This window comes from Chanodichthys erythropterus, chromosome 3 (genome assembly GCF_024489055.1).
Source record: "Chanodichthys erythropterus isolate Z2021 chromosome 3, ASM2448905v1, whole genome shotgun sequence".
NCBI classification, from domain to species: Eukaryota; Metazoa; Chordata; class Actinopteri; order Cypriniformes; family Xenocyprididae; genus Chanodichthys; species Chanodichthys erythropterus.
This window is the reverse complement of record NC_090223.1, coordinates 40,229,093-40,517,450: the sequence shown is the minus strand read 5'-3', so window position 1 is coordinate 40,517,450 and position 288,358 is coordinate 40,229,093. Positions and strand designations below refer to the sequence as shown.

Genomic DNA, 288,358 nt, shown 5'->3' with positions numbered 1-288,358 from the left:
AATAAACAAAAAAATACAGCAGCCACTCCATGTATCAAAATACTTTTACTAGGGAGCATGAAATTTCTTCGCAAACCTTCCATCAATTGGCCCATTTGATCGATCCCTTCAGCATTACACTGACTCAGATGATTAAGTAAACAATGTTTGATAGCAACAGCTTTTCTCTGCCCGAGTCATGCAATAAATCTGACATATGCAACCAGTTAAAGGCACAAATTAGGATTTTTAGATTATAATATTCAAAAACCACTAGAACAATGTTATTTTGTTGACTTGTGTACTTGCATTATCCCAAATGTTTCCAAGAATGTTTAAATCCAGAGAAATATGCAATTTGAACCAGGACACGGACTGTGTCCGTGCATTGCCTATCCATGATATCATACCTGCGTTACCCTTGATTTCCGGTTTTATTTTGTAGAAACCATGGAAACACTAAAGATGCTTTAGTATAATATGTGTTTTATTAGACAGGGGAGAAACTGTTTGGATACATTCATCGTCAGTAAAACTAATCATGTTATATAGCTCAACACAGCTCAACAAGTCTTATTGTTTAAATTTTTTTTTTTTTTTATTTACAGTGAGTACCATGTTTTACCATGACTAATATCGGTCTAGATTACTGTAGTGTGCATTAAGTGTCTCATAGGAGCCGCCGAGCAAACGCAGAGTAGCACTATAACAACTTTTAACACACAAATGTATCTTATATGATAAGACAGCGCTGCTTTCATGACTGGAAGAAGCGGAAGCATAGACTGCAGCATAATAAAATTTCCACTGCTCTCAAGATGTGTCGAGTGTCGCACTCGTCCTCATTAGCATTCGCTCCAGCAGCATTGTCACAGCACTCGGTCCTGCTCTGCTTCATACTACAGTAACGTTAATCATTTCATTCATGAAGATGATTTCTGTCCGGGTTCTGTCCTGTTTCTTTTCCACCAGCTGTAGACGTGACAACACCTCCCATGATTCTGTGAAATCAAGGCGTCATCAAGCTGCGGTATTGTATATATGAGCAATCTTTAGCGGCAAAAAATTACATATTGTGTCCTAATTTAGTTACTTGGTGTTTGGTAATGAAGGGCCTACTTTGCATCAGCAACACTGAATCAATGACAAACAAGTCATTTGTAAGAAGACAACTGATGGCACCTCTATTCATAACTAGATTCTAACTAATTAATCGTTTGATTGTTAATCATAAATTTAGAGGGCTGCTGCTCAGTATAATAGTTTTCAAGAACATTATGTAAATTGGAAAACTATTTAGCCTATAGGCAACTAAAACAAACACCAAAACTTAACATGAACTGTTAAAAATTATAGAAATTTATACAAAAAAAAAAAAAAAAATTGATGGAAAGCTGGCAGCCTGCACGTTTCTTACCTTCGCCGTCTTCTTCCAAGTGGATCAATTTTCTGTTCTGATCGCAAGTCTCAGCAAACCATTGAGTAAGCACCAATCAGAGGCCGCAATTTTATGATGTCATCATGTAGACTTCTTACAAAGTATTTAACAGTGTTTTAAAACTACAAAAATACAAAACACTGAAGTATTTTGATACAAAATACAAAGCCATTTTCATCAACCCTATCAAATACAAATTACATAATACTATTTTGTATTTGAAATATGTATTTGAAATAAATGTATCTTGCCTGTAAGCATGAAATTCTGTTGACACAATGGACAAGTAAATTTAAAGGTGCCCTCAAATGAAAAATTGAATTTATCTTGGCATAGTTAAATAACAAGAGTTCAGTACAATGAAAAGACATACAGTGAGTCTCAAACCCCATTGCTTCCTTCTTATATAAATCTCATTTGTTTAAAAGACAACGTAACAGTCTTGGTGTACGCCCCAATATTTGCATATGCCAGTTCATGTTCCCAACATTATGAAAGGCACTATACAAGGGCAGCCAGTATAACGTCTGGATCTGCACAGGTGAATCATCAGACTAGGTAAGCAAGCAAGAACAATAGCGAAAAATTGCAGATGGAGCGATAATAACTGACATGATTCACGATAACATGATATTTTTAGTGATATTTGTAAATTGTCTTTCTAAATGTTTCATTAGCATGTTGCTAATGTACTGTTAAATGTGCTTAAAGTTACCATCATTTATTACTGTATTCACGGAGACAAGAGCCGTCTATATTTTCATTTTTAAACACTTGCAGTCTGTATAATTCATAAACAACTTCATTCTTTATAAATCTCTCCAAAAGTGTAGCATTAGCCATTAGCCACGGAGCATAGCCTCAAACTCATTCAGAATCAAATGTAAACAATATAACAGTATAAATACTCACATAATCCGACGTATGCATGCCGCATGCATGACGAACACTTTGTATAGATCCATTTGAGGGTTATATTAGCTGTGTAAACTTTGTTTATGCACTGTTCAAGGCAAGCGCGAGCTCCGTGGGCGGAGAGCGTGAGCATTTAAAGGGGCCGCGCAGCATAAATTGGCTCATATTTAATGATGCCCCAAAATAGGCAGTTAAAAAAAATAATTTAAAAAAATCTATGGGGTATTTTGAGCTGAAACTTCACAGACACATTCAGGGGACACCTTAGACTTATATTACATCTTGTAAAGAAACGTTCGATGGCAACTTTAAGGTGAAGTGTGCCGTTTCAGTGCTACTACACTACAAAAATGACTAGAGGGAGCAAGAGATACAGGGGTAGTGGCTTTTTTGCATCAGATGCATATCACTTTGCTCACATCTGATTCATCCAGTTTGGGTTTGTGATGATTTCTAACCCACAACAATTGCCTCGGGAGGCTTTGCAACATTTTCTGTCCAGAGTGGATCTCAAATGCTAAGTTATATAAGAAGACAAACTCGCACAGTGTAGTAATAGAGATCAAGCATCATAGGATGAAATGGCTTGGGCATGTCCTTCAGATGGACCAGAACCGCATCCCAAGTAGCTATGAGCTGGAGACCACTTAGAAAAAGGAAGCAAGGAAGGCCAAAGACAACCTGGGGGAGGACTGTAGAGGCTGAACTAAAAGCACTACACCTATCATGGGGCCAAGGATAAAATAAGATGGAATCAGATTGTCACGGCCTTATGTTGTGTAGGGAACTATGAGGCATAAGTAATAAAGTAAGTAACCCAGAATAAAACCTCCTCCGGTGCAGGTTAACCGTGTAGCGTATGTTACCATGGTAATGAACACAGCTAAAAAAACAATCCACCTTAATGAGCACGACAAAGAGTTTGCTCAAACTTATCTGGGTAGCAACTGAAACCGGCTTCGTGCAACAGGCCTACAAACTCTTTACAAACAGGTTTCTCGAAAGGAGAACGTTTTCTTGTTTGTCATTGGTCTGCAAAAGTCGTAAAAAAAAAAGTAGCTTATTGAAATACAGCTACAGGCTAACAGCAACATAAACTTAATAAAACTTAAACGAAGATTAGAAATGTTGAAGTACTGAAAGTTCTGTTAAAACATAAATAGGAAATAGTTTAAAGAATTATTAGCCTACATAAAAACTAATAAAAATGACAAAAGAACTTAAACTTAACTGAAAATACAGAAAAATAAAAGCTAATTTAAAATATGAATAAATACTATAAATAATACTAAAATAACACTGGTTAGATGTTAGTGTCATCTTAAAATTAAGCAAAATTGTATAGCTATCACATATCAGTTTGCTGGTTACATTCAAGGGCAAAAATATGTATAAAGCATGCAACCTATATGTTAAACAGCTTTAAGAAGTATTATGACAGGATGACTAAGTCTCTGTAAGCAGGGATACCCATTTACAACTTAAGAGATTGGACAATGTAAGCCAGCTGTTGAAACATCCAGCTGTTCCTGAATATGCCTACCATCATGTGCACACTGCAGAACACAGATGGAGCTGCAGCCACATCAAAGAGACACACAACAGACTGTCACTGTCACAGCATATACAGCACAGCCACTACACACACTAAACAATATGGCAAACTCATCATCTTGAAATTAGAAAAATTAAGTGTTTGCATGTGATAACAACGCATTTTACTAAGCACAAAAATATGTTTATATTATATGAATGTATGTAACGTATTTATTGTTGAGTGTTGATCCGTTTGTGTGTTATGCAATGAGTGGCCAGCAGGTGGCACTCAAACTGCACGTGTTGCAGCAGTGGTGGCCTCGAACAGAAAACTCGACATAAATCTGCAGTGTTTTCTACACCGGAGGGTGTGGTTTGTATAAAATAACCAGAAATGTCTAATTACTGTAATATATCCATATAATATCACAATGCACCTTCATTGTTAAATCTGACTCAGTCTATCAATCAATGACATTGAAATTACATTTAAACTCTGTGTCTGTCAGTTTCGTGTCAGTAAGACCGATACAGTCTCTGAAGAGATAAAAGTCTGTTCAGTTGTTGCATGTAGAGGTTCTTTTGAAGAGATTTATTAAAAATGGAGTCCTCATAAAGAAAGAATTTTACTCATTAGTCAATGCTGTAGTCAATTCTGAATTATCGAACCGATAAATTGCTTGTGAAAAATGCGTGTCCCGGCAGAAGACTTTAGGGCTTGGTAATATTGTCTGTAAATTAACATTTTCTAATTATTCTATCCTTGTTTTTCTGTTTAAATCTTGAAAAAAACTTGGTTTATTAAAATTAACATGCTAAATGCTTAGTATAAATGCCCTTATACGGACATGACTGTGACACACACAAAATAATATTATGGATTCACTGGCCTGTCAAGACAATTATCCACCTCAAGCATTAGATTATCAAGAGGAAATAGTGAGGTGTAAAATTCATTCATTTTCTCTGCACACTCTAACTGTGGTCCATTTCTCGACATGAATTCGGTTGTTTACAATTTTGTCTGACAGTAATTTAGAGACAGACTGCAATCAATAACAGAAAACCTTGGATGTGACGAACTGTCTGCACTTTTACCACAGACTAACAGTAGTTCCCTTTATCATTACACTCAAGTTGCACCATTGCATTTTTTTTTTTTTTTTGGCTCATTACAGAATGTTGAAATGTTAACACATCACTGAGAAAAGAATAAGCCATGCAATGTTCAATTTTACTGTCATTTAAGAAATGTTCAAACACATTTATCAAACATTTATTAGAATGTTATATAAATGTTAGGCTTTATTTTGAGGCCATTGCTTACTAATATGATTTCTACAACTCATAGAAATATGTAAATCTGGATTAATCCTTCTTTATAAAGACATGGTGTGATTTCAGAAGGGTTCACAGTTTTATGGTCTGCTGTCACAGCTTCACAGTTTCATCCCCCTAAATTAATACCCATAACACAAGCTCATGAAATAACAAAGATGCTTTGCAATTAACAAGAGCTTGACAGTTGGGCAGTTACAGTTCTTTTTTTTTTTTTTAAATGCTTACCGATGTGAAAATTGTGCCAATGTTGTAAATTATGGTATTTTTTGTGGTAAAAATCTCTTAGTACTAATATCAGATCATCAAAAGTGCACATTTCAGCATATTTTCAATTGTGTTAGGACAATATACAAAATCACAAAGTATTGTGACAAACAAAGTGTTTCGTCTTTAAAAATGTTTAATCCACAGTCATTCCCTTTCATAAAGTTCTTACTATTAAACTTTACATTTGCATATCTTCTTGTTCAGTTTAATATATTTGTCTGTTATTATTATCATCTTAAAGGTGCTAAAGAGGATCTTTTCGTCGACTGAGAATCCAAAGACTGTTACTGAGTTTTTGAAATGAGTGCATGCGTAAAAACGACCCCTCCTGCTTTCGAGGGAACGCCTCCCAAAACTCGTTTACCACGGGCATTCGCTGTGTCATGTTAGTGGATTCATTATGTTGGACTCACAGCAGGTAACTCATAATCTGCAGTTGTTACTCCTGTCTCCGGACAAAAACATTGCATGCAGCACCTGTGGAGTGTGGAAAGTTACTGGAGCGCGCAGCCGCACTCGTCTCTCACAAGGAACGTCACGGCAGTGATTGATGAGCCAGAGGGCCAATCGTTTACGTGATGATCGCCTAAACGATTGGCTGATGTTTTTAAGGCCCTACCTCGTGCACAGATGATGCATATTACAGTTTTTTACAATCACTTTGCTACTATTTTCAGAACCTTGATGTCATTTTTCACAACTCTAGACACAAAACTCACAACCACTGATCAAAATGCACATTTTTCAAAACTCTAACCCTTTTCTCAATTGCTTGGATACAATACACATAAAACTTAGATCATTTGTTCATTCAACAAAAATCACCTGTTCAATATGACACAACAACATCAAATTACTCCTATTTCAAAAGGCAGTTCACACATTACATTTCAAATGAGTGTCTGTTCATTTCCTTACAAGGATCTAACTATCAATTGATAGAACTGCTCAAAATGATAAGTAACTGTTGCATTACTCTTAATGCATAGTTGTATGGAAACAGAAAAACAATCTTCCATATTTACTGTAAATCATGAAAGTTTCAGGTTAATGAGATTCATTGTCACCAATTAGCGTGGAGCATGAACCAATTAGACTACAATATCCATGGCCCAATATTTTATCATAATGCTTCATCAGACACTGTGTCTATGGCCCCAAATACTGTACCACCTTCTCACGCTGCAAAAAATGCTGTTCTTACTTAGAGTTTTTGTCTTGTTTCTAGTCAAAATATCTTAAAGTTCTTAAATCAAGAAGCATTTTCTTGACAAGTAAAAATTATTTACTTGTTTTCAGGAAAAATTTAATTAATTTTGACTTATTTTTCCTAAAAATAATTTTTACTTGTCAAGAAAATGCTTCTTGATTTACAGTTTTTTACGATTGCTTAAGCACAATTTTGAAAACAGGGTCCAGTTTGTCAAAACACTACACACAATTAATACAACCCTACACCAAAGTAGCACAACACTTCAGATCATTTGCAAAATGAAACACTTTTATCAAAACTATACACAACTTTATAAAAAAAATATTTTGTTACCATACGAAACACACACATTTCATATGACTTTAATCTTTTTGAACCAGTTACACACTGCTGTTGCTAACCTAAAACACTTTTAGCAAGTCTAATTCTCAGTGATTAGAGTACTGTAAATGAAGTACATGGAGAAAGTGCAACTATACAATCACCAAACACTACACAAGACCAATACTGCAGACTGAGGATAATATCATTGATTTCTCTCCATATACCCAAATCAGTCAACATGGAGAATCACAACAAAACATGTCCCAGTTGTCATGCTACTACAGTAGTGTGCATAACACTGTTAGCTCAGCAAACAACAGACAAATGTAAAATACTGTATCCAGTACAGGTTACAATTACAGTAAATAACAACAACAAACATAAAAAATAATCTGAAAAAAACTGACAATATTGTACAGAAAATACTACAGTAAACATACTATACATTTATCTCCTCGCCTAGCTGGATCTGGCCATAGCGCTTCATCCACATCACAGGCAATGTCCTCTCTTGCAAGTGAGGGAAGAATCTTCTTGAAAGGTGAATCCATCCTTGCACAGATCCTGCATCAGTTCGGTCAGGCCTTCTCCATGGCTTGAATGAGGCACATCCTGATATAGGGCTGGAGATTGTAAACCTTCCATGCCAAAACAAACAAACAAACAAACAAAAAACCAACGCTATCTCACGACCAATTCGTACTTATTCTACGAGGTGGCTATTTCGTATAAATTCATACGACCTCACTCGTGCGAATTCGTACGATTTGTCTAAACCCCAGTGACGGTTAGGTTTAGGGGCGGGGTTTGGGGTAGGTCATTCGTATGAATTCATACGAATTTGTCAGTTCGTAAAATACATACGAATTGCCGTGAGAAAAAACTCCTCAATGGGTTTAAGGAAGGGACCATATGGTGGGATGTATTGGAGTGAAAATTGTGGATGCTAATGAAACCAGTTTTGGACCAGAGCAGATAGGTGGAAATTTACATTGTCCCATATGACAATGTATCTCATTTGCTCTGCATCCATTTGGTCTTCTGCTGTGACGATTTTGTGCAGTCTGACGGCCCACATATTCACATATGTGAATATGTGGGCCGTGTTGTAAGAGTCTAAGTTGGCATGCTGGTGGAGGACTGCAACATATATTGTGATGTCAACACCACGGTGGCCCAGGACATTCAAAATGATGTTCCTCCCTCTCCCTCTTTCTGCAACATTGCCTTTCATTTTGATGAAGACTCATAAACTCACATTTTGCCTTTTTATTGAACTTGCACCTGATTGTTGAGTTTACAGTTAAGCACCCAAGTGTCTTCACTCCTGATGGCTGTGTTTGATCAATTGGTTTATAGGGGTGGTATTTTGGAAAGCAGTGTCTTGAAATGGCAAAGAAGTGACATTATGTTTGATTTCTGTGTCTAATGTAGAGAAGTGTGTTTAGTGTTGTGCAAAACAATGTGTGTAGTGTTTTGCAAAAAGTGTGAGGCTGAGAATGTGCTTATAGTTGTGCAGATCTGGGCTGAGGTTTTGCTCCTTGAGTGTAGAGTTTCAGTAATTGTGTGTACGAAAAATACGATATTTTGACTAGAAACAAGACAAAAACAGTAAGAACAGCATGTTTTGCAGTGCACTCCTGTTTTGTTTCTTACAGTACAAGCAAGTTGAGGAACACTGCATTTGATGTTTTACAGCACTGTCTTTTCTTTTCTATTAATTAATTATTATTTTTTTTATTCAAATAAACCTATGTTGTGATTGTATATTACAAACTTTGTTCAATGATTCCACTGTGTCTGTAGTATTCTCTCTACTACTACTGCAGTAGTACTTTTTCACTTTTACAGAGATGTACATGTAGTTCCATAATGAAACCTGTATCACATATTTTGTTCTACAATATTTAATGATTGTACGAACAATGACACAGTGAAACTATCGGTTGCTTGTGTGTGGGTGATCTTTAGTTATGTAACAATGGTATTTCACAGTAAATTTGTGTTTTGAACCAATGATTGTGCAAGTGCAAGATTGCTTTAAAGATGTGAATGCACAATGCAATGTTTTGAACATTAGACAGCCTGTGTTACAAGTGATAACCGTTTTGAGTTTTGTGTCTAGAGTTTTGAAAAATGACATCAAGGTTCTGAAAATAGTAGCAAAGTGACTGTAAAAAACTGTAATATTATTCCTTTCAGTGCACCTAATAAATAGTCTTTTATCAGTTAGTGAAGACAGTTTCAAGTAATATTGCAAAAATGTATAAAACAAAACATCCTCTGTAGCACCTTTAAGTTGGGATTCAGATCTCCAAGTATTAGTTACAAGTAACTGTATTTACAGCCTTAAAGTCGGCATGAAACTGAAGATGCGATAGTGTTTGATGTGCATATCTGAAAAACGGCTTCTCGAACAAGAAAAATGGGTGGGACTTGATTTTGTTCATGGGGAATGATTGGATGGTTCGAATTTGTGACAGGTTGTCCCACCCTAGTGCCAGTAAACACATCATCAGAGAGGAGAAGAGATGTGGCTGCAAAAGGGAGGGACATTTATTTTGATTAAAGATTACAAGGGCATGTGTATAAATCATTTATAATAAATACTCCAATATTTCATAAAAACAAGAATTGCCCATTTTGATTTCATGGTGACTTTGAAGGTTGTTTTTTGAATGTATTGTAATTGTAGTTACAATTTAAGATTATAGACCAGCTTGAAACCAGCTACCATGCTCCCATACCAGCATAAGATGGAATGTTTTTTTTTTTTTTTTTTTTTACAGCAGCAAGTTGTGTTATTTAGCTCACAAAGGTATTTAAAGTAATTTACTGATCTTAGAATAAAGGTGCAGTAAGCAATTTCCCAGAAACGCTGTTGAAAGTGGATTGGACTGTAGTAGTTCAGCAGTAGGGGGCAAGTCCACTCATGATGGGGGAGGAGAGAGAGTGAGCAAAAAGGGAGATGTGATGAAAGACTGTAGAAAGAGAGAAGGCTGAGAGACATTACAAAAGAGCTGAGCTCAGAGGAATATCACTGGAAAAAGAAGAGTTGTGATCAGGCAAAAGCTTTATAGGACCTGTGTTATTATTAGAAAAGCTTTCCATAGCTGGAAAGACATAAGTGGGAAGGCCTGAAAACTTACACAGAGGTTGCGTTGTTTCTGCTCCATAACATTAACATTGTAACACTGGTTTTGCATGAGTGCGTGTGTGTGTACTTGTGTGCCGATCTGTGTGTGTTTGTGTGTGTGTGTGTTTGAGAGAGAGAGAGAGAGAGAGAGAGAGTGTGCGTGTGTGTGTGTGTGTGTGTGTGTGTGTGTGTGTGTGTGTATGTGTGTGCCGATCTGTGTGTGTGTGTGTGTGTGTGTGTGTGCGTTTGTGTGCACATGTGTGTTTGAGAGTGCTTTAAATGCAATTACTTGGGTTTTGTTTAACTATGAAACATGAAATGTGGAGTTATCTGCTTTTGCCAAAAAACGACTGTTGGAGTTATCTGCTTTTGCTAAAAAACAAACTTTTAATATATATATAAAACATACTTTCACTGAATTTTAATTTTTTAATTTACCTGTATTTTTTAGAGTTATCTTTACTTAATCAAAACAGCCCAACTGCAGTTTGATTGTTATTACTTGGAATGCACAATAAAAAAAAAACATGATTTGTGAGAATTCATAAAAATGGAGTTATCTGTTTTTGCAAATAAACTCTTCAAATATTGATAGGGACTAGGCCCCCCCTAAACCTACGCCCATGTGTGAATGTGGTGGTGACTATGCCCAATTTAACTTTTGAGAGATATAACAAGTTCCATTAATATTTAAAGGGTTAGTTCACCCAAAAATTCTGTCATTTTTTACTCACGCTCATGCCGTTCCAGACCCATAAGACCTTCGTTCATCTTCAGAACACATATTGAGATATTTTTGTTGCTCCATGAGTCCTTCATAGTCAGCAATGACATTTCCTCTCTCAAGATCCATTAAATTTAATATTTGGTGAATAACTCCTGCCATAGTCACTCAAAACCAGGATGGCAATTCTAGTCACATTTATGTTTTGTTTCACTGTAATGTCCCATTTTCCTTAAAGGGATAGTTCACCCAAAAATGAAAATTTGATGTTTATCTGCTTACCCCCAGGGCATCCAAGATGTAGATGACTTTATTTCTTCAGTCGAATGCAAATTATAATTTTTAACTGCAACCGCTGCCGTCTGTCAGTCAAATAATAGCAGTAGATGGGAACTTGAACAATAAGAGTCGAAAAAACTTCCATAGACAAATCCAAATTAAACCCTGCGGCTCGTGACGACACATTGATGTCCTAAGACACGAAACGATCGGTTTGTGCGATAAACCGAACAGTATTTATATAATTTTTTACCTCTAATACACCACTATGTCCAACTTCTGGCTAGAGAGGTCTGATCGCGCTCTGACAACGGAAGTGATGTCTCGCGCTCATTGAAGGTTAAAGGTGCCCTCGAAAAATTTAATTTATCTTGGCATAGTTGAATAACAAGAGTTCAGTACAGGGCAATTCCAGCGTTATGGACGTGACATTTGGAGTCAAAACTTGAAATATAAATGCTCAAAGAATGCATTTAATAGCAACATATTGAACCGTCTATTTATATATTCATAATCCCTTACCAAAGGAGTCCAGACATTAGAAAAATGTCAGTCTACTCAACTGTTTTATTTTTTAGATGAGGGAAATATACAGCGTTACGGACGTGACAAAAAAAGTCACTAAGTTTTGGGTGACAACATATTTTTTAAGAATTCTGTGAATTACATTGCGCAAACCAAAAGTAATACTGCCCACCGAATAAAGAAGGGTTGGCTCTCCACAGAGCATAAAATAATAATTTTATTTCATTTTTCGTGTTCGCATTAATGAGGAAAAAACAACGTTACGGATGTGACAGTTTTCCGTTACGGATGTGACCGGTCTGAAAGCGGCACAGAAGACTGCTTTAAAACTGCTTTAAAACTTTCACAGAGACCTCAAGCAAGCATGTACACCACCAAATATTGAAATCTGGGATACCAGTATGGTAAGACTCCACAATTGATCAACTTTTTACTAAACTTTATACAAATGTAACGTTATACTCTGTATTGCAAAAGGTTATAGATTAGACCTATTTCTCATGTTGACAAGCATGTGCGTTGTTCAAGAATCAATTTAGAGACCATGATTTTCCTTCTTACAGAACTGCATGCTAAAATACATTGACAAATATTAATGTTTATCATAAAGCAGTTTAAAATCGCATGTTTTCCCCACAGTCAGGTGAACCGATTGACACTATTGCCAATCGCAATCATGTCAGTTTTATGTTTTGTGTATGAATGACCACACGGTTTTTTTCGTCTAGTTTTCAGAGTTTAAAGCGGAGTCTTGAGTCAAAATGATCAAACTTTATTTCAAGTCAAAATTATTGCAATCGTATTATTTTCATTTTGTTTGATCGCGCGGATTGTGATCATTATAGGCTAGGCTATTCATTTTTAACCAACAGGTAACGCGACATCCCAATTCCCGAGGGAAGTGTCCTATGAGACACAATGCTCTTCTATAAGTTGTACTGTATCATATAGGCCTACCTTTTGATGTTCATATTTCGTTCTCTGGCAAGAGGAAGAGAAGATCGGTTCATGTGCGCCTGATCCGCCGCTTACAGGCGCTGCAGAAGCTAATCTGTCACACGCCGTAGGCTATTAAAGAGCGACATCTATTGTTTAATTTTTGAAAAAAAAAAAATAATAAAATCGACTGAATTTGAAAGTTAAACCTTTTTCATATTAAAACTAACAAAGCACAAAGAGTATTGCGATTATTGGGTATGTTCTGATATGGTAAGCCTGAAACAGATGATAGCAATATAAAGAAGCAAACTCATAGGATTTAATATGAAGCGTCCGTAACGGTCACGTCCGTAACGCTTATTATGGTTGTTCACAGCAACGTAGTGAAATGAATTGTTGATCCTAATAAGCATAAACATAATTTAGCTTTGCATATAAAGTTTCAAGTTATTTGCATTTATAATTGTTATATGACATAAACTTAATCATTAAAACGTTACGGACGTGACAGAGCACTGAAGCGTCCTGACCTCTTTATTCTAGCCCTTATAAATTCATCAGGCAGTGCTGTTATGACTAAATGAGTGTATTTATTTCTCAGGCATGTATCCATCTTTCTACACAATGCTTACTGCTAAAATTAAAGTTTAAAAAATGGGGTCTTTGATCCCTTTTTTGAAAGCATGAAATATGGTTGGTTGAAAATTTAATTTAAGCATTGTTACTTACCACATATATTGTGGATAAACAAGGCAATTTTCTTAAAATTTCTGTTAGAGCACATTAATACAGTATATTACAGACCTAAATGGACAATTTAAAAAGGGTTTTGTTCTTTTGGTTAAAACTTTTTTTTTTCATAGTAAAGATGACCTTTGCGTGGAATTGCCCTACATGGAAATGACATACAGTGAGTCTCAAACTCCATTGTTTCCTCCTTCTTATATAAATCTCATTTGTTTAAAAGACCTCCGAAGAACAGGCGAATCTCAAAATAACACAGACTGTTACGTAACAGTCGGGGTGTACGCCCCAAATATTTGCATATGCCAGCTCACATTCCCAACATTATCATTATGAATGGCATTAGACAAGGGCAGGCAGTATTAACGTCTGGATCTGTGCACATGAATCATCAGACTAGGTAAGCAAGAACAGCGAAAAATGGCAGATGGAGCAATAATAACTGACATGATTCATGATAACATGATATTTTTAGTGATATTTGTAAATTGTCTTTCTAAATGTTTCGTTAGCATGTTGCTAATGTACTGTTAAATGTGGTTAAAGTTACCATTGTTTATTACTGTATTCACGGAGACAAGAGTCGTCGCTATTTTCATTTTTAAACACTTGCAGTCTGTATAATTCATAAACACAACTTCATTCTTTATAAATCTCTCCAACAGTGTAGCATTAGCCATTAGCCACGGAGCATACTATAAAAACTCATTCAGAATCAGATGTAAACAATATAACAGTATACAATACTCACATTATCCGAAGCATGCATGCCACATGCATGACGAACACTTTGTAAAGATCCATTTTGAGGGTTATATTAGCTGTGTAAACTTTGTTTAGGCAAGCGCAAGCTCTGTGGGCGTGGACCACAGGATTTAAAGGGGCCGCAGCATAAAATCAGCGCGTTTATAATGATGCCCCAAAATAGGCAGTTAAAAAAATTTATTTAAAAAAATCTATGGGGTATTTTGATCTGAAACTTCACAGACACATTCAGGGGACACCTTAGACTTATATTACATCTTTTAAAAACATAATCTAGGGCACCTTTAATATTATAAAGCAACGAGAATATTTTTGGTGTGCCAAAAAAAACAAAACAACGAATTATTTAGTGATGGCCGATTTCAAAACACTGCTTCAGGAAGCTTCGGATCATAAATGAATCAGTGTATCGAATCCGCAGTTCGGAGCGCCAAAGTCACGTGATTTCAGCCGTTGGCAGTTTGACACGCGATCCGAATCATGATTCGACACACTGATTCATTTATGCTCCGAAGCTTCCTGAAGCAGTGTTTTTAAATCGGCCATCACTATATTAGTGGTTATTTTATTATTTTTTTGGCGCACCAAAAATATTCTCGTTGCATTATAATATTAATATTGAACCACTGTACTCACATGAACTGATTTAAATATGTTTTTAGTACATTAATGGATCTTGAGTGAGGAAATGTCATTGCTGGCTATGGAGGCCTCACTGAGCCATCGGATTTCAACTAAAATATCTTAATTTGTGTTCTGAAGATGAACGAATGTTTTATGGGTGTAAAACGGCACGAGGGTGAGAAATAAATGACAGAATTTTCATTTTTGGGTGAATTAACCCTTTAAGCATCAGTAGAAAATGTTAAAAGAAAAAGTATAAACACGTTTGAACATTGACTGTAATTTTAATTTCACTTTTTTATTGATTCATTCTGCTTTCTAAAGATGGATATCATAAGTTATTTTATTCTGTTGACAGCGCTAGCTTTTAACATTAACAAAATCTGCAGTCTTGTAAAAATGTTGTCTCTCCTTCCTTGCAGTGCAGATGTTGTCAAGAATAGACTGTACCTTGGCTACATCTTTAGAGTCAGTGGATAGAACAATTAAACAATAAAAGCTATATTTCAAACAACATGTTTTCTTTACAATATTATATTGAAACACATTTATAACGTCTTTCTAATTTTTCATACATGAAAATATACAGCAAATATTTTATATTAAAAAGTTTGAAGACATTATAACAGAATGCAACTGTGATGTAGTACGTGTAAGTCCGTCCTCTAACAAGGCTCGAGATTTCAATGCCCTCCAGTCAGGTTTCACCGAGCATCCCGGAAGAATGACGAATATGAACAATCATTTCACAGCGTCTGACAAATCCGCTCCTGTTCAGACTCTGATAGACTTATCTGCCTCCGCTCTCTGATCCTGTCTCGCCACTTCGCAGCGACTATTAGGAAAAATGAATGTATTTTACCGCCACGGGCTCAGTAAAAACACGGTTGTTTTCGTCTTTGTGTTGAGCGCCGCTCGTTGCTGTCAAGCGTATAACTTGGATGTGAGGTTTCCAGTCGTCAAAGAGGGAAAAACAGTTGGCAGTTTGTTTGGATTTTCTGTTGCACTTCACGAGCAGGTCGTCGGAGAGAAGAGACACCTGTAAGTATATTATTTCAGTGTAAATTTCCTGACCTCATGTTAAATGTCATGAGAAGGACAAGATCTTCTCACGGATGTGCACCTGTTGAGCGTTTGATCTTTGCATTGACGTTGTTTTATAAAGAAGTTACTTTTATAGGGATATGGGTCAGTCACGCCTTTCCCCCCGCATCTGTTATGCACGAATACATTACAAATGCAATTTAAGCGAAAAATTACCTGAATGCATGATTTTTTTTATTTTTTATGTATGATGATCATGTTTTTTTTTTTTTTTTCATTTTTGGATTGAAGAGATAGTTCACCCAAAAATTTAAATGTTGTCATCATTTACTCACTCTTAAGTTGTTCCAAACCTGTATGAGTTTCTGAACACAAAAGAACATATTTTAAAGAATGCCGGAAACCAAACAGCCCCTTTGATTTCCATAATATATATATTTTTTTCTCCATACTGTGCAAATCATTGGGGTCCATCAACTGTTTAATTACCCGTATTCTTCTAAATATCTTCTTATGTTTTCAGCAGAAGAAAGAAACTCATACAGGTTTGGAACAACTTGAGGACAAGTAAATGATGACAGAATTTTCATTTTTTTGGTGAACTAACACTTTAAAAGTAATTTTATGGTTTAAGGGTTTAAAGTAAAAAAAAAAAAAAAAAATGTAGGTGGTATAATTGTTGCCCCAACAAAACTAATATAAGGATAGGATCAGGAAAAAATAGATCCTTAATGTAATAATTGCATCTTATTACTACTGCAGTGTGCAAACTATGTTCTTTTCTGTTGTGTCTTGATTCTATGAAGATTGAAAAGCCTGAACGCATTATGTATGCCATCATACATGTCTGAATGTTTTGGTATAGAATTTTTTTTTAAAAATGCTCTCATCTTCTTGTTTCAGTTTTTGTGGCATTGAATTAACTCGAGTAACTCAGGTAAATGATTAACACGAAAGCTCCATTTCACAAGAGGATATGAAACTATGATAAGACCTGCTGTTCTGTGACTGGTAAGGGCTGGGCAGGTCATGCACCCGCTTGTCTAATGTTTTATAGCCATTATGGTTGCTACAACAAATTTCACCTTCATTGCTCTAAGAAGCGCTAGCTTTAATATTTATTTTTGACACCACTTATTTTGAGATTTAAAGGGGACATATAATGCCCCCTTTACAAGATGTAATATAGGTCTCATGGTGTCCCCAGAATGTGTCTGTGAAGTTTCAGCTCAAAATACCCCACAGATCATTTATTATAGCTTGGTAATTTTGCCCCTATTTGGGTGTGAGCAAAAACACATAGTTTTTGTGTGTGTGTCCCTTTAAATGCAAATGAACTGCTCCTGGCCCTCTTTCCAGAAGAGGGCGGAGCTTTAACAGCTCACGCTTCATTTGCTCAACAACAACAAAGCTGGAGAATCTCACGCAGTCAAAATGAGGATCGTCGGTAACAGTGTTCAGCCTTACTTTGTTCAAACCAGAGTCGGACACTGATGGAGAGACTCAGGAAGAAGTTACAACTTTTAGCAAGCATCTGGACATTTCTGAAGGGTTAGTGGATAAATTTATGTAGTTGCTGTGGAGTTGATTCAACTCATCGACTAGCATGTGCCGTCATGTTAATCTTTTGTGCAAATCCAGCGTTGAATTGACCCTCGTTTGTGAAGAAGTTCAACGTAAATTGATGGCATGGTATCAAACACTCTACTACGACAACTCTTCTTCTTCTCTAAAGCAGCCCAACATGGCCTCACCCCCTTTGTTGCGTGTTCTTGGGGGCAGGGTTTATGTAAATTTAGTGTTTTGTGATGTCACCAACCCAGGAAGAAGCTCATTTTAATCCCTACCAGCCGTTTGTTGTAGTCCTAAAAAAATCGATTTCTGTAAAATTTCCCTTTGCATTGAACTTGTCGTAACTTTGCAGATGTTGTTTATACTCAAACAGCAAAGTTTCTCTAAAGTTAAAAAAGTTAAATCATAATCAAGCACCCCGTAGTAAATATATTGATGAATGAAAGTCCTGGTGGATGGGCAAAGAGTCAGAAATAAAATCTCTGAAATGAGCATAATAACCGAATAAATGAAACAAAAGAACTAGATGTTAGTTGAGGCCTTCTGAGATGTACACATTGACCAGTTACCCCCTGCTGTAGTCAATTATAAACCAGCTGATCATTTATAGTCAGTAAGTTCCTCTGAGACACATTTGCTGATGACTGAAGCAGTAGATTTTGCTTTGTAGTTCACTTATTTATGATTCTCTCTAAATGAATGGGAGATTATGAGTGCTGTGAGACCTGTATCGCCAGCCTCACAAGGCAATAACTAGTACAGAGCCGTCCAGTGAGTTAGCATGCAAAAAGACTGAACTCAACAACAATATCAAATTATCTGCAGTCTAACACCAATAAATTCATTTTATAGTGTGGCATAGAGTCTTTTTCGAAAGATGCTTGGTGGGAGGTAGTAGAAAACCACCACCTTTGCAGAAAATGTGGGTTAGTGCAGGTTTGCACACAATGCATCCTCTTCATATCCCCAGGAAATAAGAATTCCACAGATTTCACAACGAAAGCCAGCCGCGTAACTGCATTGACTCACGCAGGCTGAAATAACGCTCTTCGCAACATACAGCCCAACTGAAAAAGCTGAAAAAGAAAAACAGCATTTGAACACATAAACAATAAATGTGACCATAACAGAACAAAATAACAATTTGTGGCTCAGGCAAAATACTTTGGCGCTTTGTGGCTTTTATTTAAAACGGAGGTATTGCTGAAGCATGTTAATTGCTGACAGATATAAATGGTGCCATAACAGAAACAACCTAACTTTTCAATTTAGTGGAATGAAGGAGCCACAAAGTAGCATTTTATAAACATGTTGAAAACCACAACACATTATCGACTCTTATTCAGTATATAAAGGCCTAAAGCAATATACACAATGAAACCACAAATCTATCCAATCTTAAAACATGTCTCATGTTATATCGGTGTGATTTCTGCAAGCAAAATGGAGATAATCAAATTGTCTTTGATTTGATTTTATAATGCTTTGATTTGACTGTGAAGGACACACGACGGACATAGAATGAAGTAAAGCAGACTAAATGAATCGTAAAACATGTCTCTTCATTGTTAACAGATGTAAGAAACTATACCACAAGAGAGTAGTGGTGTCTGAACTGGCTCATTTCTCTCCGCGGTCTATGAATGTTTTAGTCTCAAAAGCAGTGTGGTGTAAATGTTTGCTGCGACTAAAGTTCAAACAAAAGAAAAACAGATTCAGTGTTTGTCTCTGCCCTTGTCATTGTCCTAGAGGACTCGTCCCAAGCTAATGTGAAGCTGTCCGTGTCTATTGCTAAATAAATTTCCTGATTGCTTGTCATTGAACCTTTGAGGAAGAGCACACATTTGTCTCCTTCCCTGCATCTTCATGGTTGATGCGGATTTAAAATGGCAAAGAAAGCTCTTAAATTATTGTGGAAACAGCTGTGTTTTTGTAGTAAGGGTTAGGATTTTAATTTGTCATTTGGAGGAGTTTGCTTTTACATATTGGGAAAACACTTCCCTGCCCCCGGTTTATGATTTATGTACGCAAAAACTGTTCAGAGGTCCTCCTGATCTTATCTGCACTGACAAAGGACAATTTGAGAACCGAGATCTAGTTGTGATGATATTAATTGGACTGGCTAGACATTCATCATCTTGTCGAATACATAAAGGACTTTCTCAGTGACACACAAGGCAGTCCTGTATGTTCTGTCTTCCTGTGGCTTGACCTGTGGTCATTTTTCTCATGCACGCTCATAGACCAATAACCTGTTTCCTTCCTTTGACGGCTTTAGCTTCTTTAGCGCTGCTGGTTTGCTAAAAGTGCAGTGCAGTATCAGATCCTCATGACCACAGGTGACAACTCGTCATGTTTAAGTTCTCTGGGAAACCACAAGCTGAAATTCTCATGCATGAGGTCCAGCTATCGGCTGAACAACTGCAGTGAATACCTACGTGGCTGATTTTAGCCTGTCAGAAGATACATTGCAAAGTCAGCATGGGTAAATGGTAGAAATGGGTAAAAGTATACCTGCTGTCTTTGTTTGATCTGCTAGTCTCCCAGGATGACTTTAAAAATGGCTTGATCTTGGTCAATCATTATGGACTTTTTATTAGCTGATGCTGATATAGAGTGCAGGGTTGAGCTATGGCTGATCATAACAGCTGAACACTGTGATGGTTTTTTTGAAACATGCTGTTGAGGAAATAACATTGTTTCTCTCCATGTTCTCACCTGTAGTTCCTCTATTGCAGTACTGTCCCATTATTCAAAACTACACACAAATCTTACGTGATTTATAGTTCTATGTGAGTGTTCTGCTTTTGTGAGGCATTAATAGATTTTATGCTATAGCATGAATTCAGATATGGCATTTAATGAATGACAAACAGAACTATGTTTAAATGGTTAATTCACCCTATTACTCATCCTCATGTTGTTCCAAACCCGTAAGACCTTTGTTCACCTTCAGAAGATATTTTTGATGAAATCGGAGAGCTTTCTGTCTCTCCATTGACAGCTACGCAACTACAACTTTGAAGCCCCAGAAAGGTATTGCTCTCATGAACGCGTGTCGGAGATTCATATTTTTTAAATAAAGTGGTAAATTATGTTTTCTTTTTTTGTGCACACAAATTGAGGTTAAACTACTTGTGGTAGTTGCGTAGCTGTCAATGGAGAGACAGAAAGCTCTCAGATTTCATTAAAAATATCTTAATTTGTGTTCTGAAAATGATGAAAGTCTTACGGGTGTGGAACAACATGAGAGTGAGTAATTAATGACAGGATTTTCATTTTGGGGTGAACTATCCCTTTAACAGTAACTCTGTCATATATCTAAGAACTGCTAAGTCATTTCAGCTCACCATTGGTGGACACTAGCACGCTGATGCACTGCTTGGCTATTCAAATTAGAGGGCCACAACGATTAATAGCGATTAATTGTTTGCAAAATAAAAGTCTGTTTACACGTAATATATATAATAATTATGTATATATAAATACACACACATTCATGTATAACATTTTTCTTAAATATATATTTATATATAAAATATTAGTTTATATGTAATATAAAATATGTATAAATATATATATATATTTATAATACATGCATATATTTCTAAACGTTATACCTGTATGTGTGGGTATTTATATATACATAATTATTATACACAGAAAACACACATATACATTACGTAAACACAGACTTTTATTTTGCAAACGATTAATCGCTGCAGCCCTAGCCGCAACCAACTGTTGTATAATTATATTCCATTCATGTATCTGTTATCACAGTGTTCTTGCCCCATTGAAAACTGTTGCACACTGCAACTTTTCCTGAAAGTTTTAAAATTAGACCAAACATATATGATGTAAATTTCCTGTGTGACTTCCTGTCTGTTTGAGTTGTCGGATATAGCTGTGGTTCACAACTGTAGGTGTCAGATAAGTCTGTTGTCTGTCTGAACACTTATGCATATTTGCTGTGAAGTAGATTCATCTCAGCTGAACAGATATTTAAAAGCTGTACCCAAATTGGTGTTTAATGCTCTTTTACATGTAGCAAAACTTGAGATTGTGCTAAATTATTGTTAAAGGTCCCGTTTTTCGTGGTTTTTTGAAGCTTTGATTGTGTTTATAGTGTGCAATATAACATGTGTTCATGTTTCGCGTGTAAAAAAACACAGTATTTTTCACATAATTTACTTATCTGTATACCGCTGTTTCCACTGTCATAAAAACGGGCTGATGACTTCCTTGTTCTATGAAGTCCCTCCTTCAGAAATACGTAACGAGTTCTGATTGTGCCAGCGGTTCCTGTGTTGTGATTCGACAGCAGCTTAGCGCTCCTTGCCCGGAAAGGTCACGCCTCTTACCATAACGTGGAGATGCACGCGCTCAGTGTTATTGTAAACATGTCTTTAATTTTACCCTATCAATTTGAGCCAGAATCAGACCTGGTGATTGGACTGCGGGATGAAAATAACAGCGTTTCGACGACATGGCGACAAACACACTCTACAAACGCAACTCTTGTGTATTCCTGTGGGCGGAGGTTAGTCAAAAAACTGTTTTAGTGACGTCATTAAAGAAGGAAGTAGACAGATGTAGTCCAAACGGGCCGTTCGATGTAGGCGACTTCTGTTAAATAAAATATCTCGCTTGGCATTGAACTTTGAGCTTTAAAATTTTACAGATTTTATTTATACTCTAACATCAACATTACACACTAACTAAAGTTTGAAACATGGGATCACGAAGAACGGGACCTTTAATGTTTCATTGCGAACATGCATGCCCTTTCTTCGAGACTTGCACCTTCGCTGTGTCTGAAAATGTAGGCAGCTGCCTTATCAGGCACAAATCAGTGTTACGTGTTAATGATCTTTTGCAATAACCAAGTGAAAATATAATTGCTACAATAGTAATTTCTTGCTAGATATTACATCAAAAGTGGAAACGTTTGTCAAAAATGTAAATTTACACAGAAACTGACCATCAACTGCAGCTTCCAGACAACATCTTTCTTTTTTTTTTTTCTTTTTTTTTTTTTAGCTCAGCTGTCTCGTAATAGAAAGCGCAGGATTGTGGGAAATCAAAAGCAGCGAAGGATACATCTTTGCTGATTTGAAAAATAGATCAGATGAAGGTGCCTCAGGAGACAGGAAGTGAAGCTAACTTTGGGTTCGGATGTGCGTTGATGCCTTCCTACCTTGAAATGCATGTCTACAAGCGAGTCATGTGACATAATAATCATCTCCTTGATATAATAACATTTATAGTATTATAAATGTATTTATAATACTATAGTTTTAAGTATATAAGTATTATAGTTATAAAATGTTATTATGGTGATTGAGTTATCAACTGAATAGGATAGGAACTATGAAAACTTTGGCAAGCACTACTTTAAAAATCATTGAGTGGTCTAGACAGCATGTCATAAAACACTTTCAGCTGAAGTAGAGTAGATTTGTCTCGCTTCTAGGCTGGAAGGCCTGGAGAGATAATGACTTGCCGTGCATGTGGAGCATTATAGGTTTTAGGATTAGATATTATTCATTAATCTAAGCTGGAATGTCAAGCATGAGACTCATCACCTCTAGGTGCAGAGCATTTGTCAGTTTAGGGACTATAGCAGCTCTGATCCATGCCATCCCTTTAAAGAAATGCTTACTTATAATGAATGGAATGCTTATGGAATGAAATGCTTAGGGCAGTTGTGGCCTAATGGTCAGAGAGTCGGACTTGTAACCTGAAGGTCACGGGTTTGAATTGAGTTTTCAGTACCGGCAGGAAATGTAGGAAATGAACAGCGCTCTCTTCCACTCTCATTACCCACAACTGAGGTGCCCTTGAGCAGCTAACCCCCAATCGCAACAGCAAAAAATGGCTGCCCATTGCTCAGTGTGTGTGTGTACAATTGGATGGGTGATGCAGAGCACAAATTCTGAGTATGGGACACCATATTTGGCCACATGTCACATCACGTTTGTTAAATGTGTCTGATAAATGATAAAGAAGTGAACTGTTGAAATATAAATATACACTACTGATAAAAAAATGTGTAATTTTGGTCATTTTGAATATTTTGGAAAAAAAATAATCTCTGACCAAGGCTGAATTTATTTGATTAAACATACAGTAAAAATAGTAATATTGTGAAGTTCTCTGGAACTGTACATGTCATTCACCGCATTGTGCAGATTATTTTTGTTTGCATTCAGCGCAAAATTTCACCTGAACTTGAATGTGTGCAACACTGCCAGAAGGCTTTTCTCTCCTAATCAAGTTCTTTGTTCATGGCCAGACAGTCTGAGCGTGGCCAGTGGGACCTTTATCCTATAAGGACAATTTACTGAAAGATCAGGCCTTTAGATCAGGTCCTTTTGTGTAATGTATTTAAAGGCGCACACATCAAACAAATGTACAACATGTTATCTCTGGCCCTGAAATTCATTCAGTAAAACAGTTGAAGCAGACACACCTTTGTCTGCAGGTTACAGGAAGTTGTGTTCCCTGTGATCTGACTCATAGCTGTCCCCCCCCCCCACCCCCCCAAGTCAAAAACATTCAATATCTCATTTAACTCAAAAAGAGACATACATGTAAAAGAGTTATTCTATTAAAATGTTCTAGCTTTTAAACTTCTAAAGGAAAATGTCATAACTTTTTGAAAGATTCATTAGACAAAAAAAAAAAAAAAAAAAAGTAAAATCTCTGTGTTATTTGCAGTTCAAAAGTACTGAATGATGTCTCCATCTGACAGAAAAACAAAATGAAGACTAATGCTGTGAAAAGATTAATTTGATTTTTTCAGGTTGAGTTATATGCTGTCAAACCGAGCAGTTTTGATAAAATGAAGTAACAGTGCATGCGAACTCCCAAATCAGCTTGTGGTTTATAAAGTTGCCTCTGAGGTATGTGCTGCTCACCACCAGACCTGTAGGTAATTGTAGCGGTAAAACCCATGTCATGTGACTGGTATCTGTTTAAGGATGAACGGGCTGTTCTGCACTGGTGGTATGATTCACTAAACAAACTGCAGGAAACCTCTCTGCTGTTGTTCTGTGTTATAAATCAGATATGCATCGCACATTTGAGTAAAATAATCTGTCTGTCACCTTTGAACTGTTTATGACCATTAGGGTTAAAAGGTAATAGATGATCGATTTCTAGCCTGTGTTAAAGGGTTAAAGTAATAGTTTGCCAAAAATGATAATTCTGTCATTGTTTACTCGTCCTCATGTTGTTCCAAACCTGTATGACTTAATTTCTTCTGCAAAACACAAAAGAAGATATTTAGAAGTATGTTAGTAACAGTTTTGGTTACCATTGACTTCCATTGTATGGACTTTAATAGTTTAATTTTTCAGTGGAACTATCCCTTTTTTCCTCATGCGGTCTATCTATAAAGTTAATAACCCTTCTTTTTTTTTTTTCTTTTTTTTTTTTACACCAAAACCTCTTATATTTTAGTTTTTAATGACTATTTTCCACACTCTCTCTGACGCTTAGAATTAAACAGACCATTTTGTTTTATCCGCACCTTTAATACCCTTTTTGTGTATGAGATGAGCAACAGCGCTCATAAAAGGTTCTGCTGTGCTGAACATGCAGTGACGAGGAAGAATCTGAAATTCTTTCTTGCTCATTCACCTTCTCTTGACTTTCTCATTTCCTGTCTTGTCCTTGCTGAAAGCAGATTTGGAGTCACATGACATGAATGAGGAGGAGACGCAAGCTGATTGTAGTTGGTAATGGTGGTTTGAGGGGGATGATAGTGGGGGTCCAAATGAAATTAGGCCCAAAGGGAGAGGGAGGGATGTCTTTCACTTCACCTTTTGTCTTTCGTTGTCCCTCCTTGTCTTCCCCCTCTTTTTCCCTCCCTTTGACTTTGACCTCAGTCTGTGTCCTCATAACAGTCTACCTCACCACAATGCGTGATGCATATGAACAAGTACGAGAACAAATTACCACTGAAAGGAATCCTCAGACTGTGCATTTGTTGTTCACTTGGGGCAGCGTATTTCAGTAATAATATGTTCACTTGTAGCATTTGCGTACATGACATGACAGGACTAGAACTAGAACTGTCTGTCAGCTTTTTTTAATACCTTAGTTTTTTATGTCCATGTAATGAAAATCAGTGTGGTCCATGTTTTTTTTTTTTTTTTTGGACCACACTGACTTTCATTAAAGGCAGAGTAGGTGATTTGTTCCAGAAACATTTTATTGTTATGCTCTTTCCATCCTGATAGCAATCAGCAAGTGGTCTAAATGTATTTATATGTATATACAGTGGTCCTTCAATTTTTGTGAACCCTTTTGCAGAATTTTCTATATTTCTGCAAATAATAACCCAAAACACCATCAGATGTTCACAATAGTCCTAAATGTAGACAAAGAGAACATAATCAAACAAATAAGACAAAAATATATACTTTGTCAATTTATTGAGAAAAATTAGCCAGTATTAGATATCTGTGAGTGGTGAAAGTATGTGAAGCTGTAGGATTAGCAGTTAATTTGAAGGTGAAATTAAGCTCCACCTGTTTTTAGATGTTTTCAGTCAATGGGATGACAATTAAGTGTCAGTTTGTGCTCTATTTTATTTAAAAAAAACAGCGATCTAACAAAGTCTGAACTTCGCAACATGTGTTTGTTGAAGTGTATCATGGCACGGACAGCTGAGATTTATGAGGACCTCAGAAAAATAGTTGTTGTTGATCATCAGACTGGAAAAGGTTATAAAACCATCTCTAAAGAGTTTGGACTCCACAAATCCACAGTCAGACAAATTGTGTACAAATGGAGGAAATTCAAGACAATTGCTACTCTCCTCAGGAGTGGTAGACAAACAAATATCACTCCAAAAGCGAGACATGTAATAGTCTATAAGGTCACAAATGATCCTAAGGTAACTTCTAAGCAATTAAAGGTCTCTCTCATGTTGATTGATGTTAATGTTCTTGAGTCCACCGTCAGGAGAACACTGAGCAACCATGATGTGTATGGCAGAGTTGCAAAGAGAAAGCCACTGCTCTCCAAAAAGAACATTGCTGCCTGTCTGCAGTTTGCTTAAGATCTTGTGGACAAGCCAGATGGGTGTTGGAAAAATGTTTTTTGGGTAGATGAGACCAAAAAATCAAACTTTTCGAAGACCAAAAAATCAAAGCGTTATATTTGGAGAAAGAAAAACACTGCATTTCAGCATAAGAACCATATCCCCTTTGTGAAATATGTTGGTGGTAGTATCATGGTTTGGGCCTGTTTTGCTATATTTGGGCCAGGAAAAATTTCCATCATTGATGGAGCAATGAATTCTGAATTATACCAGCGAATTCTAAAGGAAAATGTCAGGACATCTGTCCGTGAACTGAAATTCCATAGAAAGTGGGTCATGCAGCAAGACAATGAGCCCAAGCACACAAGTCGCTCTACAAAAGAATGGTTAAAGAATAACAAAATTAATGTTTTGGAATGGCCAAGTCAAAGTCCAGACCTTAATCCAATCAAAATGTTGTGGACTTGAAGCAAGCAGTTCATGTGAGGAAACCCACCAACATCAGAGAGTTGGAGCTGTTCTGTACTGAGGAATGGACTAAAATTCCTTCAAGTTGTTGTACAGAAATGTTTAGTTGCCATCATTGCTGCAGAAGGGGGTTACACCAGATACTGAAAGCAACTTTTGCCACTCACAGATATGTAATACTTAATAATTTTTCTCAAGAAATAATTTACAACGTATATATTTTTGTCTCGTTTGTTTGATTGGGTTCTTTTTGTCTACTTTTAGGCCTTTTGTGAACATCTGATGATGTTTTGGGTCATATTTATGCAGAAATATAAAAAAATTCTAAAGGGTTCACAAACATTCAAGCACAACTGTAGTGTCTGTGGAAGATATAGGACCATAAAATGTTTGTTCAATCTTTGCACTCAGTCCGAATGCAATGATACAATGTCCTACACGTCATCAGTGTGTTTCATGCTATGAAGAGTTTCCCTGAGCACCACAACTGAAACAACAGCCACCATTTACAGTTCCTCCTGAAACAAAACAGTGAACTTATGCTGAGTTCACTGAGATGGAAACCTGTGACGTTATACTTGAAGCAATTTGTGACTCGAATTTATGCGTTTCAATGGCAACACTATCAATGCCGAAACGAATCTGCAGCAGTCAGGTGGTACAAGTAAGAGCTCTTTAAGTTGTTTTTACGTGCATTATTATTGTAATGCTACATGCTTTGACACATGAGGTAGTTTAATGCCATCTCTCATCTTGTGATGGTTTTGTTTGCTCCCCGCTGTACTCGTTCATGTGTTTTGGAGATGCTCTGAAGGGAGGGTGAGATCTTATCTCCTCGCTATTGTTAGCCTCTACGAAAATGACCTACCCTACCTTTAAATGAACAAAAACAGCTCTTCAAAATATATTCTTTTGTGTTCAGCAGAAGAAAGAAAGTGATGGAGGTTTGGAATGACAAGAGGTTACGTAAATGATGACAGAATTTTTATTTTTGAGTAAACTATGGCTCTAAGTATGTCTAAATTGATTGATTTTTAATTGTGTAAAATTTACAATAGCTTACTTATAGTTGTCGAAAATTTTACTCAGTGTCAAACTTCATATTATTTATAACCCAAATCCCCAAGTTCTGAAATCTATGATGATTAGACTGTCAGACATAATACATTTCTGTTAAAATTCACTAAACTGAATTTTAAATCAGTTGAAATGACCGCTTCGCCCACTAAAGCCCATTCATAATCCCGTTAGACACGAGTCATGATCTGATGAGATCTCATCCCTCACAGAGTGGAATATTTATGAGGCCTCAGGCTCCAAGGTGGATAAAATAGCAACTAGGGTACGTGTCTCCAAAAATCATGAAACATTAATGAATCGAGCTCGCAAGCAGCACTGCTTTAGTCATTATTATGTCTGTCATGCTCTCACAAATATTGAAATAAAATGTATTGATTTTGTGATTATAGTTTAATGAAATGCCTCTTCAATTCTGCTCGCTTTACTCAAGGATTGCATCTGTCTCTTGATGGCTGATGTGGGTATCTTAGGACTCTTACCTGCCTGGATTTAATAATCAAAAACAAATCGGTTACTCGTCCACAGGCGAAACTTTTGTTAGCAATTTTTCCTGCAAGCAATGTAGAGCGTGTGTACCATAATAACTCGCCTATAGAAACAAAAGGTAGAGAAGGAGAGATGTGTGAAGGTACTCATTCTCCATTTTGTCTGAAAATGAACATTTGAGTAAAATGTGATCCCCATCTCCTGTGGTTTTTAGATGCTTTATGTTATTCAGACACTTTTAACAGCAGGTTTCTGAAAGTAGTTGAAAGACTAGCTTTTTCATTGGCATTTTCTGTCTGTAGTTGCATTGTCCTGGAAGTAATGGGTTCTGACAAGTCCTTCCAGTCAAAAATCAGTTCACATAGCCTGACAAGCCCAGACAGATAAGGGTTAGAACATAGGGTTAGACATGCTGAAGTTTATCTGCAGTGAACACAACATTTTGAGAAAATACAAGCAATACCTGGCACATGGTTGAATGTGATTTTTTTTGCCTTATCCTTGAAAATATGGTGTGAAATTTTTTTTTTTTTTTTTTTTTTTTTTTTTGTCTCCGACAACCATTGCTGTGGTACTGCGGCAACTGGTGTAATACTCTGCCTCAAGACTTGAGTTCAGTCAGGTTTGTACATGTTTTAGACTTCTTGTAGGAGCACCGAAGGAGAAAGCAGAGTCTGGATTGTTAGCCAATGAGACTGGAGATGTATATGCCTGTCAAATCACTGCAGACCCCAAAGACTGCAAAAGACTGAATCTTCTCACCTCAAGTAATTTTCCTGCCATTCATACAAACCTTAAACTTGCTTGTGCTTCACTTAATCCCCATTTACAGTATTTATAAATACTGTTATCTATCTATCTATCTATCTATCTATCTATCTATCTATCTATCTATCTATCTATCTATCTATCTATCTATCTATCTATCTATCTATCTATCTATCTATCTATCTATCTATCTATCTATCTATCTGTCTATCTGTCTGTCTGTCTGTCTGTCTGTCTGTCTGTCTGTCTGTCTGTCTGTCTGTCTGTCTGTCTGTCTGTCTGTCATAAAATGTTAATTAATAATTGACAATATTTAAAATTATTTATGATATTTTTTAATTTTAATATTATTTATCGTTAATTAATTAATTTTTATACTAATAATAATTTTAATTCTTATTGTTCCTGCCATTCATTCGAGACTTAAACATGCCTTTTCCTCCTCTTTTGTTTCATTTATTATTACAACTACTACTATTATTTTTATTATATATTTTTATATTTTTATTTTTATTAAATTGAGTACTGTTGCTGTGTGATGAGACTGTTTCAAAGTTTAACATCAACCATGTCTCTGTGTTACTACTGCAAGAACCAATCTAAATAATTGCTTTGTGTTATGCAGATTCTGAAGACACTTCAAACCTTAATCGTAATTTAATAGATGGGATGTGGCTTGGTGTGTCGATAGCCAGTCAGAGTCAACCAGGGGGCCGAGTACTGGTGAGTTTCATAATAATGACCCCTCTTACTTATAATGTTGGTCTTGTGTCTATGAAAAGTCAATCTATTGCTCTTCCCATCTCAACATAATATTTATCACTCTATTTAATAGGCCTGTGGTCATCGTTATGTACGGAACTTTTCAAGCAACTTTCGCATGATTGGGATGTGCTTTGTTCGTGGAAATGATTTAAAGTATAACAGTACAGACTCTCAGTGGCAGTCGTACGATGAGGTGTGTGACCCCAGAGATGATCAGACTGGTGAAGGCATGTGTCTTGCTGGAATGTCTGCTGCCATTACTCAGACACAGATCATCTTCGGTGCACCCGGATGCTTTAACTGGCAAGGTGAGGGGAATTTGTTTCCTGTAAACAATTATATTACTTTTCTTAAATTCCCCTCTAATAATTTTCCATCATATGCAGGAAATACATTTTCACACTGGCATAACCCTGCTGATAAGTTTGATAAATTTATGAGCAAGCTTCAAGACATGAACAAAGGGAATATTTACATTGGTAAGTTTTTTTTTTTTTTTTTTTCTTTCTGGCATCTACTCAGTTTTCAAAACAACGATAAGAAAAAAATATGTTAAATTTAAGTTCAGATTTAAGCTCAATTTAAATTTGAACTGATTGTTCACTGACATTTATCCTAATTACCTGATGGATCCCTATGTTTTGCCTTAATTATTGTTGACTGATTGCTCTGCAGGTTACTCTGTGGCTGTGGATCAAGGTGTACTAAGCAAAGACGGAGACACAGTGGTAACAGGAGCTCCAAGAGATGAAGCCAAAGGATCAGTGATGATGGCTGAAGTTTTAAAGAGTCATGTCAGTGAAAAAGTCACCATAAAAGTCACCTTCATGGGGAAACAAGTCGGATCCTATTTTGGCAACAGCATTGCTGTTGTTGACCTTAACAATGATGGGTAAAGACAATTCTTCCTTTAATTAGAGGTCATAAATGAAACAGAAGATCTTGACATGGAGGTGTTTTCATATTATCCATATAGTTGGAAGGATCTGATTGTTGGAGCCCCTTTCTATTTTAACCGGACAAATGATGAAGGTGGAGCAGTGTATATCTATATGAACCAGAACGGGTCTTTTCATAACGAATCTGACATGGTCCTCACTGGGCCTAAGGACTCAGCTTTTGGCATGGCTGTTGTTGCTATTGGTGATGTCAACCAGGACGGCTACCAAGGTAGGATTTGTGGGTTTCTTTGCTCTGTATTTGCTCAGTCCAAGTAACATGTATGTAGCTTTTAGACATTTATTGCTAATGTGCTGGTTATTTGCAATAATTCGCTTGTGTGTGCAGTGCTCAGTCAGAGTAACAGTCAAGGACATTTTACTTTGCTGCCTTCTTGTGGCATTACTAAGAAGTTTCTCACTCCTCCTTTCCTTCACAGATTTTGCTGTTGGTGCTCCATATCATAATACAGGCAGAGTATCTATATGGATGGGCAGCGAAATAGGTATTTCCAAAGCGCCTAGTCAGGTGAGATGGAAATATTAACAAGTATTTAGAGTCTTACGAGTTTACAATTACTAATATTGTATTATATTTTGTAAAATGCCTTATTTTCAAAAATCTGACTTTAGTTTATTCATTGGAATTTAACAATTCAGTGGTATTGAACAACATCTGTTTCTGTCAGTTTTACAGCAGCAAAAGAAACACTGTTGTGTTTACTTGTTACTCAAGAAATCCTGTCATTGCCACTGTATTGATGGACAAAACATGATGATAACTTGCAGCTCGGCAATTGAAAGTCGGCTCATACGCTCACAGTCATTCATCTTAAAATCATATGATTCAGTTTGCATCTTCCGATTGGTTCTTCTGTGGAGTTTAGTGGTTTAGTGGTTTCTGCCAACGAACCGGTATTTCTGAATGGGCTGACACTCGGATTTAGCAGATTTGAAGCGAAAGTATTTGATGAACGTATACTAAGTGCAGAGTGTTCCCTCAATATCATCTCATTTTTGATAGAGTTGGCGTTTAGTGGCTTTTGCATCTTCCACATCTGTAAGACCTTAGTTCATCTTCAAATCACAAATTAAGATATTTTTGATAAAATCTGATGGCTCAGTGAGTCCTGCATTGACAGCAAGATAATTAACACTTTCAGATTCCCAGAAAGCTACTAAAGACATATTTAAAACAGTTCATGTGACTACAGTGGTTCAACCTCAATGTTATAAAGCAACGGGAATACTTATTGTGTGCAAAAAGACAAAATACCGACTTTATTCAACAATATCTAGTGATGGGCGATTTCAGAACACTGCTTCATGAAGCTACGAAGCTTTACGAATCTTTTGTTTCAAATCAGTGGTTCGGAGCGTGTGTCAAACTGCCAAATTCACGTGAACTATTGAAATTTCGAAACACTTATGACATAACGAAGCCTCATTTACTGAAATCACATGTCTTTCATGCTCCGAACCACTGATTCGAATCAAAAGATTCATAAAGCTTCATGAAGCAGTGTTTTGAAATCGGCCATCATTAGATATTGTTGAGTAAAGTCGTTATTCTGTTCTGTTTTTTTGGTGCACAAAATGTATTCTCATTGCTTCATAACATTAAGGTTGAACCACTGTAGTGGTATTTGAATATATTTTAGAATGATGTCAAAGCTGAATTTTCAGCATCATTACTCCAGTCTTCAGTGTCACATGATCCTTCAGAAATCATTCTACTATGATGATTTGAAGCTCAAGAAACAATGTTGAAAACAGTTGCTGCATAATGTCTTTGTGGAAACTGTGATACAATGTTCTTTGCTGAATAGAAAATTCACAAGAACATGCATTTGAGAAAGAAATCTTTTGTAACAATTACTATCACTTTTGATCAATTTAATGTGTCCTTGACCCTTTTTGTTAGTGTAGGTTTGGTTTTACCCTTTAAGGGGTTAATCCTGACTATCTGACTGTGTAATATCAGTTGTTTACTTTATATATCCACACTGCTTTCAAAACTACTTTAGATAGGACAGTGTATTGCAAATGTCTAACTTTTGCTCCAACATTAATTCCTCAGGTCATTGATGGAAAAGACATCCCAGGTGCTGGGTTTCAGACATTTGGCTATTCCATCAGTGGGGGCATGGATGTGGACAGAAACAGTTACCCAGACATAGTGGTCGGATCGTTAGATGATCGTGTGGTCTTGCTTAGGTGACTTGATAGTGTAACTGTATTTTTTCTATTTTACATATTTGATATATTTTAGTTGTTTAGCATCAAGTTAGAAGACAAAGAGCAAAAAAGTTAAAGGTGCCCTAGAATCAAAAATTGAATTTCTATTGGCATAGTTGAATAACAAGAGGTCAGTACATGGAAATGACATACAGTGAGTCTCAAACTCCATTGTTTCCTCCTTCTTATATAAATCTCATTTGTTTAAAAGACCTCCGAAGAACAGGCGAATCTCAACATAACACCGACTGTTACGTAACAGTTGGGATCATTAATATGTACACCCCGAATATTTGCATATGCCAGCTCATGTTCAAGGCATTAGACAAGGGCAGCCAGTATTAACGTCTGGATCTGTGCACAGCTGAATCATCAGACTAGGTAAGCAAGCAAGGACAACAGCGAAAAATGGCAGATGGAGCAATAATAACTGACATGATCATTGATATCATGATATTTCTAGTGATATTTGTAAATTGTCTTTCTAAATGTTTCGTTAGCATGTTGCTAATGTACTGTTAAATGTGGTTAAAGTTACCATCGTTTGTTACTGTATTCACGGAGACAAGAGCCGTCACTATTTTCATTTTTAAACACTTGCAGTCTGTATAATTAAAATAAATACTATACTCACAGGAATCGATGCATGCATAAAGCATGAATGACAAACATCTTGTAAAGATCCATTTGAGGGTTATATTAGCTGTGTGAACTTTGTTTATGCACTGTATAACTGCACTTATAGTCGAGAGCTCGGGAGGGCAGGGAGCGAGAGATTTAAAGTGGCCGCATCCTGACTCGGCGCGTAGTTAATGATGCCCCAAAATAGGCAGTTAAAAAAATTAATTTAAAAAAATCGATGGGGTATTTTGAGCTGAAACTTCACAGACACGTTCAGGGGGCACCTTAGACTTATATTACATCTTTTTAAAAGATGTTCTACGGCACCTTTAACCAATCAGTTAACTATTATATCACAATTCTAAGTTGTTACTTTGATTAGCATAGTGATGTTCTTCAGGCTCAGTGTCATTACCTCACTGTGTTTTCTTTATCTTTCACCTACTAAGGGCACGTCCTGTGATTCACCTAAAGAATACTTTCACTGTGACACCAGCAGTTATCAACCCTAAAACCTGTGATGCCTGGTAATAAATCCCTGAACATCTTGATCCGACTTTCACTTTGTTTGTTTACATGGAAATGGAGGTAGTCCACTACAAAAGATTACAGTGTCACAAAATCATAATTAGTAATTGTAGATTATTTCCCAAAACATTAAACACTGGATCAGACTGATTAAAACTTATTAGGATCAGTTGTCATTACTGACTGTTTATGGGCTAATTTAAACACCCGTAAATGATCATTACATTCCTATGCTCAAATAAATAAGAAAATAAACAGGTTGTAAATAGAAATCTTTGACATAATGAGAATAGATCTAAATGTTATGCTGTAATATATATTTTTCAAATTTAATCGCAGCAGCAGTCTTAATATTGATCATTTATTTGATTAATTGTACAGCTCTAGTCACAACTGTTGTTTTAATGACTATGTGACAAAATCAGTTCATTCTGTTTGTGTTTTCTTTATACAGTATTGAAGCAAAGGTCTGTTTCTCCTACACATTCAGCACTGGCAATGGCAATGGCAATTCCCAGAAGAGTATTAGTAAGTCCCACATCTCGATTTATTACCATAAATATAAACGCTTAAATGTTATTGTCATGTGAAATGTATGATTTACTGTGCTGTTTAACATTCTGACTGTCAGAATTCATATCTGACATGAAGTAGCTGTAAGAAAGATCTGTTGTTTTCTCAGCTTTTCAATATACGGTGGAAGCCGATCTGCACTCGTCTCGGAGCACTCGTGTTCGTTTCCTTGACAACAAAGAGGGCAAATACACTGGCAAAATGTCCGTTAATCCGTCTGGAGATTGTCGTACTCTGAAACTTGAGCTGGAGGTATGACTCAAGGCCATCCTTTTAATAGCCGTTTTAATCTTTGTTATGGAAAGGCTCTAATATATGCATCGAGTGGGCCGAAATGTTAATGTTTGGGTCGATTCATTAAGCCCGTGTTTAAATTGGGGCTAATTGTCAGAGATTTGATTTATTGTCTCTGCATGTATCTCTCACAGTCCAAGACGATCCAAAACAAGGTGGCTCCGATAGTTTTCTCGCTGAACGTGTCTTTGGTGGATCCTCCTCCCTCAGGTGGGCAGACGTTGGAGGACCTCAGTGCTTTTCCTGTGATCAGCCAAAGATACGCTCTGACTACCAGAACTGAGGTACCTTTGATAGCATACTTTGCCTCGCTCAAACACACATGATGTTTTATTGGAAACGTAATGTATGCCCTTCACCACCTGCTCACATTCACCCTTATATTCCACCAATGTCATCTTTTTCTTTAGATCCACATACAGAAAGAATGTGGAGTAGATAACAAATGTGAGAGCAACCTTCAGATGACGACTATGTTCACAAATGAGGAGAACATGCCGTTCCCCACGTAAGTTCGGTATCATTCTTCATGTGAAAGGAGAAAGAGTTGACTGAATAGATGAATTTATCTAATGAATTTAATCTCCCATTATGCTACAAAGAAAGAATATATCCAATGTGGTCACATTTTTTTCTCATGAACACTTTTGATCCCATTACCTGAGCCGTAAATCGAATGGAAATTGTCAGGACATCATAGAGGTGATGCAAAATGCCTCTAACCTGTCGGTGTGTTTCTGCAGGCGAAACGGCCAGCAGATTTTCGACTATACTACCGGCGTGAAGAAGCTGAAGTTGATGGTGAATGTATCCAACGTTGAATCACAGAACAGGAAAGCAGAAGACGCTTACAGAGCTCTTCTAAATGTCACCATTCCCTCCTCACTCAGCTACGCCAGCCTGAATCCCAAGGTAAGATCATTAGATGTCCTCAGAAATTACACCTCAGTTTTATCATGCAACAGTCAGAGGTCACCAGTTAACAGACCTCGGTCCATATCAAGACCACGGATTGATTTCATGTAGGACAAATTCTCAACAATTCAAATAATTGTATTATATAGTCAGATAGCACTGATTGTCATGATGACAGAGAGCCACCTCTAACAGTATGTCTACACAGGAAGTGAGTATTACATTGCGACACAACAAACTAGAATGCCCAATCTTTTGTTTCTGCAATATAGTTGCAGCATATAAAAGAAACAACTGTGCATTTGTTAAAGTACATAGACAAAGGATAGGGAATGATTCAGACAGAGTAAATATGCTTTCCACTGATGCAAATGAAGTCCGTTTTGACATTGGTGTCATGTGAATTGCCACAGCGTGAGAACAGTCTGCTCTGGTCCAGAGACATGAGAGCACAGAGCGGATCATATGCGCGAGTTGGCACAGACCACAAAACGTATTGGACCCATTTAAATTCTGCATAGTTTGATATTTGCATGTCTCACCCATTTGAATTAAAACTGTCCTGATGCAATTTGTGAAGGCTTCCATTGAATCTTTGCTGATATTGTCTTGACGAAAGAGAACCGGTTGGATTCAGAGGATCTTTGGTGAATGGAAGGTCTAGGCCGAAGCCTGGCACAAGCTTGAAGTTCCTTCGAAGCTTCTAGCTTCTTACAGCATCATCTTGACATCAGCATTTGTCAGTAAAGGAAGAAGAAGAAAGCTTGATCTTGTGATCAGTGATTTTAAGGGGTGAAAATGTCACACCCTCTTGAGGTGTCTGAGCCAATAAGGAGTTTCCCTTTTAAGGGGAACTTTTACAAGTCTTTGTTCAAGATATTAACATAAGACACTGGATTGGATGAATGAGAGAGAATAACCTTCTAGATTCTTATAATACTAATGTGTCACAGAGTTAGTAACATGTATCATAAATTGCCAACTAATAAACGAAAGTTGGAGTCCGTAGATACCAAACATGCTACCAATGTGATTTCAGTTAACTATAAATTTGCAACTATGGAATATTAATACCAAAATAGTTCAATATTTATATTTAATTTTTTATTAATACATAGAGTAAAGCCTATAAAAGGAAAGTCATGAGATGGGAAAATTGGATACATGTTTATACATTTCCCAAGTGGTTATATAGAGAATACATAGGATTAAGATGGTTTATTTGTCTTTCTCAGAAAGAATGAAGTCAGAGTCACTAGTCTCTGCAAAATTCTTTCTGATCGTAAAAGTTCTTATCAGTTTCCCTGTGTCCTCTAACAGGACACCTAGTTCTGCCTGTATGTTAGCTATGTTTGGGATGCTAGTTGCAGTTTTAGGGGGATGGGTTCACAGAACTTTGATAGAGTGAGTTTATGGCTAATTCATTAAATATAATGAAGGATTGTGAGTCTGATTGGTCCAGACGCTACATAATTTACATTTCACCAGGTTAAAATCTAATAGCATGTAACACATTAACCTTGAATTATGATGTGAACCCCCTCACTTGCTTGTGCACTATTTTGGATAGGCTATTGCTTGGGAATGTCTTGTCATTATAGGTGTAGCTGTATGATATATCATCAACAGAAGAATGTTCCTTATCGCATGCTGCTATACATGTCATCCATCTCCATCTAAATATTATTTTTGTTTTCGCTCTTCTGGTGGTTTTCAGCTTTCTATTTCAGCAAATTGTATAGTTGTATGGTGTATACCGATACGATCAAGCACCCAAAATACTATTAGCGCAACGCAAGATGGATAAAAAGTGCACATTAAAACAAAAACCTTGAAAAAATTATATACAACACTGCCAAATCACAGAGATGCCGATTATATGGTAAATATGGTAGGTCATTTGTGGGGGAATTTTTACTTTACAAATTACAGACATGGCCGATTCGCATGGTATTAAGATCACAGACAACCTCCTCAATTATTACAAATGACTAGAGGTCCCCATAATACTAGTCCCGTGCAAATAGGGTTTAAGTCAGAACAGTCAGAAGGTCTGGTTGTAGGTGGTGGTGGTTGTAGCTTTAAATCTCTAGGAAGAGATACATGCTACGTCCCAATTTGCCTACTTATACTATGCCCTAAAAGTATGTACTGTTTTTGTGAAGAAAAAGTACATACTTTTGAGTGTGTAGTAGAAGAGTAGGCAAGCTTTGGGACATACTACTTCATAATTGACCCTTCGCAAAGACCCGCTCCCCTTAGTTACTGTTGCTTTGTCCGACAAGTCATGGCGCTGTCACGCCACACAGAGTGAAAAATACATCGCGGAGCAAAGAGGACACTGACAACATGTCGACAGACAAGACAAAGCAGGTTACTTATCATATTAAACAAAGTCCCAGCTTTCAAACTGTGTAGTTTTTTAAAGACAATAAAAACTGTTTTGTGGCTCTTTAATGTGTCGTGAAAGATTGTTGTAGTGCCTCAGCTCAAGCGGCTCGTGAATCGATCATCTCTTCCTACTAGTTCATAGCATCAAATAAACATGAATGAACATGAGAATGAATGTTGTTTCAAATGCAGAAAGACATCAGTACACACCATTTTTCAAGTTCAAGTCCACCGAGGTTAATCTCATAACTCCTGACTGCTTTGTCGGACAAAATGGTGGATTCGGCATTATGATTGGTTAGATCACTTGTCAATCAAACTCCCGACGAAGGGTCAATTGCGTCTTTAATGGACGTTCTGTCACTTAGTTACGCAACCTGTAACCATTTAAATTGCCCTGTCAATCATCTTGTCACAGTTAAAGTGTCTTGGAACATGCAGCATTATTCAGTGTGTTGATAATTTCAACTGAAACAGGAAGACAGGGCGAAATATCGAACAGCCCCTCCCCCTCTTTTAAATAGCCAATAGCGTTTGGTTTATATCACAGCTTAGCTAGAGCCGTTAAACTCAGTAAAACCTCTGTTTCCTTTTAATATCTAACAGTTTATCCTCCTAATCTCCTCTATATCACTTTAAAATATAGCATTCTGTGCAGAATTTAAATGGGTCCGATACCTTTCGTGGTCTGATTCAACTCGTGCATGTGATCCACTCTGTGCTCTCGTGTCTCTGGAGCGGAGCAGACTGCTCGTACTGCGGCGGTTCACGTTATACTAACATGAAAACGGACTTCATTCGCGTCAAAGGAAAGCATATTTACACTGTCTGAATCATTCCCTATCCTCTATATAGTGCACTATGTGCCATTCACCATGTAGAAACTAGTAAATGTGTGAACTGTTCGATTTCAGCTGCAGCTTCAGTGTAGGAGGGGGCGGGACTTCAGATTATAGAGAGCATTTGATTGGACAGAAGATTTGAGAAGCCGAAGTGCAATGTGATGTCATGAAAATCCGTGATCCATTTTAGCGGAAGTGAGAGACTGTAAGATTTGAATGCTTATATCTCCTAAATGCGAATTTTGTCATTGTTTTGGAACACAACAGCTTATTCATAACCTTAAGGCTAACATATTCATACTAAAAGCTTAAAAAATTAAATTTTGATTTCAGGGGAATCCTCCACATACAATTAAATTTAATTTCCTACCATTTCGGAGAGAAATGTAGTCGCACGTTGATCTGCCATCTCCTCATCTTTGCATAATTGTGCATTAAAAGTTAATGACAAAACGCATCGTTATAAAAGTTCACAATGCTTTTGCAGATGAAATATAATGTGAATAACATTTAATAAATATCTTTTCATCAGATTAGATACTGATTATTAATCACTCAAACCCCTTTATCTTAACCGCTCTGCTTAACCGTCGGACTCGCACATCCGTCATGTTTGTAGTCTTTTTAACACTTTTTATTCGTGTTTGTAGTTCTAATCGAATCCTCGTTTACAGCACAATGTGTTATGGGCAATATTAGCCGTTAGAGTGTGCACGGATCAGCACTTCGGATTCTAACTGGAAAAAGTAGACCATCCGGGTATCTTTAGAATACTCATTTCAACATACTACGATTTGGGACACACTATTTCTAATTTCGAATGCTATCTAGGATGGATAGTATGTGAATTAGGACGCAGCAACAGTCTAAAATTTGGCTCAGAAGAAGTTGTTTATATAGTAGATCAACTATATTAAATATATTAAAAGAAAGAAAATAGTTATTTTAAATTGTGATAAGATTTAAGATACGGTATTACTGTTTTAATGTATTTTTGATCAAATACTTGCAGCCTTGGTGAGCATTAGAGACTTCTTTCATAAACATAAAAAATGAGACTTTTGAACATTATTGTAGATAAAATTTTACAAAGCTCCTCTTTTTGTTTCTTGCAGAGCTTGAATGTTGAATATAACCTCGGGGATCCTTATCTTCTGTGTACACTGGGGGACCCCTTCAAAGGAAATCAGAGAGTAAGTCTGCATTGGCATCAGTGACTTGACATGAATAGGTTTGAAGTGTTAACCTGGGATTTACAAGCAGACATACTGCAGCAACCATAATAGATGGGCATCAGATGAGACTTTAGGATTATTTAGTGGATACAAGATATAATAATAGGATGTGAATTTATTTAACGTTGAAGTAAAAAGCATTTCTAGGAGCAGATGTAATGAATGTAAAAAAAAAAAGAGGTCCTTATTTTCTTGAGGGTGCTTCTGTCTTTCACAGGTGGAGATTGAGATCACCTTTGAAACGAGAGGAATCACAATAGACATGCAGGAGATTCAGACTGAACTGCAGCTCTCAACGTATGAGAAATCGGCATGATTTTCTTCAGATTCTCAAATAAGCTTACATTTGTGGAGAGATGTTCTGCAGGAAATGAGCTTGCAAAAAATCAATATCTCTACTAAAGACACAGAATCCTGAAGAGAAACCGTTGTGCTCATACATAACCTGTGCAAAATCTCTAAGATGTTTAGTTTTTCTTTTTTTTTCTTTTTTTAAATAAGTGAGATACAGTTTACAATTTATGATATAAAATGTAAGATTTTAAAATAATTTATGCAAATTATGCTGTTCAAAGGTTTACATATCCTTTTTATTTTATATTGTATGTTGCATTTTGTAATGGCTTTTATTTGTATAGGTTTATTTCAGTCATTATATCGCATCAAATAGCTTCAAGGTAGTACTAAATGAAAAAAAAAACAATTGTATGATCTCTCTGTAAGAAGTTATGTAAAGTTGAGCAGAATTCTATGTAGAAAGAATATCATTAACATCCCAATCCACCCACTGGAAGGTGGATAAACAGGGCCAAATACATACACTGATTCATTGCTCAGTTCTGCAGCTTTAACCACTAACATATGGCTTATATGCATATGAAAGAACAATTGTCTGTGAAAGAGGTTTGTTCAAAGAGTATGATTCAGGTTTGGACACTAGCTGATGATTTCATATACACTTTTCAGGTGGAGCGAACAGAATGATCTACAACCCCTGTTGAGAGTGCTAATGGTGGATTACATCCTACAGACCAGCTTTAATATGTGAGTTATGCACCATTTCTATCCTTAGAGCATTTCACTGGATCTTTTGCATTTCAAAGTGATGTCAGAATGAGTCATGTTGCACTTCAGCATTGCATACAAGCATTTCTTTCTTTTTTTTGCCTGAGATCCAACTTTAGCAAGAGCTATATAAAAATCAAATGAGTATGCAAAAATATTAATCTGAAAAATGTCTACTTTTCTTTTAGTCTTCCCTCCAACTTTAGGACAGAATTCAGTGGCAATGTAATTGGAGAATCAGCCATGAAAAGTACCAGTGAAATTGGAAGCCCAGTGGAATTTAACATCACAGTAAGATGCTTTTTACAGTCTAACAATGAGTCCTAACTAGGCGTGATGTGGCAAGTTTCCAGCGTTGGATAATTTGTCTGACCACACTGTAAGGAAAAAATACTGTAACATACGGCTTTTGGAGCAATGCACATTATCTGTGGAAACGTTTCACTAACGTTTCACAACCCTAAAGTGATATTAGTGCTAAATTGTTAATGTAAAAAATATTAAGCATCAAAAACGTGTCTTGAACAGCAAATCATCATATTAGAATGAATTCTGAAGGATCATGTGACACGGAAGACTGGAGTAATGATACTGAAAATTCAGCTTTGACATAACAGGAATGAATTACATTTTAAAATATATTAAATTATTAAAAAAGTTCTTTTCAATTGTAATATTATTTCACAATATTGCTGTTTTTACATACATTATATTTTACATTGTAAAACGGTTAGTTCCTGTCCTTGATTCTGATTGGTCAATAGCTGTGTTTTATTCACAATAAATCACGGCCATGACCGCTTCACCCAACGGTTCTGCGTATCGCTACACAACACCCTTAGCAACCGCTCTTAGCAACATAAACTGTTTGTTCTCAATTGATATTGTTCATTTAATCTTACCGTATTGTGTAGAAGAGTATTGTGAGAAAGAGATAGATTGAGCAAGTTTATTACCTGCATTCAGATTTATAATTTTCCTTCAGGTCAGTCCTATGTTCATAATAAAAAATCTGTTTAAATGTCCGATGTATTATCTTGTCCTTTTAACAGTTAAGGGGTTTTCCCGTGACTGACAGCGCTAGTCAAAGCATTTGTCAGTTGCGTCTTGTTCCGTGTTCACAACAATTCAGTCTTTTCAATGTAAAAGTCTTCGCTACTGACTGACACACTCATAAAGACAGTCTTTGCCGCCATCTAATGGTGTAATTGCTGTTCACTGTCAGGGACTATTTTTTCCGGCGGAAGGAAGGCTATTAGTAAGAGTTTACTTCATGGAAGTTGCATTGTTACATATTTTTGGCTTAAATATTTGTATTGTGTGGTAATCGTTTTATAAAAGCAATAAGGTACACTCAAAAAAAATAATTGTTGGATTTACTTATAAATAAGTGTCAAGTGGTTCCACGCAGCAATATTGAGTAATTTGTACAAAAAACTATTTAGTTGAATGAACAAAAGAATTCAAGTAAAGCTGACAAAATTCCTTTGAGTAAATACAAATCATTTGAACGTCACTGTTACATAATATTTATATGTGCAGTTTACTTAATAATGTTATGTTGATTACGTAAGGTGAACACATTTTTTTTTTTGAATAATCATTTAAATAAAAAGGATACAACATATCAGAATGCAGCCCCTCACCCCAAAATGCACTCAAAAAATAACTAATTGAACAAACTCAATTGAATTGAGAGCAGGAATTTAATCCTATAAACATGCGTATTTGAGCGCTCACAGCGTAAACACAGGCGACACTCTTCTGCATGATGGTAACCACAAAATTCAAAAACATTACAGAAACTACTCTAAATGAAATTTAGTGAATGAATGAATGAATGAATGAATAACTGAACATTGAATACTAACATAAACTAACAACATCTTTCCCTTTACTGAAAAACACATAAAATAACACTTTAATCCCTAAATTTACTCTCCTAATACAGTCCCTTGCAAAGCATGCTGGGAACTACAGATCCACTGCACAGTTAGTTATGTCAACAATTATCTGTGCATTTCACACAGCAATGTTAGGTTGACTGAACAAACACTTACTAAGTAAAGCTGACAATACTCAATTTTAGTAGAAACAACGCAGTTAAATTACGTTCATGTAGTTACATGAGTTTTTAAGTAATGTGAACAAGGGTGGTTTGAGTGAAACTAACAACAGTGAAAGTTCATTTTTTTGAGTGTACTCGAGGCTAGTGCTGTATCGTGAATAAGTTACTCCGCTTTGCGTCGTGCCTAACAACACCCTTCAGCCGTGACTTATTCACGATACAGCACAGCCTCGAGTATTTTATTGCTTACCTATTATGTTTTTACTGTATTTTTGATCAAATGAATGCAGCCTTGGTGAGCACAAGAGACTTATTTCAAACCACTTAATTATTAAAACTGAATTATTCCAAACTTTTAAACAAGTTGTTTACTAGACAGTGTACAACTACTATAATTGGTTACTTGTGTTTATTCCTTTGTCTGCAGGTGGAGCTTTCTGGAAAACCTCTGGGAAATCGGGGGTTTCTGGAAGTGGTCTTTCAGTGGCCTTATGCTGTGGCTAATAAGAAGTGGCTGCTTTACCTGTCAGAGATTCAGATGACAGGAACGTCCAAGCCCTTCTGTGTCCCTGAAAATAACACCGTAAACCCCCTTAATCTTATAGTAAGTGATTAGATGTATGTGTGTCTCCATCACTGTTTTTTTTCCGCAATACAGCGCTGATGACAGAGCAGTTTAGCAGAATCCAGCCCGTTGAATCCCTCAGAGAAGCAGCGGAAGAAATCATGCTGGGACTGGGACCTCCTCGTTTCCCAGAACTATATTACTCACAGTTCGCATTGCAATCTCACTCTATGTACAAAGCCGTGTGGGATTTATTTTCAAGAAGTCCATCTCCTAATATGAAATAGAGGGTGGTTCATGGACTATCTATCTCTCTGTGCCTATAAATCAGTGTGACATGGGTTTATTTAGCACAAGAACTCAAGAGAGAATGGAGCATCATGTATTGTACCAAGCAGCTCAATCAAAATATTCAAATTCAAGGTGATGCATAATTATTAACATGAAATAGAATTACATAATGTATGATGTAAGCCAATAGAGAATTAAAAAAAAAAAAAAAAAAAAAAAAAATTTTTCCATTGGGTTTTGGATTATAGTAATTTATAGCCTAGGCGATAAATGAACAACACCACACATGACATCAACATCACCACCATTAAGCTTCCAACTCTTTCAGCCTTTCTTTAAAATACTTTTATCCCAGAAATTTTGAGTTACAGTAGTTTGCATGAGTGTGATTATAAACAAAATGAGGTTATGAAAGCGGACTAGTAGGACTAGTTTTCCTGTTTGGCATGATGTCCCTGACAACGTCTGTGGTCCCAATTAGCACCTTGCTAGCTACCGCCCTTTCCAAGACAAGTAAAAGCTTTAAAAATTGTGTATTACTGATGTATTTATTTCATAGAGTAAAACATTTTCAGACATTTAACCAAAAAAACATAAATACAAAACACTTTCTTCGGGACGATGGAACTGAAGGTGCTATAATGCTAACTTGTTTCTGTGTTTTGGTCTACAAAAATATGTCATTCCTCCAGCACTCTTTTGTGTGCATGTTAATGTGATGGACGTGTTACCTCCTGTGGATTAGGTGTCAGAGCGCAAGTCTGGGAGGAGGAAAAGAGATGAGGACTCCTTGGAGCCTGAACAGACTGAACCGCAGGCCTTCCCGAACACGCGGGCCCTCCAGAGCAAAGAACCTGAAAACCTGGTGAGTATATCCTTCTCCCTCAACCATTGTTTTGTTGCTAAGCAACTGGATGATTCTAGCATGTCATGTCTCCTCTGATACTTTGCATGATGTAGTATGCAACAGAGACCAGACAAAGACAAAAATTCAGAGTGTTTTGACTGTCACTGTTCATTCTCTCTCAATGTCAGGGCTGTTCCAGGGGTACTGCCCTCTGTCAGACAATCACCTGCCCGTTGCTTGGCATGAACATCTCGGCCAATCTCACTGTCAGAGCGCGCGTATGGAACGGCACAATGCTTGAGGTCAGAGCTCCATTTTCATTTCAGACTTCACCTCCTCATCTCATTACTGCAGGCTTGTCGCATACCAGACTCTCAAGGATAAATCCCACATTTGCTTTGTGACATTGTTTATGAAGTGGTATAAGTGGATTAATTTGCTACACCAGATTCAGTCTTTCAGAATACACCATATACTTAGACTTAAAGTTGACACAGTGGCCACACAGACCTAAAACACACACAATAACATAATCACAAATATCAATAGAAACATAATATCAAACTAAGGGGCATCTGCAAACAAATGATGCTAGACTTTTTCTCAGAACTACACTATCTTTTCTAAGCCATTACTTTTAACTGGTCCCAATGTGATTTTTAGTGGATTTGTGAAATCAGATCGCCTCAAGTACTTCTGCACATTAACTCTGGAAATGTTCTACTTACATTTCACAACTATAAAGTGGGCAGATATCATTTTGATGGCAAAGCTGAATTCTCTTCATTTTGAACAGAGTATCTATTGTTTTACCATCTAAAATTCTGTGAATTATTTATGTTTATATATATACTACCGAAGTTTATATACACTACCAATCAAAAGTTTGGGGTCGGTAAGATTTTTTTTAACAAGCATCTTATGCTCAACAAGGATGCATTTTCTTTCATGAAAAATACAGTACAAACTGTAATATTGTGAACTATTATTACACGGGGTTTCCGTGGGTCTTAAAAATTCTTACTTTGCCCTTATGCAAATTAAAGCCTTAAAAGTTCTTAAATCAGAGCCAAAAGTCTTAAATTTATAAACTCACGACATTAAATGTTGCATGCATTGCAAATATTGAATATCTTGCCCAGTATTTTTGTCCTGGTTTTCAATACAAATATCTAAACATCTATAAAGGGTTAGTTCATCCAAAAATGAAAACTCTGTCATTAAGTAATCACCCTCATGACGTTTATCTTTGGAACACAAATTAAGATATTTTTGTTGAAATCCGTGAGCTTTCTGACCTCCGATAGATTGCAACACAATTACTACTTTTAAGGCCCAGAAAGGTAATAATAAGGTAATAAAGACTTAAAAAATAGTTCATGTGACTACAGTGGTTCAAGCTTAATGTTATGAAGAAACTAATTTTCAGCATCATTACTCCTGATTTGGTGTGTAGGAATCATTTTTATTATTATTAATGTTGAAAAAAGTTGTGCTGCTTAATATTTTTGTGTTTTTTTTATAAATGGAAAGTTCAAAAGGACAACATTTATTTGAAATAGAAATATTTTGTAACATTTTGAATGTCTTTACTGTCATTTATGATCAATTGAATATGTCAGTATTGAATAAGACTATTAATCAGAAAAAAATCAAAAAAAAAAAAAAAAAAAAACAGCAACAAAAACAAATCTCACCGACCCCATTCTGAACTCTGCATTCTGAGTATCTTGAGATATTGAGCTTTTTTTGTTGTTGAGTTTTTGCATTCCATTTGACTCGGTAGACAGAACCTTTTTTTGTTTTCTAAAAAAAAAGACCCAAAATGTACACACCTTAAAAAAAAATCACATAATGTAAATAAGTTGTCACAGAATAAAAATATGTGAATAACTCAATTTTGACAAAAATGTCAGATAAGAACCTTATAATTACAAGGGTATGAGATAGTTAGATCTCATACCCTTGTAACTTTAAGGTTATTATAAAAACTTCTTTTAAAAACATTAAAAATCTTAGTGGTTCCAAACTTTTGGACTGTACTGTGTATATATATATACAACGCATTTGAAAGCATAATGCAGAATATATATATATATATATATATATATATATATATATATATACACAGTACAGTCCAAAAGTTTGGAACCACTAAGATTTTTAATGTTTTTAAAAGAAGTTTCGTCTGCTCACCAAGGCTACATTTATTTAATTAAAAATACAGTAAAAAACAGTAATATTGTGAAATATTATTACAATTTAAAATAACTATTTTCTATTTGAATATATTTCACAAAGTAATTTATTCCTGTGATCAAAGCTGAATGTTCAGCATCGTTACTCCAGTCTTCAGTGTCACATGATCCTTCAGAAATCATTCTAATATGATGATCTGCTGCTCAAGAAACATTTAGTGTACAGTTGTACAAAATATTTGTGTACAATATTTATTTTCAGGATTATTTGATGAATAGAAAGTTCAAAAGAACAGTGTTTATCTGAAATCTTATCTTTTGTAACATTATAAATGTCTTTACTGCCACTTTTGATTGATTTAATGCATCCTTGCTGAATAAAAGTATTCATTTCTTTCATTTCCTTTCAAAAAAATAAAAATAAAAAGTCTAACTGACCCAAAACTATATAATGTATAATGCTACAGAAGCTTTGTATTTCAGATGAATGCTGTTCTTTTGAACTTTCTATTCATCAAGGAATCCTGAAAAAAAAAAGTACACAACTGTTTTCAACATTGAAAATAATCATAAATGTTTCTTGAGCAGCAAATCAGCATATTAGAATGATTTCTGAAGGATCATGTGACACTGAAGACTGGAGTAACGATGCTGAAAATTCAGCTTTGATCACAGGAATAAATTACTTTGTCAAATATATTTAAATAGTACACAGTTATTTTAAATTGTAATAATATTTCACAATATTACTGTTTTTACTGTATTTTTAATTAAATAAATGTAGCCTTGGTGAGCAGACGAAACTTCTTTTAAAAACATAAAAAATCTTAGTGGTTCCAAACTTTTGGACTGTATATATATATATATATATATATATATATATATATATATATATATATATATATATATATATATATATATTCTGCATTATGCTTTCAAATGCGTTTTGGCGCCAGTGTTTGTGCAAATTTAAAATGTAATTATGATCTACAGTGTGAAATACATTGAAGAATGTTAAAATGACTTAAATATTTGTTAGCATTTACTGTACCGTAGGCCTGTATAGAAACTACTGCAGAAACAAGACTTTTGGGAAACACATCCCTGTAAGGATTTTCAAACTGTTCCTGGATCCTCACCAGCACTGCATATTTTGGATGTCTCCCATGTTTAACCTAGCTGAATTAACTCACCAGCTGATTAGTAGTCTACTCCATGACCTGATCTGAGTGTGTCCATTATATGTGATGGGAAAATCGGATCATTTTACTGAGTCTGTCATTCAGCAAAATTAACTAATCTTTATTCAAGTCACTTTGTTCATTTGAACAGAGTGAAAATGTTCTATTTTGAATAGCCAAGTTCCCAGTACATGTTCACATTCGCAATCTTTGATCAAATGGAATCGTTATGGAAATCATTCCCCATGCTGGGGAAGAAGGGTTCGAAAACCCTTACTGTACATGATACTCATTGTAAAGTCCTGAAAATAACATTTGTGCTGATCTGTTTACAGGACTACAATGCTCTACGTGTAGTTGTGTTGGGTAGTGCCACACTGATTCTAAAAACAGACAAAACAACCATCAAGATGAAAAATATTACCAATGAGGTACAAACTCAAGTTTCCTCTTCTAACTGGAAATCTCTCTTGCATACATTTAGCATAAGTGAGAGAAAATCAAATAATTATTAAAATGAGGCAATTTTCCTGTATATGTTTTCTGGTGCATTGGAGATTAATGACAGTAAACATCTTTTCTCTGTTTAGTTTAGAGTATTTATAGACCCTGCAATGTCAGAAGAGCTTCCATATGAAGCGCCTCTGTGGATAATCATTGTGTCTGTGCTGGCTGGAGTGATTCTGCTGGGTCTGATTGTCATTTTACTGTGGAAAGTAAGGAACTTTTTGTGCTTCAATACTTCACACGTTCCTCTTGTTCTCACATCTGCAAGTTATTCTGGACGGAGTGACAAACAACAACTTAATTCTGTCGCATCATGTTTTAACACCATAACCAAAGTGTTGGTTTTTTGTTTTTTAACTCCACCTTGAGATGAGCGGGAACACATGTTTCTACACATTTTAATAATCCTTTTCTGTGTGCATTCAAGATGGCACTTTGGTGCCTATAAACTTCTAATCATAACCATACATTCGTTAACTAATATGTGACCCTGGACCACAAAACTAGTCATAAGTCGCACGGGTATATTTGTAGCAATAGCCAACAATACATTGTATATGGGTCAAAATTATAAATTTTTCTTTTATGCCCAAAATAATTAGGATATTAAGTAAAGATCATGTAACATGAAGATATTTTTTAAATTTCCTACGGTAAATATATAAAAAATGTAATTTTTGTGAGTGGATATGCATTGCTAAGGACTTCATTTGGACAACTTTATAGGCGATTTTCTCAATATTTTGATTTTTTTTTTCACCCTCAGATTCCAGATATTCAAATATGTATCTCGACCAAATATTGTCCTGTCCTAACAAACCATACATCAATGGAAAGCTTATTTATTCAGCTTTCAGGTGATGTATAAATACCAATTTAAAAATTGAACCTTATGACTGGTTTTGTGGACCAGGGTCACATATAATTTTAAAGGTGCCCTAGAATCAAAAATTGAATTTACCTCGGCATAGTTGAATAACAAGAGTTCAGTACATGGAAAAGACATACATTGAGTTTCAAACTCCATTGTTTCCTTTTCCTTCTTATGTAAATCTCATTTGTTTAAAAGACCTCCGGAAAACAGGCGAATCTCAACATAACAACGACTGTTACGTAACAGTCGGGATCATTAATATGTACGCCTCCAATATTTGCATATGCCAGCTCATGTTCAAGGCATTAGACAAGGGCAGACAGTTAACGTCTGGATCTGCACAACTGAATTATCAGACTAGGTAAGCAAGCAAGAACAAAAGCGAAAAAGAGAGCGCAAGATTTAAAGGGGCCGCAGCCTGAATCGGTGCATAGTTAATGATGATGAATAGTTAATGATGAAAAAATTAATTAACAAAAAAATCTATGGGGTATTTCGAGCTGAAACTTCACAGACACATTCAGGGGACACCTTAGACTTATATTACATCTTGTGAACAAAAAGTTCTAGGGCACCTTTAATATACCAACCTACACTATTAAAATAGTTGGCCAACATGATCAATAGTGAACTGTCAAACAAACACACACAAACTAAACAATAGAAAAATATTTTTTGCACTAAAAATAAATCACATTATATATGTGTATGTTCTTGTTAAATAGAATATCAATTTTTATTTCCCCAAACACATTTTTACATTATTTTGCTGTCAAATTACATGTATTAATTTTTTTACTTTGAATATATTTTTACAGTGTAGTAGATACAAGTAGATGCTGTACATAGGGTATGGATATATTTTAAATGTAAATTTTAAATACATCACACACATATCAAGACATTTGTACCAGAAGAGCAGTCAATTCATGCCTAGAACACTTTCTCTCTCCATGTCTTTTGTTTTGTTTGATTGCTCATATCTGAATCCTGTTCCCCAGTGTGGTTTCTTCAAGAGAGCCAATACCAGAGAGCTTTATGAGGCCAAGGCCCAGAAAGCAGAAATGAAAACACAGCCATCAGAAAATGACCGGCTTACAGAGGAGGACTGAGATTCCCTGGCCTTTGTGGGCCTGTGACACAAATAGCAAGTTCGTAGGTGCCACAGCCAACAGCTCTCTAGCTAAAACGCTTGGCTTGATTAACAATAATATATTCCATGCAAGCTCCGCTAATAATATCTTTCTTCTTCCCTTTTGAGACACAACACTTGCCTCGTCTGTTTTCGACTCTCATCATTGCTCTCAAAAACACTAGAGGTTGTTTTTTTTTCCTGAAACAAATTGATATGTGAGGCTCTCTGTTATGCCCTCAGGCTTGGGATGCTCTTATCTTTTGAGATAGAATGATGTCTTATAACATGAACTGTATATTGCTTTAATCCAACTTCTGAATGCTTTTTCTTGCTTTGACAAGACTAATAACTTCCTTCTGCGTTACCATGTTCTTTTCTTTTTTGCCGTTTGAGGGCTTGCTTTCAACTGAGGCAACAAACTCCTTCTGATCACATCTTCTCCTACAGAGATAACAAGCTTTCCTTTCCCCTTTACAATCTGCTGCTGAATTTATCACACATTTATACTCACAATAATTTGCTCTCTTCATAATTTCACTTGAGTTTAAAGAATGCTTTCTCTCAGTTGCTATGTAATGTTTATCTTGTAATCTCATGAAATACTGTAGTCAAGATTTCTCAAAGCTTCTCTGAATACATACATCCTGTGGTAAGATGTTCACCTCGCTCACAATGCTCTTTCTTATGCTTTCTCGCAGAGTGGGTTTTTTAAGCGGGCTGCCTACTTCCGAACTATGCCAAAATACCAAGGTGTGAAGATTTGTAAGAAGGAACAGTACCAGGTAAACCAGGGCTTTTTGATTGTGGACTCAACAAACAACAAGAAACACTGGATCACAAACTGGACTGAAAAGAAACAGTACTACTGATGAATGCACTGTCAAACTGTCTCTCTTAGACAGTGGAATGGATGTTTACAGATATTTATCATCTGAATCAACGCAACTGACTACCTGATTGGATTGGATATCAGATATAATTGAACATGTTCATTCAAAACTGCCTGATATGAATTGATTATACAGAAGACTCTGTGTAAGATTTCTGTTTTGATGTTTATTTTTTTATTGTTTTTCAACTGAATACATGTATTATGTATGGAGAGCTCAACAATGAGGATTTCTACTGGCTCAGCAGTTAAGATTAGTCGGCACTACAAAGGAATTATCAATTTTGACAAAAAGATAATATTGTTGTTCCTGTTGAATTGTCACAAATCCTAACCCTTAAAGGGTTAGTTCACCCAAAAATGAAAATTCTGTCATTAATTACTCACCCTCATGTTGTTCCTCACCCGTAAGACCTTCGTTCATCTTCAGAACACAAATTAAGATATTTTTGATGAAATCTGATGGCTCACTGAGACCTCAATTGACCATTCGCAAAGACCCGCCCCCCTTAGTTACTGTAGCTTTGTCCAACAAGCCATGGCGCTGTCACGCCACACACAGTGATTAATACATTGTGGAGCAAAGAGGACACTGACAACACGTCGACAGATAAGACAGAGCAGGTTACTTATGATATTAAACGCCCCAGCTTTAAAACTGTGTCGTTTTTTTAAGAAATTCAAACAATAAAAAACGTTTTGTGGCTCTTTAATGTGTCGTAACAGATTGCTGTAGCGCCTCAGATCAAGTGGCTCGTGAATCGATCATCTCTTCCTACTAGTTCATTTATAGCATCAAATAAACATGAATGAACATGAGAATCAATGTTGTTTCAAACGTAGAAAGACGTCAGTACACATCATTTTTCAAGTTTAAGTTCACCGAGGTTAATCTCATAACTCCTGTCTGCTTTGTCGGACAAAATGGCGGATTCAGCATTCTGATTGGTTAGATCGCTTATCAATCAAACTCCCTGCGAAGAGTCAATTGAGAGCAAAGCCACCAAACTTCTCAAGATCCAGAAAGCTACTAAAAACATATTTGAAACAGTGAAGCGACGAGAATACTTTTTGTGTGGCAACAAACAAAAAAACAAACAAACAAACAAAATAACGACTTTTCAACAATATCTAGTGATGGCCGATTTCAAAACACTGCTTTTGAGCTTTACGAATCGAATCTGAGCGCCAAAGTCACATGATTTCAGCAGTTTAGCCGTTTGATAGGAGATCCGAATCACTGATTCGAAACAAAAGATTCATAAAGCTCAAAAGCTTCATGAAGCAGTGTTTTGAAATCGGCCATCACAAGATATTGTTGAGAAGTCGTTATTTAGTTTTTTGGCACACAAAAAGTATTCTCGTTGCTTTATAACATTAAGGTAGAACCACTGAACTCACATGAACTGTTTTAAATACGTTTTTAGTAGCTTTCTGGACCTTAAGAGGTTTGGTGGCTTTGCTCTCAATAGAGGCCTCACTGAGCCATTGGATTTCATCAAAAATATCTTAATTTGTGTTCAGAAGATGAACAAAGGTCTTATGGGTGTAGAACGACATGAGGGTGAGGAATAAATGGCATTATTAATAATAATAAATTACATTATTTTTGGGTGAACTAACCCTTTAAACATCAATGAATGTGAATGTAAAATCAGTGTAAGTGTAAACTTATTGTTGAGCTCTGTATTGTATTTTTATTTTTGTTCTTACACATTTATCTGTGTGAAGATTTTATATATCTGAAAATAGTAGCCCTCTGAATTTTCTCTTCAGACTTTCCAATAGTGCTAAAAATCTGTTGCCCAGATGTGACTCACTATTTCATCCTTCTCAGTCGGTTCTTGCTTTATATATTTTTATCTTGCATCAGGTCACGTTTTTATGAAACAGGTGGATTAAAAAAAAAAAAAAACGGCTACTGAATGTGAATCGTTCAGCACGGAACAGTGAACAGACACACACAAGTATTCCTCGCCTATGCAATTGGGACAAGAAGACCTAATCTCAAATTCAGCCTGTTTAGCTCCACTGTTGGGAGATGTGCATATGTATGTGTGTTTCTTGTTAGTGAATTTCATAGTCATATTTTAGGTATTGTGGGGGTTTATGTACGATGTAAATGTGAGAATTAAATTTGTCTAAAAGAGTCAAGAGTCTTGCATTTGTGGATGTTTTTACAGTGATGTATTTATATTTAAAATCTTTTAATAATTATGTTGTTAAAGGTTAATTTGTCGAAAATGTGTTGTCAACAGACCTGCAAATCTACGGAGCTAAATAATGTTTAATGTAAAGCGTGTGTGTTAGTTAGCACTCAAATCTGCGTTAGTAAATAAATAAAGTGGTAACGTAGATTAATAAAAGACAATGATTGCATGCTTTCCTTAATACGAGCTCATGTTACTAATTTTGTAAGTAACGAACATGACTGTGATGATTTCTAATCCTGTTAAGCCTCAAACCAGCAGGAATGTAATTGCATTAGAGTTTGAATAGATGTCAAAACTAACCGCATTCTCAAGCGAGCGTCACGGGAGCGCGAGCCCCGCCTGCAGGGGGATTAGCACGCGCTAAACCTCAGATCCGCGCGCTCCGTCAGGTAACGCCGCAAACACCATCCACGCTTAACCTAACCGCACACTCAAGGATGAATAAAGACATTGGTTTGGTCTAATTTGGTTTTCGCTATACCAGCCGACAGGTCGGTGTCTGGACTTGCAAGTTTCCACGCTGTGAACTGTCAAGTGGTTTATCTTTTAGTAAATTTTAGAGTAAATCTGCGCGGTGGGTCGCATCTTTTGGAGAGGACGATGTTCATCATATTTGAGAGTGACGGGAGCGCGCGAGTCAGCGTCGCTCGCGGCGAATGACGCTTCAGACTTTGACCAAGTGTTATCAAGTTAATTACCGGATGGACTAAATGAAGAATGCCGCACGTTTGGGAGTTCATTCTGATTCTCAACGTTAATGTCGTCTTTGTAGAAGGTACAGTAAACTGTCTTCACACATGAAAACTCACTCTCAGGATGCTTAACTGCTGGCAGCTCTGTTGTTAATATAGCGGAATTTTCATAATGCTGGCAATGCATAAATATCCAAAGCCACATTTTAAATTATTATTGTATTAATCATTGCATTTAATGTGTCCTTTTTTATTTTTTTGCTCATAACGAAATACTGGATATTTATTGTCTGAAGCGATTGTTTACTGACTGCCCTGCTGAGCAAATAAATAAATAACTAAATAAAATCTGAAGCCAGACTAAAGATGGTTTGCTAGTTTTAGCTGGTGTAAGCAGGCTTTAGCTATTAAGATGATCTTCCAGCCTGATGGTTTTATGTTGGTGTTGCTGGTTTGGCCAATCTGAAAAGTACCAAGAACCTTTCTAAAACCAGTCCACAGAATAATTTGACCAGACTTTGAGACCAGATAGGCTTTTTTTTTTCCCCCAGCAAGGTCGTCATCTCAAAAATTAAAAGATTTAAATGGAACAAAAGGATTTGGAGGGGGAAAAATTGCTTCCCAAAAATTTCATTTTCTGCATAGCTGTAGGCTATTCTGGGCTAAAACATCATCAACAACAACAGCAACAGCATATGTTTTGAGGAAAGAATGACCAGGGATTTGAAGAATATAGTCTTAAACAAGATTAAGATAGATTTCTGGTCTTTAATGTGGTTTAAGATGGCTTCCAAGCCTGACCAAGGTGGTCTGCCAGGCTAATCAAGTGCCAAAACCCCTTTAAAATCAGCCAACAGATGTGTTTGACCAGGCTGGGAGACCAGCACTCTAAAAAATGCTGGGTTAAAATCAACCCAAGTTGGGTTAAATATGGACAAACCCAGCAGGTTGGGTTAAAGGGCACCTATTATGCCCTCTTTCACAATATGTAATATAAGTCTCTGGTCTGGTCAAGTTTTAGCTTAAAATACCCCACAAATTTGCCCCTATTTAGGGGTGAGCAAAAACATGCCTTTTACTATATTAATATATTTCTGGCTAAAAATATAAATCCAAAATTGGTTGAAAAAAGTAGCTGGGTGAAAACAACCCAATCCCTGGGTTTGTCCATATTTAACCCAGCATTTTTAGAGTGAGCAAACCATCTTAGACTGGTTTCAACTGCTTTCTTTTCAGCAGAGTTCTCAATCCTTTTCATCTTTGGTCATGCTCTTCTCAAACCTGAGAAGAGTATGAGCAAATCAAATCTTTCTCTAATGAGTACAAACATCTTATAGTAATATTAAACACTATAAAATGCTTTTCACTGCTGAGAAATAATATAGAAAGACATAAAAAGTGACAAAAGAAAAACGCAAAAGTATTAATTTCTTTTCTCTATGGGTTTATCCGGTTCTTCTGCACTATTGAAGTACCCAGTTTGTTTTGGCAATTCTGAGTTTGACGTCATCCTTCCTTCTGGGAATGGGAATCTATAAAATACAGACAGAAGCTAGATCTTCAAAGAGTGAGATGTGTGCATGAAGGGTTTTTACAGAAAAGCCCTTAATATTTGTTTGAAAGGAAGTTGATGTGTGATTCGAGGCCAGTCTAGTACAGAGGAGATGATGACTGCGAGTGTGAGAAAAATCAAAATCAAGCCATCTGGTTAAATGCATGAGGATCATTTTCCTCATTCCAGCCAATAATATCAAAGTGACTCATGCGTGTCAAAAACGTGCTGTGTAAAATAATGCACAAGCCTTTTTATGTTCAGTTCAATATCTCACAGTGCGCACGGGGAGCCACACACAACAGAGAGGATATATAGGTAGCGGGGCTCAATCGAGTGTCAGCATTTCACGAATCTCCCGGTGTATGAATCTCAGCGCCTGCACTTGCAGCAAATCCTTGGCTCTTGATGCTTCTAGATACTGTAGCCTTAGAAATAGCAGCTTCCTATGAGTCATATAAGTGAAAGTGCACAAGCTTCTCATATCTTAGATACAGATGTCGATAAATTGGGGTGGAAGCAAATTGTGCTCCAATCCTGTGCCCCGTTCAGGACGGGCACATCAAAGCAACCTGGCTTGAGAGTAGAGCCGTGGTGTGGTGTATTAAAGAGCAGCCCTGAGTGCTTGACTTGGCAGTGGATATGATGCAAGCTGCAGCCTGAAGCCAGAGGGAGAGAGGTGAGGGGAATAGTGATGTGAGATAACAGAGTGAATTCAGAATGCTGGAGTCTGCTGCCTCTGTGACCTACTTTCCAGCTACGCCGACAGGGCCCAGAGCAGAGGATCCAGGATGCAGCTGTCGTCATCTGACAAATTTTTTTCTTCTTGCAATTGCGCTTGGCAAATATTGATTTTTTTTTTTTTTTTTTTTAAATTTGCATGCTACTTTTTTTTTGGTCAAATACGTTGAGTTTTGCCTCAAAAAGACTTTTTAAATGCGCCTTGAAGCATTAGAGACAACTCCATCCTCTCATTTGACAGCAGAAACTTCTCTCCACGGGGAGCTGGGGTCTATTACAGGTGTGACTGTATGTTCAAAGAGCCGTGGGTGAGTGATGTGTGAATTTCTTCTTTTCCCGCAGCACAGCCAGCGTCATCAAAGCTGCACGATGGTTGGTGGGCATACAAAGATCTTGTCCAAGGGAGCTTTATACCAGGTAAGCCTTTCAAAAAAGAAAAGAAAACAGTGTGAGAGTATGCAGAATGTGTCTTGTCAAGAGTCACGCTGCTTGCCACACTAAGACTTGCAAGATATGCAGAGGCTTTATGTGTTGACGTATAAGACAAAAAACTTTGGGGTGCCAATGAATATTTTACTCTGTTTGATTCACACGTTTAATGTATGTATGCACGGTGTGAAGGAGGTGGATTTTACACAAATAGCGTGAACAGTATTTAACAGTACTTTGGACGTGCTGCATTATAATTAAGAGATTACACGGGGAGTTTATAGTGCTTACATTTCACTAGATTAGTAGATACTTTTAGGCCCCATTTCACAGACAGGGTTTAGATTAAGCCAGGATTAGGCCGTATAGTTTAATTAGGATATTTAATAGCTTTTATAAACATGCATAAGAAAATAAGAACATTACTGGTGTGCATCTTGAGACAAAACAATGGCACTGACATATTTTAAGATATGTCAGTGCAAGTTGCTCTCAGTTAAAACAGCTCAAACATGCATTTTAGTCTGGGACTAGTTTAAGTCTGTGAAACCGGAGGATAAGATTGTTACAGTTTTTTTCAATTGCTAACATACTTTTGTCCAATCTGCAGTCACATTTTCAAATCTCTAAACACATTTAGCAGAACATCCGTCTGTTGTGGCCATACCATTAACAAAATTCATGTCGTTTTCACACAAAATGCAGTCAATTAACATGTTTCTAAAATGCTTACATTTTCTTTTCATGTAAGCTTACCCCATACCAAAATCATGGATTTTTCTCATCTTATTTGCAAATGCTTAAACATAGCAAGTCAGAAATGAAAACCCAATGATCCAATCTTTAAATATAGGATAAAACTTATACTTTTACAACAACAGCAGTACTGGAAAATAAATATAAAACAAATACTGAAAGAATTGATTAGCATTTTAAATTAGCAGCTCACTTAAATATTTAGAAATAGCAGATTCCAATCTCAGTTAGAGGCACAGTCAGGTGTTGAATTTGTTTGGACACACAGTAAAATAGGACTCTTTGAATCGGATTTGTTCAATGTGTATGAAGAGCAACACAGAGGAGCAGAGAGAAAATAATATCTGGGTAAGGGAGAAGATTAGATGAAGGAGGAAAGGAGAAATTGGATCAGGACAAGGGAGAAGAAGAGGTATGGGAGAGGAGGAAGAATGTGTGCTGGATTGTGCATCTATATGGTTTTCCCCCTCACACGTGTAGAACCTATGAAAGCTTATTTCTGCCATGAATAGAAAATAAAAAAAGGTAATTGTGGCTTTTTGTATCTCACAATTCTGACTTTTTTCTCTCAATTCATAGTTTATATCTCACAATTCTGAGAAAAAAGACTCACAGTATACAAAATAAAAAATATTTTTGATAAAAAGTCACAAAAATCTTCTATGCTTTTTTATTCTGTGGAGGAAAGAAAGCTTCCAAATAACCAGAGACCATGTATGTTGGATTTGTTGTTGATCAGTGTCAGCAATTTCTTGTTTTTATTTCAGTAAAAGCTTTATACTACAACGATTTCACTACAATGATTCCACTACCACTGTTCCATATTTACAAAATATGTGGTCTGCATTGGGCACTATACCAAGGGGACACCATCCCACCCTCTATGAGGGCAACATCAACACCACACACCCAACCTCAGAAAGAGATTTCAACCAAAGGGGACACTGAAGTTCTGCATAGGGGACTCATTTGACCAGTAGCTGCCCTGAGCAGTTCTGTTACTTTCTTCTTCTCTTTTTCTACTGCACATTCTACAAAATAATGACTCACTTCTGTTGCCAAGAATGCACACATTCAACACTCAAACAAAAATGTAGAATGGCTTGCATGCATTATACTTTTACTGCAGTAAAAGGAAACTGAATTTTAAAAACTATGAATTTCATATTTTCTGTAGGTAGAACTGAAACATGACAAGTAATGTAGTTTTCATAATGCCATCAACTGTTAGTATTTTGACAGTCATTGCACTATGATTGACTATATGTTCATATTGGATAGAAAACTAGTGCTATGTTTTGACAGAATGACTCTATTTTGAATCAGGTTTTCTGTGTTTTGATAGTGTTAGCATTTTTTTTTAGCATTTTGAAATGTAGAGTTTGTGTTTATTTAACAAAATATGGTTTTTGGGCAGAAAATTAACTATTTGGCTAATTGTGTGATGTATGTGTGTTGCTGTGTTAAGAAAGTTTAGAAGTTTAGAAAAAGTGTTTTAAGTATTGGTAAATGCTTGTTAGCAATTTAAAAAAACTGTAAATGATACATGCAAGACAGAGGTTGTTTTAAAGGTGAACTTTAAAGCTGAAGTGTGTAATTTTTGTGACACTAGCATCACCGAACTGAATCGTGTGCAAAAATAACGATTGTTTCAAAGTTTTCCAGACACTCTCTCAGTCTGCTTTTTTAAAGAAATCAGTGGACTGAAATTTACTAGGACTTACTTTGAGACCATTTTTACTCAGAAATTACTAGTAAATTTTTACTAATAATTAAGTCATTGACAAATAAGGTTTTTAAAAGTGTAAAAAAAATGACACTTTTGGTTTTACCGAATGATATTTTCAAACAATGCTAACAAGATGATATCTAGCTAGCTAGCTAGCAAAAGAACAATCAAACATTTTATATTTAGTACAAGTTTTTAAAATATTACAACATTTTCCATGTTTTATAGCGGTTGTACTGAATGACCTGATGTTCTGGGACATGCGTATGAGCAAGTGAAAACATGAATTTTTCAAATAGTTAAAAGAGAGTTAGTTACTTTGCTTCACAATCATGTGCTCCTTTGCAGGTGTCTGAATGATGTCACATCCTCTCATATGATACTGACCACATGACTTGATCCAAAATGGTCCCTTTATATCGGTTAGTCCAAATGACATCAATTAAATTATTTTTTATAACAAAGCAACGACTTCTACATAGAATTTTAATACCATGTTGCACTATTAGGGAGCCCCGGACATGACATGCAGGTAAAAAATAGTAGGCTAAATCATGTGCATGATTTACTAATTCATTCCATCGATTTACTAAAATGTGTGCACAATTTACTATTTTGTTCCCTCGATTTATAAATCATGCGCATTGAGGGAACGAATTAATAAATTGTGTGCACAATTTAATTTTTTTTCTTGCATGTCCTGTGCGGAGCTCCAAACACTATGTTGATATGTGATGTTATAAAATCATGCCAGAATAAAAAAATATATAGATTAATTACATTTTAAGATATTTTAATCACAATGAAATGGCTTTATTGGCCTTTGGAAGGTTAAACCAAATGACCTTTTGACACAATACCTTTATATGTAGCAAAATATAATTAAAACCTTTTGGATTCTTTTGGATTATTAATTAGGCCTTTGGACAAAAAAAAAAAAAAAAAAAAAAAAAAAATTAACCATCACGTCATTGACCCAATTACAAAGAAACAGCAAGACATTGGATTAAACAAGATATTTTGATAAAGAAAGACTGAAACAGTATTTTCTTGTAAAACGTACTCCAACAATCTTTGTTTTGCTTACAGTTTTCATTGGTGTTGGGGAAAGTTACTTTTAAAAGTAATGTGTTGCAATACTGCGTTACTCCCTAAAAAACAAACTTATTCCATTACTACTTTTAATGGAAAGTAATGTTTTACATTACTTTTGCGCTACTTTTTCTCACTTGGGCTGCTTGCTTGTTTGTTTTTAAATAACAAAAAAAGTTATTTTTTGGCAAATGTAGAGGCCCTTTCATACCAAAAGTGAAATGAATTAGCCTCAGGCTGAAGGAAATGCAAATTCACTCCTGTACAGATGGCATAGCTTAAATAAACCTTTTCAGCTGCTGGCATTCTGGAGGAGAAAGTTCTCACAGGAGAAGAAAGTTCAACACTCTTTCTTCACCAATAAAAAAAAAATAAACATAAATGTGATGTTTATCTAAAGTCATTTTTGCTTATTAGTATGGTAAAATTGGATCATTGAAGGTCAGCAGCAAAAAAATTGGTTAATAAAGTGAGATTAAATACATAATATATATTTGTGTAATTTAGCATATTTAATTATTGCAGTTTTGCATAATATTCTGGGATTGCAATTCACTGTTTTTATTCATTTTGAGTAAATGCATGCTCACATTTAGTCTAGAGCTATAATATCCATCAGCCACTATCAATATGCGGGGTATTAAAATGGCTTTTGAATGCGCGCTCACTTTTTTACTTTCACTTTTGAATTTGTGATCACGCGTACTCTGTGTATAGGGAGCGGCGGTACTGACCACACATTTTACAAGATAAGATATTTGTCAATAATGCTAAGGATCTTTTGCACACCAAATTCTCTTCAGTCATCCTTACTATCTTTACGTGAGAAGTGAAATCTGATGTACTGTAATGTAATCGACTACTGCAGCAAACCTAACCATGCCTATTTCTGCACTGTAAAACTCAATAAGTTCAGAATACTCAAAACATTTGAGGAAACTTATTACCTTGAAACATTATAAGTTAACTAACTTATTTTTTTTTAAGTTATTAGAACTTAATTTTTTTGTGACAAGTGGGGCGGGGCGGGGCCAAGAGCCATGGAAGTGGAGCAAGGCCAGTGTGGTGCACAGGTGTCTCTCATTAACAGTCACATGACTGGCATTCCTTCGCTCCCACAGTTCTCAGCCTTGCCCCACTCAAGTACATATAGTTAATTTACATTAAATGTAATATAAATCAAATTAAATGTTAGTTAGCAAAAAACACATGCTATTATAACTATCAAAGAGACTAGGTGCGTCCCAATTGGCGTACTTATGCACTATTCTATGACGTTTTTAAGTATAAATGGTGCGAGTAGTGCGTTCACACAGAAAATTCCAAAAATAAAAAGTGCACTTTAAATACCCGGATGATGCACTAAATTAACGGAAAAAACGAAGTGTGGAATGTTGGACACTTCATGCACTCAACTGTCGCAGATTTAATTACGTAGTGGAGGGGGAAGGGAGGATCGGACTCCGTTGTTAAATGACAAAATAACCTTATATAATTCACACACTACATGGATGAGTGCATAGTGCACAAGTACATAGTGTAGAAGTGCATAGTGTATAGTGCGTCATTTGGGACGCAATTACTGTCAATATATACTTGCATGTATGTAATCAAACAACATACAGTATTTTGCAGCCCATCCTCAACCTAACCACAATGGTCTACTCTTCACCACAGTGGTAACCCTACAAAACTAACATAACAGAACCCCTGGAAATCACAACATAACACAACATTAATCACTAAATTATATCTCCCTATGTTAATCTTATGCAAAAACACACAAAATAACACTTAATTTCAACATTTATACAGTCTGATGCAAAGCATGCTGGGAATTAGAAATCTGCTGCAACTCAACTCAATCATATTAACTTCACCTAGCTACAATGAAATTTTGAGTTCACACAACTTTTTTTCTGTTAAGTACAATGAACTTTTATTATTATTTGAGTGAAACAAACTAATTTCATTTAATTAATTTCACTGTTCAGTTTTACAGTGCACTTGTCACCATGACCAACTCATCTAAATTAGCATAACAAAACATGAATCACTACTAAATCTCCCTTACCATTAATCTTGCACAAAAAAACATTATATAACACTTGATTTTAGCATTTCCTTTTCCTTTCGAGTGCCATGGGCAAAGCATGGGCAAAACAGTTTAGTTTACTTGAAATATGTCAGTGCTGTGAACTCAAAAAAGAAAGTTTTAAATACTCATAACAGTTAATTTAACTGAACTAATTTGTTTAGTTTAAGTTTGTCCTACTCAAACGAATTAAGTATTTTGAGAGTTAGGGTTTACAGTGTGTGTCTTTTGAAATTCAGATTTACTTGTAATCTGTTACCAGACACTGGTTTTTAAAGTGTACTTTTATTCAACAAAATATGCATTAAACACATCAAAAGTGAAAAAGACTTTTACACTGTTACAAAAATATTCTGTTTCATATCAGTACTGTTCTTCTGATTTTCTATTTAAAAAATATATCACGGTTTCCACAAAAAACATTAATCAGCACAACCATTTTCAACATTGATAATATGATATTACTATTAAAATATTAATATCATATTAATGATGTTAATATTAATAATATGATAATGCTTTAGGATTTCTAAAGGATCATGTGACATGGAAGACTGGAGTAATGACTGCTGAAAATTCAGCTTTGCAATGACAGGAATAAATTACATTTTAAAATATATTCAAATAGAAAACATAAATTGTAATAATATCTTGAAACTTTACAGTTTTACTGTGCTTTTAATCAAATAAATGTAGACTTGGTGAGCAAAACAGATTTAGATCAAAAACATTTAAAAATCTTTGTGACCTCAAACCTTTGAATAGAGGTTAACAGTCTTGTGACTTTTTCTGATACAAAATCTGTAGAATTCAAAGAATTCATTGTAAAATGTAATAATAATCAAATTAGCTAGTATATTTAATAGTTGAACATGCATGCGTAGAACACTGGATGAATTAATTTTCTGTATATCTTGTTCTGCAGGCGCAGATCCCGTGTGGGCCTGGTTATAGCTTAATCTATTTTTACAGCTTGTGGTCTCAACTGATTAATGCTTACTATTGAAGCAGAGGTCTGAGACACTTTATGAGTTTTATTCAAAGTACTTAATTATGTAGTCAGTCAGTAATGTATGTAACCAGCAAAGAAACCCTTTGAACACTAACAAGGATTTTCTTTGGTATTTTCTGTTTAGTATGCTTAAAATCTTTTGAGAAAGAAGATATTCCTACAATTTCTTATTCAAAAAGAAGGGTCTTTATATTTCACAAAAAGTTACGCTAGATCTACTTACAAGGACATAGCAGTGCAGCAGAATCAATCATAGTTGTAAGGGATATCAAGTAAGCCCTATAGCAACTCATAAATATATGTATTGCACATAAATTTACCTCTTTATTAAGTGTTCTGCAAGGGAGAAAAACTCTCTGGATTTATATTGCATAAATGTCCTTGAGACTTAAAAGGGACTATAAAAGAAAGAAGACGAGAAAGCATTCAAAGAGCAAACATCATTCCTTTCCCAGAGCATGTCAGATTCATTTCAAGACAGTCCTCACAAGTAAAACACTCTTTTGCTTGTCCAAATGGTTCTGAGAATACTAAAGGCAGCAGTTTAGTAGTAATCTTTTAAACTTTAGTGTTTGCCTTAAGCGCTTGTGACACTTGTTCACTTGTCTAAGAATATATTAGTTACGGTTAAATCTGATCTTTTTGAAAAAAATATTAGGCGTAGTGTAGGTGAAGTGTAACATTTCTGCACCACCAAATGAAATGAAAACAATTGTTATTTTTTCAAAACAGGTTCTCCAAACACTCCCCTTGTCTGCCATTGCTCAGGCAAACAGATAACCCCGACCGCCATTGGTTGACGTTTGCCGGATTGTTGTGGTCGGATGCTCAAACAAAAAACAAGAAAAAGAAAATCTCAAATTGAATATCCATTTTCTATACTGTACATTATGATGTTGTGATGCCTAAATATTTTTTTCATTTATTTAGACAAAATATTATAAACTATAAAAAAATGCTGGGTTAAAAACAACCCAAGTTGGGTTGAAAATGGACAAACCCAGTGATTGGGTTGTTTTAACCCAGCGGTTGGGTTAAATGTTTGTCCAACATGCTGGGTAGTTTTATTTATTTCAACTATTGTTTAAAAATTACTGTATTGATTGCTTAAAAATGAACCCAAAATATGTTGGAAATGAACATTTATTAATATGTTTAATGAATAATAACCAAACAATAAACATTTATCCAATTGCTTATTTAATAAATGTTCACCTTTTGATTATTATTTGCTGCGTCCCAATTCGCATACTATGCGTCCTAAATAGTATTCGAAAAAAGAATTAGTATGTCCCAAATCGTAGTATGTTGAAATGAGTATTCCAAAGATACCCGGATGGTCTACTTTTTCCGGTTAGAATTCGAAGTGCTGATCCGTGCACACTTCTAACGGCTAATATTGCCCATAATACATTGCGCTGTGGACGAGGATTCGATTAGAACTACAAATACGAATAAAAAGTGTATAAAAACTACAAACATGACGGACGTGCGAGGTACGACGGTTAAGATAAAGGGGCTTGAATGATTAATAAGCAGTGTCTAACCTGTCAAAAAGATATTTTTTGAATGTTATCCACATTATATTTCATCTGCAACAGCATTGTGAACTTTTATAACGATGTGTTTGGTCATTAACTTTTAAATGCATCATTATGCAAAGATGAGGAGAGTTCTCTGCATGAAAGACCCATGACTGGCAGATCAACGTGCGACTACATTTCTCTCCGAAACGGTAGGAAAATAAATTTAATTCAATGTGGAGGATTTTAACTGTGACAAGATGATTGACAGGGTAGTTTAAACAGTTACAGGTTGAGTAACTAAGCAGCAGAACGTCCGTTAAAGACGCAGTTAGGACGAGGTAGTATGTCCCAAAACTTGCATACTCTTCTACTACACACTCAAAAGTATGTACTTTGTCTTTACAAAAACAGTACATACTTTTAGGACGTAGTATAAGTAGGCAAATTGGGACGCAGCAATTGTTTCCTCTAGTAATTATAATTTTAATTTCCAACCTATTTTTGATTCATTTTAATCCAGCCATATAGTAATTTTTAAACAATAGTTGGGTTAAATAAAACTGCCCATTTAACCCAACCGCTTGGGTTATTTAACCCATTTAACCCAATCAACCATTTGGACCATTTCCAGCCCAACTTGGGTTGTTTTTAACCCAGCATTTTTAAAATTGTAAAATTTTAATCTCAGCTATTGACCATTAGTCAACAGCCATAACATGAAAATAATTAGCAGCCAGAATCTGAATATTGGTGCATCTAAAAGTATGGAAATTGAATAAATTACGCCTGTTTTTAGGGAAAAACAAACAAACATGAAATATAGGAATATGTTCAATTAGTTCAGAATTATTTTTTGTATTTCTCCATTTTCCAGTCCAAGATGACAAAACTAGTGTACCAACCTTAATTTTTTCACTCTTTGTTATATTGCAGCCATTTGCTAAAATCATTTAAGTTAGTTTTTTAATTTACATTCATTAATGTACACACAGCACCCCATATTGACAGAAAAACACAGAATTGTTGACATTTTTGCAGATTTATTAAAAAAGAAAAACTGAAATATCAGTCGGATGCTCAAACAAACAAACAAACAAACAAAAAAAACAAAGAAAAAGAAAAAAGAAAGAAAAAAAAGAAATGTTCTGAAAGCACCACAGAGGCAGCTTTTACACTTTTTAGGATGAAGTATTTACCACTAAAATGATCTTATCAGCTTTAAGTGCATTTATGATTAATTCCTCATACTTACAACAAGAAATAAAAGTAACTCTCAGTCACTTTGATCATGTCAGCCGCACAAATTGTCTTTCATATCGTAAAATTAACATGGCCTATGGTTTGAAAATGGTTTTATTTTAAGAGTTTTGAGAGACTAATTTGAGTTTAGGAGGAAGAAACCCTTTTTCCTTTTATAATTTTGTCTTATCAGTTGAATGTGATATGCCAAAAAGTCTCATGATTGACATGCATTGGCTATTTTCAGTCATGGACTTCATTTCACTCCAGTGAGATATAAATTCTCTTTAATGTGTGCATATTCATGAATTAATATTTCTGTCCTGTTTTGGGCACATGCTCATTATATGCTTACATAGCTGTGGCAGAAAGTTCCTACATTGTTAATTGCTTGAGAACATCTCTTCTGTTCTCCTGAGGGTTATGCTGAAGCTGCTTCATGAGATGTTCTGCTTTTGAAATGCATGGTGAAAACTTGTCTCACTTGCACAAAAAACAACATGTTATATTTCACAAACAAAATCAAAGACAGTGTGTATGTATGTGTAATCAGCATATTTGAATGATTACTGAAGGATCATGCGACTAGCTTTGCTTTCACAGGAATAAATTACATTTCAAAATATGTCAAAACTGAAAACAGTTATTTTGAAATGGTAAGAGTATTTCACATGTTATACTGTTTTTTTGGATAAATACTGAACATAAGAGAATACCTTCAAAAACTCAACAATATAAAGTGGAAAGCTTTTTGCTTGCTTTTAACACTTAAAAAATAAGCAATAATTAAGTGTTGGGCTAACGTTTCGGGTGATTGCATTTATGTGCTACTATTAGCGAGAATGAAGAAACAATTCACCATTAATTAAATGCATATGTTCAGCTATAAACTAAACATTGTGTAAACAAATCTGAACGAAACAAAACCTTTTAATGTCTTTCTCTTCATCTGGAAAACTGCACTGTTTAATTAATAAATTATCAGTTGCAGAAACATGTAAAGCCAAGAGAAAATGTAAGAAAATAAATATTTGTGGCATTAGAATGAATGTGCTTCTTACATATTTAAGACGTTATGCAGCTTTCAGTATGACGTAACATCAGCGCTCAGCCTTGCATTGTGCTGTACACTGTTAAGTTGATGTATTTGTCCCTTGTCATACCTAAAAAGCAGTTTGAGAGAGTTCTCATTAATGTATTGAATCCAGAGCCAAATCTGGCACAGATCCCTGAGGATGAGGGTGCCATCTGTCTAGCACTCATCAATTGCTACAGCAAAATCATTATATCACTCTGGATAGAACAGACTGTTAGCATCAGAGCTCAAAACGCTCTGCTGACCTTAACAATGGATTCAGAGAGAGTTCAGATAAAAATACACACTCAAACATAAACTCAGACTGCTGCTGTTATTTTTATTTATTTTATTGAATGCATGGTCTGTTATAGAGTTGTTCACTTTTTTTTGTCTTGTCTCTCTTTAAAAAAAGAATGCACAATATATCTGTACCATATTGTTTATCGGCCAGTATCAGATATTTTAAAATATTTCAAAATCAATCCTTACCAGACATATGTGATATTGGATGCTTAATTGTTCACACACAATTTCTTTATTTTTACATTTAGATTACCTTTACTGTAATCTAATACTTACTAAACATTCATCTTTAAAAACACTAATAATTTAATAATGCCATTAAATGTAATCTTCCATTTTTCATACTGTACATTATGATGTTGTGATGCCTAAATTAATTTTTAGCATAAAAAAAAATAGATATTAGTTTTGTAATGTTTAAAATTTTTTTTTTTTTTTTTCTTCATTTATTTAGACAAAATATTGTACACTATAAAAAATGCTGGGTTAAAAACAACCCAAGTTGGGTTGAAAATGGACAAACCCAGTGATTGGGTTGTTTTAACCCAGCGGTTGGGTTAAATGTTTGTCCAACATGCTGGGTAGTTTTATTTATTTCAACTATTGTTTAAAAATTACTGTACTGCTTGCTTAAAATGAACCCAAAATATGTTGGAAATGAACATTTATTAATATGTTTAATGAATAATTACCAAACAATAAACATTTATCAAATTGCTTATTTAATAAATGTTCACCTTTTGATTATTATTCACTCTAAAAAATGCTGGGTTAAAAACAACCCTAGTTGGGTTGAAAATGGACAAACCCAGCGATTGGGTTGTTTTAACCCAGCGGTTGGGTTAAATGTTTGCCCAACCTGCTGGGTAGTTTTATTTAAACCAACTATTGTTTAAAAATTGCTATATGGCTAACTTAAAATGAACCCAAAATATGTTGGGAAATTAAAAACCAGATGCAATTAGAGACAACAATAATAGACAAAAGGTGAATGTTTATTAATAAGCTTTAATATTTTATTAATTTAAATTTAATAGTTTAATAGTTTATTAATATAAATTATTAATAAGCAATTTAATAAATGTTTATTGTTTAATAATTATTCATTGAACATTAATAAATGTTCATTTCCAACATACTTTGGGTTAATTTTAATTAAGCAATACAGTAATTTTTAAACAATAGTTGAGTTAAATAAAATTACCCAGCAGGTTGGGCAAACATTTAACCCAACTGCTGTGTTAAAACAACCCAATTGCTGGGTTTGTCCATTTTCAACCCAACTTGGGTTGTTTTTAACCCAGCATTTTTTAGTGTGTTGTTTCCTCTAGTAATTATGTGTCTGATTTTTAATTTCCAACCTATTTTTGGTTCATTTTAATCCAGCCATATAGCAATTTTTAAACAATAGTTGGGTTAAATAAAACTGCCCATTTAACCCAATCACTGTTTGGTCCATTTTCAGCCCAACTTGGGTTGTTCTTAACCCAGAATTTTTAAAATTGTAAAATTTTAATCTCAGCTATTGACCATTAGTCAACAGCCATAACATGAAAATAATTAGCAGCCAGAATCTGAATATTGGTGCATCTAAAAGTATGGAATTGAATAAAATTATGCCTGTTTTGAGGGAAAAACAAACAAACATGAAATATATGTTTATATTTAGTTCAGAATTAGTTTTTGTATTTCTCCATTTTCCAGTCCAAGATGACAAAACTAGTGTCTGACAAACTTATGACCTGAGCTGAGCCTACTTTTTAAATAAGCACAAATTTCTTACTCGTTCCTCCTACAGTTTTATAAGCAGTTGCATATTCTGTCTGTCCTTGACATTTAAGAAACCATAGAAAGAGGCATTTGAGAAGTGAAAAAAATAAAAACCAATTCCACGTAATGAGCTCAGTGGCTGTTAGGTTGCCAGACAAAAGCAGGATTACACCTTAGTTAGATCACAGTTTTGGAAACAATCATTTATTTAGGTCACTGTACAAAGAGATGCTGAAAATAAGCGAATAGCACGTAAATAGCTTTCATGCATTCGAAGGAACAGAGCTTGTGTTATTCCACAGATTCCTAGTATAGCAGATTCATTGTATCTAATGCATTTTCTTATTCTGATTTAATACGGCAACACATCACGTAGTCCGGTTTCACTCCCACAGAGCCAGGCATGATGAGAGGAAAATCAGGCGGATCATGCTGGATAAATTTGTTTATAATCTCAGCCTATGGGGACAAAAGATGATACTCTTTGCATTGAAGCATCCAAGCTCTTAGTGATCTAAAGAGGTTGACGTGGCCAGTGTGGAGGTCAGGGTCACATTAACATCTGCTCTCGCTCTCCTGTCACTAGCCTCATGCTGGATTCCATTAAAGGGATAGTTCAAATATAAAAGTCTGTCATGATTTGCTCACCCTCATGTCATTCAAAACTCTATAACTCTTTTTTTCTGCAGAACAAATTTTGAAAAAAGTCTCAATTGAAGTCAATGGTCTCCAATGTTGTATTTTGTTGTTTCACAGAAGATAGAAAGGTTTGGAACAACATGACTGAACTTTCATTTTTACCTGAAATATCCTTTTAAAGACTATGTGTCGGGCCTCCTCCCTTGATCAGTCATATTCATTTTCGATACAACAAATATGAGGTTTGAGGTTCAATGAACTAATAAAAGTTTCATTGCAATCAGCAATAAAGTTGTTTACTGTTTTAGGACTGTGAAACATCTCAGAGAATAAATTAATCATATAAGGTCAAGTATGTCCTTTGGCTGTGTGGCTAATGTGACTAATTCCATCTGTGTTTCTTTTTTTTTCCCACGAGTTTGTTTTTGCGAAGCGAAACGCATTAACATTCAGTTCTTTCATTTGGAAGCACAATAATGACCTCAAAAGAGAACTGGCGCTGCGCCTGTTAATTAAGTGGTAAAATTGATTGCTTGTCAAAAGGATGTCTCAAAGGATCTTATCAACCACAAGATCCAAACTCAGAAATAACATCTACACCATGGATGGGGCGAAAGGAGGAAATTTGGCATGAGCTATTTGAGATAATCCCAGACATACCCCCCGCCAATAAGATCATGATTCATTACAAAATGGCAAATGCGACAGTCTACTGCTGAAATTTAAAGCAAATGCTCTGAACTTCACTTTTTATGTTTCTATTTTACTAGTGCCATCTTTCTGGGGACTAGTTAACACTGCCTGGAACCTGTGCGCGATTGGGAAGAGACAGTCGCCTGTCAACATCGAAACCAGTCGAATGATTTTTGACCCCTTCCTCAACCCACTCCGACTCAATGCAGGGCAACGGAAGGTAAGTAGCTGTGTATCGTATTTTCGTAAAATAACACTGAAACTATGATTGACAGTTGCAGCATAATCCTTTCTATAATATCCGTTTAATCATGAAGTAGTTATCTTTCACATTATTCAAACTGGTAGAAGATGTACACTCGCACATTATTCAGTTTAGACCACTGTCCCATAATTCACTGGGATTTTGACCAGATCGGGTCACACGGCATAACCCCAGCTTAGCAGCCCATTTGTCAAATCTAATCACATTCTGTATTTACTTCTATGGCTGTTGTTTAGACAGCTAGCTGTTTGGTCTGTTGCTGAATCTTAATTCATTGGATGACTTTTTTATGTACCTCTGTTGGCCAATGAAGCAGATCTTCTTCAATTATTTTTTGCCAAGCATATTAGTGAAGCCTTCCAAATTAAGCCTTTGAAGATGGCTAATGCTCCACGACTGTTAGTTTGTTACAACGGTGCTGTAATGAGATCGCTAATTCTCTCCGGCGTGCAATATTGCTTGCCATTTGCTTTTAGTGTGGTGCACCTGCAGTCGGTCAGCAGGTTAGTGTGACTAAACTCATTTACCAGACACAAATCCAGCGTTTGATTATTGATGGCTGGTATACATCAGATATCGCTCTGACCTCTAAAGGGATTCAGGCGGATGTCATACAGATCTTGAGTGCAAAGGGGGGGATTTATTCCACAGAGCAGGAGGGAAAGGAAGGAGTTAATTCCTCATTTAACATCCTGTTTTATGATTAATGCTGCTGTGCATCTGCTGGGGGAGATTAGGCAGACTCACCATCTGTGCTGACAGGGACTGTCAGTGAAGAATTCTCCAATGAAGCTCCAAGAGGTTGTGGTTATGGATGATACACCGTAGTTCATCTTCTCTCAATAATACATTAGTACCCCAGACTTAGACAGGAGCCCGGAATAAAAGTGTGCTGGTGTTTTCCTCTGGAGGTTTTTCTGCTCTTATTTCAGGAGACCCAATTACATTTATGTATGCATTGCTCCTTTGAGCTTGTTATGACTGCGCTCTGTATGTGGGGAGTTGATGTTATTCCTAGAGAAAATTCCAATGGAGACCTAAATGTTCTCCATGAATTCAAGTCAGTTTGATTGGTTAGTGGCGTTGGTAAAACCATAGGCTGTAATGGAAAAGTTTATGGTCTCTTTTAGATAGACAAGGCGCTCTTTCATTCTTAAGTTAATGAATGGAAATATCGGATTCAGGGGCCGTTTACACGACACCGTTTTCAGCTAAAAATGGAAAACTTTTTATGTGTTTTGGCCGTTCATTTACATGACACTAGCGTTTTGGTGGCCTGAAAACACAAACTTTTGAAAACAGATTTCAAAGTGCAAGTTTTTGAAAACGGTCTCCGCAAATCTGTGAAAACGATGACGTCAAGCACATGCGCAGTACATGTTCAGTCTATAGTGTTTCATCTGCATTTAATGCTAGAATACAGCGTTTTTAGTCATTTTCACAGATTAGTATGAATGGGGATCGTTTTGACAATGGTGTCTCAAAGGAAAAACTTCTCCATTTTAACCATATCGTTGTCGCGTAAACGTACCCTTATTTTGTTCTTTTTCATGTTTCTTTAGTTCAAGTAATTGTGAAATATAGGTTAAAATATGAAATAAAGTCACGTTGTGAGATTCCCAGTCAACAATTTGATCTCACAGTGATCTCACCATGACCTGTCAGGTTTGGGTGGTGGAAGGATGAGGTGAGGACTCAATTGCAATGAGAAATAGGCTTTTTATTATTAATAAAAATTAAACAAAAACAAACAAAACTACCCCAAGGGGGAAAACAAGGCTTGACTCCGACTTGGACTTGACCAGGAAGTAACACAAGGAGACATTCTACAAACAACGATCCAGGACTGCAAACACAAGGAGAATAAATAGGAGAGCAAACAAGGTAATGATATCATTGTGTTAAACTCTCATTCTGTTAGTTTAGTGTGAATTCACTGTGATCGAAAATTTCTCTAATATTGGTCAGTTCATTCGCAAACATCATGGAGAAGTTCATATTTTATTTTCATCAGCAAAATATTTCAAAAATTCAGTTTCCTTGTTTATTTTGTATTCTTTTCAGCCTGGTGTTGGCATTTGACACAAATATTTCTATTTGACGGATACATTCAGATTTTGGTGTTGTGTTGGGGACTTCTTTTCACTTGTTAACATCTAGTTCTTTCTCCTCTTGAAAAGACTTGGTACATCCTGAAGCACAGAGAGCAATTTGTCAATGCAATCAGTTTGATTACAGGTGTGATTGCTGAAGCCAGGTGTTTCTATATGTACCTGGCCATGTGCTCTGCTAACACAGGGCCAGGACACAGTGCATACTGGCAATATAATATCGTATGAGTGTATGTGAATAGCAATTAAAGAGACCACTCACCATTTCTCCAGTGTAACAATTCCACGCAGTATACAGCACAAACGGTTTGCTAACAAATCCTGCAGTATCCACATTTTTCCAGTGTTGAGAAACAGGAAGTATAAGTCTGTCCCCCCAGTGACCAACATTTGAACCACCTCCTCTCAACCTGCTCAACATTTTGAATTCACAGTGAGCTCACATATTACTCACATTGTGAGTATCACAGTACGAGAATGGTGTGATGTCACTGCTCAACATTTTGAACTCATATTGACCATTTTGAATATCACAGTATGAGAATCGTGTGATATCACTGTGATTATCGCACGATCTCACGTGTTGACTGGATTAAGATGCAGTTGTGAGACATGAAGTCACAACTGTGAGATACAGGGCCCTAGAATACACCCGGCGCAATGCGACGCAAGGCGCAGCGCAAATGTGTTTGCTAGTTTGCGTCCGGCGCCGTTCGTTTTTTCCCGTTCAGCGCCACGTCCTTAAATTAGTAAATGCATTTGCACCAGTTAGTGCGCCCATGGGCGTGCTGGTCTAAAAAAGAGCTGTGTTCAGCCGCATTGCCGGCGCATTGCTATTTTAAGGAGCTGAAAATAGACTGTGCCATAGACCAACTCAAACCTGGTCTAAAGTCTAAAGTCAATGGCACAATATTTTTTTGTTAGAGCGCGTTGGTAGAAACTGCGCCTCTGGGTGCGTCCACAGTGCGCGTTGACTTTGCTTATTACACACAGGGATACGCATCACACAAACATGCCAAATATTAAAAACAGAAGGATTACAGTGTAAAAGAATATTATTGTGTAGGCTACATAAATATAAAAATGTAATGATGAATAGTCATTGCGTGTCTTAGAATTAGGCTACCTATTTTCAATTCAGCCTATTACTACTTATAATGATGAACGAAATTGGCTAATTAATTGAACAATCGTGCCAATACACACACATATATATTAACTGACTCATCGCCAACAAATTCCGCTATGTAAATAACAATCCGCCATGGCGCGAGCGCATCTCGCTCTTAAAGGGAATGGGAGATGACACTCTGATTGGTTTATTGAACGTTACGCCCATTACTCATTAAGAGAATAGGGACAACCCATTTCAAAAATGTGCCCCGGCGCCCGTCGTTAAAATAGCAAAAGTGGATTTGGACACGCCCTGAGTGCACCTGCGCTGTGCGCTTCACACTTTGCGTTTAGATCGTTAAAATAGGGCCCACAGTGTTGTTATTGTTAACTAAAACTATTCAAAATTATTTTTGTTAATTGAAATAAAGCCGAAATAAAATATAAATATTAGATGAAAATGTTAAACTTAAAAACGTTTCTGTTTTTAACTAACCGAAATAAAAGAAATTTAAGTTGAAGTACAAAAATGACTAAAACTGAAATAAATATAACTTTAAGCTAAATGGAAATATTAAAAACTAATAAAAATTACAAAAGCACATAACAAAGTCACTAAAATGCAATATAAAATGAAAATATAAAAATAAGCTAATTCAAAATATGAATAAATATTATATAGTATTAGTAATAGTAATAGTAATGAAGTTGCAATTGTGAGATATAAAGTGGCAATTACAGGAAATAAAGTTGCAATTATAAGAAATAAAATGACGACTGTGAGATAAATTCAATCAATTATGTGAAAATTGCAATTAAGAGAGGAAAAAAAGTCCTTCCACAGTCTTCTGTGTTTCGGAGGACAGTTGTAATTAATGCTGTGAATAATGAGTGTCATTCCTAGTCCTATAGTTCAGTTTAAGTTGCCATTTTATTCTAAATTATTTCAGAGCTACAGTTCAAAGTGATCGTAATTACCTCAGAATTTATCCAGATGAAATGTCCGGCTAAATGTATTGCTCATTCAAATCTTCCTGAGGGATCAGCACTTCTTAAACTGTCTCTAGATTACAAATGAGCCAACTATATTCACTAATTTAAAATATCCCATTAGAATACATTCACAAATGCTCTCACAGCTGTTTACAAATATGTTCTGATCACTAGGGCGCCATAACAAGACACATTTTTGTCTCAATTATAATCATACAAAGTTACCACCAAGTAAAGGCAAAAAATTCCAGGTGTTGTTTTCCATTAATAGGCTCTCATCTTTCAGCTACGATGCATTTTCTACATAATTCCCATCTCAGCAGTTGCACCTGTCAACCAGGTTTACCTGGAAAAACCTCAGTCCATCAGAAGTAACTAATGTGTTCATTGTAGTCGTGCCTATTTTTCCAGGAAAAGGCACAATGTCCAACAGCGCATGTAATTTCTTTTAGCCTAGCCAGTTGAAAATGGCTTCACCTTTGTTCTCCCAGTGTACTCACTGTAAATATGGAATCACTTAATATTGTTTTATCATGAAAGGTCAGAAATAAGAATGTCTGATGTTTTTTTTTTTCAGGTCAGTGGAACGATGTATAACACAGGCCGACACGTGTCCCTGCGCCCAGATAAGTCACACCTGGTGAACATCTCTGGCGGGCCGCTGAGCTACAGCTACAGGCTGGAGGAGATCCGGCTTCACTTTGGCAGCGAGGACAGCCGGGGCTCCGAGCACCTGCTCAACGGCCAGGCCTTCCCTGGAGAGGTGAGACAACATAGAGCCTGGAAATACATCACTTCTGTGGGATTCAATTAAACTTGTCTTCCTTCAAATGTCTGGATGCGGTGACAAACCCTTGAAGTACTGGCACTGAAGTTAATGAAGTAGGCAAAATTGTGAAGTTAGTCCCTTTTATCACATTAGTTTTACACAAGAGATTAAAAATATTCTTCCCTCTGTTCGCTTTCCTTCGAAAACATGAAACAGAATAAGACAATGAGATATCATTCGAGCAGATCAAAGACATTTTCCAAAGCCAAATCAATTGTTGCAACTTTCACTAGAGACATAAACTCTGATTTCTCTGAAAATGTGTGCATTGTGCAGTGCCACTGAGTTTGCTTTAGTAAAACCTTGTTTTTTTAAGATTAAGGGCAAAATGTCAGGATTATGGAAGTGATTTTGCTGTAAGAACAGGCTAAATAAAAATATAAAGCAATTACTCATTTTCCAGTTTGCACAGTCACAAGATATGAATTGATCTTGTGCTGTAAATGTACATGTTTATAGCGAGGAAAAACAGGCTGTGTACAGACGGACACCATCCATCATGCAAGTTCTTCTTAAAGCTTTTGTGGAGCAGTCACCGTGATTTTGCCAAGCAAGACATGTTCCTGGATTAATATATTTTGTTGATCCTGGAACAACATTCCTATCTGAAAATTTAGTACTAACCTTTTCCCAACCCCTAAACCTAACCCAACCCATAACTTATCCTTAAAATCAGAGGTAAATGATAGTTGAATAACACTGTTGTGGAAGCACCTAACCCAGGTTGTAAGTCTAAACTTGACATAAACGGTAAACTTGTCCCTCAAATCTGATTGGTTGATTGGAATGTTGTTCCGGGATCAACAAAGATGTTGATCCAGGAACATGTTGTACATGGTGAAATCACGTTCACCGGAGTGGAGCCTGAATCAATTTGTCTGAATCTATTTATCTATTAAAAAATATATAAAAAATGCAATGCATACATACATACACCTCTTCTATGATGAGCATAACTTGTAAAGTAATTACAATGTTAATGTTATAATGTTCTACAAAAATATTAAGCAGCACAACTGTTTTCAACATTGATAATAATAATAAGAAGAAATGTTTCTTGAGCATCAAATCAGCATATCAGAATGATTTCTGAAGGATCATGTGACACTGAAGACTGAAGTAGTGATGCTGAAAATTCAGCTTTGATCACAGGAATAAATTACATTTTAAAATGTATTCAAATGAAAAAAAGTTATTTTTAATAGTAATAATATTTCACAATATTGTTGTTTTTTCTGTATTTTTGATCAAATAAATGTTGCATTTTTGAGTATAAGAAACTTCTTTCAAAAACATTAAAAAAGTGTAACAGAAAAAGTGTATACATAGTTTGAAAGAGAGCAAACAATTATTAACACACAACAAGGGACAGTTTTCAAACTGTCAAGAACATACATTTGTGCCAGACATATCAAATAATTTTAATGAGTGAGCTGAAATTTTTACACTTTATCTTGGTGTAAAGTTGTGTGGCCCTCATCTCACCTCTGATTTCACTGAAGTCAGCAGCTTCTCTTCATTTTCCTAATCCAAATGAGGTTATATGGGTAGCAGCTTTCCAACAACTTCATTTTGAAGCTGACAAGCACGCTCATTATAACTGATGACTGAAGCATATTTCCTAATGAGTTCCAATGCAATTTTGAGCCACTGAAAATTAAGCAGCAGATTTCCTGGCTTCCATCTCTTTGCTTTCATTGAGCTGCGCTGAAAGAACGATAAAGCAGGATGGAGGAGCATAAAGGAGCTTCATAATGTTCCCATTAACAATTCATTAACAATTTATACACAACACACAGCAAAATATTTATACGGATTAATGTACTGACCCTCATTACAGTGCCACATGAGATTACAAGCTGACATAAAGGAAGTTAATGGAGTTATATACACATCATTTATGGGTATATTTTATGGATTATGGCTGTTTTGAAAGTAGAGCGCAGCCTGCCGTACAGTCACGATGGATTGGTCGTGCACACTTTTATCTAGCGGGTGTTTGTTGGTGTTTTACTGGAAGTCACACTTCTTCCTTTTTTCTTTTCACAGGTGCAACTCATCCATTATAATCAGGATTTGTATTTAAATTACAGTGATGCTGCCAGGAGTCCTAACGGAATTGCAGTTGTTTCTATCTTCATGAAGGTTAGTAGACTCAGTTGCTCTATGTATACAGAGGAAAGGAGACAATTCATTAACTAGTCTTAAACTTCCTCTTCAGCAAACATTATGCACAGTACACCTAACAGATCAGGTCAAATGTTAATGTACATGCCATAAAAGTTCACACTTGAATACAATGGTTTGTTATTTTTAAGCATTATATGATGTAGTAATGTTATTCATTGAAATTTAGCATGCCCTATTTTTGAAGTAATGTTACTTTAATTAATAATGAATACTTAACATGGAATAATCTAATAGAATTAGCTCTTAGATTAATTGTTTTATCATTGCTTTTCTCAAATATAAATAAGCAAATATAAAAATCTGACTGCTGTATTCAACCACCATTGTTTCATATCCACTACATTCATTATGCATACATGTTGCTTCAAGGGAACAAACAGTTCCTTTTATAATTCATTAACATGAGTCTAAATTATTTAAAACAAATGACAATACTTAATGATAAATGAGAATCATATTTTTAATGGCCGCAAAATAAATAAAATACTTTTCTGACAACAATACTCATGGGCAAAAAAATGTGCATCCTTAACTTGGTGCAGCAGGCCAGAAAAAGGTATTCTAATAGACCACCGGAATAAAATATAACCACTAAAAGCTTTTTATTGTTTTATTCAATTCGACTCTTCATTATTAATCATCAGTATTGCCATATCATATGCATCCTGTGCTTCAAAAGTGCACTGCAAAAGATTTTCATCAAGTTTCATCAAGTGGTAATAGTGAAAAAATATCCAAAGATTTACTTGATAATTGTAGTTTATTTTTACTTACTATTCTTATGTTAACTATGTTAAAAAAGATTTTATTACTGTTTTATTACAGTAAGTTGTTCAATATTATGTTTTTTTATGAGACATTAACATGTCATGGTGAGTAAAGTGCTTGACTTCTGTTTGACTTCACAAGCATTGATTACAAAATAATCAACAACAACAACAACAACAGTGTAAATAAAACTGGCATATGGTCAAACCATATTAATAATTCATGACCCAGTGCCTGCTGGCAAAAGGGAGAATGGGATTGAACCACTAATCTATTTTTTCAGGGTAAAAAAACTGCATTCACCTGCTATGCTTAAAGCTGCACTGAGATGCATGACTTGTTTGCTGAAAGTTCTTAATATAAAAACATAATTTCATAGCTTAAAATGTCCTTCTCATTATAAACAAAACATTTATTTAATTAGGCTCCAAAAATGGCTTGCTTTTATACTGCGGGATTTGTGACGTCGCACAAGCAAAAACATTTGGAAATCACTGCCTCTACAATAAGACATCAACAAATAGATATAGATCATTGCATTGTAGGCCCCGGCTGTGTAAGCATCTCAAATAGCAAAAGCAAATAGAACCCATTATAATCACTGATGCTGTCTACACTGGACACAGTATACATATATTATACATATATATGTATAATATATTTATTTATATTGTATATATACAGTTGCAAGAAGTATGTGAACCACTTGCAGAATCTGTGAAAATGTGCAAAAAAAAATTATTTAGTACTGTCCTGAGTAAGATATTTTACATAAAAGATATTTACATATAATCCATAAGACAAAAAAAAATACCTGAATTTATTAAATGACCCCGTACAAAATTTTGTGAACCATTGATTCTTAATACTGTGTGTGGTTACGTGGATGATCTACGACTTTTTTTTGTTTTGTTTTGTGATGGTTGTTCATGAGTCTCTTGTTTGTCCTGAGCAGTTAAACTGAGCTCTGTTCTTCAGAAAAATCCTCCAGCTCCTGCAGATTCATCAGTTTTTAAGGATTATTTGCATATTTGAACCCTTTCCAGCACTGACTGTATGATTTTGAGATCCGTCTTTTCACACTGGGGACAACTGAGGGACTCAAACACAACTATTAAAAAAGGTTCAAACATTCACTCCAGAAGGAAACACGATGCATTAAGAGTCGGGGGGTGAAAACTTTTGAACAAGATGAAGATGTCCAAATTTTTTTTATTTTGTTTAAATATACATTTTTTCATTTAGTACTGCCCTTCGGAAGCAACAGAAGATACTTGCATGTTTCCCGGAAAACATATTAAATACAATTTACCTTTTTTCTCTTTAAATTCCAAAAGTTTTCACCCCCCTGACTCTTAATGCATCATGTTTCCTTCTGGATCATCAGTGAATGTTTGAACCTTTTGTAATAGTTGTGTTTGAGACCCTCAGTTGTCCTCAGTGTGAAAAGATGGATCTCAACTTCATTCAGTCACTGCTGGAAAGGGTTCAAATATGCAAAAGATGGTGGAAAACTGATGAATTTGCAGGAGCTGGAGGATTTTTCTGAAGAACAGAGTTCAGTTTAACTGCTCAGGACAAACAAGAGACTCATGAACAACCATCACAAAACAAAACAAAAAAACAGTTGTGGATCATCAGGTAACCACACACAGTATTGAGAATCAATGGTTCAAATACTTATGAATGGGGTTATTTTAATAAATTCAGCTATTTTTTTGTCTTGTGGATTATATGTAAATGTAAAATATCTTACTCAGGAGAGTACTAAATAAAATTCAAATTATCTTCTTTATTTTGTTAAAATTATTCACATTTTCACAGATTCTGCAAGTGGTTCACATACTTTTTCTTGCAACTGTATGTGTCACGAACCCTTGAAATGTCATGTTTACATAAAAATCTCAAAAAAGCCATTCACTCGTCTTGATTTCTGTTTATTAACCACTTTTCTCCTCCAAACTAAAAGTGAGATAATAGTGGAGATTCCCTGGCATTTAACCTCATCACACAGCATGACGTAAAACTCACAGATTGCAGCAGGAGTCGCCTCCCTGATGGTTTGAATCGTGACTTCTGTGTAAATTAGGGCAGAACTGCCACAGTTCAGATGAAGGTGTTGCGGTATTGCAGCTCCCTCCACTTTCTTCCTGCTTCGCAGTGATCGCGATGTCTGGGAATCTCCACCATTCTGCTACTAATGAAGGCACATAGATGAAAGCCATTCATCTTCAGTACATGGAAAAAACACATCCAGATGCCCCCTAGAATAAATTCTACTAGACTATTATTGATTGTGCTTGTGATATGGTGAAGCCGTAATGAAATATCTCAGCAGCAAGTTAACGCTCATGTCACTTGTGATTAATGCACCGAACAGCACCATGTTTTATGAAACTCTGCCTTTTCATCAGAAAAAGCTGCAGGTTTTAAATAATGTTTTCTTTGATATCTGACTCTTCAGATTTCAGAGCCTACAAATTTATTTCTAAACCGTATGCTGAACAGAGAGACCATTACAAGGATTACATATAAACGTAAGTGCTCACAAATACCTATGTACTTCATTACTAATGTCAGTGGAGCCAGCGGTGCTCTTTTTTTAACTTTTTTTTTTTTTTTACACTTTTTAACTTTTAAAGCTGTTTTTATTAGCATTAAATTTAAAAATGAAAAAAATGAATTTATGTTACTATTGTTACTACCTCCAACAGTATTATTAAATCGAATGGCTTCCACAGTCTGAATGTGAAATATTGCTTCTGCAAAGACCTTCATAACATTAATGAAAAAAGACAGGAAAAACAAACTTGGCTTTGTATTACCACCTGGTGGTCTTGGATAAGAAGTGATATTTTATTCTCTCAGAATTGCCATCCAAACAAAATGATAATAGCTATATGATAATATCCTGTATTGTCCTACAGTATGTAAACATCTTGAAGTGATGAAATCCTTTGAATATTTTATCGTAAATGTCTGTGATTTCTCTTTTTATACTATGACTTTTCAGATGATGCATACTTACTTATGGGGCTCGATATTGAGGAGCTGTATCCCGAAACCTCCCGTTTTATCACATATGAAGGGTCGATAACTATTCCACCGTGCCTTGAGACAGCCACCTGGATCTTAATGAATAGGCCAATTTACATCTCACAGATAGAGGTGAAATGTTGAAAACTCTGCTTATATTAGTTATATTATATATTGAATACAGCCCAGATTAACACTTAATCACCTTTCCAATATCTCTTCAGATGCAGTCTCTTCGTCTCCTCAGTCAAAACCAGCCGTCTCAGATCTTCCTCAGTATGGGTGACAACATGCGGCCGACCCAGCCACTGCACCAACGCTGCATCCGCACCAACATCAACTTCAGTCAGAGACGGGACTGTCCTAACAACCGCGTGCTGAGGCCGCAATACCGAGGTCTACGTCACGCTCCGCATCAATAACACGCATGCTGTGTGCATGCTGCGTTCAATAAAGCTGAGCTTTCTAATTAGACACTTACGATTATTGCTCTTGAAATTAAACATTTGTCTTTGTGAATAAGTGTTATGCTTCAGAAAGAAATGTATCTGACAGCACATTCTCTGCTTCTCTTTTCAGTGAATGAATGGCTTCTGAAATAAAGGCTTGACGTGGATTACTTACTTCAGAGGAAGATGGGATACATACTGCGGGATGAAGCTTATCAGTGAGACTTATCAGTAAAAATATATGAAATTACTTTTATACTTGTTTACATGTTTATAATAATATATATGTATATCAAAGACATTGAAAGCAATTGCTTCAACCATTCAAAGGGACAGGACTGGTTCTCAGTGGATCTTCAGCTCACTCTAGTCTAGAGGAACTGTCTGCTCTTGTTTTTTTGCATCCGAACAGCAGGTGCATTCAAGACTTGTTGCAGCGAATGAAAAAATACCTTTGCTCTGTGCACAGGGATTAAAACTTTACTTTGACACCAGGCAAACAAAAGGATTTCAAGCCTATATCTTGGTCTATTTGGAGCATGTTGCCTTCTCTACATAAGTGTTTACAGTGCTAAATGAATCGAGTGATATCTGCCCAATAAATCTTTGAAGTGGTCGTGGTGAGTGTTTCTCTTTACTTTTTTTAAAGGGTTAGGGGGTTGAAGGGTTGATGTTGTTGTGTTTACATCAGAACGTAGGCTCGGTATTGGCCGTGAGAGCCAACGAAAATAGCAGTATAACGGGACAGACAAATATGTTGAATAAAGTCGTTATTTTTGTTTTGTTTTTGCACACAAAAAGTATTCTCGTGGCTTCATAATATTAAGGTTGAACCACTGTAGTCACGTTGACGGTTTTGATGTCTTTAGTACCTTTCTGGACCTCAAAAGGTGCAATGACATTGCTGCCTATGTGTGGATCAGAAACCCTTGGATTTCATCAAAAATATCGTAATTTGTGTTCTGAAGATGAATGAAGGTCTTACGGGTGTGGAACGACATGAGGGTGAGTAATTAATGACAGAAATTTCATTTTTGGGTGAACTAACCCTTTAATGACGTTTTTGAATCTCGGGTATCACAAAGCTTCAAAGTTGATGCTAATGGATTGGCAATCAAAATAAAGCATAATTGAGTCTGTTGAGTATTGGTGGATTATGAAATATGTTTACTTAGTGCTCAGAAGGGAAGGTTTCAGTCATGTTATGTAATGGATTTAATGAATATTTATAGGGTGACGAATGTGTAATAAAATGTGTTACAGAGAACAGACCATTCTGGTCATATTTATAACAAAAACTGCCCTATTTTGTTGGATTTAGCATTTTAAAAAATAGTGCATTTTTCATACTAGTATGATTTACCTTTAAAAATAATCTTTTGCATCTAAATGTATATTTTGCAGTAAATATAAATGTATAATCTAAACCATGCAATTATACGGCATGCCAATTAGTGATAGTGATGGCTCAATCATGAATGTACAAGTATGAGAAATTTATAAGAGAATAAAATTGGTCAAATTGTTTTTACTGCTAAAAATCGGACAAAAATATTGACGTTTTTGCTGATATACACTATCGTTTAAAAGTTTCCAGTTGGTAAGATTTTTTTTATGTTTTTGAAAGAAGTATCTTGTGCTCACCAAGGCTAAATTTATTTGATTAAAAAATACAGTAAAAACCATAATACTGTAATGATTTAAAATGACTGTTTTCTATTTTAAAATGTTATTGATTAATGTAATGGCAAAGGATCACATGACGACTCTTCAGAAATCTTTCCAATATGCTTATTTGGTGCTCAAACATTGCAGCTTAATATTCAAGATTGTTTGTTGACTAGAAAGTTCACTAGAACATCATTTATTTAAAATAGAAATCTTTTGTAACCTTAGTTATAACTGTATAGATCAATAATGCATCATTTCAGAATACAAGTATTAATTTCCTAGTCTTTCTGACCCCAAACTTTTGAACAATTGTGTTTATGACTAAATTGGAAAACTTTGTTTTCCTAAATCTGTCTAAACTGGGCAGATTTTGATGCCAAATTAAACAGAATGGGCAGCTTTGCATTGTGCGGCCATATCTCTCTCTCTAACCTCCGTCTGGTCAGACTCAGTACAGTATGGTATTGTGGCCTCTAGAGGGCAGAAGTGTGCTAGAAAATGAGGTCAGATGCAGCTCAAAATGTGTCACATCCTGGCGGAGCACCATTGAGGGAACAAAGAAGCTGGGGTGAGTGTTCGTTAATGTTGTGCGTTTCATTACAAAATACTGGTTTCAGCAAACAACTTATTATCTGTGTTGTAATATAACAAACATGCCTATTTTAAAATGCAGTTTTTTGATACGTATCATGATTTTTATGTATTAAACGGTTGTCGGACTTTAGTTTTAGCTCGCTAGCTAACACTGTTTCGATAACACCGTGTTGTTTATACAAAATGAAGAGTAAAAAACTTTTAAACTCCCCAAACATAATCCAAATAACGTAAAACACATTTTCTGCTTGAAATGCGAATATGAATGTGTTTTTCATATGATATTTGACTGTTGTGCTATTCTGCTAGTATTAGCCAGTTTCATTCATTGATGTTTTGCATGTTAGCATCTCCACTGTTCATGCATTCATGTTGCTTATAGCTCGCCAAGTACAACACCTTTACAATACATTTCGTGTCAATAACCTTTATTTTTTCCTCCTTGTAGCTGTCATTTTATTACGTTCATCAATAAATAAACCTCTTGGCGAGCTGCAAGCCCTCTCGCCTCATTGTGTGCGCCATTATCCTCATCCAGTACAGGCCTGAGAACCGTAAACACAACATATCATTTTAATTCCTATTAAATCCACATCTTTATTTATAACAAACACAAACACTGGGCTGTTCAATCAAACAATGCCTTCGAATTTCACATTCAAGCTAAATCAGGTGGGTGTATTGTTGTTTTAAACAAAAAATATTTCTTCGAAAAGCAGGTCGAAATGAATATGTTTGCAGTTCGAGCACGTTGATCATGTTTTTGCACAGATTGAAAGCATGCCTATTCGTCTAATAAGTTTTTGCCCTATTTCAGAACCAAATGATGGGGATAGCCTGATATCCTCAATCCTACAAACAAGATGTCAAGTAAGAGCACATTTCAATTGATTGGTTAAAGCCCACCCATCTTTATCAGATCTTCAGAAATTACTTTATTAAAGATGCTTTACGATTTTCTTTATTTGATATATTGCCACTTTCTCTAATTAAAGTGTAAATATGGGTGTGCGTATCTTATAGATGTAATTGACAATAACTTTTGTGATGTGAATTAATTGAACTGATGAAGATTTGACGAATAAGTAGGCTTTACCGCTGGTGAATAACTTTCAAATAATTTCAATAAAGTCGATTTAATTTCCCCCTCCCTTCTCTTCCCCTCACAGAGCGGCCACCCTATGCCCCTGCCCCCACCCCAGCCCCCACAACAGTAAGTATCCAGAACATGCCAATCATCCATATGGCCCCTCCCCTCCATCGCCATACCGTAGTTTCCTTAGAGATGAGAGGAGAGGATTGTGGGAAGGTCACAGAATCATATGGGGTGGCTTTTATTATTTTTTTGTGTACAGCTTAACACAGAAAATCCTCTATCAATCCGTAAGTTGCTGAGGATGCTGCTTACTTTAGACTCCAAAAGTAGTATTTAATGAAGGCCTGCCTGCGTGTGTGTGTGTATATATATATATATATATATATTTTTTTTTTTTTTTTTTTTTTGCGATTTTATAAATTGCTATATGAGGGAATTACGGTGCTTTTAGAATGATTGGGGTGAATATTACTGTGATTTATTACACGGCTCTGTGGAAAACTTGATTTTGACTGGTCAATCGCGGCATCCAGCAGTATGTTATTCCCCGATAACAACCGCTGAAAACGGATAACACAGGCTCATCTGGGTTACTGAAGTCTGCAGCGCTATACGCTCGCTAGGAATTTTTTTTCTTCGTCAAAGTTTTGCGTTTGGTGAGCGTATAAAATTTTAAAACTCAGTCAAATAAATCAATATATTGTGTACAGTTATTTAATTATGTCAGCCAGTATCGTGGACTCGCTCTCTCTTGCTTCATACAATATTTTGCGACTATTGTTTTGTACTCTGGACTATAAGATAACAAACAGGAACGATTTTAAAACAGCTTCATCTCAGATTAATATCTCTTATCCCCATAATTATTTATGTGGTGAAATGCTGTTTAATAAGTGGTGTGACTGTACTGTATCCCTTACATGTCCGCCTAGTTTGAACTTTTGAACTGCTCTCTCCACGGAAGCTTTGCGTTTTAGGAGCTAATACAATATTCCGACTTGGATCAATATTTCGTGTCTAGTTATTTACTTATGTGGCAAGTAGCCATGTAATAAGCGGGATAATGTACATCCAGCCGGTTGTTATCTCAGAATAAACCCCTTCAGGCTGATGCATCCTCATCACTTTGTCGAGATAACAACCTGCTGAATGTACATTATCCCTTACTTAATAGTAATATTAAACAAAATGTGTATAGCAAACACTGTTATAGTTTAAAAAAGTATTATAGTACAACTATAAAATTACAATACTACTATTTGTCTTAATTTGTAAGCTTTTAAACGTTAACCCGTCAAGCTTTTATTTGGGTGGTTTGTTGGCAAATAAATATGCGCTGGGGTTTTAAGCGTGGCACTGTTCATTTACACACGTGCAGCTCTGATCTGAAACCTGCAGTGCACATTTTTAATTAAATCGCAGCCTTCACAATTTAATAATCGCACTAAGCCATATCTCCGTGTCGATTTTATTTTGATATATTGTGGAGCCCTAATGACCCAAGGACCAATGAAAAATTAATGGTTTTTCATTAAACACTAAATTTGGAGCATAAAGTGTGTGAGCTTCCTTGTGTTTTGAGGCTTTCACGTATCATTTAATCATTGTACATTAAAATAGATACTGAGAACATTAACTTAGCACTGATGCATTGTCCCACATGCATCCTTGGAAAACTTGAATCCTGTGTGGATGAAATATCCCTGTTAATTACTTTTAGTGTCCCAGAACTGTTATTCCTGTAAGGTTAGACACCCATTATTCAGGTCGTACACCACCAGGAGATTTGGCTCAAATACTCTCGATCTGAATCCCTAAAATTAACACAGCCTTTTAGAACGTCATTGCGTCCCATCACCACTACCACCACCTCCCATAGTGCCTGTGGCTTTGCTACAAATGGATGTAGAGTAATGCCAGGGTTGTGCTGCTATCAAAGATTGCTGCTTTTTGCATGTTTTATGCAAATCATGACAGAAAACGAAAGCAGGTTCTCCTTTTCATTTTTTTTGTCCCTTCCTCCCTTGTTTGTGTCATTTCTCATTCGTGTTTTGTCTCATTTGTCTCCATCAGCAAATGCCCACCACCCCTGGGTTTGTGGGGTACAACCCATACAGCCATCTGGCCTACAACAACTACAGGCTGGGAGGGAACCCCGGCGGGAACAACAGGGTAATGGTTCGACCGGTGCCAACTAGGGCCCTAGCGACAGCCGAGGGACTAAAAGCCCAGACGAGAGGACACTAAAGCTAACTTACATGGCCTGAATATGAAATAGTGAAATGCTTTGCTCTTACACTGTACAGACTCATTTCATAGAGTGGAAGGTGTCTGTCGGGTAGTAGAGTCGAGTCTTGGGTAGTTGTGTAGCTCTCAACTAGTAGCTTCCATAATCCTCATGCTTCTGTCAAGCAGTCACTCTCTGTAATGTCTGGATGGGTGAGATTGAGGCAGAATGACTTGTAGCTTCAGAGTGATTGCTTCTCAGAAATGTTTCCCCTCTCCCCCATCGGCCATCCTATCACTTCATCATGCACGATAGCCAACGGCCGTCCGCTCGCATGGCTTTAGACGCCCGTGCCAAACTCCGCAACTTGGCACGACTTCTTAGCAAGCTTGAGGCATTTTAGCTGTTGGCTGGTATCATCCAAACCTCTGCAGAATCATTTTCGGCTGTAAAAGACCGTTGCTTTGTGTCCAAAACACTGTAATGCATGGCCTTGTTGGCGTAATGTTAACGTGCTGTCGTGCTGTATTTGGTTTGCCGTTCAGGTTCGTCTCCCACCCCCTTTGCGAAGCGCTTCACGCTGTCATTGTTTCTTTAAGTTGTACTTTTTGCCTCCTGTTCCTTTCTCTCCATAGTGCTCCATTATGACAGTTTTGTGTTTTCTGTGATGACCAAGTGTGCCCTTTGTGATCTCTAACGCTCCGCGTGGGCCTCTTTCCCTTTCCCGCAGAACTCCTCAGGGATCACCGTTCCTAAGCCGCCCAAACCGCCCGACAAGCCGCTGATGCCCTACATGCGGTATAGCCGGAAGGTAAGCAGGAAGGTAAGACACCCACGGTGTCTGCTTTTACTGCTTGTAAATTGAGGAGAGCGCTTCTGCGATCATCTCGAATGCTGAGGGGCGGTCAGTGGGCTGACTCCACCCCTTCGGATGGTAGACCCCAACATCGCTTCATTGCTTTCTTCTGTTCAACAAGGCTGAAAGCTGACATCTTTTCTGATCTACTCATTTGAGACTATAAACTCTGCTCCATTTCCTTTCTGTTTTGAGCAAAGCATTTTAAAAGATGAACATAGCTCTTTGAATAGAAAAATTAATGCTTCAAATCTAAACATAATGTTCGGATCAATTACTCTTTTTCTCTCCTGCTTTGCATTCATCCTTTAATTTTGGACAGAAAGGCAGACAAAAATTGGTGCTCTTTCTCTCTCTCTCATTTTCTCTATCCTTTTGGAAAAATGCAACCCTCTCCGCCCAGGAGCCCAGACTACTCTGTCGACTTTGAACTGACACTTGTGTCTTTCTTAGGTTTGGGACCAAGTTAAAGCCTCTAATCCTGACCTGAAGCTATGGGAGATTGGGAAGATCATTGGTGGCATGTGGAGGGACCTCACTGATGAGGAAAAACAGGACTATTTAAATGAATACGAGGCTGAGAAGGTTTGTTCCTTGCCTTTTTTTTTTTTTTTTTTTTTCTTCAAAATTGAGATTTATTTGAAAGTGATTCCTGGGAAATCGTTACAGGCACTAAGCAATTTCTTTCCCCGCAGATTGAGTATAATGACTCTTTGAAAGCCTACCACAACTCTCCAGCCTACCTGGCATACGTCAATGCTAAGAACCGCGCTGAAGCTGCTCTAGAAGAAGAAAGTCGGCAGAGACAGTCACGCCTAGACAAGGGCGAGCCCTATATGAGTATCCAGCCCGCTGAGGATCCTGATGGTGAGAGTGACGTCTTGATGTCACTTTTGGATGGCACAAACACAATACAATGATTTATGTGAATATTGAGACTGTGTCCTCTCAGATTGAAGTGTACATTTTTAGACTCTCGTGTGCTTTCTTAAAGTCTGTAATATTTGAATATTTTAGACCTGTTGTACCTAATATTGAAAATTGAATGCCAATTGTTTTTTGAACGGTGGTATCTTTGCAGAATATTTTTAAGCATTGAGGTATGGTCACATGAGCAAAAAAGGTCCATTGTCAGTAGTGTCACACAACTCACTTTTTTTTTTTTTTTCCTTTAACTGAGCAGCTATCTCTTGGTCAACACAGTGAGTCCACATTACCAATTTAAACCCATTGCAAAATCCGTGTGGGGAAATCTTTCACATGTTTGCATGGATTCCTTTTAAAATTACTGGATTTGGCCCATGAAATTTTGCTGAACAGCGATAAAAGTGACTGCATTTCTGATACCGTTTGTTAAAACACCACATTCACATGCTAATTATTTCTCACAGAGATATCTCTGTGAATTAAAGCCTTAAAAAACGTTGGTGCTTTTTCTCTGCCAAATGTGTCGAATTTTTCTCCCACATTTTGACACACCCCAGGCTGAATTACCTACTGTTTTTAGATTCCAGTTAAAATGGGCCATTCTTATGGCAACAATGTGTATAATAATTTTTTTTTTTTTAATATATAGGTCTTCGTAAATGCCAAGGGCTTAAATATGACAAAATAATTTGAGACATTAACATGTATGTAGTATGACCACGTGGGAAGTAAACTTCCAGGATTTCCAGGAGTTTTATAATGGTAGAGCCATTCAGATTTTCTTTTACAGACGTCCTGCTGAGATGTTACCATCCAATTGGAGCTAGAGTGTAAAAGGTTTAAAAAGTTTAAAAAGCTTCATATTTTGTATTGATTTCATTCCAAATGTGAAATGTCTCTTAGACTATGACGACGGTTTCTCCATGAAGCATACAGCGGCAGCTCGTTTCCAGAGGAACCACAGGCTCATCAGTGACATCTTGAGTGAGGTTGTGGTGCCTGATGTTCGCTCAGTGGTTACCACTGCTCGCATGCAGGTCCTCAAACGTCAAGTCCAGTCCCTCATGGTGCATCAGGTAGGTTGGGCATGTTAAAGACACAAAGACAAAATGCAAGACTGTTAAACACATGGCTTAATCTTTGTCCCTGAATTTTTTTTGTTTGTTTCTAAACAGAGAAAGCTTGAAGCAGAGCTTCTTCAAATCGAGGACCGACATCAGGACAAGAAGAGGAGGTTCCTAGAGAGCACAGACTCCTTCAATAACGAGCTCAAACGGGTGTGAAATTCAGTTTGATCTGTGAACTAATAGATGTTCTGTTTAGCCTGAACTCAAATGCCAAACGCACTCAGTGATTGATGTGCGGTTTGTTTGTTTGTTTAGCTCTGCAGTCTGAAAGTGGAGGTGGACATGGAGAAGCTGGCAGCCGAAATGGCGGCTGCAGAGGAGGCGGCTCGCCGGAGGGCGGAGGAGAGAGAGCGGGAAGCAGCAGAGCAGGTGGAGAGAGCTGCTCAAGAAGAGCAACAGCCAGCAGGGGTCCAGGCCAATGCCAACACAGAACAAACCTCTGCCAGCGAGAGCAAGGATGGAGAAGACAAGTCCACCCCAATGGAGACGGGTCAGACCTCTCTCTAACTTTTGAATATTGAACAAAAATAGTAGAATAAACAATGTTTGACTGAACTTTGTGGCTTCTGACCAGCAGAGACTCTGGCTGAAGCTTCTGAAGGATCTCAGGAGGCTGAGCAAGGAGCGGGTGCAGCAGGAGAGAAACCGGCCCAGCCTGAGCCTGCAGAGGGCGCTACAGATGAGGGCACCAGCGACAGCACTGCTCCATCTGAGAGCAGCTCTGGACCCCCAGCAGAACCTCAGGCCTCGGACAACACCCCTGAGGAGCGGCTGCCCACCCAGACACAATAACCCCACTCGCTTAATCTACATGTTCTTTTACCAAGTCTCACTTCACTCTGTGTAGAGTCATATGTCCTCCTAGGATTTGCCATTTAATCCTTTGACCTGCAAGTTCAGTGAGTGAGAACAGTGAACATTTTTACTTTTTCCCACCCTCCATAATATTCTACAATGAAATGTTTTGTAAGGACAACAATCTTAATTGGCTTTCCACACATATTCATTCAGGCACACCTGTTTACTTGATCTGAAACGCTGACCTTGATGTGACAAGCCCACTTGAGTACTTTAGAGCCTCTTGGCCATTAGAAAAGCTTTTATTATTCTAAAGTGGAAGTAACTGGGGCAAATGTTGAATGAAATGTAACTCTATCATCCTACAGTCACCAAATGGCTGCAAAACGCAGAACTTCAAGGTTATTTGCTGTTGCTTACCATGTTTTATCTACTTGTGGCAGTTATTTTATGGTTTATCTTTGTTTCATCCTTTCATAGTTTGGTTCAGCCTGTGGGTTGTAGTGTTTTTTTTCTTTTTCGTTTTTTTTCCTCATCTTAGTTTTGTTTTTGTTTTTTTACTTAAAATAAAGCCATGCTTACACTGTCATGATTTTCCAGATTGACCGCGCAGAGCAGAGGGACATTGTTCTGTTGACGTCTTCATGGAATGGTATTACTTTAAGCCTCTGGATTATTGTGTTTTGTATTGTTGGAAGATATTCCCTCAATAAAGTGATTTCTATGTCTGTTTTAAACATCTGCTTTTTTCTCCTTTGTCTGTTTATGGTTTTGGCAATGTGGTTTTGTGTTCAAGTTTCAAAACCAATGATTTTATTATTTGATTTTAATATATTTAAAAGCAGAATACTGTATTTGTATGCAAAATAATTTGCAGTATTTCAACTGCTGCTACAAAATTTTCATGTTTCATATAACAAGTGTGGAATGTACAAAATCTTAAACTTTAGACTGTAATTGATATGCAAAGCAAACATATTTGAAATGGGAAATTGAAATCTCAATCTAATTTTAAGATTGAGCAAAATCAATTTGAAAGCGGAAATGTTTTTTGTTATTATTCAGAGAATAAGCACATATTTTCATTTCAGACATGTATTGGGTTGAGCTTTTCTATTTTGATCTATTTTTTAGATTAAAGTTGCGTCCATATTACATTAGATTATGCCGACCAAAAAAAAACAAAAAAAAAAACGTTAATGATCTGCAGAGACATGAGAAAATAAAGGCATCTAAACACAAGTAGTGCAACAAACACATAATAGAGATGAATGAACATTTCCAAAGCGCCTTTTTTCGTTTTGTGCGTGCTCTTCATCTTACAGAACAAAGATCCCAAGTGTATTAAAGGATGTGATCAACCTATATTTATAATTATGTAAAGGCATCTCCATAGCAACCATAGGAAAAAAGACTCACTCTCTGCTTATTATTCCATTTAACACCAAAGCATTACAGAAAGGTCGAGATCAGGCACTGGAAAAGGTTACAAGACATTTTAAGGAACAATAGGCCTGTATATCTATGCTAAATATAATTTTCATCTCTTTGTGGATTATGCAAACAAGTGCAGTAACTTTCTAGCGTAGGAAAATCACAAATATAGTGATTTAAGATGAAAAACTCGAGAACCCTCATGTCGTTTCAAACATGTACGACTTTCTATGTGGAACATTAAAGGAAGAACAATTTTGGTGACCACTGACTTTCATCGTATAGAAAAATATATATCTAAAAAGACATTTCTCAATATATCTTCTTTTATGTTCCTCAAAAAGTCATTCAGTTTTGAAACAACGCGAGGATAAATGCCAGAATTTTCCTTTTTGACTGCACTATATCTTTAGGAGCGTATATATTCCAGCAGTAGGTGGCAGTATTTCATCTAGCTGATTCTTGCTCTGCTGACAAAAAAAGGAAAGATTTTGCAACGACGGATGTGTTTGAAAATCAAATACATTTTTTTTTTTACAAAGAAACTACATCAATAGGTGTCTCACATAATGCACAAACTCACAAAGAAGATTAGAAACCGCATGATTTCAGTGCGTGTAGGTATATATGTGTGTGCGTGGGCGACTGCCAGCGCGGCGCGTAGTGGGCGCAGAGCAGGTAAGCTGCTCTGGATGCTGTTAGCTTGTGGGCATCACTACTCACAGGTGATCTCTGTGACCTTAACACTATATCTCCCGCACCACCATTAAACTGCGCGGTTCTAGGTTGCATTTCTGTCCATCTCACATGCTGCTGTGCATTTAACGGTTTCCTCTAACTGCTTTAACACAGGAAAAGACAGTGGCAACTAAGAGAAAATAGCCTATATTTAACGTGAACTCCACAACACAAAATTTCACAACAGCTCTTGAGGCTAAGATAAGCAATTTTATATGCAACTGAGATGAATTTTACAACATCACTAAAAGATTTTAAAAACTTTAAAGAGTAGGCTAAAAGCCGCAAGAGAATTGTGAAGATGGTTTAAAAATGGATAGTTCACTCAAAAATGATTGAAAATGTCATAATTTACGCATCCTTATGTTGTTTCAAACTCCAGCCAATTTATTAAGGGACATAAAGGATGTTTTGAATAATGTCAACACTGCTCTTTTCCATACAATAAAAGTGAATTGGGACATTTTGCTAAAAAATATCTCCATTATGTTCCACAGATGAATGTCATACAGGCTTCAAGAAACATGGTGTGTAAATCTGGGTGAACTATTCCTCTTAGTGTAAAAGGTGATGAGAAACGTTTTTAAGCACACTGCTACAAGTATTTCTTGGAATTAACATTCTCATGAGACAAGAAACGTTTTGCGTTTTCGACATGTTAGACATACGAATAAGAGTGAATGTGTGCATGTTTTAAAATAAATGATGTGCAAATAATTCACATGGATTACTTTATAAATACATTAGACCTAGAACTTCTTAACAGTTCTTATTTATTTTTCTTTATTCCTTTTAAAGGGTTAGTTCACCCGAAAATTAATTACTCACCCTCCACACCCGTAAGACCTTCGTTCGTCTTCGAAACACAAATTAAGATATCTTTGATAAAATCCGATGATTTTATCCGATGATGATCCGATGATGCTCAGTGAGGCCTCCATTGACAGAAAGATAATTAACACTTTCAAAACCCAGAAAGCTACTAAAGACATATTTAAAACAGTTCAAAGATGATTTCAAAACACTGCTTCATGAAGCTTCAAAGCTTCTTTTGTTTCGAATCAGTGGTTCGGAGCGTGTATCAAACTGCCAAAGTCACGTGATTTCAGTAAATGAGGCTTCGTTACGTCATAAGTGTTTCGAAATTTCAATGGTTCATGTGACTTTGGCAGTTTGATACACGCTCTGAAACACTGATTCGAAACAAAAGATTCGTAAAGCTTTGAAGCTTCATGAAGCAGTGTTTTGAAATCGCCCATCACTAAATATTGTTGAATATGATTGTTGAAAGTCATTAAAGTTGAACCACTGTAGTCACATGAACTGTTTTATATATGTCTTTAGTAGCTTTCTGGGCATCTGAAAGTGTTAATTATCTTGCTGGCAATGGAGGCCTCACTGAGCCATCGGATTTTATCAAAAATACCTTAATTTGTGTTCTGAAGATGAATGAAGGTCTTATGGGTGTGGAACGACATGAGGGTGAGTAATTAATGACAGAATTTTCATTTTTGAGTGAATTAACCCTTTAAATGCCCAATTTTTTAATTACTTAAAAAAGCAAGACATGTCAGCACCCGTGGCCTGTGTGCCGGATCTCGTGTGTTCTGCACAGGTTCTGCAGGGAGAGGCTACTGTTTCTTTACAATAGTGTGAGATTACAATACCTCACACATGAGCACAAACACTATTTATGCCATCTGTATTGCGCTTTATGGTGCTATTGCGCTTATTATTTTTATTATGAACGTTCGCACAATACTCGATTTGTCATCGAAACAATCGATTACCAATAGAATATGAGGCAGCCTTGGAGTAGGACTAGTTCAGCAACAAGCATGAATCACACAATATGATACAGGCATATGACAACTTGAGCACAAGAAGTTCAAACTCCCTGCTGAAGTTCACTCAGTCTCTCTCGGTAAGTGCATGGTGGCATTGTACTCTCAGCCGCTGGTTGTCCTTGCCTCCTACTTGTTAGTGCGTCACAGAACAGGAATGAAACAGCTCTGCTGAAAAGAGTCAGCTGGGACACAACACTAAAATTTATGTAACAAAGCTTAGACGTCAGTTTATTTGAGCAGCCACCTAAATAACTATACGTTGAGCTTCAGATTTTAGGGAGATCTGAGAACCTGCAGCCTGTTGCATCTGAACCCCTAAATTAATACTTTGATACAATTGTAAGAGTATTATACATTAATAGGTTTCTGTTTCCAGTACTTTATGTTAAGTAGTCACAGATTCTTCAGTGCTAATGAGGCATTTTTATAATAGCCAAATTTACCTAGTTCACCTTAAAATTAAAAGTCATTAATTACTCACCCTCATGTCGTTCCACACCCGCAAGACCTTCGTTCATCTTCAGAACACAAATTAAGATATTTTTGATGAAATGACGCTTCTGAGCTTTATGAATCTTTTGTTTTTCGAATTAGTGATTCGGATCTCCTATCAAACGGCTAAACTGCTGAAATCGCGTGACTTTGGCGCTCCGATTCACTGATTGGATTCGTAAAGCTCCGAAGCAGTGTTTTGAACTCAGCCATCACTAGATATTGCTGAAAAGTCGTTTTTGTTTTTTTTTGGTGCACAAAAAATATTCTCATCGCTTTATAATATTAAGATAGAACTCACATGAACCGTTTTAAATATGTTTTTATGGATCTTGAGAGTTTGAATGGCTTTGCTCTCAATAGAGGCTTCACTGAGACATCGGATTTCATCAACAATATCTTAATTTGTGTTCTGAAGATGAACGAAGGTCTTACGGCTGAAGAACAATATGAGGGTGAGTAATAAATAGCATTATTTTCATTTTTGGGTGAACTAACCCTTTAACCACATAAGATTAGGATGACCAAATTTATGTAAGAATCAGCCATTGAAAATCACATTATTGTACGGTGGTTGTTACTGTATAAAATAGTTATTCGTTCATGTTTTGTCATATATGAAATTAAATGCATGCTAATTAAATTTAACAGTCAATTATCTTTAATATTAGCCTTAGCTCTTCAGAATATGCAGTGCTCAAATATTTTTTTAAAAGGTGCACTCAGTTATTATTATTAACTTGCACATATCCATCCCAATTTTACAGTGACTGTGAAATAAAACACATCTGAATAAAGTTTGTTTACTTTGTTTATGCGCTTTTACACAGAAGCTGACTGTTTCTCTCTTATTTTGTTCGTTTTTTGTTCTTCTCAATCTTAATTTCGACAATTTTCTGTGCATTTTGTAGCACATGCAGCAGGTCATGTGATGTCATGTTAGCATCCATGAGGGGGCGACCCGCTCCATGTAGAAAAAAGTCTCTTTTTCTAGGTGACTACGGTCTAATATGTATCTCCTATGGCTGTGTATGATTTTAATATTTATCTTAAGTGCTATTTCTTGTGTGTGTGTGTGTAAAACTTTTGTTTTAGAAAAAAATACAGAGGGCACTTTAAATTTGATCACGTAGAATTGCTGTTTTAACGCAATCTACTTCATACAGTATCGACAAGGCAGTGAAAGGCTGCATGATTGACAGTTTTTTTGCTATGTAAATTTTCATGAGCCTCATATTTCATAATCTTCTCGTAAACGTTTCCTACTGTCTCCTCCTCATTATGCTTTTATGTAAATGTGTGAGAGGTTTGACAGAATCTCTATCAATCAGCTGTGCTTGCCAAAGGTAAATGAGTGGGAGTGTGGGAGGAGTCTTGTAACAGCGCGTCAGAGTGTGTGTGAGAGAGTTTGTGTGTGCGTGTACCGGTGCGTAAGGAGGGCACTTGGGCGGAGAGGGACGCAAAGCATCGCGCCTGAGAGTTCATCGCAGTCTGAAGCTCCGCATTATATGTACACACTCCGCACAACTAACTCCAGTATACAGGCTCGCGCAAACTTTCCCCCGCGTTGAGAATGGCAGAGCCGGCACAATCGAACAGCGATGGAGAGGAGAGGAGCGAACCAATGAGAGGCTTTGCCCGACAAGGTGCCCTGAGACAGAAGAACGTTCACGAAGTCAAGAACCACAAGTTTATCGCTCGCTTCTTCAAGCAGCCTACTTTCTGCAGCCACTGCACGGACTTTATCTGGTAAGAGAGTTTGGGCGCTCTAAAACTACATTCATTACATACTGACGTGTATGGCAAGCTGTTTCAACATTCATTTATTAAAACTAACTAGTACGTTGTGTCACTAGTTCTCATGTTTTTAATTAGGCCTACTAGTAAGTAATCCAGTAGTAGTAGCCTTTACAATTTTACAAGCAACTATGTATTAGATACATGTACTTTTTATTTGATAGGCCTACTATTAATATTATTATTACTATTATTATTCCTTAGTAGTAACTATTCACATGGTTATTTATTTTTACTACACTTTTTTTAACTAATAAAGTGATATTAGTATATACAAGTCACTATCACGTCACGTATCTGTCTTAAAATTTCTTGTAAAATGAAATGTCTTCTCAGAACTGATCCTTTGTAGTTAAATTAAATCCCTCAATAGATTAGAAATGTTTATAGTAAAAATGAAATTGAAATCACATTATTGTTTAATAAATGAGTAACAAAAAATAGTAACAAAATGAGATTCTAGTTGATTTTAAGGAATATATGTTAAAATGGCTTTCCATACAGGTCGGACCTGTTACTGTTGCAGCTCAGGTGTTACACTTTACACAGTCTCTAGACATATTGTACTGTCTACCTAAACTGCACTCATTTATGGGCATCATTTTAGGGCTCATCTGATTCAGAACATCCTCAAAGTGTCCAAAATGCTGAGCGGTAGGAGCTCACTAGGTTTGAAACATGGCTTCATTGGTTTCCCTAAATAAAGGATGTAAAGTCAAAGTAAAATGAAAATGTGAATGAAAAAAAAGAGAGAGACTTGATTATAGTACAAGAATATGAAATGGGTCATGCTACATGAGACAACAGTCAAACCATAAAGTTATTTTAGTGAAACCGTACATTTATTGATGGTTCTATCATTTTCAATGAACCATTGCTTTTATCTTTCAGGGGTTTTGGGAAACAAGGATTTCAGTGTCAAGGTAAGAACTTACTATTTATTGCATATTTTAAAACATCTTGGCAAGTGTAAAATGAAATGGTGGTCTTTTCAAGGACCTTCAGTATTGTATATTTGACACGTCTCAAAGATTTTCGCTTAATGCTGTTACGGGTGGACTTGTTGACAGTGTTTAGAGTATTATTTACTGGAACTTATAAGGTCTATTTTGAAAAGATGTCTCGAGGTTTTCTAGAGGCTTCCATCAGCGTGATGATCTTAGGAACCTTAAAATGGTGCCTCAAGTATCTTTTCATTTTCACAGTGTAGATATGATGGTATTATACAAAGCATTTTAACTGTATAATGGCAATTTAATTTATTATGTATTTATGGGGCATTAAATAAATTAGAAATTTGCAAATTGGTAAAATACATGATCAGGCAGATATTCCTTATTAAGCAGTCTCCAAAAACTACATATCTCTGTTAAATTAGATTCTCAAAATCTAAAAGGGATAGTTCGCCCAAAAATGAAATTACTCACCCTCAAGCCATCCTAGGTTTATATATCTTTCTTCTTTCAGTCAAACACAATCAGTTATATTAAAAAAAATGGATCTTCCAAGCCTTATAATGGGAGTGAATTATACCATTATTTCGAAGCCCAAAAAAGCGCATTCATCCGTCATAAAAGTATTCCATACGATGGGTTAATAAAGGCCTTCTGAAGCAAAGTGATGCATTTTTGTAAGGAAAAAAAACATATTTATAACTATAATGACTAGCTTCCGGTCATTAGACCTCTAACCCGACATATGATGTATTGACGAATGCGGAAGCGCAGAGGATATAGCAAAACAAAACACTGATCATGAATTAGTGGTCTAAAACAAGAATTTTTAAAGAGAAATGTCGGAGGAGCTTGAGTTTGTTGCCCAGACCTATTTGTTTTACTGCAAGAGGCGTCTACTCTCACCTTAAGCCCTGGGTATACTTTGTTTTTTAACGCGTACGCTAGTGTATGCACACAGTCGAACGCACAGCCTTGCAAAGTATAGTTCATTTGACTCGTACGCATACACAGGCGTTCGACGCATGCGCAGTTTTGAGCAATCTCTCGCCATGAGTTATACAAGTTGTACAAATGAGGGAGGGTACTTTCTAAACTGTTCGCACAATCTCTCATCTATGTAGGCCTCCATTGTCGCTGTAGCTTGCATGCATTCTGGTTTGTTCTGTTTATGCAATTTTACTTTGACTACCTTGTGAATCAATGGCCCCAGGGCACGGTTGCCACCTTGTGGATAAACTAATTACAAGTATGCGGGGTTACATAAATCCGGTGGTACGCGTACTCTTCTGATGACGAAATTCGCATCATGTGCACTATACGCTGACCCTCGCATACGCGTAAAAAGTGAAGTATACTTTAGGCTTAAGCTTACGCTCTGCCTACTTCAAACGCCGGACTTTGACTCCGTGCAGACGGCCATTAACGGAAGCTAGCGATTACAGTTTATATAAAGTTATAATTATGGATATTTTTCTTACAAAATTGCATTGCTTTTGCTTCAAAAGACCTTTATCAACCCCCTGGAGATGTATGAATTACTTTTATGATGGGTTTGCTTTTCTGGGCTTAAAAAAATGGCACCATTCATTATAAAGCTTGGAAGAGGCAGGATATTTTTTAATATAACTCCGATTGTGTTTGGCTGAAAGAAGAAAGTCATATACACCTAGCATTGCTTGAATGTGAGTAAATTATGGGATATTTTTCATTTTTGGTTGAAATATCCCTTTAAAGTACACCATTTAGTTACATATCATATCGCTAGTTACATTTCATATCATCTTTCACAGCAAATCTCTGTTTAAGCCTGTTTTAAGGTGATTCTACACGCATAACTGTCCAGATTTGAAGCTGGATCTGTTATCCTCATTGGAGAAGTTAATGCTTCCCATTTGTCCCTTGTGTGTAATTACCAAATTTGTGAGGGATGCTGTTCACATTGGAGTATGAACAGTTTGGCATTTCTCATATGAAATCGTGACATTTTAAGAAACCACCCGGACAGCTTTTTGTCAAGCTCTTGCACAGGCAGTATCACTGGGAAGTGAAGTTTTGGCATGTTTTCTAATGTTACAGTTTGTACCTGAAGACCATTGGATAGCAGTTTTCTTCACTGTCTGAGTCTAAATTACCCATGAAAAGTGATTTTAATTCATACTCCCCTCTTACACACCAAAGAAACTGAATGTTCTTTAAGGCGACTGCAATTACCGGTCACGGCAGGTCAATGGCACCCTCTGCGGTGCTGCGCTTCTCCATTTTTCCACCGCGGGCTTCGGCACTAGCTCTAATTACAGGTGTACAGATGAGTGTATGATGATTTTACCCACTCTTTTCTTTATCTTACTCCTCTCTTTCTCTGTTCCTCGCTCCTTTTTATATCAATCACGTTCTCAAATATATTAACATCTCCTCTAAACCTGTTGAAACACAAATCTATTGATTTGTGAGGGCAGCACTGAGTGTATCTGGAATGCCGGACCCCAATGGAGCTGAGGGAGAAAGGGAATTCTTCTGCAAGGTCATGCTCAGACATGCTGAAACCTGAGGGTCTCTGCTGGAGAGCAAGGCTATTGTAGGATATACCTAGAAGAGTTAAAGCTCTGTTAGAACTGTAGGAACTATACATCTTGTTTATTATTAATGTGGCTTTGCAGTTTCTTCTCCTCCATTTGGGTGTGTATTGTGAATTGACCAGAAGAACAGTCTCTTCTCCTAATGATTAAAAGAATATAGCACTAAATGTTTATGGTACCTTTTTTTGACTATTAACAATTATAAGTTCCCATCCACTTTTGTTAAATAGAAAAGAACAGCTTGGACATTTTGCTAGATTACTCCCTTTAAGGGGCAGTCATGGTCTAATCGTTAGAGAGTTGGACTTGTAACCCAAACGTTGTGGGTTCGAGTCTCGGTACCGGCAGGAATTGTCAGTGAGGGGAGTGAGTGTACAGAGCTCTCTTCCATCCTCAATACCATGCCAGAGGTGAGACCCTTGAGCAAGGCACCGAACCTAGGTCGCCCCTGGTGCTGCAGCAAAAATGGCTGACCACTGCTCCAGGTGTGTGTGTGTGTGTGTGTGTGTGTGTGTGTGTGTGTGTGTGTGTGTGTGTGTGTGTGTGTATGTTTGTGTGTGTGTGCACTTGGATGGGATAAATGCAGAGCACAAATTCAGAGTATGGGACACAATACTTGACTACATGTCATGTCACTTTCTTAAATAGTTTAAGTAGACAAAAATGCATGGTTTAAGATGAGAGTAGGTAGATGTTTTTGGATGAACTGTTCCTTTAAATAACACTAGACTTTAGTTCATGGCACAGAATGAGCATTTACATTACTGGTTTTCAACTCCATGTGTCTGTTCTTAATGTTATGCAAATTATGAAATGCACCTGACAGTATAATTGTGTAAAGTTATGGTAGAGAAATAAATAGGCATATCGGTTTATAGTAGGGAGGAGATGAAAAAAGTCCTCAAAAACCATGAACAAAACTATGCAAATAATAATAAAAAAATAAAAAACAAACTATACTTTAAAGGTGAAATAGATGATTCTCCACAGAAACTTTTTTGTTATACTGGTTGAAAGTCTCGTATCCGGACACCAATCACTATGCTAAATGGTCTAAATGTATTTTTATAAATATATATCATCCGTGGCAGGTGTAGGACCATAATATGTTCATCAATTATTATATTCGGTCTGTCACCATATGTTTTTACATACTCTCGCACACCATGTTTGCGCAGACACAATACGTCATCAGCGCGTTTCAAGCTATGCAGAGTTTATAGAGACAGACGTCAGTCACGGAGCACCACAAACAAACAACAGCCACCTTTTACAGTTCCTGCCGAATCAGATCAACAAGCTTATGCTGCGTTCACACCACAACTACCCTAATAAAGAGATGGCAAACCTGTTCTAGCTGGAGCTGTTCAGTCAGACTCGGAATTATGCGTTTCCATGTCAACAGTATCAACACTTTTATAAGGTAAATTTTTGTGTGTGTTCAATGGAGAATAAGAGAAATAGACTATCTGGGGAAGATCGACCCTTATGGAATACCAGCACAGCTGTGGTTCTTCCTTAATCATCAGTGTGTGGAAAACAGTGAGTAAATAATAAAAGAGGATTTCCACTTGCTGTCAGCTTGATGGTGAACCAGCTGCTTAGGAGAGCCTCTTTTGCCTCCTCAGACTTAATTGCAAAATTACGAGTTTGAAGAAGAGCTGGCAGAATGCTACATCTGGATAGAACTAAGAGAGGAACAGAGACAGAGAAAAAGCTCATGAACGATGGTGATGGGTTAGCGAGATGGTCAGAAGAAGAAACTGGAAGTTGAAAAAGTACTGAATTTTGATTTGAATGAAATATATATATATCAGAGTAATATGGGGAAATTGCTTATGGGAAATTTAATGTATTCTTGACAAGTAAATGGATATGAAATGTAGATTTTTTATTAAAAAAAAAATATTATGTGAAAAGAAAAGGACTGCAGAGTGATTTGAGAAATAAATGTTGGAGATTGACCAATCGGAATTTCTCAGACGTCCAGAAAGTCTCTTTAATGGCCATTTTCGTTATTTGTACATCTTTGAACATCTTTTGAAAACAACCTGATGATTTCACTTGCACGTCACCAACCACTCACCTTCTGCCTAAATGCCCTTGGAAACTGAAGCAGACTCTGATTGCATTTATATATTTGTAATGCAGGGGGTGTCTCGCACCTCGCTCTGTTCTGTGCAATAGCAGAACATATCCACATCTGAAGGTGTGGGCCGTTTAAAGCCTCTATAAATAGCAAAAGTGTTCCATGAAGCAGTGCTTAAATGGGGGAGGGAGGGGGGGGTATGTGTGGGCGTTCGGGGAGATCAGTAGTATATGAAATGTATAGAAAAACCTCGATCAGAGAACATACCATTAGTTCATATGCGTCATCACCCTGTTCTTGCAAGAATAATTCATGTGTTTGCTCCATTTTTGCAGCTTTGGAATGGCATGTACCAGACACTAGCCTAATTTCAAGAGGAAAAATATAAATGATCAATGGCAACATAAGGCACTGCTGCGTTCCACTGTAGAGAGGAGTGAAGCTGTGTGTATGAGCCATGAGGAAGATTTTCTGTTTTTAGTCTTTTCATTTGAAATGTCAACTTTGTCTGTTTCTTCTAATACTTTGTCTGTAGAAATAAAAATAAAGACAAACAAGACAGTTGTTGATTCAGTAAGAGTACAGAGCTATAAAATGAATGCAGATTGCATAGATCAGATTTGGTTTTGTAAGAACTTGATGAGAAATGTTTGACTTTTTTTATTGCAGACTTTGATATTGAGGCAAATGTGAGTAGTTTAAGACATTGAGATCTTTTAGAGGAGACACATTTGAGATTACTGTTTTCCTTAGGAGAAGGATCTTAGAAGCAGAGGTCTATACATGTGCCCTCTGTGTGGTCTCAAGTATATTTACATGCACTTTAAAAGTTTGATTTCAGTGTGAATAAAACAGTAATTCATGCATTTTTTAAAAATGTCATGTAAACACTTTAGTCCCACTGAAATTACATTAGTCCAGTACAGAGCAGTACAGTTGGCCTCAGTGTTGTACACTTGCTCTAAAAAAAAAAAACAGTGATGTTTGACGTGATGTGTTTTAATTTCCGCCTGCTAAAATATTTTTGAGCTTTTGTGTATCACTACATCAGTCCGGATTTGAAGCACTAAATATGCTTCTGTTCACACAAAGTTTACTTACAAACTAGATTGAAAACCGCATTCAGTAACCATATTGAATCCCTTGCATTGGCTCACACCTGCATTTTGGGAATCATCTTGCCTTAATGGGCTCTCAATTGAACTAATAAATAACTGTATAAACAGGAAAATTTAAAGGGTTAGTTCACCCAAAAATGAAAATAATGTCATTTATTACTCACCCTTATGTTGTTCCAAACCTGTAAGACCTTCGTTTATCATCATAACATTTTGATAAAATCCAATGGCTCAGTGAGGCTTGCATTGACAGCAAGATCAATTCCCTTTTCAATGCCCAGAAAGCTACTAAAGACATATTTAAAACAAAATAGTGACTTTATTGAGCGATTTCAAAACACTGCTTCATGAAGCTTCAAAGTTTTACGAATCTTTTGTTACGAATCAGTGGTTCAGAGCGTGTGTCAAACTGCCAAAGTCACGTGAACTATTGAAATTTTGAAACACTTATGACATAACGAAGCGTCGTTTACTGAAATCACGTGACTTTGGTGCTCCAAACCACTGATTCAAAACAAAAGATTCGTAAAGCTTCGAAGCTTCATGAAGCAGTGTTTTGAAATCGCCCATCACTAGATATTGTTGAATAAAGTCGTGGTGCACAAAAAGTATTCTTGTCGCTTTATAACTATAAGATTGAACCACTGTAGTCACATGAACTGATTTAAATACGTCTTTAACTTTCTGGGCATTGAAAAAGGAAATGATCTTGCTTGCAATGCAGGCCTCACTGAGCCATCGGATTTCATCACTGACTGTGTGAATGTAGCCCAGCTGTATTTTGTAGGTTCTGCCACTATAACTGTGTTCTTTTATCATCTCAACTCCAATAGAAATAAAAAAATGATTCCCCAAAAGTCCTATTGTTGCTATGATCCAATTTTGATCGAAATCCATTTGCTTCAGAAGTTAAATCTGAGCAGTCACTGGCTGATTGCTGATGTTTCAACCAGCTAATGAATGTTGAGAGCCAATTACGCAAGGATAGAAGAGCCCAACAAGGGCCATCTGCTCGGCTTTCGGGGCCTAATAAAAAGGTCTGCCGAGAGCCACATTGCAGGAAGAGAATGCGTGTAATAATGCAATAAGGACGTTCAACTGGCTGTAAAAGTGCCTCCATATTAAGCAAGTACAGTTGAAACTCAATTTAGTCCTGAATGCGGTTAGCCTCTCCCAGTGCTTTCAGCCAGATTAGATCATGCTGGTGTTTTCCAAGCCAGTTGAGGGAGGGTTCCTGCTCTATTGACACTGCAAGGTTGTTTGTTTACTGCAGAACAGGATCCTTTTGTTTAGAACAAACATGTCTGACCTTTGTGGCTCCAATGTCCCAGAGAACAAGACGCATGAGGCTCAATATTCCCTTCTGCTGGACCTTATTCGGTCTCTCTGCTAAATAAAACCAACTTCAGCCCTTTCAATATTTATGTCATTGTCAGTTTTCAGTTTCAATGGCCTGAAAGTACTCAGACTAAATGTGAGGGGTTTGTGGAAGAGTTTTGACCTTCAGCTCTCAAGCTGGCTGGTCAGGTGCTTTTTGTTTGATGGCAGCCGGTGCTGCATTTGATGTATGTGCCGGCTGACGGGTCCATTGGAAGTTGGAAAGAGGGTTAGGAGGACAGGAAAGGCAGCCACAAGCTGAGCGTCTGAAACTGGCTGGCTGAGGGTCCTGTTGGGACCATCTTGTCTTTATTTGGCCTTACTTTTAAATGGGCCGTAAAAAAAGATCTCAGTTCATCAGTGAGGCCGTCCAGCTCTGAGCCGCAGTTAGATAGATACTTTGGGGATTTATTTTGTTTAATGGTGCTTGAGAAGGTTTCTCTTGTTTGTCAGTTCATCTTCATAGAATCTATAGAATAAGAACATCTATAGCAATAATTAATTCTCTTTGTTTTGAAGGATTCATATGTCATGGTGAATTTGACTGAAAGTTTAAATTTGTTTAAATGGGCAGAGGAAATTCACTGTGCTTGATATAGATGTGAGCGTCGACGTCGTAGTAGGAGCAGACTACTTTTGTTCATCATCTGTTTTTATGTAAAGAGTGTCTGCTTTTTCCAGTGTGGTCGCCCACATCTGGGAGAACTGAAGGGAGATTCAAGGGGATCTGTAAACCTGAGATGTCAACACTTATCTGCCAAGTTAGATACATCACCCACCCAGGCCTTCACTGAACTGTGCTAGTACTTTGAGTGTGGGATCCTGTCACAAATCTATCAACATGTCTAATACCTTCTTGTATCTCTCTGTTTGAGTCCCAGCGTTTTTCACGATGACTGACAATGATTCAAAGACCACAGTCTGAGAGTGCTGTCAGAACAGAGAACACAAGAGTGCAGCCCTTTCTCCAGAGAAATGGCTTTGAGGTGCACTGTCCAGATATCAACCTCGCTGACAACTTCTACATGCTAAGTTGTACTGCCTTGCTTTTAGTACAGACTGGGGGGAGGCCAAGCCAAAAATGAAATGTAAAAATATTTAGTGGTGTTTTAATGGTCTTAACCATTTTAATCATAAATCACTGGTCAGGAAATTAACAAGAATTGCACAAATACTATAGATAAAGTATATTAACATGGAATAGCCTTCCCCAACTTGCAGCAGCTTTTTGTAAGAGTCAGTGTTGTTCCACTCAATGTTAATGGATTCAAACAGTTCATGAGTAGTTGAAAAATGTCTCCCAGTTTGTTTGAGATTAATGTGAGACCAAATATTCACTATAGAGTTCAAATCTGGACTCTGACCAGGCCAAAACATGAGCCTGATGGACTTGGTTGTCACTTCTTGGTTGTCTTTGCAGTTTGGACAGAAGTATTGTCTTGTTCAAAATAACATCTGATCATTCTTTAAATAACTTTTCATTTTTGGGATGCAAGCCATTCTGCAATCTTCTCCTGTACTCTGAATCATTAAATTACTTTTAACAGTGAAGTAGTTCACCAATAGCAGCAGCTAAAAAGGCGCCCCACACAATAGCGCCTCTTCCTCCATGCTTGACTGTGGTAGAAATGCATTTATTATTAAATTTCTCACCAGATTTTCGAAGACACTGCTCTGGAGCATCACTGTGCAACTCGTGTTTCACCGTGATTCATCACTCCACACACAACTTTCCATATTTTGCCAAAAAATTCATTCTGTTTTTGATGTTTTTCTTAGACAGCAATGGCTTTTTAAGTAGTGCATTTGCTAAAAATTTTGCTCATTTTTTTGGGCAATAATTTGTGGTTAAGACAATTAAAAAAAGCTTAGTGTTTAGCCTTTTTTTTTTTTGCCCAGGTGTACTGACTGAGCATTTCTTCTTTTCAGTAGTCTGCATTTTGCCAGTTATGGTTTTAAAGGTAATCCAGCAGGTTTTTTTCATGGCTGGTGACAATATATTGATCATCGACCACACTGCTCTTTAGGTAATGATGCTGTAAATAAAGTCCTTTTTCAAGGAAAGTAATTTCACTCCGTGACTTTATTTGCAATGCCTCTTGGCATGCATGACCAACACTTGTTTACTTGAATGGGGAAGTCCTGAATTCTCAAAAAAACTGCTTTCCGAACTCATGTTTAAATAACATTTTAGATTTTGTTGCTGATTTGAAATGTTCCATACATATTGTTTCTTATGCTCAAATGGCATTTCTTATGCTCCTATGCCCCCCCATAATAGTAATGAAATAATAAAATGCTATAATAGTTGGTCAATTCCTCACGTTTACAGTGAGATGCTGATAATCTCAAATATCGGCAGATTAATTGGCCTCTGCAACTAAAAAATGCCTTTAGCTTGTATGAGGATTAGACTTGGATTCACTAATATTAAAATATGTCGATTGTTATGTTGATAAATATGTCATGTCATGGCTGATAATAATAATAAACTGCTCTATACTGTTTTGTCTAAAAAATAAATCACCAAAAACTAAAATTTATTTTAAATGCTACAGGTGAGTTTAATGATCACAACATTATAAGGTTCATTATGAAAAACTGATATTGCCGCACACTCAACACCATATACAACAAGAAGGTGGGGAAAAAATGTGTTGAAATATGAATGAGATTTGAGAGCTAGGGCTTTCACAGAATTTTGATTTTGGGTGAAGTGTCTCTTTAAGATCGTTTTTAACTTCAGAGTTCAGACTGAAATGTTGGCAGATGGTACCGCTGCGAGTAGAAGCCGAATCTGTGCTTGTGAGCTGCACTGGGTGAAGTGGTAGAGGCAGTTTGAGGGGTGAATCTGCAGGGGTGTATGTATTAAAGTGAAGTCAGGTTCACCGCTGGGATCACTGTCTGTCAGTCACATATTAAAAATGGGCAATCTCCGAGTGGGCCAGCTAGGTTAAAAGCCTCCCCAGGCTATCAGTCACACTTTTAATTGAAATGCAAGTATGTTAGGACACAGGGGCTGTTTTTAAACACAGCTACTGGCCTTACCTGAGCTGACAAAGACTTAAGACTCTGGTTGAATGTTTAAAAATATATCAAACGCAGTGAGGTATATGATTAGCCTACTTTACCTGACAGAACCAGCATGTATTGGATTTCATGAATACTAGACAGCAGAAAGGAATAGCTGCAGAGTACCTGATATTTTCTTCAGGGAGTGATTCGGGTCACTTCTCAAGTGTTTTGCTGGTTAGCATTGCCCAGTTAGCCTCCACTGCTAGCAGCAGCTGCCATTGAGATGAATGGGAATGCTAACAGTTAGCTTTCACAAGTATTGTAAGGTGGGGTTACAAATTACCTCAAAGAATTATGCTTTTGTTTTATTTTTGCTATGTGATTTGCTGAAAAGATATACTACTGTTCAAAAATTCAGGTCTGTAACTTTTTGAAAGAAGTGGTTTCAGCATTGACAATAATAAATGTTTCTTGAGCAGCAAATCAGAATATTATAATGATTTCCGAAGGATCATTTGACACTGAAGATTGGAGGAAATTCAGCCTTGACATCACAGGAATAAATTGTAAATGTTTTTAAAAATATTCAAACATAAATCAGTTATTTTAGATTTCAATAATATTTCACAATATTTTTAATGTATTTTTGATCAGATAAATGCAGCTTTGGTGAGCATAAGAGACTTTATAATAAAAAAAAAATAAAAATAAAAAAATCTTACTGACTGAGGTTCTGTGGACTGGAAGTGCACATAAATGCATGAGGGTCAGGGCAGACCCCTGTTTATACGGCCTGGTTGAACCAAGTTCTTTCAGTATTGACCCAACTGGATATTGATGCTATTGTATGAGCCTGATCGATGTTAATGCAGTGAATTCCCTCTGGCCAGAAATTTAATTGAGCCTTCTGCTGTAGAACAAAAGGGAATATGCATATGTAAGCTTTCAACTGAATCAGGTTTTGGAATGAAAGGAGAAGAAAATTATGATTGAAGTTAAATGAGAATTAAATGTAAGCCTTTCACAAGCTTTAACACTGATGTGTTACTTTTGCTTGCTCATTTAGGTCTCCCTTTTTCTTGAGCTCCAACATAAATAAATCCCGAGAATAAATAAATTATTAATAAATAAATAAAAGCAATCTCTATATCTGACTTGTTTTTGTTCAGTTCAGCAGAGACCTGAGGAAGAACCATGAACATTTTTGTTCTTCAGGTTTCTGATTATCCATGATGAGATACTTCTATTAAATGTGGACAGAACAAGAAATGTATCACTTTTGATTCATAGTGTCACACTGATTCATATTGCACTCTATTTATGCATAATTATATATTACATTCTACACGATCTGGCTTGAATGAAAGTAAACCGGGTGTGTAAATGGTGCTGATGATGATTGGTGAAGTAAAGACCTGTAAGAAAGCTACAGTAATAGTGCTGCAGTGCTCCTCAAATCAATTTAACCCATAGGACCATTTAACTGCTTGCTGCAGTTGCTAGGCAACAGGAGATGGGTAGCCTCACATTACATGACTACTTTTGAAGCTTTCTCTCAGTCTCTCTCTCTTTCTGTTACTCTTGTGGAAACACTGTCCCAAATATCACTGCTTCTTGAGATTACATTCAGCTCAATAGAATTGTTTTTGGGTCAGCGTACAAAAAAGTTGTGTATCAAAGTATATTTAACTTCCCTTTTGTGGTTTTAAGTGGTTGTAGTTTCAGCATCCACTTCACAGTATCACTATCATCACAGTAGCAATTAAATTTAAAAAAAAAAAAAGGGAAATGTTTTGTCTATTGTGAAATAAAGAAGTGACCAAGATCATATCTCCCATGAAGATTCCCTGTATATTTTATAGATACTGTGGTGGCGATGATTTAGTTTTCATTTCAATTAATCTTTCCTTTTCCTATGAGATTGCATGCCAGCACTTGAACCACCAACTGTTATTTTATGCAGGAAGTTGGCAAAAAAAATTTTACATTTAGGGATGCATGAAATATCAACACCTCATCAGTTATATATGTGCATGTTATGCTATGTACCAATGTTGGATATTTACATATACTGAATACTATTTATTTTCCATTTTATTGCATTAACATGCGTTTGTCAATTCAAACGTGACAAAGTATGTCTGTCAAACACAAATTTAACTAACTTTAGGGGATGATAGCCTTGTCTGAAGAGGATTTTTAGCATGTGTGGCGTGAATTTATTGATAAATCAGAGCGCCAGACTTTGCGCCTGTCATTGACTGTCTTCTGATCCTGGATCAGTTGAAAGGGAGATTACTGCTCTGTTTTTAACACATAGACACACACGACCCATCGTTTCTCATGTTGTTCAGTATCAGTGATGAGCAAAGCTCTGTTCATAAGGAGTGATTTACTTGGACCTCTGTCACCGCTGGCTGTAGACTGTGCGCACATGCTGTTCTCAAAGCAGCTGTTGTCGCTGTATGCCGAGTGCTGCTGGGTCATACTGATCACTAGAGCTGTTATAGGACTGAGCTGTGGTCTGTGGGTTGTGTGCAGGTTACACTGCATATGTGATTAGATTCAGTGGAGATTATTCCTTTTCCCTTCCCTAAATCGGTCTCATTCTCAATTCTTCCTGATCTCTTAATCTCATTCTCTCTTGCTTCCTTTACATTTATTGGTATAATGATTTTATCAAAGGGTAATAGCAGTCATAATACTTTGATTTATTCCATTGTGCTGATTACAGTATTCATATAACAAGCTATTTTCATTTTATGTGTTTATGTGCAACTGGTTGATTTAGTTAAAAAATATCACAACATTTATTTCCATCAAGAGGTGCATAAATTTTTGCTCAAGATCTTGTATTGTCAATGCAAGATTCGAGCACTCTGTAAAGTGTCCTCCAGCACATCCCAAAGACTTTCAATGAATTTAAGGTCTGGATTGAGAGGAGCCAATTCATGTGTGAAAATGATTCTTCATGCTCTCTGAATCATTCTTTCACAATTTGAGCCTGTTGAATCTTGGCTTTGTCATCCTGGAATATGGCCATTATGTGTCTTCATACATGAAATGAAAAGATACACACTCCATCTTTAAGGGTTAAATGAACCGTTGCCAAACATATAACATGCTAGAAACATAATAATCACTGTAATAACGATCCACCCATAGACTCTTAAGCAATTGCCTATTTAAATCCAAACAGCGACTTTTTTTGGTCTGGCAGTGTATATCATTTAATTTTTTTATTTAAATTTTATATATTTATTTTTTAAATCAGGCAATATTACAACAGTTGATTCAAGGTTTACATTTGGCTAGTGAAGGTAAAAACAATTTATTTATGACAACCTTCCATCCATTCTGTGGCATTCCATCTCATTGTTTTTAATGCCAAATGTGTCTCATGTAAAGGCCCCTAAGAAACGCATATGATTATCATAGATGCAAACTCTTCACCTTTCAGTGAGAACTCACTGTAAAGTACTCTTTACTTTAAAATTACTTTGTCTATAATGGGTAATATTTTATGTATTTGAGGTCTGAGATGTGGCAAACAGTACTGCCATCTAATCAGACAATATTGTCTTAAATATCCTGCATAGCACTTTGTCTTTTATAACATGAGATTTTTACCAAATGTTGCAAAAATATGTTAATTTTTTCATGAAAAATTACAGTTTTTTGACATATAGGGTAATAAAAAAAATAACTACAAATGAGCTTGTAAAGCAAATAACAAAAAACAACAACAAAAAAAAAACAATCTGTGCCCCGTGCAATGTTCTCACCTTTTTCCCCCTTACCTTTGCATCCCTGTATTATGGTCAGGTGAACTAATCGATTTTGAAAACAAGTAGTTTTGCACATCCCTGTAGTTTAGGTTAGAGTATTTATTTAATTGTTGTTCAATTTGTGATGCTTTTGTTTTTTTTACTTGGCTCCCGTTCTTTCTGCTTTTATAAGCCATATCCTCTTTTTTATTTCTGAATTATTTTAATTCTGTCATTTTTTCCCCCCACTTCTGCATTATCATCTGTCTGTATGTTATTTGTATTTACTTCTGTTAATTTTGCTGTCTTTCTGTTTGTTTGTCTGTGTGTGTGTGTGCTTGTTTTTGTTATTTATGAGGACAAAAATTTGTATAATGACATGGGTATTACACTGGTATTACGACATAAACATGAAATATGAGGACATTTCATGAGTCCTCATATTTAAAATAGCTGTAAAAACATACTAAACAATTTTTATTAAAAATGCAGGCAGTTTCCTGTGATGGGTAGGTTTCGGAGTAGGGTTAGTGTAGGGGGATAGAATGTACAGTTTGTACAGTATAAAAACCGTTACGCCTATGGGATGTCCTCACTTTGATAGCAAACCTGTGTGTGTGTGTGTGGGTGGCGGGGGGAAGGGTTGTGTGGGGGACAGGTATAGCGGGGGGTCGTGGTCCAGAGGGGGCGGTGAGCTGCACGGAGAGACTCTTCAGCGGATTCACAAGCAGTCAGTGGAGAGGCTTCTTCAAACAGATGGGATGGGTAGAGTGGAGACGCAGGCCTGTCACGGGGCTAACACACACACACACTCCCTCATAACTCAACCTTGTGACTCCAGTGTGAAAATAATTTACACTACAGTGGAATAGACTGATTTGTTAAAATGTGTTTTTACCTGTTATCCTCTGGTATATTTTTGTCTTATTGTGTTGCAGTCGCAAGCAGCGATGGGAATATGATGCATTATTGCGTTACACATTTTGCATTTCTTTTGGTCACCATCAGTTGGTCGAGCATGTCCTTCAGAACAGTCTGTGTTTTTAAGTACGAGGTGCTATGGACAAGGATTTGTCTACCCAGCACCTGGACAGTCATGTTAGGTTTCAGTTCTATTTTCTGTAAGTAAATAGATAGAAGGTTATTGCTTGTTACTTATTCTGTGTATAATGGTTTCAAACCGGTGTAAATCTGGTATAAATTTACGCTAAAGACAAAAGTTACATTATTTTACGTGTTACTTCCGAATAGTCACAGGATGCACTAGTCCAGATTGGAAGTAAATTAATCACCAATTTCACACAGAACTTTGTATCACCATTGGTGATAATTCATATTCTTAGTCATACATTTAGCCTGGAAACCAGAGTAATTTGACCAGACGCGACTTTTTTCGCATCGCTTCGCACTGTATCAGCTAAAAGCTGTCTACACTGAACACGACAAACCGACCATTGGAAAACACGTCAGAAATAGAACGGGCAATCTGTTTACTGTTGGGAATTTGTTGTGTCGCGCCGCCCCACATCCAGTGTAGATAATATCACTGATTATAATGGGTTCTATTGTCTTTTGATACGTCGCATTGTGCCGCTCGCGTCCAGTGTAGGCACAGTGTAACACGTTACTCCCATCATTGTTGTCAATCATTTCAGCTATAGCACACACTGGTTATTAAATCAAACTCGCCTATAATGCCCAACAAATGCTGTTTAGGTTGCATACAAGGTTTTGAGACACATCTTGCTGAAAAAAAACTAACAAACAAACAACAACAAAAAAACAGCTAAGACCAGGATGAATTTACACGCTGGTTTACATTGGTTTGAGCTGATTTGTGCCGGTCTATGATGATTTGGTGCTGGTTTAGCTGATGGACCAGCACAGCCATGTTGTCCAATATCAAAAATGCTGGCCAAGTGTTGCTGCATGGTGAAACAAGGTAAGAACACCAGTATAATATTTGGTGTGTCATACATATTTTAGCTTACTAGATTGTTTTCTTTGCATACAGTATGGCACAGTTGCCTCATTCAAACTGCTGATATCGCACTTGGTCGCCATTCTGTCGACCTCATATATTATTCATATTTATTTTTTTATCAGGTTTGTAAACGGCATCATCCAGTGCAGGGCGCAGGGCTAGTACTCTACACCATGTTTACAACACGCAAAGTGTTGTTAGCTGCAGGCTGCAGCACAGAGGAGGAGGAGGCCGGTGTGTGTATGTGTGTGTGTGTGTGTGTGTGAGAGAAAAAGGAGAAGTTGAGGACAGCTGTGGATTGACGGCTGACTCACTGACCTCATCCCTGCATCTCTGTAAGTCAGCTCAGCGTAGCGTTCAGCGGGCCGTGGTATTTTTATTTAGCGCGTAGGCTGGCCCTACTCACTTGCATAACTCCCATTACCACAGGCAGGAAAGGTGAAAATCAAATATCTTTTTTCTTTGTGAACAATCACTCGTATCTCCTGTTGAAAAAAGTGAGCGTTCACTGCCTGTCTACCAGCACTCGAGCTCCCCTCCTGTGTTCATCTCTCTCTCTCTCTCTCTCTCTCTCTCTCTCTCTCTCTGTCTTTGTTTTTCTGTTATTTGACTTTATAATGTTTCTGAGCTTGAGTGAGAATTACTCATTTTAGTGGATGAGAGGCCAGATAAAAGGTTTCTTCTCCTCTGTGAGCATCTTTGATTCAGTGTGAGATCACACACAGTGCTGAAGGGATGGTGTGTTCAGACCTCAATTAACTTTCAAAAGACAAATTACTTTGACAAATTTACTGGGTCTTGATTTGTATAACAGAAGCCTAGATTAAATTGGTGGCTGGCCACGTGTTGGTGCATTACAATTATTGTTGGGGAGTATCTAAATACCACCACTTTAAGTCGGCATGAAACAGAAGTTGCGATAGTGTTTTTTTCCCCTATTGTATTTCTTCTTGAACAAGACAAAATGTAGGGCGGGGCTTGATTTATTCCATTGGGAATAGAGTACCTCAGGGATGACGTGTTTTTGTAGGCAAAACCCAGAAGCGAGTTAGCATATTTGGACTTACGGTTCCATCGCCCTAAAGTCTATGGGTTTTTTGAACGGGTTTTTGCTAAATCGCCTGAAATAAGGTCTGTGGTAAACAAAGCCTCTAAATATTTTCACGTTTTGATCTATGACATAAAACACACCAGTTATAACCCGCTTGTGTTTTTTTTAAACCTTTATTGTGTCTTAAAAACTTCGTTTGGGGGGGACTTTAGGCTTCATCAAAACAAACAGGACATTTGGACAGCATTTCTCATGGGAAAAAGTGTATAAGTATTCATACACAGCACAGATCATAATCAGTGAGCATGTTTTTAAATAAAGTTGTTTTCTAAGTAAAGTGTGAGGAAGTTTGGTGGTGGTGACGTTGATCCGCGACCATGGTGTGATGTAGTCCGTTTATAGCCTACTGTTAGCCTTTTATACCTGACGACTTTATTTAGGCTTCAAAATGTATAAGTGTTGTGTTAACTTGTAAAGATTATCTTGATAGACAAAACGTGTAAGTGTCATAACCCTTTGTTAAACACAGAGCTTATTTTCTGTGATTTTCTAAAAGTCTATGGGAAAAATGTATAGGCTTTCGATCGAGGGAACCTGTGCGCCGCTAACTTCCAGGTTGACCTACAAAAACACGTCATCCCTGAGGTACTCTATTGATTGGATTGTTGCTTTTGCTGTGATGTCATGTGAGTGACAGGTTGCCCCGCACTTTTTTTTTTAAATATTTTGCAATAAATTATTTAATAAATACTGCAATATTCCATAAAAAATAAGAATTGTCCATGTTGACACTTAAAGGCATACTTCACCCAAAAATGAAAATTGTTTCAGCATATAGTCACCCTCATGCCATCCCACCCAGATGTGTATATGACATAGTTTCTTCTGTGAAAAATAATAGATGGATCCCTCAGATCCTTCAAAATCTACAAAAAGTGAACTTGGCAGTAACCCAGTTGACCCCAGTTGATGAATCAGTGTCTTCTGAACTGTAGGTATATATTTACATGGTTTAAATAGTTTAAAATATTAGTATTTTTCTCACGCACACTAATTGTTTTACTGTAGAAGAGATTAATTCATCAACTGGGGTTGTGTGGATTTTCTTGTGTGGATATGAGTAAATGAGAACATTTTCATTTTTGGATCCAGTATCCCTTTAACTACATTTTTAGCATGACGGCTCAGCTGTTTCAAGACTGTGTAGGTTTTCCTGTAACAAGCTGCTTCCTAACAAGTAGTGGTGTAGTGTGACAAAATACTTTGCTGTTTTTATGTCACATTGCATTTTGCACATTTAGCTCTACAACCGAGTGAGACAAGACAGCACTTTCCTAGTAAGTTCTTATCTTTCATTATGTAGCTTTGCAAAGTCACATTCTGTTTTGTGAATCGTTTCAGAAAGAAGTGATTCACGTAAGTGAGAATAAGAGTTTTTATGTGTTTTTTTTTTAAGTCTGTTATGCTCACTAAGGCCACATAGGCTACACACTGCAGCTAAATCTGGTTGCCAGTTCACATTTTAGTGTTTAAACCGGTTCTGTACACACACAGATCAGTAATTTATGGGCAAAAGCAAGGAAAAAGAGCCTTCATGAGCCCAAAATAAACCTAAATACATCTAAATGCTTTATATTGAAAATAAGACCAAATAATGATTTATGAGCTAAGATAATAATGAGTCCATTATTTAGGTGATTCTTTCCCATTGTTAAATGCAGTTGTTGTCACTCCTGAAACTGTACAGTGTGTACGTGGCCTAAGGCTGCATTTACTAGACCAGTAAAAACAGCAATATTGTGAAATATGTTTTTACAATTTACAATAGCTGTTTTCTATTTTAAAGGATTAGTTCACTTTCAAATAAAAATTTCCTGATAATTTACTTACCCCCATGTCATCCAAGATGTTCATGTCTTTCTTTCTTCAGTCGAAAAGAAATTAAGGTTTTTGATGAAAACATTCCAGGATTTTTGTCCTTATAGTGGACTTCAATGGCCTCCAAACATTTGAAAATTACAGTTTCAGTGCAGCTTCAAAGCACTCTACACAATCCCAGATGAGAAAATAAGGGTCTTATCTAGAGAAACGATCACTCATTTTCTAAAAAAAAAAATAAATAAATTAGGTTTTAACCATAAATGCTCATCTTGAACTAGCTCTCTCCTTCTTCTCTATTTGAATTCTAGCAGTGTATACATTGCTAAGTGTATTACTGCCCTCCTCAGGTCAAAGTTTGAACTAATTGTTATATACTTGCACTTGCATATTGTATATGACAATTTAGTTCAAACTTTGACCTGTGGAGGGCAGTAATACACTTAGCAGTGTCTACACTGCTTGAATTCAAATAGAGAAGATGAGCTAGTTCAAGATGAGCATTTATGGTTAAAACACATAAAATTAAAAAAAAATTTTTAGAAAATGAGCAATGGTTTCTCTAGATAAGACCCTTATTTCTCGTCTGGGATCGCTGTAAATTGTAATTTTAACCGTTTGGGCTCCATTGATGTCCACTATAAGGAAAAAAATCTTGGAACGTTTTCATCAAAAACCTTAATTTCTTTTCAACTGAAGAAAGAAAGACACAAACATCTTGGATGACATGGGGGTGAGTAAATTATCAGGAAATTTTAATTTGAAAGTGAACCAATCCTTTAATATATTTTACATTGTAATGTACTCCTGTGATCAAAGCTGAATTTTCAGTATCATTACTCCAGTCTTCAGTGTCACATAATCCTTCAGAAATCATTCTGATATGATGATTTGATGCTCAAGAAACATTTAATATTATTACCAATGTTGAAAAAAGTGCTGCTTAATATTTTTGTGCAAACTGACACTGTACATATGTATTAGCATAATGAATTGTAATGTTTGTTTTTTTCTTTTTCAAAATCCTAAAACTTTATTTGCAGGTTTTGAATTCGATTTTGAATACCATATTTTCTTAAATGTTTGCATCCCACTGTATATGTTAGGCTTTGTTTCTCTGAACAGCAGTGTTTAGACTTCCCTTATGTCCTTGTTGTCTTTTGACACTTGACTGGACACGCTGGAGAAATTCATATAGGAGTGTCACAGATGATTAAGAAACAGAAACAGGAATCAAAAACTGAAGGTGATGGCGTGTAGTGAGCAGGAAAAACTAACTCAACCTGTCTCAATCCTATACTAGCTACAGTCACAATTCACTTTCACTTCAGAGGAAAGCTGTCTGTGCTGTGTGCTCAATATAATGAAGAAAAAAAAAAAATCATTGCCTTCAGGCATACATTTAAATAATCTGTTTTAAAAACATAACCAAGAGCCACAGTCAGCAGCCATGATACTCTAGCCCCAGATCTTCAGATGAAAACCTGTTCTCCTCAGCTGAGAGACGCAGGTGCTTGCAGTGTCTCTGGCGTGTATATCCTGTTCTAACAGGAAGCCCTGGGCTCCACTTCCCTCTCAGCCAGCTCAAACCGCTCTGCCAAGGCTGTGACAGACATCAGCTGCCAGATAGTCATTAGCAGTGAAAGCCATTCTCTCTCATTATCTAGATTTCAGGAAGCGGGAACGCCGAGGCTGGTGGGAGCACCTCCTTGGCTGAAGACTGGATGAGGTGTGTGTGTGTGGATCCGTCTTCCTCTGTAATGTCTCAGAAATGAGAAAGATTAGAAAGACAGCGAGAGGGAGAGAAGGAATGAACGCCAGGTTTAATTGGCATGCGACCGATTCACCATGCGGGCACCGCTGCCAGGGCAGTGTAAAGCTGGAATGGCAAACTGGAGCTCCAGCCTGTGCGTAGATTGAAGTGAGGGGGTGAGAAAGGGAGAAGGAGAATGAAAAAGTAGTTTAAAAAAAAAAAGTACTTCTCTTTTGCTGTTCAGCTCCTTTATTGAGTGGCCTAATGTAGGGTGGGTGGAAGCCTCATTGATTGAGTTCTTAGCAGCTGTATTATATAAAGGCCATATGGGAGTGAAGGGATATCACACAAACTAGACTTTTCTCACAGTTTTTTCATTTTTTGATTGGCCTGGTCGTATGTGGATAGAATAAAGGAACGTCTCCGTGCACTGATGATGATGATGATGATTGCGCTAGGATGTGTGTGTGTGTGTGAGAGATCCACCCACTCTCGGTTGGTGTGTTGGTAGGATGTGTGAATGATCAGGGCTGCACCACTGCACACGTCAAGCATAGGAACCCTGAGCCCTCAAGGGCTTTATGACACTAATAACAGAAACATTGAGATGTCATGTTACAGTAAACATCAGAAAACAATAAGCAAAGATGCTTGGATGAAGTGCTATATATATATATATATATATATATATATATATATATATATATGTGTGTGTGTGTGTATGGATCGATAAAAAGGATAATTGTTCATACTCTTTTCTCTTATTGCCTTTGCGATCATGTAATACTCATTTACAGACAAAAAATAATAAAACAAAAAAATGAAATAAAGAAATAAAATTCCAAAATGTTTTCATTCTGTGCATTATAATTTTATAATTCCTAAATTCACTTGTAGCATTTAAAATGGTTGATTTTTAGTTTTTAGTGGTTTATTTATTTATTTATTTATTTATTTTTTGTGACAAAATAGTATAGAATTGCAATATTGGCCATTTGTCATTTACTGCTATTACATGAAAATAATTGTGGTCTTGGTATTGGACAGAATTATAATATCTTTGCATCCCTAATAGGGCTGCAGGATATAACAAAATTATCGAAATAGCGTACATATTCAACAATATCATACATAACGGCTTCCGATAACTGCATGATTTTAATACTCCAAAAGATTACAAAAAGTCCAACATTTAGGTTGACACAGACAGCAGAGATTAGATCGGACACATGACTGTTACATACATGTGACATGCTTAATGTTTTTAGGCGCAAATTAAGCGAAGTAATCACACGCACAGGAAGCGTGTGCACCTCTCGGACAGCGTGTGCTCCAGAATTCAGTTCTCTTCTACAGCTTATGTATAGTCAAATGCGCACAAAATTATATCAAAATGCTCGTCTTGGTGAGTATTCACGTAAACAGTTATGTCTTAAGTGATCTAAACAGTTGAGAAAGAACATGGACATGTAACAATATACTGGATCCGTGTTCTTAAAGTGACAGCAGCCTAATAAACCTGTGTCCGTATATGTGCTTAATGTTAATCAAACGACAAATAGAAACTCACTGCTCTTGACTGAATAACTTTTTTTGCGTTAATATGAATCAGTATATATTTAATTCATACAGTGAAGACTAAGCAGTGTTTTATTTTTACATTTGATTATTCAATTTCTGTAGTTAAACCTAATGTAGGCTTACCTGAAACCATAAACCCTCTGGTTTACACTGACGTTAAAATTACACTTTTTTTTATGTAATGCTACAGTGACACTGCTGTTCACTTGCGTAATATTATGTAAAAAGCTTGTGGAATGAGTGTCAACCAATTAGAATCAAGAATTCAACAATGTCATGCCATAAATTCTGATTGTTTAAATACAGACAATACAAAATATTTCTGCTGGAAGTTTAAAAGGGCAATAAAGACAATCAAATAAAATCCAAATGTGTCACTCACACTTATTATAGGGCCAACTATAAGGGCAAAATAGTGATAGACAAAATGCTAGACAATTGTTTATAAATTAAAACTACACCCATTTGGTAACCAGATCTTTATGCAGTGCAGTATATGTAATAAACCCTCTTATGTGTTGTGGAAGTATCCAGTGTCCAGTGATCATTTTGTTCTTTGAACTTTTACTGAATCTTTCAGTGGACTGTTTAACAACTGTTCAGCGGCAGAGCCACACACACACTAAACCCTCAAAACACTGTCCCTCATCATTCATGTCATCCCGTTATGTCATACTTGCAGACATACTAATCCTCATTCTATTACATCTCCCCCTTTTGCAAATCTGTTTGTTTGAACTTTGTGACAGCTGTTTCTTTGTGTTGCTTCAAGCATACCTGTAACTTTTAGTCATAACACTTTCCCATATGTGGACCATACAGTCTCAAATGAAGCAGTAGTAACTAGCCCTCTACCGCATAGTGTTGCCATATGGCAACATACTCTTTATGTTCATTTCCTTGCCACCGTCTCTTTATGAGAACATTCTAGTTTTTTTTATTGGTAAGAGAAGACCTTAATTTAGCCAATGATGTGCTTTGGTTAAGTCACATGACATGCAATTTTTTTCTGTGACGCGATATCTGACAGACTGCCATCTCTTGTCGGTAGTTGCTGAAAGCAAACTAAAACGTCAGTAACAAACAAGGACCCGCCCATGTCACATTCACAAAAAAATTGTTAACATCATCTCAGGTAAGGTATGATGACATATTCACCACTCAAAAATGTTTTTATGAAATTAGTTTTTGGTAAATCGAGAAAATGTCTGTGTTGCCATATGGCAACACTGCGCAATAATGGAATGGCATTATTATAATAGGTTAGATAGCTAGCAAAGATCAGCTGCAGTCTGTTAAGCTGTAACAATAAAAACATTAATGCTAGTGATATAATGTTGATTAGTCGTATGTTAAGGACTGCCATGACATTTGTATTATGGATTAAATCAACATCAGAGATCTGCCATCACAGCCATGTATACTGGCCCAGACCTACCACTTTCCTATCATGGTGTCTCAAAAAGGCAGGTGCAAGTGGCTGTAAGTGTATTTTAAGTGTGAAGAGCACCAAATGTGATGTGTACATGTGTCTCACCTTTGGAAAAAAAAAATGCTTTTTGAAGTTTCATACAGAAAAAAGGTGAAATTTAAAGAATATTAAGAATTCTTTCTTTCTTTCTTTCTTTCTTTCTTTCTTTCTTTCTTTCTTTCTTTCTTTCTTTCTTTCTTTCTTTCTTTCTTTCTTTCTTTCTTTCTTTCTTTCTTTCTTTCTTTCTTTCTTTCTTTCTTTCTTTCTTTCTTTCTTTCTTTCTTTCTTATTTATAGATCTAGAGTTTGTGTTGGTCTGCTAATCCTGCCAAAGCCTGGTTCATATCAGGTTGAACATCTTGTGTTTTGTCCAGTGATTTGTCAGCAATCTGTGTAGTTGTCAGTGCGGTCTCTTGCTGTGAGATATTTGCAGATGTTATTGGTGGTTTTTCGTAATGTACCCCCTTGCTCTGTTTTCACCAGATAAGATGGTGGTATGACACTCCACTTTGTCAAAACTGCCTTTGTTAGCCAGGATTTTTGAGTGTCCAATTCGGTAAGGACTTGATCCCCAGGATATAAGAAAGCTAGGGTTTTCACACCTTGACGCTGCTTGTAGTAGTAAGCTTGTTCCTTTTTCTTAGCTGCATCGTTTTTTTTCTGATGACTTTTGTGTTCTGCCATTTAGGTAACAGATTTCTGTCAAGGATGGGTAAGGTTGTTTGAATCTTGCAACCCATCAAGAGTTCTGCTGGACTTGTGGAGTGGATCTGTATGGAGTGCATCTGTACCACATGAGTGCAAGAAGGTGGTCTTTTTGCTTTAGGATCCTTTTAGCTGATTTGGCATGAGCTGCAACTTGCAGGACAGTTCTTTGTCTTGGATTCCTACCACCATTCAGTCTCTAACGTGTTCCTCATGAGTGGATCTGAACAGTGATCGATAGTTCATAACAGGAGCAAATGAAAGATTCCGCTCTCTCCCCCGGACATTGTACGCACGGATAGAAACACCTATAATGAAATACCTATCAATCTTTTTGAAATGTAAAAAATCTTGTTTAATATCACTTGCTGTGTTTGTTTGTTTGCTTGGTTTTTATTGCATTTATGTGATATTTGTATTTTTGTAATTGAGTTTTTGCCATGAAAATAGACTCAGATGCCTACTTCTCAATCTTTTTGAGGACCAGTATGTAGTTCTCCCTCTGCATCAAAGGTGAATGAACTGAAAATATTCTCTGCTTCGCCCCCCAAGGCATAGATAAGGGTGCTTACTTACTTTATCCAGTTTGTCACCGTTCTGTAACGTATAAACCAATTTTTCCAGTCGGTCCATTCCGCCAGTCTCTTGAAGCAAAAGCTTACCTGTGGGTTAAACTTCGCCATCCCGACGATCGGCACTCTGACACCATGCAATAAACCCTTGCATGTTTTGCAGAAGAATCCAATGTCCAGCCTTCTTTGCAGAATCTTTCAGTGAACTGTTTAACAACTGTTCAGCGGCAGAGCCACACACACTAAACACTCAAAACACTGTCCCTCACCATTCACGTCATCCTGTTACGTCATACCTGCAGACATAAGTAATCCTCAGTCTATTATAGTTACACCACCTCAAAACGGTAAAAGTGACACCTCTTTAGGATTTGAAACTGACAAGCTTAAAGGCAAAATTTCAAGCTCCTCCATGCCTGCCATCCTCTGATTTAGCAGTTTGTTGTCAGGAGCGGCTCCACTCCAGTTCATTGGCAGACACTTAATCAGCAGAGAGTGTGTGCAGTATTAATCAGTGTAAATATACAGCGTAAGTAATGGCTGTGTAAGATGCATCTTGTTGTTGATTGTGTGGCGGACAGCAGGAGTGTGTGTGCTGCTGTGCTGTTCAGATGTGTTAATCTCAGTGAAGCCTCACTCTTAACAGTCCCATCAGTACTGAGCGCAGGATCAGCCCAGCTAATCCAGTTAATGTCACATCTAACATCCGTACTCTGTGTGTGTGTGCTTGCTTGCAGGTGTTTGTGTGTGTTTTTTACATTGCCGCAGGATTGTGAAATCTGAAAGTTTAGTGAAAAACTTCGTGTACATATGTTTTTGAAAGAAAAAAATGTATTCACATGGCTTTATTTTACCAGAACATGTCCTGGTCACATTTTTCCTTTCAGGAAAAAAGAAGTGAATAAAAATAATATATATGAATTTTCTTTTAAATTTCCAAAGCATATATTTTTTTTTTATATATTGTTACATAATTTTCATGCTAATTAAACACATTTACTTCTGAAATTCTTATGACCATAATGCAAACAGACAGTTGCTTCAGCAATTTATTTGTAATTTTCCTTACTGTCATGATGATTTTCATTAGTTCTTGATACTGTAATGCAATCATTTATGCTGAAAAAATGAAGACAGCGTATCAAATAGTATTATGATGAATACTTGACATTTTAAATGTGGTGTTCTTTTTTCATCACAAGAATAAAGTTGATTATTATTATTATTATTATTATTTGGCTTTACAATAATGAGGTTTTGGAAATGGTATCTATCTGTCTGTCTGTCGATCTGTCTGTCTGTTTGTTGATCGGTCTGTCTCTGTCGATCTGTCTCTCTGTCAGTCGATCTGTCTGTTTGTTGATCAGTCTGTCTCTGTCTGTCGATCAGTCTGTCTGTCGGTCGATTTTTCGATCAGTCTGTCTGTCAGTCGATCAGTCTGTCGGTCGATCTGCCAATCAGTCTGTCTGTCTGTCAATCTGTCAATCAGTCTGTCTGTCTGTCGGTCGATCTGTCTGTCGGTCTGTCTGTCTGTCAGTCGATCTGTCTGTCTGTTTGTCTGTTTGTTGATCAGTCTGTCTCTGTCTGTCAATCTGTCTGTCTGTCGGTCGGTCGATCAGTCTGTCTGTTGGTCGATTTATCGATCAGTCTGTCTGTCAGTCGATCTGTCTGTATGTCGATCTGTCGATCAGTCTGTGTGTCGATCTGTCGATCAGTCTGTCTGTCAGTCGATCTGTCTGTGTCGATCAGTCTGTCTGTGTGTCGATCTGTCGATCAGTCTGTCTGTGTGTCGATCAGTCTGTCTGACAGTCGATCTGTCTGTGTCGATCAGTCTGTCTGTGTGTCGATCTGTCGATCAGTCTGTCTGTGTCGATCAGTCTGTGTGTCGATCTGTCGATCAGTCTGTCTGTGTGTCGATCTGTCGATCAGTCTGTCTGTGTGTCGATCTGTCGATCAGTCTGTGTCGATCTGTTGATCAGTCTGTCTGTCAGTCGATCTGTCTGTGTGTCGATCTGTCGATCAGTCTGTCTGTGTGTCGATCAGTCTGTGTGTCGATCTGTCGATCAGTCTGTCTGTCAGTCGATCTGTCTGTGTGTCGATCTGTCGATCAGTCTGTCTGTGTGTCGATCTGTCGATCAGTCTGTCTGTCAGTCGATCTGTCTGTGTGTCGATCTGTCGATCAGTCTGTCTGTGTGTCGATCTGTCGATCAGTCTGTGTGTCGATCTGCCGATCAGTCTGTCTGTCAGTCGATCTGTCTGTGTCGATCAGTCTGTCTGTGTGTCGATCTGTCGATCAGTCTGTCTGTGTGTCGATCTGTCGATCAGTCTGTCTGTGTGTCGATCTGTCGATCAGTCTGTCTGTCAGTCGATCTGTCTGTATGTCGATCTGTCGATCAGTCTGTCTGTGTGTCGATCTGTCGATCAGTCTGTCTGTGTGTCGATCTGTCGATCAGTCTGTGTGTCGATCTGTCGATCAGTCTGTCTGTCAGTCGATCTGTCTGTGTCGATCAGTCTGTCTGTGTGTCGATCTGTCGATCAGTCTGTCTGTGTGTCGATCTGTCGATCAGTCTGTCTGTCAGTCGATCTGTCTGTGTCGATCAGTCTGTCTGTGTGTCGATCTGTCGATCAGTCTGTCTGTGTGTCGATCTGTCGATCTGTCTGTCTGTTTGTCTGTTTGTTGATCAGTCTGTCTCTGTCTGTCAATCTGTCTGTCTGTCGATCTGTCTGTGTCGATCAGTCTGTCTGTGTGTCGATCTGTCGATCAGTCTGTCTGTCAGTCGATCTGTCTGTATGTCGATCTGTCGATCAGTCTGTCTGTGTGTCGATCTGTCGATCAGTCTGTCTGTGTGTCGATCTGTCGATCAGTCTGTCTGTGTGTCGATCTGTCGATCAGTCTGTCTGTGTGTCGATCTGTCGATCAGTCTGTCTGTGTGTCGATCTGTCGATCAGTCTGTCTGTGTGTCGATCTGTCGATCAGTCTGTCTCTGTCTGTCGATCTGTCTGTCGGTCAATTTGCCGTTCAGTCTATCTGTCTGTCAATCAGTCTGTCTGTTTGTTGATCAGTCTGTCTCTGTCTGTCGGTCGATCTGTCTGTCGGTCAATTTGCCGATCAGTCTGTCTGTCTGTCAATCAGTCTGTCTGTTTGTTGATCAGTCTGTCTCTGTCTGTTAGTCGATCAGTCTGTCGGTCGATCTGCCGATCAGTCTGTCTGTCTGTCGATCTGTCAATCAGTCTGTCTGTCTGTCGATCTGTCAATCAGTCTGTCTGTCTGTCGGTCGATTTCTCAATCAGTCGATCTGTCGATCAGTCTGTTTGTTTGTCTGTCGGTCAATTTGTCGATCAGTCATTCAGTCTGTTTGTCTGTCGGTCCATCTGCCGATCAGTCTGTCTGTCTGTCTGTCGGTCAATTTGTCGATCAGTCTGTTTGTCTGTCCGTCAATCAGTCTGTCTGTCGGTCTAATGAGTTATGAATATATGAGTTAAATATTAGCAGTTCTTGATAAGTTCACTTTGACCACTAAAAAACATAAATCCCTTTATTCACTTCTGAAATTCAGTATTTGCTATTAAAGTGGCATATAAATGTCTAATTTGTTGCAAGTTAGGTTTGGAGTTACTCTCTACCAATTGTAATTAGCTTACAGTTTTCTCGAATCATCCTTACAATTTGCAAAACTGTCTGTTAATTTCTCGAAATAATTTGTACAAACAGCACAACATATTGGATTACCTGCAAAAGCCTGGAACTTGCTCAGAATCCTTAGTCCATCTCTCAAAAGCAAGTATTTATGTCAATGAACATATCAGTGCCATCAGAATTACAAGTCCTTGTGTCATTGTTCTCGAACAAGATAGTCAAAATACTTAGCCATGTTGTCAATATAACAGTGATGAATATTTCAGATGTAGCCTAAACTATGGCTATGGTTTTTATGACAGTGAACAAATTACTGAAAAATGTCCTTGTGATAAAAAAAAAGGACAAGACTATATATACATACACTGTATATATGTATTCATGTGTATGTGTCTGTATAACGTTCATTTAGCCTACTATACTGTAAGTGTAAAGCAAGTGTAATATGCTACTGTAAGTGTAAAAATGCCACTGTAATATAGCATGCACATTAGTGTGCTGTGCACATTGCTGAAATACATACCTGTTATGTCTACGAAATGCTTGAATGATTGAGGAAAAAGGTTTTTCTCCAAACGTTCGGCTGCACATTTAGACCCACATAAGCCATTGTAAGGTCATGATTGAGACCATAGTTCACAATAGTGGGGCCTCATAGTGGGCCTCATTTCACCAGAAACGTGCCTATGCCCTTTGCCTTATCTACGTCTTCCTCTGTTGCGCTCTGTCTATATATGCTTTTCAGTTGAAGATTGATGACATGCATCTTTGAGCTGTTTTAGAGAACTGGTTGGGTCATTGGTTGATCTAATGCTTTACATTCCCCTGAATACATTAGTGAAATTCAGGATTCACCTGCAAAATTACAGTTTTTCTCAGTCGCTTTGGTACATTTCTCGAATCAAACTCACAATTTGCAAAACAGTAAGTGCATTTCTCAAAACAATTTGTACAAATAGCAAAACACCATGGATAACCTGCAAAAGCCACTCTCTTACTCAAAATCCTTAGTTCATCTCTCAAAAGTAAATATCTGTGTCAATGAACATGTCAGTGCCATCAGAATGACAAGTCCTTGTGTCATTGTGTACGGATAAGACAGTCAAATTATTTAGTCATGTTCTCAAAATAACGTGTACTCTGGAGGGACGTTCTGATGGAAACTATGGCTAAAGTTTTGATGACAATTATTGTCAATTATAAGTTACATCTTAGTGTATGTGTGAGTGTAATTGCAAGAGAATGGAAAAGATTCAAATTTACCCTCTTACTGTTTGTACTGTATTTTATTGACAGAACATGTCATTGAGTCATGTCGTTTTTGAGTCATGTCATGTCGTCAAGATTCACCTGGGAGCAATTTACCAATTCAGGACAGATTTAGAAAAAAGTCTAATGGAAATATAGAAAGTATAGAAATATGCTTGACATATTATGATAACTTGTTCAACCATTTTGCATGTAAAGACTTATGCTATGAGCTTGTGCCTAAATGTTGTGGGGGGTGAGACTATTCAACAGAGACCCAATATAATACATTTTGATCAACATGACATAAGCAACTGATAATGTAGGAAACAACAGAGAATTGTACATAATCATTTGCATGGATGTACCAAAGCATTTGCAACTTGTTCAAAGAAATGAGAAACTGCTTTTTTGATGTGCACAAGTTACACAATGATGTGAGAATTGAACAGGTAGTTTTCAGAATTTCAATTCTGATCTGAGAAATGTACCAAAGCGACTGACAAAAACTGTAATCAATTCATTAATCAATTCAGGACACATTCACAAAAGTCTAATAGAAATGTATAGATAACATACTTGACATTGTGATAACTAGGTCAACCATTTTGCATTTAATGACTTGTGCTATGAACAAATGACTAGATGTTTTGAGGGGTGCGATTATTCAACAGAGAGCCATATAACACATTTTGAGCAACATTACATTAGCAATTGATAATGCAGGAAACAGCAGAGAATTAATCAATTGCCTGAATGTACTAAAGCATTTGCAATTTGTTCAAATGAATGAGAAACTGCTTTTTTGATGTGCACAAGTGACACAATGATGTGAAGATTGAACAGGTAGTTTTGAGAATTTCAATTCTAATCCGAGAAATGTGCCAAAGCGACTGAGAAAAACTGTAATTTAAGAAAAAACTTGGTCAGTGTGGAAGTCTTCATTTAGTTAAATAAACATGTAAGTGTATCCTTAGCATCAGCACCATGTCACCACATAGTGGCTTTTATAATCATATTTAGAATGAGGAAGCACTTGTACTTTAGATTGGAAGACAAGCTTGTTTTTAACAGGCAGGATGTAGTCCATCAGTGTTTAATGAGCAGTGGTAAGAGCTAAGCTAGCTGTTATTGTCAGTATTGTATTCCTGCTCACTGTTGTGGTGGGTTGAGTCTTGTACGATTTAGCTTAGAAAAATTCATATTGTAAGTGTGACCTGTGTGTATGAACAGAAGATTGTCATGTCATGTGTCGCAGTGTGTGAATGTTTGATTGTGAGTGAGAATACACAGCACATCTTATGTATCCTAAATTGATAATTTATGAGTGTCTCCTCTGTAAAGGGAATCAATTTTCCAGACAGTTAAACCCAGTTGTTTAGTCATGGTTGGAAAAGCTGCATACAAATATTAGGTTAGCATATTACCATAATTAAAATCATTATTACTCTAAGCTTTTCTCATCTTTTTAAATTAAGTTTCAGTTACTTTGATGAACAGTATTTTCATGAAGATTTATTTACCCACATGTATCTCCAAACATGTAAGACTTTGTTTTGTGAAATATAAAAAAATGTTGTTTTGAGAAATGTCTTTGTTGTTTTTCATACAAATGGAAGTCAAAGGTCACCAACACTCTTTGGTTATCAACATTCTTCAAAATATCTTTTATGTTCCACATCCTGATATTGAAAAGCTTTCAGAAGCCCTCAGATTTAGATGGTTTGTGGATTAAATATCTGTGCAGACTGCAGATTTGCTTACGTTTTCCTTGAAACTTGGTGAGAATCAAATTTTATGATATTATGATGTTTTTGAATTCTCTGCTTGACGATGGAAACTGAGGAAAGATCCAATGACTGAAACAACTTGCATCTTTGCAAATTTTAGAAGCACACTAGCATATAGATGAATTCAAATATAATAGACCTGGATGAAAAGACACGTGAGGTATTTAACAGTACCAACATGGTTCATATTTTCATCAACATCTAAACAGTATGGACTGTGTTTCCTTTTTTCTGTAAAATTCATTCTTCTTTCAGCATATCAAGACTTCCCATGGGTCGTGTGGAGGAAAACAAGCTGTTTTTAGGTGTTCATCCTTCCCTTACTTCAGCCTGATTCAATTTAGCAGCTCTAACACCTTGTTGTGTTCATGAACCCTTAATGATGTTGCACCACGAGGAATATCTTTTGCATGCTGTTCAGTTTCTAGTAAACAAGCACACAAACTCTCTTCCCTTCCTCCTAATCTGCATCTCACTGACAGCTGGGCTGAATTCAATATCAAGATGAATGTTCCCAGTCATCTCCGGGATCACTCACGCGTCTCTCGCGCCCGTGAATTAAAATCGTGAAAGGTTCTTGTGCAGCTCCTCCGGCCAGACGTGGCTTGCTATAACTGGAGGCTCTTTTTAAAGGTCCACAGTTGCCCAGAAGGCAGTTATGCTTGGATGTCGAGTGCATGTGTGTTTGTGTGGGCGTACTTGTGTATGTGTGCGCGTTTGAGCTGTAACTGTGTGAGTACGTGGGTGTGCACCGTTGCTGTTTGTCTGTGAGCGACTGACTGATTAGCAGAATCGGACTAATGCTCATGTTTTTCCCAGTTAATTGAATCTGTTTTTGAACGGCATCTGCCGGGACAGAGTTTGGTGTCGTACCGGGGTGTTCGGCATGGGTGCGTTTGCTAGGTGCTGAGCCGCTAGCGTGGCATGGATATTTAATGGGCTGTTTAATTATGAAGGGCCAGATCAGTCTCCCTGTGAAGGGACGTGGGTTGCTACATGAGCCTTTCTCTCGTTCTGACCTTTTAAGAGTGCTGGAGAGAGAAAGAGTCAGGGAAACTCCTACTGGGCCTGATCCTTCTCCATCAGGCTGGCCATTATGTAAGCGTGCGCTCAATAGGCCCGGTGAGAGGCTGTTTAACTGAGCTGTTTGGAGATGGCAGTCTGTGCCTCACCTCTGGGTCGATCTTTACCCTGTCACTATAAGCAGACGAGGAACTTCCTGAACGCTTATACTGCATGATAGATGAGAGATAGTCAAAAATATATATATATATATTTTGAACTTTTCAACACAGATAATAATAATAAATGTTTCTTGAGCAGCAAATCAGCATATTAGAATGATTTGTGAAGGATCATGTGACACTGAAGACTGGAGTAATGATGCTGAAAATTCAGCTTTGACATCACAGGAATAAAATGCATTTTAAAATATATTCAAATAGAAAACAGTTCCTAAAATATACACCGGTACTGTATGTTTTAGGAACTGTTATTATATGTAAACAAGTTTAGTTCCTTATTGTGCTGGTTTTGTGGGATTGTATTTCAAAGAATAGAACAGTATTCAAATCTCTTTGCATTCTGTTCATGACAGTGAATCTCAGTGAGTGGATTGTCACCCAGTGCTGTGAAATTTTACAAAACAACAGACTATAAGTGTTTTATTTAAGTTTGTATTATGCTATTTTCTAATTTCTGATCTTTCTTTGTCATCATTTACTCACCATCACCTATATTTCAAACCTCTTTTCCATGCAATTTCTATAAATGGCCATAAAATTGCCATAAAGTTATCGTTTATGTCCATGTCTTGTGCTCTATATTCTATATTAAAGGTGCATTCACTAGATATTTGGCTAGCGTTAGCGTTGTTCTGTTTTGTAGCTACTTTTAAGTACAGTTACCACAGCGTGTTAGATGCAGCACTGCCATCTATCGACGTGGATCAGTGTTATCGTCTTTATATTAGTGGTCTACGTGATAATTAATTCTCTTACCTGTCCAATAAAAAAGAAACAACATGGGCATCACTACTCAGGATTTTCTCTGTCATCAAGTCTTTCCAACTTGTGTACGCAGTTTAGATTCTCCTATTGTTTCTGCTGGTAAAGGACGTCAATAATCATGTTTCATTATCTAATTTTGGCTACTTGCATCACAAAACAACACTATTCGATGCCACTAGCGTATCTACTGGGGCAGAAGCCAATGAGCGTGAGGTTTCTCTTCAATGTTTAGTGAAGCACCGCAGGTCACGTCATTTCAACATGGTGAAATACACTCACAGAGGGTGATCCACATCATACATAATTAAAACACTTTTTATACAAAACTATTGTGTTCAGAAGAATAAATGATGACAGATGTTTTTGGTGAATTGTTCTTTTTAGTTTAGCTTGTGTCTTATAATGCACTTCCTACTTTTGCACTGCAGGATGTGAAGAGATAAGTGGTGTTGACCGATCTCAAGTGCTGATCATAGTCTGCACATCACAATTCTGAGCACTAAAAAGAGAGGCAAAAAAGGACGTGTTTGCCAAAAGCCAAAAATTCTATCATCTGTTTTTGTCTGCTTTAGGCTCAGATACACAGGATCCAGCACTCCTTTTTGAAGCAGTTCCATACACTTCTGAAAAGGAAAAGTTTATAGATCAAATTCAGAAATCTATTTACTATTAAAGTGTTTGAATTGAAGGTGTTCTCGGAATGGCAGCTCAAGATCTTTCTGTTGTAAATGGCAACAGTTTATGTTATTACTTAAAGGATTAGTTCACTTCAAAATGAAAATTAGCCCAAGCTTTACTCACCCTCAAGCCATCCTAAGTGTATATGACTTTCTTCTATCGGATGAACACAATCTGTGAAATATAAATAAATATCCTGATGCATCCGAGCTTTACAATGGCAGTAAGCATTACCAAACGAGTATGAGCTGAAGAAAGTGTTTCCATCCACATCCATCCATCATAAACATACTCCACACGTCTCCGGGGGGTTAATAAAGTCCTTCTGAAGCAAAGTGATGCATTTGTGTAAAAAAAAAAAAAAAAATCCATATTTAACAAATTATGAAGTAAAATATCTAGCTTCCGCCAGACCGCCTTCTGTATTAAAATCACACACACAAAAAAAGTACTAGTGTCGTGTCAGTTCTGTAAGTTGAATAGGGAAGGCGTAGGATGTAGAGTAAGCTTTTTGAACTGCGAGAGTTTTACACTTTCTTCGTAAGTTGAATACGGAAGGTGGTCTGGCGGAAGCTAGACATTTTTAGAAATTTCACTTTCTTTAGCTCATACTTGTTTGGTAACACTTACTGCCATTATAAAGCTTGGATGTGTCAGGATATTTATGAATATTTCTCCGATTGTTAAAGTCATATACACCTGGGATGGCTTGAGGGTGAGTAAAACTTGGAGTAATTTTCATTTGAAAGTGAACTAATCCTTTAAATTCCCTAAAAACTTCGCCTTCTAACTGATTTTGTTAATAATATTCTGAGCTGTACAAACATTGTTATTACCATTATCTATGTGGATATGTTTGTGAATATATTTATATATAGTTGTTATATAGAGAGAGTATAGAGAGTTGAAGGACCAGATGACTAGCATTCATAAAGGATTAAAAATTAAAATGTAATTACATTTGGTAATATGCTGCAATTTCACTATCCAAGCCTAACTATTGTGTGTGTATGTATATATATATATATATATATATATATATATATATATATATATATATATATATATATATATATATATATATATATATATATATATATATATATATATATATATACACACACACAATAGTTTGGCTTGGACAGTGAAACCTTGTTGAGAATTGCTTGTGGTTTCGGCCAACCCAACACTTCATCAGCAACCATAACTCCTTCCAGGACAGCCAGGAACCTTGAAGTTGTGATTGATGATCAGTTCATCTTCACAGACCGTATAGATAGAAATGCCTTGTCCAGCAGATAACTTGCCTTGTGCAATATTAGGAAGATCAGGCTAAACACTTTTTATAATACGAGGCTCTCGCTTTTGAGGCGGAAATAATAGAAATAGGCAAACAGCAGAATAGATAGAGATATTATTTTTGACATGGAAAAAACTACATGGAAAATAATCACACTGGCTGACCTCCTCCGCCATGTTGCCATCAAATAAAACAGTTGTCATGCCCTGCCTCCGGGTTCTTCTGATTGGTCCACTGTTTTGGAATTGACATTGATGAGCAGCACTGCGTGTAAAAGTTTTTTTTTATACTTAAAACAGCATCTTAAAAATGCGGTGCTTATGTGCGATGCACTGCAAAAGATGCAAGCGTAGTGGTGATGCATGTCCTTCTAGAGCGTGTTTACATAGAAAAACAATGGAAAAGTAGCGCATTGGAATAGAAAAACATGGCCCCTTAGCAGGAAAAATGGGCAAGTGTAAGGATTTGAGGGAGTTTGTCAAGGGTCAAATTGTGAAGGGTCAGAAGGGGCATCTCCAAAACTGCAGCTCTTGTGGGGTGTTCCTGGTCTGCAGTGGTCAGTGTCTATCAAAAGTGGTCCAATGAAGGAGAGTGGTGAACCGGCGACAGGGTCATGGGCGGCCAAGGTTCATTGATGCACGTGGGGAGCGAAGGCTGACCCGTGTGGTCTGATCCAACAGATGAGCTACTGTAGATCAAACTGCTCAAGAAGTTCTGAAAGGTGTCAGAATACACAGTGCATCACAGTTTGTTGTGTATGGGGCTACATAGATGCAGACCAGTCAGGGTGCCCATGTTGACCCACTGAAAGCACCAACAGTAGTGGGCACGTGAGCATCAGAAGTGGACCATGGAGCAATGGAAGAAGGTGGCCTGGTCTGATGAATCATGTTTTCTTTTACATCACCAGGATGGTCAGGTGTGTGTGCTTCACTTACCTGGGGAACACATGGCACCAGGATGCACTATGGGAAGAAGGCAAGTCTGCAAAGGCAGTGTGATGCTTTGGGCAATGTTCTGCTGGGAAACCTTGGGTCCTGCCATCCATGTGGATGTTACTTTGACACGTACCTCCTACCTAAGCACTGTTGCAGACCACGTACACCCTTTCATGGAAACGGTATTCCCTGGTGGCTGTGGCCTCTTTCAGCAGGATAATGCTCCCTGTCACAAAACAAATGGTTCAGGAATGGTTTGAGGAGCATAACAATGAGTTTGAGGTGTTGACTTGGCCTCCAAATTCCACAGATCTCAATCCAATCGAGCATCTGTGGGATGCACTGAACAAACAAGTCCGATCCATGGAGGCCCCACCTAGTAACTTACAGGATTTAAAGGATCTGCTGCTAACATCTTGGTGCCAGATACCACAGCACACCTTCAGGGATCTAGTGGAGTCCATGCCTTGATTGGTCAGTGCTGTTTTGGCAGCAAAATGGAGACTAACACAATATTAGGAAGGTGGTCATAATGTTATGCCTGATTGGTGTATACTGTGCTAGACTAAGTGGGACTTGCCACAGCACTTACATATTGTTGCCTTAATTGCTTCTATTGTTCTCCATATTTGTAAGTCACTTTGGATAAAAGCATCTGCTGAACGATTAAATTTAAATGTAATTCTAAATGTCTTTTCAAAGATCTGCAAAATTGCTATTCAAGGGACTGATGAAGGACTTGTAGCACCGTGATTTATTTAACTGCAAAAATATTACAGTTAATCCAGATATAGTGCTATGTCACCCAGTTCACAATACAAAAAGATTTAAATGTTCTCAGTTCTTAAAAGAATTAGAAGTAACATTTTTTTTAAATATAGGTGCCGCCTGAATGTTCAGCTCATAGGTGGTATTTGGCCTGGCTTAGATCACAATGATGAAAAGAGCAAACTTTACTGAATCATATGCTTCAGTTCTCTTCCAAATTTCTGGTTTTGTGCCTTTATCTCTCTTTTTCTCACTGGAGTATTTAGAGTGTGTGGGTGACAGTGGCTGTTCAGCCTGTCTAAAGTTTGGCTGTTGTGTTTTGGCTGGAGCTGCTATTCTTAAAGTGCAGAACGCAGATTTCTAAAGAGATTACTGTGAACGTGAGTGACTTCCTGTGAGAAAATGGCTTTAATCTGCACAAATCTGATAGGATCAGAAATAACACTGTGTGAATAGGAGCATTAACCAGAAGCAGGAAGGAAGATGCCCCTACGATGACCTGAATATGTCCTGATGCAGAGGTGCCAGGGGCATTAGTGATGTGAACAGAGGGGCATTGTACATACAGTCCTGCACAGCGCATCATTTGCATAGTAGCTGCAGCTCCTATAGCTCTGATGCTGCAGTCATAGGTTGTTGAAGACTATCATGCAGCTGACAGCGTAGTTTGTACAGTACTGTCTATAAAAATATATGTAGTTGGCAGTTATAAGCATTCCACACAGCATACACCCACATATATTATACAGAATATCAAAAGACAGTCACTGAATTAAACATATATTTATTTTTAGATATAACAACCAACACTCAAATAAAAACATGTAAATTGCACATATGGCAGGTTTTGCAGTAACTTCAAAATGTAATTGTAAAATTATTTTTTAATCATTTTTGTACTCCAGATCATTCATGAAATATTATCATTTACACAGTTACTGTCATATCTTGTTGTCATGACAACTACATTTAAACATATATTAAATAATTAAGACATTATTTATTAACAGGTAAAGCAAATTAATATAAGCTAATATAGTGCATATATTTAGTGAAATGCTCCCTTCTGGAGTTAATTTCTCTAGAACAATGGTTCCCAAACCTGTCCTGGAGGACCCCCAGCCCTGCACATTTTGTATGTCTCTCTCATCTAACACACCTGATTCGACTCCTCAGACTGCGAGACCTGAAGTTGGTGTGTCAGATAAGGGCACCATACAAAATATGCAGTGCTGGGGATCCTTCAGGACAGGTTTGGGAACCACTGCTCTAGAGAACTAACATGCTGTAGACGCTAAATTACTTGCCTGAGGTAAATGTAATGCTACGTGAGATATTATTCTTAAGCTGTTTTATTGATGTCTTTCTGCAGTTGAAACACTGGTTGAGCTTTTACACATCTATGCATAGATCATCTCTTCTTCTGCGCCTTTTCCGGTTGTAGTGGTTAGCAAACAGCATTGCATTACCACGTGCACCCCCTTCTGGATTGGAGTATCGATTGCCTCTGACCAACAGTATTCATCATCTGACTGTACGCACTAAACCGTGACGTCCATACCGTGATAGTTTGGGACTAATATATGTATATATACACACTACCGTTCAAGTTTGGGGTCAGTAAGATTTTTTTATGTTTTAAAAGAAGTATCTTCTGCTCACCAAGCCTGCATTTATTTGATTAAAAATACAAACAAAAACAGTAATATTGTGAAATATTATTCCAAATTAAAACAGCTGTTTTCTATGTCAATATACAGTAAAGTGTAATTTATTCCTGTGATCAAAGATGAATTTCCAGCATCGTTACTCCAGTCTTCAGTGTCACATGATCCTTCAGAAATCATTCTAATATGATGATTTGATGCTCAAGAAACATTTATTTTCAATGTTGAAAACAGTTATTTACATTTTTATTTCATGATACTATGATGAATAGAAAGTTCAAAAGAACAGCATTTGTCTGAAATCTAAATCTTTTGTAACATTAAACACTACCGTTCAAAAGTTTGGGGTCTGTAAGAATTTTATTTTTGGGGGATAGAAATAAAATTAATCAATACTTTTATTCATCAAGGATGAGTTAAACTGATCAAAAGTTACAGTAAAGACAATTATAATGTTAGAAAATATTCTATTTTAAATAAATGCTGAACTTTCTATTCATCGAAGAATTTTGAAAAAAAAAAAGTGTACACAACTGTTTTCAACATTGATAATAATAATGAATGTTTCTTGAGCATCAAATCAAAAACTTCCGTCAAAACGTCATCCAGTTTTGCTGGTTAAGCTAGTTAAGGCTATTTTTGTTTATCATACAATTTTGTTGTAGCAGTTGAAAAGATGTGTGCTTGTGCTTAATGTGCTTTTGAAAACTTGAGAGAATGAACATGAATGACATTTCCAAAACTGTAACATAACCAATGCTCACTGACGTTTATGGGGAGAGAATTGCTGACATCTACAATGCTGACATCATAAGTGATTTAAATTATAAATAAAATGATTTTTTTTTTTTTTTTTGGCAAGTATCACGTGTGAGTTAATTGGCAAGTATTTTAATTCAAACAGAAATGCCTGCATTCTGTGTGTGCTGCAATAAAAATAGAAACTGCCGTGATGTGTGGCAATAGACAGAGCAGTATTTTAAATGCCCATAAAACACACACATCTCTTTTGTTTCAATGGTGGCGAGCACCCAAATTGGGAATCAATTCAAATACTAAGACTTACGTAATAATAATAATAATAACAGCAATAAACAAGCACTCATGGTGTGCAAGTACCACTTTTTGTCTAATGGTTGTAGTTAGGCCTTATGCAGTGTTACACTGTGATACGATTGTCATGGCTGTATGTATGTGAGCGGGTTCAGGTCGGGTCTTAGAGCATAACATGAAATCAAACAGGATCCCTGTCACTGCAGATAAATGTCTGTCAGTGCCATGTGCTCTGATTCTCACCGTTTATCTCATCTGTCTGTCTCTCTCTCCTTCCTTCTTTCAGTCTGCTGCTTTGTGGTGCACAAGCGTTGCCATGAATTCGTCACCTTCTCCTGCCCCGGAGCAGATAAGGGTCCTGCATCAGATGTGAGTACAAAAATCTCTTCTTTCCCCATCCTTCCTCCTTTATTTTTCCATCCCTCCTCTCTTTGTCTCTCCTTTTCAATCTGTGCCTGTCTATCTCTCAATCCCACTTGAGAGAACAGAGAAAGGAGGTGGGCAAAAGTTGTCGTCCTCTGCCAAATCTAATCAGACGTACTGTCACGGAGGAAGTGTGTGAGACAGCTGCAGTGACGATAACCCGCTCCGTTTCAGATTTCCTCCTGGAGTCGTTGTCTTCGCTCACTTTGTCTCGGGCCTCTGAGTTATACAACCATTTAAATCAACAAATTACCCGGTCTATAGTGACAGCTACAGGAAGCGCGTCCACACAGGGGACCAGAGCTCTTTTTTGTTAGTGTGGATGAGAGTGAACGTAGAATGCCAGCTCAATCACATCATTACAGTTACTACACACGAACAGGAGGAAGAATGAATGGCGCTGTGCAGTTACGGGAAATGGCTTTGCTCTTTGAATCGGTGTAATTATGAAAAATACATTTCTGCTTCGCTCTCTGCCACTTTTTGATTCTCCGTCTGTCTAAACCAGCGTTTTTCACCAAAATAAATTCCATAGCAAGCAATCGTTTTTACTGAAGCATATGGAAATATATTTTTCCCTCTATAGGCATTTAAAAAAACTTCAGTAAAACCATAAACGAGACCATTTGCTCCAGCATGATTCATGTATGTTTTTAAGTAAAAAAGTAGTTGAAAATCTGCAAAAAGTACAAACTGCATTTTATGTGTATTTTATACGTGTGTGAATACAATCCATGCATGCATCCACCATTATTGGCATTGTCATATGAGTTGTGGAGTCAGGTGAGTCTCTATTCTCTGCCATTTGCACATAAGATGACATTTTTGTGTATTTAGATTGGGCTTCAGCCTTCATTTATGATATATTGAACGCCCTGCCTTGAGATTAGATGCCGTATTCTTCACCCTGCAGACTCTTTTACTTTAAATGTGAAAGTCCCAGTGCTGTGCGTCTGACAGCCCTCTCATTGCCCTTCTCTCAGTCAGACGTACCTTCAGCTCTCAGAGGAGCATCCTTCAAGTCCTGGGTCGGCTCCCTTGCCTAGAATACCGTCATATTTACACAGTACACCCAGCAGGGCCAGGCGATATGACATGGCTGGCAGACACTCGACAAAGGGATTCAGAGTGATCTAAAATGGAGAATGTTGGTGGGATGTCGTTAGCACATTTCCACACCTCAATCCACATTAGTGATCTGGCTCTGTCCCACCACTTCTCTAAGAAGCCTCGCCATTCATCTCATTCATGCAGATGAAACGCACACTTTCATCCTCCTCCAGAGCCGTGGCAAAGAGGTTCATGCTTAATTTTATTTTCACGCTTGTTCTCCACCAGTCTAGAAGTGCTGCCAGAACCACGTGCGCTCTGGACGTCAGCGTGCCAGTAAACTAGACGCGATATCTATTTGATGAAGCCTTGGCCTTGTGACATTGTCATTAGTTTTTTCTTGTGTAAATCTGCTAGCTAGTCTCAGAAGAGCCACTAAAGGGGATTATAGGTATAAATATAGTCAATGTCAAAGACAGCCAAGCAAGGCGGACTCAAAGATGTTTTCGAAGGGGCTCGTTTTAGGCTTCAATTATAGAAGTGGGCTAATTAGACGTTCACCAAGGGATTTCTGTACCGGTAGTCTCATTAAACTCTCATTCACGTTATAAGAGCTCTGTATCGTATTGAAACCCAACTCTGATTGCAGTTGTGCAATAAAAACCAGACCGCTGGTTTTTACTGCAGACTTCAGGTGGGTTCACGGACATGTGAGCGACAACTTGTTTTTTGCTTGCTTGTTTTATTCTGATTTCTGTGTTTTGTATTAAAAGGAGTTTGTCAGACGAGACAAGGACTGTTGGCTCTGATCAGTAAGGGTTTTATAAAGCAGAAGTGTCTTTAGCACATTCACTCAAGGGTGTTTTACGCCCACTGGTTTCTTGGGATACCTAAAATATCTCCTTTTATATCTCACCCCCTCACTCTCATGTTGGATCAGTTCACTTTCTTAATAATAAATTAATTGGTGATATATCAGCATTGCTGTCGGCAGACTCTGTTGCACATAAGACATTATAAGGCCCTGTTTACACATGGTTAAGGTGGTTTTGGTCAATCGGATCACAAGAAGATCAAGTAAGACACATTCACGTTTACACCTGGTGTTTTAATCCGTCTCTTTTGTCCACTTTCAACCACTTCTGTCCTGATTTCCTTGAAGGAAGGGTAATTGTATGGGTTTTTTTCAGATCTTTTGATCTAATGGAAGAAATAAGTTTAAATCCCGCCTGGCTAGCGCGCTTCCCATAATGTTTATGCATTAGGTCAGTAGGTGGAGAGTAGGCAGTCTTTTGTGGCTGTTCGAGCACATTTGACCACATGACATGCATTTACACTAAATCGATATGGTCGAATGCAACTAGCTCTGGAAGTGGTTGAAAGTGGACAAGCTCAAAATGTTTTAGACCCCATTCACACCTGTATTTAGTGTTGTTCACTTGTGTTTGGATTGATAAAAATGCTTCTTAACACCAGGTGTAAACAGGGCCTAAGACAGAGAGAAAGAGTTTCCCAGTTCTTCCTCTCAGCTCTGGTGATTGTCATCTCTTAAAAATGCTACAGACAGAGAGACACAGCTCCACTGGAATAATTGGCTACAACAGACAAGCCAATTGTTCCAATGCTGTCGTTCACTGCAAAAGCAGTGCAAAAGCTTGTTACCTGTATTGCTACCTTTCTGGCATGAGAAACAGAGGATCTCTCTCTCTCTCGTTCTCATATATTCTCTTTCTCTGAAAGAAGATCCAGACTTCTTTCTCCTAGAGAAAAAAACAGGCGCCCAATGTTTTTTTAATTTTTTTATAATGTATTAATTTTTTTAAACATAATTGAAGTCACCCTCTCATGTTTACGTCTGCCCTGCCCATCAGCTGCGTCCATCTTTTGGATGTTTTAGGAACTGAATGTCTTTTCCAACTTGACAACCGTATACATACAAAGAATTGTTCTTTACACAGAATCTGAGCCAGTGTAATGGACTATAATTTTGTTTGCATCCCTTTGACATTGAATGTAGTTTGGCCTTGCACGTATCCAGTCCATTTTTTCCTAATTAGTAATATCTGAGAGGTAAATTTGGTGAAAGGGAGCTCCTCACATGCAATCATATAAGTGAAATCTACAGATTATATTATCTGCATCTTTGTATCCGTGCTCACGGACAGTCTGATCGATCAGTTATAAACAGAACACTTTTTAATTGCAAGGTGATTGTATTATTATCACTGAAAATTGTATCATACTTTGTCTACTTTTTAAACAGCATTATGGTAAAAATGGAACTCTATGGTAACAGCTTTTGTACTTGTACGAAAATGGTGTTTTTCTTTGGGGGTTTGGGAGGAACTGACAGAGCGGCAGTTTCTTTCATTTTTTTCTCCTCTGTTTGGCCTAAAACACTGTCTTCATGGTCATCCAGTTTTAAATATTGACTACAAACACAGAGGTTTTGCATTGTTTCCATATTTATGAATCTTTGCATCTTTTAGCCACTGCCTATAACACGCTGGATACTTCACTGGAAACTAAAGTAACTCACTCACTCATGTTAAACGTTTACTCTTTGAATTCTTGCACCTGGGAACAATACATGTCGACACAAACTAAAAGTTTGCTAAGAAGTAGTACCTACTAAAGCAAGGCGGTATTTGACTCTGGTCGAGCGTATCCATAGCAGACTGGTGGGAGTGGCCTTGGACAGCAACATACCGAGTGTATTGCGGGTATTAATGTTTTCCTACCTATTTGGTAAAAGGGAAGACAACAGCCTGTTTTCGCTTGTCAGGTATCACCGTTTTGAATTATTTATTTATTTTTAATTATTTTATTTATTATATTACCTTTCTACTGCATAGTCATTGAAGTTTTATGTAATATTGTGCATATTTTTAGCAAAATGCTCCGCTTTATAGTTTTTTTTTTCTAGCTGAGTAATGAGATTAGTCCTTGAATGACTTTTCTGAGGTAAATGTAACGTTATGTGACATTGTTTACATGGTGACATCTTTCTGTGGTTGAAACGCTGATTGAGCGATCGCATGAGACATTTCTCTAAGTTGTACTGTATCTTTCAACTTTTCTTTTGATGTTTATTCATGTTTATTTGGTGGTATAACTAGTAGTAAATAGGAAGAGATGATCACGTGCCACTTGGCCTTTGTCACTACAGCGAATAGTCACAATATGTTAAAGAGCCACAAAACCACATTTATTGATTGTATTTTGTAATAAAACAGACAGAATTTCAAAGTTGAGACTTTATTACAAGTAGCAAATGTATTAAAAGTAACATATTAAAAGTAACAAAGCTTATTGCAATTGTTGGATGGCAGGTGCACTACAAATAATGTGAAGTTCACGCATTAACAGAAAACAGCATAGACTACGCCACGCTTTCCGTAGCTGTCCACGCGCTGGCCGCGTGACATAATTCTCAGCATCAGGAGGTACAACAGTGCATGTGCGAGTGACTTGAGCACTTGGAAACAAAGTCCACTAGATAGTATGCATGCGCTGAACGCGTCTTTCCGACCAAAGGAGTATACTTTGAAAGGCTTACTTACTCAACTGTGTGGGAGACAGAGCAGAACACAGAAAATGAAGTATACCTGGGCCTTAGAAGATCTTGAGATTTTAAGAATCCATATCAGTGTTTATTAAAAACGAGAATTGTTAACGATATTGTTAGCGTCCACACAGCTGACATGTTTACTTTTAGTTTATCCATGTTATATGTACGAAATAGACACTGCATTTCTGCACTTTTACTTGGGTGTGCATTCATTGACACAGAAAGATGATCCTCCGTGTCTCTGTCATTGTCTATCTCATGCTGGAGCCTGCTTGTTTTATTAGCAGATATGCCGTCAGCGTGTTCGACAGAGATGAGGACTGTTTGAAAAAGTCTGATATATTTTGTTCTAACAAACTGATCCTCGCTTTCCCCATGTGTATTTTGGCTGTCAAACGTTTTTCCACTGAAACTTTGATGTGCATCATCTCTTTTTATTACATCAACAACACAATAAAATGTGTGATAGGTTACTCATCACAGAACACGCAGGTAAAAAGGCATTAAATAAATTTATTCTGTCACCAGTGGCAACCTCAGCAAAAATATCACTCATAAATTAATATGCGACCGTTTTAGGTGCAGTCTGGAGCCCTATATACAGTATACAGTGTGGCACATACATATTGACACACAAATTCATGGATGGTTATGGAACTGATAAGGAAATATTGTGGGTCGATTAAAAATGTTTTTAGAAACACAAAGAGACCCCCTTAGGCTCCCTTTTCAGCTTAACCCTTTCTAGTAATTTCCACGGCATCTCCCACTCCCCACTGTCATTATTTGAAATCCCGCTGGGATAGTCATGGATGCGCCCACATGCTCTGCCAGAAGTGGGTGATGTCTATAAATACCCCTCTCACACTGGTTGCATGCTCCCATGGGGCACTGGTTTAATAAGGCCAGGCAGGCATTTGCATAAACACGTTTCCTGCACCAGTCACACTTTTCTCTGATTGGGTGATTTACCTTTCATGCTTGTAGGCATAGAGGTATAAAGAGAGAAGCAGTGTATTGACATGTATGCTGTTTGTGTGGATGTGCTGTTCTCTGTGTGAATATGCTCCAGTGCAAGCCATTGTGCAGTTATTTAAAGAGCAGTTTCAAGGAGAAACCAAACGTCACTCTGTTGCTGAGCAGTACGGCTGTTTGCTTGTCACAAAGCATTAAGAAGGAAAAATGGCAGGACTGATCAGAATTGAGGTTGTTTGTGTGTGAGAAAAATAGGATTGCCCAGACTGCTGATTCGTTTGCCAAACAACAACAAACAATAAACACATTTGACAGTATTTCGACAGACAATTCATGCAACAGTATATGCCACTATACTATATGTAATGTGTGTATATGTATATATATATATATATATATATATATATATATATATATATATATATATATATATATTTTTTTTTTTTTTTTTAAGGCTGCATGATTTATCACACAGTACGAAAAATAACATTGAACTTAAACGCAATTATCGCTTAAACGTGATTCTTAGTGTGATTATGAAATCACAAAGGCTGCGTTTTTTTTTTTATTATTATTTATTTATTTATTTTATGCCCAGCTTGTCAATGAAGTATGGCTCCAATTGCTAATCCATCTGAAAGCACCTTGAGTTTGAGTCACTTATAATGTACATTTGAAAAAGCAACACGCATAAAACATCTTTCTAGACATGAGAAGCATTTATTAACATCTTGTCCAACAAAAGACAACATTTAATAACATGTTTTTACTCAAAACTCACTTCATAACAACAGTTGAGCATCATTCTGTGAGATGATGTGGCTTCTTACACAGAATTTGGCAGTCGTGTGTTTATTAGTCATGTTTAATCAATCAAAGCATTTCAATTATCTGTTTATTAAGCTACAGCGATATGACGCATGTTATCTTCTTCTGAGGCAGGGCATATTTAGAGTTTCTGCGAGAGAGCGCCCTCTGGCTTTCAGATGGAGAAGCATTTACTACTGATCACAGAGCCGTACAGCTCTGACAAGCTGCGCATAAAATAATCGCAGCCTTTGCCAAATCACATGTGGTTTAATCGCGATAAATAGGACAGCCCTAATATATAAATATATATTAACCCCCTCTAGTTTTAGTGCCATTTACTGCACGATCCACCATAACATTTAAATTGTGGTCATGACAGTTTCTGGCAGCAAACCACAGAAATTGTGCTTTGCATAACTCAGTGCTACTGACACTGGTAAAAACGCTTCCCACAACCCCCTTCTCTGACATGAGCATAATCTACAGCTGCTACTAAAGAAAAACATGTCTCATAATAGTGCATAGTTTGAGAAAAGAGGAAATGGAAGGGTGCTTGTGTGTGTCTTTACATAGAAATGTTCAGCTTTCTCAAGTGTGTTTTTTTTTTCTTCAGCCAGACGCGACAACCGCCGTGAACTCTTGCTGTGGCAGGTACCAGCCTGTTGCTGGGCGATGGGCTTTGGCCATCACCATGGGAACCCTCTGAAGGCCACCGGGTGGGAGGGCTCTATTGCAATGCATTTCTATTGCATCTCCTCTCCCTCCCCTGTCTTTCCATTTGAACTCTTTGGTACAGAACTGCCTGCACCTTTTTATTTAGTACTGATTTTTCGATGACTCAGTGCGATGCGTGCTGTGTGATAGAAGCATGGAAGTGGGAGGATTGTGCATGCATTCTATCTGAAAAGAATCTTTGTTGCATTGTCATAGAAAAAAACAGCAGCATTTTCCTCTATGACAGACATAATGGCATTTGTACGCAGTGTGCGCTAGCTTAGGTGAGATAATTATGAAGTATTAAGGTCATTTTGCATGACTCGCATCAACATTGCTTAGTGCATTAGACTCTATGGAGCGTGGTATCATCGGCTGCTGTGGTATCTTGGGCATTGTGATGTACTGCTAAAAGTTCAAACTATTTAACTTTGACCTTTTCAAGAGCAGCAAAAAGGATTATCAAACAATTTGACATAACATATTTGACAGGTTCAACTTTACAGTTTGTGATTGTCACTTGATTTTGTTTTTCAGAGGACACAAGCAATGAATAAAATTAATGAAAAATCTACAAATATTAAGGAATTATAAAATTCTGATTTTTACCCTGCTGAAAAAATTGCCCTAAGCTGATATGATGCTGCTTTTCAGGGAGCACTTTTCATCTTTCTTTTTCAGTTCTTCTTTTACAATTTGACCAGGCTGAGAGACTAGATTAAACCAGCTAAAGGCTGTGACACACCAAACCGACATTGAAGAACTAGCGTCGACTAGTTTCTCTTGAAAACACATTCTCTGCCTGTGTAAGAGGAAATAACTCTCCATACCAGCAGGTGGCAGTAATCTATATTTGTTTTTCAAAAAGGGGAAATTAATCTAGGACTGAAGATATAAGAACCGTAATCAAAGCAATGCTTGATTACCATTTTGAATATAATCGATTAATTGGTCTTCTCTTTCATTTCATTCATTCGTCACTTTCATTCCAGTCAGCCATGTAGTTATGAAAATATTTACATATTGGAAAGTTCAGGCAAGATGATCTAAGATTATAAAAGCTTTCTGTGTGTTCCCTTGTTTACTTGTTTTCACTCTTCTTTTTGTGCCTTGGTTATCTGAGCTGAACAGCCAATCAGAGTGATCTCTCTCCCGACTGCCCGACGTCGATTAAGCATGCTCAATATGCCTAAATGCCACCAACGGGGTCTGACAAAAGGCAAAAGTAAGGAACGCCACCTAAACTGAGCTGACAGATGCTCAACGATGTCTCATGGCCTTAAGACCAGGAAATCAGCAGGCCAGGCCTGGAAAAGTCATTGAAATCAAATCGTAAATGTCACAGAGAAGTCATTGATTTTGGTAGTGCATGTAAAAATGTACTGAATTTCACTGCATACAAAAAGAGACAAACAACATGTTAAAGCACTGACTTGTGAAAGGGCTTTTAGTGATAGTCTCTTGCGGGGGGTTTGCAGAAGACCACAGTTTAAATTATAAGAGAGTACTCAGTTGTCAAACATAGTGCTATGATGTAAGAATTGAGTCTGCGGCTTTCCTGTGAACACTTGTTGTTTCCTGTGAAGTGCTTCGTGGGTTTTTTTTTTTTTTTTTGTAGGTTTTCCAAACACCTGCATTTTCTCAGAGAGCACCATGAACTTCTTGCATGACAAATTCAGCCAATCCAAACACTCAACTCCCCTCTCTGAAGACGCTTCAGTTCACTTAGTCACACCCACGGATGTAAGCACAAATTCAGAATGTAATATTGTCATTTAAGAATAAACCTAAAACTGTATTCATTGAGCACTAATCTGAATATTTCGGAGAAGGTGTCGATGGTGGTTATGGCCCTGTTTTCACTCATGGAAGTAAAAAATTTGAAAGATCTCTTGAAGATCTTTTCCCTGCAACTAATGCTGAGCTCTTTTTCCAGTATATGTATGTATATATATAAAAATGGAACCTCATTGTGAAGGTCATTATGGTCAGGATCATCTTCTCTGATGCCCAAAAGGGAACATTAATATTGTGATCAGTGGGTCTTGATCAGATTCAGAGCGGTTGGCTTTGCCATTCCGCCTTTGACGTTCATGAATAGACAGAGTTCCCGTGCTCTCGCTTTTCATTGTAATGAGCATTCAGTGATGAACAAAGTACCTTAAATGATCACATCTGCTTTGAAGAGGGGGAACGTGATCAAACCCCACACCTGCACACTGTGTGTGTGTTGGGGGGTCAGGTTTTCCCTTTATTAAAGCTGCAGTCCAGTTTTGCCTCTTTGTCGCCATCGGTGTTTGAAACCTGCAATTGCAGTTATTTGCGGAATTATCATCTTTATGTGGGTTGTGCATCGGCACGGCTCCTCTGTGTGGATGAAACTAATATTTGCTGACAGTCACCACAAATCGGTGTACTGTACTTCGGAATCACAGATTCTGCATCTTGGAAGTATGACCAAAGTAAGAATTTTCACCAGAAAATATCATCTGAACAAGTAAGTAACATGTCTGCCACTTTTGTTCTGACCAACTGAGGGAAAAAGCATTAGGCCCACAATAAATCTCACTGCCAGTGGTGATTTAAATCTAACTATTGCTTAGCTGGGATCACGTCAAACCTTGCAAATGATTATTACTGTTATACTTTGTTCTCAAATTGTTAATGTTAACAACATAAGCATTGCATGACTATGTATATTTAGCGTGTATTAGCGTTATCTGTAGATTTCAATTTCTGTATCCATTCTGCAGTCCAAAGTCTTTTGCTTTTGATTAGGGATGCACCTATCTACTAGTATTGGTATTGGGCCCGATACCAAGCTCATGTACTTGTACTTGTACTAATAAAAATACCCCGGATACCAAAGGCCGATACCTCACGTGACGTAATTTTCCGTGCACAGAAACTTCAGTGGCAGCAGCCTCAGGAGTGTGGAAACACTTCAAAATTAATGATGACAACCCACACATTGCGAACTGCATGCTTTGTTCTGCATTAATATCAAGAGGAGGTACAAAACAAATACTGTGAAAAACATCCTTAGCACAATTCGTTATCGATTAGATACTTTCGTCCAGCCACGAGCTTCCGCTGACTGCGCGCGCATCTCCCTAAACGGACGAGTTGTTTATACTTGACGTGCTCACCGTTGTTCTATTCTTTGAAACGACAGGGTGCGACTCTGAGAAATTGTTCTCTAAATCAGCAGGAAGCAGTGGTGAGATAAAGTAAGGTACACGTGACAATGTTTATTCTACTAACTACAATTTACCAAAACCATACTGCAAAAAGAAACCCAGTAAACCTTGAGATTATTACTTGTGACATTAGAACAAAATATATGGATATAAGAAAAAGTATTCAACTAAATTAACAATCTCTAATGTCACTAAACATTTTAATTTAGTTTTGTGAACATTTTTAGTATGGACCTTTATTTTCATTAAAGGAGATTATTTCTGGTATTATTGCTACATTTTGTAAATGTAAATGTCGCGCAAACTTAGTGCCGGTGTGGTGAGACGCACATGCTCGGCATTCGTGCATCTTTGGATGCGGAGCCGCGCAGAAAGTTACAAAATTTGTCCATCGTGTGTAATATCTCACGTGAATACAGTCGGTTAAAGCTTAAGTGGATGTAAACAGGTGGGTGAAAACAGGATATGTGGCAGTATATTACGTCCATGGATTCGGTCTTAAAGGGACAGTAGCCTAATTAAATATTTGTCTGTCATTAATGTTAATAAAACAACAAAAGATGTTAAATAAATGTAGGCTATATACAGTATAGTGAAATAAAAATTCTCATATCATGGTCATATTGCCCACTCATTCTGTATTCCACCATGAGAAATCTGGTCACCCTAGGTTGTGTCTACATTGGTTTACAGTGTTATGTTAGAAACATTTGTTCTGTAAGTTTAGCACTTTATGAAAGGCTGGTTAAAAAAGAGTTGATGTTTGTTTTTTATTATGACTTTGGTAATTATGCCCTTTGAAGGTCATTGGACACTGTGAAATTTGTGCTTTAAGTTTGCGACAAGCACATAAAAATAATTACCTTTTTCATTGGAGTAAAAATAAAGAAGCTGTCCTACATTTATGAGTCTCACTGTGTTGTACTTCGAAAACTGTCACATCACCTAAAAAAGAAAAAAGAAATTAATAAATGTATAAGCATCGGTATCGGCGAATACCAGAAAAAAATATCGGTACTCGTACTTGGTCCTTAAAATTTTGACTACCAGTTTTTTTCACTACCAGTTTTATTATAAAACACTATTACAAGCTTAACGTTGTGAATCAGGCTAAGGTAAGGAGATAGTTTTGAACACTGGTTATGTACTTTATAAAAAATTGATTTGGGATAATTTTAAACCAAATAAGGTTACGGACTGCAGCTTTAAAGATCAATTGTCCCCATACAGACAGTGAAACCTGAAATTATCTTCACTGTGGGGTCCAGCCAATAGAAAGTTTAACAAAATAATATTAAATAATGTCTTAATAATTTTAAAATGCAGAAAAGTTTTTGTGAGGGTTGGTATTACACAAGTGTCCAAACCAGTCTCTCCCACATATCTACTGATTGGCAGAGATTCTCATGTTGTACATATTTATAAGCAAATGGTCCTTAAGGATGATTCTTTTTAAGAATAGTCAGGAGTTACTTTTTGAATAAGTCTGGAAAATCATATAATGAACTGTAACCGTTCATTGACAGTTATCTGAACATTCTGACTTCAGCTAATAAACCAGAAGTTCATCGTTATTTGCAATGACAACCATCTCAAAATTAATAGTTTCTTCAAACTTGAGGTCCATGAAACTTAAATCAGTATCAATACAGTCAGGTTGTTTGTAAGACAATATGCATAATTTAGAACATTTTTTAATAAATTATAGAAATATATATATATATATATATATATATATATATATATATATATATATATATATATATATATAATTATAGAAATATATATATATATATATATATATATATAATTATAGAAATATATATATATATATATATATATATATAATTTTTTTTTTTTTTTTTTACAGTACTAGTACAAAAATGGTACTATGATTTTATTTGCATTTGTTTCTTTTTGTTTTTCCTGTCTATGGATCCCTGTTTGGACAGCCACCCATATGCTGGGCGTAATTTCATCTGCAGGCTTTCATTGTTTGTTATTGTTTGTTTGCTGCTCCCTGTGTCCCATCTGTATAAGATGACAGGGAATTATAATACAAATGAATTATACTGTGTCTGTTCTCTTTATTATGAGTGAATCTGTGTTTTGTCGCGAGAGCCAGCGCTACAGGGGTGACATTGTCATTGGACTATTCAGATGAGTCTACAAAGGCCCCTTCACACCTGCACCTACTCTGCATTTCACAGCCCTCTTATAATGTGCCTTTATTTGTTTGAATGGACCTTCACAGCCATATTGTTATCTGTTCCGCTTTAAATAGTGCTGTAAATTGTGGTGCCATGTGATATACCACTATGTTTGACTGTTTCAGAATGCATTTATTATACATTTATTATGCAAGATCCGTATGCATTAAATGAGAAAACAGAGCTCAAAAATAACAATTATCGTTATTTAATCACCCTGTTTTTCCAAACCTGTATGACTTTCTTCCTTCCAACACAAAAGAAGATTTTGAAAAATGCGAGTGTTTTTTTCTCTCTCCTTACAATCAAAATCAACGGGATCTGATGATGTTATTTTGGGCTCCATTGACTTTCATTGTATTGACAAAAACTTTTGATACATTCTTCAAAGTATGACGGCTAGTCAGCTAGTTATTTGGTCAACCAAGGTGAAATATGATTTGGAAAACATGTAGTTTCATTCATCCCTGTTTCATTATTCTTACAGACACTGTTTTCTATGCAAGCGTACATGGTGATGGAAAAAAATATTGTGAGGAAACATTATGCTCCAATGCTTTTGCGTTTTCACAAAAATGTTCATGTTCTCTCGCAAAGTATTGTTCCCTTGAGAATGTTTGTTTTAATTCACAAAAGCATTGAGTATAGTTTTTTCCTCCAATCTCATATTTTTTCAATCAGAACTGTTTTTTTTTTTTGTGATGGAAATGCAATAGTTTTTCTTTCATCACCATGTTCCGTACTTTTCACTTCAAGCACTAAGTGAAGGACAATCATTGCTTGTAAATTTTGATGGCAAGAGGAAAATGGATAGCTTGGTCCATAATTCATGAAGGCCCAGGCTTTAAAGCTTATACTTTGGACTTAATGTACTGTATAGATGCCTTATATCGTTTGCTTCCAAGAGCTTCCTTTGATGCTGTTTAATATGTCGGGGATGTTTAATATGGTTTTAATTAAGCACTTAGCCACTTTCCATACAGCTTTGAAAGTGCTTTGGACTGTTTAAAATGTAATTGGTTTGTGCAGCTCTAGTGGTTTATATATTGTTGTCCAAATTGCCTACTGGGTCATTCAGGTTTTGTGGTTTGCTCAGTGCTGCTTATATTGCCTAATGGGTTGCCAAGGTTTGGTTGCCTGTGCAGTGATGTCCAAATTGATATTTTCACAACTGGTCTGGTGAAAAAAAGCAAGAAAATAGATCCACTCCAGTGGATGAGGCAAAGAATCTGTCCATGCCAATCTGTCCAACTATACCAAAAACTATAGCCTATTGTTTTCAAGCAATTGATAAGCTAGCAATCAATATATATTATATAAAATTATGTAATAAAATATTAGCAATATATTAGTTAATACTTTCATTCGGCAAGGACACATTTGATCAAACTGATCAAAGGTGGCTATAAAGGTTCAAATAAACGCTTTTGAACTTTCTGTTCATCAAAGAATCCTAAAAATACCATGATTTCTACAAAAGAAAAAAAAAACATTAAGCAGCACAGTGGTTAATGTTTCTTGAGCAGCAAATCATCATATTAGACTGATTTCTGAAGCATCATGTGACACTGAATACTGAAGTAATGATTTTTACTGTATTTCTGATCAAATAAATGCAATCTTACCGACCATGTACGTTTTAACGGTAATGCACGATGCTTGCAAAAGTATTTGTCCGAATAAATGGTCGTCAATGGAGAAAAATACTTTTAGCCTGCAGTATCTCTTAACAGAGGCTAACGGTCCTTGTCCAACTTTGACTCTTTTGTAAGTTGTTATTGTGATTTTTTTTATTTTTTTATTTTAAAGTTATCATGTAGCCTTACTGTCTTTTTCTCTCTCTCTAGCCTCATCCACCTACTCCCTCTCTTATTTCTTCACATGCCTCATCATCACCTCTGCTTCCCTACACAGTGTGCTCTTAGATGCGAGGGCAGCCTCTGTATATTCACTCTGACCTTTTCTCATTGCGTATTCTTCTACTGTAAGAGTATGTAACACAGTCCTGTGGGTTTTGTGTGTGCTGCATGCCTCTCTGTGTGCTCAGGCCGTATGGAAGCTGCTCACTTTTTGTGCCAGTGTCATCGCTGCCATGAGCTGTATTCAGAGGGAGAATATTAAAACAGCTTCTTATGAATAGGAAGTCATAAAAAGCCCCTGGTTAATTAATAATGGATGCAACACATGGGGGAAGGCGAATAGGAAGGGTTCTTTGGTGTGCCAGTGTTCCAGCTGACTGGCATTGCCCTGCTGACCCGGTGCTCCAGTATCATTGGCAGGATGACACCTGAATGTCACTTCTGCTGGTAGTGCTCTGTAGAGAACTTCCAGTGTCTACCCAGAATAATTATGTAAACAGATCTCATGCCAAAATATATTATAGAATCTATATAATATTCATCAATGCTGTATTTAATGTTATATTAATAATTGATATAATGTTAAATGTTAATAATATATGGCTTTATAATATATAATTTATTATTTATATGATATGAATTAAAAAAATATATTTTATTTAGGTTATAATCAAACAACATATTTGAAAAACAACTGTATCATTTTTTATTCTTGTAAAATAAAATGTATATACACTACCATTCAAAGGATTTTTATTATTTTAGTTGAAAGAATGTTAAACTATGCTGCATTTATTTGATCAAAAATACAGTAAAATCTGTAATATTGTGTTTTTTTTTGTGTGTTTTTTTTCTTCAGGATTCTTTGAATAGGAAGTTTAAAATATCAATTATTGGAAATAGCATTTTTACACTAATGTAAATGTCTTTACCCTTACTTTTGTTTTTATTATCTTCTGTGTGTGTGTGTGTGTGTGTGTGTGTGTGTGTGTGTGTGTGTGTGTGTGTGTGTGTGTGTGTGTGTGTGTGTGTGTGTGTGTGTGTGTGTGTACATGATATAATGCAGTATTTTTTTCCTCGCACATCTGTAATGTGAAGTGTATTGTAATTATGTGCTGTGGATGCAGTAGCATTGTTTCAGACATTTAGTTCTTATTTCTAATGGCTCCTTTAACACAGATAAAAGGTTCAATTTTAAATATTGTAAAGCTATGTGCTGGCTTTTCTCATCCACTTCTCCTTGCCTCACCTGTGTTTTTAACATGCAAAATACCCTTTAAATTCCTCTGTGACCTTGAATACACCCAACTAATTTCTCTTCTGCTTGTTTTAAATGTACTTAAAGATTATTTCGCACCATGTATTTGTATTATTGCAATCAACATTAATTCCAAATATGTCTGGTGATGCATATTTATAGCTAATGTGGCTGACTGCTCCCTTTTTTTGTGTGTCTCTCTGAAGGACCCGCGCAGTAAGCACAAGTTCAAGGTCCACACTTACTCCAGCCCCACCTTCTGTGACCACTGCGGCTCTCTGCTGTACGGACTCATCCACCAGGGCATGAGATGTGACCGTGGGTATCTCTCACTTTCCTTGACATCCACTCAGACACTCAATCACACATTTTCTGGCAGAATTTTATTAAACTGTGTGCATCCTCAGAATGTCCTGTTGTCTATTTGAGTCAAGTTTCGGTAAGTGTGGACATTGTGTTCAACTGATACAGGTCTACTCTTAAAAATGGGAGTTGTCTGACCAGTTAATTAAATTCTAATTTTAATATCTTTGCAACGCTTGGACAAACATTTGTCATGAGGATGATACGCACCAAGTTTCATGGCATGGTTTCATTGGACAAGCAGCCTAGGAGAAATTTGAAAAAGTAGATTTAACACTAGAAGTCCCAGAGATTTGTAACCCTCCTTTAGCCAAGTGGATGCTAACTGGCTAGTCTTTTGGCTATCATTAGCATCAATTCATGTGTAAATATGGTCATTACCTGAGCAATCTGCAGGGGGGTTGGGGGTGTGTGTGTGAATGGTTGCTGGTGGCTTGTTTGTATGTGTGGGGGAGGGAGGACTGCTAAAAGCAGAAAACTTGATTGACCATGGGCCGGTTTCAGAAAGGAGGTTAAGTGAAAACTCTGAGTATGTTAACCCTGAAATGAGGGAGTGCAAGTGATGTTTAAAAAGTTAACTCACTCATTCACACTGCAAAAATGCTTTTCTTACTAAGTATTTTTTATCCTATTTCAAGTAAATTTAAAAAAAAAATCTTAAATCAAGATGGATTTTCTATATGAGAAAATTATATATGATATTTAGTCTTGTTTCCTGGGGGGATCTAAATTAAGTGCATTTTACTTAAGTAAAATGATCAATATCTGCCAGTGTGGTAATAAAAATAATCTTAATGCAAACGGAAAGTGTTGGAGTGTCTACCCAGGTGAAAAAAAAGTGCAGTAAAATACACTTTATTTCATAATGTACAGTGCTCTATTTCCGTGCACTTATTTTGTACTTAATATACTAAAAGCTCTTCTTTAGTACTTCTTAAGATAATCTTAACAACATCTAAGTGTACTCAACTGTGCTATTTTGAGACACCATGAATTTGAACTAAAATGAGCTTTTAACATACTATCTCTGTATAGAAAAATGTATTTAGTTACCACTTGTAGTACACTTGAACCTATCTTTCAAACACTTTTAAAAATGGACTTATGATGTATTTCAAATATAAGATTAATATATAATGAATATATACAAAATGTATTTATAATATATTGCCAGGCAGTGCCAGGATTGTGAGTGATTGCTGGAATGTACTCACTCACTTTTTAATATTATTTGTAAATATGTGTACAAATGGTTGGTTTCTTTATTTTATTTTGTAATATTTTTATCAATAGATCTCAGCAACAAAGGAAAAAAAACATGTGTGTTGATTTCTCCCTAAGATGGCAAAGTGAAACACAAGTTTCCTTGAAGTGGCTCAGCATGGCCCCACATTGTTTACATAACAAAAGCAACTGTTCACAGCTGATTAAGGATATTAGCCTAAAGCCTTCCAGCCCATCGGCTGTCCTGCGGGTTTTATAGGTAGAAAAGCCAAATGGCTGCTCTCTGGGACTTCTAGTGTTAAAAAAAAAAAATCTTGAAATTTGAAATTTATTAAATAAGTTTTTGGGGGTTTTCATAGTCCAAAGCTGATCCCAGGATGCAAGTTCTTTTTTGTGGATTGTTGTAGGGTTGACTGGATATGAAAAGGTAGGATTCGGTATAGTGTAGTTGCTATCTCACATACTCTGCATCTGTTTTTAAAGGGTTAGTTCGACCAAAAATGAAATTTCTGTCATTAATTACTCACCCTCATGTCCAAACCCGTAAGACCTTCGTTCATCTTCAGAACACAAATCTTTTGTTTCGAAATCAGTGGTTCGGAGCGTGCATCAAACTGCTAAAGTCACGCCCCCCAGCGGTGAACCATTGAAATTTCGAAATTGACGTAACAAAGCCTCGTTTACTGAAATCACGTGACTTTCACGCTCATAACCACTGATTCGAAACAAAAGATTCGTAAAGCTTCGAAGCTTCATGAAGCAGTGTTTTGAAATTGCCCATCACTAGATATTGTTGAATGAAGTCATTATTTTGTTGTTTTTTTGGTGCACAAAAAGTATTCTCGTCTCTTCATATCATTAAGGTTGAACCGCTGTAGTCACATGAACTGTTTTAAATATGTCTTTAGTAGCTTTCTGGGCATCTGACACTGTTAATTATCATGCTCTCAATGGAGGCCTCACTGAGCTATCGGATTTTATCAAAAATATCTTAATTTGTGTTCTGAACGAAGGTCTTTTGGGTCTGGAATGACATGAGGGTGAGTAATTAATGACAGAATTTTCATTTTTGGGTAACCCTTTAATAAATGTATTAAATAAATGTAACTAACCCTTTAATAAATGTATTAAACTTTTTCATTCTCAAAACGTCCATTGGTGCATTTTGACACCCCTAACTTAGCATTAGCTTTCACATTTTGCATCACATTGGTTTGGACTGCCAAATAAGAACAGCAGCACATTGTTAGATTTTGAAATGTGTGCTAGTACTGTTCCTTTTTTGTTTTTTTTGATGCTATGTGTACTGTAACTGTGCAACCCTAGTATGATGGTTGAGTGATCCGTGTGTGTTACCTATCCCTGCAAGGCGATTATACTGAGAACATAACCAGGCTGTATGAAGTCCTGCTCACCACAAAGCACCTGAGTGAAAAGAGATTTTCCATCTCACGGTAGCCAGCCTCTTATCCAGTGTCCAATACATAAAACATTCAAAATGCTTTAGTCACTTAGCAGCTGTCTGAGCCTCCGGGGCACAAATATTCACTGCTTACATACCTGATTGTTGGCTTACACATATTCGTTGACATAACAGCAAATTTATCTGCAGCTCTTTACCCTTATTAATGTATGACAGGCAGGTAGGCAGACTAACAAGTGAGCAGAGAGGTGGTGTAAAGATGAGGCGCTCAGCATCTTCAACTGAAACCTGACACAAAGTTGTTATGGTTGCAGACTGGGGAAGCTATAATTACCTTTGTTTAGTTTCCAATGCATGAGTCGTCTTCTCTGGGTCCCTCTACAGTGTTTACACTCCAGCTATGGCTTGCGCTCCGTCACACTTCTGACTGAACTGTGGAGAAGTGCTGCAGTGCATGAGGAATTGCAGTGGGGGAGTGTGTGTGTTTCATAAGTGTGTTTGCTTGTTTCACAGTCATTTTCAGAAGCTGTCTGAATTCCGGAGTGCTTTTTTGCTATTTGATATGTAAAATTATGTTGAGTCCGACTGCTTGTGTTTGGCCTGTGGTCTCCAACACAACAAAAGCATCATAACAGTGATTAGCATCATCGCTACAGCTTTGCTCTTAAGCCCTTACTCACCCAGCTGTAAAGAGTGTTTCTGATGTAGCTGGTTAGGCTTGCTTGTTAAAGGGTTAGTTCACCCAAAAATTACATTTCTGTCATTAAGTACTCACCCTCATGTCCTCCCAAACCCGTAAGACCTTCGTTTGTCATCGGAACACAAATTACGATATTTTTGATGAAATCCGAGGGTATCTGATCCATAAATAAGCAGCAACGACATTGCGCCTTTTGAGGTCCAGAAAGGTACTAAAGGACGTAAACACTGAGGCCCCTATTTTAACGATCTATACACAAAGTGTAAAGCGCACGGCGCAGGTGCACTCAGGGCGTGTCCAAATCCACTTTTGCTATTTTAACGACGGAAAAACGGTCCGTGCGCCGGGGCGCATTTTTGAAATGGGTTGTCCCTATTCTCTTAATGAGTAATGGGCGTAACGTTCAATTAACCAATCAGAGTGTCATCTCCCATTCCCTTTAAGAGCGAGATGTGCTCACGCCATGGCGGATTTCTATTTACATGCCGGAATTTGTTGGCGGAAAAGCTGAACGCTTTTCAAGCGAAGAAACCGATCTGCTCGTGCGCAAAGTTAAAGCGGGCTTGCAAATGCAGGCTTTCAAATAGCTCAGCGCGATCAGTCAGTTAATATATATGTGTGTGTATTGGCACGATTGTTCAATTAATTAGCCAATTTCGTTCATCATTATAAGTAGTAATAGGCTGAATTGAAAATAGATAGCCTAATTCTAAGACACGCAATGACTATTCATCATTACATTTTTATATTTATGTAGCCTACACAATAATATTCTTTTACACTGTAATCCTTCTGTTTTTAATATTTGGCATGTTTGTGTGATGCGCATCCCTGTGTGTAATAAGCAAAGTCAACGCGCACTGTGGACGCGCCCAGAGGCGCAGTTTCTACCAACGCGCTCTAACCAAAAAATATTGTGCCATTGACTTTAGACTTTAGACCAGGTTTGAGTTGGTCTATGGCACAGTCTATTTTCAGCTCCTTAAAATAACAATGCGCCGGCAATGCGGCTGAACACAGCTCTTTTTTAGACCAGCACGCCCATGGGCGCACTAACTGGTGCAAATGCATTTACTAATTTTAGGACGTGGCGCTGAACGGGAAAACGCGAACGGCGCCGGACGCAAACTAGCAAACACATTTGCGCTGCGCCTTGCGTCGCATTGCGCCGGGTGTATTCTAGGGCCCATAGTGTTTATGTCTGAACGTGGGCTCATTATTGGCCGGCTCCTGTGTCAGCATCACACTCGTGCATCGTGCTTCTCATGTGACCAGATCCGGCCAATACTGAGCCACGTTTGGACGTAAACACTGAAGCTCTGCTATGAAAATAGCATAGCAGTATGATAGGGGACAGACGAATTTGTTGAAAAAGTCGTTATTTTTGTTTTGTTTTTTTATTTTTGTAACATTAAGGTTGAACCACTGTAGTCACTTGACTATTTTAACAATGTCTTTAACACCTTTTTGGAATGATGTTGCCACCTATGTGTGGATTTCATCAATAATATCTTAATTTGTGTTCTGAAGACAAATGAAGGTCTTACGGGTTTGGGACGACATGAGGGTGAGTAATTAATGACAGAAATTTAATTTTTGGGTGAACTAACCCTTTAAGCTATTAAGGAAGCACATCAGCATCCAAAACACATATGCTGGTGGCTGTTGATGTTTTTAGCAGGGGAGTACAACCTGATGACTAGTTTGTTCCTGGTCAGATATTCAACCTTCAGGAACCTGTTCCCTTGTTCCAAATTCTAGTGAGTCACCTCTCTGTCTACTGCATACATACCTGTAGGCAGTAGATATATATATATATATATATATATATATATATATATATATATATATATATATATATATATATATATATATATATATATATATATATATATATATATATATTTTTTTTTTTTTTTTTTTTGACCATATACATTATGCTAACCAGAAATACAGTAAGAACACAGTAACATTGAGAAATGTTGTCGCTTTTATGTGTCACTATTAGGGGTACAGCAATATATTGCAATACAAAAATGCAACAATGTGTATCGAGGATAGTGACAATCTGTATTGTGTATTGTTCACCCAAAATTAAAATTACTGTGTAAGGAAAATTTGAGTTTACATAGTTTTAGTGTCAGTACTACATTAAAATACTAATGTTGAATATAATGTATAATAATGCAGTGGGGGAATATTTGTGGGTCCTGATAATGCCAAATGTCTTATGTTACCAGTAAAAAGTGGTCTGCATTCATTTAAATGTATCTCGTCCGTGACAGAGTGCAAGCATATTTGTCTAAAATAATAATAATGTGTTTTCAGCTTCAGAATCATGAATATTATGGTATCAACATTGTCTTGTGCATTTTGTTTCCAGCACCAAGGTCAAGCCTATTAATTTCCACTCCAAATACCAAATTTAGCATTTTAATCAACAATACGTTTTTTGTTATCCTTTTACCATATGTCTTGGAGTATCACAATAATATCATGAGTTCAATATCGTGATATGTATCGAATCGTGACATGATTGTATCTTTACACCCCTAGTCACTATATATGTATGTGTGTGTGTGTGTGTGTATATATATATATATATATATATATATATATATATAAAGTGACACTAAATTTGCATTCTGGGATTGCCTTTACTTACATTTGATTCAGTCTACATGATGGTCGAAGATTGGCTAAACATGGCCATTCATAGTTACTGAAGTGGCTCAACAGGTCTTTGGCAGAAGGAAAGTACCTTCTATTTATGTCTGTCCTTTAAACGGTCGTATATAGATTTAAAATTGTGTTCTTTGTCTGTGTATCTGTTGTTTGGGGTTGTGGTGTAACATCTCTTCCTCTTTCTGTCTCCCGCTATCCAGACTGTATGATGAACATCCATAAGCGCTGTGTGGCCAACGTGCCGAGTCTGTGTGGGACTGACCACACTGAGAGGAGGGGCCGCATCCAAATCACTGCAGAGATCAAGAACAATGTGCTCACCGTCAGCAGTGAGTCACTGCTGCCCACTCACACATATCACTGCTGCTCACATGTGCATGAAAGCAAACACTCACTCACTCACGTCTTCCTAAATCGCTGGTGGATCCTGGACCTCTCGTTACCACACACATGCCTTAATTTGACCCTTGAAGAAGAGCCAAAAATGCACTTTATACGGCACATCTTGCATGAATGCTTACAGTTGAGGCATGAAGTGTGCCGCTGTGAAGGCTTATGGGAATTTTTTTCTTAGTGTCTGATTCCTCCTAGTGGTGAATCCAAAGCAGCACCAGATAAAAGGATACATGCACCATTTCAGTTTTGAAAATGTCAGGTGCTGATCGTATTAAAAATGCCTAGCTGCATTTCAAGAAATAGTTCACCCAGAAATAAAAATTGATCACAATTGAATTGCAAGTATTTGAGCATTACAACTTCATGTGCCTAAACACAAGCACTGACTGCTAGACCACAGCTCTTGAATAAAATCCATAAAAACAAAAAATCTAATTTTCAATGATACTGTTGCTATAATTTGAGCACAAACAGATATTGATTCTTTAGTATTAAGCTTTCAAATTGTGTTTTGCTTGTCAGTAGGGCTGTTGCGATATCAGATTTTCACTATACAATTATTATGGCCAAAAGAAATTCACAATAATGATATTATCGCAATATGTATAGAAATTTTGAAAAATTGTTACTGTTTACTCTTTTTTGGCAAATTAATCACACTCAAAATACAAGTGTAGGGAAGCGAAGAGAGAGTTTCTAACCAATAAAGGCAGCACACTTTGCGCGCATTCTGTATCCATTCACAGTTTGAATGAATGTTTTGTTTTCATGCTGCTAATGCGGGTGCAGTTCAGGTTGTGATCTTTGTCAAACGGGCCGGGTTGGGTACAGAATTAAATGAGTGGATAACAGGTTGGGTGTTCTGTTAAATATTGATAGTGCAGATTTACTGGCACTGGATTATTCTTATTATATCTTATTTTTGTGTGTAGTATGTCCAAAATGCAGCATGTGACACGACAGTGATGAAGTGAAGTGCATTTGAGCTCATTGGGAAATTCTATAGGATCCGTCAAACATGTATTACATTACACATGTCCATGGCAACACAAGAAAGCACACTTAGTCTCTCTGTCTCTCCTTGGCATCAACACAAACATGCCTCACAAACACAAGGACACAGTTGTTGCATCCAGTGAGAAGAAAGGATAAAAACATGGTAATGCATTTAGTGTCCAGCAGAGGGCATTATTAGCATTCTCTCAGCAAGAACTTATTTGAGAAAAGAACCCTCAGGCTCTTTTCTTTTCTCATTTCGGAGACTGCATCCTCCGGAGGTTGCATTTGAAGGCTGCATACGTCATCAAGGTGGTCTCATTTAAGAAAAGTAACCATTAGATTGCAAAGTAGCTAAGAAATTACAGTATTTTACACCTCACGAGGAATAACAATATTATTATGGTTACTTTTCTGAAATAAGACCTCCTTGATGACGTATGCAGCCTTCAAATGCGACCTCCGGAGGACGCAGCCTCCGAAATGAGACGCGGCGACCGTAGCGATACTTCACCCAATACGGTTCCAAAATTGTATTCATTATGCAGCTCTCAAAGTTAAAGGTATCACTGCTTGAGACACATGAAAATCAGTGGTACTTGATGTTATTGACACCCAAACAATAAGCGACCTGTTTGATTTTAGAGCTGCAGAGATTTGCATGAACATAACTTTAAATTCTGGTCTGTTTATCACACATTGTATGACTTCAGAGGACTTGAAATGTGCACTTTTATGATGTGTTTATAGTGCTTTTTGGAAAAAGTTATGTAAAGATTACTCAGTATTATACTTTGGTATTCCAAAAAAAAACAAAAAAAAAACGGTCTGGAACAACACGAGGGTAGACGATGACAGAATTGTCATTTCTGGGTGAACTATCCTTTTAACTTGACCCTTTGTAAACCCTTCACATTTTATATGACAATTTAAAATGATAATAGCTTTTCAAGCAGTTTATTAAATTATATCCATGATAAATTTCCACTTACTTGTTATTGCATTGATATAAAGTTATTATATCCATTGGGGAATTTCCATTAGTTTCTAAGTTCCACTTAGTTCCACTTAGTCATCTTTTCAGAGCAGAAGATGAGCTCAATTAACTGGACGACAAACCAAGAGAAAATTGATCAGTTTGCAGTTATAGGGATTGTTGAGTGAAAAATGAGAATTCTTCCATCATTTACTGACCCTCATGTCACTCCAAACCTGTATGCATTTCTTTCTTCTGCAGAACACAAAAGGAGTATTTTTGCACAATGTTTTTGTCCATACAATTGACTCCATTGACTCTCATCTTGTGGACAAACAAAACAAAACAAAAAACATTATTCAAAATATCTTCTTTTATGTTCCACAAAAGAAAAAATGGCATACAGGTTTGGAACAATATGAGGACAAGTGAATTTTCATTTTCAGCTGAACTACCCTTTCAATGCTTTCTGGAGGAAAGTAGGCTTGGATCTGTGCATCAGCGGGTGTGTATAAGTGACATTAGCCTCAACACACTGCTCCATATTCAGCCATGCGTCCCTCTTTTCAAGCTCAATCCTGAGCTATTTCACCCCGCGAGCCTCAGCTCCCATTTTCCCTTAGAATTAACTAACAGCCTTTAGCCCGCTAGCGGCTAATGAGCTGAGCTGCACCATGGAAAGAACCGAGGCGCAGACAGCCCTGAGCGCAAAAGACATTTTTAATCCATCACGCTGTCCTTTATAATTTAATGTCACGCGGTGGTGCCGCAGATCTGCTGAGCGTACAGTAAGATGAATGGGGCCACTTCCTGTCGTGCATTTCAAAGGCCTGTCACTTAAATCTAATGAATTGACCAATACCTGGATGGAAATGGGGCGGCCGCTCTGCCTTTAAAAGGTCCTTTCCACCTCATCTTTCTCACACTCACACTCTGTTTGACCACCGGAGCTCTTGCGGGTTGATAAATGTTAGTGAGGCACACTGGGTGACCGTGTTTAGTGTGTTGTCAGCACTTGTTATGCGGCTAGTTTTTGTGAATGAAGACTTGTGTCACAAAAAAAAATCTTGCCTTTACATCAGCTTAATGGATCCAGTCAGTTCTGGATCTGTTCCGAGCACCAATAAAGCTCATTTTTCGAGCAAGTCGACCATTTGCTATTGAATTGCAGTGCTGTTTTTCACCTAGAGGGAGCAGTGCTGCTTAATTATTTGCAGAAGCATTAATTATATTCCTACAGCTTTATGCATCTTTGCCTGTTAAAATATCAACTGTGTTATACGCTACTATGTTAATGAGTATTTTTTTAATCAGCTGGGTAACATTATGAGTTTCCTACATCTCCGAGCCACAAAACTGAGCGTATCTTGTAGGTCAAAGCTTTTGATATCTTCATGCAAATATTCTTACATGGTCAGTGATCCCACTTGCTTAATTGCTCCGTGTGGAGGGCTTTCCGAACGAACATGTTGTGTGTTACATTTATTAGCTGGCAAAATAAACCTTGATCCTTGAGCACGACAGTTCACGCAGAAACTCATCTCTCTTCCTGTATGTGCGCTGCAGTACGCCTCTGTCTTAATGAACAGCTAAGCCTACCTTCACACACCACTCATTATGGAAATTACACTAGCCACAAATCTCAAGGCCACAGCAGCCTCCTGCATTAATTGTTGTACTGGTCAAGTGCTGAGGTCAACCCCAATTACTGGGATAGTCTGTGTGCATTCGTTGCCCCCACATGGCTCTGAGGGCTCATGAGACGCAAGAATAAATGACTGACAGCTATTCACTCACATCTGGGGTCCGTAGTTATTGCTTTTGAGGGGTAAAGGTTCACAAGATTTTATCAGGTGCTTGACATCCTGCACTGAACTTTTTTTTTTTTTTATTCAGTATCCTTTTGTTTTCTGGTAGAAATATTTTGACATCCTTAAAACATGATTAAATTACTTGAAAATGGAAATATATTGATATTTATTATAATATTAATATATTTTACAAAATGTATTTTGTGTTGTTTCATTGTCTTATAAATATCCTTAAAGAAAAACTTAAAGGGTTAGTTCTCCCAAAAATTAATTCCTCACCCTCATGTCATTCCACACCAGTAAGAACTTCGTTCATCTTCGGAACACAAATTAAGATATTTTTGATAAAATCCGATGGCTCAGTGAGGCCTCTATTGACAGCATGATAATTAACACTTTCAGATTCCCAGAAAGCTACTAAAGACATATTTAAAACAGTTCATGTGACTACAGTAGTTCAACTTTAATGTTATGAAGTGACAAGAATACTTTTTGTGCGGCAAAAAACAAAATAACACATTATTCAACAACATCTAGTGATGGGCGATTTCAAAACACTGCTTCATGAAGTTTCGAAGCTTTACAAATCTTTTGTTTTGAATCAGTAGTTTGGAGCACCACCGTCACGTGATTTCAGTAAACGAGGCTTCGTTACGTCATAAGAGTTTCGGAACTTCAATGATTCAACATGACTTTGGCAGTTTGATACACGCTCTGAACCACTGATTCTAAACAAAAGATTCGTAAAGCTTCGATGCTTCATGAAGCAGTGTTTTGAAATCGCCCATCACTAGATATTGTTGAATGAAGTCTTTATTTTATTTATTTTGGTGCACAAAAAGTATTCTTGTCACTTCATAACATTAAGGTTGAACCACTGTAGTCACATGGACTGTTTTAAATATGTCTTTAGTAGCTTTCTGGGCATTGAAAAAGGAAATTAACTTGCTGGAAATGGAGGCCTCACTGAGCCATCGGATTTTATAAAAAATATCTTAATTTATGTTCTGAAGATGGACGAAGGTCTTATGGTTAGCAGATCCTTGTTCATGAACAAGATGCATCATTAAAATCAATCTGTTCACAAACACAATGCCTTGTTCTGACTCAAAATTGTCACTTTTTCAAGAGAATGCTCCAGTTGTTCAGTAGGTCCAACAAATGCTCCTTCGACTGGCACTTGAACAGTATTGGAAGGCAGGAAAATTACTTTGCTCTGCAAATAATGCATTTTTATGTCAGTTCTTCTGGGCTCCAAAAACATTAACAGTGCTTAAGATGTGAAAATTATTGATCAAAACTCCAACTGACACTAACTATAATACCTCTTGATTCTGCATTGATTGCACACTAACAAAAGTTAAACCACTGAAATCTTGATCTTTAGGTCCTTATGTGTCTGATATGTCCTATATTTCTATTTTACAGTTAAAGAAGCGAAAAACCTGGTGCCCATGGACCCAAATGGCCTATCTGACCCCTATGTTAAACTAAAACTCATCCCTGACCCCAAGAGTGAGAGCAAACAGAAGACCAAGACCATCAAGTGCTGCCTGAATCCCACGTGGAACGAGACCTTCACATTGTAAGGAAGCTTAGTGGCACAGGGAAAATATCAGTCATTTGTTTGTCTGGGAAATGCAAAATCAAATGTTCAGCTTGATTTCTTTGTCTCCATCTCTTGCCGTCTCTGTCCTCCTCCCTCCTGCGCTCTGTGTCTTACAGTAATCTGAAGGAGTCTGACAAGGACCGCAGGCTGTCTGTGGAGATCTGGGACTGGGACTTGACCAGCCGGAACGACTTTATGGGCTCTCTGTCTTTCGGCATCTCGGAGCTTCAGAAGCAAGGAGTGAACGGATGGTGAGAAAGCCTGCTGACACGCACATATACATCAGTGGAAATGAGGAAATCCCTGAGGGTCAACCAGATTGTGTACACACTAATATTAAAAAGTTTGTGTCAGCTAAACCTCATTGCATATCACAGGAATTCGCAGACGTGCAGCAGTCCATACACATCTAACTGGTTCAGTTGTCTCTTGTCTCCTCTGTATTTGAAAACTCTTGCTCTTTCAGAAGTCCTCAGCATGTCTTTCCTCCCCTCTAGTAGAGCTCTTCATCTAAGAGCTCTCCACTCCTGTTTTCCACTCACGCACACACTCCCATTCCTGCTCGAACACCTCTAAATGCTTATCTTGTCAGCTAGGGTCTGTGTATTTTTGAATCTGCACGAGCCCCCCTGTGAATGCTTAAACGTGCAGGTAATGTGACAGAATTGAGTTAAATGAGAAAGGTCAGATCCACATTAAATCTTTGCTCTCTTCTTCATGTTCTCTCTGTCAGCTGTTAGATTTGTTTTTCTTGTAGCCTATATTGTCTAGTAAGTACGAGTATCTAGAGACTGAAGTGTCTAGAAGTTCTTTCTCACCTAACAGATAATGTTCCACAATCATGGGATAGCATTATGTTAAGGTTGTGTAAACCCTGTTTTAAGAGATCTAAGCGCATGGTCTGAAACTCATGGCGCAGGGGCATTTAGGGTGTGTCCGAAAAATGGTCTGCGCACCAGGCGCATGGTCCACGTGCAATAAACCAGTCAGAGTCTCATCTCCCATTCCCTTTAAAAGCCAGTAGTGCTTGCACCATGGCGGATTCGCTATTTACATGGTGGAATTTGCAAGACTGAATGCTTCTCCAGAGAGGGGAATCCTTTTATTTTTAATATTTGGCATGTTTGTGTGCTGCTGCGCGTCCCTGTGTGTGTAGCAAGAAGAGTGTACATGCGTTGTGCACCCGCCTATAAGTGCATATTCAGGGTTCCCACTCATACCTTGAAAACCTGGAAAATTGATGACAAATTTTTTCTGTCCTGGAAAACACATGAAAAATTACAGAAAATGTAAAATTTCCTGGAAAATCTTGTATTTGTCCTGGAAAATTATTTTTTTTAAAGTTCTTGGGTTTTTCTTTAGTCGAGAACAAAGAGTTTATCACTAACCTAAAACAATCACCATTAGTTGCAGAAAGTTTTGACACGTGAGAGTAGTATTTTTTTCAGTGATGTTTAGTCTTGTGTTGCCACTTGCAGCAGTTGTTATTATATTGTTATAATATGTTATTAACTGCTTAAATGCATAATTTTTTGCTTTATTATGCAAGTTGATTTTCTGATCATATTTTTCCCAGACACATTTTACCATTTCCAAACCAATCAATCTTAATAACTACTATTAATTTTGTTTTTAGTCATGAAGTTAGTTTATGGAGGCTTGTTTTCTTTTACAGATAAAATGAGCCAAAAAAGAGATTTATCTCAAACTGAAAAGTCAAAAATTATTAAATTCCCATGAGAAAGATGCAATGCTAATGCAATACTAGAAATTGCAGTTAAGGCATGACCATCGGACAGCAAAATGCTCATTGGGTCAGCCGGGTCAGACAAAAACAGGTGGAGAAGAAAAGACTCGTTAACTGCAAAATAATTAAGAATTAAGGTGAAGAATTAAGTGTGAAACCATCAGAAACCCTTTAGTCTCCAGCGCCACCATTTTCCAGAACTTCAACCTACCTAGATTCTCCAGAAGTGTGAGGTGTCAGGATCTCAGAGACTTAGATTAGGTGAAGAATCCTAAAAAAAAATGCCCCCCATTTAAGAATAACATACTGAATTGTAGTAAAATACAAGAAGATTTTTTTATAGGCTTTATAGACAGACAGATTGAGAGTGACTCTTGAAGGACCAGCACCACATCCTCTTCTACCACTGTTTTAAGAATTTACCTTCCGGAATCTAGCTGAAAGGTGTTGGAGTTTATTTTAAGTCCATCTCTTATCCTGAAAAGTCCACCTTGCAAAGATAATGATCTTCCAAAACTTACTGCCAAAAAAGTTGAAATGTGCATCAGTAGTTTAGTAATAGAATTAAACTATGGAATCTTGTTTCCGCCACTGAATAATAAATTAAAAAAGTTAGCCTAATTGGAACTTTTATCTCACAATTCTAAAAAAATTCGTACAATTGCGAGTTTACATAATTGTGATATAAGCTCACAATTGCGAGGGGAAAAAAAGTCAGAATTGCAAGTTTTTTCTCGCAATTATTACTTTTTTTCTGGCATTTGACAGTTTATATCTTGCTACTGAAACTACTTTTCTTAGAATTGTGAGTTATAAACTTGTAATTGAGAGAAAAAGTCAGAATTGTGAGTTTCTATCACACAATTCTGACTTTATATCTTGCAATTGCGAATATCAAATCACAATTATGTAAACTCGCAATTGCGAAAAAAAAAAGTAAGAATAGCAAGATAAAAAGTAAAAGCAAGTCACAATTACCTTTTTTTTTTTTTTTTAACAGAAACAATCTTCCATAGTCATAATGTATGATTAAGAGCTCCATATTAAAAACTGATTTTACAGTTAAGTCATGGTAATAAACCTTTTAAAGACTTCGAGAGCAATATATTACTTTAGGGCGTAATACTAGTCTTTCATTCCCATTGTTGTAAAATTGAAAATGTCTTGGAAACGTCCTGGAAAATGAACGCTGAAAAAGAGTGGGAACCCTGATATTATTAATGCGCCCTTTAAATAACAAAAAAGTACTGTGCCATTTACTTTAGAACAGGTTTTTGTTGGTCAATGGTGCAGGGGTTTTCAGTTGTCTCAAAATAGCAACACGCCAACAATGCACCTGAACACACCTCGTTTTTTAGACCAGCACGCTCATGGGCGAACAGATGGGTGCGAGTACATTTGCTGTTTAAACAACGTGGAGCTGGACGTGAAAATGATAACCGCATCGGGCTGAAACTAGCAAAAAAACACATGCGTTGCGTCTGGCGTCGCATTGCGCCAGGTGTATGATAGGGCCCTATGAAAACGTTAAAAAATATATTAATGTCTGCGATAGGGCTTTTCAAACATTTAAATGCCAGGGACACTTGATTATGATTCCTTTACAAGGGACTTTTTTTCACCCCCCCACCCCACACACACACACACACATTTTCAGCTGAATTAAATGTTATTTTCATTTGTATAGCACTTTTCACAATTAAATATTGTTCCAAAGCTGCTTAAATAAACGTAGAGCCATGCCACCAGTTTGCAAGATAAAGGAGACAGCGGTGATTAAAAACTCCCTAAAGATGAACACGTACAGGTATATAAACTAGTTATAAGCATGCAATACATGGCAAGGAAGAAAAGGTGAACAAAAGTATATGAAGATTTCTTGCTTGAGACATGAGATAATGAATTTATATCTATTCAACAGGACAACCCACTATTGAAAAAGTAATAATAAAGTTACGCTTCATTACGGTTACAGATGAAGCCAAGAGAATGCTTTCAAGGATGTTACACTAACCTTAAAATAACATTCTGCTTGCAGTAAGACAATGGGAAAGTTTAACCTTCCTGACACTTTAAGGGCCAATTATGCTTTTTTACATTTTCAGCTTTATTTAGTGTGTAATGTTGTTGTTTGAGCATGAAAAAGGTCTGCACAGTTAGCACAAAGTCACTCCAAATGGAGTTATTCTCTATATCAGTAAGCACTGTTTCTGAACTCCCTCAAAGTGATGAGTTTTCTTCTGGGAACGTACATGTCAAAATATATCTCATTTAAATAATTCCCGCCCAAGGCATACACAAAATAAAGAGGCCGAGGCCTGATTGAGTTGAGTTAGTGTTGAAAACTTGAGGTTATGGTAAAGGGTGAGACATTTTCTAAATGTGCTCGGAGCAGTTGACCAGTCACAACACACTGATCCAGCCGACCAATCAGAGCACACTGTGCTTTTCAGAAGGAGGGGCTTCATAAAGACAGAAACTAAACAGGATGCATTTCCCAAAGCGAACTATAGTCGCAAGTTCCGTCATTACCAATTGATTTCAGTGGGATTTACAACCATATTCTGCTAATGATGCTTTTAGGAAATGCACCCCAGAGTGTTGCTGACAGACTGGAAGGAGAGGTGCTGCAACAAGGTGAAATATGTGAAAAATAATAAAGTTTTTTGAACATTCAAGGATGAAATCGTAGACCCCAAAAACAAAATCAAAACATTGTAAAATGGCATAATAGGTCCCCATTAATGGAATTTTTGAAAGACTTTTTTTTATAACATAATTGTATTGACCTGTAGGGTTTGGTCACAATGGCAAGTTTCCTAGGTTGTGAATCAGTATATCGTGTACATGAATTAAGGCACTGATAAGGACAGTAAGGATGCTGGCTCACTACACATTGGGACACTGATGACTTTATTTCTGGCGACGTGACAACGTCCTCATTGTACAACATCACTACTGGTATTTATGGACAACAGCAGAACTGATATCTTTCCAACATTATTTTTTAATGTTATTTAAAATACATGAAGATAACTACTTGTGTACATATATGTGCAACATTTCAGCCATAAATTATAAATGTCAGTATGTTCATTCCTAGCAATGTATACTTTTGCTGAAATGTTATTAAGTATTTAAAAAAAAAACATCTATCACGTGTCATTATTTGTAGTGAGTTGGTTTGGTTCACATGGTTTATGTTTCACGCTTCAGAACTTTCGATAAGGAGCGAACGTTTCGGTGCACTGGTAGGATTTTGCAGTGCCCTGTCTGCTGAATTAGGGAGCTCATTGAGAAGCACCCTGTGTTTTGCTCCAGATGTGAATTTTACTGGATGGTTTGATGATGAGATGCATGGATATGTTTTGTAAGGGCGTTTCAGAGGTTTTGTAACTGTAATGAGCATATGTGACTTCAGTGGCTGCTTCCTGCCACCTGACAGCAAAGCACAGCGTGTCAGATTAGAGATGAGACGTTTCTGCTCCCCAGTGGACCTTCAGTCAGGACAGATCCACATGATCACAATGTCACTGTCAGAGCTGTCACTGTCTCAACGCCACACTCATTCATATTTGCTATGGGACAGAGTATGAGAACAGGGATAAAGAGCAACTTTAGTGAAGATAACATGAGATTTTTTTTATTATTATTTGTACTGGACATAAAACTAATGAATGGTTTTGACTGTCCAATATCTTGCAACAATACAGTGTCAGATAAAACAGTACTTGTATACTGTAAATTTTGCACAATAAATTGAAATATTTTATTCACTATTATATTATATTATATTATATTATATTATATTATATTATATTATATTATATTATATTATATTATATTATATTATATTATATTATATTATATTATATTATATTATATTATATTATATTATATTATATTATATACAAACTTTTATACTAATAAATTGCCCATCAGTGGACTATTGATAATATTAATTGTTTAAATAATTTGATATATTTTATTTTTAATTGTATCTTGACATTAAATTGTTGACATTTTAGCTGTTTTCACACTTGATCTCCAGATTAATTAATATTAAAAGATAAAGTATAACTTGGAAACAGTAAAACTTGTTCTCAGTGACAAAGACTTATAAAACATTCAAAATTCAATGTGAGCTAATTAATATTCATGACCTGCATTCTGATATCACTACCTGATTATGGCCATGTTTAGCCATGACTCATAAAAGTCTCCGACCAACATGCAAACTGCATCAAATGTATCCTTTGCAAAAGCAATCCCAGAATGCAAATTTGTGTCACTTTTGTATGTTGTGTGTATGCTTATACTTTTATTCAGCAAGGATTAATTAAATTGATCAAAAGTGATAGAAAATTTGTTACATAAAATTTTATTGGATCTTTCTATTCATCAAAAAACCCTGAAAAAAGTATCATAGTTTACAAAAAAAAAAAAAAAAAAAAAAAAGCTGTTTTAACATTGAAAATGATAAGAAATGTTTCTTGAGCAGCAAATCATCACATTAGAGTGATTTCTGAAGGATCATGTGACACTGAAGACTGGAGTAATGATGTTGAAAATTCAGCTTTTCCATCACAGGAATAAATTAGACTTTAAAATAAATTAAAATAGAAATTTTATTTAAAATTGTAATATTATTTCACAATATTACTGTTTTTACTGTTTTGATCAAATAAATGCAGCTTTGGTGAGCAGAAGAGGTCAAAAACATTGAAAAATTGTATTTCAACATAACAAATATATAACACTAATAATAAAGTAATTTAATGAATTAATGCTTCATATTATCTGACACCATAAGAAAAATCATCCAGGTCATTTCATGCTAACTGCCATTCTCATGCTCTTTCCCGTTTCTATGAATGCACACACACACACACACACACACACACACACACTAAAGCCTCTGGAGGTCTAGCTGTGGAAGGAAGAAGTGTAGTGGGAGAGCACTGCAGCCATGACTCATCTCCAGTCATAAACACAACACACACACCCGTGCTGACCAGAGGCCAGATGAACACAGGGCCTCCTATCACATCAGTAGCAATAAAGGAGGTGGAAACCCAGCAATGGTCACCTCACACCGTTAAACAGGAAGCTGATTTTCTGCTATCTGGGAGCACAGATGTTAGACGAGCTAAATATGAGACGGGGTATCACGCTGTCCCTCAGACTTTTGAAAGCTGTTTGGGGGCAACTCAAACCGGTTGGATTCCTCTCCACACATGATCATAGTCAAGGTCATCCCTGCTGTGAGGGAAACTGTAAGCGTATGAATGGTTTAAATGAGCTGAGGTAATTTCACAAAATGTGCCGTTTCAGGGAAGTACACGAGCAGTACACAATTCCTATAGCAGCCAGATGGAGCCATTATCAGAGGAGGATTTAATGTCTGTTACTGAACCATATGTGATACTGCAGAGATCCTGCACTCATCTAACTATGCCTTATTTTCTGTCCAACACACACACATACATACAGGTTTAAGCTGCTCAGTCAGGAAGAGGGCGAGTACTTCAATGTACCTGTCCCAGCAGAGGGAGAAGAAGGCAACGAGGAATTCCGGCAGAAGTTTGAGGTGAGCGTGTATGCGCTTTTTTTTTTTTTTTTGGGGGGGGTGTGCCAGAGTATATGTGTGTGTGTGTTTGTGGATCAATATGTATTTAAATTCCTATTTGAATACCACAATTTCATAATCTAGAACCAGACCAGTGTATAACAGGCACAGTTAGTTGTGCTGTTGTGTTTTGTTTTTTGTTTGATTTTGTTTCATTTCATTTTTGTTTGTTTTTTTGTTTGTTTTGTTTCATTTCATTTTTGTTTTTGTTTTTTTGTTTGTTTTGTTTCATTTCATTTTTGTTTGTTTTTTTTGTTTTTTATTTCATGTTTGTTTTTTGTTTGAGGGCTTGAAAAGTAAAGGCCCCGATATACTCACGGCGAAGTTCTTTTCTGTTCTTCGCTTAGGGGTAAAAAGAAGTTTGAAATACGTGAGCAGCGATATATTGTTAGTGAACATCCCGACGCCGCCCACACTGCTGTGAGCGCCGTGTAGATGAATATGTAAATCTGCTGCCGGCTTTCCATTCAATAACAAAATAATCATACAACAAAATGAGAAAACTAGTGTCAGTGTCTCATTTAATCAGAACTACAACCTCATTTTCTACTATAAAGTGGCTTTCCAGTACGTTCATGTTTTCACTCGCGGACGTCGGACCTTGACAGACTGAACAGAAGAAATGAACAAAAGAAGATTTCCACGTCAAAGAAGGCAGAGCCTCAGAGCACACATGCCTATTATGTAATCGCCATGGACCGATGGTAGTACAAATGTGTTTACCTGCCGGAGCAAACTTTTCTGGAAAGTCCGCTTTGGCAAGCAGTTTCAAATTTCAATTATTCAAAGTTTCCAAACGAGCTTGGTTTTGGCCTGATTTTGTTCGAAATGATGTCACGTCAGTTCATTCTTCGATTTCGCTTGAAGTATATAGGGCCATAAGAGGAAAAAATTTGTGTAGATAAATTATTATATTTTGATAAAAGATTGTGAAGACAAACATTTTTATTGGAATAATGTGCTGGAATCATGCCTAATAAGATGAGGAATGAAAAAAAAAATTTTGATTTTGATTTGATGTTGATTTTCACTCTCCGAACTGGGTGCAAGCAGGTGAAAGAGAGAGAGGTCTTTGTGCATGAAGCGTATATCACTCACTGACAAATCTGGCACAAATAACACATTGGCAAATCCCAGCTTCCTCCCAAAGTAATCACACTCATGTCAACCTGAATTCTGCTCCGCCCGTCCCAATTTGAATACAGAATGTAGCTGACTGAGAGGTACCAGCACGAAGCTCCTGATCCCTGGGTTTTTTCTTCATAGATTGATTCGGGCACATTTTTAAAGTCTGCTTTCCTCTGGTTTCCTCCATCTTTTGAGAGCATACACTAGTTAGTAGTTCAGACATGTTTCCCATAAGTTGATAGGTGAAAATGGTCTCGACAGTCAGTTTGTGCCTGTTGGTGCGTGCATGTGATGCGTGTGGCATGCATGTTGTCTGTGCCGTGTGTGCATGTGAAGGGGCACAGACTGTGCAGGTCTCTGCATAATTTAGACATTCTCGTGAGCAGACCCAGCTGTGCACATAGTGCATGATGGTATTATTTATGAACAGCCCAATGCAAAGTTTTTATCAGTGTGTGTGTGTGTGTGCGCATGTGTGTGTCTGAGCTGGCATTTTTTCTTACACTGGTGTGATGCATAATGCAAAATGTGAGAAATGGTCAATCTGTCACTCATCTGATGGCTGACATTTCACACATCATGGAAGAAAAACTCATCTGTTTAAGTCTTTTTTTTTTTTTTTGCCTCTTTATCTTTTCTCTTTATCTGTCTCTCTCCTTTTGTACTCTGAGATAGTGAGATAGTGAATTGGAACTTACACACCTTAAAGGGTTAGTTCACCCAAAAATGAAAATTCTGTCATTTATTACTCACTCTCGTGTCATTCCACATCCTTAAGACCTTCATTCATCTTCAGAACACAAATTAAGATCATTTTTCTGAGAGGTCTGAGAGGTTTCTGTCTCTCTAATGTTTACATCTTTAATCTTCAAAATAATAATAATAATAATAATAACATTAATAACAACTTATTTATTTTACATATTGCAAACTTATTGATTATAAAATTGAAGAGGATGAATATGATTATATTATATAAACTACTGTATATTAAATGACTTATTATATCATATTATTATATAAACTGGAATTTATACTTAGAAGGCAGCATAATTAAGTTGTTTTTGAATTATGAAGCAGCCTTTGTGTTGTCTGTGATGGCTCTGTAGGCAGCTCACTGGCTTTAGAGCAATTCTGTCATAGATTAGCATCACATCTGTTGTCTTGTTCAGATCTGTGTTGTTCGATTGTTGCTGGCTGAGAATAAATGACCCTGCATTCCCAGCATGCTTCAAGACTGAATGGTTATGAAGGGAAAATGCTTAGGCTCTATTTGAAAGCATCAGGATGGGTGATGTAGGAAAGGCTATTGAGTCAGTTCCTCTTTATAGGGTGTTTGTGGTCAGGGCAGGTCTCTGCTGAAAGGCGAAGGGGGCAGATGAAGGATTGGCCTGTTGGTGCTCATATTGAGCTCATTAAGTCCGAGTCTGTATCAGGCTACCTGCCAGCAGCTCCATCACACATACGCACACAGATTGACCAACAGGCCACCCTCAGGATCCGTGTCAGTAACACAGAGACGGTCATTCCTGTTCCTGTGCTGTAGGACCAGAACACCCACATCTCACATCACTCGGAGCTGTAGCCTCATGTCAACTTTTGTTCCCGCGTCGTGAGTTATAGCCAGATTTGGCTCAGCATGAAAACAGAGACAGGGAAGTGACTCATTATCTCGCGCTCATTTTGGATCAAGTCATGTTTTATATGGATACAAATGTTCATATAGACTCAACTTGCCCAGGGGTCAATGACGTGATGCTTTTTTTTTTTTCTTTCTTTCTTTTTTTTTCTTTTTCTTTTTTTTTTAATCCGAATCCATTACATTATTCAAAAAGAAAAATTTCTAACACTAATTACTTACTTTGAAACTACTTTGCCAAGCGGCACACTTCTTCATTTAAGTTTATGCACTCTGTAGGTAAAATTACTAAAATTACTCAATCACAAAAAGTCACTAACTAAGCTGCTTAAGTGGCTATATATTTAATGTTAGATTTTTTTATACAAATATATATATATATATATATATATATATATATATATATATATATATATATATATATATATATATATATATATATATATATATATATATTTAATTCATTTATTTGCACAAAAAGATTACCAGTGCATTGGATTTTGGATCAGCATCAGCATAAATCTATATCATTTTGTGATGACTTTGCATTGATAAGGGACAACACAATCTATGAAAACACATTTTATTAAATAAAAAAATTAAAGGTAAAGGTTATCTATTGACAGAAATGCAATATAATATACATAACTATGTTTTCAGTGGAACATAAAGACCTTACATAATGAACAGTAATGTTTTAATTACCTTAGAATGAGCCATTTCTACCACATACACTGTGGGTCCTCTTACATGTCAAGTCGTCATTTTGTGCCGGCATATTTCTACAGTAACCCTAAACGGACAAACACTCTACAGAGCGTGTTTCCTCACTATGGTGTCCTTCTTCTAAATCGTTTGTGTTTTAAGAGGCAGCTTGCATCGTCGCTACGTTGAATACGCACAGTAGTAGTAGTAGTAGTAGTCGTCTGGTTTATTAGAAGCAGAGACCGTTCTTTGTTAGAAGAAGAAACTTCATTGCTTCACTCAGGCTACTCTGCTGTCTCAGATAACAACATCTTTGTTAACCTCACCACTAGATTCCGCTAAAATTTACATATTGCACCTTTAATGTCTTGAGAACAGAAAAATACTAGTGTGATTTTTGTTATGTCATGTTATGTTATGAAAATGATTATTGCTAGTCTTTAATGATAATTGCAAGTCACTTTTTTAGGACAGTGTAAATGTACATTAAACACTGATAATACTAAAGTTTTTATTATGTTTAATTATTTGCACTAACTACATTAACAATAAATGCAATTTGCATTGCAACATTACATTTTTCAGTCTGTATTTTTCTTATGGTTTTGTGAAAAAGTGTGGTATATTTATAGATAAAGTAGATATAATTGGTAGATATAAATAATTTCCATTTTGGCTTTCCTGATGCACCGATTCAACATGGAAATCTAAAGAAGTTCAAATCACCAATAAATAAATCTCCTTTTATAAAGAAGTATTTCCACCTCACACACAATGCTTTTTGTTCATTTTCAGCTCAATTTAAATTTTAAATCATAATTTTTTTATCAGTAGTTTTAATCATTAATTTCATCTCGAATCAAAATAATAAAAAGCAGGAATAATTAACTAAACATTTTCTTCGCTACTAAAAAAAAGATGTTAAATAGGGTCTGCTGAGAATACTGCTGAGTGATAAATAAGTATTTTGAAAACAGCTGAGCTGGCACGTTAGCATTGCTAATTTTGGTGAACTTTTCCCCAAGACTGCCTTTCATCCCTGTATGAAAACAGCATTACTTCTGCATGATGCCATGTTTTATGGATGTGTGCATTTCTGTTTATATGTGTGTGTGTGTCAGAGGTGTAATCAAGAACTGTTAAGTCGTCTCACCTAATAGCTGCCCTCCTGTTGATAGCATCTTCTCAACTTTTATTCACCTGTAATTTGACCTGTCAGGATGTGACCACCTCCCTCCACATCTCACCACTATGAACAAATGACTTCCTCTCACGGTTTTGCTCTTTTTTTCTTTCTTTCTTTCTCACTCCACCCTCCACACTGCTGCGCAGAAATGACTGTATTTGTGTGCAGTGAAGCGCGGTGAAAGCGACGCATTCAGCTCAGTGGAAATCTACCCACATTAGCATTTGTCTCTTTTTCATTTTTATCCCTCCCTTCCCATTCTCTCTTTCTTCCTCTCTTGCATCCATCCGGTCCATTCTGAATCAGACAAATAAAATTGTCACTGGGTCGTCGGGCAGAGCGTTTGTTGTTGCATGTCTGTGTGAGTGCTTGTGGATGGGTTTTACTGCTGCGCAGAATATGGCTGAGATGTTTGCTTTTACAAAAGAAACACTGCCTTAGTCCAGTGATGAGGCTCTTAGCTGGATACAGAGCTAATCGCTCGTTCACGCCCTGCAATCGATGGAGGAGGAGGAGGAGAGTGTTTTGTGTGTGTATGTATGGTGTGTGTGTTAGCAGAGATCAATGGCGCCACTCAACTCGTGGTTTTGGTGGAGAGATGGAGCTTCTTTTAAATGGCTTTTCCCCAGAGGCCACATGTCCCTGACCACAGATCTACAGATCGGACCTACCGAACCACTGAGAGATGGGGAAAAACTCTATCAGCTATGTTAGAGGGATTGTTCAGCCACAAATGAAGATTTCTGTCATCATTTACTCGCCCTCATATTAATACAGACATGTATTCTTTTTCCCCTTGTGGAACACAAAATGAGAAGCAATTAATTCAGATAATTCAAGCAATTATACTTAATGAGGACTGGAACCTTCAAGCTTCAAAAAGGGTGTAAAAGCATTGAAATGGATCATAAAGTGATACATACAACATGTCATTCACTGACAGTCCTCTCCTCCAGTAAACTGTTAACTGTAATGTTTCCAGATGTGCCCAAAAAGCAGTGAGCAATAACTCATTTCCAGATAACATCCCTTCTATCATTTTCTGTCAGTCCCACGAATTAAATGAAATAAATGTTATGTAATTTTATTTTAAAAATAACTAAAATAGAAAACAGATATTCAAAAAGTGTTCAAATAAAACATATTTAAATAAATATTTATATAAAAAGATATTTAATATACTGTACACTATATTGCCAAAAGTATTGGGACACCCCTCCAAATCATTGAATTCAGGCTTTCCAATCACTTCCATGGTCACAGGTGTATAAAATCAAGCACCTAGGCATGCAGACTGCTTCTACAAACATTTGTGAAAGAATGGGTCGCTCTCAGGAGCTCAGTGAATTCAAGTGTGGGACCGTGATAGGTTGTCCCCTGTGCAATAAGTCCATTCGTGAAATTTCCTCACTACTAAATATTCCACGGTCAACTGTTAGTGGTATCATAACAAAGTGGAAGCAATTGGGAACAACAGCAACTCCGCCACGAAGTGGTAGGACATGTAAAATCACAGAGCGGGGTCAACGCATTTTGTGGCACACAGTGCACAGAAGTCGCCAACTTTCTGCAGAGTCAATAGCTACAGACCTCCAAACTTCGTGTGGCCTTCAGATTAGCTCAAGAACAGTACGTAGAGAGCTTCATGGAATGGGTTTCCATGGCCGAGCAGCTCCATCCAATCGTTACATCACCACTGAGCAGCGGAGACATGTTCTCTGGAGTGACGAATCACGCTTCTCTGTCTGGAAATCCGATGGACGAGTCTGGGTTTGGCTGTTGCCAGGAGAACAGTAGTTCTGGCTGCATTTTGCCAAGTGTAAAATTTGGTGGAGGGGGATTATGGTGTGTGGTTGATTTTCAGGGGTTGGGCTTGGCCCCTTAGTTTCAGTGAAAGGAACTCTTAAAGGTGCTAAAGAGGATGTTTTGTTTTATACATTTTTGCAATATCACTTGAAACTGACTTTACTTACTGATAAAAGACTATTTATTAGGTGCACTGTAAGGAATAATATTAATATACATCATCTGTGCACGAGGTAGAGCCTTAAAAACATCAGCCAATTGTTTACGTGATCATCGCGTAAACGATTGGCCCTCTGGCTTGTCAATCACTGCCGTGACGTTCCTTGTGAGAGACGGGCGCGGCTGCACACTCCAGTAACTTTCCACACTCCACAGACGCCGCATGCAATGTTTTTGTCCGGAGACAGGAGTAACAACTGCAGATTATGAGTTACCTGCTGTGAGTCCCACATAATGAATCCACTAACACAACACAGCGAATGCCGGTGGTAAACACTCGTGTGCCAATACGAGTGTTTATGAGTTTTGGGAGGCATTCCTTTGAAGGAAGGGGGTTGTTCTTACGCATGCGCTCATTTCAAAAACTCAGTAACAGTCTTTGGTTTCTCAGTCGACGAAAAGATCCTCTTTAGCACCTTTAATGCTTCAGCATACCAAGACATTTTGGACAATTTCATGCTCCTAAATTTGTGGGAAAAGTTTGGGGATGGCCCCTTCGTGTTCCATCATGACTGCGCACCAGTGCACAAAGCAAGGTCCATAAAGACATGGATGAGCGAGTTTGGTATGGAGGAACTTGACTGGCCTGCACAGAGTCCTGACCTCAACCCGACAGAACACCTTTGGGATGAATTAGAGAGGAGACTGTGAGCCAGGCCTTCATCAGTGCCTGACCTCACAAATGCACTTCTAGAAAAATGGTCAAAAATTCCCATAAACACACTCCTAAACCTTGTGGAAAGCCTTCCCAGAAGAGTTGAAGCTGTTATAGCTGCAAAGGGTGGACCAACTCCATATTAAACCTACGGATTAAGAATGGGATGTCATTAAAGTTCATGTGCACGTAAAGGCAGGCATCCCAAAACTTTTGGTGCAATAGTGTATATATATAAAAATAGATTTTTAAAGCTGCAGTCTGTATTTTTTTTTTGGTTGAAAATCATTTAAAATTAGTACATAACCAGCCAGTATTCAAAACTATCTCCTTACCTTAGGCTGATTCACAACAGTAATCTTTAAATAATGCTTTATAATTCGGGTGGTACTGGAGGGATTCCGCAGGAAATTCGATCATGCAGCCGTTCATCTTTGCGTCATTACGTCACTACTGTTTACATGGAGAAGGAGTCCTGGCTGGTAGGCTATATGGCATGTGGAGGATGCTGCTGGATCATTTATTGCCTTTTCTCACAGCAGTTGCAATAATTAAACATCATTTTGATGGCGGATTGTAATACAATCATCAGTGACGACTGGAGAGCAAAAGACTTCGGACTGCGGAGTGGCTACAGTGTGTAATGCTAATACACACTTGTGGCGAACAGAGCGGCCGAGAGCCGGCATTACTTTCATTTTGTATTTGTTTATTTTGATATTAAAGGTTTTTGTTGAACGTTCGCCGGTTCCCACCTCCTCCTCAAAGCTGATGTTGTTAACATTTACAATTTGAGTTCAGATGACATTTTCTGGTGGAAATTCTTATTTTGGTCATACTTCCAAGACGTAGAATCTGTGATTCTGAAGAACAGTATCCACACCGATGTGGTGATTGACAGCAAACATTAGATTCATCCGCACTGAGGAGCCGTGCCAATGCACAACCCACGTAAAGATGATAATTCTGCAAATAACTGCAATTGCAGGTTTCAAACACAGATGGCGACAAAGAGGCACAACTTACGAATTGCAGCTTTAAATATATAAAAAGGTAGACAGCATCATAAACGTGGTATATATTACTTTTGTGGTATATTCAAAGTCTTCTATTATATAATAGATTGGGTGAAGAACAGATTGAAATATAAGATGTTGATTCACAGTCCTCCCCTCCAGTGAGCTGTGAACTGCAATGATGAGCCAGTGAATTGAACTTACAAAACAAATCAGTTCAATTTGTAAACAAATCATTCAAATGAACACAATTTGTTTATTAATCATTAAGAGCCAGAGCAGTTTTAAGGCAAGGTTTTCATTGAATAACTGCTTTAATTTTGTTATTCAGAATATTTCACATGAGTCATTTGGACCACTTTTGGTGCTTTTAAGTGTTTTTTGACGCTCCAGTCCCCATTCATTGTAATGGTATTGAACAGAGCAGCCAGTATATTATTCTAAATTTCTCATTTTATGTTCTACAGAAGAAAGTCTTTCGTACAAGGTTCGGGGGTGGGTAACGCGAGGGTGGGTAAATAATGACAGAATTTTCCTTTTATTTGGTAGAAAAGAGGCAAAGATGTGTGAGTGCGGCTGAGTGCTGGGCAGCCGGTCTGTGTTTGTCTGCAGGGACAGTGTGAAGTGTTGCATCCGAACAGTAGGGACTGGGTTAATGGAATTCTATGCTAGACTGAGCTGCATGCCAGCCTCACAATATGGCAGCAGTTTGAAAATTAAAATTGAATGTACTCCAAAAGGCTATGAGAGAGAGGGCAGTGAGATAGGAACGTGTGGGATGGGCCGAGGGGACCCAGGCAATCCTACACATTCATTCTGGTAAACAACAGTGGAATCCTGGGAAAAGTGAGAGGCATGCAGAAATTCATTTGGTATGATTGAAAATGTGTCTGAATTCAAATCAGCTCAGCCTGTTTTTAATTACAGTCACCTCTTGTACATCACATCATGTAAGTGGTAGTGGCCTCTTGTCGTTCCACACCTGTAAGACGTTCGTTCATCTTCGAAACAAAAAATGAAAAAAATGCTTTAAAAAGTTCATAAAGAGATCATAAAATGAATTCATGTGTATTGAGCTATTTAGTCCAAATTTTCTGAAGAGACTCAATCGATTTTTATAATGGACAGGTTGAATTTAGGCTTATATTCAAATATAAACATTAATCAGCGAACATAAACAAGCTCAACCGAACCTGCTTGACACGTGAGAACAAACCTCATTGGTTCTCACACACGTCAAGCGAACGTGCTTGAGCTTCCGTTGACCTCAACTGATGTGTGAGCTGATGAATGTTTATGTGAATAAAAGCTTAAATTCAATCTGTTCATCAGTTTCCTGCCAGTTCTGTCCCATCCATTATTAATAAATAAAGGTATTATTAAATACATATTCAAATAATGCATATATATATTTAATTGTATGTTTTTTAAATGCAGACGGACAGATATTTAAATAAATATAAAAATAAAACACATATTTAAATAAATATTTAATTAATAGATATTTAAACAAATTTCAAAAAAAAAAAAAAAAGTTAGACATTTTTTTTAAATAATTAAATATTCAAATAAAACACGCATTTAAATAAATGTTTTAAATAAATATTTATTTAAATATCTTTTAAATATATCTATAAAATGATGATGGACAGAGAGGTTTAAATAAGTAAATATTCAAATAAAACATACATAAATATTTAAAATATTTGTATAAAATATAGATATTTAATAAAAAGCTAGACAGACAAACAAATATTAAATAGTGTTTGCAGTGCATAAAACGCAAAGTAAGGAATTTTGACACTGTTGTGTTTGTGCCTGGGCCTAAATGCTGTGCAAACGTGTTGTGAATGAAAAAAGCTTTTAAACCATTTGAGACTGTATGAGTGTGTGTGTGTGTGCGCGTGACTTGTTGCTAGGCTGCTGTAGGTGTGATTGGCTCACAGCTGTAGATAATGGATCAGTTCTCAGTGGACTGTGAAGGAGAAAGTTGGTGAACAAGGAAATCGGCAGTACACTTCACCTCAACCTGCAGCCAACCGGGCCTAATGACTATGGCCTGTGACCGCACACACACTTAATACAGAAGGAACCACAGACATTTACACAGGCCGTCTGTCATTCCGTAGTATGCCAGCTTGGGCAGCGAGATCCCTGCCAGAAACTAAACGTTCACCCAGAGAGAGCGAGAGACACATACACACACACACACACATAAAAACCGCCACAGTTTAACAGACACACACCCACTTCCTCTGTGTCTAACAAACACTTTAGAGCTGTTTTACAAATGCTGCCAAAGACATATTTAATATCTCTCTTTGTATTACAGATACATGCTGTCTCTTTCACACATGCACACAATAGCCAAAAATTGCTTCATCTGCAGTCTGGGTGACAGGTTTACCCAGCGTTTGCTGAATCATGTGTTTGACAGATTTAGCAAGGACGTGATGAATAGACCTGCTTAAGAAATTCAGTAACATCAACAGAGAAAAACAAACAAGGGATGTCAGTCATGTCAGAGAACTGTGGCTCGTTTTTATGTTTGTGTGTGTCTGTGGGTCAGGTTAAGTGTAGATCCTGAAATCGCCTACATTGTGGAGACCAGCAAACGATCAGTGAAAAATTAGAAAAAGACGAGAATTATAGATTAGACGGTGCTTGGGAAGACGTATGGAGCAGTTGTTTTTTGCTTTATTTATTTATTTGCTCACGCTTCCCAGTGCCTTGCTGTCTTCTTGCACTCCTTTCGCTCTTTGACTATTTCATGAACCTTTTCTCATTACTGTGCTCGCAATCATTGCACATTCATGAAGACAAGACGAATAGATTTCAAACAATTTTGAAGTGTGGCTCACAAGTGGACATTCTTGTAATGTTGTGACTTTCTTGTCACAGACTAGCTGCCAACTACTCACAGCCTTAAAAATGTCTTGTAGTGTATATGCGTAGCTTTTTATAAGCAGTAAATCCTAATGAAAATCTAAAAATGCTAACAGGTTCGTGTAGGGATGCACAATAAATGGGTGTCGTATTGGTTATACAGTAAGCTGATATTTTTAATTAATTAAATGTTATATAAATAACATAGAATTTATCTGTATCATCAATATTGTATGTATATATCAATATTTTTGGCCTTTTTGTAAATTGTGAATGAATATGTCTCCTAGTGATGCATACTATATCGGTACTGTGTCAGTTATTGTCTAATATTACAGTTTTTTTTATTGATCTGTATTTATTGATCCTAATTATTTCATACACATTACCCATATTTTTAAATTTAGATGATATTTGTCTTCATCTAACACTGACTGAATGTTAAAAACACTAATAATTTAGTAAGACTCTTTTAAATGCCATGTTTAACAAATATCATAATCAATATGTATTTATCATACTGAATTATAATGTTGTGGAGCCCAAATTCACTTGTAGCATTTAAAATAGTTGATTTAAAGGGGTCATGAACTGTGGTGTTTTATTGTTTAATAATGTTTCACTTAAAATGTTAGTATGCTTTTTACATAAAAAATGTCATAATTTAGAAATAAAAGTAATTTTTTCTACCTCTGATTTGAATGCTCTGTTTTAAGGGGTGTGTCTGCTGTGGGACTTCAGTGTAAACGCCCACTGCTGTGATTGGCTGAAATCTTTCTATTTGAAATAGCCAAGTATTACTCTCTCTTTTAGCACATTTTTACCATTACAGCTCTCAAGGTTAACTAATCGTGAAAAGTGTTGCATTACATTTAGATGGCATTATATTTAGATTGTGGCATGAAAGGCTGCAGAGATGAACACTGTGTAGCCGATCACAGACATGTTGTTGAGCACATGAAAGCAGTGATCTCGTCATTGAAACTCAATTTCTGCACGCTGAGGAATGCTTTCATCGTCACTAACAGTGCAAACACGATATAACTAGAGATTCATTGAATAAAATGAGAGTTTTGGCACGAGTCCAGAACTCAATTACTGATAAACTCCCTCTGTTTGATTGACAGCTCCAGCGATTGCAAAGGGAGCGTTCTTTGATCGTTTTCTTTATATAATTTAATCACCCTTTAAATAGCAGATTATTTTCATCCTACTAAGAGAAACAAATTTGACTTACTGACACATCTGACTATATATGAATCATTACATATCAGATCAAGCATTAGAACAGTAGGAGAAACTCAGTTCCCATTCAGTCGGTCACGTTCGACGTACGTCGGACAGACCGACGAATAGGAATCTCGCTAGAGAGGCCAATCTACTTCGAGTGTAACTAAAACGAGCCAATGCACATTGGCATGCAATCATATGCATCAGCTGCTCGCCTCACAGCGCGGGTATATAATGAGCAGCAGGTGCGTTGCATCTTCAGCTTTTCGCTTCGGAGCCGAACGGTGTTTGTTCCTGTTCTCTGCAAGCAAGCTTTTTGGTTGAACTTCTCTTTTTTTTCCGAGTGCGGGCGAACAGCACAGCAGCGGGGTCAACGTCCTCTCTTTTTCTGTTTTTGTTTCGTTTGCCGTTTTTGAGCAAATAGCTGTTTGACAGCGTCAGAAGGCTGTTCTCACGGCCGGTATGGTGCGCTTTGGAGTGCTGAAAAGCCGTTTTTACGGCTGGTAAGAGTGAGCGCCTTCAAAGAGAGAAAGCACATGACAGGCTGCACACAATCCCTGTCTGTGTTGCGGTGGCCGTTCCCCTGCGTGCTTCAGCACTTCTAAATGAGTAAAGTCCCTGTAAGAGCTTACACAAGTAGATTTGCGTCTTTTTAAAGACGACATCCTACTTGTGTTTCTGGATGCGATCGTTCCTGTCCTCACTGACGGCCACGATCACCGTTTCGCATGTCTGGGCGCGTGCTGAAATGATGTTCGTGGGTGTTCATGTTTTCATATGAGAACATGATCACGTCGACACGCCGGTCGTGACTCTTCTTTCTCCGGGAAGCTTGAGTCCCCTCTGTTGTTGGCCAGCTGCCGCTTGTGTGTAAAAGCACAGCTGCGGGTCTGCCCGACACTCTGGGAGACCGTGGAGATCAACGAGAGCAAACCTCTCGCTCCTCTGCGTGTCGTGTGCCGTCGAGCTGCCGGGCTGTAGCGCGGGTTGTCACGGCAACCCAGCGCTCGCTCGGCGCTCTAGATGCGCGGTTCCCTTGCGTAATCTCCATTGTAGCACCCTCTCTGGTGCACCAGAAGAGGTCTACTTTGCTGATATGGCTTGGGTGACATGAGGTTGAGGGGTTCCTTCGGGGAACCAACCCCCTAGGGCCCCTCCCTCTCTAGCGCATTGCGAGCTGTGCAGTTTCTGGATTGGATTGCTGGTCCTTTTCATAGGGGAACCTAGCATTTCATTCAGAGCTCCAGCTGAAGGACAGACGTCGATTGCAGCATCGGAGAGAGTGCTGTTATGCTCTGGAAATGAGGGTGACGCTGCCCACTGTAATGGTGTGTGCTTATGCTGACTCAGATTCAGAGTTTACAGCCATGCTTTCCTGGGTCTTCCAGATGTGCATGGAAAACTTGGCAGTATGGGGGTATATTGGTGCCATAAATATGGAATGCCAAAGGTGCCAATCTGCATAAGTTTTTCCTCTCTCACTACCCTCTTGGATGGGGTGGCTGTACACAGACCACACCCACCCTGCATGTGAGGCCAAGGCACTTTTTTAGCATGAGGGTAGTTCTGTGCTGGGGTTGAGCTGCGCTTGTTGACGAACCGTGATCAAAGTCACGGCGCAGGCCCTCAGCCAGACGATGTCCACCTCCGTGGTCCAGAAGTGCCCCCTGGCTTACCTTGTGAGGTGTGAGAGGTTGTCAAGCTAAATGCTTTCTCAATGCTCCCATCTTACGAGGTGGCCTTTTGGTGACACTGTCGAGGACTGAGCCCAGCGGTTCTCCTCAGTTAGTAGCGGATCGGGGAGCTTCCCATGACAAACCATTGAGTTCCTCTTGGGCCGCCCCTCAGTCTGCTCGTTGCCAAGGGTGTCGTCCCCTGCAAGAAACTCCGGCCCAGCAGGCTCTGCTGTATCCATTGCGGGGAGATGACGCCTCCCGTCTCTGCAGCTGTTTAACTGGTTGGTGAGAATCACCCCTGAGACGGGCGACCCAGAGATGGGTGGGGCTGCTCTTCCAACCCTGGAGGAGGGCCAGGTGGTAAATCCTTTATTGGGTTTGTTTCTGTTCCGCCACTGACCCAAGAGGCAGCGGTACCCAAATTTTAAAGAGCAGTTCCTCCATTTCCAGGTCTGAAGAGGGTTTGGAGAGCAGTGGGAGGAGAAAAACCTCACCACTCTCATCCCCCTCTTCTGTCGCCAGCGGACAGCAGCGAGCAGCGGGCAGCCAAAGCCTCGACTGCTCCCTCTGTCCATCCGTGGAGCCAGGTAAGTGTTGCCTAGCACACTGTGACGCCGCTTCGGGCCGCCTCACAAAGAGAGCCCCCCGAGCCGCGTCCCTGTGTTCCACCTCGCTGCCCTGCTGCGGGTACACCGGTGGTCCCTTTGGTCCTGCTTGTACGGTCTCTGCGAGCCGGGTTAGCGCTCCCCAGTCCGTCTCGCTGGCTCCTTCGGACCATCAGGACGTCCTCTTCACTACAGTGAAAGATGCCGATGCCCCTGTCCTGCGTGCGGAGATCGCAGTCCTACTGGCGAAGGACGCGATAGAGCCGGTCCCTCCAGCCGATTTGAGGTCGGGGTTCTACAGCCCCTACTTCATTGTACCCAAGAAAAGCGGCGTGTTACGACCGATCTTGGACCTGCGAGTTTTGAATCGGAGCCTCCACAAGCTACCATTCAAAATGCTCACGCAGAAACGCATTTTCGAGTGCATCCGTCCCCGAGATTGGTTTGCAGCGATTGACCTGAAGGACGCGTACTTCCATGTTTCAATTCTTCCGCGACACAGGCCATTCCTGAGATTCGCGTTCGAAGGTCGAGCATATCAGTACAGAGTCCTACCCTTCGGGCTGGCCCTGTCTCCCCGCGTCTTCATGAAAGTCGTGGAGGGAGCCCTTGTTCCCATGAGAGAACAGGGTGTTCGCATTCTCAACTATCTCGACGACTGGCTCATTCTAGCACAGTCCCGGGATCAGTTGTGCAAACACAGGGATTTGGTGCTCAGACACCTCAGCCAGTTGGGGCTTCAGGTCAACTGGGAAAAGAGCAAACTCGCCCCGGTGCAGAGGATCTCTTTTCTCGGTATGGAGTTGGATTCGGTCGAGCAGATAGCACGCCTCACAGAGGAACGTGCTCGGTCGGTGTTGAACTGCCTGAATACATTCAATGGCAGGACAGCGGTCCCACTGAAGTTCTTTCAGAGGCTCCTGGGGCATATGGCGGCTGCTACGGCTGTAACACCGCTCGGTCTGCTTCATATGAGACCGCTTCAGCACTGGCTTCACGGCCGAGTCCCGAGATGGGCGTGGCAGCGCGGCACGTTCCGTGTGCCAATCACTCAGGAGTGCCGCCGAACCTTCAGTCCGTGGTCGGACCCCTTGTTTCTTCGGGCAGGAGTGCCCCTAGAACAGGTGTCCCGGCATGCTGTGGTGTTCACAGATGCTTCTGCCACCGGCTGGGGTGCCACGTAATACGGGCATGCAGTCTCAGGGGTTTGGATGGGACCCCATCTGCATTGGCACATCAATTGCCTCGAGTTGCTGGCAGTACGCCTTGCTCTGAGCCGCCTCAAAGGCCTGCTTCAGGGCAAGCATGTACTGGTCCGTATGGACAACACTGCGACCGTTGCGTACATCAACCGTCAAGGTGGTCTACGCTCCCGTCGCATGTCGCAACTCGCCCGCCATCTCCTCCTGTGGAGTCGGAAGCATCTGAGGTCGCTTCGCGCCATTCATGTTCCCGGTGTGCTCAACCGTGTGGCCGACGAGCTATCACGAGCTGCGCTGCCAGGAGAGTGGCGACTCCACCCCCCAGGTGGTTCAGCTGATCTGGAGAGAATTCGGAGAGGCTCAGGTAGACCTGTTTGCCTCACCAGAAACCTCCCACTGCCAGTTGTTTTACTCTCTGACCGAGGGGACACTCGGGACAGATGCACTGGCTCACAGCTGGCCCCGGGGCCTGCGCAAATATGCGTTTCCCCCAGTGAGCCTACTTGCACAGACCCTGTGCTAAGTCAGGGAGGACGAGGAGCAGGTCTTGTTAGTTGCGCCTTACTGGCCCAACCGGACCTGGTTCCCAGAACTCTCACTCCTCGCGACAGCCCCTCCCTGGCCCATCCCTCTGAGGAAAGACCTTCTTTCTCAGAGACGGGGCACTCTTTGGCACCCGCGTCCAGACCTCTGGAAACTCCATGTCTGGTCCCTGGACGGGATGCGGAGGTTCTAGGTGACTTACCCCCTGAGGTACTTAACACCATCACTTCGGCACGTGCACTGTCTATGAGACGTGCTTACGCCTCAAAGTGGAACCTGTTCGTCCAGTGGTGCTCTTCTCGCCGGGAAGATGCTCGATCAGAGGCACGGAGAGGCCCCGGCTTAGTGTCGGCTTGCTGCGCTACATGCGCTTCTTTTCTCCAGAGAGTCCCTACAAGGCAGACCCTGTCGAGTCCTCCGATATCCCTTCGGCAGCCGACGTGGCGGAGCGTCTGGCGCCAGGCCTATACTCCGATGTATCCTTGAGAACCGGGTTTATGCTGGGTTCCATATGTGTGACCCTACAGGGATCCCATATGGTTGGTTCCACGGTTGCTCCTAAACAAAGCCCGTGTCTTTCCCTCTGGGAGAACCTACCCTTCATCGGGTTGGAGTCACCCCAGCTCTTCCATATGTAGCACAGCCCTACAGGGTTAGTCCATATGTACTTCTCCACATAACTCCTTTGGGGATTCCAGCGTTATTCAATAGTCTCACTGAATGGGTTTTGGGGAACAGCATTGATCGACTCTCTCTGTGTTAGCCCTGTCCCACCATCCCCAGGCAAGGGGGTTCAGGTGGCTTACAACAGAGCGCTGGAAGGGGGCAGCTCCTGTGGCGCTTTGGCAGGGATTCCTACCGACGTACGTCGAACGTGACCGACTGAATGGGAACGTCTCGGTTACAAAGGTAACCCTCGTTCCCTGAAGGAGGGAACGGAGACGTACGTCCCGTCGCCACAGTCGCTGTACCCCGCTGATGCTGCCACCTATCCGGTTCGGCTCCTCAGCGAAAACCTGAAGATGCAACGCACCTGCTGCTCATTATATACCCGCGCTGCGAGGCGAGCAGCTGATGCATATGATTGCATGCCAATGTGCATTGGCTCGTTTTAGTTGCACTCGAAGTAGATTGGCCTCTCTAGCGAGATTCCTATTCGTCGGTCTGTCCGACGTACGTCTCCGTTCCCTCCTTCAGGGAATGAGGGTTACCTTTGTAACCGAGACGTTATTTACATGTTGTTGTGTTACTGTCGAGTCCATATCGTAAAAGTCTGTTTGCCAAGCCTGCACCAAAATGTGATTGATTTACCAAAGAATCCACAGTGAAATACCAAATACTATTTGTTGAAAATAAATAACCATATTCCTAACATAAGGATCCTTTGAAAGGTAATGTTATTTTTGTCCTGTTGTATTTCTCTTCTCTCCTCCTCATCTAAGATAATAGTGGGCGGGGCTAACGTTGCAATGATGAAGTAAGCATTGCTTTCTTCTGCGGAGATGGTGTTTCACCTATCTATACATAGGCACATTCTAGGATCTGTCGTTGGTTGGGCCTGGTGTCAATAAAAGCTTTCATTTGACTAACAGGGAAGTTTTCAGTTCTGAAACTTACAGGATATTCTTATAGTACGATAACCTTTTTTTATATCAAATGCTCAAGGAAAAGTTGATTTCTCAATTCATGACCCCTTTAAGTAGTTATTAATACATTTATTTATTTGTGATGCGATCTGGTAAAACCCGGTGGATGTCGTGATGGAACGTTTTCAGTTAAGTCAAAAAATAGATTGAATATCTTTTTTTTTTTTCATTAAATTATCATTCTATAACATCTTGTCTGTCATCTCTGAAAATATCTTGGCAAATTTTGCCTGTTAAATGCAGAAAAATAGCGATTTATAGTGGTAAGGCTGTCTTTCTCTAAAGTTAGTGTTTAAGAACACACCCAGCAGAGGTAAAAAAAACCCCAAAAAAACGGCCATAGCTTTCCCTCTCTTAACACTACAAAGACAGTTCACCTATCAAATAAACCACACATAACATGTAGAATGAAGGTGTATTAATGCAAATTTCCTGCCAGTCCTGTATAAACTACGGCACGCAAAGATTTGTTTTTCTAATACAACGTTATCGCGAGAAGGACAAGAGAACAACGGATCTATAATGAACATACATGTTCGAAATTATGTGTTTATTAGAGGTTGAATTCAAATAAAATACTGCCAAACTGCCCATACTACTTCTGAATAGGATGTCTATTTCATAAAATTTATGAGAATATGGGAATATATAGATCACTCAAATAAATGGAGGCACCCTTAAATGGTCAGATATAGAGCTTGGGTTAAATCTTGTGAAAAAGTTTGGTACTGCGCTAAAACAAAATCTTACTGAAAGCTAATTTTTGAAATATTTCAACCTAAAATTTGGAATGTTGACATTTTTGGCTTTTATTTTCTTGCAGTTTAAGAGTAAAACATGCTTTGTAATATATTATTATAAAATATAAACAATTATATTTTTACATTTTCATAAACTTAAACTTATATAACTTTTTTTTTATTTCACTTTCATAATTTATTTCACTTCTACAATCTGACAAGTGTCTTCTTTAAAACAAGCCCAACCTTAGGTCTGTATTCCAAAGCATTCTTGAATTACAACCATTTATGTTTGGAGAGTGCATTTTCATGTCTATGTGAACCTGTTTTTCTCAGAATTCCATTCCTGAAAATCTGAGCGATCAGCCGACTTCAGATAACCATAATGTTTGTTACAGACAAGCTATGAAAGAAGTAAAAACAGAAATTTTCACAGAAATAGTGCAATATTTTAATTTATCTGTTTACAGCCATAACATGGAAATCATTATCAGCTTATTGCTACCATCCAAAATTTTAATATTGGCGTGTCCCTAGGTTTCTGTGATGGTTGGTTTTAGGAGTAGGGGAAATAAAATATCATTAGCTCAGTATAAAACAATAGAAGTCAAATGGAAGTCACCAGCATGCTAGACGTGTGTGTGTGTGTGTGTGTGTCCGACTCCACAATAACACAAGCTTATTGTTTCTTTTTGCTGTTTCCCAACAGAGAGCTAAAATCGGTCCCAGCAAAACAGACGGCTCTTCCTCCAACGCCATCTCCAAATTCGACAGCAATGGCAACCGGGACCGCATGAAACTGTCCGACTTCAACTTTCTCATGGTGCTTGGCAAGGGTAGCTTTGGAAAGGTAACTCTAGCCCTCGTCTCTCTCTCTCTCTCTCTCTCTCTCTCTCTCTCTCTCTCTCTTTTTTTGTGTATCCGGTAGGCTCGCTGGTGCTTCGAGCAGCAGGTAGTCTTGAGCTGTGAGGTTACCCTAAACAAGTAAGATTACTGGAGCACAGGACTAAAAGACAGCGAGAGGGGAAACAGGAGGGTGAGTGGGCATTCTCATGTAGGCTCATGTTCCAGCTGCTGCCAGTTACCATGGCAACAGGATTTTAAAATGATATTATTGATATGTTGAGGTGTAGTGCTAGACCTCTGTCGGCATCATTAGCCAAGACTCTGTTTGATGTCGTCCACATCACGACAGACGTGGTCTGACCCATCCAATTCGGTGCAGCGACCAAACATCAGACACAAATGTCTGTACGTGACTCTGAGGCTCTCTGCAATCTCATAGACTCGTGTTCAGATAAGAGAGTCAGTGCTGAAGTCAGCCAGAACATGCAGTCTGAAAAATAATTATTTTAAACAGTATTTGTTTTTCAGAACTTAACCAGCTTTAATGAGGGAAAGGACAACAGTCCAATGAGGCATTGCAAATGACAACCTAATTAAAAGCAATGGAGAAAAATAAAATGATTAATTTAAAGATGTTTATGCATATAGAATGTAGGGTTACTGACTCGGCATTGCTCTCTGTGCTTCATGGAAGTGGGAGGGCACAGTTTGCTTGTTCCAATTCTCTGACTGGTGTAGATTTTTTCTACAAAATCATGGGTGCCCTAGTGAAAAATATTCTAAAATGTATTTGAAATACATTTATTTTATGCTAAGTATACTACTATACAAATGCATTTACGTATTTATGTACTTAATATAAATACCCTGTAATTGTCCTTTTAGTATACTAAATTGGTATACTTAAAGTCTGCTAAATTGGAACAAGTATTTTTGTGTTGAAGTCCAACTAAAGATGCACTTTTTGATTGTGCTAAAGTGAAACTATTGCAAGTATACTTTAGGTACACTTTAAATATCTTACATTGAAATTATACAGTGATCATACAATCCTTACTATTAGAGATATTAAACACATTTTAGGCTTAATATTAAGAAATATGCATTGTGCAATAAAGAAGAACTCCTAATAAAGTTTAATTTTATTTATGTCAGTAAATATATGAATGGGTTTGTATTTAGTATGAAATAATGCAGGCCTATTTTAAATACGCACCTAACTCGGAAACTCTTAAGAAAATCTAGTTACCAAAACTCATAATTATGAGTTGTGCTGATGTCCATGTGCATTTTATCTCATAAATACATTCTTTCTGACATGACTTGAAAACACCATAACTGCTGAAGCTAAACCTTGACCCCTATTGGCCTGCCTCATCGTCCTATTGGTTGAACCAGAAGTTGACCGCAATGACTCATCTATGTTTCGAACACACCATAAAGCCAATGCCATCACACTCACCAACAATCAGTTTAGCTGTACTTTTGCTAAACAACTTACAAGCTAGAGTGCACACTATTGGGAATCTGTGTTGCAGATTTTGGCACATTTGTCAGAGGGAAACCTTTAGAGTCTAGAAACTCATTGCAGCTAAAGGCACAAATCTCACCATGTATTTCATATCTGAGAATGATGAAATTATTTTTAGATCATGTTTTTTTAGATGAGACTTTCTTTTTGTGCAAACCAAAGAACTTGAGGTATGAACTGAAACATCTAAGTTTGTTTCTGCTAACAGCTGTATAGGCAGAATTTTCAAACTTTTGCCTACAGCTCAAATGTTACTGAGTAATTTGCAAATAAAATTATTTAATTTGTTACATTTTTAAGTATTTAAGTACTACTTCAATAATCTATTTTTGTCGAATCCTATGTTGACCTGTTATGATTAAATGTACAATTCAGTGAACTGTATTTGAGTTCTACTTGTTGAGTGTAAAAATAGTATTGGCCTAGATAAAAGTTTACAGGAAATGTGTTTTGAGTTGCAAAAAAATAATCATGAAGTAAGTTTTATAATTATGATTATGCCCACACTTTGAAAATCAGGTTGGCTATTGTTTAATTCACTTCAAATTTATTTCTATAGCACTTTTCACAATTTTGCATTGTTGCAAAGCAAATATACATACATATATAAAGTAGTTACAAAAGTAAATTTTTGAAATGGTTGAAAGAAATTCACATACTTGATCAGTAGTTTTATTACTTTAGTGTATTTCTAATGCATTCCAATGTACCTAAGTGTAATACACTTTACCCATTAATGCAACTTTAATGGCCCGTTGCACATTGAAATGTGGACTGCAGCCCTTTGGGCTGTCCAAATATTATGAATTATTAAACAAATTATTAAACTGATGCTGACCAGTCCTCAAATTACACAAAAAGTTAAAAGGTCAAATAAATTCCGAAACGTTAACTGCATGAAAAGTAAATCATTTTAATTTATGCGTGCGTCACATTTAAATACGCAGCGTAATGCGAGACCAGTCAGGTGCAGTTGTGGTGCATTGAGAGTTAAAGCGCACAGAGACAATCGGCAGAGAAATGTTACAGATAGTTTTATTCCATCTGCACGCACTGAAACACAAGCAGTTTTGCAGTGCATGGTCTCATTCTTCCACCAACAAACGAAACTGTTTTACTGCGTGCACAAGAATAAAACTAATGTTATGCCGGTTTATGCAACTGCTTCATGTTACATTAATGACAGATCATGTCAAGTAAAAGGGAAGCAAAACATTCTTGATATTTAATGTTGCATCTGCTGGTTTTATTTCTTTAATAGCTTAAAGTTTAATGCACTTTCGTGTTATGTACAGGCCGTTTCAAGTTTATTTTCACACACCACTTACTGTGCCTATATTGAGACTTTTCTCAGCGATTTGCAGTCTTTTAATCCATATAATTTGTGCTTTCATCAATAGAAAAATCTGTTAACTTATAGCTGTACTTGTAACAGTACAGAGAGAACACAAAGTAACCCCAATTTTGCGTTGACTGCCAAAGTCACGCCCCCCAGTGGTGAACCATTGAAGTTTCGAAACACTTATGACGTAATGAAGCCTCGTTTACTGAAATCACGTGACTTTGGCAGTTTGATACACACTTTGAACCACTGATTTGAAACAAAAGATTTGTAAAGCTTCAAAGCTTCATGAAGCAGTGTTTTGAAATCGTCCATCACTAGATGTTGCTGAATAAAGTCATTATTTAGTTTTTTTGGTGCACAAAAAGTATTCTCATCTCTTCATAACAGTAAGGTTGAACCACTGTAGTCACATGAACTGTTTTAAATATGTCTTTAGTAGCTTTCTGGGCATCTGACACTGTTAATTATCTTGCTGTCAACTGAGCCATCAGATTTTTTCAAAAATATCTTAATTTCTGAAGTATCTGATGTTCTGAAGATGAACGAAAGTCTTACGGGTGTGGAACGACATGAGGGTGAGGAATTAATGACAGAATTTTAATTTTTGGGTAAACTAACCCTTTAATGTTAAAAATCAATTCCCGTATGAAGAAAATGAATGGGGTTTTTACTTCCAAAACCTTGTTGCACTTAATTAAGATTGAATTGACAGTAATGTAAATTTTGTTAGGGTTACATATTGCAACCATAATTAACAAAATAATTAACTTTTTAATTTTTTGTTTCTAAATATTCTTGCATACAAGCAGGATAACTAGAGTGACCGCATCAAACTGGAACTAATTTGTACTAAATAGAAGTGGAAAATCACAGTTGTTTTATGTAACATAGATTGTCATTTTATAGCCTACTAAAACATTCCTTTATCACTGACTGCTGCTAAAAGCTAAAGTAGCAAAAAAGATGCTCATTAAGAAAATTATTTCCAAGTGTAAATGGGAGAAGGAGCTTCAAAGCCTGACAAATGTGCACTTTCATGAGTCCAGTTGTGATTATGGGTTTGATGCAGATCTCACAGTTGGAGACATGGTCATTGATCAGATTCAGTCCTTGGATATGCTGATCCTGGAGCGGTTCTCATCCAACAAACACTTTTGTGTGGCTGCACTATCTGACAATGTCCTTGAGACTTTGGAGCACCGTGTGCAGTTGCGTACCTTTTGTTTGATGTGTGTATTTCTAAACAGGTATGCAGCGGTAATGAATGCGTTGGAATGGACATAACCTGCTTGCTATGCTGCCAGAGTAGAGTGTGCGTGCTTGCGTGTGTGTGTGTGTGTGTGTGTGTGTGTGTGTGTGTGTGTGTGTGTGTGTGTGTGTGTGTGTGTGTGTGTGTGTGTGTGTGTGTGTGTGTGTGTGTGTGTGTGTGTGTGTGTGTGTGTGTGTGTGTGTGTGTTAGGATGTAGAGCTTGTGAGGAGCAGATGGTGTCCTCTGTAATGTTGAAGTGTATCGCTTCTCTTTTCCCCTCGCCAGTCACAAGGTGTCCATCTGGGGCTGCCTTTACACTGAAATAACTCTGCTCATTTCAATATGTGCATTTATTTTCAACAGAGTTTAAAGGCAGAGTCAGACTGTCCGTAAAGTTTCTTTAAGAATTACTTTCCCTCTTTCAGGATTTTCACTGTCACCTTGATGCAGAATGAGTAATGTTATTTGAGAGATGTTTTCACACACTGATGAAGCACCATTGCTTTGGTGACAAGAAGAATGGCTGTGTCAGCCGTATTGGATTGGGTTTAAATGCATCACGTACACACACACACACACACACACACACATACATGCATGCACAACAGTGTTGGGGAAGCTAATTGGAATCTGTAGCTTTCCAAGCTACAAGATACGCCTAAATAATTATGCTACTCATGTTACTCTTTCCACAACTTGAAAAATCAACTTGCTTTATAAAAATGCTTAAAATGGCACCCAGTAATTTTTTGAATGGGTTCATTTACATGAATGGATTTACTGCAAAGAATCAGGATTTTCTGGCTCTACAAATAAGAGGCAGGATATACTGCCTTAGTTTACTGCCTTAGTGTGCTTTTTGTTTAAGAAAGTAGCTTGTTACTGGAAAAGCTACAGTTTTGAAAACGTTTCAACTATTTTTAGGCTACTGAAAAATGTCCTTAATTTGCATATGGATGCAATGTACTATAGAAAGTGAAATATAAGTGCTATAACTGGTAATGATTGAGATCAGTGTTTGATTTCATTTGTCTAGGTCATCTATGTTTCATCTACTGTATGTTTGTATGGTAACAGATGTTTTAACAGTCTCAATAATGGAGAATTTATTTTCTAAATGGCTTCACTGCTGCCAGTCTCTCTGCTCAGTGGAACTATAATTGTGTGTTTTGTTTTTTTTAAAACTTTAATTTTTTAAATGTTATTATTATTTCATTTGTTTTCATCCTGCAATTTAATTTGTTTCATTTTTCAGTATATTTACTTTTTAGTTTAGCTTTAGTTATAGTATTCGATATGTTAATTGACTTTATTGAAAACATGTTTAGCGCTGTTAAAGTTAATGAATTTAATTGGACTTTTTAATTGGACTTTTAATTTGATTTTTTTAATCTTATATTTGGAAAAAAATATTTTTGTTCGGTTTGTTTGTAATTTAAAAAAATCTTATTTCAGTTAAAATGGGTTTTGTTGTTGTTGTTTTTTACAATATAACAATAGTTCAAGTCAATTTTTGTTCCTCTCCTTCTTTATAGTTGTCTCGTTTCTTCTGTTTAGTGCATGTGCCTTTAGACTCAGTCCTAAAAATGAGCACAATTAAAATCTGCGCTTCCATCACTCACGATTCCCTTACCATGCCATTGAGCCACACTCAAATCTGCTCCTTATTGTCCTCACACTGGCAGTAGAGCATTGTCTTTTCCGTCCGTCCTTGTACATCATCTCTGACCCAACTGCATCTGTGTTCTCTGGCCTAACGTGCTCTAAATGTGCTGAGAATGAGTGTAAACGCTGCTGTATTGATCCGCAGTCAGAGGCCAGTGTATCCACTGCTAATAAATGAAGCTCCTGCATCGTGTTAAGGTGTTGCTTTGCTCATTTTCTCTTGCTTGCTCTGAACATAACTCTGAACATTTCTGCTACATTCACTCTCCGTGTTTGTCATTTTGTAGGTGATGTTGGCCGAGAGGAAGGGAGGAGATGAGCTGTTTGCCATAAAGATCCTGAAGAAGGATGTGGTGATCCAGGATGATGATGTTGAATGCACAATGGTGGAGAAGAGAGTGTTGGCCTTGTCAGGAAAACCACCCTTCCTCACTCAACTGCACTCCTGCTTTCAGACCATGGTACTGCAGCTTCTCGTCTCATCTCATCTCTTCTTGTCTTTTCTCTCATCTCGTCTCATTCCTTCTCATCTCACCTCTGCTATTCTCTTCTCGTCTCGCCTCTTCTCTTTTCTCGTCTCTTCTCATTCATTCTCGTGTCGACTCTGCTATTTTCTTCTTGCCTCTTCTCGCCTCTTCTTTTGTCTCATCTCATTTCGTCTCATCTTACCTCGGCTATTCTCTTCTCATCTCGCCTCTTCTCTTGTCTCTTCACTTTTTGCCTCTTTTCTCATCTCTTCTCATTCCTTTTCGTCTTGCCTCTTCTCTTGTCTCTTCTATTTTCACCTCTTCTCTCATCTCTTCTCATTCCTTCTCATCTCACCTCTGCTATTCTCTTCTTGTCTCACCTCTTCTCTTTTCGCCAGGGCTTAAAAACGAAAAAAAAAAATGTCAATCATTCCACTCTGAGCAGAATCTATATTTTAACGTTTCTGTTCCAGAGTTCCTTCGTATTATAAACGTTCCGAAAACGGTTTGACTAGAAAAAATAACTGTTAATAATTTTTTTTTTTTCCATGTAGCCTACTTATTATTATTATTATTATTATTTTATTTATAAAAAAACAAAGAGAGTGTATTTGCCGTCTTAGCCAATAGGCCAACGATTATCTTTTATAACAAGATTCTATCCAAGTGTAATCCTACTAAATGAAAGGAAAAACAATGGTTTATAAATTAAAGTATTTTTTCAAGATATTTTAATATTTGCTGCATGGTTAAAAATACCGACGCTATTCCTGAGAGGAAAAAAAGATAAGTTGTATAAGCCTATACGTCGCATTTTATTATTACATTCAGAAATAATGATACTAAAGTTATCGGTAAAAAAAAGTAAAATTTTTACAAATAGCCTAGACTACATAGCTTTGTTTATAATGTTTGTAAATATAAAATATGAACAAAACTGTCCTATATTATTTTACTTATCCACGTATGTACAACAAAATCTCTAAAATTAACAGTTGGACTATTCAGGCTATATAAACGTTAAGCCAAAACGATTAAAAAAAAAATCTCTTTTCTTTTTTAATGTCATTCCAGCTTCTATTGCTATATTCAAGTCGAGAAACAGGTTTATTTATTGGAAATAAAACTAAATAAGATGCAAAACGAATTAATTTAAAGTGAATCTGTAGCCTACCTTTCTCATTCGGCACGAATCCAACTGTTTTCATTTTTGAGACGAATGCTAAACTACTATTTATTATATGAGCTTTGTACTTCACTCGCAAAACATCATCCTTCACATATAACAGCACAGTGAGGCGGTGGTCACGGGTGGTAAACGACAGACTGTATTACAGAATTGAATTGAGCAGTGTAACGTTTGGTTTATGTATTTTATTTTAATATCTAACAGGCTGCGATATCAAGTAAGCAACGCAATAATTTGTGTGTGCGCGCGTGAGGCGCCGGCGCGACCTCTGGATTTGTTTTCCTTCCTTCAGTAAACTGTCTTCGTAATTTATGGTCATACAGGTAAAAGCAAGACATCATTCATACATTAACAAAAGACACTCAAATAACGAAAACAAGCAGAATGTCTGTTTCCTTTCCTAGATCTTTGGAGTGCGCCACAAATAACCACTTTAGTTTTGTTAATCTGTAGACCTAATTTTTAGCCTAAAGGCCTAAATATTCCCTTTTATTTTATATGTGTTATGTAGGTAGGCCTAATTTTCTCCGTTCACAGAAGCGCTGCAGATGCATAATGTGATGTTGAAAATTGTACTATCCTGCAATTTTCGCTGGTTTCAAAACACTCAACATGCTGCATTACTTGACATTTATTTTCACTTAAATGTAGGCCTAATACTTGATGGTTGGTGACTAATCCCAGGGCATTGCCATTTGATTGTGACTTACCTAACCTATGATGACTCGACAGCTGGGCTGAGAGTGTCAGCGCGGGCATCTCACTTTAGAGCGTGAGCGCGGGCATTTCACTCCTTGGATGCGTCAGCGTCACATTTGCAGAGGCTGTACTATTTGAATTCGTGATTGGTTGACTGCCAAATCAAAATATTAAATGGAAAGATGAAATAATGTTATTAACCGGTTAATGGCCATTTCAAATTAGCGTTTCTGTTTAGAACTATTAAATTTGATTTCGTTTCCGTTTCTGGTTAGGTTCTGGTCAAAACTTCATTTGTTTCTGGTTTTCGTTTTCATTCCTTGAACCGGTTCAGAGCCCTGCTTTTCGCCTCTTCTTTCATCTGTTCTCATCCCTTCTCAACTCGCATCTGCTTTTCTCTTCTCATCTTGTCTCACTTCTTCTTCTCTCCTCTTCTTGTCCCTTCTCTTCTTGTCTTCTCTTTTGTTCTTTTCTCGTCTTTTCTCTCATCACTTCTCGTCTTGTCTCGCCTCTTCTATTCTCTTCTTCTTTTCTCACCTCTTCTCACCTCTTTTCTTCTCTTATAACCTCTTCTATTGTAGTCTTGTCTCTTTTCTTGTCTCATCTATTCGTCTCTTCTGTCCTTGCCTCTTTTACTGTAGTCTCATCTCACATTTTCTCTTTTCGTCTTTTCTCTTCTTGTCTCTTCTTTGACATAAGAATAAACATGGGTACACGTCACTTTGTATTCTTTGATTTTGTAGCACGACCAAACATACACACATGGGCACACATACACACACTTGATTCCATCCCTCCCCATCCCCCACACGGTGCTTAGAGACTGCAGTAATTTGTACATCGAAAAGAATGGTGTGTGTGTGTGTGTGTGTGTGTGTGTGTGGTCATGTGAATGTGACATGCTCACAGTGGGGGCAGCACGCCACACACTCATCTGTGGCCGCAGCAGAGCTGTGACAGGCAGCATCGCCGTCTCTCAACATCCTACTGAGCACCGCATGAGCCCCTGTCACCGACAGCAAGATAGCAAGAGACGGAGAAATCGAGACAGGAAGTGAGAGTCAAAGGATAGAGAATACTGAGTCAGAAACCAAGGAGACTCTGGGGGAGGAAAAGATTGTGACGTCATGTGGCTGAAGCTCTTTTATGCCTGATTTTTCTGGAAACGCATTGGATCTCAAATGAAGCTACGTCTCTAAATCATCTCCTCCTTCGCACATGCGTTCGTTAAGAGCAAATAAAGCCCGGTTAGCGGCAAGATACCCAAGTGGGGTGTTGGGAGGGGATTTCTTTATGGAGGGGGATCAGTCACAGGAGGTATTTGACAGCCAAACAGCTGCAGTCATGTAGATTATCCTCAAGCCTATAATGGGGAGTTAGTCAGATGTGTGTGTTTGTGTGTACGTGTGTGTGTGTTTGTATGTGTGTGGTTTTGTATGCTGATGTGTTGTAGTTGTGGGGGTTTAGGTAGTTGGTGTGTAGTGGAGTGAGGTAAAGACTCTTTCCCGCCCGCACTCTTTCCTTCCTGACAGTGATGGGACCTCCTTTAAGCACTGCTGCCTAGCAGTCCCTGTCCCTCTCGCACTCTTCATCACTTTCAGTCTCTTAATCCTCCCTGACTCTAATTCCCCTGACCATCACACACACACACACACACACACACACACACCACCACCACCACCACTGCAGGAAATTACACCACCCGCAACTGATGCAAAATAAGCCTCATCATTACAGGAAGAAAGCCAATAAAATGGAGCCCAGGGAAAATGTGGCTGAAACTTGCAGATATGAAGACGTCCAATGTGTTTTGATCTCTGGATTTTGGCCCTGGGATTTGTCTTGTGTGTACTTGTGAATGTGCAGTTGTGTGTGTGGATGTTAAAAATGTTTTATAGGCCTGTGTCACTAACAGTAAATGTTTTTGCAGAGGGTTGAGTGACAGTAAAGCCAACACACAGAACTCCATCTGCATTTCATACAATCTCACTGTTAATATACAGAATTATTCATCCTATATTTTATATACACACAACATTACTAATTCCATCAGATTCCCAAATGAATGACTCTTATAAGCTGTTTCTTTTTAGTGAAACAGAATCTCTCTACAGCTACTGAATTACTGTAAATGAATACTTTTGTCCTGTTTAGTTTAAAATGAACCAAGAACTTGTAACGATGTGGCTGCAGCAATCGCACGACAAAGGAGAATACCACAGAAAAGCTATTAATTACAACCAAACTAGTAAAACTCTGGAGACTGCAGTAATAATAGTACAAACGCATAAACATAAGTGACACAATGAACAGAAGGAACTAAGGGCTTAAATACATACAGGGACTAATCAGCATAACATGGAACGGGCACGTAATTCAAATCCGAAACAATCGTGACAAACAATGAGTGAGTACTCAGGCAAACAGGAACAGGGAAAACAAAATCAATACACAATTAAACTTAGTCTCGTGTAGCCAGAGCTTCAGACTGACGGCAGAAGGTCTGGACTCTATCGCAGCTTTCATTGGCCAAAGACTGCCCAGATCCCATTTTACTGACATGTAATGCAACCAATCACAGTTAGTTTTGTTCTGCGTCATGTTTAGGGGCATTGAAATGTAAAGTTGATGTGCCTACAATAACAGACTGGTGTGCATGTAATAAATTATTCATTCAAGAACGTTGTGCAAGTTTACTGCAACAATGAAGCTACGAACTTCACATACTTTTGAAAATCCAGCGTTTAGTTGATCCCGGTAAGTGCTCGTACATCACAGTTGTAAGTACGATGGCTTTGGCGTCAGAGCATTTGTTTCCAGGTGGACTGTTAAAGAATGCGACATACACATCTCCCGGACATCCTGTAGAATTCAACCAACCAGATGAAGACTTCAAAACTCTTGAAGTGTTTCTGGATAAGTGTGCCATATGCATCAGATGTTCAGCCAACGGTCTGTGGCCGTGACGTCTGAGTAAACTAAACTAAACCTTACAGAACTGTGTTCTGTTGTAGTAAAGGAATCTACTTGGTACCACAATTGTTACATTTTCATACCTACTGTTCTGTCCTATTTGATTCTAAAATTTACACGTCTAAAATACTGATCACAAGGAAAACTTAGAAGAAAGAAACCTTTCTGTATCTTTTCTATATTCAGCTGGATGTTACTAGAAAATTCAGCTGTCTTACTTTCTGTCTTCTATTCTCAGCTGTCCAGTGTTTCTTCCTTAACCAGCTGTCTCTGTGTGTCTACAGGACCGCCTGTACTTTGTCATGGAATACATCAATGGTGGGGATCTCATGTACCATATCCAACAGGTTGGCAAGTTTAAGGAGCCCCACGCTGTGTAAGTACAGCTCTTATCTCTGTCTCCGCATAGCGTTATCAAGTGGCCACACTGAAAAGATGTGGCATTTTCAGAATCAAATCAAAAGCTGACCAATGATCCTTTTGAGTTAATTGATGCACCAGCGAGTTCATCGATGAGTTCACCGGTGAGTTCACCAATGTCAAATGTTGACTTCAAAGAAATTGTTCACAATTGAACTCACTGAAGAGCTCAACTTCAATCAGCTAACTGATTATTTTACCATGAGCTCACCGAGTGGTTCATCGATGAGCACAGTGATTAGGTCATTGAGAAGCTTACCAATGTGTGTCTGTTTGTTGAATGTGGTTAAACTCATTTAGCTAGCACACACTGTAGAATGAACAGGTGCTCTCCTTGTTATTGCCCAATCGGATGATGGGTGGAAAGGAGGGACATTCAAAGGGCAGAAAAAGTTTCCCGCTGTGCTGTGTTGTCACTTAAAAGTGACCTCAAACTAGTTTGGGCCACTCTTGCTGCTGTCGCTCCTCCTCTTCCTCTTCCTCAGTGCCCTCCTGTTGGAGAAATGAGGTGTCTACTCAGCATAATTCGTAATTAGGTGAACGAAGGCCAGGTCAACCTGCTCTTCCCATCTTTGACTTTCTCTTTTACTCTTCTTTTTTTCTTTTTATCTCCATTTCTGCAGATCTATTCATCTCTCCCCCTGTGATTTGATGAGATGTTGAGTTGAGGCAGATGAGATGAAAAATATAAAGTTTATTTGTTCTTTTACATAGGTGTGTGCAATATGTTTAGTCTATGGTAATAGTGTAATTGTTGTTTTAATGATGGTTTTGCGAGCTGACATTATTGACAGTCTCAGTGAGTTTTTGTCTTATATTTATATCATAGTTTAGGAACATCGCATGAGCAACAGCGTTTTTCCGAATATCAGCATGATTGCGATATTGATTTTTTTCAATAAACAAGAAGGTAATATTTTTAGTTACATTTTACACACAATATTGTCAGTATTGTCTGTCTTTGCACCATTTCACCAACGAAAATAGTTCAAAACAAACCCACAGATTAACCCTCATGTGTCTTGGAGCAACACACAGCAGTGTTTCATTAATGAATGAGTCATGTGCTTTAAACGAATCTGGTGAGTCAATGATTCAATGACCCATTCTTAAAGACAGTCGCTTACTTTGTTCCTGAATGAATTGGTCATTTGAACTTATGGATTTTTTTTTATTCTGATTTAATTTGATTGTGGTAACAGCCCTATATTGTCTTATTATATAATATATATTGATTATATGTAAGACTTTGACATAAAAGATGATGCATACATCTAATAAAGTTAGAAAAAGTTCAAAAGGTAAAAATGCCCCATACCAGTCAGATTAGCACCCCTAAATGAAATGTTAATGTCTGTCACCGCTGTGAACTAACCACCACAGTGCAGAATATGAAGAATATGAAATATGAATGAATATAAGCTTTGGGAATCGGCTGTCCGCGACAGGCCTAAACCAGCCAAGGTACCAGCACAAAAACACACTCAGAAGAATATTGTGTAATTATTGTTATCAGCAAAATCCAAGAAAATATTAACATTTTTTGTCAATATTGCACACCCCTACTCTTACACTTCTCAATTCTTTTGTTTAAAATTAGCATAAGAAAAGGAGACTGGTTCTCGTACTAATAAAGTGAACACAGAACATTTTGCATTCACAAAGCACAATCATAAGTGATATAGTCTGATTCCTGAATTCATTTAAAGTCATTATATACAAGATGAAATTCCTGTGAACCACCCTGTAACTAATTTGAAGAAAGAACGAACCAACGGCAAATAGACAGGCGTTTGAGGGTGATCTCAGTATGGACGGCACCTTGGCAGTAGATGACTGAGCTGACCTTTGCGGTAATCTCCTCTCAGAACCGCGTTCTGTCTCCACATCTAACAAGCTTCATCTCTATTTGCTCTGCTTGCGGCTTGCTGTCTGCCCTTTATCATAAAGAATTAGCCCGTCTCTGTGGAGGAGAGCCACGTTGTTATTGTGTTGGATATGAAGCTCAGCACAGTTCAAAGGTCAGGGTGATTATAAGCACCCAATGACAGGGAGGACGTGGAAGGATTGCTGCATGCTGTAGCTGTTGGTAGTGAAATAGATCCAGGTTTTCACATACAAAATTCCACAATGGTTGTATGGAACACAGTGAGGGGCTTTTATTTACCTGTATTAAGACATAATGAGAGTCAGTCTTATTTGATTGTAAGAAACAGGGTGCTTTCACAATGGCAGTGTAGTTCAAAGTGGGGCACAGTTTGCATGAAAAATTGGCGATGTGAAAGCTGTCATGTGGATCAGGGAGTGCACCATGGTACCGGTCCCAAGACTCGCTGTAGGAAGTGGTCTGAGTTCGGTTGCACCACAACTGTGGTGTGATTTGCGTGTATGTGAAAGCAACATGGTCTCAGGTGTGCACTTGTTCAGAAACATCACTAATTCAACAAAACGTAGGGGTGCGTATACCTTGAATACATATGAGCGAGAGTGAGCATGCAGTTTCATCGTGTAGAGTGAGTGCAATCAGAGCGGCAAATGAATGGCTCGCAGTCCGCTGTTTCCTTAAAGGGTTAGTTCACCCAAAAATTCTGTCATTTATTACTCACCCTCATGTTGTTCCACACCTGTAAGATCTTCGTTAATCTTCGGAACACAAATTAAGATATTTTTGTTGAAATCCGATGGCTCAGTGAGGCCTCCATAGACAGCAATGACATTTCCTCTCTCAAGATCCATTAATGTACTAAAAACATATTTAAATCAGTTCATGTGAGTAGAGTGGTTCAATATTAATATTATAAAGCGACGAGAATATTTTTGGTGCGCCAAAAAAAACAAAATAAAGACTTATATAGTGATGGCCGATTTCACAACACTGCTTCATGAAGATTCGGAGCATTATGAAGCGTGTCGAATCAGCGGTTCAGAGCGCCAAAGTCACGTGATTTTGGCAGTTTGACACGCAATCCGAATCATGATTTGACACAGAAGAATCATAACGCTCCGAAGCTTCCTGAAGCAGTGTTTTGAAATCGGCCATCAATATAAAAGTCATTATTTTGTTTTTTTGGCACACCAAAAATATTCTCATCGCTTTCTAATATTAATATTGAACCACTGTACTCACATGAACTGATTTAAATATGTTTTTAGTACATTAATGGATCTTGAGAGAGGAAATGTCATTGCTCCCTATGGAGGCCTCACTGAGCCATTGGATTTCATCAAAAATATCTTAATTTGTGTTCTGAAGATGAACGAAGGTCTTACGGGTGTGGAACGGCATGAGGGTGAGTAATAAATGACAGAATTTTTTGGGTGAACTAACCCTTTAAAAGTGTTTGTTTGCAAGCAGCAAAATGCCACCTTCATGCTACACACATACAGTAAATCAAATTATTAAAGAACACAACCAGGGGCGTAGCCATCATTGCAGAAGTGAGGGGGGCAGAAATGTTGGGTGTAATACCAGTTTTTATATGACCTTTGTCTAATTGATAGAATTTATTTTTTTAATCTCATCACTTGCTTTTATTTTTGTCAGGCTCCTGCCCTGGCAGCCTTGTCTGTGTTGTCTTTGTTTCATGTTTCTATTTTTATGTTGTGTGTCAGCACATAGCTTTGTCTTTGTTTGTGTTTACAATGTGCTCCTCTGTACCCGCCTACTTATTTCCAGTTACCATGCCCTCCTGTTTAGTCCTTGTTAGTCTGAGTGTTGTCACCTGTTCCTCATGTTCTTTGCTCCCTTTATATTGTGCCCTCTTTCCCTCTTCTCTTCGCCAGTTCTTTAAACCTACTTGCCTACAAGCGAGTTCCTCATTGTGCTGTTGTGTTCTTCTGTTTGCTACCTTGTCCAAGCTGAAGTTTGTGTCTGGATACCTTGTCTTGTGTCTACTGTTTTTCCCGTTTGTTCCAGTCCCTGCAAGCTGAGCAGCAAGACCAGTGCAATGCCTGATCGTGCCCGGGGATTTACCTACATGTTTTGTGTGATCTTGTCTGGCCCTCGCTGCATCTATTGGCCTTGTGCTGTACACCAACTCCAGCAAACCAGCCTGTTCACATCCTGGGCTGATCTCAACGGCCATTCCCTCAGCTTGCCTGTCATTGTGCCTCATCCCTTCCTATTGTTTGGACTGTGTTTACCTCCTCACCTCTATCTTGTCTAACGTCTCGTCAATAAACCTTTAACACTTATCCTGCGTTTGAGTCCTCCCTCATAGATCCCTGACAATTTTGTAATCAATTTGCTTTTAGTAAGAAATCAAACACACTGCTGAACAATAACCAATATCTAACATTTTCCCCTATATTTTATGACCATTTTATGATTGGTTTATGTACTACAAACACTTGTGCATTAAGTCCTCATGGATTTTATACAATGTAAAAAAAAAAAAAAATCACAGAATAAAGCAGAAAATATACAGTACCTATCAAAAGTTTGTAATTGTACAATTGAAATGTCTCTTCTGCTCATCAAGGCTGGATTTATTTAATCAAAAAATGCAGTAATATTGTGAAATAATATTACATTTAATTAATAAAATGTGCTGTTTTCTTTGTGAATATATAGTAAAATGTACAATATATGTGGTCAAAGCTGAATTTTCAGCATCATTACTCCAGTCTTCAGTGTCACATGATTCTTCAGAAATCAGTTTAATTTGATGATTTGATACTCAAGAAACATTTATAATTATCAATGTTGAAAACAGTTGTGCTGCTTCATATGATTGTGGAAACCATGATACCATTGAAATATTTGTGGGACGATTAAAAAAGAAAGAAATTAATACTTTTATTCATCAATGATGCATTAATTTATCAAAAGTGATAAATGCTGTTCGCTGAACTTTCTATTCATCAAAAAATCCAGAAAAATTAAATGTATGGTGGTTTCCAGAACAATTTTAAGTGTGTTTTCAACACAGATAATAATCATAAATGTTTCTTGAGCATCAAATCATCATATTAGAATGATTTCTGAAGTGACTGGAGTAATGATGCTGAAAATTCAGCTTTGATCACAGGAATAAATTACAGTTTACTATATTCATATAGAAAACAGCTATTTTAATTTGTAAAAAATATTTCACAATATTACAGTTTTTACTGTATTTTTATAAAAAAAATTTGCATCCTTGGCGAGCATAAGAGGCTTCTTTCAAAAACATTAAAAAGGTTGTCAATTAGCACTGCATTATTCTTATTCATTACTGTCAGTAAATACCTTGAAATGGCTTAAAAACCCTTAAACCATATCTTGTTCCAATCATGTGTTCATTGTCTTCACGTTTCATCAGTCAATGCGTTTCTGCATTTATTCAGCTGCTGCTGCTGCTACCAGTGCCCAAGGAAGTCGACCGGAAGTTGAAGTCGGCCGCGTGCCGCCATCTTGTAGCAGAACTTCACTTGCGTTAGCATCCCATTGACTCCCATTCATTTTGGCGTCACTTTGACAGTGAATAACTTTACATCTGAGGCGTTTAAAGACTCCATTTGTCCATTATTTATTTCTAAAGATACATGACAATGTATAAAGGGCTCCATTACCTTCTATGTTACATTATGGCCCCGTAGAAACAGTTTTTGTAAAAATAGGCTAACGATTGCGTCATAACCACTCGACTCTCTGTCGCACATTAGAGAAATTACCGTACAGACAGGAGGAGAAGCTCGCAGGCAATAGTATGCATTAACTTAATATGGCGTACTTGCGTTACATTTTAAAATACTATACAAAATAATTAATCAGAATACTTACTCCTGCTCACTCACGCCAAAGAACTCCCCGCTCAAGCTCGCCGTCTCTGCAAGATTAACGATGGCAGTTTTCACGCACAGCTACTAGAAGATTTACATCTGTCAGACAGGTTGCTGACGTCATCAAGCATAGTTTGAGTCTGCGTGTCAGAAACGGAAGTGCTAAAAATCGCTAAAAATGGGCTTCACTTGACTCAATTGAGTTCCAATGGGGTCGCTGTGTCCATTTCTTTTACTGTCTATGGCTGCTACAGCAAATAGCTGAATTACTTCTACAAAACCGTTTTGGACTTTCTGCAAGAGAGCGCCAACTGGCTTCGAGTATGAATGAGACATATATTACACGAGTGTGAGCGCTCCATTATGTTTAGATCGCCTCATTTTAGTTAAGAATAAAACGACAGGTCATGCATAGACCATCTTGTCTCTTTGAATTTAAATCATTATTTATTCACATTGGCCTCTATGTGAACACACTTGCCCAAAAAACGTGCGGGGGACGAATTTACGTTTCATTAAAAGTGCGGGGGATAACACGTCCCCCGTGTATTTTACGCCCCTGAAATTGACCTGTGTTCTGTTTTCTATCATGTGGCGGGGGTGCCGGGAACAATTGCACTTAGACTCGGACCATAGCAAGCGTAACCAGTTTAAAAGCTTCCATAATTACTATTTTCTTCTTATTTTGCTCCTCCTCCCCTATTCTTTCAGTATCTGGATATATAGCTACCATTTATTCACATAATACACTCAAACATAAATGAAAAGCCATTCAGCAACTCTTACCGCAAATGGTAATAACATTGCTAATTTTGGCAGACAGACCTCGCTGAGTTTTGAACAAATGAAGCTGTAAAAGTGTTGCAAATGTTTAGGGAATTCACCTCTCGTTTTTCTCTCTCTCTCTTTCTCTGAGTGGCGATAGGCGAAGACTGGTTGCCGCTCTGGCCTGGAAACAGAAGTTATCTTTTGACATAATCTGGCTCTATAGTGAGGCCTGTTTTCTGCTCCACCCCCAGCTGCATTAGTCACTGAACACAAATGCTAATTCTCTTCAAATGTTGCTCTAAAATATGGGACAGACAAACACGCCATCTGATAAATAAAAGATAACTGCAGGCTTGTATTAATAACAGATATCTGGCTTCCTTTATCTCTCTAATGTCTTTTCCGAGGGCAGAGCTCCAGTCTCCGTGTCTCTCAAGAGAAAAGGCACCTTTATCAAACGCACCTTTATATATTATTTATCAGACAGAAACTGGAATACTAGATTCTGATTGGTCAGTCATCACATTATGTGGACCGCTCTACTTCGTGTTGGAGTTTATTTTGTGATAATGACCATCTGACCGGCTTCTGACCATCCACATTATCCAAGAAAAGCAGCTAAACTGATTAATCTCCTGTGCTCAGATGTTCATATTGATTCAGGTGTGTGTGTGTTTAGGTTCTATGCTGCAGAAATCGCCATAGGCCTGTTCTTCCTACATTTGAAGGGCATTATATACAGGTGAGTGAAGCCCAGACAGCAACACACATATCAGTCACACATAGAAGTGAAAAGAGACTTCCTTATAACAATTGACTGCACATTATGGCCGCAGCAAGGATCTTTAGAGGGGTTGGGGTATTAGACGACTTGCTTCCAGAACAACACACACCAAAACGCACTTGATTACACATAGCAATTGATCTTAAACAAGCAAAACAAAACAAGGCTTTGAGGGATGTAAGTACTGTCCGTTCAATTTATTGTACTGTTGTTTAACTGAGTGATGATCATTCAGCCAGTAAAACATTGACAACGCAATATGTCTTTCCATTGGACATCTTGGGTTGTGATTAATTAAACATGACCTGCGACTTAATCAAACAGTGCAGAGTTTTAAATTGTTTTGCGTTTCATTACATTACAAAAACATTATTCTTTTTCCTTGTACCAGTGTAGCAAGACAGCCCCTGGACGATGGCCTAAACAGGAAGTAGGGCTGTAATCCATGCTGTTAACACAAAACATGTTTCCACTGCAAACAGACAACATTCATGAATTCTTTACAAAGCTCTTTTTTCTCCTTCATCAAGCTCACCTGTGCTTCCCTTTATAAAGCTGCATAGGCTGACCAGTGTAATGAATATTAATGGTGTAGTTGAGATGATTTTGCTGGGAACATAAAAAGAGTGAATGAAAATTGCAATGATTTTATATGCTTTATTCCCATTTGGCCATTAAGTCTGCATTATTAGAATAGTTCTCGACTTGAGAAAGATTATTAAATATTGTTTTGGACTGAAATACAACAATATAGTTAGTAACTTTCTGTGAATCATTTAAAACCGATGCATCCATATGGCATTTCATTTAAAATACTTTAGGAAAAAAGTGCTAAATAGCTAAAAAATAAAAATAGCTAAATATTTTGTTGTTGCGTGCTATACCCTGGCTCACCTGTTTAGCAGCAAACACGAGGGGTGACTGAGTCTGAGGAATATTTTCCCTATTACTCGGTAGAATTGGTAGTGCCGCTTTCCCTGAATTTAGCACTGTAATACTTTTTTCCTCAGTAATTTTTTTGTCTTGTTGCACTCATTGCTAAAGGTTTGAGTGCTGTGTGCTGTGATGTGACCAAAAGAGAGTGCGAGAGCGGGAACAAAACAGTTCTGTTAATAGCCTATATATATTATATAGCCTTTAAATATGCTCCTTAACTCAAGTAGTAGACCACTAGTGTGTGTGTGTGCGCAGCCAATGAGATTGTCCTGAATTTTTGCCAGCCATAACACATACTCAGACATAATTGAATGACACAGTCTCACACTCATTCCGTGTTCTTGCTCATTCTGGCTCGTCTCACCTCTTTCTGCATCAGAGATCTAAAGTTGGATAACGTGATGTTGGACGCAGAGGGTCATATCAAAATTGCTGACTTTGGCATGTGCAAGGAGAACATGTTAGATGGAATCACCACCAAGACCTTCTGTGGGACCCCTGACTACATCGCCCCTGAGGTGAGTGCTCAGAAAGGGTCCTGTACATGTGTGTTGATGAGTAGTGAAGTATTGAATGAGAGAGAAGAGCTTGTGGCCTACACATTTCATGTGTGTATAATTCATGAACAATTGCAATTTTTGACTCATGGCTGAAGTTAAGTTTCTCCAGCTCTCCCCAGGTTGGCAAAAAAAGTATCAGATTGATGCCTTAAATATGGAATATTTAAATTTTTCTCACGGGGGAGCATGCCCCCGGACCCCCTAGAGGGGTGATATCCTTCTCAACTTCTTCACCCCTGACCCCTTTTCATGCCTGGAAATATTATTAACATTTAAAACTGCATTTATTTGAACTAGAAATATTTTGTCACATGTAAACAAAGTTCTTTACTGTCACCTTTTATCAATTTATTGCATCCATGATTTGAAGTATTAATTTCTTTCTTCTAAAAAATAATCTTATAGACCCCAAACTTTTGATTGGTAGTATAAAAAGGACTTCCTCTAGATATTCCTTTTATAAATAGTTTGTGATTAGTAATGAGATTATTCATGAGGTATGTTGGCAACACTGTGCCACAATAGAAGGAAATGAATCAAATACAGGATTTTGATTTAAATACTAGTTATTATAAATTTGGCTGGTTTTACAATATTAAAAATGTTAAAACGGCAAAGAACAATAATATAAAACATTTTATTCTGCTAAGTGTAGCAGTCCTTAGGTTAACATAATGACAGAATCCAATATAACCGGCTCTAGTTTAACATTATAGATAATTCAACTCAAATGTCAGGCAAATATCAAGAGGTTAGACACCTTAATAATAAATGATACAAAAAATAAGACACATAAAAACATAGCATATAATAACTGCAGTATATTCTTTATAATGGCTGCATTCTCTCATACTGTGTTGTTTTTAAAAAAACTCACTTAATTCGGTTACACGTAACATAGAAATCATTTATGCAAATGTCTAAATGTTTTAAAATGAGTTTACCAAAAGATATTTTAAATGAGAGGCCAAAAGATTAGGCTTTGTATTGTTTTACTGAAAGACATCCTTTCGATATTAACCATTTTATTGCCATCTCATATGCTCGTAGTAAAGAAAATGGGTGTGTTACCCAGAGGTAGCGTCATGCAATAGAGAGTAGACATCTCACGTTCATCTCACCGAGCACCAGATGGTACAGCTCCAAGTGTAACAGCAGCAGCATGAGCTAGAGATGGATTCATGTCAACAACACACTTCCAAACCCAGACACAATACGCTGTAGGAGTGAAAAGATTTCAGGGTCATCTGGTCCTCAAAGCTTAAGCTGTTTCATATTGTGTGCATGAGACACATTGTGACACGTGTTGAATGCACCATGAACATTTCAGTGCTCCTGAAACTCTATAGCACGGATTGATTTAAATAATTACAGTTGTCCTTGGAGTGTTACTCATTTGTAATTGGTTCTGTTTACGCCTTACGCTCTGTGTGTGTCCGTTTCAGATCATCGCTTACCAGCCATATGGAAAGTCAGTGGACTGGTGGGCTTTTGGAGTTTTGCTTTATGAGATGCTGGCCGGGCAGGTAAGAGTTATGACAACCCAGATCAAGAAGGCCTACGTCAAGGGGTTTGTGCCTTTTTGGCCTTCTCTCATTCGCTCCGTTTCATTTCCTCTCTGCTGCTTGCAGTAAATCACCTCTCGCTATCTCAAGGTCAGTTTTTATTAATTACGCTCTGCAAATCTCCCGAGACTAACGGCAAGTATTTCATGCCTATCGGGCTCAGTCAATTATTTATGAATTGTTCTGAAACAAGTCAAGCTTTGAAAGCTGAAGAAAAAAAGTCTGAATTGTTTCCAGGGGAGGCTGCTGCTGCTGCTGAGCTGTCCTGACAAAAGGATGTCGTAATTCTCTTTTCTAGTCTTCCCTAAATAAACAAGACTTGAAAAGGCACTTTTAATGTGCTGACTTTCAAATTTCTTAAGTTAAAGGGACGCTGGTGAAAACTGCAAGCAAACGAGACATAATCCATGTTATTATCATCCACCATTTATAGTAAAAGTAAACAGAATCTTCCTGTCATCTTCACCCTCTCTTCTCTCTCTTTCCACAGCCCCCGTTTGATGGTGAGGATGAAGATGAGCTTTTTCAGTCCATTATGGAGCACCATGTGTCCTATCCCAAATCCATGTCCAAGGAGGCTGTGGCCATCTGCAAAGGGGTGAGCAGCCAGTATACATCACATACTTCCCATCTCATACTGCAAAGACATGTCCAAAACATTTGACATTATTAGTATTTTTATTATTTGGTCATCAAATACAGTTTTTTTTTTTTTTTAAAGAAACAAATTATTTTCTTTTAAGCAAGGATGCATTAAAATTAATTAAATGTGACAGGAAAGATATTTATAATGTTGCTAAAGATTTCTATTTGAAATAAATGCTGTTCTTCCTGTTCTTTCGAACCATTATAAATATATATATATATCACGGTTTGTTCAAAAATATTAAGCAGCACAGCTATTTTCAGCATTGCTAATAAAAATACATGTTTCTTGAGTATCTAATCATCATATTAGAATGATTTGTGAAGGATCATGTGACACTGAAGACTGGAGTAATGATGCTGAAAATTCAGCTTTTGAACAGTGGAGTTTATAAATTGCATTACTTTTTATTTACCCAGTTCACATTACCGTATTACAAAAATAATTGTATTCATTTATGTCATGCCTTTTATTGATTGACCGTCGTTGGAGAAAGATGCAGCAGAATGGTTACAGCATCTACCAGCAGGGGGCTAAGAGGGTCATGCTAACAAGTTACACCTTGACCCCTTGGCCTGAGTGAACCCAAAAAGGGTCAAATTCAGTTCAGGGTGACTCATGGCCCGGAAAGGTGCCGATACAGTCCAACTCATCAGCGTGTCCCTGAGAAAGTTGTTTCAAGGTGACTGTCTCTGCCGTTCACATAAGTCGCTTTGAATGAAAATGTCCAGTAATTCTGTGACCTCATGTGATGCATAATGAATCACTTATTCATAGCAGCAGTGGTCATTGCAGTTTGCTCTCAGCAGCCTTGAAAAATACCACAACCTCTGACCTAGCCTTTCAATATGCATGTCACGGCCCTCTCAAAAATGGCCAGTTCTGTCTGTTTCTCTCTTTCAATCCTTCATTCTCTCTCTCTCTCTCTCTCTCTCTCTCTCTCTCTCTCTCTCTCTCTCTCTCTCTCTCTGTTATTAGCAGGCCAGTGCTGCTCTAGACTCGAGCGCTGGTAGGTGAAGCAGCGAGTACACATGATCTAATTCTTTATTTGAGAGATCTTCTCTCCTGCAGATAAAAGCACACAAACATACGGCCTTAGACGGCACACAGTGGGAATGGCAATGACTCTTAACTGTGTGCAGGACCCAGGATCTCTGCTCTGTTGTCTGCTTTTACTAGAGCACGGCTAGGCTGACTTTGAATGGATATGAATGTTTTTTTTATTTTTTTATTGAAGATAAAGCCCCAACCAAACCAGACAAAAGCCTCAGAATGTCAGGGGCATCTTAGTCAATAGTATAATGTATTCCCTAAAAAGTGCTCGAAAGGGAGCTGTCTCCTATTTGTTTATTCTTTACATGTTTCTGTTCTTTCTCCTTGTCACTGCGGTGTCAGAGTGGAGCATATGGCTGCTGACAAAAGAAAAAAATGCATTTTGTAGAAGAATGAAACCCAGGCATGTGCCGTGGAGGACGCAAATATAATAAGAACATGAAAAATAAAGAAAGTCGAGTATATTTTTAGGACCATTAAAACCTTTATTGTAATTTCCCAGTTCTTATTACTGTAATGCACAAATTAAAACAACAACAATAATAATAATGAAATACAAAAGAAAAATTATCTACATTACATTATGATATTATTTTAATTTTCATACATTCAGTAATTTAAATTGCTGAAGAAATTCAATAAATGCAAAGGCGAAGCCTATTTTTTTTTGGATCCATTAAAGGGATGGTTCACCCAAAAATGACAATTTTAGCATCATTTACTCAAGTAGTAACAAACCTGTAGTAGTTTCTTTCTTCTGTTCAACAAAAAAGAGGATATTCTATAGAATGCTGGCAACCAGACTGTGGAAGCTTGTTTCCGCCATGAAATAAAAAATAAAAAAGGTAATTGTGAGTTTTTATCTCACAATTCTGACTTTTTTTCTTGCAATTGCGAGTCTATATATCTTGCAATTGTGACTTCTTTTCTCAGAATTGCGAGATCTAAACACAAGTTATAAAGTGAGAATTGCATGATATAAAGTCAGAATTGTGTGATATAATGTCAGAATTGCAAGTTATAAAGTCAGAATTGCAAGTTATAAAGTGAGAATTTTATGATATAGAGTCAGAATTGCAAGTTATAAAGTCAGAATTGGAGTTATAAAATCAGAATTGCGTGATATAAAGTCAGAATTGCGTGATATAAAGTCAGAATTGTGTGATATAAAGTCAGAATTGTGTGATATAAAGTCAGAATTGGAGTTATAAAGTCAGAATTGCAAGTTATAAAGTGAAAATTGCATGATATAAAGTCAGAATTGTGTGATATAAAGTCAGAATTGGAGTTATAAAGTCAGAATTGCAAGTTATAAAGTGAAAATTGCGTGATATAAAGTCAGAATTGTGTGATATAAAGTCAGAATTGTGTGATATAAAGTCAGAATTGGAGTTATAAAGTCAGAATTGCAAGTTATAAAGTGAAAATTGCGTGATATAAAGTCAGAATTGTGTGATATAAAGTCAGAATTGTGTGATATAAAGTCAGAATTGTGTGATATAAAGTCAGAATTGGAGTTATAAAGTCAGAATTGCAAGTTATAAAGTGAAAATTGCATGATATAAAGTCAGAATTGTGTGATATAAAGTCAGAATTGGAGTTATAAAGTCAGAATTGCAAGTTATAAAGTGAAAATTGCGTGATATAAAGTCAGAATTGTGTGATATAAAGTCAGAATTGTGTGATATAAAGTCAGAATTGTGTGATATAAAGTCAGAATTGGAGTTATAAAGTCAGAATTGCAAGTTATAAAGTGAAAATTACGTGATATAAAGTCAGAATTGTGTGATATAAAGTCAGAATTGGAGTTATAAAGTCAGAATTGCAAGTTATAAAGTGAAAATTGCTTGATATAAAGTCAGAATTGTGTGATATAAAGTCAGAATTGCGTGATATAAAGTCAGAATTGTGTGATATAAAGTCAGAATTGTGTGATATAAAGTCAGAATTGCATGATATAAAGTCAGAATTACATGATATAAAGTCAGAATTGCATGATATAAAGTCAGAATTACATGATATAAAGTCAGAATTGTGTGATATAAAGTCAGAATTGTGTGATATAAAGTCAGAATTGTGTGATATAAAGTCAGAATTGCGAGATATAAAGTCAGAATTGTGTGATATAAAGTCAGAATTGTGTGATATAAAGTCAGAATTGCATGATATAAAGTCAGAATTACATGATATAAAGTCAGAATTGCATGATATAAAGTCAGAATTACATGATATAAAGTCAGAATTGTGTGATATAAAGTCAGAATTGCGTGATATAAAGTCAGAATTGTGTGATATAAAGTCAGAATTGTGTGATATAAAGTCAGAATTGTGTGATATAAAGTCAGAAATGCAAGATATAAAGTCAGAATTGGAGTTATAAAGTCAGAATTGCATGATATAAAGTCAAAATTGTCTGATATAAAGTCAGAATTGTGTGATATAAAGTCAGAATTGCGAGTTATAAAATCAGAATTGCATGATATAAATTCAGAATTGTGACAAAGTCAGAATTGCAAGTTATAAAGTCAGAATTGGAGTTATAAAATCAGAATTGCGTGATATAAAGTCAGAATTGCGTGATATAAAGTCAGAATTGTGTGATATAAAGTCAGAATTGTGTGATATAAAGTCAGAATTGGAGTTATAAAGTCAGAATTGCAAGTTATAAAGTGAAAATTGCATGATATAAAGTCAGAATTGTGTGATATAAAGTCAGAATTGGAGTTATAAAGTCAGAATTGCAAGTTATAAAGTGAAAATTGCGTGATATAAAGTCAGAATTGTGTGATATAAAGTCAGAATTGTGTGATATAAAGTCAGAATTGGAGTTATAAAGTCAGAATTGCAAGTTATAAAGTGAAAATTGCGTGATATAAAGTCAGAATTGTGTGATATAAAGTCAGAATTGGAGTTATAAAGTCAGAATTGCAAGTTATAAAGTGAAAATTGCGTGATATAAAGTCAGAATTGTGTGATATAAAGTCAGAATTGCGTGATATAAAGTCAGAATTGTGTGATATAAAGTCAGAATTGCATGATATAAAGTCAGAATTACATGATATAAAGTCAGAATTGCATGATATAAAGTCAGAATTACATGATATAAAGTCAGAATTGTGTGATATAAAGTCAGAATTGTGTGATATAAAGTCAGAATTGTGTGATATAAAGTCAGAATTGCGAGATATAAAGTCAGAATTGTGTGATATAAAGTCAGAATTGTGTGATATAAAGTCAGAATTGCATGATATAAAGTCAGAATTACATGATATAAAGTCAGAATTGCATGATATAAAGTCAGAATTACATGATATAAAGTCAGAATTGTGTGATATAAAGTCAGAATTGCGTGATATAAAGTCAGAATTGTGTGATATAAAGTCAGAATTGTGTGATATAAAGTCAGAATTGTGTGATATAAAGTCAGAAATGCAAGATATAAAGTCAGAATTGGAGTTATAAAGTCAGAATTGCATGATATAAAGTCAAAATTGTCTGATATAAAGTCAGAATTGTGTGATATAAAGTCAGAATTGCGAGTTATAAAATCAGAATTGCATGATATAAATTCAGAATTGTGACAAAGTCAGAATTGCAAGTTATAAAGGGAAAATTGCGTGATATAAAGTCAGAATTGTGTGATATAAAGTCAGAATTGTGTGATATAAAGTCAGAATTGGAGTTATAAAGTCAGAATTGCATGATATAAAGTCAGAATTGCGTGATATAAAGTCAGAATTGTGTGATATAAAGTCAGAATTGGAGTTATAAAGTCAGAATTGCATGATATAAAGTCAGAATTGTGTGATATAAAGTCAGAATTGTGTGATATAAAGTCAGAATTGCATGATATAAAGTCAGAATTACATGATATAAAGTCAGAATTGCATGATATAAAGTCAGAATTACATGATATAAAGTCAGAATTACATGATATAAAGTCAGAATTGCGAGATATAAAGTCAGAATTGTGTGATATAAAGTCAGAATTGTGTGATATAAAGTCAGAATTGTGTGATATAAAGTCAGAATTGCATGATATAAAGTCAGAATTGCATGATATAAAGTCAGAATTGCATGATATAAAGTCAGAATTGTGTGATATAAAGTCAGAATTGCGTGATATAAAGTCAGAATTGTGTGATATAAAGTCAGAATTGTGTGATATAAAGTCAGAATTGCGAGATATAAAGTCAGAATTGTGTGATATAAAGTCAGAAATGCAAGATATAAAGTCAGAATTGGAGTTATAAAGTCAGAATTGCATGATATAAAGTCAGAATTGTGTGATATAAAGTCAGAATTGCGAGTTATAAAATCAGAATTGCATGATATAAATTCAGAATTGTGACAAAGTCAGAATTGCAAGTTATAAAGGGAAAATTGCGTGATATAAAGTCAGAATTGTGTGATATAAAGTCAGAATTGCGAGATATAAAGTCAGAATTGCGAGATATAAAGTCAGAATTGCGAGATATAAAGTCAGAATTGTGTGATATAAAGTCAGAATTGTGTGATATAAAGTCAGAATTGCGAGATATAAAGTCAGAATTGCGAGATATAAAGTCAGAATTGCGAGATATAAAGTCAGAATTGTGTGATATAAAGTCAGAATTGCGAGTTATAATAATCAGAATTGCGTGATATAAAGTCAGAATTGCGAGATATAAAGTCAGAATTGTGTGATATAAAGTCAAAATTGTGTGATATAAAGTCAGAATTGTGTGATATAAAGTCAGAATTGCGAGATATAAAGTCAGAAATGCAAGATATAAAGTCAGAATTGGAGTTATAAAGTCAGAATTGCATGATATAAAGTCAAAATTGTCTGATATAAAGTCAGAATTGTGTGATATAAAGTCAGAATTGCGAGTTATAAAATCAGAATTGCATGATATAAATTCAGAATTGTGACAAAGTCAGAATTGCAAGTTATAAAGGGAAAATTGCGTGATATAAAGTCAGAATTGTGTGATATAAAGTCAGAATTGTGTGATATAAAGTCAGAATTGTGTGATATAAAGTCAGAATTGCGAGATATAAAGTCAGAATTGCGAGATATAAAGTCAGAATTGCGAGATATAAAGTCAGAATTGGAGTTATAAAGTCAGAATTGCATGATATAAAGTCAAAATTGTCTGATATAAAGTCAGAATTGTGTGATATAAAGTCAGAATTGCGAGTTATAAAATCAGAATTGCATGATATAAATTCAGAATTGTGACAAAGTCAGAATTGCAAGTTATAAAGGGAAAATTGCGTGATATAAAGTCAGAATTGTGTGATATAAAGTCAGAATTGCGAGATATAAAGTCAGAATTGTGTGATATAAAGTCAGAATTGCGAGTTATAATAATCAGAATTGCGTGATATAAAGTCAGAATTGCGAGATATAAAGTCAGAATTGTGTGATATAAAGTCAAAATTGTGTGATATAAAGTCAGAATTGCGAGTTATAATAATCAGAATTGCGTGATATAAAGTCAGAATTGTGACAAAGTCAGAATTGCAAGTTATAAAGTGAAAATTGCGTGATATAAAGTGAAAATTGCGTGATATAAAGTCAGAATTGTGAGTTATAATCAGAATTGGAGTTATAAAGTGAAAATTGCGTGATATAAAGTCAGAATTGTGTGATATAAAGTCAAAATTGTGTGATATAAAGTCAGAATTGCAAGTTATAAAGTGAAAATTGCGTGATATAAAGTGAAAATTGCATGATATAAAGTCAGAATTGTGTGATATAAAGTCAGAATTGGAGTTATAAAGTCAGAATTGCAAGTTATAAAGTGAAAATTGCGTGATATAAAGTCAGAATTGTGTGATATAAAGTCAGAATTGTGTGATATAAAGTCAGAATTGTGTGATATAAAGTCAGAATTGTGTGATATAAAGTCAGAATTGGAGTTATAAAGTCAGAATTGCAAGTTATAAAGTGAAAATTGCGTGATATAAAGTCAGAATTGTGTGATATAAAGTCAGAATTGGAGTTATAAAGTCAGAATTGCAAGTTATAAAGTGAAAATTGCGTGATATAAAGTCAGAATTGTGTGATATAAAGTCAGAATTGGAGTTATAAAGTCAGAATTGCATGATATAAAGTCAGAATTGCGTGATATAAAGTCAGAATTGTGTGATATAAAGTCAGAATTGCATGATATAAAGTCAGAATTACATGATATAAAGTCAGAATTACATGATATAAAGTCAGAATTGCATGATATAAAGTCAGAATTACATGATATAAAGTCAGAATTGTGTGATATAAAGTCAGAATTGTGTGATATAAAGTCAGAATTGCGAGATATAAAGTCAGAATTGTATGATATAAAGTCAGAATTGTGTGATATAAAGTCAGAATTACATGATATAAAGTCAGAATTACATGATATAAAGTCAGAATTGCATGATATAAAGTCAGAATTACATGATATAAAGTCAGAATTGTGTGATATAAAGTCAGAATTGCGTGATATAAAGTCAGAATTGTGTGATATAAAGTCAGAAATGCAAGATATAAAGTCAGAATTGGAGTTATAAAGTCAGAATTGCATGATATAAAGTCAAAATTGTCTGATATAAAGTCAGAATTGTGTGATATAAAGTCAGAATTGCGAGTTATAAAATCAGAATTGCATGATATAAATTCAGAATTGTGACAAAGTCAGAATTGCAAGTTATAAAGGGAAAATTGCGTGATATAAAGTCAGAATTGTGTGATATAAAGTCAGAATTGTGTGATATAAAGTCAGAATTGGAGTTATAAAGTCAGAATTGTGTGATATAAAGTCAGAATTGTGTGATATAAAGTCAGAATTGTGTGATATAAAGTCAGAATTGTGTGATATAAAGTCAGAATTGCGAGATATAAAGTCAGAATTGCGTGATATAAAGTCAGAATTGTGTGATATAAAGTCAGAATTGGAGTTATAAAGTCAGAATTGCATGATATAAAGTCAGAATTGTGTGATATAAAGTCAGAATTGTGTGATATAAAGTCAGAATTGCATGATATAAAGTCAGAATTACATGATATAAAGTCAGAATTGCATGATATAAAGTCAGAATTACATGATATAAAGTCAGAATTACATGATATAAAGTCAGAATTGCGAGATATAAAGTCAGAATTGTGTGATATAAAGTCAGAATTGTGTGATATAAAGTCAGAATTGCATGATATAAAGTCAGAATTACATGATATAAAGTCAGAATTGCATGATATAAAGTCAGAATTGCATGATATAAAGTCAGAATTGTGTGATATAAAGTCAGAATTGTGTGATATAAAGTCAGAATTGCGTGATATAAAGTCAGAATTGTGTGATATAAAGTCAGAATTGTGTGATATAAAGTCAGAATTGCATGATATAAAGTCAGAATTGCATGATATAAAGTCAGAATTGCATGATATAAAGTCAGAATTGTGTGATATAAAGTCAGAATTGTGTGATATAAAGTCAGAATTGCGTGATATAAAGTCAGAATTGTGTGATATAAAGTCAGAATTGTGTGATATAAAGTCAGAATTGCGAGATATAAAGTCAGAATTGTGTGATATAAAGTCAGAAATGCAAGATATAAAGTCAGAATTGGAGTTATAAAGTCAGAATTGCATGATATAAAGTCAAAATTGTCTGATATAAAGTCAGAATTGTGTGATATAAAGTCAGAATTGCGAGTTATAAAATCAGAATTGCATGATATAAATTCAGAATTGTGACAAAGTCAGAATTGCAAGTTATAAAGGGAAAATTGCGTGATATAAAGTCAGAATTGTGTGATATAAAGTCAGAATTGCGAGATATAAAGTCAGAATTGCGAGATATAAAGTCAGAATTGCGAGATATAAAGTCAGAATTGTGTGATATAAAGTCAGAATTGTGTGATATAAAGTCAGAATTGCGAGATATAAAGTCAGAATTGCGAGATATAAAGTCAGAATTGTGTGATATAAAGTCAGAATTGCGAGTTATAATAATCAGAATTGCGTGATATAAAGTCAGAATTGCGAGATATAAAGTCAGAATTGTGTGATATAAAGTCAAAATTGTGTGATATAAAGTCAGAATTGTGTGATATAAAGTCAGAATTGCGAGATATAAAGTCAGAAATGCAAGATATAAAGTCAGAATTGGAGTTATAAAGTCAGAATTGCATGATATAAAGTCAAAATTGTCTGATATAAAGTCAGAATTGTGTGATATAAAGTCAGAATTGCGAGTTATAAAATCAGAATTGCATGATATAAATTCAGAATTGTGACAAAGTCAGAATTGCAAGTTATAAAGGGAAAATTGCGTGATATAAAGTCAGAATTGTGTGATATAAAGTCAGAATTGTGTGATATAAAGTCAGAATTGTGTGATATAAAGTCAGAATTGTGTGATATAAAGTCAGAATTGCGAGATATAAAGTCAGAATTGCGAGATATAAAGTCAGAATTGTGTGATATAAAGTCAGAATTGCGAGTTATAATAATCAGAATTGCGTGATATAAAGTCAGAATTGCGAGATATAAAGTCAGAATTGTGTGATATAAAGTCAAAATTGTGTGATATAAAGTCAGAATTGTGTGATATAAAGTCAGAATTGCGAGATATAAAGTCAGAAATGCAAGATATAAAGTCAGAATTGGAGTTATAAAGTCAGAATTGCATGATATAAAGTCAAAATTGTCTGATATAAAGTCAGAATTGTGTGATATAAAGTCAGAATTGCGAGTTATAAAATCAGAATTGCATGATATAAATTCAGAATTGTGACAAAGTCAGAATTGCAAGTTATAAAGGGAAAATTGCGTGATATAAAGTCAGAATTGTGTGATATAAAGTCAGAATTGCGAGATATAAAGTCAGAATTGTGTGATATAAAGTCAGAATTGCGAGTTATAATAATCAGAATTGCGTGATATAAAGTCAGAATTGCGAGATATAAAGTCAGAATTGTGTGATATAAAGTCAAAATTGTGTGATATAAAGTCAGAATTGCGAGTTATAATAATCAGAATTGCGTGATATAAAGTCAGAATTGTGACAAAGTCAGAATTGCAAGTTATAAAGTGAAAATTGCGTGATATAAAGTGAAAATTGCGTGATATAAAGTCAGAATTGTGAGTTATAATCAGAATTGGAGTTATAAAGTGAAAATTGCGTGATATAAAGTCAGAATTGTGTGATATAAAGTCAAAATTGTGTGATATAAAGTCAGAATTGCAAGTTATAAAGTGAAAATTGCGTGATATAAAGTGAAAATTGCATGATATAAAGTCAGAATTGTGTGATATAAAGTCAGAATTGGAGTTATAAAGTCAGAATTGCAAGTTATAAAGTGAAAATTGCGTGATATAAAGTCAGAATTGTGTGATATAAAGTCAGAATTGTGTGATATAAAGTCAGAATTGTGTGATATAAAGTCAGAATTGTGTGATATAAAGTCAGAATTGGAGTTATAAAGTCAGAATTGCAAGTTATAAAGTGAAAATTGCGTGATATAAAGTCAGAATTGTGTGATATAAAGTCAGAATTGGAGTTATAAAGTCAGAATTGCAAGTTATAAAGTGAAAATTGCGTGATATAAAGTCAGAATTGTGTGATATAAAGTCAGAATTGGAGTTATAAAGTCAGAATTGCATGATATAAAGTCAGAATTGCGTGATATAAAGTCAGAATTGTGTGATATAAAGTCAGAATTGCATGATATAAAGTCAGAATTACATGATATAAAGTCAGAATTACATGATATAAAGTCAGAATTACATGATATAAAGTCAGAATTGCATGATATAAAGTCAGAATTACATGATATAAAGTCAGAATTGTGTGATATAAAGTCAGAATTGTGTGATATAAAGTCAGAATTGCGAGATATAAAGTCAGAATTGTGTGATATAAAGTCAGAATTGTGTGATATAAAGTCAGAATTACATGATATAAAGTCAGAATTACATGATATAAAGTCAGAATTGCATGATATAAAGTCAGAATTACATGATATAAAGTCAGAATTGTGTGATATAAAGTCAGAATTGCGTGATATAAAGTCAGAATTGTGTGATATAAAGTCAGAATTGTGTGATATAAAGTCAGAATTGTGTGATATAAAGTCAGAATTGCGAGATATAAAGTCAGAATTGTGTGATATAAAGTCAGAATTGTGTGATATAAAGTCAGAATTGCGAGTTATAAAATCAGAATTGTGTGATATAAAGTCAGAAATGCAAGATATAAAGTCAGAATTGGAGTTATAAAGTCAGAATTGCATGATATAAAGTCAAAATTGTCTGATATAAAGTCAGAATTGTGTGATATAAAGTCAGAATTGCGAGTTATAAAATCAGAATTGCATGATATAAATTCAGAATTGTGACAAAGTCAGAATTGCAAGTTATAAAGGGAAAATTGCGTGATATAAAGTCAGAATTGTGTGATATAAAGTCAGAATTGTGTGATATAAAGTCAGAATTGGAGTTATAAAGTCAGAATTGCATGATATAAAGTCAGAATTGCGTGATATAAAGTCAGAATTGTGTGATATAAAGTCAGAATTGGAGTTATAAAGTCAGAATTGCATGATATAAAGTCAGAATTGTGTGATATAAAGTCAGAATTGTGTGATATAAAGTCAGAATTGCATGATATAAAGTCAGAATTACATGATATAAAGTCAGAATTGCATGATATAAAGTCAGAATTACATGATATAAAGTCAGAATTACATGATATAAAGTCAGAATTGCGAGATATAAAGTCAGAATTGTGTGATATAAAGTCAGAATTGTGTGATATAAAGTCAGAATTGTGTGATATAAAGTCAGAATTGCATGATATAAAGTCAGAATTACATGATATAAAGTCAGAATTGCATGATATAAAGTCAGAATTGCATGATATAAAGTCAGAATTGTGTGATATAAAGTCAGAATTGTGTGATATAAAGTCAGAATTGCGTGATATAAAGTCAGAATTGTGTGATATAAAGTCAGAATTGTGTGATATAAAGTCAGAATTGCGAGATATAAAGTCAGAATTGTGTGATATAAAGTCAGAAATGCAAGATATAAAGTCAGAATTGGAGTTATAAAGTCAGAATTGCATGATATAAAGTCAAAATTGTCTGATATAAAGTCAGAATTGTGTGATATAAAGTCAGAATTGCGAGTTATAAAATCAGAATTGCATGATATAAATTCAGAATTGTGACAAAGTCAGAATTGCAAGTTATAAAGGGAAAATTGCGTGATATAAAGTCAGAATTGTGTGATATAAAGTCAGAATTGTGTGATATAAAGTCAGAATTGTGTGATATAAAGTCAGAATTGCGAGATATAAAGTCAGAATTGCGAGATATAAAGTCAGAATTGCGAGATATAAAGTCAGAATTGTGTGATATAAAGTCAGAATTGCGAGATATAAAGTCAGAATTGCGAGATATAAAGTCAGAATTGCGAGATATAAAGTCAGAATTGTGTGATATAAAGTCAGAATTGCGAGTTATAATAATCAGAATTGCGTGATATAAAGTCAGAATTGCGAGATATAAAGTCAGAATTGTGTGATATAAAGTCAGAATTGCGAGATATAAAGTCAGAATTGTGTGATATAAAGTCAGAAATGCAAGATATAAAGTCAGAATTGGAGTTATAAAGTCAGAATTGCATGATATAAAGTCAAAATTGTCTGATATAAAGTCAGAATTGTGTGATATAAAGTCAGAATTGCGAGTTATAAAATCAGAATTGCATGATATAAATTCAGAATTGTGACAAAGTCAGAATTGCAAGTTATAAAGGGAAAATTGCGTGATATAAAGTCAGAATTGTGTGATATAAAGTCAGAATTGTGTGATATAAAGTCAGAATTGTGTGATATAAAGTCAGAATTGCGAGATATAAAGTCAGAATTGCGAGATATAAAGTCAGAATTGCGAGATATAAAGTCAGAATTGTGTGATATAAAGTCAGAATTGCGAGTTATAATAATCAGAATTGCGTGATATAAAGTCAGAATTGCGAGATATAAAGTCAGAATTGTGTGATATAAAGTCAAAATTGTGTGATATAAAGTCAGAATTGCGAGTTATAATAATCAGAATTGCGTGATATAAAGTCAAAATTGTGACAAAGTCAGAATTGCAAGTTATAAAGTGAAAATTGCGTGATATAAAGTGAAAATTGCGTGATATAAAGTCAGAATTGTGAGTTATAATCAGAATTGGAGTTATAAAGTGAAAATTGCGTGATATAAAGTCAGAATTGTGTGATATAAAGTCAAAATTGTGTGATATAAAGTCAGAATTGCAAGTTATAAAGTGAAAATTGCGTGATATAAAGTGAAAATTGCATGATATAAAGTCAGAATTGCATGATATAAAGTCAGAATTACATGATATAAAGTCAGAATTGTGTGATATAAAGTCAGAATTGTGTGATATAAAGTCAGAATTGCGAGATATAAAGTCAGAATTGTGTGATATAAAGTCAGAATTGTGTGATATAAAGTCAGAATTACATGATATAAAGTCAGAATTACATGATATAAAGTCAGAATTGCATGATATAAAGTCAGAATTACATGATATAAAGTCAGAATTGTGTGATATAAAGTCAGAATTGCGTGATATAAAGTCAGAATTGTGTGATATAAAGTCAGAATTGTGTGATGTAAAGTCAGAATTGTGTGATATAAAGTCAGAATTGCGAGATATAAAGTCAGAATTGTGTGATATAAAGTCAGAATTGTGTGATATAAAGTCAGAATTGCGAGTTATAAAATCAGAATTGTGTGATATAAAGTCAGAAATGCAAGATATAAAGTCAGAATTGGAGTTATAAAGTCAGAATTGCATGATATAAAGTCAAAATTGTCTGATATAAAGTCAGAATTGTGTGATATAAAGTCAGAATTGCGAGTTATAAAATCAGAATTGCATGATATAAATTCAGAATTGTGACAAAGTCAGAATTGCAAGTTATAAAGGGAAAATTGCGTGATATAAAGTCAGAATTGTGTGATATAAAGTCAGAATTGTGTGATATAAAGTCAGAATTGGAGTTATAAAGTCAGAATTGCATGATATAAAGTCAGAATTGTGTGATATAAAGTCAGAATTGTGTGATATAAAGTCAGAATTGCATGATATAAAGTCAGAATTACATGATATAAAGTCAGAATTGCATGATATAAAGTCAGAATTACATGATATAAAGTCAGAATTACATGATATAAAGTCAGAATTGCGAGATATAAAGTCAGAATTGTGTGATATAAAGTCAGAATTGTGTGATATAAAGTCAGAATTGTGTGATATAAAGTCAGAATTGCATGATATAAAGTCAGAATTACATGATATAAAGTCAGAATTGCATGATATAAAGTCAGAATTGCATGATATAAAGTCAGAATTGTGTGATATAAAGTCAGAATTGTGTGATATAAAGTCAGAATTGCGTGATATAAAGTCAGAATTGTGTGATATAAAGTCAGAATTGTGTGATATAAAGTCAGAATTGCGAGATATAAAGTCAGAATTGTGTGATATAAAGTCAGAAATGCAAGATATAAAGTCAGAATTGGAGTTATAAAGTCAGAATTGCATGATATAAAGTCAAAATTGTCTGATATAAAGTCAGAATTGTGTGATATAAAGTCAGAATTGCGAGTTATAAAATCAGAATTGCATGATATAAATTCAGAATTGTGACAAAGTCAGAATTGCAAGTTATAAAGGGAAAATTGCGTGATATAAAGTCAGAATTGTGTGATATAAAGTCAGAATTGTGTGATATAAAGTCAGAATTGTGTGATATAAAGTCAGAATTGCGAGATATAAAGTCAGAATTGCGAGATATAAAGTCAGAATTGCGAGATATAAAGTCAGAATTGTGTGATATAAAGTCAGAATTGCGAGATATAAAGTCAGAATTGCGAGATATAAAGTCAGAATTGCGAGATATAAAGTCAGAATTGTGTGATATAAAGTCAGAATTGCGAGTTATAATAATCAGAATTGCGTGATATAAAGTCAGAATTGCGAGATATAAAGTCAGAATTGTGTGATATAAAGTCAGAATTGCGAGATATAAAGTCAGAATTGTGTGATATAAAGTCAGAAATGCAAGATATAAAGTCAGAATTGGAGTTATAAAGTCAGAATTGCATGATATAAAGTCAAAATTGTCTGATATAAAGTCAGAATTGTGTGATATAAAGTCAGAATTGCGAGTTATAAAATCAGAATTGCATGATATAAATTCAGAATTGTGACAAAGTCAGAATTGCAAGTTATAAAGGGAAAATTGCGTGATATAAAGTCAGAATTGTGTGATATAAAGTCAGAATTGTGTGATATAAAGTCAGAATTGTGTGATATAAAGTCAGAATTGCGAGATATAAAGTCAGAATTGCGAGATATAAAGTCAGAATTGCGAGATATAAAGTCAGAATTGTGTGATATAAAGTCAGAATTGCGAGTTATAATAATCAGAATTGCGTGATATAAAGTCAGAATTGCGAGATATAAAGTCAGAATTGTGTGATATAAAGTCAAAATTGTGTGATATAAAGTCAGAATTGCGAGTTATAATAATCAGAATTGCGTGATATAAAGTCAGAATTGTGACAAAGTCAGAATTGCAAGTTATAAAGTGAAAATTGCGTGATATAAAGTGAAAATTGCGTGATATAAAGTCAGAATTGCGAGTTATAATCAGAATTGGAGTTATAAAGTGAAAATTGCGTGATATAAAGTCAGAATTGTGTGATATAAAGTCAAAATTGTGTGATATAAAGTCAGAATTGCAAGTTATAAAGTGAAAATTGCGTGATATAAAGTGAAAATTGCATGATATAAAGTCAGAATTGTGAGTTATAAAATCAGAATTGTGTGATACAATGTCAGAATTGCAAGTTATAAATTGATAATTGCATGATATAGTCAGAATTGTGAGTTATAAAGTCAGAATTGTGTGATATAAAGTCAGAATTGTGTGATATAAAGTCAGAATTACATGATATAAAGTCAGAATTGCGAGTTATAATCAGAATTGCATTATTTTCAATTTCCCAGTTCTCTTTACCATAATTCAAAAAAAAAATGACAGCACATTATGAAGTGTTTATACATCATGGTAGTATTTGTGGTACTGCCTTTAAAGCATCAAGCATGAAAATACATAGTAAAATGACTACATTTGAGAATCAATTAATACAATATGCTGAATTGGCATGAAAATACTGTAAATGTTTGTGAGATTCATCAGTGTAGATTTTCCCTAGACTTTGATCATCATCTACCCAACATGCCATCTGTTGACCCATTTTTTTTTTTTTTTTTTTTTTGAGTTAGGACAATGAAAATATTTGGTATTGGGAGGACAACAAGTACTGGAATATAAAGTGGAAAGAGAGATGTGAGAGCAGGTGTCTCCAGAGGGATCTGCACACTAATACATTCATGCTAATGTGAGCATTAAATAATGAATCAACCCTCTGCGTTCAGAATCTGAATGCTGCCCCTCTTTGACTGGCTTCATGAAAATGCAGCATGCTGCTGGGTAAAGCCTGATAAACAAAAGATCCCCTCCTCTCCTCCCTCTGATCCCTCCTTTTGCCTCTCTTTTCTCCATTCTTTCGTTTTCTCTCTATTTTCCCTCATAGATATAGATGCTCTCGATAACCCTCGTCTATTTTGTTCTTCCTTGACTTATCCTCTTTCTGTCTTCTCCTCAGTTTGTCTGCAGAGCTCATTGTTTTGATGAGTTCTGTCTCCCTCTCTCCTTCATAGGATCTGCTGTAAGTGCTTGCTGAACTTCTCTAATAGCTTAATTCTGCAGTGCAGCAAGTGTGTCAGATTCTGGAGTCCTCTCTCCCCAACAATCTCCTAAAATAGAGCAGGAATACTAAATGAATCCTTGACATTTAAGACAGATTGGAAAATCCTGTAAGTTTGGACAAGTGCGGCTTTAGGCGTGTGGCGCTGCCGCCCTCGCTTCCGGGAGAGCTACAATGGAGCTATGCAATATAAATGAGGTATTTCCCTTAACCAAGCGGAGCAATCGCTCTTCCAGCACAGTAATTGAATGACTAATTTAGTCTGGCCTTGTGACTTTCAGAGGACAGATGGACAAATTGAACCTGTCGTAATCAAAATGTTGATGCCTTATTCTGCCATAAAAAAAGCAAATCCTCCTCTTTGCTTCTGAAGAGCCTGGAGTTTTAGTTGAAGGGGATATAGGCTTTTATGCACAGAACATCGGCTGCGGGAATATTCATTTGTGCCACTTACATCGACAGATTGCAGAGAAACAGCACAGTGAGTGTATTAAACTCTCTGAAAGACGTGATGAATATATTGATGCACAAGTCTCAAAACGTGGTAAGCTGCCCATACCTAGACATCGTTTTTGGGCATCATATGTGTATTTGTAATGCCCAAAAATGCTGTTTACAAAAAGTACCATGGTTTTCAGACATGGGACCATGGTAATACCATAACAGAAATTACATGGTAAATTAATTTGGTCATCATTCAATACTATACACTGCCATTAAAAAGTTTGGGATCCATAAAAAGAAGTCTCTTTTGCTTACCGAGGCTGCATTTATTTGATCAAAAATACAGTAAAAACAGTAATATTGTGAAATATTACTACAATTTAACAACTGTTTTCTATTTTAAAATGCAGTTTATTCCTGTGATGTCAAAGCTGAATTTTACTCCAGTCTTCAGTGTCACGTGATCCTTCAGAAATCATTCTAATATGCTGATTTGGTGCAAGATGCATTTCTTATTATCAGTGTGCTGCCTAATATTTTTGTGGAAATCGTGATACTTTTTATCAGAATTCTTTAATGAATCGATAGTTTAAAAGAAAAGCATTTATTTAAATAAAACAGAAATCTTCTGTAACATAAATATCTTTACTTATGAAAAGTTTAATGCATCCTTGCAGAATAAAAGTATTAATTTCTCTCCCAAATATGTCAAAATGAGTGTATATATAATAAAAACAAGTGCTCCTCTAGCTCAAACAGTAGAGAATGATGCTAGCCACGCCAAGGTCATGGGTTCAGTTCCCAGGTAATTCATTAACTGATAAAAAGTATTTGTTTGAATGCAATGCGATGATAAATTTTGGATAAGAGCATCTGCCAAATGCATAAATGTAAAGTACCATCTGACACCATAATTATGGTATGGCATCACCACCGTACATTGTGTCTCAATATGTTTTGAGACACAGTATTTATATAAAATAAAATGCATTAATTCTATAAAGTAACCTCCTGGATGCGTTTAAGGACTCGTTTAATGAAGCTAACAGAGGCAGAGGATGGCGTACTGCAGGAATCGCTCGTGCAGCAGCGGTAACAGCAGATATGTGCGACTGCGGTGCTCTCTGTGCTAATTGAAGAGTATTATCAGTGTTGATGGAGTGTACAGCTCTGATATCATAGGATTAAAGTGGGATGCTGTGGTTCTTTGATATGGAACACAGCCCAGCACACCGCTGAGAGAGGCTTGGGACACAAGCCTGATACGGGCTGATACGCCATGACTAAGGCCAATCTAGAGCTTGCACACAGACTCTCGCTCACTTTCTCTTTTTTCCGCTTTTCTCTCTTTGCATATGCTGTATTTGTGTAAGCGCTCGTCACCATACACTAACGATACAAATGTATCTCGAGCCATCTGTCAAACCATCTGAGTGTAGAACATGGTGCATGCTCAGCTTAATGCCTGTTCTTGATACTGTTGGAATCTAGCTAATTTGAAAGTGTAGAAAGATTTTTTTATCTTTTATATGTATTGTTTATTGTGTTTTCCTTATTGAGTGGAAGATACTCATTCACATTTGCTAATACAATGTGTACAATAACAGTTGCAGAAAAAATAACATGTTTCAGTTTAATTTATCAATAAAGAAGTCATGTTTAACTAGTTTCATCCTTACATCTACTATAATACTGACTTGTCCCGAGATTAATATATAGATTTACATCGAATGCCTGTGTTCCATAATGGTCTGGAGGTAGAACTTTGTTAAGTGTGTCAGAGAGGTTCTGGGTTCTAATCCACCCTCGTATCTTTTTTTTTTTTTTTCCTTAAGTGCCAGATCGCCTCTTATTTAACAAACGAACGAAATGAATGCTCTGCTTGTCAACTGGAGATGTTTCATTTGTATTAGGTACCATTGTGCAGCGAGATGCTTCAAAAAGCGGTAGGAACAATATCAATCCTGGCTGAAAGTGGCGGGGACATGTCCCACCTGTCCCACCAGCAAATTATGCCTATGTGTATACTGAAGTATGAACACAGATTTTTCAAATAATTCCCAGGATGGTTCGCACTAACAAAGTCTTTTCAAAGCCTTTTATTATTTTCAGTTTCTATGCAGATGCACTCCCGAACCTAATCACTGTAATCATTCTAGAATGATACTTTTCAAATAGAGCTGTGGCATCTTGTGAAAATCCCTGTGCAGCCCTAATGTACATAAAGTACATATATAAAGTATAATGGGTTAAATTTATTAAAAATTATGTTCATTGTTGATGAATCCTTATCCATTATGAATTATTCTGGTACCATAAAACACTAGAAAAGTACAAATGAAGTACAAATGGAACTTCATTTGTCCAAAAACCATTGAAGAACATTATTTGTAAGAGTGAACCTTTGGTCATGATCCATCTAAGGTTCATTTGAAAAGACAGTGGTGAGGCATAAAATCCCATAGGTTTCTATGGCTGGCTGTCTTTCATGTGACCAACTGAGTCACCGTCACTAACTCAGAATTAAAGTTTAAGAGCATCAGTGCTGAATTCTCTGAAGAGCACTCCTGACACACTTCTGTGTAGTGGGCTGAAGAAGGCCAAGAGGGAGAGATAAAGCAATTGACTTGACTCCAATGCTGCAGGTCACTTGTGTTTTTGGCTTTAGTCGGCCTCTAGAGCCTCTCCTGAATTGCGCTGTCAGATTTCACTGCAGCTCTGTCGTTCAGAGCAGGACGGCTGTGAAATATGAGCGGTCAGCTGTATTAGAAACAATCTGAAAATGAATGATGGATGGATGGATGGATGGATGGATGGATGGATGGATGGATGGATGGATGGATGGATGGATGGATGGATGGATGGATGGATGGATGGATGGATGGATGGATGGATGGAAAGGTAGTTTTAGCAAAGTCCTCAGGGTTTTTTTTATGTTTTTTGTTTTTTTTATATATATATATATATATATATATATATATATATATATATATATATATATATATATATATATATATAAATTAGGGGTGTCCCCAACTACTGATTTACAGATTATTTAGTCGAATCAGATTCTTCAAGTCTTGCCTATAGTCGACTGATAGTCGAATCATATATGTGTGAACGGGGAAGGGGGAGGTTGGTGCTTCAAAAACAGCAGTCCACTAGATAGTGTGCACAAACTCCTTCCACGCTTAAGGCCATAGGAGTACTTTGAAAGGCTTGCGCGCTCAACTGTGCACAAGATGGAGCGGGACGCGGAAAATGAAGTAAGACCTATCGGGCCTTAAGACAACTTTTATTTTCTTTCACACACAGCACAGAGAAACAACTTTCTAAAAAGGGAACAAACTGCCTGTCAAGTGATAGACGAAACTGACAATGATTTTTATCTTTTTTTAAACTGAAATGAAAGGCAACATGGATAAATATTCAAAGCCACGATGTAGAGAACACAACACAAAGATATAGAAGAAAATAAATAAAAACATTTTGGATCAATAAACCTAAACAAATATATAAATAACTGCAGACATTTCACATGTGGACAAATCAAATTAAATCGGCTAAATTGCCTGTGCAAGCAAGCTTTAACTAGTCTACAGTGCAACATCGATGCACCGAAAAACAATCAAAAATTTATTTACAGAATTGAATTAGAACAGAATATACCGTTCTAAAAAAAAAAAAAAAAAAAATGAAAAAAAAAAAAAATAATAATAATAATAATAAAAAAAATAATAGTCATAATCAAGTCACAAGTGCAAAATGCCTAAAGTTCAGGGGAACATAATTCAAAACACAAGCCACAAAAAGTTAAATTAAATAACCCAGAGTGTTCAATAAATAAATTAAAATTAAATAAATTATTAAAATAACAAAAGTATAACCAGAATTGTTAACTTTGTCTTTTTAACTGCAGAGACAATAAATGGTAAACTGGAGTGGCAGTCTTTTAGCTAAATGTTCACAGCATCCAAAAATCAAATTAGAACCAGCTGAAATGTTCTGAAATCACTTACAGGCCTACCTGATCGAGAGAAAAAAAAGAAAAAGAAAAAAATCCAGTCTTTCACATGATCTGCCTGTGTCCGTTTGAGTCTTTTCAAATAGTGTGCGAGGAAAACGACTTGGCAGAAGTGCGCTGCAGTGTTTGTTGTTGTTGAGTGGTAGGACACGAGCTGTTGGCACAACTTGCATCTTACTTTTTTTGGATAATCTTTTATAGTTTCAACATGCATCCAATTCCACACTTTAGATTTTTTAAAAATTTAATCCCTGCCGCCAAGATGCCCTCTGTCAGTCACAGATCATGGAAAGTGAAACTTTACTCTGTCACAGGGGTGGTTGGATTTATTCACACACATTAAAAATATTTATTAAAAGGTTCTTTCTTTTCACATTTTTATTTAAAGCATTATCATTATAGGCTGTATTTTAAAAAAACAGGAGGTCTATGTGAAATCAGATATTGAGCAATTGAAATACACAGGTAACGCTAATACACACTAAATACACACTTTGAGAACAAAGTATAACAGTAATAATAATTTGCACGGTTTGGCATGATCCGAGCTAAGCGATCGTTAGATTTAATCACCATTGGCAGCGCGGTTTATTGTAGGCCTAATACTTTTTTCCTCAGTTGGTCAGAACAAAAGTGGCAGACATGTTACTTACTTGTTCAGATGATATTTTCCAGTGAAAATCCTTATTTTGGTCATACTTACAAGACGTAGAATCTGTGATTCTGAAGTTCAGTATCCACACTGGTGCGGTGACTGACAGCAAGATTCATCCGCGCTGACGAGCTGTGCTGATTCACAACGCACGTACAGATAACTGCTCCGCATATGACTACAATTGCAGGTTTCAAACAAGAGATGGCGACAAAGAGGAAAAATCGCAGACTGCAGCTTTAAACAAACATTACATAAAAAACAAATACAATTCTATTTTGTATTTTACATTAACTATGTAATTAATATTCTCTTGATTAAAAAAAATTATACATATCATCAGTTTAGTTTTTAAGCATTTTACATCTATAACAAAATAATAACTTAAGGCAGTAAAAATTGATGCCATAATGTTGTTCGGTCAGATCAATTTGCGAACGTGCACAAAAACAAGCGGCGGGATTTATCGCACAAACCAGTTATATCCAATCATAACCAATCATATCCAACGTGATTGAGGCATTGCCTCCTCTCCTGTGACTTTCCCCAAATTATTCTCAGTTACCCCCTACTAAACCCACCACACACTTTAGGGGGTCTGTTCAAACTCAGTGGGCTCAGGGAAGGCACAAGAGATGTGGACTCCCGCTGTATCCTTACCTGCTGTTGTTGCTGTGCTACTATAGAAAAACGAGTGATTAATACACTTTTTAATATCACATTTTATAATATTTGCATATTTTTATTTTTGTAATATAGATTTTCTCTTATTATTTTTTAAGGAGGCACTGTGGATGGATGGATGGATGGATGGATGGATGGATGGATGGATGGATGGATGGATGGATGGATGGATGGATGGATGGATGGATGGATGGATGGATGGATGGATGGATGGATGGATGGATGGATGGATAGATAGATAGATAGATAGATAGATAGATAGATAGATAGATAGATAGATAGATAGATAGATAGATAGATAGATAGATAGATAGATAGATAGATAGATAGATAGATAGATAGATTTTTGAATGGATGGACATATGGATGGAGAGAGAGAATTAGCCAGCTGTGTCTCTGTGGCAGCATGGCCCAGCTGCACATGTCAGCACTGCCACACAGTGAGCGAGTGTGTCCTGGCCCCTGCTGTATACATTAATGATGACAATGATGACAAAGCTTCAGAGGGCAGTGGAACACACGCCTCTTAGCAAGCGCCATGAGTCCAGAAGGCATCAAGGGTCAGGGGTTGACCCAACCCATCCCGACCGGCCCCGACCCAGCCCCTTCCTGTTCCACTGAGGGTTAAGGCTCTACCTGTCAGCAGAGACCTTCATCTCCCCCACTCTACCACCACCTCCACCTGTGCCTTACAAGGAAAGACTTTCTCTGCTGCCATCAATTTTTCATGCGCACTGAGGCGCTGAAGAAAAAGCGGCAAGTTGTTTTTCCCCTCGCCTAATCTCTCCTACACACGCTAAAGTCACTCACTGGAATAAAATAGCCAAACGATTTTGTTATATTCAACATAGCATGTTCTACCGAGGAATAAAACAGCTGTCGGTGAAGGGGAAAAAGGAGAGAGATGGGTGTGCGGAGGAAGCTGATGAGAAGAAGCTGTGCTTAAACTGCAGAGTAAAAATTATTTGTACTAAAAAAATGTGAAAACATTCTGATTTCTTTGGATTTAGTTTTTATGCCGTCCAGGGATATTAATAGAACATTTATTTTTGACCCAAACAACAAATCTATTGAACAAAACTCTTTGAACTGGGGCCCATCCATGGATGGCAGGTAACCTGGCTGTATTTTGATCTCAATATTTGGGCTCTGTGCATTACATATTAATATAAAAGATTTAAATATACATACATATTAATTTAAATATGTAAAATATTCATGAAAAATTGATCATGCTCCATACATAAATTATGTAGTAAGATAGAAACTACTCTCTGATCATCCTGTATTGGAAATGTCTTTTGTCAGAAAGAAAACAGATTATATGCTATTAATTCTGATTAACTTGATTAATTATTCTGCATATCATGTATTTAATTGGATGATTTTTTTAAAGTAATTGACACCCATACTATATACCCAGTGTTCCTCTCATCTCTCTGTTCTGTACTGTTTCAGCTGATGACCAAACACCCAGGCAAGCGTCTGGGCTGTGGCCCTGAGGGTGAGAGAGACATCAGGGAACACGGCTTCTTCCGTTACATGGATTGGGAGAAGCTGGAGAACAAGGAAGTTCAGCCACCATTTAAACCAAAGGCCGTAAGTCCAGCCAGTCACCTCACCTCTAACACACAAACACATATTTTCTCTCTCTTACTCACATTCACTCCTCGTGTGTTGCTGTGATCTGGATCGCTGGTGGTTATTTCAGAATTGAGTCTAAATTGGAGTTCCAATTTATCTTTTTTAGCCCAATACTTAACACATAATGCCTATATATATATATATATATATATATATATATATATATATATATATATATATATATATATATATATATATAATATATATATATATATATATATATATAAATATATATTTATATATATATATATATATAAATATATATTTATAGGGATGTTGTCTCAGAACCAGCAAAGGATGTTTATCCAGGAAAATATCTTACTTTTGTAAATCACATTAAACAACCCATAACAGCTCAAACTCAAACTGGCCAACTGGGCATGTAGTTTTTGCAGTCAGTGTCAAAGTAGTTAAATTCTGCTGTACTGTAGCACAGAGATGACAAGTAAAACTTTCAGGGCAGTGGAGAGCAGTAGGATGTAATGAGGAGCCTGTATGTCCTGCTTACACACCACAGCAAGAGGCACAGTAGCATCTTAGCTTTGTTAGCGGCGTGTGCACCAGGGCTCTGGCCGAACTGAGGCGCGTTTGTCAGCCTCAGTCAGATCCTTAATGAGTACAGCTTCTCTTGCGCGTGTGTGTGCGAGCTGTAAGATGGAGCAGGCATTGGCCAGGCAGTGCTGCATTGTGCTTCCCTCCATGTCAGCCCTCCTGACCTTCTGCTCGGACTCAGACTGGCCTCAGAAGTGATCTCCTTTCTGCAGCGTCTCCCTGGCTATGAGGTCTCGGCACAATCATTGAGAACAGATTGTCCTGTTGGATTGTCACAAGTTTTAATTTAGCACTTGAGTTGAATGCTTTGGTTTCAGTTGAAGTGGTAAATGTGAAGCCAAGTGTGTCATTTCTGTGCCATTAGTGTCACCAAAATGAATTGCAAAAGAAATAATGACTGTTTTCAAACAGGTTTTCTTGACAGACCCCTTTCTTCTGTTGGGCGAACAAACAGATAGCACTTCCTCCAAAATCACACCATTGGTTAAAGGTGCATTAGGTGATTCTCTTCAGGAACATCTTTGTTATACTGGTTGAAAGTCTCCTCATATCCTGATAGCACTCACATTGTTAAACAGTCTAAATGTATTTTTATAAATACATATCAACTGTGGAAGGTGTTGGACCATAATATGTTCATCCAATATATGTTTATTATATTCGGTCCGAATGAAATAATACGATGTCCTACCTGCCTGTCACCATATGTTTTTACATACTCTCGCACACCCTGTTCGTGCAGACATCATACGTCATCAGCGCGTTTCATGCTATGCAGAGTTTATAGAGACAGACGTCAGTCACGGAGCACCACAAACAAACAACAGCCACCTTTTACAGTTCCTGCCGAATCAGATCAACAAGCTTATGCTGCGTTCACACCACAACTACCCTAATAAAGAGATGGCAAACCTGTGACGTTCTAGCTGGAGCTGTTCAGTCAGACTCGGAATTATGCGTTACCATGTCAACAGTATCAACGCTGAAATTAATCTGCAGCAGTCACATACAAGCTCTAAGTTGTTTACGTTCATTATTATTGTAATGTTATGTGCTTTGACAGAGAACAGCTGTGTGTATTTTGGAGGAGGCGTGGCTTTCGACGTGATTTGCAGGGAGGGTGGGATCGTAGGCTTTCATTGCTAGCAGGTTAGCGTTAGCATTTCCCAGATCACCTACTGCACCTTTAAACCAATGTTGCTGTGTCAGGGGGGTCGGGATGCCCAAAAAGAGCAATGTGTTTGACATTAAATGTCTTTGGTTCTTGCTTGTCTCATAATCAATTGCAACACTGTGCTATTTTTGTGATTTAATTTTTATTTTACTATAATTATATGATAATTTTACTCTTTAATACCACCTTTTACTATAACTAATCTGGGGACAAAATCAACTATTTTTCTTTTTTCAGAATGTTCTGCTTGAAATCATTCCTGTCTTTGGTTTTTCAGACTTTCTTGCACAGTTAGGTACATTAGCTCACTGTTCAGGTGTGTGTGATTAGGAGTGTTCATGTGGCGTGTGCTGCCTGAGGCAGCAGATGGATATTTGTGTGCTGGTGTCATTAGCTGAGCAGAAAGACGGATGATTTTAGACCCTCTTCGTGACGACGCCCGCATGCTGGATGGACACTCAAATAACGTGATTTACAAACTTCATCAAAGGCAATTAGGATCTGAACAAGACTAATTTTGTCTGATGTGGAGACCAAAAAGACATGCACACATAAGCTTTCTTCCAAAATTTAATAAGAGGCATCCGCAGGCATCATGTTAAGGCATCACAGGCAAGCTCCAGACAGAAAGGCCATCTCAGAATACACTGACAAGCGCAGTGAAAAAAAAAAAAATCCAAGATGGCGAATAATGTGAGAGAAATGTGATTATAAATATAATTTATTCAATTAGGGATGCACTGAAAATTGTTGCTGATATGGATCACTATTTTTATGCTACGGCAGGGGCGACGTTAGACTCTTTTTACTGGGGCATGAGCCTGAGTAAAAAAATACTGTGTCAGTAGAGATAACCAAATACCAACCTGAGAGTCATTTTCCCTGATTGTGTCATGTGTTTTCTATCAGCTGTTTAGAAACGGAACGAATGATTCATGAATGAATCACTCTTTTGATCTAATGGTTTGCCAAAAGGTATGAAATTGTTCACGATTCAGTTTGATTTGTTCAGATGGTTCACTCATGCGCTGGATTTTTTGCATTGCATCTGTGAGCGATTTCTCACACTGTAATTGGATACGTTATAAGACAGAAAACAAAAATAGTTCTGGATGAGGTGGATATACACGTACAATCCATAGGAATCAAAACAAGACTTTTGTCAACGATGAAGCAGCTCTGTATTGTGCAAGCAGCTTGTATAGGTCTTCATCAAAATATGGGGATGCTTTTTATGGCCTTTTTATTTATTTATTTTTTTAGTGGCCAATGTTAAAATGAGATTTTGTCAATGTCAATTCATGTTGTTATCGTGAATTTAGGCATCTCAACCTAATATACAGGAAGATTTATGGCTAATTATTCATTTTGAGATAGAGGTGGGAAATCACTCATTAAAAGTTGAAAATAAATTTTTGCCATAATCTATCACTGTCCCTTTGAATAAATAGATGCTGGCAAAGATAATCTAAAAATAGATGCAAATGAGTGTCACAAATAAATATACAGATAATAAATAAATATAAAAGAATCTGTAATTTGGTCTCAATGTATTAAGCATAAAAAAAATAAAAAAATAAAAATGACATTAAAATTGACCAAAATGACGATAATGTATGCATATTTCTCATGTCTTCAGTATTCCTGAGCACATAGAGCATTCACAATCGCTAACTTTTGACTTTTATAATGCCACCTTAAAAGGCAGCTTTTGAAGGTCCAGGACCTGTAGTTGAAGAGCTGAAAGTAGGCTGGTCATTGAGGACAGCTCCCTAGAATCTGCCCAGTTCATGCTGAGCACCGTCTCACCCAGATCTCACTCCGCTGGGAAACACGGTGGTTTGACGTAGGATTTGGATAGAGTGTCCCTCTACACATCACAGCCTGTGGCTCTGAAATTAAGCGTGACAGCAGTGTCTGGCAGGGGATCATGCCATTGAGGTGGATTAGGGAATCAGACCCAGGTGACGCAAAGCAGTCAGAGTGACTTTACAGCTCAGGTTTGGAGCAGAACGAGGGAGGGCCGACATACGGAGCTCTTCATTTCTCTGCTGGTGCTGTTGAATTATCTGGTGGCAGGTGAGAAGTGACTATTGATTTGTTGTTTGGGACGCCAGCCAGCTCTAGGTGGAACGCCTCTGGCTGTATCTGCAAGCAGATGGACTGTTGTTGCCTACGCGGTACAAGACTGGCAGTGATGGCCCGTGTGTGCCAGCCATGGGAGGGCGGCTCTCTGAACGCTGACAGTCTTGTTGCTGCCAGCGCTGCTCACTCTCACTTCCTGTATGTCACCCGGCACCTTCTCTATGTCGGTGCAGATTGGACATGGTCACCTTAGCCTCACCCTTTCATTTACACACACACACTGTCCGTCATGCTCCATTCCTGCTGGAACAAAGGGGATGGGGTGGGGGTGAAGGGGGATCAAAGCCAGGTGAGGAGAGTGACAGATTCATTATGAAATGTCCAGCTGATACTGCCAGGTTTTTATGCTATTTAATCCTGGTGAAAGCTGGTTTTGGTGATCACCAGTAAAATGGATGATGTCAAGCATGATCTTTTTGGTGAAGCCAATTTCACCAAGGAAGTCTGGTTAAAGGGATAGTTTACACACATAAAAGGGTTTATAAACTAACTATTTTGCAGAATGTCCTGGGTATCTTTTCCATACAGTGAAAGTAAATGAGAATGGTTGCAGAAAAATGACAAGGACCAGGTTGACATCAGTGATTATTCATAATCTTGAATGATAAAATCATTATTTCTGCAAGAATTATTCCTAACCCAATTTGCACAGACAGCTTTTCCAATGTAATTCTAATAAATTTGTTTTAGATAAAATTAGATGGATATTCCTTATAAATTAGCACTTTTTTTTAATACAGATATAATTGTACAAATTATCTTAATTATAATTTAGATTTAGTTCACACTTAGGGTTGTTTTGTGTGTTTAGATATACTGTAGTTTGGGAACATTTTGGTTAAACAATTCATAAAGTAATGTTTATAAAATGTTTTTTAACGAAAATTAATTCGACAAAAGTGACAATGAAGATATTTGAGGACTTCAGATGCAAAAACCTCTAAGAGCCATGTGAAATGTTCTTCTAAAATGAGCATTTTTATCAAGCTTGTATGTTTAGGGTCAGTAATTTCACACTAATGGCCATGAAAATGACCTATTAATTGCCATTAGTGTGAAATTACTGACCCTAAACAAACAAGCTGGATAAAAATGCTCATTTTAGAAGAAAATTTCACATGGCACTTTTGCGTCTGAAGTCTTCATTTATAATTTTACAGATTTCTGTTTCAAATAAATGTTGTTCTTTTGAACTTTGAAATTCATCAAAGAGTCCTGGAAAAAGTGTATCATGGATTTTCAACATTGATAATAATAAGAAATGTTTCTTGAGCAGCAAATCATCATATTAGAATGATTTCTGAAGGATCATGTGACACTGAGTAATGATGCTAAAAATTCAGCTTTGACATCACTGGAAAAAATTACATTTTAAAATATATCATAATAGAAAACAGCTATTTACAGTTAATATTTTGGTTAATAATATTTCACAATATTTCTGTTTTTTACTGAAACTTGGTATGTCTCCAGACTGTAAAAAAGAATTGTTGGTTTAACTTAAAAAAGTTACCTGGTTGCCTTAAAATTTTGAGTTCGCTGAAATTAAACATTTGAGTTAATACAATGAAAGCGAATGGTTTAATCAACAGAAACTCAAGATATTATGTTATCTGAACCACATTAATTATTTAAGTTGATTTGACAAAAGAAAAAATGTTGTGATAACAAATCTTGTAAAAAAAAAATTACAGTGCATATAGACAATATATATACAGTGAGACTGTCACTGTAATAAATGTACTGTAAATAGCTATAATGGGGTTAAGCGAGTTAAGAAGACACTGTGGAGACACATCTCATGCTGAGGTCCAGCTATGTTTTTTTTTTGAGCAAAGTTTGCCCAGAGTGAAAGTTGGAGAGCATGTTGTAGACAGAAGTGACCAATTTGTGTGAGCGTGATGCTCTGTAGCTTTTACTTTAAAGAATATTATTGTCCTTTCATTCCCTTCATCCCAATGTGCAACAGTCATTCAGAGATATGAGCAAGCAGAGGGAAAGCTCTTTTTCTCACAAATAAGAGTGGAGCATGTGCCTGAGAGAGGACGACAGGGAAAGTGTGTGAGCGATGGATGTGTGTGTGTGAGAGAGAGAGAGAGAGAGAGAGAGAGAGAGAGAGAGTTGTAAATGGGCAGTGTTTAACACAGCGGTCTTCAGACAAGCCGCTTGTCACGTGTGTCTTTAATAGCAGGGACTGTTCACAGTGGATGTGCCCCCCTGATGCTAATGACTGTAGACAGGTGGTTTTAAGAGGACACCGAAAAGCTTTTGCCTCAATATTCAGGGGCGGATGAGGTGCAGGTCGTTTGACTCTCTGTGGGTTCACTTGCCTAGGTGGCACAGCGTGTATGGCAGTGAGTGGGCAGATCCATGAGTCGCAACATCCTGTGATCGCATTCGGAAATACTATTGCATCTGCAGCGGGGCGGCCGGGGTCTGGTGGCTGCTGCATCGGACCATTAATTGAGTTTAAATTAGAGGGGCTTCTGAATGCAGAGGTACACAGATGCTGCACGGGGTGATTTAATGGTTTCCACACACATATGTTATGCCTCAGTGCTCTCACTGTCTGTCACTCTCTCTCAGTGTGTGTGTTTGTGTGTGTGTGTTTTTAATTTAAAGGTGGTGAGTGGACTTGCCAGGAAAGCCTGAGCTTTTATTGCAGCTTTGTCTTATTTAAGATGTGTTGGTTGTAAATCATTCACATAGTGGTCAGATGCCTCTTGCTGAAAATGCAGAGCCACATCCTAAGCTATTGTGTTAGCTGCCAGCTCCACGCTAAGGATTCTGGGCTAATGGTATAGTCAAGAAAATTAGGTCATTTCGTGCTGTATGAAATGGGGCTTTCAAAGGCTCAAGCTTTTGTTGGGCTGCCCAGTGGCGAAGGGGGTATTTATTTGAAGGATTTTGGTCTTACCAATGCTTCTGTTTACCTAGAATTCAGGTACATCCTGTATTTAAGGATGTGATAAGTGACCTTAATCATTGCAGTGATGGATTATAAACTTATCTGTGCAATACTTTTATTATTCAAGGATGCATTACATTGGTCTAAAGCAGGGGTAGGGAACGTTGATCCTGGAGGGCCATTGTCCTGCAGACTTTAGCTCCAACCCTGGAAAAAACACTCACCTGCCTGTAACTTTAGTAATCCTGAAGACCTTGATTAGATTTAGGGTTGGAGCTAAACTCTGCAGGACAACAGCCCTCCAGGATCAACGTTCCCCACCCCTGGTCTAAAGTGACCATAAAGACGTTTAAAATGTTACAAAATATTTCTGTTACAAACTCATTTGATTTTTAGTCAAAATCCTGTTTAGAGTTATCTAAATGTAATGTAACAGTGAAAACATTGGTAAATGGAAAAAAATAGTATATCATTACCAGTTTTTAAAAAGTGTTAATTCATATTAAAGGAGCTGTGGTGAATGGACCCAAAGTTGATTGCCCAGCCATTGTGCTCATTAGAATCAGAGACCCTTATAGACATTAGCAAGGTCTTCACTCTGGTGGAAGTGATGAACTCCTGTGACGTCAAATGTTTGTGAATTTGTCCTGGGTCTATATATCAAAGTCGCTTTAAAGGTGCTAAAGAGGATCTTTTTGTCAACTGAGAAACCAAAGACTGTTACTGAGTTTTTGAAATGAGCGCATGCGTACGAACAACCCCCCTCCTTCGAAGGAACGCCTCCCAAAACTCGTAAACACTCGTATTGGAACACGAGTGTTTACCACCGGCATTCGCTGTGTCGTGTTAGTGGATTCATTATGTGGGACTCACCGCAGGTAACTCATAATCTGCAGTTGTTACTCCTGTCTCCGGACAAAAACATTGCATGCGGCGCCTGTGGAGTGTGGAAAGTTACTGGAGCGCGCAGCCGCGCTCGTCTCTCACAAGGAACGTCACGGCAGTGATTGACAAGCCAGAGGGCCAATCGTTTACGCGATGATCAGTGCACCTAATAAATAGTCTTTTATCAGTAAGTAAAGACAGTTTCAAGTAATATTGCAAAAATGTATAAAACAAAACATCCTCTTTAGCACCTTTAAGATAAGTCATTTCACTCGGCGACCATCTTTGAAACGCCTCTTGGGCATGCAAGTGTAGCTCGTATCTCTTTGAATGGGGAAACATCAAATTCTCCAAAGCTGTTTGCCAAGCTTCCGATTAAAGGTGCCCTAGATTCAAAAATTGAATTTATCTTGGCATAGTTGAATAACAAGAGTTCAGTTCATGTAAATGAAATACAGTGAGTTTCAAACTCCATTGTTTCCTCCTTCTTATATAAATCTCATTTGTTTAAACGACCTCCGAAGAACAGGCGAATCTCAACATAACACCGACTGTTACGTAACAGTCGGGGTGTACGCCCCAATATTTGCATATGCCAGCCCATGATGTTCCCAACATTATAAAAGGCATTAGACGAGGGCAGTCAGTAACGTCTGGATCTGTGCACATGAATCATCAGACTAGGTAAGCAAGAGCAACAGCGAAAAATGGTAGATGGAGCGATGATAACTGACATGATCCATGATATCATGATATTTTTACTGATATTTGTAAATTGTCTTTCTAAATGTTTCTTTAGCATGTTGCTAATGTACTGTTAAATGTGGTTAAAGTTACCATCGTTTATTACTGTATACACGGAGACAAGAGTCGTCGCTATTTTCATTTTTAAACACTTGCAGTCTGTATAATTCATAAACACAACTTCATTCTTTATAAATCTCTCCAACAGTGTAGCATTAGCCGTTAGCCACGGAGGACAGCCTCAAATTCACTCAGAATAAAACTTTTAACATCCAAATAAATACTTTACTCACATAATACGAAGCATGCATGCAGCATGCATGACGAACATCTTGTAAAGATCCATTTGAGGGTTATATTAGCTGTGTGAATTTTGTAAATGCGCTGTAATATAGTCGACAGCTCGTGTGGCAGGAAGCACGCGTCTTAAAGGGGCGGCGCCGAGTGTAAATCAGTGCATTGTTAATGGTGCCCCAAAATAGGCAGTTAAAAAAATTAATTTAAAAAAATGTATGGGGTATTTTGAGCTGAAACTTCACAGACACATTCAGGAGACACCTTAAACTTATATTACATCTTGTGAAAGAACATTCTTGGGCACCTTTAAGTTTCATATTTGAAATCACCAATGAAATCTGACAACAACTGTCTCCAAAAATTTGTTTTTTAAATGTTCAAGTCATGGCAAAAAACTGTATTTTTCAGGATCGATCAAGCTAATGCGCATACGCAGTCCTAAGTGCACGTCTCTTGTGTCTCATTTCGGACTATTTCTATAGGAACCGGAGCTTCTATCGGCCTCTGCAGTGACGCGATGACTTTACTAATCGGCTATTGCCTCTTATTTAGAAGACGGGACTTATTCTGCCATATTGCACGTTACACTTTCTCCCATTCAAAACAATACGAGTGACGCATATTAGTCTTTGTATATATGTATAATGTATTCAATCCATACGCATCATATCTGATCTACAATGTTAGTGTTAATTCTCCTCTGACTGAAGAATTACAGTCACAAAGTATGGATTCACAATATGTTTTTATAAATAATGCATATGTAGAACATATCGTAACACATGGATTGTGAAATGCATTGCATTGTGAGCTCAGCTCCTCAGCAATAATTTGCACCACTTGCCAGATTTTTCCTCTCTTTCAATGTGGCTGCTTCTACAGTATTGTTTGCCAAAGGAGAGGATTCAGAGATACATCATCATGGGCCAGAGGTAAAGAACTGGCCAGGTTTGCAAGGTTCTGATGGTTTGACTTTGCTTGCTGTTCATGAATATTACATGAGTGGGCTTTAAAAGGTGAGTTTTGATATTGTACTGGACTGCCACTGATCGATGCTCACCATGAAAAGAGATACGCATGTGTGAATGGTTCGAGGAATTTCTTTCTCATTTACAGATTTGCTTGTGTGGACTTGCCTGTTTTTTACCCTTATGATGAGCAAGCTATTTAAATGTCACTGGAAGTGCAATAGAACATTGGAATTTCAAAAGCTGACATTTGAACTGAAGCGTATGTGTTTGCGGTGGCATTAATGCTGTTGTTATTGTTTTCACTGTTGTTGTTGTTTTCAAAAGCATCATGAATGACACCCTAACACGCCATTGACTGGAACATATTTCTGTATCAGTATGATTGTAAAGGTCTCACACACACCTCCATGCATTCATATTCTCCAAGTTACACCTAATACCCTGATGGAAAGACCAGCTTCAGGCTTCGCAAATACAACTAATATGAATTCCCATGCTGGTCAATAGCTTCATCAGATCAATCTGTCAAAAATTGCAGCTCTGTCATCATTTATTTACCTTCATGTTGTTCCAAATTTTCTTCTGTGGAACATAAAAGAAGATATTTTAAATAATGTGCTTGTCATTCTTTTAAATGCAGTTACAATGAATGGGCACTGAAGCTTGAAGCTTTGAAAAGAAGCGCAAAAGCGCCATAAAAATAATTAAGACGACAAATGCACTATATTTCATATGGCTTCTGATGCTGTATTATGGCTTGATGAACAGACTGAAGTCATACTGCAAACAAATAATTGAGACATTGAGGTAAACTTGAAAGCCTGTCAATCAATTCTCCTTAAAAATAAAAAATAAATACAAGATCTGACTTAAATTATAATGTATGTGTGAATGAGACATCATCGCTTCTCAAGTAGGGCCGTTAAGATTTTCAGTGAAACTTTCAATTAAAATTTTGGACTGTTTCTGTAGTTATCGTATGGCTTCAAATAATTGCAATATAGAGCTGAAGTGGTATGGACATCTTGTAAGACTCTTTTTTTTTGTAATTTTTTTTAATCAAGATATTCTTTAAAAATACAGCTTTGGAATGACATGAATGGTAAATCATTTTTGAGGGTAAACAATCACTTAAAGGGTTAGTTCACCCCAAAAAAAAAAAATTCCATGATTTGGGCCAGATCTTGAAACCCAAAAAAAATATATAGCTTATATATATATATATATATATATATATTAAATATCTCCGATTGAGTTTGTCTGAAAAAAGATAGTCATGTAACACCTAGGATGGCTTGAGGGTGGGTAAATCATGGGATCATTTTAATTTTTGGGTGATCTGTCCCTTTAAAGCTACTTGAGCAGCCTGGTAGGGACATACATTATGCTGGTCTGTTTAACAGGATATGTATCCAGAATTGCTATTCAGTAACCTGCAGTTCCTGTCACAGTCCTCACATTCACATCCATTCCCATACTTTTATTTGTTCTCTCTTTTACTTTCTGCTTCTGTCTTTATGACCATATTCATCATCCCCCATCCATTACATGCCTCTCTTGTTCTTCTCTCCCTCCTGCAGTGTGGCCGGGATGCAGAGAACTTTGACCGCTTTTTCACCCGCCATCCACCGGTTCTCACCCCTCCAGACCAGGAGGTCATCATGAACCTTGACCAAGACGAGTTTGAGGGCTTTTCCTTCATAAACCCAGAATACCTTGCCATGGAAGCCCAGAGTTAAGGGCGACCCCCTAAAACTAACCCAACCCTCCATCAAACCCCCTCTTCATCAAACCTCCTTATGTTTATGTACCATACACTCCGTGAAACGGCCACGTGTATGTATATAAACAGCCATGCACTGAAACTAAACCATCTATATACCATACATATGCATGCAAAATTTCAATATTCGTAGATTAGCCTAAAGGCCGCTGCGGCTTTCACAACATCCCATTGAATGTATCCATGCTGGAAGAACGTTTGAATCGAAAGGCCTTTGTCTTTATTCTATTTGTACTCTACAGCTTACTTGAATGCGGTGTGTATTGCATAGCTCTCTTTTAAACTGCCCTCAGATGTGTCTGTTGCAGCACCGTAGGTGTTTAGATTCAGCCATATGCACTAAAGGTGCATGAATCGCATACAAGATGCATAATGGCTAGCCTCGCTCTCCTTATCCAGCCTGTGACAGTGATACTTTGCTTGTTTCAAAAAGAATGCAAACTCAAAAGGTTTTTGCATGATGAAATAGTTTTGCCTGAACTTTTATGATACATATGACTTTAGTTTCCTCTATAGTGCACCCTAGTCTTATTTTAATCTCTGACTTGCATTGTACAGACTAGTAGATAACAGAAAATTACCTTTTTTTTTTCTCTCTCTCGAAGCATGAGTAAATCTGACTTTTTTAGGATGCCTGTTTCCTGTTTGCGTGTATGTACGGGCCAGTAGAGTTTAATGGATGTGCCTGATTGTGGTAGTGATCTGCTTTTTTGCCTGATCATCTCACACCATCAGCAAACACTCACCCTTGTACAGGAAGCATGACTCCTGTAATGGTTCCCGTTGACTCTTCCTTGTTTAACACTTGACTTCTGCTTAAAGGTCAGCCGGATTTTATCGAGAGGTATTTGACAGGCATATTAAATAACTACCTCCTGCTAGAAGACAATTACAGATTGAGGTAGGATGTGAGAACAAGTGCTAATATCAGAAAAGAACTAGTGCTGTAGCCAATAACCTTTAACCCATCAGCCGTATATTACTGACCCGATATGAGTGTTTTTAATGGGTACGATCTGGAATCTCCAAAAAACTTTTTTCACCATCACTGGGGTTTACAATGACAAAAGGATGAGTAGTCAGCCATGGGTAATATTTTAAAATGATACCCTAGATTTCATTGAAGAGTTTGTGTATGAGCAAATTAGTCTAGTTGGGATGCATTGATATAGCTTTGCTTCGCTTGAATGATTCCATCTTGAAGCTTGTCAATAGAGACCTGCCACGTGATAATATGCTGAAACTTGGTATGTGAAAACGCTGAAGGAATACCACAACATTTGTGTGGAACAATGTCAAAGACAAATAAAGACGGCGAATAATTTGCAGCACCATTAAATAGCTTTAGAAATAAACCAATTTGAGTGTTTAAACATTGCTCATAAGCAATAGGGGTCCGATGAAGCTATCTGACATGGTGTTAATGGGTCCAACAGGGGCTGGTCAGTGTTTTAATACGGTGCCCTAAATTAGCATGGTGACTGCTCTGACACGACATTGGTCTAGAAACACGAGCACTGTTCATGTCAGCGGTAACAGCAGCGAAGTCCCAGTGTGGAACAGATACCGTATCACTAAATGCAACTGGAAAGGCCACAAGAGCCACACATCCACAGAAATGGGTCAGATCCTCTCAGACATCAGAGTTCCCTGAGCGGTTATCCGTGCTGACTAGCGGCCAGTGGCTTTTATTGGAAACCACTGGGGCTTCATATCATATCTTCATCATAGGATTTCAGGGAAGGGATAATCTCTCTAAAATGGTTTCTCACATGAGAAGGTTTCCAGATATGTTGTAGAGAAAGGTCTTTTGTGGGATAAGATACTTTTGGTTGAAACAAACGTGCATTTGTCATTACTGCCAAAAAATACAGCGAGCAGTGCAGCGTAGGGCTTTGATATTTTTTTAAGTGTCTTAAAATAAGCAAATAAAATGTGTCAAATGTTATTGAATGTTATGAATTCTATGTGGTCAGTATTGTAGATAAAAATAAAATAAAAAGGGGGGATTTTTTTTGTGTGTGTTTTCTATACCATAAATTGTGCATAGACTAAAGAAGCCTTGTGCATGAATTACTGAGAATTGATTCAGCGTAATAGACATTTTAGATGAGTGTTATAGCGAGTGCTCTTGACCTTTCTGTGTGCTTTGCTTCATACATCCTCAATGCTTTTCTTGTGCCAAAGTATTTTCCACAGAAAAAAAAACAACACAAGTATACATTGAAATAAAACTGAAACATCAATAGCCATTGTTTGGTTTTGCATTGTTTCCCTCATTGCAATTTTGAGTGTATATCACCTTGAAATGACAGTGTGCCTGTACCTCGGGAAAAACAAAAGACTGTTTTCTATTCTAAGACCCTGATGTGACATTTTATCCTATCTATCACAAAAAGCATTATTTGTATGTGTTTCTGAACTGCTTGGCAGAGAAAGTCTTGTCAGTTTGCTCGGAGCCTCTCCGTATAAAACAAACTTGGACGGTGTGCAGCACGTGCCCACGCTAAGCTCTGCATATTTCATGCCTGCCACTTAACATGAGAACATTTCATCCTGTTCCACCACCATTCAGCCAATGACATATGGGAAGAACATACATAGGGGTGGGTGAAAACTAGAGAGACGCTTTATATGCCGTATTAAACATGCTGTGAATGTTTATTGCGAATATTGGTGGGGTTGTTGGTGCTGCCAACAACGTAAAGTACAATGTGGCCTGCCTGCTTATGTAAGTACCACCATAAAAACCAGAATGGGGGTCCTAGAGATCATTCAAACTTGATGTTTATACATATATGCGGTACACAGTTGAGTCTGGCGCTCCACACAAAAGCGTTAATTAATTCTGAATGTCGCAGCCTCAAATTAAATGAGTCGGTTAGCACGAAGTGTGTGCGGCTTATCAGCTGAAAACAGGTCAGCGTTTGATACTGCTGTTCTCTTCTTGCGCTGACATCAGCTCGCCGCTAATCCGCTCCTTTATAGAAAGCTCTGTGCTTTAGTATCGCACGAAATTACAGAATCACGATTGGAATTAAAGCCTGGCAAAATGAGCACCTTGGATTTGGCGGGGTGGGGGTGGGGGTGTCTCTCGTCTTTTCTCTCCTTCCCGAGAGCTTTTTTATTATCTTTCCCTCCGGGGGTTTTGGTACAGCATGCATCTCGAACCCTGCCTTTGCTATATATCTGTACGAAACCACGGGCAATAAATTCAGATCTGCTGAGGTACAAACGTCTCATCGTGGCATTCCCAATGTGCCGACGTTCCTTGTTCTGCTGTCATCCGCCACTATCTTATAAGTCCACGTGCATCATATGCTGTTTATGGGAGCTGAACTGCTCAGTGTGCCCGTGCTAATCTCATCTTGTCAAACAGACCTGTATCTAATCGACACAGAATGGCACTGGCCTGCATCAGCATGGCAAGCTAGCATGGATATTCCTGTCAACTGAGACCATTTTGGACCATCATTCATCTCTAATTAGTGTCATTTATCATTTAGTGATGGTTCAGGATGACAAATATTTTGTTGGATGTTCTTTTTATGCTCTTTGATCCATTCTGATGTTAACAATTTACACCGTTTTTTCAGTTCCTGGTACCCAGCATTACACCCATGTCAACGTAACTCCAAAGGTCAATTGCCAATTTAGTTATCTAAATGTGGATGCATGAGTAATGCTAATTGTAATCTTTTATAACGCCTTTAAGATTATGGTAGATTATTATATAAGTGAGTTATTTTGGATTTTTCCAAAAAAAAAAAAAAAAAAAAAAATCATATTATCAGCATAAAATTTGCTTATTAGTGACCTAGTGCAAAATCTTTTCTATATATATATATTTATATATATATATATATATATATTATATATAATGACCTTTGCCTCAACAAACACTTAATTACTGCTTATTAATAGTTAGTAAGGTAGTTTAGGTATTGAGTAGGAACTGAGTAGGATTAAGGGATGTAGAATAAGTCATTAATATGTGCTTTATAAGTACTAATAAACAACCTACTAATAGTGAGAATTGGACCATAAACTAAAGTGTTGCTGATATTTTATTATATAATTTCATTTAATATTATTAAGCTTTAAAATGTTGAAACTTTTTATTTCCAGATTTAATTTAAATGTTCAATCCCAGGCTTGTGGACCCCACTGTATATAACTCTTTTACCTGGATCCATACAACAGTAGACAAATTTATAATATAAATAATCTTTGGTTTATCTACTATGGTTGTATCTATCATTTTAATCATCTATGGAATAATTCAATCTGAAGGTTCTGTTGGATGGTTACTAGCCATTCAGAATCAAGCCTGCATTGCCCCAGAGTCCTGAGGTTTCCATGCAAATGCCCAGTGCCATTTTCCTTTGAACTGTTTGGCTCTTGAGAGCCCAGGTAATCTAGTGGCCATCACTCTGGAGTTGTGGCTTGTGTGCTTCGCTGTGATGTGGTGTGCTTGAACCAGCAAATGGACTTAAGGTAGGAAATGTGCTTCTGTTGATGTATAATATATCTTCTTCCTGTCCACTGTATTCTTCTTGTCTGGAGCTGTTTTCATCCATGTGTAAATGTGTAAGGTGCCAGGAGATCTCAAACGCCCTTCTGGATTGTCTCTTTTCCAGTTTTCTCTTGTTTGATGTGATCTGCATACCAATATTTGGAGTCATGTGTATTCTCTGTGTCTGTGATCCTGGTTGTTTGTAAATCCTTTTCGCTGTGCTTTGAAGGCACTCTCATCCTTCTCTCTGTCTTCTTCACCTGAAAGCGACTTGTCCCTGTTCTTTGTCTTTTTAAAGTGCTAAGAGATCACACTGCTTTGTCATTGTTGGTTTATTGTCTTCAAACGTACTGAATGTTTGCTTTAATACTGTGCGCTATGCTGCCTTTAAAATATTTTTCTTCTTATATTCTAATATACCTTCCCACAATTCCCTCAGGCCCACCACTGACCAGAATGCTGAATTATTTAGGTGGAATATTAATAACTTAACTGAATTGCATTGTTTTTCCAAAACAGGCTTTATTTTTGGCCTTTTTGTCCAAGCAGACTGTAATTCATTTGTGAGAAAGGTTAGCACTCTTGTATATTGGCAACTATGATCATTTTGATATCTAAAAGTCAGTGTGAACAGCCATTCGCAAGCAATTTTACTTCCAGAATGGGAGGGGGAGGGGAGCGTTACATATAACAGGATATTCGACAAGAAAAGAAAACGGTGGAATAGCAGCATTGTCAAAAAAGGAGTGTCATTTCAGAACAAAAAAATATTCAGAATAACGTGTATGCACTGATGCATCATTCAAAATACAGCCAGAATTATACACTAATGTTAATGAAGCCACGTTTCTGCCTCAGATTAATAAAAATAGAAAAAGTAATTTAGAGTAAAAAACAGAAAGACCAAGCGAAATTGTACTTAAATTGTTGATGATACACAAGTGTGATGTCGTAAGGGGTGTGTCAGTGTGATACGTGGCGGAAACACTGATCTATAATATCTATAATCTATCTCTGGACGTAATATATCTAGTTCAGTCATGAAGTCTGCAAGCAATCACATCGTTACTGCATGACACAAGCTGACTGGCCTCTGCTGATCCTGCAGCCAATGAGATTACTTGCTCAACATTTAAATAATCTGGTTCAGTGTTTGCTGTAGAGTAGTTCAGATTTCCTCTGAAACCCCCAGCTCCACCTGCTAGCGGATTTATGTCTATTCAGGCAGCAGCAGCAGCATATCTTACATGCTCACAGTAGCGTGTCTGTGTATCTGTTAGCAGTAGCAAGTCCAAGACCATTTACATTAACATTACCATATTCAATATCATGCTAAAACTATCCAGAGAGTTTTCACCATTGAAATATTTATAGAGATCGGTGAGCAGAAAGCAAGTATGTAGAAATGAATGATATTGAAAATAACTCATGATTTTACACATTATTCTAATTTTACATGGTGTGTTTTTAAAGGGATAGATCACCCAAAGTTGAAAATTATCCCATCCTAGGTGTATATGACTATCTTCTCTTAGATGAACACAATCGGAGATATATTTAAAAATATCCTTAGTCCTCCAAGCTTTACAATGCTTGTGAATGGGGCCACATTTTGAAGCAAAAATAAAATGCATCCATTCATCATAAAAGGAATTGCATTTTTGTAAGAAAAACATCCATATTTAAAACTTTATTAACTATAATAACTAGCTTTCGGCAGATGGCCGTACGCATTGTTTTGAAAATAGAGCAACCTCTGAGAGAGGCATCTAAACTTACGATACTCCTACATCCTGCGTCATACATCGCGTCAGAGGATTACTTATTATTTGCCGCAAATCGACTTGCGCATTCTGTGTACAGTTGTCCGCCGGAAGCTAGTTATTTATTAAGTTTTAAATATGGATATTTTTCTTACAAAAATGCATTGCTTTGTTTCAAAGGACTTGAGAGCTGTATGGATTACTTTTATGATGGATGGATGCTGCTTCTTTTTTTGCTTCAAAATGTAACCATCCCATTATAAAGCTTGGAGAAAAAAAAGAATAATTTAAATTTATCTCCGATTGTGTTCATCTGAAAGAAGATAGTCATATACACCTAGGATGGTTTGAGTAAATCATGGGATCATTTTCAGTTTTGGCTGAGCTATCCCTTTAAAGGTGTGATGTTCAGAACACCTGATCAACAATAAAGTTAATTACTCAAATTTCAAGGTTTGCTTTGTGAAGACTTAAAATTTTTTGTTAAATACCATGGATAAGTGGTGACACAAAATGATAACTTAATTCATTTTGAATTCATTCAGTTATAAATATGTGACTATTTCTCGCAATCATGCCTTCATGTCCACAACTGAATGAATGATATGAAGTGAGATATGAAGTCAAAATTACAACAGTCACAATAGTGAGACATGAAGGCACAATTATGAGAAACAGTCACAATAGTAAGATGTAAAGATGCAATTATATGAGAAACATTAAGGTGCAATTATGAGAGCAAAAATCCCAATTGTGAGATATCAAGTTGCAAGTACAGTATGAGAGTCACATTTATTATAATTTCTTTATTAGTATTTTTATGTATTTATTTATTTCACTCTGAGGCAGAAACCAGCTCGCAGTTTGACTAATTGAACACAGCAATGTAATGGCGTTCATTCAGAAATATTTTCTTTTTTTCTTCTCTCTAATTTGAGATGAAATCCCCACAACCCTCTATCAAACAGTTACAAGACAACATATCTTAGCACTTTGTGTACATTTGTGCATTGGAACGGTTTGCAGTATTTGCGTTGCTGAAGCTTCTTGCTCCACTGATGCTCAGCATATTGAGCGCAGCCCCTCCCCCCACACCAGCGTTTCCTTTGCCTTCATGGATTTACATTGCCAAGCAGTGCATTAACAATGTCTAGCCCCAGAGAAGGCCCAGTCCTCTCTCCTTCCCTCTGTTTTTTTTCCTCTCCATCCCCTCCATCTTTTCCACTCTCTCACACCTTCTGTCACATTTCCTCTATCTAGCTTATTCTGACCCACCTTAAGCCCCCACCCCCCATCTTCTTTCCCTCTCAGTCCTCCCACTCAGTGTGTTTGGATGTGTGTGTGTGTCCTCTGAGCCAGGCTGGCTCTTCCCTCGGGCACGCTGGCACACAAGGCCACAGCAGCAGTAGCACAGCAGAGAGGAATTCTCCCAGTAAGAACAGGCCTGTGGGCCTAACAAACCGTCTGCCCCTTTCATTTAGACTCCTCTCGCAGAGAGAGACAGAGACAGAGGGATATAAAGTAAAAGAGAAAGGCCAGCCGTGCCTACGCTTTAGCATCTCATAAAATAAACAGTACCGCATAGTGTGTCAATGCAACGAGCGTCTGCCACAGCAGCTCTGGATGGGGACTGTCAGTGAGATATGAGTCTCATCAGTGGCCTGGGCGTCTTTTTAAGTGCCTGTGTGTTATAGTGTCTTCTCCTGAAGTGGAATCCTTTCTTCTTCAGCACACAATTCCTCTTCTAGGCTTCTGCCTAGAGTCTTTTTTTCCATCAGCTTCTAACTTAACGTGGATAATTGTGGATTTTTTAGGCAGAGTTCACTCAAAAAATAACATTCTGTCATTATTTACTCACCCTCATTTTGATCCAAAGCCATATGCTGTTTTTTCATATTAAATTTATATTTTTAATATTTTTAAGAAATCAATACTTTTATTCAGCAAGGGCACATGAAACTGATTGCTATTTCAAATATGCTGTTCTTTTGAACTTTTCCTCATTAAAGAACCTTTGAATCAAGAATTCTTGAAAAAAGTACAAGTTTCCACAAAAATATTAAGCAGCACAACTGTTTTCAACATTGATAAAAATAATAAATGTTTCTTGAGCAGCAAATCATCATTTCAGAATGATTTCTGAAGGATCATGTGACACTGAAGACTAATGAGTAATGATGCTGAAAATTCAGCTTTGACATTACAGGAATAAATTACATTTAAATTCCCCATAGTCAATAATTTTATCCTTAAAACTTTGATCTTTGATCACCAAAATTATATATTTAAATGTTTTTTTTTTTTTTTCTGTGAAAAAAAACTTAATGCTTTAAAATAGCTTGAATGTAACTCTATACCTTGCCTCATTGATTATACACGGATCCACGAATATGATAATTAGCCCCGCCTCCACCCACTTGCACAAGCTCAGACGAGATCCACTCGGTCAACTTACTGAGGTAAACTCAGCACAATGGTATTGCTTTTATCTCAGTGGTAACCTCTTGGACACATAATTAATATGATAAGCCTTTTGCTTGACTATGTTATCTAATAATGTGTTGCTAATGTTATGCAAACCATGTTCACATTCACGAGTCAGACAGCTGTCTTCTAACAATCAGTATCCGTAGAAACGCTTTGAACAACTCAGAACGTCAGTGGAGAAAGGCATATAGTTCATCATAACATCATAATATACATCATACACCTGCCATATTGCTAAATCTAACCGATTTTTCATATCAACAAAAAAATATACCGGAATAACCTTCTTTTGAGGCTCCCTTGCACGCTAAGTTAATGAAATGCTAAAGCCCACCGTCACGTTGACGTGATTGGTTAACAGGTAGTTTGTGACGTCAGAAACTCCAGCGATTTCAAACCGCGGGTTTGAGACTTTTTTCACTGCAGTTTTAAAGAGAAAATACTAAAAAAAAAACTTATGAACTTGCACATGGTTTGTCTTAAAGCATGTTAAAAAACCCAGATAGACAACATTAAAATCTGGATTTTCACCACAGGGGGACTTTAAAACATTTTAAATTGTAAAACATTTTCACAATATTACTATTTTTTTACTGTAGTTTTTATTAAATAAATGCAACCTTAATTAAGCATAAGAGAATTATTTCACAAAAAAATCTTACCAACCCTATACTTTTGAGTAGATTCCTTTTGCCAACAGTTTGTAGTGACCATGTGCTGTCAAGCTTAAAAATGCTTTATATTCCAAGTATTCTGACATCACACGATAACAATAATGATGGTTGATGTTATTGATATCCAACCAGCAGCATAGGCCCCGTATTTGATTAGAGAGCAAAAAACTTCAATTTCCATCGGTGCATCAAGCAAACCTATTAGACTTTGAAGACACTCCTTTTATAGTGCTTTTATTGTGTTTTGTCATTTTTTGGTCTGCCTTAAAGGATTAGTTCACTTTTAAATAAACTTTTCATGATAATTTACTCACCCCCATGTCATCCAAGTTGTCCATGTCTTTCTTTCTTCAGTCGAAATGAAATTAAGGTTTTTGATGAAAACATTCCAGGATTTTTCTCCATATAGTGGACTTATATGAACTCCAAACAGTTGAAGGTCAAAATTAGTTTCACTACAGCTTCAAATTGTTCAACACGATCCCAGACGAGAAATAAGGGTCTTATCTAGAGAAACAATCACTCATTTTCTAAAAATAAATAAATAAATAAAATTTTATACATTTTAACCATAAATGCTCATCTTGAACTAGCTCTCTTCTTCTTCTTTATTAGAATTTCAGCAGTGTAGACACTGCTAAGTCTATTACTGCCCTCCACAGGTCAAAGTTTTGAACTAATTTGTATATGCGATATGCTAGTTCAATAGTATATAACAATTAGTTCAAACTTTGACCTCTGGAGGGCAGTAATACACTTAGCAGTGTCTACACTGCTGAAATTCTAATAAAGAAGAAGAAGAGAGCTAGTTCAAGATGAGCATTTATGGTTAAAATGTATAAAAAAAAATTTCTAGAAAATGAGCGATGGTTTCTCTAGATAAGACCCTTATTCCTCGTCTGAGATCATGTAGAACAATTTGAAGCTGCAGTGAAACTAATTTTGACCTTCAACTGTTTGGTTCCCATTGAAGTCCACTATATGGACAAAATCCTGGAATGTTTTCATCAAAAACCTTCATTTCTTTTCGACTGAAGAAAGAAAGACATGGATATCTTGGATGACATGGGGGTGAGTAAATTATCAGGAAAAGTTTATTTAAAAGTGGACTAATCCTTTAAGATTCCTCAAATTTTCTTCCTGTGGGATTCAATGGAAAAAATATCAGCATGCAGGTTTGGAACAACATGAGGTTGAGTAAATAATGACAGAACTGACATTTTTGGGTGAACTATCCGAGGATTTTGAAGGTATACATTATTTTCTGAATGCAGCTAACACCCCTTTCCTTTTTCTTATTTCCAGCGAAACAGCCGAGATACCTGCAACTTTGACCGGGAGTTCACTAAAATGGCTGTGGAGCTCACGCCCACTGACAAGCTGTTTATCATGAATCTGGACCAGGACGAGTTCCTGGGGTTCTCCTACACCAACCCGGAGTATGTCATTCCCACTCAGGGTTAATCGAGCAAGCGCACCAGAGACTGCTGGCCATGTATCTCTCTGTCTGCCTGTATGTGTGTGACATGTATGCTCAGGGTCGTGAAAGCTCACTCATATTACTGTAACAGGATTTTACCAAAGGGCTCAGGTGGACCACCTCAGTATATAGCAGTGCGGTATTCAGACACGTTCCCAAGAAGCCAGAATTCAACTAATCTGTCTCACCACGAGTCAAACGTTTCCCTCTTCCTTTCACACTTTCAGGGGAGCCGGTAGCCCCCCAGCGTTGCGAGATTGCATCCTGTGTTGGTGTTTATACAATGGTAAACGCGGCCTATGCAACAAACGAGGAACAAACACGACTAACCCCGAGTGAGCAATTTGAAAAACAACAATGCCGCCTTCAATTATTTATTTGCGGTTCATTATTTTTCCCCCTGTTTGGTCTCTATTTGAGCTGAGCTAATGTTTAATTCACTGGCTTAAACCCATTATGCCAAAATATTATTACCTCCCACACATGACTTGAGCCGGCGATCCCGTGCAGAAGTGCTGAATCCTAGCAGAAGTGTCCTCACTATTGTGACATTCAGGGAGAAAGGGAAAAAGAAAGACAAAAATGTCAAGATGGTGGCAAAGTGAAAATGTCATTATCATTCATAACACTTTATTTCAGGAAGGATTCATATCACTGGGTTTGGGGAGAGTGAAGATACTAAAGTAAAGCTACTACTTCATATTTCACTATCCTTGAGTACGAGGATTAGAAACAGCCGGATAGATCAAACGCAGTCGACGCCGTCTTGCAATACAGAATTCAAATAGTACATAACTGTGTATCTATGCACCTTGTAGGAAACACAATGTGCCATTTTCCAAGGGACTTCAGCATCCTTGTGATTTCAAATGCTTAATTTGCATGATTGCAATAGATTGTTTATCCTCTAGGCATAATACTTTTGGATATGTCTATCAGACTAAAAGACTCAATCACAGAAAAATCATACTTGCATTTCCAAACGCTTGGTCTAGGGTCGTATAGAGCAATGTGATTTGAGTCCGCCACCTATGTGCACTGATGACTCATAGGCTTTGTGTATATAATGTAACTAAGCACCTTCGGAAATTACAAGTAGGCCTATTTCTTAGCTTCCTTCTCATTCATTTAAAAGATAAAGGCATTCTGTTTATAAGGTTTTGCATGTTTGGATTTATCACTACACATTATTGGCTTGTAATTTGTCCCTTGCATCATTTTCAGTTGTTTAGTATGTAAACATATTCATTTGTCTCAAAGGTATCTGATGAAACCTCTAATGAAAACGACTTTGAGATTAGATACACATAAATCGATAGCCTTCTCACTCCTGAATAAGCGGAGCTGGATTGATCTGTTCTGCCCGCTCTTGTACAGATCCTAACCTCTCTAGTGCTTCGTGTGTAGCGGTGCTGTCTCTGTGAGGTGAATAGTTGCAGTGTTTTGATTGGGCTAAGTGTCACTAGCCTTCATTTTATACTCACCATGTGGCTATCCCATAATGCTGTCTGAGACCCGTTCGCTCCGTAGAAAGTAGAGCCGCCGCGTATCGATCGGACAATTATCAAAAAGAGAAATAAAAGTCATATATCAGTTGACACCGTGGAGCGTGGGGTGAACGCGAGGTGATTTAGAGGGAAAATTTTGCAGGCTTAAAGGCACAGAGCGCCTGCTTAATTGCCAGCCAAACAGTTTATGACTCTGAGGTCAGCTACAGGGATAAGGGATAAATGATGCGAGGTCTTGGAAGCCACAAACACATAGATACTGGATGAGATGCAAGGTAAACCATTAAAGTTATAACTTATTGATGTACTTATGAGAGAATATGTATTATGTTCTATTTATAATACAGATATTCAGTGTAAACCTGCTTTTGTCTGGTTTCTGTGTGGAAGATATGTGTGTATATGTGTGTGTTGACTTGAACAGAGTCTTTCAAATTGTGGTCTGAGGACCTCCATGGGCTACAAGGATTTGAAAATGATGTTCATTTCCTAATATTTATAATATATTTCCTAATATTTAGTAGTAAATGTGACCCTGGACCACAAAACAAGTCATAAGTCACAGGTGTATATTTATAGCAATAGCCAACAATACCTTGTATATGGGTCAAAATTATAGATTTTTCTTTTATGCCCAAAATCATTAGGATATTAAGTAAAGATCATGTTCTATGGAGATATTTTGTAAATTTCCTACTGTAAATATATCAAAACTTTATATTTGTGAATGGATATGCTAAGTACTTCATGTGGACAACTTTAAAGGTGCCCTTGATTCAAAAATTGAATTTACCTCGGCATAGTTAAATAACAAGAGTTCAGTGCATGAAAAAGACATACAGTGAGTCCCAAACTCCATTGTTTCCTCCTCCTTGTATAAATCTCATTTGTTTAAAAGACCTCTGAAGAACAGGCGAATCGCAACATAACACCAACTGTTACTCAACAGTCGGGATCATTAATATGTACGCCCCCAATATTTGCATATGCCAGACCATGTTCCCAACATTATGAAAGGGATTACACGTCTGGATGTGCACAGCCGAATCATCAGACTAGGTAAGCAAGCAAGAACAACAGCGAAAAATGGCAGATGGAGCAATAATAACTGACATGATCCATGATAACATGATATTTTTAGTTTAATGTACTGTTAAATGTGGTTAAAGTTACCATCGTTTCTTACTGTATTCACGGAGACAAGAGTAGTCGCTATTTTCATTTTTAAACACTTGCAGTCTGTATAATTCATAAACACAACTTCATTCTTTATAAATCTCTCTAACAGTGTGTAATGTTAGCTTTAGCCACGCAGCATAGCCTCAAACTCATTCAGAATCAAATGTAAACATCCAAATAAACACTGTACTTTCACGATTAGACATGCTGCATGACAAACACTTTGTAAAGATCCATTTTGAGGGTTATATTAGCTGTTTGAACTTTTTTATGTTGTTTAAGGCAAGCACGAGCTCTTGGGGAGTGGAGCACCAGATTTAAAGGGGCCGCGTACCCTGAATTGGCTCATTTATAATGATGCCCCAAAATAGGCAAAAAAAAATCTATGGGGTATTATGAGCTGAAACTTCACAGACACATTCGGAGGACACCTTAGACTTATATTACATCTTTAAAAAAAAAGTTCTAGGGCACCTTTAAAGGTGATTCAGATTCCAGATTTTCAAATAGTTGTATCTCAGCCAAATATTGTCCTATCCTAACAAACCATACATCAATGGAAAGCTTATGACTGATTTTGTGGCCCTGGGTCACAAATGTTATAAAATATCCAATGATTTTTTTTCTCATATTATAGTATTAAATACTATATATATTCAAAATAACATGTAATATTTATAATATATTGAATGTTATATAATATTAAGTGTTTTTCTCTTTTATATTATATTATATTATATTATATTATATTATATTATATTATATTATATTATATTATATTATATTATATTAAGTGGGTTCATCACATATTTAGGGGTCCTTGGCATCAAAAAGCTTCTAATCTAAGCTGTGTAGTATTGCGCATCTAAAACTGAATATTGCACATCAAGTTGCTCATTCTGGTGGTCATATGATGTTTTTTTTTTCTGTATTATTTCATATTTATAATCATGAAGTTTCTGAACAGAGCAGAGATCTTTTATAGATCTTGTATATTAAAAAACTTTAAGTCTAGCTTTGGTTTTGTGGTTTTAAAGATAATCATTAATGACAAAAACAAATTATTGTAGCTTAAAAGGTGAATATAATAGCTTGACCATTTTTCTTACTGGTTCATAATAAATAATTTGCACTTTAGCTGAACTTTAGCATTTCTCATCACACATCTAGTTTGTTTAATAAAATACACAATTTTCTTGTTAATGTTGGCTTCAATGTGGAGTCGCATCTAAACTGACCCTGCAAATTGAAGTGCTTTATGTGTGTGTGTTTACCACACTTGAGGTATTATTATTTGGGTGACTCAGACAAACATACAGTATTTGCAGGCATGTGAGATACTGTGGCCCCTGTGAGTGTTTTGCTAAGCACAAGATGCTATCTGCCAAAGAAATGTCCCATCTTATCAGCTGCAGAAATTCATGTTTGGAAAATGAGACGATGCAACCGGAGTCATGGGCAATCTGCGGACGCAAATTATTCCCCTGGCCTGCCATCACTCTGAGCTGACTCCCACATGATTTGATCCTTCAAGAAGATCACCCTCGCCCGAGTCCGGCACTCCAGACCTGGGACAAAACAAAACGGTATAAACAAGAATGAGAATAATTACCCAAAATCCTCCTCCTCCTGTCAGAATCTTGATGCTGTGTGTGTGTGTGTGTGTGTGTGTGTGTGTGTGTGTGTGTGTGTGTGTGTGTGTGTGTGTGTGTGTGTGTGTGTGTGTGTGTGTGTGTGTGTGTGTGTGTGTGTGTGTGTGTGTGTGTGTGTGTGTGCATAAGAATATGAAGGATTCATTCTCGAAATGTCATCTTGGTGCTTTCTCTGAGGCTCGGTGCTGAGTGAGCACTTTTGGTGTAGCTTTCATTGTAACAGCTAATGAAATTATTTGCCTTTGACAACAGCTCATTATATGCCTCAAAGGCATTGTCTGGGACTGCTGTGTTCTGATCTTTTTCATTCTCTTCCTGTTTTGTTTTTTTCTTTTTTCTTCATCCCCTTTGGAGGTGTTTTATATGTATATATAAATCCAATTAAATCATCCCCCATGACAAAGAATCTGCCATAGGAAAGACCAAAGTTTGCCTTAAAAAAGAGAACATATGGACGAAGACAGCAAAGTAAAGCTAGCTGTGGAATAATATGATTCATAATGACTACATCCCACAAATCATTTATCAGCATACCATTTGAGAGAGATTCCCATACATCCTCCCTACTTACTAGTGCAATCAACTCGGTACAATCAAAACAGACTAATGGTGCATTCAAGTCTTCCTGGGAAGTTCAAATGTACAAGTTTTTACAAGTTGTAATTATGATGGCAGGTGCATTTAATGCTCCCTTCACTTGCTATCAGAAAATGTCCTACTTCCCATTTCTGAACTTGTGATTACGAGCTCTTTGCCTTCAAGTGCTTTTTGTTGCAAAGAACAGGAATCATGGAGGACAGCAGGTTTATTCTTGTCTATTTATTGGGAAAATATTATTAAAGCCAAAATGATATTTAGCGTTCCATTTAATGACAACCATATAAACATTTACTGTGTTATCTAGATTGTCAGCTTGCTGACAATTCTGGAATTTTAGTCAAATACAGACTATTCTCACTGTGTTAAAACATTCAGTATGCTTTTATAATTATTCATATGTAAATATGCACTACATTAACGACAAGACAAGATGATGTAGCTGTTGGAAAAAGCTAATAAACAATAAGACACAGCAGCAATCATTCTCCCCTCCACCACGTTTAAAGCTTATGGCCCGCTCAATTCGGAAACTTGAGTATCAAAATTATTTTTGCTTCCCAGTGGTAAATACGACTTGAGAGGGCATGTCCAATTTTTAACTAGGAAAGTCATATTTACGATAATTCTGAAGGTAGCATAAGCCACTTTGTCGGAGCAAGATGGTGATTTAGGTTTTGTGCAAAATAATTCCAAACGATTTTTTAACTCTACTTTTACAAAATGATAAATAAAAGAATGTGCATCAGGTGTGTTTTTGCCTTTTGTTTTTATTCAATTTATTAAAGGCACACTATGTAAATTTTCGCCGCTAGAGGTTGCTTATTCAAAACAAAGGCTTAGCTTGATGGAATTATGGGAGGTTGTCTTCATGTCTACAGCCGGTGGAAAAGAATCGGGATGGGACTCGGGCAGAAATCATTTTCATGGATCAGATTATTAAAGGTGCCTTCGAATGAAAAATTGAATTTATCTTGGCATAGTTAAATAACAAGAGTTAAGTACATGGAAATGACATACAGTGAGTAGGGTTGTGCCGATGGACGATATCATCGTCCATCTTGATGGCTGACCGACATCACGATGGAGAGACGCCCCCGCTCCACCCCTTTTATTCCCCTCACGTGTAACCTATTGGAAAGCCCGGATGAGTCATTAGTTGGGAAATAAAATAACCCTTTCGCATGTAAGTTAAAAATGTTCTGGCTGACCCCCCACCTTGAGTTTTTCAAGGCGACCGTTATTTAGAACGTATCACTTTATTGTTTCCATGGTGACGCGTCATTGCTTGTCATGTCACACATCGCAGCGCTGTATGACTGATGATCTGCTTTTATTTCAGTTTTCCTTTTTTATTCAAAATATTCACTAATTTGTTAACTATAACATGAAATATCTGACATTCCGATTGTCAAATATGTGAAAGTGGATGTGTTTTGCTGTGTAAACAACTTTATAATGATTGCGCTAGTTGAGCTATACACGTTGTGGGCATCGCCATGTTAGTTTGTGCCACAGGTTCTGTCGGATTCACAACATCTTATATGTATTTAAACATCCGAAACCTAAAATAAACATTATGTGGTTGAAAACACTGCATATTTGTGATATATGAAAAGCAATTGATCACGTGATGCACTGCACTGAACGTTCTAATCACACCGGTGTGATCGTACACGCCAAAGGGATAAATAAAGTAATAAAGTAAAATAATGAATAATAATTATAAAATAACGAAAAATTAAAATAAAAAATTCTGTCGTTAATTCCTCACCCTAATGTTGTTCCACGCCCATAATACTTTCATTCATCTTCGAAACACAAATTAAGATATATTTGATGAAATACAAGAGGTATATGACTCCTCCAAAGGTACTAAAGACATGGTTAAAACAGTCGACGTGACTACAGTGGTTCAACCTTAATATTATGATTTTTTTGCACAAAAACAAAACAAAAATAACGACTTTATTCAACAATCTCTTCTCTTCCCTGTCATTATTCTTACACAGGTGATGTAATAAGCACAGTGAAGGCTTCTGTGGTCCTTCTACGTCCGAATGCCGGCTCAGTATTGGCCAAAGCTGCGCACGTGAGCAGCACGACGCATGCATGTGATGTTGACGCAGGAGCCCGCCAATAATGAGTCACCATTCTGACGTAGATCCTGGAAGCGCTGAACGTAAACGACGTGTGAGAATGACACAGAAGAGAAGATATTATTTTTGTTTTGTTTTTGTGTACAAAGTATTCTAGTCACTTCATAAAAAGAAAGGTTGAACGACTACAGTCACGTCGACTGTTTTAACAATGTCTTTCGTACCTTTCTGAACCTTGAAAGTGGTGGTTAAATTGCTGTCAATAGACGAATCATTTACCTCTCGGATTTCATCAAAAATATCTTAATTTGTGTTCTGAAGATGAACGAAGGCCTTACGGGTGTGGAACGACATGAGGGTTCTGAGTTTTCCTTTTGTAATTATGACTTTGTACTGGCGTTCATGTGCGTTCAACTCGTAAATATGATCTCTCCGACTTGAATGCAAATCTATCAGCCTCCTAATATATCTACGCCAGGTTAGCCACAGTCTCACCTCGCCACGTTCACTGCTGTTGCTAATGTAATTACTTCCTCAGCCCAGCCTCTTTGTCCTACATAACGTAGTCGCACAACCAGTAGACTATCTATGCGTCGTTTCTTCAGCGTCACTGCTCGTGGTGTGCGGGCCTTGTGCAACGGCCCCTTATCCATCCTCTAATGACACCCTAGCAGGCCCCTGCAGCGAGATTTACAGACCAACAGACGCGCCCCTTCTCCCGCTTTTCTGTATGGGATGTAATTATAGCTGTGTTGGGTGCATGGTGTGTGTTTTAGCGTGCATTATATCCCAGTGGTGGCTTCCCTCCCACTTCCCCCACCCCTAAATGCCCCTCAATTCTCCCAGCAACTCCCCGTGCAGCGAGCAAACAAACGGAGAAAAGCCGCTATTGATTTGAATTCGTTTTGTTCTTCCTCAATTAGTGTTCTCTCCTTGTGCTGTTTGTTCTCGCTTTTAAAGAAGATCCCTAATTAACTGCAAAACAATTTGCTCTCTCGCACATGGCAAACACCAAAGCGCAGAGATATTCTTCTCCACAGAGAGAACACTCTCGTTCTGAAGAAGAGAAGATGAAAAAAAAGACAAAGGCCCAGCGCCCGATATTTATTTCATTCATTGTATCTTAGAAAACGTTTAGGAGAAATGCATGACGGAAGGATTTATTGGATTTGGTAGCACTCGCTTACAGAGAGGTGGAGAGAGAGGGAGCCTCATGCTTTTTTTCTTTTCTTTAATTGTGATAAGTGGTCCGGCTGTCCTGTCTTATAGAGGTAAAACAATTTAAAAAGCAATCTCCTGTTTTAATGAAAACAAGCATGCGGCCCGCATGGAGCTAATGAAGCCGAGAGAGTTATTACAGAGGCTCCAGGGATCTTCCACACAGCCTGTGTACAGTCACAGACATGGGGTGGAAGGGGAGGGCTTCTCTCTCGTTGTGAGCAGACGAACGTAGTACACAGAGAGGGGAAAAAAAATGCAAACCAGGAACAGCATGTTCATTTACCTTTTTCATATTTGTAACACATTGCATAGGAGACAATGAATGGGCAATTTAACAGTGCTAAACATAGCGAAGCTATTAGTTGAACTGCATTTCTCAGTAGCGAGGTGGTAGCAAGTACTGTAGCTTTTTATGGTGCGTTCAAGTCATATCGGAAAGATTGTATTTACAAGTTTAACGCACTTGAACACCACCACAAAGTCATAAATACCAGTGGGAAGCTCGAGATTTTCTCTGAGCCCCAAGTTTATGATTTGGGGCCGTGTTAGTGGTGGAATATCACAATACTTGGGTATTTATGCTGCCTTCACGTGTTCTCAGAATTATCATAAATACGAGTTTCCTAGGTAAAAATTGCACATGAACGCCCTACCATTTCGAACTGGAATGCGATGAGCTCGTAATCACGACTTCAGAAGTGGGAATTATCAAATTTACGATAGCATTAGCAGCGACATTAGGGCTCCATCCGAAATCGTATACATCCCTACTATAAAGTAGGTGAAAAACAGTGACAAAAGAAGTATGTCCAAATTCACAGGGCTCATATAAGAGTAGGCGAAAAGTACCCGGATGACCTACTTCTGGCAAGAGTCTGAAGTGTGCATACAATGGACACTTTACTTATCCCATGAGGCCACAGGAGGCCGCAAAGATCGACTGCCACCTATCAAAGCAATGCATTCTGGTTAGAAAATTTGTCCGACTTTAGGCTTGTTCGAGATGCATCGGTGCTGTGCAGACCGATCGGCGTCTGACATCAAAGTACCGCAAGAACGATTCAAAAGAATAAGAAGTCGCCATAGGGAGTCGCTTGCTCTCCAGTTGCTCTCGCAGTACTTTGATTTCATATGCCAATTGGTCTGCGCAGCGGCGATCAAAAGGCTTGTTCGAGATGCATCAGAGCTGCGCAGACCGATCGGTGTATGACATCAAAGTACCACGAGAGCAACTGGAGAGCAAGCGACTCCCTACGATCACATGTACCATAAAAGTACCACAAGAGCAAAACGAGACCAGCCACCTAGATCAGGCGCTGCAGTTGCTCAAAATCGGCTGCGAAACCCTTGATGACGACACACTTTATTCTCATTGGTCAGATTCTGTGATGACAAGAACAACGTGTGTTTTTTTCTTAGACAAGTTTCTGTATTTAACCAATCTTGATATTGAATATGATATTCAAAACATGGGAATTTCAATTGCATCCACTTCTTCGGGTACAATCAATGCAAAAATCGCGTGGTCTGCCATGGTTCAGCACACTATGGAAAGCACAAAGTGTCCGACCTGGCGGCCGTCCCTGTACTCTTCCCCCACCTCCAACCAGCAGATCTCGCCAACTGGTGTCAGGTTAGTGTAGTTAATCTCGAACAAGACTAATGGCAGTGAAGCGACGCAACTGATGCTGGTAGGTCACATGATAATAACACCATGGCGAAAGTAGTATGTCTAGATTACATTCATATTACAAACATTCATAGAATATAGAACATTCTTTTTTTTTTAGTAGTGTAAGCAGTTACTTAAAAATAAGTACCTACTCAAGAGAGTATGTGATTTCAGACACAGCCTCAGTGTGTTCGACTGCGTCTGACTCCATATGACTGTGACGTAGTAGGCGATACCATCATAGATAGTACTGCGAGAGTGATTCGAGAGCACCCGGCTGGCTCATTCTGCGCAGCTTCTCCAGAGCGACTGCACAAGCTCTGATGACACAGCTGTTCCACGACTGACCGGATTCACTGAAGAAAAAGATCACATTTTTTTATTCTGATACATTCAGCTCAGCTGATGCTCAAAAATTCATGTTTTTATAACATTAAAAACTCTTTTCATGCAACCTTAATGTTATATTGTGTCGTGTTTATCAAAATAAAACTGAGAAAAATATAGACCCACTTTATTGGTATTTAAATAGGATAGGCCAGTGGTTCCTAACCCTGGTCCTGAGTACCCCCAGCACTGCACATTTTAGATGTTCCCGAATCAAACACCTGATTCAACTCATCAGCTCATTAGTAAAAACTCCAAGACCTCCAGTGGTGTGTCAGATAAGAGAGATATCAAAAATGTGCAGTGCTGGGGCTCCTCCAGGACCAGGGTCGGGAACCACTGGTATAGGCTTATGTGACTTTATTAAACAGTATTGAATGAGAAGTGTTTCTGCTGCTTCATGAAAACAACTGAAACGTCTGTATTTGACAAATATCGCATCTAATCCACTTCATCTGTGATAAAGTATGCAAACACAGTGCGTGGATCACTATGGATGGAAGAAAGTGTCCAACTCGTAGACTAGAAAAAGTGATCCATTTTAGCAGAAGTGGGAGACTAAGTTTTGAATCCTTCTTATATCTCCTAAATGCGAATGTTGTCATTGTTTTGGAACAAAACAGCTTATTCATAACCTTAAGGCTAACATATTCATACTAAAAGCTAAAAAACTTACATTTTGATTTAAAGCAGTTCTGACCATACTCAAGTCAAAGTTATACATCACTGCCACCTTATTTGGAAAATAGGTTTTGTGTCAAAAAGCCTGGCATCTCTTATCTCTAATTCAAATATCCCTATTTGAATATTCTAATTCATATATTCCAAATGGTTATTGTCTCTTTATTTTGATAAATTTTGCTAAAAAATAAATAAATAAATAAATAAAATAGATATTATAAAATAGATAGTCCACATATTTACACTGAGTTCCAAATTATTATGCAATTGACATATCAGTAAGATTTCAGTAGAATAAACGTTTAGATTTTAGTTTTTCTAAGAAAATGTTTGTTTGTTTATTTATCCATGTCTTTTTAGATAACTGGTATCAATCTCAGACAAAATAATTTGCCAGATCTTTGGAAACCCTACTTAGAGGTTGTTTCACATTATTAAGCAAGTTACGGTTCTCATGCAATATGGGGAGGAAGAAAGATCTTTCTGAAGATGAAAAGCATGAAATGGTGCAATGTTGTGCAAAAGGCATGAAAACAACTAATATTGTGTGAAACTGAATGGAGATTATCGAATTATCATAGGATTTGTGAGTGATTTAGAGCACAGCAGAACTCGGTCAGATAAAGGCTTATTAATGAAAGTTCCTGTCAAAAAATTAATTGTATTAAAAGGGCAGCTATAAAAAAAGCCAGTGTTGAGCAGCAAACAGGTATTTGAAGCTCCTGGTGTCTCTGGAGTCTTGAGAACCTCACCATGCTGGCTGGCAGTTGTGCGTAAAGATGCATTTTAGACACCACTAACCAAAACTAACAAAGAGAAATATTTACAGTGGGTGTAGAAATACATTTTCAAACAGTTTTATTGCTGTGGTGTTTTTTGCAGCATGGGATAGTGCATAGTGCATTGTACTATGCACTATCCTCCTTTTTATACCATAGCTGAAAATGGCCAGTTATGAACTCCACATATCTTGCAAAAGTCATTTTAATACCCTCCATCTCACTTCCCAATATTCCAGCCCAAATCATCACCCACCAGCTCCTTGCTGATGTCGCAGTCTTGTTGGAACGTGGTGGCCATTCACCAACCATCCAGAAATCCATCTATTTAGACCATCCATTGTAGTATGGCATTATAGTCAGTGAATAAAACTATTTAAAAATGAGTCTTCATGTATTTCTAAACCCACTGTAAATGTTTCTCTTTGTGAGCTTTGGTTTGGAGTGGCTGAAATGCATCTTTACAAACAACTGCCAGCCTGCATGGTGAGCTTCTCAAGGCTCCAGAGACACCAGCAGCTTCAAATACCTGTTTGCTGCTCAACACTGGCTTTTTTTAATAGCTGCCCTTTTAATACAATACATGTTTTTGACAGGAACTTTCATTAATAAGCCTTTATCTGACCGAGTTCTGCTGTGCTCTAAATCACTCACAAATCCTATGATAATTCGATAATCTCCATTCAGTTTCACACAATATTAGTTGTTTTCATGCCTTTTGCACAACATTGCACCATTTCATGCTTTTCATCTTCAGAAAGATCTTTCTTCCTCCCCATATTGCATGAGAACTGTGACTTGCTTAATAATGTAAACCCGAAGTAGGGTTTCCATAGATCTGACAAATAATTTTGTCTGAGATTGATACCAGTTATCTAAAAAGACATGGATAAATAAACAAACAAACATTTTCTTAGAAAAACTAAAATCTGAATGTTTATTGTATAGAAATGTTACTGATTTGTCTCTTGCATAATAATTTGGAACGCAGTGTAAGGGATATTTCACTTTGGGTTTCAGGGTTCAAATCTCAGAAATTTCGTCGTGTTCAAAACAAATCTTTCAGAAAACTCCCAGCTTACAAGCTGTACTTACGAGCTCTACGAGGACGTGAACGCTTTTTACAAGCTAGAATCTTGTAACTACAGAAATTACAAGGCCGCGTGAACACACCTTTACCTTTACTATCATCACGTGAACCATTCACTTAGAGGCCTTCATTAGGGGATTAGGTTGCTCACTTTTGTTTTGAATGACCGAGTAGGGTCCTCTTCTCGCCTTTCAAGGGCGCAAAAAATACCTTTTTGAATGCGTGTTCTTACTGCTGTTTACAATCAGAACAAGCAATATCCCATGTGGCAAACAGAATGATTCTTTGGAATGAGTATTCAGACCCCCTTACATTTTTCACTCTTTGTTATATTGCAGCCATTTGCTAAAATCATTTAAGTTCATTTTTTTCCTCATTAATGTACACACAGCACCCCATATTGACAGAAAAACACAGAATTGTTGACATTTTTGCAGACTTATTAAAACAGAAAAACTGAAATATCACATGGTCCTAAGTATTCAGACCCTTTGCTCAGTATTTAGTAGAAGCACCCTTTTGATCTAATACAGCCAATACAATCTTTTTGGGAAAGATGCAAGTTTTTCACACCTGGTTTTGGTGATCCTCTGCCATTCCTCATTGCAGATCCTCTCCAGTTCTGTCAGGTTGGATGGTAAACGTTGGTGGACAGCCATTTTTAGGTCTCTCCAGAGATGCTCAATTGGGTTTAAGTCAGGGCTCTGGCTGGGCCATTCAAGAACAGTCACAGAGTTGTTGTGAAGCCACTCCTTTGTTATTTTAGCTGTGTGCTTAGGGTCATTGTCTTGTTGGAAGGTAAACCTTCGGCCCAGTCTGAGATCCTGAGCACTCTGGAGAAGGTTTTCGTCCAGGATATCCCTGTAATTGGCCGCATTCATCTTTCCCTCGATTGCAACCAGTGGTCCTGTCCCTGCAGCTGAAAAACACCCCCACAGCTGATGCTGCCACCACCATGCTTCACTGTTGGGACTGTATTGGACAGGTGATGAGCAGTGCCTGGTTTTCTCCATCTTGGAGTCCTTCAGGTGTTTTTTAGCAAAATGCGGGCTTTCATGTGTCTTGCACTGAGGAGAGGCTTCCGTCGGGCCACTCTGCTATAAAGCCCCGACTGGTGGAGGGCTGCAGTGATGGTTGACTTTCTACAACTTTCTCCCATCTCTCGACTGCATCTCTGGAGCTCAGCCACAGTGATCTTTGGGTTCTTCTTTACCTCTCTCACCAAGGCTCTTCTCCCCCAATAGCTCAGTTTGGCCGGATGGCCAGCTCTAGGAAGGGTTCTGGTCATCCTAAACGTCTTCCATTTAAGGATTATGGAGGCCACTCTGCTCTTAGGAACCTTAAGTGCAGCAGAAAATTGTTTGTAACCTTGGCCAGATCTGTGCCTTGCCACAAATCTGTCTCTGAGCTTTTCAGGCAGTTCCTTTGACCTCATGATTCTCATTTGCTCTGACATGCACTGTGAGCTGTAAGGTCTTATATAGACAGGTGTGTGGCTTTCTTAATCAAGTCCATTCAGTATAATCAAACACAGCTGGACTCAAATGAAGGTGTAGAACCATCTCAAGGATGATCAGAAGAAATGGACAGCACCTGAGTTAAATATATGAGTGTCACAGCAAAGGGTCTGAATACTTAGGACCATGTGATATTTCAGTTTTTCTGTTTTAATAAATCTGCAGAAATGTCAACAATTCTGTGTTTTTCTGTCAATAGGGGGTGCTGTGTGTGCATTAATGAGGGAAAAATGAACTTAAATGATTTTAGCTAATGCAATATAACAAAGAGTGAAAAATTTAAGGGGGTCTTAATACTTTCCCACTGTATAAAGGTATTTTAAAGATTTCTAAGTGTCAAAAGGTCGTTCTGTTTAACCATCCAAAGGCCAAAAAAGCCATTTCGTTGTGATTAAAATATTTAAAATGTAATAAATCTATTTTTTTTTTTTATTCTGGCATTATTTTATAACATCATATATCAACATAGTGCAACATGGTATTAAAATTAGGTGTAGAAGTCGTTGCTTTGTTATGAGAAAAAAATAATTTCATTGATGTCATTTGGACTAACCGATATAAAGGGACCATTTTGGATCATGCTGTCAGTATCATGTGACAAGATTTTACATCATTCAGACACCTGCAAAGGAGCACATGGTCATGAAGCAAAGTAACTAACTCTCTATTTGAAAAATTCATGTTTTCACTTGCTCATACACTTGTCCCGAAACATCAGGTCATTCGGTACTACTATAAAACATGGAAAATGTTGTAATATTTTAAAAACTTGTACTAAATATAAAAATGTTTGATTGTCCTTTTGCTAGCTAGATAGATATCAGCTTGTTAGCATTGTTTGAAAATATCACCATTCGGTATATCCAAAAGTGTCATTCGGTAAAACCAAACTTTTGGTTAAACCGAATGACTTTTTTGGTGACAAATTTTGTGGAATCTTGAAAAAAAAAAAAAAGCAGTGTTAATTGATTATAAAAACCACATAATCTCATTGTTAAAACTTAATTATATCTCCATTATGTTTTTTTTTTACACTTTTAAAAACCTTATCCGTCAATGACCCATATATCACACATGAAATTAAGTAACTGCAAGCTATTCTGTTTTCCATGTAGCTTCTAACTAGATAAACATTCAGATAAGCTTTGCTATTTTTTTTTTTTTTTTTTTTTCAGTATAGAGTAGGCCTGTTTTATAGCTTGGCTTTTTTGTTTTATTTATTTTATTTTATTTTTTGAGTAGCTTGCCCAACACACATTTTTTTCTATGCTTCTCTAAGCATCATTATAGGTGCAGATGGATGAAAGCATTCTCCTCTCCTGCTGATGTGCTCTTATATTAGTGGTATTTTGTGGAGAGATGCTGTTCATGGACGTTCTGTTCCATTTCAGTGGCTCTCGTCCCTCCACTGCCCTCTCCTCCAGCAAACTCAATAATATGGCATCATCACGGACCCACTGAGAAGATTTAACCCAGACTGACTTCAGCCGCTTCAACAATATGAATCGAGCACGCTGCTGTGCCTCCCCTTAAAACACAAGGGAATAGTGCAAGGTATAGATGGAGAGAAATGATCCTTTCCGCTATTGTGATCAGTAATGAAGCATCTGGGATGCTAATTACGGGGAGCCCTGGAACTGATAATTACTGGTGTTTTTATAGAGGTCTAGTTCATAACTCCCAAAATGATACGGCAAGAGAATAGTAATTACTTGCCTTCGAACACCCATGTTTGTCAATCAGTGGTAATCTTCAGAGAGCGTGGTATAGCTCTGAGCTTTTGAATTATAAAAACACTCATCAAATATAGAAAACTTCATAGGAAACTTTTTATTCTATAAATATTTCCCAGAGTACAGAATGAATGGATAAGTTATTCGGAAGGAATACACCAGCAGAAGCCTGGCTTTGTCTCTCTATTTTTCCCCTCTCTGAGGAGTCATAAACTTTCCGGCACATTTAATTGGTGTTCTTGTAGTTGTTCCCCGACAGCAGCTCGTGCTGAAGAGGCAGTGAGGTAGAGCGAGCGCTGCCTGATCATGATCCACCCTCTGATTATGTAAGTGTCCTTTCATCCCTGTGTGAACTCTCCTCCCTCTGTCTGAGCCTGTCACTCACCATCACTGTTCCTATCTGCTGCCATCTCGCTCCAGACCGCCCTTTCTGCCCACGTCCTCCCACTGCCCCCATCCTAAGTTTCATAATCTTTTGTCACACCTGTGTGAGGGCTTTCTCTCTGCTCATTCTGACACGCTGGGACTTTGGTGTCTTCACGTTGTGTTCCCAGGGGATGTTTGGAAACATTTTTACCTGTATCCTTTCAGCTCTCACTCTTTTATCTTCATGATCCCTTTCATCATAACCCTGTGCGGAGTGAAAATCACTTCATTATCATCATATCATTATAGCCATTAGTCATTCTGAGGTGGCTGCATAGTGAAAAGTCATACTCTAACTGTGCCGTGCGTAATTAAGCATGTTGACAAGTCGTAAACGTACAGAAATTCCTCTGCCTTGGAGAGGGTGTGTAATCTGACAGCTCTCACATCAGATCCTCTGGGGTCTTTCCTCTATCACTCTCAATTTCTTGAGGATTTACAATTTGAATCTCCCAGCACACAGCATGGTCTCTGCCACTGGTTATCCACCATTGCTGACTTGTTTTGGGTCAAATTTAACAATTTTCCTAGTGAGTATTTCCTCTCAATTTAATATTTTTCTCAATCCCCAGGTTTAGTATAGAAACATGGACACATTCCAAATAAAATAGTGTAAATATGGCTTTTTTTTTTTTTTCATTGCAGAAATGGAACAGTATACTTAAGATGAAAAATTTTCCCTGAGACCATGCATTTGTATTCAAGTGTACTTATAAAAGTTGACTAAAAGTTACCTTTTAGATACACATTTAAAATTACAGTCGAAAATTGTCGTGACATTCTCTTCAAGGAAAATGGATTGAAGTGTTTGGAGAACTTTGAAATGCAAATTCACATAGTAGTGCAAGAACATTTTGCCCAGTAGAGGATAAAAACATCAGATTGACCTCTTGGCTGAAAAGCTGTTTCTACATTTTAAATATGTTATAAAGCAGCTATATCACCTGCAACTCACTAGCAAGTAGTAAAGCAAGGTTTGGGGCTGTGATTTAACTAAAGCCTGTTGACTTTATTTTTCTTTCTTTCTTTATTATTATTTATTAATTATTATTATTATTACTATTATTATTAAAGTCAGCATGAAATCAAAATTGATTCTATTTACTTTGTTAGCGCACATTACTAGTCTTGTGGTAGACAAGCAAGCTGAATGGAACGTCTACTTTTCTAGATCCAATCAATTCCCAGTGGGAAAAACACAAGCCATGCCCTCTAATATTCCGTTTTACTCTGAAAATAAGTCACAAAACTGAAATAAATTCAGCCCTCTGATGTGTCCTATTTATTTATTTACTTATTCATTTATCTTTTTTTCCAATTTGAATATGTTAATGAATACAAAAGTGCAGGGACGTGCACAGGAATTTTGAGGGGCAGTTGCTCTGACCTAAAAAATCACCACCTCAGGTATGCATTATTTTTCTAATAATTCAACGGCCCCTTACTTGAATCACAGCTTAAATAGTGTTTTGACATCGACAACCCAAGTGCATTTTACCTCAAACTTGCGTCTAGTTAACTAGCAATCGCTTCTCGGGTCGACATTAACACACTGACAAAATTATATTCAGAATTAAAAATATTTTTATACCACTTTTTAATGTGTGAGATTGTGTAAAGGTTTTCACGAGATACCAACCTTTCGCGAACTTGCTTCCAACACTTGTTCTCATGGAGGCGCGGTGTGCACGGAGGGGAGAAGCTGTGCGCGCGCGAGTATGTGAGAGAGACGCGTGAGTGAGAGACGCAGGGAAATGAAATGAAGCTGAACGTTTGCTCTATGAAAGACATTGACAAAGATGAAAACTAAGGACATTTAATCTATAATTTTATTTTATTTTAGTTAGTTTTGCCAAACACACATTACAGTTTTGGTTAGTTATCGTTTTTTTGTAATGCCTCGTTTTTATTTTTATTTCAGTTAACGACGATGTTTTTTCCCTCCTAGTTTTCGTTCGTTTTCGTTAACGATTATAACCTTACTCACCTTTCCGACAACGTTAAGTCGTCTCACCCGACAACCGCGACAATCTCCTTCTAGTGCCGCTCATGCAGGCTCAGCTCAGGTGCCGGTCGCGTGCAGCGCTGCAGCCAAGTAAACAGAGTTTGCCCTTCCCCTACTGACTTTCACTTTCGGACGGGTGCCCGAATATGGAAGTGAATGAGGCTTTGCGATTTTTTATTTTTTATCTAGGCCTACGTGAAATTCTGCATCCATTGTACGATTTTTTTTTATTTTTTTCCACCTCGGAAGGGCAACGTGAGTCAAGAAGGGCATATGGGCAGTTGCCCGGGCAACCTGAGCAACCCCCCTGTGCACGTCCCTGAGTTCCAGCATGCTAGCTCACTTTTTCAAAGTAGAAATAAAATATACATAAACATCATGATTTTTTTTTTTTTTTGGCAGTGACTTTGTAAAAACATTTAAATTATTTGTTTACGCAACAATGAAAATTATCCCACGATTTCCTATCCTTGGTGTATCTTCTTTCAGACGAACACAATCGGAGGGAGATATATTTAAAAATATCCTTTGTCCTCCAAGGTTTATAATGTTTGTGAATGAGGGGCCACATTTTGAAGCCAAAAATAATGCATCCATCCATGAAAAAAAAAAAAAGTAATCCATATGACTCCAGGGGGTTAATAAAGGCCTTCTGAAGTTAAGCATTTTTGTAAAAAAAAAAAAATATCCATATTCAAAACTTTATAAATTCAAATAACTAGTTTCCAGTGCCCCTACACAGAATGCGCAAGTCAATTTGTGGCGGAAGAGTATCCTTTGACCTGGCGCACAACGTATATAATGACGAACGCGGAGGCGCAGAGGATAGAGCAAAACAAATCACCGGTCTCGGATTATAAGCCTAAAACGATAATTTTTAAAGAGAAATTTCAGAGGATTTCGATATGAGAAAAGAGGAGCTTAAATTTGTTGCGCAGCTTATTTGTTTGAACTGCGAAAGGCATCTAAGCTAAGCTTACAATATTCCTACATCCTGCGTCATACATCGCGTCAGAGGATTACTCATTTGGCGCAAATCGGCTTGCGCATTCTGCGTACGGTCGTCCGCCGTAAGCTAGTTACTTGAATTTATAAAGTTTTAAATATGGATATTTTTCTTATAAAAATGCATCACTTCGTGTCAGAAGGCCTTTATTAACCCCCTTGGAGGACTAAGTATATTTTTAAATATATCTCCGATTGTGTTTGTCTGAAAGAAGATAGTCATATATACCTGGCTTGAGCCTGAATAAATCATGGGATAATTTTCAGAGGCTAAACTCTCCCTTTAAAGTGTTTTTTTTTTTTTTTTTACACTTAGAGATAACCTTTGAGGGAATGAGGTTTGAACACCAATTTTGGGCTAAATAACCTGTTACTGCATACTTAATTATTGTGGTTGGGTCCTGATGTCCCTTTAGATTTGATATAGTATACACTAGACTGCAATATAGATTAAATAGGTGTGTAGGTCCCTTGTATTGTCTCTCTTAACACAATGCCTTTTCTCCCCCCTACTTTTGCAGTTAAAATGAACAGTGGTGCAGTCCTCCTGTGGTCTGGCCTGTGATGCTCCGTTGCACCAGAGGCTGTTCAGAAACATCATCCATTGCAGTTGACAAGGATGAATTTGAGCAATACTGGAGCATGTGTGTTTAGTCCGGGGTCAATGCACTTCACAGATGATGACAGACTCCATGGTTGATATCCATAACTGCAGTGGGCTCAGTGCCTCGGCTGGGCCCACCCAAGTCTGAGACGGCCTGTTCACCTAATGCTACATGGGAATGCTGCATTTCTTCACGGAAATGTAAATTTAGCTCTATTTTGTGGATGTTTGACCTTAATGAAGGTTATAGGCATTCTCATCCGAAGCTCTGTTTAACATCTTACATAAATTGTTCACACGACGTAGCGCTGTGCGTCAAATTTTGTTTCCGGTCCCTCTTGTTCTCGCAGCTCGACATGTTGGCTCGCAGACTGAAATGATTCTGAAGGTCTTTGATTGTGTGGGTGAGCAGAGGCTGCATACCGGAGCTTTCAGCAAGCGCAGACTCATCCGCAGGGCTTTACCTCACTGCTACCTGTGGCTTTATTTATCATGTTCACTCTGCAGTGACTAAAACTACTTTACAAGCCACAGCGCGGAATTAATGAAGGATTCTGACACAGGCACCTTCCCCCAGGGTTCTAAAAATAATTACCAAGATAAACACAAAGCAAGTTTTTGTCTTTCCTTATTAATTATCACGTTACAGCAAATATTAAGGCTAACAGCACTTTTTTAAACTGATTTGTTTATGTTCATTACGGAGTCCATTTTGGGGCTCTAATTGGAATGGGTAGTGGAGATCTTCAAAGTGCCTCTGTAGAGCATGTACATTAAAGCGAGCTTAGATCTAACCATTGCTCTGTCACATCGGCTATGGACTGGCCTGCCTGGTAAGAGTTTGGAGTCTCCATAAGACTAAACAAAAACAGCCTCAGATGTATGGGGCGCTAAGTGTTATATGACTAATTTCATCGGCTGAATGGATTGTTTGACAAGAAAAGCAGTATTCATAACAATAGCATATGGAAAAGTCGGCACTCCAAAAACTGATTTATAATTTTCATGTCATACAGTAGATGGTGATGGTGCAAACAATGCCACTGTCATGGGTTTGATGTCTAATGGGTGATTGAAAATATACCAGCTATGATATACCAGCTATACCAGCATGAGCAAAATGTATGCATGTAAATGTAAACTTAATTTAAGAAAACACCTTTTGTGGATAAAATGTGACCCTGGACCACAAAACTAGTCATAAGTAACACGTATATTTGTAGCAATAGCCAACAATACATTGTATGGGTCAAAATTATCGATTTTTCTTTATGCCAAAAATCATTAGGATATTAAGTAAAGATCATGTTCCATGAAGATATTTTGTAAATTTACTTCCGTAAATATATCAAAAATGTATTTTTGTGAGACTTAATTTTTACAACATTAAAGGCAATTTTCTCAATATTTAGATTTTTTTTTTTTTTGCACCTTCAGATTCCAGATTTTCAAATAGTTGTATCTCGGGTTTCTCTTGGTCACAAATGCATTTGGCGAGAATACATATTTTGTCCATGAAAGATGTTCTAGATCACACAATACATATCTCTTTCACAGAATGGGCAAAATCATGGAATAAATGAATTTTGTGACATGAAAAATCACTAAATGCAATAAACAAAAAACATTTTGTGGACAAAATGTTGTGATCCGTTTCCAGAAAATCTGTTTGATGGACAAAATATATATCTCATTTAAAGACTGAGCATGTCCTGGACGAAATGCATTTAGTGACATGTGGAGTGCATTTGTTCTCAAAAGTATTTTTCTGTTATCCACTAATTAAAATGTACCAAAGTTATGTATGCAACAATTTTGTGCTGACATTGCATTTCCGTTGACAAAGTGGCTTTTGTCTTTCCGCCTCCTTTAGAACTACTCGCATAGAACTAGTCGCTAGCTGGAGTCTTTATGCAACCATGAAAAAACATCAAAAGAGAGTAGGAATCGCTTGGTTGTCCAAATGACATAGTATTCCGCTTTTCTGTTCCTTTTTCCCTAACCTCCGCTCCCTCTCGTTGCCCTCAGCCAGTCTTCATTTTTGTCTTTTTACTCAACTTTTCCTCTCCTCACATCTTCTGTTTCTCTCCATACTAATGGAAAGAGAGAGTTGAGAGTTACCTGTGCTGGGTCCTGCTTCTTTGCCTCTGCCTGAAGTAATTTCTATGCTAATGAGACTCTCAATAAGATAAGACAGTCAGCAAGGGCTGCCTCTCCAACACAGACTTTATGATGAGAGGGGCTGCCGGCTTTGCCCTCTGTATCTATCCGTTCATGCGGATATTTATCTTTTATTCATTCACTTTCATTCAGATTCTGTCAGCTTAACTGTTTGTAAGGTTTTTCTTTTCCTGTCTAATGGCATTAGACGCTGTGGAACAATGCCCAAGATCATAGGCAAGGTCTAATGGGGAAGTTGTCGTACTCTTTCCTTTCTGCGTTTGCCTGTATGACACGGACTGCTGCATGGGCTTGTCTCTTGTTCGTTCTTTATTATTTCCCCCTAGTACAACCTGCCTTTGAATACACCAGAACTTATTTCTACGCAGCTGCTAAATGTGACAAATTACTAAAAAGTTTGGAAGCAGGTGTTGTTGCCACCTGTTCTGACAGTATGGAAATTCTTGTTGTCCTTGCCGTCCAGATTGGGTGTTTTGTCCATAGTGACTGTCTTGCACTGGGACTTGCCGTCGTGTTATCCGAGTGTGATTACTGTTAGACGCGACTTAGTATGCATGCTGAAGCTGAAGTCTTTGACATTCAAAGGCATTTGAGTCTGCCATAGCAAATTAAAATGCATTTAGTTTGCAATCCCATAAGAAAGGGTTGAAAGGAGAATTTTAATGAACGGTAATGAAATGCTGATATAATGGGGAATGTGACAAATATCTGCAAAGAGAGCTGCTATTCCTCAAACGTAGAGCAGAATTATGATTGCATCCTCAAGAACACGGGAGGAAGGAGTATAAATACCACAATGCATGAGCGTCACTATACTGTCAGGAACACAATCACAATAAATTACTATTAATGCAAAGTTCTGTCGTGAAACTCTAGATGGCGCAGGCTGATAGGTCCTAATTCAGTCTGCTTGCAATCACATCGTTCTCAATATTGCACAGCTGATTGGTTCCTTCTGTATCAGTAGCCAATGATAGATCAGCCACGGGTAGCTATTGTACAGCAGCAGTATATCTTACTTAATCAAACCAGCATGTTATGTATGTACACAAAAAAAATGAATTGTTGGATTTACTTAAAAAGCAGTCAAGTGGTTACACGCAACTATATTGAGTAATTTGTACAAATAACAATTTAGTTGTATGAACAAAAGAAATTCAAGTAAAGCTGACAAAATTTCTTTGCTTAACATCAAATCATTTGAATTTGTCACTGTTACATAATATTTATAAGTGTAGTTTACTTATTAATGTTATTACGTAAAGTGAACGCATTTATTTCCTTATTACATTAACTATTTGCTCTGCAAAATGCAC

At 37.2% G+C, this 288,358-nt stretch overlaps 4 protein-coding genes across 15 annotated transcripts; all 4 read left to right on the top strand.

Annotated features, from left to right (window-relative positions):
• Positions 1 to 15,063: 15,063 nt before the first annotated feature.
• On the top strand, positions 15,064 to 52,134 carry itga3a (integrin, alpha 3a). 3 transcript variants are annotated; one of them, XM_067382271.1, is made up of 26 exons: positions 15,064 to 15,790; positions 29,094 to 29,221; positions 29,848 to 29,945; positions 30,058 to 30,295; positions 30,374 to 30,466; positions 30,663 to 30,879; positions 30,964 to 31,157; positions 31,366 to 31,454; positions 33,006 to 33,142; positions 34,234 to 34,311; positions 34,767 to 34,840; positions 34,995 to 35,137; positions 35,314 to 35,463; positions 35,590 to 35,687; positions 35,923 to 36,091; positions 40,443 to 40,520; positions 40,780 to 40,859; positions 41,529 to 41,606; positions 41,816 to 41,918; positions 44,123 to 44,299; positions 45,297 to 45,416; positions 45,587 to 45,700; positions 49,113 to 49,208; positions 49,368 to 49,493; positions 51,160 to 51,313; positions 51,992 to 52,130. In XM_067382271.1, the coding sequence occupies exons 1-25, from the start codon at positions 15,597 to 15,599 to the stop codon at positions 51,268 to 51,270; spliced, it is 3,183 nt and encodes a 1,060-aa protein (XP_067238372.1). In that variant the 5' UTR covers positions 15,064 to 15,596; the 3' UTR covers positions 51,271 to 51,313; positions 51,992 to 52,130. The 3 variants fall into 3 exon arrangements, with proteins under 3 accessions (XP_067238372.1, XP_067238373.1, XP_067238371.1); XM_067382272.1 differs by having other exon boundaries at positions 51,160 to 51,317; positions 51,992 to 52,059; XM_067382270.1 differs by having other exon boundaries at positions 15,065 to 15,790; positions 51,160 to 51,309; positions 51,992 to 52,134.
• A 2,978-nt stretch (positions 52,135 to 55,112) lies between these two features.
• ca10b (carbonic anhydrase Xb) lies at positions 55,113 to 83,700 on the top strand. The gene is made up of 9 exons (XM_067375430.1): positions 55,113 to 55,170; positions 57,723 to 57,797; positions 71,819 to 71,961; positions 76,801 to 76,986; positions 79,102 to 79,197; positions 82,475 to 82,547; positions 83,024 to 83,178; positions 83,271 to 83,442; positions 83,626 to 83,700. The coding sequence occupies exons 1-9, from the start codon at positions 55,113 to 55,115 to the stop codon at positions 83,646 to 83,648; spliced, it is 981 nt and encodes a 326-aa protein (XP_067231531.1). The 3' UTR covers positions 83,649 to 83,700.
• A 1,965-nt stretch (positions 83,701 to 85,665) lies between these two features.
• smarce1 (SWI/SNF related, matrix associated, actin dependent regulator of chromatin, subfamily e, member 1) lies at positions 85,666 to 93,522 on the top strand. 6 transcript variants are annotated; one of them, XM_067382264.1, is made up of 12 exons: positions 85,666 to 85,734; positions 86,209 to 86,432; positions 86,578 to 86,630; positions 86,930 to 86,973; positions 88,930 to 89,028; positions 89,814 to 89,906; positions 90,393 to 90,524; positions 90,635 to 90,806; positions 91,770 to 91,942; positions 92,042 to 92,143; positions 92,249 to 92,483; positions 92,568 to 93,522. In XM_067382264.1, the coding sequence occupies exons 3-12, from the start codon at positions 86,624 to 86,626 to the stop codon at positions 92,783 to 92,785; spliced, it is 1,275 nt and encodes a 424-aa protein (XP_067238365.1). In that variant the 5' UTR covers positions 85,666 to 85,734; positions 86,209 to 86,432; positions 86,578 to 86,623; the 3' UTR covers positions 92,786 to 93,522. The 6 variants fall into 6 exon arrangements, with proteins under 6 accessions (XP_067238365.1, XP_067238367.1, XP_067238364.1 ...); XM_067382266.1 differs by lacking the exon at positions 86,209 to 86,432 and having other exon boundaries at positions 85,670 to 85,734; XM_067382263.1 differs by lacking the exon at positions 85,666 to 85,734 and having other exon boundaries at positions 85,748 to 86,432.
• Positions 93,523 to 98,736: 5,214 nt separating this feature from the next.
• prkcbb (protein kinase C, beta b) lies at positions 98,737 to 266,481 on the top strand. 5 transcript variants are annotated; one of them, XM_067382258.1, is made up of 18 exons: positions 98,737 to 99,051; positions 99,991 to 100,022; positions 140,366 to 140,448; positions 156,356 to 156,467; positions 162,745 to 162,873; positions 168,152 to 168,308; positions 168,449 to 168,583; positions 175,573 to 175,669; positions 195,300 to 195,440; positions 201,514 to 201,687; positions 206,839 to 206,930; positions 214,185 to 214,247; positions 214,681 to 214,719; positions 215,605 to 215,743; positions 217,231 to 217,311; positions 217,841 to 217,948; positions 242,142 to 242,282; positions 253,584 to 257,428. In XM_067382258.1, exons 1-18 carry the CDS (start codon positions 98,876 to 98,878, stop codon positions 253,740 to 253,742), a joined length of 2,058 nt encoding a protein of 685 aa, XP_067238359.1. In that variant the 5' UTR covers positions 98,737 to 98,875; the 3' UTR covers positions 253,743 to 257,428. The 5 variants fall into 5 exon arrangements, with proteins under 5 accessions (XP_067238359.1, XP_067238363.1, XP_067238360.1 ...); XM_067382262.1 differs by lacking the exons at positions 214,681 to 214,719; positions 253,584 to 257,428 and adding an exon at positions 264,532 to 266,481; XM_067382259.1 differs by lacking the exon at positions 214,681 to 214,719 and having other exon boundaries at positions 253,584 to 257,427.
• Positions 266,482 to 288,358: the final 21,877 nt, after the last annotated feature.

Bases quoted from the DNA above. Each gene is read 5' to 3' on its own strand.
- itga3a (XM_067382270.1), top strand. From the start codon at position 15,597: ATGAATGTATTTTACCGCCACGGGCTCAGTAAAAACACGGTTGTTTTC. The intron at 31,158-31,365 runs GTAGGATTTGTG...TTTCCTTCACAG, and splicing joins CAACCAGGACGGCTACCAAG to ATTTTGCTGTTGGTGCTCCA. The intron at 36,092-40,442 runs GTAAGATCATTA...TGTTTCTTGCAG, and splicing joins ACGCCAGCCTGAATCCCAAG to AGCTTGAATGTTGAATATAA.
- ca10b (XM_067375430.1), top strand. From the start codon at position 55,113: ATGCCGCACGTTTGGGAGTTCATTCTGATTCTCAACGTTAATGTCGTC. The intron at 55,171-57,722 runs GTACAGTAAACT...CTTTTCCCGCAG, and splicing joins TAATGTCGTCTTTGTAGAAG to CACAGCCAGCGTCATCAAAG. The intron at 79,198-82,474 runs GTTAGTAGACTC...CTGACTCTTCAG, and splicing joins TTGTTTCTATCTTCATGAAG to ATTTCAGAGCCTACAAATTT.
- smarce1 (XM_067382264.1), top strand. The intron at 86,974-88,929 runs GTAAGTATCCAG...TGTCTCCATCAG, and splicing joins CCACCCCAGCCCCCACAACA to CAAATGCCCACCACCCCTGG. The intron at 90,525-90,634 runs GTTTGTTCCTTG...CTTTCCCCGCAG, and splicing joins ATGAATACGAGGCTGAGAAG to ATTGAGTATAATGACTCTTT.
- prkcbb (XM_067382258.1), top strand. From the start codon at position 98,876: ATGGCAGAGCCGGCACAATCGAACAGCGATGGAGAGGAGAGGAGCGAA. The intron at 140,449-156,355 runs GTGAGTACAAAA...GTCTCTCTGAAG, and splicing joins ATAAGGGTCCTGCATCAGAT to GACCCGCGCAGTAAGCACAA. The intron at 175,670-195,299 runs GTGAGCGTGTAT...GTTTCCCAACAG, and splicing joins AATTCCGGCAGAAGTTTGAG to AGAGCTAAAATCGGTCCCAG.